Here is a 288,358-nt window from a genome sequence, read left to right on the forward strand (position 1 = left end):
GTCTGATACCACCTTTTCAATACTTGACACTTAACTGGAACTCCACTTGGGCTCAAAGGGAATAGGAAACAAAGTAGTATGGTCTGGATGGTCCTACCTTGAGTACTGCTTGAGAAAAAACAGATGTGCGTGACATTTTTGGACCAATCAGAGGAGTTAAAGAATCATCTGTGTGTTAGACCACATAAAAATGTTCCAATTCTCCAAGAAAGTGGAGATTGTTTACTGAAAAGACATCATATTATAAAACATTATGCACGGAATGATCTAATTTGGATGAAGTAAAAACGGAATGAGATGCACCAAGGTGTTAAAAGTGGAAATCTCTGGATGGTAGAAATATGATAACTTTTTAATTGTTGCTTGACTGTATCTTCCATTTTCCCCAATGCATATGCATAGCTTCTTGGGCAATGAAAGATTATTTAAAATATAAAACCCCACCAATTTTGACAATGTGAGTAAATAAGAATGGTAGGAAAAGGTTAAAATCTAAGGAAAGCATTATCATAGACTAATAAGAAAAAAATCCAGGCAGAAATGGAGACATGGGTTACAGGAAACAAAGAAATCTCATGCCAGAAATAAAATCACCTGGGAAGAAGAGTGCCAAGAGTACTCCAAGACCTTTTAACAAGATGGCAGGACTTCCGGAATAGCAGCCAGTGTATCCCCATGCCCGGGACTGAGTCACAAGGATATGACTCCTCCGGTCTTGACACTGAATGTCTATTCCTGCCTCCCTGACCTGTACCATGACTGCCACTGTCTGGGTGTTAATCTCTCTACACTGTTTATCCTTCACAAAGTGGTGTGTTCCTTTCCTAGGATTGCTGAAACAAAGTGCCACAAATTTGAGGGGGATTTGAAACATCAGAAATTTATTATCTCATGGCTCTGGAGGTCAAGCATTCAAATTCAAGATGCTGGTGGGCCATGCTTTTTCCAAAGCTTCCAGAAGAGAGTCATTTCATACCTTGCCTCTTCCTGCTTTACAGGGGTCATTGGCCATCTGTGGATTGCAGTAACATCAATCTAGTCTCTGTTCCTTTGTTGGCAAGGCCTCTTCCATCTGTGTATCTCCATGTCCAAATTTTCCTCTCTTTTAATGGCACCAAAACTGGATTAGGAAGCCCCCAAATTCTGTATAATCTCATCTCAATGAATCATAGCTTTAAAGATGCTATTTTCATCTAAAATCACATTCTGAGGTTCCAGGTAGACATGAATTTTGGAAGGACACTCTTTAACCCAGAACAGTTGGGACAGTAATCATCTCTAGCTTATATAGCTCCTTGAGCTTTAAATGAATTATTTTATGTAACACATTTGGAATAGCTTTCCACATATAGAAAGCACCACCTAAGCCATGATGTTAATATTTTTCCTCCAGCTGCAGTGTGAAGCTCCTTTCTGAGAATTGCTCCACTCATCTAAAAAGATGCAGATCAAGAAGTCCAGTCATCGACATTTTCCAGATTTCACTGTCTGTCAGAGCCCTCTTCGGGCTGCCAAGGTTTCCATACCTTTTTGGATGGGTCTTCTGGAATTTTTCAATCCATCTGTCAACAAGAAGTGAAGGGATGAAAGAGGACAAAGGGACTGGTGGTCACTAGGATACCCCACTGCTCCCCAGGCCTGAATCTGACCACTCTATCCTCAGTGGGGAGCATCTTATACCACCCTCCTCACTTCTTGAAATGCTGTCACTTTATGATGGCACCCACCCCTGCTTCATGAAGTGCTTCCCGGCCCTGGAGAACTCAACTTTCCCTGCACCCAACAATAAGACAAGGTCCACAGCACTGCAGCTTCCAGAGAGGTAAATTCAGCTGCCTTCCTGCACCTGCCATTGACGTGCCTTGGGTGTTCTAGGGAATCTGATTTTTAAAACCACATTTGACCTCAATGCTTCTAATTTCAGTCAAATGTCCCTTACCTTCTAATCAACCCCGTAAAGGGCTCATATTTATTATTTTGTCTACCATATACACATGGAGCACAGAGACAAACCACAAATTTGGATAAATTTCTGACTTACACTTAAGCTTTTTTCCTTAAAACCATTTTGGTATCAAGTGGTGATGTCCAGAGAATTGAGAGACCTGACTCAAGCTCAAACAGTCATAGTCCTTCTTTTTGGAATATTTTGATGTCTAGCTAAAGGCTAGAGCCCCTTTGCAAATAAATACTGCAAGTCTTAAACTAACGCGTTCTCCACAGGATTACTGGAACCAGCATGGAGAAGAAAGCTAACTCAGAGTTAGAAGTAGGTGAGAGCAGTGGGAAGAGGAATCTTAAGGAGCGAGCAGTGCTGCAGATCTGCTTTCAGGAATCTTTGGGGGACAGATGCTCCCCAGCTCAAGGTTACATGAAGTAACCCCTATTTCTGCCTATTACAAGCACAAATCCTCTTACCAAAATAAATGGCTTTATGCTAGGGTAGGACAGATTTTGGATACTTCATTTTTGGGGAGGGAGAAAATTGAACAAATAATTCAGACTGTGAAAAAAGTCATAAGAAAGTATCAATTCTGGAGCTTCTGCCCTGGGTTTTGGCATGCTCTCTTACTTCTTTGGGGAAGAAGACAAAGATACATGTATTTGACTAAACACAAAACACAATATCTAACTGAATATTCATAATTAGTCCATCAATCTTCAAAAACAAGTGTGTTGAGACATGCTGGGCTCATTTGTGAGGTGTTAGTGTATGACAGGTGATCACGGTACCCAGCTGCCTGGTCAATTCCTGAACAGGTTTCTAACAATGAAAAGACTGAGTTGGGGAAAGCTGTTGGAGTCCTCTTCGAACTGGAGGGGCTCAGTCTAAAGGGCAAAACCATGTGGTATGTTCCCATACCTTGCATATTAATCTGACCCATGGTTTCCATTCCCATAGGGCAGAGAGCATATTTTGGGGCCATTCATTTGTAGATAATGGTACCTTTCACTTTATAAGAACTTTTCAAGACCTTTCCTTGTGTGTTTCTTGTCCACCCCCAAATCTGAAAGAAGACTAAAGATTAACAAGCCTGGTTCCTTCCACCAAATCAGTAAGGATGCCCTGATACTTCCCCAATACTTCACTCTGTACATTTGCATAAAATACTCCTTCTACACAGAATGCCCTTCCTCCTAAGACAAGCTTGAGAAGGCTCAGATATTCCCTTATTTTTGGTTAGCCAAGTATCTTTAGCAAGCACTCCCTATTGGATGAATGGATAGATAGACAGACAGACAGAAAGATAGATAGATGTCCCATGAGACAATGAAGCTTTACAATGACTGCTTAGAATTAGCTTATGGCCATAGAACTGATGTCCTAAATTTTCACTGAAATACTAACTATGAGCTTCTGAACTGACATACTCTGATACAGCAAGATTTTCCCAGGTTGTCCTGAGTTGATCTTGAAAGCTTCATATCTGAGATTCCCACTTCAGACTACATGGGTTTCCTATAGAAGTTCCACTGCATGATTTCCCCTTGGAATCATACAGTGAGCCTTGCCAAAATTTAGCACAGCCCACAGGAACTAAGGTTCTTGTCTTGCATTAAGCAATGCTACAAATTTAGCCCCTTTGGTTTCTCTTAGCCGGAAGTGGCAGTGATGAGTGGGACCACCCCGGGAGGTTTGCAGGGTCAAGTAGAAGCCTGTGGGCTCCTACTTTCAGATGACGGGAGTGCAATATTTGCATATACACGTTGTTAGGCAATTTTGTAAGCTCCTTCGTGTTCACTCAAATAACCTGGAGAGAGTGAGCAGAACTTCCCAGAAGCAGTGTGACGAAGTGTCTTCAGCGGTAAGTACTCACTTGTTGACCATTCCCACTCCCTCCTTGAGTTAACAAAATCCCCCTCCCAGAAGCCAAGTGAGGTGGCAGTGCTACAGGTTTAGAACTAAGACTTCCTGATCCTGCTGGGCCTGCCCTTCCTGTTTTAGACTTGGCCAGTTTCTTGACTTTCTGAAACTCTTTCTGTAAGATGGTAAGATGGAACCATTAACCATGTAAACTATACAGCATGCTGTGATGTGGAATGAAGTTAGTGCAGAGGCACACTGCACACAGTGGCATAGAGTGCAGCCCAGTGCACTGGAGCCCCCAACCCTCTCGTGCCTTCTGATTTTATGTTCACTTGGAGAAGGGAAAAACAAATGTGCTCTCCTGAGAGGACCTCAACTTCCTGAGCAATGTAGGGAAAGCATAAATCTGACTACTGCACATTTATGAGAAGAAGAGAGGGGCTTGCAAAGAGCAGAAAGAGATGAGCCCCCAAAAAGCCAGAAGTAATTTCAAAGAATCTGCCTTGGCTGCAAGTCAAGTAAAGGGAGCTCCCTAAGGGATCAGAGGACTGTGCTTCCCAGGGTGCTCCTGGGGACATCTCAGGGACCAGCCCTTGGAGTTTGCCTCTGCATACTGGCTGCCTTGGAGTGAGTCCTTCACCATGGCCTAAATAACCTGAGGGCAACATGCTTAGGAGCCTTCAAAGAAAATGAATCCTTACCTGGATCTCAGTGCTGCTGGGCTTTCTGCCCTGCCTTCAAGGATCATGGAATCGGCCCTTTAGCAACTCGCCTAAGGGACTTCTGATTGACATCCACCTCCATGCATTCCTTCCTGCCACAACTTCGTGGAGCATGTCCTTTTCCAAGGCAAGGGGTGACACTGTCTACATGAGAATATAGCTCTTTCCCTAAATTTTCCAGAGAATGTGTGGCTGGAGAGGAAGAGATTGATTACCTCCGTCAGTTATCTTATTCATATGAAGTGGAAGCGAGAAAAGGTAGATGAATGAAAGGGGACCTAGGGTGTCAGAGTCTCAATTCTATGTCTTCCTGTGTGACCCTCACCAGGCCTCTGATCCTGACACTCTGCACTTCTCATTTCTCATCTGCAAACTATGGAGGTTGTGATAGACCCAGGGCGCTATCAGCCTTCCATGGTGTGACTCTGATGATACAGGCTTTCCTCACCTAGGGTTTAGTGTGAATGATCTGAGGGGAGAAGACCAAGGAAACCTTGGAGACTTGCACCTCTCCAGCAATTTGGGTGTAAAATTAAAGAGACCATGCATTCGAGGAAAGATGGAGTTGCCAGCAATAACCAGAAGGCTCTCACTACATAAACCCCAACAAAAATGTTGTGCTAAAAAAAAAAAGAAAAAGTTTTATTGACAAAAATAGACATTTTCCACTGGGGCTTCCTGCTAATTAGCAAAGAAACCCAGTGTTGACAAAAGACCTGCTAGCCTGTCCTCAAATTGCAAGAAGGCTTTGGCAAAGACTCTGCTTTCTCTTTGGCCTATGGCTCTGGCCCGCCCTGTTCACACTTGCACTTCTCTAGGTCAGTCTACTATTGATGGTGTCTTGGATCAAACTCTGCCAGGAGGTGAGGTAGCGGGGTGGAAAGAGTAGATGAAAGTTTAACTCCTACCTCTGTCACCTGTATCTGGCAACACTTAACTTCTTTTTAACTTCCTTATCCACACACAATAAAATGATACTGTAATACAAACCTGTCTTCCCTTATTAGGCAACTGGAGTGCAATAATACTTGCAATGGCCTTAGAAATATTTAAAATATTTCATCTTTTTTAGGGAACAAAAGACTGGAAGGTTGGTGTTTATAAACTTTTCTGAGTGCAATACCACAATCTGTGCATGTGTGGCTCACCTGCTTTTTCATCTGGTAAGGGACCTCAGTCCTGAGTCTCAGCGTATGGGGGCAGCTCTGCAATAAGAAGCCTGAGCTATCCAGTCCAGTTGTCATACTTGGTGGCCCCAGGACCTTCTCTTTCAGTTCTGTTTAGGTATCATTACTGTGTTCCTCTCTGGCTAAGTCAGCTCTTCAGCCAGTCTCAGCTCAGCGCCTCCATACTGAGATCCCAGGTTTGAGGTTTGTTTAGCTTTCCTGGACAGAGAAGTTTGTGTGCTGAGCTACACAGGCTTTTCTTTTCCACAAATTCCAGACTCCAGTCTTGCCTCTTCCTCTTAGCCTCTCATTCAAGCTGCCTCTCTCTCAGCCCTTCATGGAGCAGTGGAAGAGGTGCCTGAGATAGTGGTACAAATGACCTGAATAGTCTTATCTGTTGAACAGATTCAACCAATACTGAAAATTTTTCAACAAAGAAAAGGTCCAGATACTTTCATCTGTGAATTTTCTCAAGCAGTTAAGAAATAAACAATGCTAATTCTATACAATAGTGTTCCTAATCTGAAACAAAAAGCAACAGTTCCCAATTAATTGTTGGAGACCATTATTACCTTGCTAATAAAACCCTGCAAAAAACTTATAAGGGAAAAATACAGATTAATATTCTTCATGAACATAAATGTAAAACTTCCCTCAAAGTACAAGCAAATCAAATTCAGCACTACTTAAAAAGATAGAATATGAAGAAAAAGTGGAGTTTTCTCTTGGCATGCCAGCCTGATTGAATATTCAAAACTCACTGTAATTCACCATATTAGGATTACAGAAGAAGTTGAGGATTTAGCTCAATGGCGTAAGCACCTGCCATGCAAGCTTACAGTCATGAGTTCTATCCCCCGTACCAAAAGAAAAAAAAAAAAAGATCACAGAAGAAGATCACATGATTGTCTCTACAGGTGCAGAAATAAGATTTGACAAAGTAAAGGAGAAATAAAAAGGAACCTCTTTAGTCTCACACAGGATAGGACAGCTACTAATCATCTACAGCTAGACATTGTAACTAATGATAAAAGATCGAATGTTTTCATCTAAGAGTTAAAATAAGGAAAGAATATCCATTTTCAGCACTCTTATTATACTGTAAATTCAAACTGGTGAAATAAGATTACAAGTAATCGGCATACACACAATACCTGATTTTATGGTTTCATAGAAAATTCCATGGAATCCTATAGAAAAAGTCCTAAAAATAATAAAGGGACTGACTATGTAACTTCTCACTATTATGATCAATAAAAAATAAGCAAGTAAACAAAAATGTGCACACACTCACTCATGATAAAAATTAAGGTGAACTAAAATAATTTCCTTTCTTAGTGTAATTCAAGACATTTAGGAAAAAACCTACAAACAACACTTGACAAGACAAAATGCCTTTCTTTCAGAAATAGAAGCAAAGGAAAACTCTTGATATGGTGCAATAAGTCTAGGATAGTGTAATAGGCAAGAAAAATAAAACCATATAACTTAGAAAGACAGAGATAAAATAGTGTTTTAAGAGCAATTACAGTTATATATATACAAAATCCAAGAAATCTATGAAAATGTCCTAAACTCACACATGAATTTAGCAAAGCTCCAGGATTGAAGTTAATATGCAAAAGTTAACTATGTTTCTATATGATGGAAGTGAAAAAATACAGAATAAAACTTATGATAGCATCAAAGAGCATAACATATTTACAAATAAAACAAGGAGTTGCCAGATTGAAAATGACAAATATTGCTGAGAAAAATTAAGGGATACTGAAAAATAGAATGCTATGCCATACCAATGGATCAAAAGATTTGATATTGTTAAATTGATAAGATTTTCCCAATTAATCTATGTATTTCATCCCATCCAATCATAATTACAACATACTTTTAAAAGAATTATGTTTGTACGACATCTATTTTTTCAACTTATAATTATAAAATTTCGAGAAATGCAGAAGACCTAAAATAGTGAAAATAATTTTGAAAAAGAGGAATAAAATCAAAGAATCCATGCAACTTTATTTGCACTTGAAGTTTCACTAATGAGTATCTTTGTTATTTATTTCATTATGTTTATAGTAATGTGATGTAAAACTAATTGGGACAACATAGAGGATGTCAAGATATACAAAAAGACAGAATACAATAAAGAGCATAGAAACACAATCATGCTTACATACTTAGTGGTTTAGACAAAACTCTCAAAGTAATATAACATAAGAAGCAAGTTAGGGTCAACAAAAGTTGCTTGATCAACTATATCAAATAAAAAAGATTAACCTCTGTATAATAATTTTGAGAGTCTGGTCATTTTCATTATATCGGTTCTTCTTTTCAAGAGCAAGGGATACCTTTCCACTTTCTGATATCTTCTTTGATCTCCTTTTTCAGAGTATTGTAGTTTTCAATGTAGAGATTTTTTTTGTTTTCTTTGTTAGATTGATTACTAAGTGTTTCATCTTTTTCAGTACTGTTTCCCTAATTTCTCTCTGAGTGAGTTTGTTATTTGGGTACAGGAACGCTACTGATTCCTGCAAGGTTTTCAAAGAAACGTGACAAATACAATATGGGCTAGATGAACATAAGTAAAAGCTCTAACAAAGGAGAAGAGATGGGCATCTAAGAGCAATATATCCTAGAGTGGTAAAGAAATCAAGAGAAGATTATTTACTTTGAAGTATTAATCAGTTAGCGTCAAATTAATATAGTTTCAACATATTTTGTTGAATCAATGTTAGACTGGTGTATCTGTCTCCATAATTTTCCATATAATCTATGTTTACCTTATATTTGTTAATATTTTTAAATACATGTACACTTTTCAAGTGATGATTTTAAAAGTATTTAAAAAATTTTAAAAATCTAAGAAAGTTTTTTAATAACAGAAAAAAAGATTAACCTCAATGCTGCCATATTAAAAGCATAAGACTTTAGAAGAAAACAAATCCTTATTAACTTGAGATAAGAAAATATTTTTAGCAGAATCCTAAAAGAATTAAATATAAAATTATGACATATTTGATCTCATAAATATTAGAACGTTCTGTTATCAAAAATACTATTAAGAAAAGACATAGACAAAAGACAGATTAGAAGAGTATTTTGAACACATTTATAAATATCTTGTAGCCAAAATACATTTTCAAACTCCTACAACCCAATAAGAATAAGGTAACCTACTTTCATGCTAGTTACATGGTAAATTTATACAGACACTTTGGAACACTGGCATTTTCAAATAAAGTTAAATGTATATGTTGCCAAAAAGAACTAAAGCATATGCATATTTAAAAACTAGTACAAGAAAATATTCATAGCAGCTTTATTCCAAATATCCTGAAATTCTCAAATTGGATATAACACAGATGTCTATCAACAGGAGAATTTATTTTAAAAAAAAACATATTCATGCATTGAATTTCTACTCAACAACAAAGAGAGTGAACTACTGAAATACCCAATAGCATGAAAAATTCTAGAATATATTATTCTAAGTGAAAGAAGCTTGATATTTGAGTATACAATATATGACTCTTGTGTTGGTTACTTTTGTTGCTGGAACAAAACATACTCAAGATGCGGGAAGGTAATGTTTATTTTTTACTGTTTGTGGAGGTTTCAGTCCATAATCAGCTGGCTCCCAAGGCAGAGAGGCATGGCACTGGGGCAACACTCCAAGGCAGCAGCCAGAGCAAGAGGAAGGAAACAAACCTCTTCTCCTGGTTTATATTGTACATGGCCACCACCACCACCACTACTGCCCCCACCCTCTACCCCTCCATGGCGGATGTATCGCTCACAAAATCTCCTGGCCCTCTTTTGGACAGCATGAGGACATTTACAAATAAGAACCCCGGTTCCCTGCTGAGTCTTTCAAGTTAAACTTCTAAACTGTTCAAGTTGATACAATGTATCAGTCATAACAATCCACCCCTTGTCAAGTTGACAACCAGACATATTTCTTTAAATCAGCCTCCGGATACAAAGGCATGCTTATTCTTAACATTTTGCAACTTAACAATCCTTAAGAACCAGCATTAAGTCTATCAATATTATATTACATTAGAAACATAGTATTTTGCCCTTGGACCCCAAAGACTCACACACATCCCTTTATGCAAAAGGCATTTGGTCCATCTGCAAGAGTTGTCAAAGTCCTAACAGTGTCTGTATTGCTGAAAAGTTCAAGTCCCAAGTCCTCTCCAGATTGAAGGCAAACTCTTAGCTGCATATCCTTGTACCAATGAAAATAAACACTTCTAACAGGCAATGGCACAAGATAAACATCCCCATTCCAAAAGTTACAAACAAAAGTGTACAAAGGATAGGGAAAAAAGCAAGTTCAAAATCCACCAGGGCAAACATTAAGTCCCGTATTTGCATATCCAGCTTCTGAAGAAATCTGTGGCAAATTGTGAGCTCCAAAGGGATTGTGTGCCTCTACCTCTATGGCACTAATGGTGATTTCTAATCCCAGGGCTTCTCTCTTGAGCTGGCTTTGCTCCCTCATTGTAGATTTCCTTAGATGATCCATGTTCCTGGCATTTCCATACTTCTGGGGTCTCCGTTGCACCTTTGACTTCACACTCATAGCTTCACATACTGCCCTGTCAGTGGCACACTGCCAGGCCTCCCAGACCTTCTGAAATTGAGGTGGAAGCCTTTTTAAATCTCAGAACCCTTACATTCTGCATGCATCTAAAACCTGCACCATGCGGATAATGCCAAGGTCTGCTGCGAGGCTTTCCTCTCTCTTGGCTGTATGGGTCAAGTGCCTGGATCACTGGACACTCTGAACCTGATTCTGAGGAACAGATTTTCTATGCTGTCTCCATTCTGCAACCTGGTGTGGAGGCTGCCACCATTCTGGAGCATGGTGCTCTGAGGCTTTCTCCTCCAATCAAAGTCTTCTGCTTTTGCAGTTTGGAGGCTGCAAAGTTTCAAGACTTGCTGCTTTCTGTGATGCCTTCAGGCCATCTTTTATATTCTGTTCCTTCTCAGCAATAGAGATCTCAGCTCTGTCTTTAGAGTCCACAGCTTTACTAGAACTTCCTTTCTGACCAAACCCACAATGTTTTACATCACCCTTCTGGGTTCTTTGTCCTTGATTGGCAACATAAATCTGGCTAAACGCCCCCAACAGTAGCTATGCCACTGCCTTAACATTCAACTGCCTTGAGATTTCTGCCAGATTAATCAGTCCACCACTCTTAATCTCATTCTCAGACAAAGTCTCTGGACATGAGCAGAATGCAGACAAACTTTCTGCCAAGCCATACCACACATCATGTGGAGTATAGCAACCAATGCATTTCTTCTTCCCAGCAGAAATCTCCCAAGTCTGGTCTTTACCAGCAGGATTTCTATCAGCCTTCTGGTCTTCTGAGCCCTGATCAAAATCTCTCAAACAGAACAGCCTAAGCTATTCCAGGGCTACTCTTCCAGTCAACATCTCCAAACCTTTCCAAACTCTTCCCACAAGCCATTCCCAGATGCTCTTGAACCACATGCTCAGGTAAAGTCGCAACAACAACCCCACTCTACCGGTACCAAATTCTGTCTTGGTTACTTTTCTCTGGTTTCTGGGACAAAATACCGGACACTCAAAATGAAGGAAGGAAAGGCATGTACTCATGGGGGTGGCCCCCAAAGGTAGGTTTGATTGCACAAGCACATTTCAAATGCTTGTCTACTGTCTTGGTTACTTTTCTCTGTTTGCTGGGACAAAACACCTGACACTCAAAATGAAGGAAGGAAAGGTTTATTTCTTACAGTTTTTGGAGGTTTCAGTCCATAATCAGCTGGTTCCAAGACATGGTGGCATGACACTGGGGTAACACTTCGAGGCAGCAGCCAGAGCAAAAGGAGCCAGAATGAAATGGGGAGAAAACAAGCCTCTTTTCCTGGCTTATAGGTACACAGGCCACCCCCCACCTTCAGGGTGGGTGTGGGTGTAGAATTCACAAATTCTCCTTGCCCTCTTTTGCATAGGATAAGGATATTTACAAGTAAGAACCCTGGCTCCTTGATGAATCTCTCAGTTGAATTTCTCAGTCAAATTGACACAATGTATCAACCATAACAATTATACTCAATGAATTCTACTCAAATGAAGTATTATAGTTTATAAAATTAATATATGATGATAAAAAGTGGAAGAGTGGGTAAGTGGTGGAAGGCAACAAATGGATTTACACAAAAGGAACAGGAGGGAATATTCTAGGGTGAAAGAAACAGTTTGTATCTTACTAGACGTGTGGTTTACATGGATGATTTATTTATCAAAACTCATCAAATGATACATGAAGTATGAAAGAAAAACATAGATAAAAATTAGAGTAAATGATACATTGAAATTACTCTTTAAAAATAACCTCTCCCCCACTTCTAACATACTTATCCCCCCATTTTTTGACACTTTCTGAAGCTGTTCCAGACCTCTTTCATGAGTGTCTTTAGTTGTGCTGTCTTACCTGCCTTCGTATCCTGAAGAGATGAAAAAATAATGGCTGGTCATTTTGACTTTAAAGAAGGGTAAAAATTGCACAATTCCAGATTCTGCAAAGACATTGGGTGAAAGCACACTATAATGTTTTTATGAGACTGTCTTTCCATTGGATGGCTATTGGCAACAGGACTCACAGTATTTTTTATTATACCTTATAAAGACATTTACAAAACAGTGCTTCCAGAACTGCATCAGAAAGTGACAGAAAAATGGGATAAATATGTTTGAAGTAGTGGGGAAGTACTCTGAAGAGATTAATGACAAAGCATCTTTTACGTAATATATATATTAAAAAACTTAAACATTTGCTGTATATTTTGATTACATCCTGTACTTATGACTTTAACTTTTGATTATGTAAAACAAGCCTTGGTAAGACAAAAATTTCTTATAAGAAGAAAAAATGTATTTTGCCTAGAAAAAAGGCTTCTATTATCAGAGCCTTAGAACACAGAACAGAATGACTCAGGCAATCTGATGGCTACTGGACTGCCTTGCCAGTGGGGAAGGAGGACTGCTAGAAGCACAGCGGAAGCCAGAGCGGGACAGGACAGCACCAAGTATTCAATTCCCATCTGCCTGTGCCAGACCAGGATAGTACCCTTTGTTAGAACCTCCAAGCGCTAAGGTCACAGTATCTGGCTGGGAGGTGGTGCTTGCACACGTGTGGTTAAGCTGGGGTCAGAGAGGCACACATGATCTTAGTACTTGTATTTCATGATCACCAGCCCCCACCTCATATATGCTTATCTCTCTGCCACAGGCAAGTAATTTGGTTTTCCTTTAGCAGGTCTCTCAGAATTCATGCAAAATAGAGAAATAGTTTTCCTGCTTTCTAAACTCTCCTTGGCTCCTTTAAAAAAGCTGAGTCATTTAGAAAAAGACTTATGCTTGCTTCAGTTTTCCTGTGTTCCCAAACCAATTTCTAGAATAAATTATCACTTTGATGTTACCAACTAGTATGACTTTTCCCCTCTCTCCTGCACACACATGCACAAGCACACATACTGCCTCCATCCCCAGCAGGCCCGTCAGCAGGCTCTCTCCATGAATGCAAATATAAAGCAGCCTAAAACGCACAGGCCCTTTAGGTGGAGTGAGGACCGAAAGCTGAGTGTAGTGATTGTTCCCACCAGTACAGTCAGAGAAGAGCAAATCTTCCCCCACACACCCACCCACACAGACCTCGAAAGCTAAAGTAGTGTACCAGTTTCAGCTGCCACTGCCACAAAAGGCACTTAATTGAGTATCAGGAAAGAAGGGCCTAAGATGCTTGTTTCTGCTCCCTTTTCCTATTCCTCCCATTATCCAAGCCCCATGTATGGAACCTCAAGCAATCTAAATTCACAAGAGAACTTGCCTCAACTGCCTGCCTCAATTCATAGATGGAAAATCTGAGCTGTGTGAGAGAAAAGAATTGCCCAAAGACAGATGATTAGTTAGAGCCAGAAACTAGACCAGAATCCTGAACTCCAGATTTCCAGTCCAGGTTACTGTCTGCTGCGTGGTGCTGCCTTGCCAAGATTTTGTTTCCATTGGAAAGTACGACAAGATGGCTTTCAGGATAGGTGCTCTTCCAATGGCCCCACTGAGGACATGTAACAGGTCCCTGTCCTGGAATGGGGATACAATTAAGATGATTTCAGAATTATCAGTAAAGAGATGGTCTCTCCTTCATTTGTTCCTGGGGACTTAGCCACAGAGGCACAGACCCTGGATATAGACTGTAAGAAGCCAGTGGAGTCAGATCAAGTCAGTGTTATGGAGCCTGGCAGGTTCTCTGGGATGTGCAGGTATAGGAAAATATGAAGAGAAAAAGTGAGAGCCTCGATTTGAAATATTCCATGTTTCTTTCTTTCTTATTCTGTGATACTAGGGGTCAAACCTAGGGTCTTCACACTGAGTTACACTCCCAGCCCTTCATTTATTTATTTTGAGACAGGGTTTTACCAAGTTGCTTAGTGTCCAGACTGGGCTTGAATTTACTGTCTTTGCGAAAGAGAGGACAGTATAGCAGAGATTAAAACATGGGCTTGGGAATCCAATAGACTCCAATAGACAGTGAGGTTAAACATCCTCACTGGGTGCGCCCCATGAGACATACTTCCTAAGCCTGCTAACTGGGAATAAACAGTTATCCCAGTGTCTATTCCATACATGGTACTTAATACTGGCTCATTCTGAAGACTCAGTTCCGCAGTTCAGGGGATATAGTACCCTGAGGCCAGCCAGCTCTGGTCTTCCACAGCCAGTGTTCCTTCAAGTTGTTAGAAGGCTGATGGGGAAGAGAGGAGCTGTCCACCCTCTTGGTGCTGACCTGACAGGACCACAGAGACTTCCAGCTGCTCAGGCTGCCCAGGAACTTCACGACAGTGATTGCGGGTAAGTGGATGACAGTGCTACAGGGCTGAAAGAAATAACTTTTTCTAAAGGCTCTCATCCTGAGGATATGCAGCAAGCTCCACTGGGTCCATTGCAGCCCAGAGACAGGAAATGAACAAAGGCAGACATTTTTAGAAGCTAGCACAAACCCAGAGAACCTGCTGTTTGTGAACCGCTTCAGTGCCTCAGAGTGCAATAGTCAGGAATATCAGTTACACACCTCTCTGCTCCTAAAGCCAGTTTGAGTTGCAAATAAATAAGCCTCTCTGCCACAGGCAGGCATGAATGAATTTCTAAGGCAAGGTTGGCTTTATGTACATGTGAACTCAGTGCAAAGAAATAGCTCCACATCTGGGCAAGATAGAGTCTACATAGATGACAATTCTTTCTACTTAGTCATCTGTAAGACTATTGTGGTGTAGGAGACAACCCAGGACTAGGGGGGTGGATCTGTATTTTCATCTCAGATCTGAACCAGAATATCTGACCTCATATCTGGTCTCATGAGCAAGCTGCTTTGCTACAAATCTATGACATCCAAATCCACAAACTGGCTGGTGACTATTATACCACAAACCATAAGTAGGAAAATGAAGTGCCTAGAAGACCTGATCCACCGTGTTCTCTCACAGAGACACTGAGTTCTTGTATTACCTCCTTAGCTGGCTTCCAGCCCAAGTTAGGTTGAAAAGAGAAGTAGAAGAGAGAAGAGTGGGAGTGGTTGTTAATTGGGCTTCATTAGAGGAAGCTGAGTAACCAAATGTGGCATCAGAATAGTCAGAAATTATACACATAAGCCTGAGTTGACCTAACTTCTCTCACCAGCTCTGGGCCCTTGGGATGCTAATTAACCTCTCTGAACTTGTTTCCTTTTCTGTTTGATGGTGGCTGTTGCAGTGTGTCTTGTAATGGGTGCCATGAAAATTAAATAAGGCAAGTAGAGTGTCTGGATCTTAGCAGGTCTTGGATAAAAGCAGTTGAAGTTCTATCAGACAGTGGAGACTTAGCTTCTCCCAGGATATTGCCAGCTGGGACTGCCAGGCAGTTGGCTTCCTCTTTTCTCTGGCTAGATTTAACCTTTCTTGGTTGGCCTGCAGGAGCTAGAACAGACATGGAGATTGAGGAGTGGCAAAGGCCCTGTCTAGTGAGTCAGTTTTTCTCTCTCAAAATGAACAAGTGAGACAGAATTCTGATGACCTGCTGGAGAACTGTTCAATTGATTCTTACTCAGTTTGACAGCCGGGCCAGGGCAGTGTTTATAGTCAGCCTGTTTAAGGAGGGACCATCAGCCTGATCTGATAGTGGAACAAAGAGAGCACTGGGTAGTGAGTCAGGACTGGTCACTCCCTGACCAGCCACAAATTCTTATGCAAAGAACAACAACAACAAAAATCACCACCAGTCTCAGTGTCCTTATCTGTATAACAAGAGAATCTGGGCGCACTCCTAGGACCTCTAAAGAGATTATATGAGATAGTAGTTGCATAAATTATTTGAAAATTGGAAGCAGCTGTAGGGCCCACATGGTGAGGCTGGCAGAGAAGGACATGCCATCAGGCTGAATGCCTCTGTGTTCATAGGAGCCATCATCTCCATCAGCCTGATCTGAGCACTCTGGGTTTGCCACCAGTCTTCATTCATGAGGTCCACCTTCTGCTCCTGAACCACAACTCTGTGAGATACCTGCCTTCATAATTAGGTATTTTCTCTGACACCTCCTTCCACATGGAGAATCAGATGCGTGGCCCTATATTTCAACTTGCAGATCCAGAACCCTTTGACTCCCCAAAGGGGTGTGCTCTCTGTATCTACAGCACTTCTCTGGGACCTCTCTTGGGCCACTGGTGCCATTCTAATTCCTGTTGAGTGCATATCAGTATTTCATCTCTTTCTAAAGACAGCTAAGGAAAATACCACTGAAGTTACCAAATTCTTGGTAGGCGTGTGTGTGTGTGTGTGTGTGTGTGTGTGTGTGAGCACATGTGAGCAATAAAGATAGTGGCACAATGGGAAAATGTGGTCTTTAATGTCCAGTAATCAATTCACTTTATTCAGTCTATTGATGCCTACTTGGAGTGATCTTGAACAAACTATTAGACTTTTAGGGTCTCAACTCCTTCATTTGTCAAAAAGGAATCATGATATTTACATTGGAGAATTGCCACAAGGATTGACAATGACATGTGCCTCTGTGTCTTCCTGTTGTTAAGCCTCCCTCAGGGCCTAGTTCCAGCGTTTAATGACTCATGTTAATGCTGTCATCAACATTCCATCATTGCTGACTTTTCTCCGGCTCCAAGAAGCATGCTGTGCTGATCTGGTCACAGTGTATTTCTCAGGCAGGCACACACAAAGCCCTTTGCCTCTGGTCAGTGGGTTGGGTTCTTGAGTCCTTTCATGGAAGGGGAGTAGGGCCTATGTGAAGCCCTAGATGAGCCATGCACCTTCCTTAATCAATGACTGTGACCTCATTAGTGGTGTCTAACACCACATTAGAATGTGAGCTTTCTATGAAGCCAAGGAGGCTAAGGACCTTGCCATTATGGAGATCAGTACTCTCACCACCCATGAGGCCAATCTGTGGAGTTAGGGGTGCTGACTTCTTCCATTATCAACACTGCCACCCTGCCTGTGCTTCAATGTTTTCATCCCTAAAATATGGGAAGTGATAAGCTCTTCTTGTTATTGTTGCAAGGATTATATAAAGCATAGCAATGTTTGCATGTATTGTGCATATTCCAATATGCTATGAGGATATTAGTTAACAATTTATCTTCTTTTTGTGACCCTTCAGAGTACCTCCAGGCCAGGACATTAGGAGGATGTGCCCTGGTGGTGCTTAGCCATCTGACTGCCTTACCTGGGCACTTCCCATTGAATATGTTCCTCACATGGCTACAGATGACTCTCATCAAAATCACCTGAGGAGCTTATGAAAAATGCAAAATCCCAGACTCTGTGATTTGGAAATGTAGGGAAATCCAAATCTTTAACTAGCATCCCAGGTTCACCAAGTAATGCTAATAAACACTAAAATGTGAGAATCAAGGATCCAGTGTTGTCCCCAAATATAGTGAATGATGCTCTTACTTCACAAATATGCCTGAACACTTAATTCCAGCACCTATCTGATTGTGTGGGAGCAAAGACAGGCTTCCCTAGGCAGGCGCACTAGAGGTCAGTCTCTCCTGACTGAGAGGATGTCCTAGGGAAGTCCAGGGACCTCTGTGTCTCTCGGGCAAGTCTGAGGACACTGTTGAATCTCTAGCTAGAGAATGATTGGAATCAGCGTAGCCGCTGCCCTGGGACAGACTGGGGAAGTCCTGGCGGACATCTGGACTCAGGATCAAGCAAAACAGAGATGTGGGTTCCCTCGTTTCTCTGTCAAAGAAGTCTACCTAAACTCCCAACTCAGCTCAGAGAGGAGGCTGCAGCACCCCCCGGGAGGCTCGGCTGCAGGACTGACGGGCTAGAATAACCCCTATGGGAGTGGTGGTCAAGGTCAGGCCAAGCTGTTGTTCAGGCTGGGGCAGCTTGATGGCGAAAAGGTGTGAAGGCGCTGGGGTATCTCTCTTTTTCCTAGTCAGGCTTTCTTGACTCGATCTGTGTTTGACACTCTTCGGGGAGAGTGGAAGGGAGGGAGGGGAGGAGCTACAGGGAGCCAATCGCCCTGCACAGGAGCCTTCAGGCTTGGTCCCTCCGAGTGTGTGTGTGTGTGTGTGCGCGCGCGCGCGCGCCTGTCTGCCAGCACATCCAGGGGGATTTCCGTGAGAGACGCAGCCGGATTTCAGAGAACAAGAGGAGAGGAGGGGAAAAAACAAGAGGAGAGGAGAAAATTGGGCTGGGAGAGGCAGACAGAGAGAACAGGAGAGAGAGAGAGAGAGAGAGAGAGAGAGAGAGAGAGAGAGAGAGAGAGAGAGAGAGAGAGGAGCTGGAAGGGAGAGCAAGCAAGAAGAGCAGAGTGAGAGGCAGGGAGGGAAAAGGAAGCGAGCAGGAGGGTGAGTGGAGAGGAGACCGGGCTCCGAAGAACTGAGTGAGGACGGAGCAAACAGAGGCAGTGGCAGTTGCCGAGCAGGACCAGGACCGCAGGCTGCTATTCAGGACCACAGAGCACCGAAGGCTCCAGGCTCAGCGGTGCACGCCAGCGCTCGGCAGAGGTGGTACGGGCGTCTGGGTCTTAGCGGGGAGTCCAGGTGCTCCACTGGGAGGTGGCGCGGGGCTCCGAGGTGACTTCACCCGGACGTGTCTGCCTGGGAGGTGGCGCGGGGCTCCAGGGCGGCAGCACGCCCTCCCTCCGGGGAGCCATGTCAGGCGGCGCCGGGGGGCTCCGAGTGGCCGCGCCGCCGAGGGGCTGAGCCGGCCGCGGGCCGCGCCATGGCGGCGCGTGGTTGCGGACCCTGAGCGCCGGCGGCGGGCGCGCACCATGAACTCTTGGGACGCTGGCCTGGCAGGGCTGCTAGTGGGCACGATGGGCGTCTCGCTGCTGTCCAACGCGCTGGTGCTGCTCTGCCTGCTGCACAGCGCTGACATCCGCCGTCAAGCGCCGGCGCTCTTCACCCTCAACCTCACGTGCGGCAACCTGCTGTGCACCGTGGTCAACATGCCGCTCACGCTGGCCGGCGTCGTGGCACAGCGGCAGCCTGCCGGTGACCGCCTGTGCCGCCTGGCCGCCTTCCTTGACACCTTTCTGGCTGCCAACTCCATGCTCAGTATGGCTGCGCTCAGCATCGATCGCTGGGTGGCCGTGGTCTTTCCGCTGAGCTACCGCACCAAGATGCGCCTCCGCGACGCCGCACTCATGGTGGCCTACACGTGGCTGCACGCGCTCACCTTCCCGGCGGCCGCTCTCGCCCTGTCCTGGCTGGGCTTCCACCAGCTGTATGCGTCCTGCACGCTGTGTAGCCGGCGGCCTGACGAGCGCCTGCGCTTTGCCGTCTTCACGGGCACCTTCCATACGCTTAGCTTCCTGCTGTCCTTCGTCGTGCTCTGCTTCACGTACCTCAAGGTGCTCAAGGTGGCCCGCTTCCATTGCAAGCGCATCGACGTGATCACCATGCAGACGCTTGTGCTCCTGGTGGACATCCACCCCAGGTAAGGCTGGGTGCGCCCTGCACAGGGCAGGTATCAGGAGTGGGAGATCCCCACGGCCTTGTGTCTCTGTGGAAGACTAGGGTGGGGTGAGTAGCCGGTGCTGGAGACTGGACTGGCTAGAATATTAACAAAATAAGGCCACAAAAAATGTGGGTGACCTGACCCACACAGCACTTTCTGAAGCAGCTGGGTTAGGATGCAGAGCCAAAAACTTGCCTGGGTTTCCTTTTGTTTGTGATTTTCATTTTACAATGGCACACAGGAAAGCAGTGGGCTTTGTTTCCTGTTTAGTCTTTAAAAGGCTTGAATCTGGCCTTGAGGGGAGCTGGAGGCTTAAGAAGCCCTTCAGAGCCCTTCAGATGGTGGGTGCGGCTCCTCTGTGCCTTCCCTCTCTCTGATGTCTGGCTGCCTGTCTCCCACCCTGTGTGTTTTTCTATGAGTCCTCACCAGGTGGAAGCAGGCTGCGCTTGCTCCTGTACTGGGCTCTAAGGGTGTGAGTCTTTCTGCACTAACCAGTGTCTTCTGGACTTGATGTCCTAAGGCCCTGCAGGGGACCATCCCACAAGGATTCTGGGACTGAACCCTATCTCCATCCTTACCAGCTCCTGTCTCTCAGCTAGCTAGAGAATGGAAGACAGAACAAATACCTGCAAGAAACTCCCCTATGGCCAGGAATGCCTTGGCAAAGAAGGAGGGAACTTAGCTGAGCATTCCTGAGCTCACCTCTGCTTTACTCATGAAAATACTGAAGCAAAGACAGGAAGTGTTGGCAGTGTGGCTGCTGCCTTACAACCACAGGAAGCAGGCTCCTTTTCTGTAGCCTGGGACTCTAAGGGCTTTAGCATCAGAAGGATGAGGAGACGAGTGACGCAAGCAGAGACCCCTGGGGAGGGAAGGCTAAGCCCTCCTGTGAGTAGCACCCAGGGATCTAGGGAGCCTTGGGGCAGTGGAGTAAGAGCACGGTCCTACCCCAGTGTATGCAGGGCTCCCTTTAGGACGAAGGGGTCACACTGGAAGTGTCCATCTTAGCAGACACCTTCCTGAGACTTTCCTGCCTTCAACAACAAGAAGCAGTCTTTGAACTTTACCATGTTTGCAAACAGTGTATGAATGCCCATGTCCACGGTTCCTGATTACACACCAGAGCAGTCTCTTTACCACACAGAACCACTCTCACAGAGTAACAAATGCACTCACACCGGCTCTCACTGCCCCAGTCCGCACACAGTTGAGTGGTTTAAGGAAATATTTTGCATCCACAATTACAGAGCTATCTCCCTTCCCATCACTCTTTACCCTGGGTCTGGGGCCAGGACTGCTCTTGGAAGATGCATGGAAATGTTACCTTCCGGATGTGAGTGAGTCCTGGAAAGGGCCCTCTTGTCATGAGTCTCACAGTGGAGGGGAGGTAATGCTGAAAAGGAACCAGTGTTCATTTAGAGAAGCTTAAATTCCTATCCCTGCACAGCTCTTCAACTTCCAGGATAGGAGAGCTAGCGGCTCCTTTTCAGCCCAGTGAGTGTGAAACACCAGCTGTCCTCCTGCAAATCCCTCTCCCTGTCTGTAGGCCAGAAACTGCAGAGAAAGTCCCTGAGTGTCTTGGAAGCAGAGGCAGAGTCTTCGTTTGCATTCAGCCCCCTGCTTCTCAGCCTCAGGATCTTTTAAGAAGTCCCTGTTTCTGGTACCTCAGGTTCTCTAGGCAGCCTTGTTGGAATAAAGAAGGGCTGCTAAGCAGGGGTTGTCCTGGACAGCTAGACAGGCCCCATCTCAGCTCCCTGATGTTATGGAATAGACGACTTCTCAGTGAACAGATTCATCCCTCTCAGAAGGTGTGGCACTTACAGCAAGAACACAGGGGATGGTCTGCACAGAAGGGGACATCTAGGCAGTCCATCTGCTTCTGTCCTGTTTACCTTGACCTTCTTCCATAGTGACCACAGTGCTAGTTCTAGGGCTGCCTGAGTGCCACCACCCTCAGACATTGGACTTCTTAACCAAATTGGTACCAAGAGTCTCTGTGATCTCACGGTGCCGGTCTTGGATCAGCGAAGTCCATACATCCTTTTCTGGATGTCCAGGGTAGGAGATCAAGTCTTGGCTCTCTGGAATCTTTCTCAGTCACCACTCTAATGGCCTTCTGAGGCTTAACTAAAACGGACTTGTTTTGAGTTCTGCTAGGCCCAGAATAACATTTGTGTATTGTGCCAGACAGATATTTAATGCATTGATTTAATGCAAAAAGTGGTGCCCCACTCCTGTCTTTCATGCTGATTTCTCAACTAGAACATTGATAAAGTCAATGGAAGTTCCCAGTGGCCAGTGAATACCTGATCCTCTACCTCCTCAGTGCCCACTACATAGTACTCCCTAATCATAGCTCTAGACAGTGGCAGCCAAACCTCTACCCGGGGTGCAGGGATAGCTGAGCAAGTGGGGCCAGGCCTGGATGCATGTTCTCTGTTCTTTCCAGTTCAGTCCAGGGTGAAGCTCCCTGGCTTAGGTTCATGATGCATAGAAGCAGGATGCTAGTGAAGAGGACTCAAGCCAGAAACAGCCTAAGTTGAACAGACGCTTCCTCTAAGTATCTGCCAGGGCTGCTGGGTCTCACAGAGCCTCCTGGGTATCCCACGGACCATGTCTAAAAGACCTCACTCTGGACGGTAGCAGAATTACAGCACAGCAGGTGGAGTTTCACCGTGCCCCTGACTTTACAGATGATGGAACTGGGAGACCCTTGTAAGGGGGCACTTGCCCTATTTAGAAGATCTCAGAAAGTTCCTCAAGATTCATTCCCTAGGATTTTTGGGTGGGGCAACTAAAATCTCACAAAGAGCATGTATTTAGAATTCTCAAATTACGCTTACAAGCTATAATGAAATATGCTCTATCTTTACATTTTGGCAAATATAAAAAGCCGAGAGACTGGGTTTGGATTTAGAATTCTCAGACTCCTGGAAGCCTCAGAGCCTTGAAGTTCTAGGGAGAGCAGAGCTGGCTGCCTGCCTCCCCTCCCCATCCCAGCTTTGCCAGCACTGCAGGGGCCTCCCGTGCATGGGCTCAACACTGCAACTTGCTGCCCGTGTGCCATGGACATGTGTGGCTCAGAAACACCACCCTTCTGTGATCTAGCCAAGCACACTATGGGGTCAGAGAAGATAGAGGAGCATAGCTTGGAAGCAGGGAGAAGGCATTTGGCAAAAATTCCATATTCTAGGTACTGTGGGTCCATAATGGAAGGCATGGACTACAGATGGGCAGTCCCCTTAGCCTTGTGAACTGTTTATTTTACAGGAGAGGGGTGGACCCCTTAGTGCACAGGACCCAGCCAATGATCACTCTTATCAGATCTGAGGGCAGGACAGCTCACACCAGGGTCTTTATCTCTAACACAGCACTCTTCCCAGCATCAGCTTTTCCCTTGTCTTAAATGCCAAAAGCCAGAAAACCAAGGACAGCCATTGTTAACACTCAAGTTTATTCTCTGGGTGGACGACAGTCATCTGAGACCATTCAGGACACAGACCCACTGGTGAGGCAGGGATGTGTTTGTCACTGGAAGGTTTTATTGGAGATCATTTCATTTACTGACTTCTCAGACATTCCCAGAATCACCTCTCCCTTTGCCCAGTTACCAAAGCTGGATGAGGGGCATCTCTTCAATCCCAAGTGTTACAATGCTGGAAAGCCTGTCTCCTTTGGTCTCAAGAAATTCCTTGTCCTGCACAGCTTCAGGACATACTGATGACCACCCTACCACTCACCCCACACCCACTTCACAAGCTCACACACTGGCCAAGATCATTTTGGAGAGGCTTGGGCTTCTCACCCTGCATACCTCAGATTTTACCTGAGAGCTCAAGGAATTCAGGTGCACTACCAGATTTAGGAGTTTGTGGAATGCTCAGCACCAGGTGATTTTATGAGCAGCATTGATATTGGGGTAAACACTCTAGTACCTGGGGGAGAAGACCTAAAATGAGGCCTGGTTCATTCCTGAGCTCTTTGTACAACTTTGAGTGTGTTCTAAACATTTCTGGTCCCCAGCATCTTAACTGGCAAGTAAGTACAATAGCAGCTCACAGGGGTGCGGTGCTTCAGGGAGCTCAGATCTGCAAAGCTGTGGTAGGAAAGAGCAGACAGCGAGTGCCTATGGGTTTATTATGCCGTGACTCTGAGAGCAGGTACATTGTCTCACACGTCCTTAAACAATGATTAGAACTGGGCATCATGCTGCTTCCTCTGCAAGCTGGGCCCACTTTACTTTATTTACTACCTGCCTAATACTGCCTAGTGTCCACCTGGAAAGCAGGAGAGCCAGATAGGGCAAGCAGAAAAGAACCATGTGGCTCAGGACTAGGAGCACTAGGCTGAGGGTCAGTAACGGGAATCCCACCTGCTGGCTGTGAAAGTCCCTTGTCTCTCAAGCCTCAGTATCTCTGTGAGCTTCAGAGGGTGGATGAGCAGATCCCTCATGCTATATGGCTGCAGAGAAGAAATTCCCCCAGACACAGTATGTGTTCCACACACCCTCTCAGTACTGCCAGGCCAGGAAAGGGCATCTGCAGGTGCACCGAGACCCAGAATGGGTCGCAGAACCCACTGTAGTCAGGCCACCTGGCTGCCAGCTCCCTGTCACTGGACCCTTGCATGACACAGGTCCTGGCTGCAGCCACTTATCATAAATGCACATGCAGAAAGAACTTCCAAAAGCAGAGGTTGCTGTATGGATTTTGGAGTTCAAGGCAGAGCTGGAATATAGTATGCAGTTGTTCAATAAATGCACACTGAATGAAGAATAATCATTTATTGAGTGCTTAATTGTTAAGCACTCTCTCGATACTTTTCATACAAACTCAGTTACTCTGAGTGTACTCCTGTGGGGCAGATACTCTGATCACTCTCATTTTATAGACAAGCTGATGCACAGAGAGGGTGTGTAACTTCCTTAAGACCACATAGTAATTAAGAGATGGTTTCTGCACTTGAACCCATGTGAGTTTTGGCTCTTCATGCTTAGCTGCTAGGCTACCAACCAAGATGGGAAGCCAGGCCACTGGGAGCTCTTCATGGCCTCATATCCATTAGCAATCCTTGTGTTCTCTGATAGCCACAAGGCTCTCAAAATTTACTCTTTAACATCTGTTTTAGGATACATTTCTAGCTTACTGTGCTCTCTTTTGCAAAGGTTACTTTAAAGAATGGTCAAGTCTTAATGTTTTCTTAATTTTATGGAGCATTCATTAACCTATTATAGTACAACACATACTAAGTATTTTCTAAGTGTAAGACATGAAACGCTGAACCTTGGACAATGCTTCTAAAAACCATGCAGAAAAGTCATGTGAAGACAGTCCTTTACTGCTTTATCTTTGCTTGCCTCATGTGGCCTTGTCCAGGCAGAATGCAGCTCATCCCTGTGGGCTTTACGGTCTGCAGCAGTGACACTGGTCATCTCTGCATGCACAGGATCCATTTCTTTTCTCGCAGAGACACTGAAATGATTCTTGTTTCCTGAAGACCCCCAAAGCCTTCACCAGCACCTATTTTTACATATTCCTTGTATTTTGGGGAAGGATTTTTTGGTATGGCCAAGCAAGTGGACTGTCAACCCTGAGGGGATACTGCGTTCTCACCAGGGGACCCAGTCCCTACTAGGGGGATCCTGGGGAAGTGTGTCAACCCCCACAGTCCTGGAAGCTGGTGAGTTGTGTCTGTCCCCAGAAAGAGTCTTTCCCCATGATCGGTGGAGCTCTAGTTACAGCTATTGGGAAGTTTCCCTTACATAAATGAGAAAACAGGTTCAGAGAGTTATGTGACATCCCTGAGGGGAGAGCTTAGAACACCTAAGCCAGAAGTGTTACACTCTTGGAGAAGTTCCTCAACCTCTCTAAACTTGAATCCTTATGTCTTAGGAAAATTCCACCAAAAAGATTGTTCATTAGAGCGACAGTCCAGTCATTTGTCAGGAACAGGTGACCTTTAGTCCTTCCTCTCCCTCTCTGTATCTTCAACATCTTACACTAGGCAGAGGACTTTGGAAGAAAATATCTGAAGAATCCCAAATGTAATTGGAAAGTCAGGGAATTTAAGTCCAACTCTTGCTATATGAGACAAAGCCACTACTCTGTCCCCACTATGGCACTGGTTGTATTCTTCTTATTTTCTTGGGGCAGTGATGCCCTAGTGACTCCCCAGGAAATGTGATCCTACAGACAATTTGAGAGCTAGTGCCCAAAGTTCCAGAATCAGTGGCTTGGTTTAAAACCCTGCCTCACCACCCAGGGTGACTAACTGTTTTACATCTCATATGGGATATTTCCCTTTTGCAACCAGAATTGTTCTCTGTGAATCATTAAGATACAAGACATTCAGTGCTAAAATGGGACAAATTGCTCACCCTACTGATACTACTTACCAAATATGTGATCTTGGAAAGTCACTTAATGCTTCTGTGCCCCAGTGTCCTTATCTGAAAAGTGGAGACCATAATGACATCAGTCCCTAGCTCATAGAGAACTTGTGCTATGAAATAAACCAGTGTATGTGAAGTCCCATCACAGGAGTTAACACAGTGCATATTAGAGACCTAGAAAATGTGGGTTATTGTTAATATTAACCATTAGAAGTTAAGTGACAATATTGTGAGCAATACATTTTCAGTTACTCTGAAACCTGTTGGTTCAACTTCAGTTCCTAACTCATAAAATTCTGGAAATGCAAAGGTCAGAGGGAAAAATATCTGCAAGAATTTCAAAATCCTTCAACCCAAACTAACATAGAGTTGTCCATTTGCGATAGGAAATCTGAGTGAGATAAGTTCTGACAGTGCACTAAAATGCTGGCTCCTCTGGAAGGAAAGGGAGGCCACCCTGCACTAACAGTGTGCACAGATCTGCGTCATGAATCTTCTCTCCATGGCTCGCTTTTGTAGAGCAGACCACTCTATTTTTGGAGCAGGTCACTTCCGCCCAAGCCTGGCTCTGCCAAGTTATCTGCACTTCCTGGGCAGTTGTGCCTGCAGTCTTCCTCGCTTCCCACTTTAGCGTCCCATGAATTATTCAGAACATCAGCTATAAAAACACATGCCTCTGTTGGGTTCCTTGAACTGAAGCATGTGAAACCTTGAGCTGGGCTGGAGTTAGTTTTCCAGGGCCACTTTTCCATGCTCCTTCCATGCTGCCTATGACAATGGGCAGAGTAGCTGTTGCCTTCTCTGCCACTGCATGCAGCGCATTAAAAGAGCCAGTGCTCTCAGGGGGCACTGAAATGACAGTGGTGCAAATGTCCCTAAGAATGTGGAGCAGGAACAGGCACTGGTGGTTCCTATCTTCCCAATTCCATAAGGACACGATAGCCTCTCCACTTCTCTAAGCTTGGTCTCTGAGGAATTCACTGACCTCTGCTTTGGTGACCCTGTAATGCTATGTCTTTAGCTTGATGCAGTGATGAGGCTTTGGGATAAAAGAAATGAAGCTGATTATGCAGAGTAAAGGTAGCCTTGTCCATGCCACTCAGTATGCACAGGACCCAGGCTGCCCTTTGGTGCTGTAGGACACAGTTCAAATCCTGCTTCCACTTGACAGCCCAGCTAATTCTTTCGCCTCACAGCAGAATAGTCTTTGACTGATAGTCTTCACTGTAAAGTAAGTACCCTCCTGGCCAGGTAGAAGGCACCTGGCACGACTGTCTTATGGTAAAGACAAGAATCAGATGTGCTACAATTTAGAGAGAGCAGCTCGCTGGAACTGGTATATAACAAGTGATTAATGAACACTATAAGCATCAACAGTAAGAGTTAACATTTATTTGTTCTTAATTAAGCCCAATTGCTAATTGCTGCATGTACTTTATGTTCACATTGCATGCATCTGTGTGCTTTATGCATTTAATTCTCCAGACAGCCCTTTTTGTTATTTCATTACATTTTATATAAGAAAGCAAATAAATAAATAAAATGTTATGTATAATATTCCACTACAGAGGATGATCTTGCAGCTTAGCAGAGTCACACACACTTTGCTTAAGATCACACAGCTAACAGCCAAACTCATCTCAAGTCTCTGACTCCTCCTCCAAGTTTCTGAAGGCCACTGCTGCCTGTGTTTACCAATAGTCCCTCAGCATGACCAGCCCAGGCTGCGTGGGAGTCACCATGTCCCATCTCTCACTTGCAGTGTGCGGGAACGCTGTCTGGAGGAACAGAAGCGGAGGCGGCAGCGTGCCACCAAGAAGATCAGCACGTTCATAGGGACCTTCCTCGTGTGCTTTGCCCCCTACGTGATCACCAGGTGAGCTGATCTGCAGGCGTGTGGGCGGGGCTCTTGACCTTTCAGCAGCTGCAGCCTCTCTTGGCCACGCCCATTTCCCCAAAGATGCAGCAGGAGGGCGTGAGAATGAATTTGCCAGGACCCATGAAAAGGAGTGTGTGTATTTTCCCTTTTTAGCCTTAAATTTTTTATTACTGCCCTTTGAGTTGCGCATAGTTGTGGGATCTAGTGTGATAATTTAGCACATGTACACAATGGGTAAGGATCAGATTGGGATAGTTAACATTCCCACTTCCTTTAAAAACATTTTGGTTACCACACAATCATTGTACATCTTTATGAGTAACAGCATGGTATTTCAATACAATAGAATATGTACTAGTCAAATCAAGATAGTTAATGACTTCATCTCCTTATCGTTACTTTGTGTTTGGAGCCTTTGAGCTCCTCTCTGCTAGTTGTACATAAAATACATGAATTAGTGTGAGCTCCAATCACCTCTCCATACTGGAGAATACCAGCATTTATTATTTCTGTCTCACTCACTATCCGACTTCTTTGTCTGTCCTCCTCCCACCCTTCCTAGCCTTAGTGACCACAGGTCCGCATCGTACTTAATTTATTTGTCTTGTGCCTTTCGTATTTTATGGAACATAATGTCTTCCACCTATTTTGCTGCAAATAATAGGATATTGCTCTTCTTATGGTTGAATAATGTTCCAGTTTTTATATATTCCACATCATCCTTACTCATTTAGCTGTTGATGAGTATGTTGTTTTCATGTATAGCTGTTGTGACTACTGCAGTAATAAGCATGGATATGCAAGTATGTTTCTGATATGTCAACTTCATTATTTTGGTACATACCAGAAGCGAGGCAGCTGGATCATTTGGTAGATCTGTTTTTAGTTTTTTGAGGAATCATCGTATTTTTCTCCTTAGTTTCAGTTCTTTTGGGTTAGAATCAAAATCAAGAGATTGTGACTGTCTTCTACTCCATGTCCAAGATCATTATTCTAACACTAAACCCAAGGTCCAAAACTCCTAAAAGACCTAACATAAAAGGATTGTGAGCTAGGCATATGGTGGCATATACTTGTAATCCCAGCACTCAGGAGGCTGAGGCAGGAAGATCTCTGTGAGTTCAAGGCCAGCCAGGGCTACAAAGTGAGTTCAAGGTCAGGCTGAACTGCTTAGGAAAAGACTGTCTCATAAACAAAACAAAACAAAATGAAAGGAAAGAAAATGTGGATAAAAGGCAAAAGAAAACATCATTTAGTGCCTGGACTCCTGTTGCCCACTGAGTGCCAGGTAGGACAGCCTCCGTGGTCCACCGCAGGGCCACCTGCCCCTCACATAGGAGCAGGGAGCACCCCTGTGCTCATCCAGGTGTGGCTACCTCTCCTGTGACTATGGCCGCCTGCCATTAGATCAAATGCTGTGAACTTGTCATCTTCTCTCCAGAGTGGCAGCCTCGAGATATCAGGCTGCTGTCCACTGGCCTCCAGGTCATGCCGTCCTCCAGCTTGCCTGCTCTAGCTCTGACAGTTTCCCTACCAGTTCCATCAAGGAAAAAAATATATCTCAATCTACTTTATAGACTGGAAGAGGGAAGAAAAATCCTACAGCTCTGTACCCAAAGAGTTTTGATAGTCTGGAAGTTGGTGAAAAAGGAACTTTGATGCTCTTAGGAAGTAGAAGTGAAAGCTTTCATTGAATCCAGAAAGTGAGATCTGTACAAAATCAACCTTTCTCCTTTGCCCTCTCCCCTCTCTGCATTACCAGAAACCTCAGCTGCAGGGCCCAAGGATAGCACTACCTGCCTCCCTGCTCTCCAGTACCATGCATGGTCTAGCGGGGAGTGGCCCACTGTGGACAGTTTCTTGATCTCCATATTTGTCTACACTGAGCTAAAGCCTGGTCCACTGAATCTTCAGTCCACCACTCCCAGTTCTGCCTTCTGCAGCCCAGAGCGATGTCCTCTGCTCCCCAGATCACTGTAGATGTGCAGACAATGAGTCCGGTTTCTCCTTGGTCAGTTTCCTCTTCCCTGATTGATATTATAGCTCCACTGCCTTCCATGGTCTCCTGTGGCATGCTGCTCCCCCCAGGGAGACCTCGTAGCCCTGTATCTAACTTTGAACTCCATACCTAAACTGTCTGCATGTCTGTGGCTGGATCTGCCAAAGGCAGAACAGAGCCATCTACTCTTCCATTAGTGCTGTGCACTAGGCCTCAACACTACTGAGGCTTTGTGCATGGATGGTTCTTTGCAGAGAGGCTGCATCAGTAGGATGTTTAGCAGCCTCCGTGGCCCTCTGCACGGGATGCTTAGAGGACCTCTCTTCTTCCTTAGCCCCCTAGTTCAATAATTTAAAATGTCTTCAGATATTGCAGGATGTTCTCTGAGAGCCAGAATCACCTCTGATTGAAAACCACTGGTCCAGACCCATAATCTCCAACTAGAAAGCCAGAGCCTTCATTGCCCATGCATAGTGACAGAATATAATCTGATAGCTCTTCGAGTGAGATGTAGCCAAGTAGTTAGCAGCACAGCTGTGGCATGTTGCTTCCCTGGGGCCACTCTACATTTCCAGCCCTCCACTCTGGCCTTAGGCCAATGTCCATACCTCTCTGGTCCTCCAGAAGGGAGACTGATGTTTTAAGAGTTAAAGAACACAGATCAGTGGCATGTAGCACAGGCATGGGATAGAGGACACTTCTGGTTATCATCCACCATCTGTTTTATCTAGCTGTTCTGAGGACTGAAGGGGATTCAGTGTTACAAAGGAAGCCTTGTCCAAAAGAGAGGCCCTGCCTCTTGGACCCTAGAGTAAGGGAAGCCGGGCACTCATGAGGTGAACTTGAACCCTCAGAGAACAGGTAATGTGACTCCGCTTTTAGGTGATTGGATCTTTCTCTGGCTTAATCGCATTTCCTAGCAAAATTTCCTTTTTTTTTTTTTTTCTGATTATAGGTCAGTTCCCTCTAACAGTGGCCAGGAAAAAATGGTTTTGTAAAATAGATTATAGATTGAATATGTGCCCTCCAAATGGGTTTGATGCATTTAGGGTTTTTAAAAACATTCACAAAACTGTTCGTCCTTTATGGAGATGATCAGTGTCTTACTAGGGGAAAAGTGTACACACAGGAAACCTCATGAATACAAAATAGAGCTCTGGTGAAGCTATCTGGGGCTTACTGCCACCACCCCATGCTCCCACATGGGCTTCTCATGTGCAGGAAGGAGCCATCCTAAGCAAATCTAAAACCCCCTGAGCCTCTGCAAACGCACCTCCTCTCATTTCAGCACACACCTCTCTAGCGTCTTCTCTGTGCAGACCATGAAAAACTCTCTGCAGATGAAGCATCAGTTGGTGAGACCTGAGAAGTCCCCCAGTGGGAACACTGACCTTGCAGACACACTCTACAACCCAGGTGGAACACAGTGTCATTGGGCAGGCTCGAGTCCAGGGTTCTGAGGCAACATGGAACTCTCCTGGCTGGGGATTCAAGGTTAAAGCTTGTGAAGTGGGCCAGACTCTCTCTCTCTCTCTCTCTCTCTCTCTCTCTCTCTCTCTCTCTCCCTCTCTCTCTCTCTCTGTGTGTGTGTGTGTGTGTGTGTGTGTGTGTGTGTGTGTGTGTGTCTGGAATTCAAGCAGAAGAGACAGAAGGATCAAGGTCCCAGAGCTGTGTCATCCAGCACGGGACCCACCTGCCATAGAGGCTACAGAGCATGTGGAACATGGCCTGTCTATATTGAAATGGGCTTTAGGTTTAAAAATTTTCTGGATTTCCAAGATTCATGACAAAAATACATACGATCAGTAATTTTTATATTGATTCCATTGCAAAATGACAATCATGATAAGTGATTTAAAGTTGAATATGTAATTAAAATTGATTTTCATTACTAGACAATGCCACATCACATGTGTGCCTTGATGGCTCTCACTGCTGCCTTGATGGTCTGAGGGTGAAGGGTGCTGATGCCCTGTCCTCAGTCCCTCTGGCCACTCATTTGACTCTTTAGGCACTGGTAGCCCACTGGGACCCATTCCAGTCAGTCTAAGAGGGTGCTCAGAACCTCTTCCCTGCCCCTTTCTGTCCAGTGTCTAGAAGAATGTTGGAGATACCTGGGGGTGTGTCTCCAAGACACAAATCAGTGCTTCCCTCCTGGAGATACAAGGACCCAAATAGAAGGTGGCATCGGTTACTAAGTTAGGGAAGCACCGGAGGGGAGTAGAAGGTGGGAAGATCCTTCCCAGAGGTCCTCCTGAAATCACACTGTCCTACAAAAACCTCCTCTTTCCAGTACTCCCATCCCAAACCCAATCTGTGATTGAGGACAGAAAAGATATTTAGTCTTCAAGGTAGCTGGGAGCCACAGGCCTAGTCTAGGGAGAAGATTACCTATAAATGTGCTCATTGCATGTTGTGTTCCCTCTGGGCTCCAGCTATGGCTGGCACAGCCAGGACCACATCAGAGCTGCTTCCACTGCCAAGGCACCCAACTTCCAGGCAAGTGGGGGCTCATCAGACTCAGACACCCTCCTCCAGGGAACCTGACTCAAACTCCTTCCCCCCCTTCCTCCTGGTCAAGATTGAAAAACACCCATTGATTACGAGGAGAAATCAGCGTGTTATGAGGAGTAAAGTCACCTGTGTGGAGCATTCAGCATGATGTGGACATGGTTGGCACATGCTGTGTGACAAATGGCTCTCAGAAAAACAGTTTCCCACCTTGCCAACCAAAGAGCCACCTGTATCTGGATGTGGGGGTGTGTAAGACAACACAGGAAAACATTTACAAAGCTTCAGTTTCACTCTAACAGGAGTCTGACATCTCCAGTTTACAGTTACATCAGCCATGGTGTCCTCAGGACGTTGGGTCAGTAGAGCTTTTCCTGGAGCAACAGGGTACCCACAACATCACCTAGAACTTCTTGCTAAATATTTTCTGAACTAAAGTTCACATGCCTGGACGCAGTAGGAAGGCTATTATCACTGCAGCAGTAAATGCTTCCAAGTAATTATATTGTCCTCAATAACTGGAATCAGGCGCCGAGGGATTTGGGGATCTGACAGATCCATTATTGTAGCTTTACAAAATAATGGAGTCATGTAGACAGGTGGCAGGTAGCTCCTAAATTAATATTCTATTAATAAAATGACTTTTCCACTGTGATGTCTCATGAAAATGTAAAGCATTAACTTATAGCTTATGGATCTTCAAATAAAAATTCTCAATAAGTCTTAGGAAGACCAAGGGCTGACTTTTCAAGGAATACTCTTTGACCCACCTTCCATTCCATGTACAACGTATGTGTGTGTGTGTGTGTGTGTGTGTGTGTGTGTGCGTGTGCACATGCACACACATGCTTGCATGTGTGTGATAAAAACACAGAGGTAGAGGTGGAGGCAGAGATATAAAAACAAATGGAGAGGGAGAAAGGAAATAGAGACAAAAAGCCAGGCAGACTGACAGAAACGGAGGGAGGAAGGGAGAGACAGTTGATGACCGGCACAGAAGTATGAGAGAGGGCTCCAGTTTACCACTTTAAATTTAATATTTGAAAGCAGAGGCACTTGACTGTACCATGGAAGCAGAACCTGAGTCTGGACTGGCTGGATCCAAGAAGGCCCATGGCTGTTGCGCTCACAGACCAGGGCTCAACTTCCAATATTTTTTATGTCTGGGCCACATGGCTTTGATACATCACTGCCTTGGATTGTCTGTGTACAATAGGAAGAATGGTTTTGGGGGTGACAGATGATGTTATGAAGCAGTTACTGAGGCCTTGAACCCAGGACCAGAGGAGTTGGTAGGGACTGCAGCTCCAAGGCAGGAACTCCCTGCCTCAGGGCTTCCTCTGGGAAGCAGGGTCAGTCTCTGGTCTCCCAAGTTCACAGAATGCCTCATCTCAGACCAGTGTTACCACAGTCTCAGCGCGGGAACTGGACTGCACTATGAGGGGTGAGGAAGTGCAAGTGGGCAGCTTCCTATCTTCCTTGATTTGTCCTCACTATGGCATCCAATTTAGAGAGGTGCTGATTCTCAGAGACAAGCCATGGCTCAAAGAGAAATCCCTAGGATACATACCAGAGTAAGCGGTTCAGAAGCGGGCAGGTACATAGGCTTTGGGGGGCATAATCTGCTTTTTGTCTCACCTGAACTCAGAAGGCTATAGCTCCCCGTATCGTATCCTTCTTTAATTCAACAAACTGTACCCTGCAGTGCTTTTATATTTCCCAACACATAGGTACACACACACACACACACACACACACACACACACCCCTAGGACACTTTCCAGTCTTCTTCCATAAAGGGCTGAAGCTCCCACATCAGTTGTAATGCTTGGAAAAGCACCTCCCTTCCCTTCCTCCACAGCACTACCTTCCCCCAGGTGCTAAGTATACACGCTTTCCTGAGCACTTAGGGAAAGGGCAGGGAAGGTCACTGTGCCAGGGCAGACGTATGCATTTTGACTACACATGTGTAAACATTTTCCCTTACAATAAAAAGTGATGACAGGGAAGGTTTTCTAGTCCATACCTCAAGGAATACATGGAAAGTCACCTTGGTGCTTAATGGAAATTCAGGGCAGCTGCCAGGAGTTATGCTTTTGGAAACCAGTCCTACTTCCTAGAGGACAAAGGAGAAGTGTTTGGGGGCTGTTAATGCTTTGACAAATCTATCTGTGCTGCAGGTGGGAGCAGGAGGTGAATAAACTAAGCCACTCATGTGGAGTGGACAATAAAGAAAGGCAAAGAGTGGCAGAGACTCTGCCCAGTGGTAGAATGTGGGTAAGGTGAATCCCCATGGCCCTCTCTTGGAGGGGAGGGTCCTAGGAAGGGGTGAGCAGAGTAGAACTTGGCTTGAGAAGATGAGCTGAAGTCTTCCCTTTGTGAAAGTTCATGTGGAAGGGCCCTGGTGGTCTTCCATGTGCCTGCCCACGCTGGAATTAGAAAGTTACAGCTGAGCAATACAGAAATGCTTGCCTTTCTCAGCCCTCATAAGTGAATGGAGACTTGAAATGGTCATCCAGGAGAAGGAAAAGCCTGGTAGGCAGGCACAGGGTGTCTGGGAGCGCAGGGAAAGAAAGCAGACGGGGGTGGGGCTGGGGATTTAGCTCAGCGGCATAAGCGCCTGCCTTGCAAGCAGGCAGTCGTGAGTTCGATCCCTGGTATCGATAAAAACAAAAAAGACCAAAAAAAAAAAAAAAAAAGAAGAAGAAAGAAAGAAAGAAAGCAGACAGGGTCTCGGCTAGCCACATCTTAACACGGCAGGAGCAGCCCAGCATCCCCAGGTGGAACCAATCCAGAACTGTGTCCACACCAAGCTTCTTTTTGCCTGGGGCCTGACGAAGGCCACTCCAGGACTTTTCAGAGTGTAACTTGCTACATGCACTGAGGGGAAGAGCAAGAGACAAAAATTCCCTCTAACATTACGGCCTCGTGGAAAATGTTTCTTGGAACTGAAGGAACCTCACTGCTCATCTTTGCCACCCTGCAATCCCACTGTGACCTTCAGCCAAGGCTTGCGCTGCAGACTCTCGGAGCCAACAGAAAACCCTTGCTTGCTGCTCAACCTCTGTGAGCTTTGGTTTTCTCGTCTATGAAATGAGAACAATGATATTCACTCTGCAGGATAATTTTAAGATTAGAGACTGTGTTCAAACGATTGGCCCAAAAGAGATACTAAGTAGGACTGCACTATTACATAGCTGGTGGTGAGTTCAGGTTTCACATAAAATCTCTTGGAGAAGCAAATCCAATAGATGCTTTCCCTTCATTTTCTAAATGGTGAAATTTTAAATTATCCTGAGTAATTTGATTCTGTGAAACCCAGAGAACCACCAGGTGATAATTTTTATCTTGATAGATGGTTTGATGGTATTTGGCCCTTTTGAGAAATTCTTTTGGGAGAGCCATGGTGCTTAGGGAGAATTTAGCAATACATAAGGAGACTTAAATTTTGGAAATGTGGTTTGACATCAGAAGCAATAGTGTGTTGGTATTTCCATTATAATCATTAGGTGTGAATTGTAAATATTTTGTCTTAATAAATTCATCGCTGTTCAAAATAGACTTCTTAAAGGCATGTACTTCCCACACTTTAGTAGTTTCAGTTTCTCATCCAGGGTCCTGGGGACATGAGAGAAGACAAAGCTGCTGGCCTCCATGGGGTCCTAGGGCCTGGACAGAGAGGGATGCTAAAACCAGGAAGGTGGGGGGGGGGCTCAAGACAGATTGCTTGGGGCTCTGTTTAGGAAAGGGACATCTTCATGGAGGGTGGAACCCCATAAGCTTCCTTCTCCTTCCTAGAGGCTTTAGGCAGATCAGTGGAAGTTGGCAGCAGAGTCACAGTTCAAACTCTGCTTTTTTCTGGCTTGCATCTTCCCCTGGTCAGCCACAAAGATGAGAGCCACCACCACCTCTATTTCACAAGGGCCAGAATCTCAGAGGTGCTGGGCCTTCCATGGCTATGCACGTTCTCCGTGAGAGATGCTCCCTCTCTCTGGGCCTCCATTTCCTCATTTGACAATAGGTGGGCGAGAGGATGATTTATGATCTTGTATCTCTGTCCCAGATCTGTGGCTCTTTTATATCTTGTGGATATAAATGCTGGGTAATGTCTAAAAATAGTCCAGCAAACTAGACATACTTGAGAAAGAAAGTGGCTTCCTGAGGTTGGGAAATTCCATGTGTACAATATGTAGATCTTAGTGACCCCCCTCCCAGCCTGGCATTAGTACCATGGAATTGTAGGTTCAGTGAGTAGCTGTGGGGACTCTAAGAACCCCTACTCTTGTACATGTGACTGTATCTTCCCTTGTTCTCCTTCCCTGAAGGACAGTCATCTTGACTACTGGTGGCTACTGTCAGAGACACAAGAATCCTAAATCTGGGAAGGAATTCTTTCTTGACAGCAGATCTATATGTGTTTCAGGATGGGCTCTGAGCTTGCCTGAATGTAATGTCAAATAATTCTCAGCCCTCCTTAGGAAGTTAGGGCCAGGTTTGGAATAGAGTCATAGTCTTCTGGCTGAAAAAATCAGAGACAATCGTTCAATCTCCTTGCTTTTTATATAAGACCTGACAGTCCAAGGAGGGCAAAGACTTGCCCAGGGTCACACAGCACGTCAGAAGCAGTGGTGAGCCAAAGCCAGGATGCAAGCTTGGGATTCAGAGTTAGAGTTAGGTCCAAATTCTACCTTTCCAACTGATCCTCTATGTGACTGTGGGCAAATTATTTAACCTCCTAGGTCCTCTATTTCCTCATATATTAAAGGGAAATAACCATATCTCCTGGTTCAGGGCCCTCACACATATGAAGTGATTAATAGCATGGTGCTTAAAATAAATGTCTGATAAATGTTCTCTGTTGTCATTGTCATTGTTTACATTGCTGTGGTTATTATTGTTAACTGAAGACAGTCCCTGGGAATGGAGCATGGCCAGGAAGCTGTGGTCAGGTGCAGAGTTGAACCTTGGCCAGCGATGCTCTTAGTAACACCCTCTCTCTTCGCAGACTGGTAGAGCTCTTCTCCTCGGCACCCATTGGATCCCACTGGGGGGTTCTGTCCAAGTGCTTGACCTACGGCAAAGCTGCATCTGACCCCTTTGTGTACTCCCTGCTGCGACATCAGTACCGCAAAAGCTGCAAAGAGATTCTGAACAGGATCCTCAATAGACGCTCCATCCGCTCCTCAGGTCTCACAGGTGACTCTCACAGCCAGAACATTCTACCAGTGTCCGAGTGAAGGACCATGCTCCTGCTGGAGAGTTGAGAATGGAGAATGAGATGGCTGGGAGAAGTGGCAGCAGTCTAGGGGATCTGTCTGAGCCACACCCACCACTGTCCCCCAGCAAGCCTGGTGATTCAGGGTTCTGGGGTATGTTTCCTGGCTCCTCAAGGGCAGATGTTGGACTGCCCCTACTTATCACCAAATGATGGCCATGGACCTTGATCTGGCTTTTCTTTCTGAGAAGCTTCTTTGAGCTCCAAGACTCACCAGAGGCTCACCTAGAGATAACAGTCCAGTCATTGTGAAGGATGCAGTGCTGGTGGCAGGTGGGGAGACATGGTGTCCATCTGCTTGAACCCTGGACATGAGGCTCCATGCTGAAGAAAAGCAATGCTCTCCATGGGACATTTTAGTCATGCTACAGGTGAGACTGGTGGTAGTCATGTGGCCCTTGATCTAATATAATGACTTTTCTTCTTCTTAGGTGTGGCTGCTTTAACCCAAATATTACCCAGCTAGTACCAATTAAATTGTGTTCAGCTGAGACCCTGAGGCTCTACTCCTAAGGGGAAGATGTTTAACAATTAGTGGCTAACTGGTTGCTGCCCAGCAGCTATCCCAGGAATGACAAATCGGATATAACTTTTTTCTCTCCTCCCCCCACAAAAGAAAATTCATGTTTGTATGTGTAGACAATTTTAGCATGAAAATGGTTTCAACAGGCATGGTAATACACATATTAGGTTCTGCTGGCAAAGAATTCACTTTCTTGTGATTTACATGTCATAAGTGCCAAGTAAAAACAGAAAGACGGTGGTTGGCAGGTCTCTCTGTCCCCATTGCGACCTGAATTGGTAGAAGCATTTTACCTTGTCTTATGCATCACGTCCAGCAAGTCTTATGAATTGGATGGGCAAAAACAGAACTGAGCAAAGATCTAGCCTTGATTTTCAGGCATTGGTTTCCATTATACCACTAGCTCAATATCCTATCCTCTGTACATCCATCCATAGAAAGCAGAGGCTGTGAAACATCACTAAGAAATCTTCCTGTGCTACTGGTGAGATAATAAAACTTTATGAAATATTGTAACACACACATCAATCCATTAGCAACCCTAGTCTTGATAAAAAAGCAAGTTGAATGATCCATAGTTTCTTCCCATCACATTGTTAGTCACCATTTTTAAATTGATTTGTGAATACTCAGAGCAATTATTTCTCAGTCTTTTAAGTGATTCCCTTCAGGGTGGAAAGGATGGGGAGCTATAAAATCAGAAGGCTCATTCTCCTTACAGCTCTTTTGTCCTTACTTGTGAGGTAGAGAGAGGAGGACATTGTCTACCAGGGACCAACTAGGAGAGTTCGATGGTTTTCATAGTCAGGCAGCCCCTGTATGTAAAGGTAAAGAAATTTCTGCCCATTTGAGAACACATTGCCTTATTAACTCCTAGCTTCTTGCTTAGAAAGCAATTTAGCCAGGCCCCGTGGTGTCAGGTTTTAAAGTTTCCATGGATACTAGAATGAAGACAGATGTAGCATCTGAAGAGGCTGTGACACCTTCCCAGTGCTGGCAGTGGAATGCTCACACTTGCCTACATTTGGCTCTTTAGAAAAAACAAACCTGGACATTCCAAGGAATTCCCTTAGGACACTGACTTGAGTCTCTGCTTAAGCTCTCCCAGCCGGTCCTCTGGGGAGTCATTTCTTCCCTTCCTGTAATCAGGGACATCACATTAGTAGCTTTAAATTGGCCATGGTGGAAATTTCTATACCATGCAAATACTACTAATCAGGCCTTTCCCCCTGAAAATTAGTGCAACGTCCCCCAGCACATCACTGCCAGACATGACTTTGTGTGTAACGAAAACAAAATTGGTCTGGTTCAAAGACCATTTGGCCATTGAAGTTCAGTTTGCAACAGACACTTTTGTTGAGCTTTCCTAGTGACAAGCAGCTGTCTACCCCACCTATTACCCCAGCACCAAAAGTGCCACTGAGACTAAAATCAACCAGGAGCCAAGACAACATGCACAGTTAAATATGTAAATCCTCCCTTTTCACACAAATACTCCTAAACTTGGGTAAAAGAGAATTAACAGTCCAGTGAATGACATGACAGCAGACAGTCAAATGAGAGCAGTATCAGTTTAAAGGAATAATTGTGAGAAATTCTCTCTCGGCCTGCTCTGTATAAGCAACACATTGTACTCCTGGTAGCAACTAGATCCCTTTTTCCTCTTTTTAAGCTAAAAGCAGGATCTTTCACCCACAATGCCACACATTGTAAATGATGCATTTCACAATTTTCCCTATAAAACTGCTGAAAACCCAATTAAGCCAGTTATATTGGTATCATGTAGACAGAATTCTCAGATAAACTGATTGATGACATATTTTCATCATCATTTAGATGTAAGAATTAAAATCCAAGGGGCAATGGGAAGAAAATCGATGCATCAGAAATCAGTGTCAACAAATTGTGCTATAATTACCTTTAAATAATTTCCTATATTCTTCTAGAGGCAGTTTCTAAAGTTTGCCCCTGCCTTCAGTATTCCCGATTGAATTATCTACCTCATTTTGGGAATTTAATTTAGCAAACATCGTATGATTTTCTCAGGTATAACATATAGAATCACTAAGACTTTGGGCATCTAAATCAAAGGGCCTGGGTTGGCCTGCTTGACTTTAGCTAGTGTAAGCCTTAACAGGTAAGGCACACATATAACAAGGGGGAAAAACATTTTAAGAAACTTGAATATAATATTTGTAACAGAGAGGATTTCTGACTATTAAATCCCCATAGAGTTCATTGTCCTAGATGTTCAGAATTTGCTGATAATAATCACTCTGCAACTATTCTAGCTTTTTGTTGTTGTTTTTGTTTTTGGTGGTATAGGGGATGGCACCCAGGATCTTGTGCATGCTAGGCCAGTGCTCCACCACTGAACTATACTTATAGCCCTTTTTAAATTTTGAGTCAGAGAATTGCTAAATTACCCATGCTGGCCTCAAACTTGTAATCCTCTTGCTTGGTTCTCCCAAGAAGCTGAGATTACAAGGATGTGCACATCTGAATCCATAGACCTCTTCTTGAGGATATTTCAAAGCCTGGGACCCTAACAGAACAGTCCGAGGATGGTGTCACCGCACATGGGTTTTGTGGGTCTTGTGGCCAGCTCACCTTCCAGGTGCCTCCCAGGAGGCCTGTGTTTGCTTACAAGTCAGGCAAGGGCAGAGGGGCTTGACGACGAGTTACCTCATTCCAACCGCATGTTCTTCCAGGACTCAGCTCAGGCTCCTGTCACCCTGAGCAATAAACCTCTCTCCTAGTGTTTGTGAATATTTTTTCTCTTTCACGTGCTTTTCTTAAAAGAAGACAGAAAGAATGGGGCCAACCACAGTCCTGATTGTCACTTTTCACGTGATTAGATGGCTTTGCCTCATAGAGATGGCATCCTCAGAGAAACTGAAGGCTGTGTTACCTTATTGGAATGTAACCTGAGTGCAGGGTTAAATGTTTTAGCGAAAACATTTTATCAGGTGCCAGAAATCTCTTAGATCAGCTCCCATGAGTGAGCAACAAGGTCGAGGAGCAACAAGGTCGAGGAGCAACAAGGCCGAGGTCTGGGTGTGCTAGGTTCTCGCTGCCTTCCTGAAAGCCTGCTGTGTCTGAACAGAACCACTGGTTCTTCAACTTTCTTATCCCCAAATGTTACCAAGAGAGATGGCTTAAACAGAATCTGCCGTCTTCTCCTCAGAGATCAATTTACCCCACTGGGAAAGACTTGGGAGTCCCTGTTTCCAATCCAACTAACTGACACAAGTCGTCCTCAAACTACCCTCTTAGGAAGGATGATCTTATATATCTGAATGAACAGAATGGAAAATTAGATCTTCCTAAATAACTAAGTTTCCATTGTCTTGTATCTTTCCTTAATTGTCCAAGTGGTTTCATCCCCATGTTTATTCAAAAGCTAGATTATATTGTTCTTGGAAGGCTCACTTCACTAGATGCTGAAAGGTTGTTTGCAAAAGACCATGGCATAACAGAAGCTCCAGGGGGATAAGATGTGCTAAAATAAGATAGTGGTAGATAATGGCAGTGTTGGGACCCTTTCTTAGAGAAAAGGCATTCAAAGGACCCCTCCCAGGACATGTGCATGGCGCTTGAATCAAGCTATCTCCCCAGGCAATCCGGCTGTAGAAGGAGGTAACATCTGTCACTTATGCCATCAACAGGAGCTTGTTACATCCAGCTGAATAACTAGAAGCTGAGCCAGGCTGAAGCACAGCCAAGAAGAGATGTTTTTTGATGCTAGTCCTTTGGTGTGGGTCTCTTGTGGATTCCCAGCTTCCTCTATTGTGGTTGCCCCACTAGGTTTCCCAGGAACCAGCTAAGTTCCTCAGGAATAGCAAGTTGTTTGAGAGCAGCATGCCATGCTTTGTAAGCTCCCCACATTCCCAGTGACTCCCGATGTCTCCCAGAACCAAGAGGACTATTGGGCCCTCAACTCTCACCCCAGTACTTAGTTTTTCCCTATGTTTGTTCCTGGACTGGTTAAAGGAAAGTGATGGGAATTATAAGCTCCTGCCCTCCTATTCATGTGTATCCATGAAATCTAAGGCCACCTCATGCCTCCTTCTGTAAATACTGGAGAAGCTAAAGGAACTAGACACCTTTAGGGTTTAACTATCTGGAAGGAGAGTCATAGGTTCCAAGCAATGGATCTGTCAAACTTTCCAAGAAACCTTGATGAGGATAAGGAATAGCTAAAACTTACACTGGCTTCGCTCAGCCTGACAAGACATCACGGTGTAGAGGTTCTGTGTTGGTGGTGCAGAGAGCAGAGTCCTAGAATGGCAAGCAGAGAGGCAAGTGATAGCAAGGTGTTCTGACCCAGAGCTCTGCACATCCTTCCCCCTCACCTCTCAGTTCTATGGATTCTGTGCTAGGCTTAGGGGGAGATGAGCAATTACTCTACGGTCAGGGGACAGGCTATATATCCTGAGGTGTGTGCTCGGGGCTGCAAAACTTGAGTGGTGGTGGAAAGGAGAGTTCTGAAAGGCTTCACAGAGGCAATGAAGTTTGGGCCAGACCAATAGGAGGAAGCAGCATGTGGCAAGACACAGAGATGTGACCCTGCCAGATGAGGGGTTGAGCGAGGTGGCAACTTGGTGTACATCTTCTAGTGGGATCCAGTGAATGGTATGGAAACCCCACAAACAAGACAGAGCCAACAGCATCTGTCACCAGAAGGAAAAGATGAAAGTCTTAAAGTTGAGACTGTCAAAATTAGAAAGAGAAGATACAGGAAAGTTTCATATCTATTTAGCTACCCAAAAGAGGATGAAGAAAGAAGGAAAAAAGGAAGGGAAGGAAGAAAGAGAAGGGAAAGAGGGAACAAAGGAAGATCAAAAGGGATCATATTCCTTTTGAAGGACAGGGAGGTTCATCCTTAAGAGCACAATTCACACATAAGAAACTAACCACGTCCATCCAGGGTGCATTCTCTGGCAGCATCCTGAGTGCAGCCAAATATAGGTCAGGGAGGGCAGTACTGCATATTTAGTACTGTGAAGGCTCTGAAGGAGCACTGCCACCTATACCCAGGACAAATGGAAAAGGTCACAAAGCAGAGAAAAGCGTGTTACAAAAGTCCACGTGCTACTTCATAGCCCAGCACCCACACCTCTCCAGGTGGTGCAACAATTCGCTAGCACAATGTGCCATGTAATTATGTATCTTAGCATTTAAAGGTCAAATATGAATCGAATCAATCTTAGCAGGGATCTTGTTTATCGTGTACACCCGTACTCAAGGACTTTTTAAATAAATTGGATTTGTGACATGAAAGTTGTGTGTGCCCTTTGGGCATCCATGTACTCTTATGAATACCAGCGTGTATTATTTCCTGTGTCCTCTCACACATGCCCAGTGACTGTGTAATTGGCATTATACTTACTTCCTGGCATGGAAATTGCATATGTGCCTAACAAAATTCAGAGCCCGTGATTTGATGGTTTTAAAGAGCCTAAAATCTGTATTTGGAGACAGAAAATCTGTTGTAAATTGTGAAGTTCAGAGTATAACGTCCCGGCCTAGATCTCAGTCACATTTTTTACTATCCAAAGGGGAAGAGTTTGGACTAGGAGAGAATCAAATGCCATCACAAGGACACTTGACTGAGTGCGATATTTAGTTTCCTGAGGACCCGATCTTAGTGACTGCGTAGGCATGGCTAAACCATGCAACATCCAGCCCCTTTAGAAAGGCTCATCCTACCATTGCCTTCATGCAACTTGTTGATTACCAAATGCTTGCTTTAGTTATTAAGAGTAAGGCCACCACCATACACAAAAAAATTTTCAAATGCCAAGTTTCCTTGCAAACTTAAATCATACCAAACTTCAAGAATTCCATTTACATTACTTACACATTTACAGTAAATGTGTAAGTAAATCTCTTCTGGAGTAAAAGGATATTTATGGGGAATGGTGTTTCATCAACTCTACCAGGATCTCCCCAGGGAAGACCTGGGATGCTCCAGCACACAAACAGTTGTGCAAGCCCAGCCAGTGACAAATCAAAAAGGTGCCTTTCCTTACCCTCATTGCCACCTGGTGTGGTTTTTCCTAGGCATTGGAATAACCCAGTTTTATTTTCTAAGGCTCGTCTGGAAGAAGGAATCTAAATCCTTGCCATCTGGATATGCATTCTCGTTTTGATAGCAAGCTCTTGGGAGAAAGTAAATCTGCCTCATGCCGTGGTGTGGCTTGGGCAGTAGATGACAAGAGATAAGATCAGCCACAGATGTGGCTTTTCCCTACTGGAGGAAGCTCAGAAGCTCTACTCTAGCCAGTGTCCATTTGAAGGACCACCTTCTCCGGTAAATGAAAGGAGAATTGTTAAATGCTAGCCTTAGAGTTTCTGAAGTGTCCAAATCCTGGGAAGGTCCAATGCTTTGCATTCCTTACATTTTCATGTGTTTTTGTGGCTATGCAAGGCGAGGTAGAAAGGTGTACATGACTTGTTTCTTGGGGGCATCTAAACAGGGGCCAGTAGACAAAAAACAGGAGCTTGCATTAAGGAAATCTAATGTGTGCACCAGCCAGTTTAGTTCCCCAAGGAAATGTGCATTGCATTTGCACATTCCAAGAATACTTTTGGAAACCGGGATTTAGAAAATAAATATTTCATTCCTGGGAACAGAGTGAACTGCAAATGATTGGTTTCTGCAAAATCTCGGGATTTCTTAATATCGGATTCATAGGATGACAGGTGGGACATCTGTGTGTTGTGTCAGAACAAAAAATTCCATAAATGTGTGTGCCCATAACTCTATGTGCCATGAGTGTATACATATGGGTGAATGTTCATAAGCACAAACAGCTGCACAAGGAGTATAAAACAAATGAAGCAAACATTTAGCGCTTTTTTGATGTTTCTTGACACAATAGCTTTAATTTAACTTTCCTTTAATTTATAAAGCAGAAGTAAGGTTCCACTTATTTTTTTAAAATGTTACCAAGAAGCTCTCTCAATGTGGCACTATTATCGCTCATGTGAAACACCTGCCAACAGCTCTTTTCTTTTGAAAACTCAAGATTTTTTAATCCAAGGCCAGTGATGCCTGCTCTGTTTACAATAGCTTGTGTTTCGTGAAGACATATCAACTGTTGTACTATATTTTTATGACAGAACTGATGACGAATTCAGGAGGAAAATATATATTGTGAACCTGTACAATAAAGACTCCTGTTACGCGATACCCACCCTTTGCTGATCTGGTGTGAATACATTTTTATTTTTAAATTAATGATCAGAAATGTTGGATTTCTATAATTTCATATCACCAAAGTTTATATTTCTTTTCTCTTCTACCTTCCTATATTGTTCCCTCTTTTGCTTCCCACATCTACTTCTCTAGGTGCTCCTGGCTTCACACAGCCTTCTGTGTGGTAGGTATTTATACCATGCGACCAGCTCTTAATTTGCTCGAAGCAAGACCAGCCACTCCAGCTCCAAAACACACCTGCCTAGAGAGAGGCATGTCCTTCAACCTCTGCAAGTACAAAGTATCTTAGTGTATTCTGTGCAGCTATAACAGAATACTCAAGACAGAATTTTAGTTAAAAGCAGAGATTTATTTCTTATAGTTTTGGAAGCTGAGAAGTCCAAGTTCAAGTGGTCTTGTTCTGGCAAGGCCCTTCCTTCTGTACCATTACATGGCAGGAGTAATCCCATGGAAAGAGGGGGAGAGATGGAGAAAGTGAGAGAGAGGGCTCAAACAAACACATGAAAATTGAATTGTGAATTGAGACTTCAAGACCTTTTATAATTGAAGCTAATACATTTCTGAGATTGGGACCCTCATGATCTAAACATCTCCCATTAGGCTTCGCTTCTTAACACTGTTGTATTGTAGACCAAGTTTCCATCACACGTGTTTTGGGGACACATCTAATCCATAGCAACATGCAGCTTCTACCACTTTGGGCTGGTTCTTTAGGCATTGCCAGATGCCTGATGTGCTGCTCAGATCTCAGAGGTGAGGCCTGGAGGGAAAAGGACTCATATGCTGATAGATTTCCCACCAGAAACATGGCAGTGTGCTAAGGGTCTTAGCCAGTTGTCACCGAAGGCTCTAGGTGTGGGGATTTCTCCTTTCATACTAAACTCAGAGAGGTGAAGTGATTTTCCCAGGATCATACAGCTTTTAAGGGCGTATTGGACTTGAATTCAGACATAAGTGGTGCTAAATTCGTATTTCACCAAGATCAGGAAGTGCTTCTTAAACTTAGAGATGACTCAGGAAAGGCCTCTCTGTTTATAGTTGGAAAAACTGAGGCATTAAGACATGACTTCTCAGTATTAGATATTAAAATTCAAGATTGTCCTGCAATCTCAAGGAACTCTCTTCCTTTGTTCTTTCAAAAAATTATGCCTGTTATCTAGTTCACACGTGAAATTTGCCACTTCCTAGCTGTACCTGTGAGCACATTCATTTGACTTACAGGTTTCAGTAATAGCCATGGTTTAGGTATCCACTTGAGGGTATAGGGACAGATCTCCCAAGGATAAGGGAGGGGCTGCCCTATTTCCTTTTGCACTGACTTCCAAGAGGTTTAAGATATTACATATTTAGAAGAGTCATGTTCAAGCTCATTTTCTAATTTATTTGGTTTGGCCTTATGTAAAGCTTTCTGCTCTCTCAGCCTACTTGTTCATCTGTAAAAGTACAGGCATAGGGGTGGGAGAATAGCTCAGTGGCGTGGTGCCTGCCTGGCAAGTGTGAGGTCTTGAGTTCAATTCCTGGTTCAAAAGAAAAAGCAAAGGCATGATGTAAGTTTAGACAAAGAAATAAATATAAGAGAATCAAAATCCAGAAATAGATACATATACAGTCAGTTGATTCCACAAAGGTATTAAGACAGCTCAGAGGGAAAAAATAAGTCTTTGATCAATTGATGCTGGAATAGCTGGATATCCACAGAAAATATAACAAAATTAGATCCACCTTCTACCCCATGGACTAAGACTCACATGAAATGTCTTATAGATTGAAGTACAATGATTTAAAATATAAGTCTACAAGAAGAAAACACTGGTGAAAAACTTTGCAACTTTAGGGTAAAAGGTGACTTGATAGAATGCAAAAACAGGACTACAAAATTAATTATTTCTAAGTTGAGCTTCATCACAATTAAAAATTTCTGCACTTGTAACACCATTAAAAAAATGAGAAAACAAGCTGAAGGATGAGGAAAATAGTTGCAACTCATGTGCCTGGAAAAGAATTGTATTCATCTTATCTAAGAGAAATAATCCAACAAAAATGAGCAAAGATTTAGACATTTCCAAAGAATATCTGCAAATATTCAACAAACAGAGAAAAAGGTCCCAATATCATGAATCAGCGGAACAAATGAAAATTAAAACTACAATGTGATACAATACACATCATTGGAACAGCTCAAATGAAAGATTTGCAGTATCAAATGTTGGGGAGAGTTGAAACAATCAAAATGGCCAGACATTGTTGTAAAATAATACATTCAGTTTGGAAAACAATTCAGAAGTTTCTTTTAGAGGCAAACAGATAGTTTACCTTATGTCCTATCAATGCCACTTCTAGGTTTTCGCCTAGGATAAATGAAAATATGTCTACAGAAAGGCCTATACCTGCTTTACACCATACTAGCTCTACCTGTAATCATCCCCAAACCAGAAACAACTAAATCAGTCCATTAACAGGTGAAATATAGTCATGGTATATTCTCTTTTATTCCATTTAAATGGGAAGGTCAAAAACAGAGTCAATGACATCATAGTACAGTGATTTACAGCAGCACAATTCATAACAGCTAACTCTTGAAACCAGCCTACATATTCATCAGCAGATGAATGGGTAAAGAAGACATGGCATTTGCACATCATGGAGCACTACTTTGCCTTAAAGATACACTTGAGTCATTTGTAGGAAAATGAATGCACTTTGTGATCATAATTAAGTGCAAGAAATTAAGTGAAATAAATCAGACACATACACTTTAATACTGCCTGGCTTCTCTTATATGAGGAACCCATATTATAAATAAAGAGCAAAATAAAAGGTAGCTAATAGGAGCTAGGAAGATAGATCTTTCTCAAATGCAAAGAGATTCAAGAGATGGGAAGAGTGGGGATGGAGGGAAGGGAAAGGAAAATGAAGAAAGAAATTAAGATGTGTTATGTGCATGTACCTAATCTACACAAGAAATGTAAACATTGTGTACTGGAGGTGTATACTAATGTAAAAAGACCAAATCTAACTTGTGATGAAAAGTTGATCAGTGATTATTTAGATTTGGCATGGTGATTATAAAGAGCCTAAAACAATATTTGAATGATCAAAATATTGTGTGCATTTGGGTTGCACAAGTCTTGATAGATTTGTTATGCTATCCAACTGAATATTTTAAATAAGTGAATGATGTTATATACTGATACATAGAGGCTGAATAAAGTTGTTTTAACAGTAAGTAAAGCAGTATATCTCCAAGATTTCCTCTAGCTTCTATAAATCTTGATAAATACTCAAAGGTATCTTCTTTACATTATTGCAAATTGCCACTTTTTCACCCTGCTGAGATTCTCCCCCAAAGATGAAGTTCACCCATGCTAACAAGTCCTCCTCTGGAGCAGGGGTATTTTTACCTTTCATGGTTGTGGGGACTCGGTAGTCAATAAAATCTGTCCATGTCCCCAAATAAATTTTTCTTCAAAGTAAATTACATAAGATTCCAAAGGAAGCCAATAGTAGTAAAATATATTTACTAAAATACTTTATAATTTTCAGTAAAGTAATACATATCCTTTGTTGTTAATACACTAAAAGGACAGGAGTTAGTAGCAGTCTAATAATTGTCATTGTTTCAAGAGAAGAGCCTAAAAAGCTTTCAAATATTTGCAACAAGAGTAAAGTGATATAAAGAAACCTGTGGTATCTATTGGTAATGGAGTCAGAAGTGGGCTACTATCTCTGTAGTCTGGTCCTCATTTATAACTGAAGATAACATTCAATTTCTACTAAGGGTTCGGGAAAATAAAGATAAAATGAGACACTGCTTCCCACAGTGGTGCTGTTTTTGGAGGGGGTGGGTTTTGAATAACCCACATGGGAAGCCATGGTCTTCCATGGCACAAATCATTTATCCAAAGATCCCATTTACAGGTCCAGGTTTAGTTAGATTCTTCATCATAGCCATGAGTTTGCATTTGTTTTCTTTATTGAAGATGCTATTTCAAAAATTTTCTGTGGCTTTAAAGTACCTTAATGTTCAATAGTAGAAATCATCTCAGAGTCCCTTTCCTTTAGATGATACTTGTTCTGTTTTATCCTTGAACACCAAATATTGACCCAAAATCACTGCCAAAACTTTTGAACAAATTCAGGGGATGTATCTGAAATTAACTCAATAAAGCCCCAGTGGCTGGCATAGAAATTTAATTCTTTATTAAATTATTTCCCCCAGTACATCTGATGTTCTTGTAGACATAGCACTTTTGGTAGCTGAAGGGCATTTCTATGAATGCAAAGCCCCATATGCCATGTGTGAGTCTTGAGGGCAGTCTCTGCTTTCCAAACAGTTCAGAGGTGTCTCAATAAAGGATGGAAGGAACCAAGTTGGCTCTCCGATATCAAACAGTGTTCTTTATGTCTGGTGGAGAAAAGGCTGGGACTCTTGCTCCCTCAAAACATGAGGTGACGCTGACTTTATAGAAGGCAAGCTCTTTCCAAGGAAGAGGAAAGTTGCTGGACAGGCAGGAATAGGGAGGACACTGCAAAAGTTCCCAGAGAGCTCTGAGCTCCTTGTTAGAGTGGGTGATGCATAAAATTGTGTCAGAAAACCTGACTTAGCCCAGGGATTGGGGTTTTCTGGCTGTGTAAAACTGGACAACTTACTCAAGCTCTCTGAATGTCTTTTCCTCATCTGTACAGATAATGATGTTGCCTACTTTCAAGGGGTTTTGTTAGGAGGAGCCAAAGAGACATTTGTATCCTCAGCCCCAGCACAGGTACCCAGATTCACTCATACATTAATCTTTCTGTGTGCTCCACCCTGCCCACTTTCCCATACAAACTCACTTACATTTGCCTTCTCAAAATCAAGGGAACAAAGCTACACTTTGGGAGTTTGCTTCAGCCTCGGAAAGGAGTCCTCACTGAGGACCAATGGCTGATAGAGCCACTCTGATTAGCAAATACCCGCTGGCTGTTGTCTGGGTCTTCTTTGCTGACACATCTTGGAAACACGAGGTCCTATGTCCAGGTCTGTTTCCCTACCTTTGCCTTGTTTCACTCCCCACAGCCCTGTACAGAAGCACTTCTCCTTACTTACCTAGTTACATGTTGTTTCTTCTGTTCTCAGTTATCCTCCTCCTTATAGTCTAAGTGCTCAGCACAGGGCAAAGTACACAGCAAACACTAAATAAATACTTCTTTAGTTTAAGTCTCACTAATAACTACACTGTACAAATGGAACTTTTAATAGATTTTTCTATCATCCTTTGAGTGTTTTCAGGTATTGGACACCACAGATTGAGAATGCTGTACTCCAAGTCAAAATACTCATTATGGCACATGCTATTTGCAGTTTCCACAATCCAAGTTGTTGCTCCATAGTGTATTTCAGGAGAAAAAAAATGTCTCTTGGGAATGCCTCTCACAGTGGCTAAGGTCAGAGCTCAGCCTCCACACACAGTGACCTTGCTGGGATCACTTCTCTGCTGACCAAGGATCAGGAGCCATTCCAGGTCTGAGCACACTCCACAGTGTACCCAGTCAGTCACACATCTCAGGAAAGGTGACAAGACCAAGGTCCCCGGGAATGACAACCCTCCAGACATGTGCTGACTGCAGTGTGTTTTTTGGAAGGTTGGGTACCTTTTCAAGCACTGAAGCGATGTAGAGATCCCTGTGTGTGATATTTCCCATTTATCCCATTAAAAAAATAGCTGTGCAGTGCAGAAATCTGCTCCTAGTCTCATTAGGTGTCTCCTTGTAATTGTAGGTTTTAAAACAAGCTCAAGGCAGAGCCACTCAGGGAAATTAAAACCAAAGAGCAAGAGAACAAGAAAATGCGTAGGAGCTGGGTAATTGCATGCCTGTGTCTCTAGTGGTGGGCTGGGGCAAACAGAGCAGCAGATGGGATCTAAATTGAAGGAAAAACTGAAACGAAGGGCAACTCAGACAAATGGTTATCAGAACCAGCAAGGAAAACATTTCTGGACAAGCCACTAGTTAGTTACTGACTGGTGATTTTACCTGATAATTGGCTCTGTCCTCATCCCCCTCCCTGGCAACAATCATCCAAGACTTCCCTCTCCTCTCAGAAGGGTAGGAGCTCCGACACAACCAGGGAACATTTCCTCCACTTTTGCACCCTGCCTCTCCAGCCAGTTGGTTATACTTTAACCTGGCCATGCGGGGGGGGGCGGGGGGGGACACCTACAACTCTACTGTCTCACAGCAGGTGTTACTTTTATTTGGTTTGGTTTTGATCTGTATTCATGCTTGACAGCTCCTCTGGCATGAGTGAGTAGAAAAGTCATGGGCTATGGAATCAGAAGGACCTAGATCAGAGTTCACTGTTTGGCACCTTTGTAACCTTACTGTAAGAGCCACCATTAGCAAAATGGTGACAATGGCAGATAAACTGTTAGAAACACTGAGTTACCTTGAAAAAGGCTGGCACACAGTAGGTGATTCATTTATGCTACCCATCTATCCTCCAATTTCTCTAGAATTAGAAATTTTCAGATTTTCTAGCCTGCCAGGCCATAACTCTGGAACACACCATGATGCTCAGCGAGAAGAGCCCTGTGGGTTTGAGTCTTTGCCTAATGATGCTATCACCCTGCCCGTGGCCTCAAGCTCTCTGAGCCTATGTCTTATCATGGCCATCAGCAATGTGCAGGCACTGTCTCAGGCTTGCCTGGCTCAGCTCATGAGGCTGTCCTGAGTTCTTGTTAAGTAAGGCATGAAAACAAGTCCTATAAACTTTCAAAAGGGAACTTTCATGTCAACTTGAATTTGTAGCTCACGGAACCCATGAAAAATCCACTAAAGAAAAAGTTTCTCAAGGGATTTTAGTAGGGACTTCCTAAGAACAGTTGGAACAGGACCCCTGAGCAGCTGGTGTGATAGGAAGAGGAATATTTCAGAGCTAGAGGAGCTTCATTGGTCCTCATCCACTGTGAGACTTAGTCAGTGCCCAAAGTACCAGGAACCTCAGTTTCCTTAACCAATAGTAAGAATTATTTTGTGATCATGAATGTAAGCATTCTTTATAAAATGCATTGTAGTGAGAATTGTCCTCTGAACATTAGCCAGAATAACTCTTTCTTGTGATGCCTTCCCAACACCTAGCTATTCAGTGGGACCACTGCCAGGTGCTGAGGTTGGGTTCCAGACTGTAGCACAACAAGGTCATCAACCACAGTGGCTAGACAGTGTTTGCTGAGCTAGGCAGTGTTCCCAACAAAGCTGTATTAGAAGCAGAATACACATAACTTTTCCTAAGCGTCTTCCAGCTTTTGATCCTGCCTTTGCTGTTTTAATTAGTACTCTCTAAGCCAGTAGCTCAGCAAAGAAGGGTTGGCAAATTTGATAATGCTGCAGCTCGCATGTGGTCCACTGCTCCGTAAATAATCTCTAATAAACTCACTCACTGAGCTGATGGTGTGAGTCATTTGGACTGTCAGCCCCCTATCAGTTCAGAGGCAGATGTTTCTTTTCTGTCTCTCTGGGAAATTTACATAACACACACGTCTACATGTTACTTCTTAAAAACTCTTCTGCGTAGCACCAAGGATGCTCAGCCCAACATTCTACACTGGTTGGTACTTAGATTAGAAGTCTCATAGAAAGGAACATTACCCAGATTCTCACTGAAGCCCAGATAGGTTCAAGCGGCATTTGAAGATGCTATCCTTGGCTTGATGACGTTTGATGAAGATTGTGGTTGGCAGAATAAAGACTCCCTAGAGATGTCCACCTCCCACTTCCAAGCACCTTCAGATTATTACCTTATCTGGCCACAGGGACTCTGCAGCTGTGGTTAAGCAGTTTAAGATAGGAATAGTGTCTTGCACTATCCAGGTAGATGATGCAATCACAGAGTTCTTCAAAGATAGAGAAAGGAAGAGGGAGAGTCGGAGAGATGGAAGGATGCTGGGTTGATGCATTTGAGCAGGAGAGGCTATGAGTCAAGGACCACAAGTGGACTCCAGAAGCTGGAAAGGGCAGGGACTGGTTCTCCTGTGGAGTCTTTTGGAAGAGCACAGCCTTGTTGATTTTAGCCCACTGAGACTCATTTTGGACTGCTGAGCAACAGGACTGAAAGATGATACATTTGTGCTATGTTAATGCATCACATTTGTGGTACAGCAGCAAAGGACATTAACATACAGATAAATGGAAAGTTCTGCAACTTAGGTACAGAAATAAAAACTGGAGAAAACTGGTTTAGTAGCTGTATTTTGGAACAGAGCTCAATAGTATATGTCTGCACTATGGCTGTGATCACAGTGTCAGATTCCGAGCTGAGGTTTTTCTTTTTTTTTTTTATGAGAGGCAAAGTGATTGAAATAAGAATAAAACTGGCCCATGTAGACTGAAATCACTGAGTCACACAGAAATAGTGGATCCACTTCTGGGCCAAATAATCCAGGTATGTAGTGTGCACTAACTTGTGTTCTCAAAGGGAAAAGACTGCAGCAGCATGTACACCTTGCTGTTGCTATGGTTTAGATCTAAAATGTCCCACCAAACTATCAAGAGTTCAGAGGTGGGACTTTGGGAAGTTGATTGGACCCATGGAGGCTCTAATTTCATCAGTGGATGAAGCCATCAACTGATTCAGAATGTGATGGAATTATTGGAAGGTAATGAAAAATTAAAGGTAGGACCTCGTTGAAGGGAGTGGATCACTGGTGCTTGAACCTGAGGGCTATATCGGGTCTCTGGCCCTTTCTTCTCTATCTCTTTCCCTCATTCTCTGCTTCCTGGATGCCATGAGTTGAGCAGTCTTCTCCGACAACAACCTGCTCCTGTGATGTTTCTGTCTCCCTCAGTTCTAAAACCGACAGAGCCAAGAACTGGGGCCTCTGAAACCATGAGCCAAAGTAAAACTTTCCGTCTCTAAGTTATTTTTCTCAGGTATTTAGTGATAGCAATAAAAAGCTGACTTATACCCTGGTGGGTAGAAAGCCAGCCTTACCTTGTTAGACAATGGTTTGGCAACAGAAATAAAAACTTTAAATATTCATAGTCTTCAATTCCATTGATAAAGCTATCACCTTGATAACATGAACCAACAAGCATAGACAATGCAAAAACCTGACTACTACATTATCACAATAAAACATTGGAAACTGTCTATGCTCATACTGGGTGGGAGTAGTAAGCAGGGGTAAAGTTTGATCTTAGAAGACCATGCAGCCTTTTAAAGAAGCGGACTGCTGTTTATGGCCTGATCTGAAATAATCTCCAAATTTTATGATTAATTTTTTAAAGAGCAGGGTGAAAAATCATACATGTAGTATTTTTGTCTAAGTAGTGTGTAGATATTGCAAATGCATAGAATTCCTCTAAGAAAGTGGTGACATGGTTGCTTCTTGAAAGAAGCTTGTGGAATGGGATGTGGCACATGAGGTTCCATTTGCCCTTCACCATACAATTGCATCTTCTCCTTTCATATGCTGGCATTATATATTAAAGAAAAGAGAGATTAAAATGAAGAAAACAGAGGTCCCTGAATCCAGCTTACTTACAGAGTATTGAGAACAATGTGATGTTTGCTCTATGTCAAAAGCAAGGTGGCACCAATAAAGGGTTTGACTAGAAATTAAGATGCTTCCTGCTTTCAGCACCACCCGTGAAGAGCCTTTATGGCTGAGGCTGCAGAACCCTGGACTGATGAATCTGCTTTCTGGGACCACAGTATTCTCTCTAGTTTGAGAGAATCTAGAATCATAAGAGGAACTTGTAAGTCATAGGTGCCTGCTCTCCACTTCTGGCCAACTTAATCAGAACAAGAGATCTGCACTTCACTGCAGATTCACCCAATCCTATCCAACACAGAACTCAGAGTACTCTGTCTTCATGACTTTCTCTAGAACCTTTCATGGTTTCCCATTGTATGAAGGGCAAAGCTCATCATTTACAAAGCCTTAAGCCCCTGAGGCTTTCACACCATCTCCCCTGCCACTGGCTCAGAAGCATGAACTGCACTGTTGCCTGACCTTCACATCTATCTTAGTTACTGTTCTTGTTGCTGAAACAAAATACCCAACACGCAAAGTTAAAAGGAGGAAAGGTTTATTTAATTCACAGTTTATAGAGGTTTCAGTTCATAGATGACTGACTCTAAAGCAGGATGGCATGGCAGAGGGGCATCACACAGAAGAAATAGTCTTCCGCAAGCAAGTAGGCAAGAACACATTAGCCTTCTTTGTGGCCCTTACATTTTATGTTGGTTACCTTCCCTAGGGTGGATGTACCACTCACGCCCTTAATCCTAGTCAGAATTTTGCCAAACCAATCAATGAACTGACTTAGTGATCACACACCCTTGATTGCAGTACCACATACTCTAAATGCAGCCATCTCTGTAAAGCCCACTATGATCGAATGATGCTTTAAGGGGACATTTAGACACAGACCATTACAATGTCCCTATTCATAAGTTTAAATCTTCACTACCATAGTGATGGTATTAGGTAGCACAGTGGATGTCTCATAAATAGGATGAGTGCTCTTATTAAAGAGAGCCCAGTGGACTACCTTGGCCTTTCTACCATGTGAGGACACAGCAAGAAGGTGGGTATTTATGAAGCAAAATGTAGTCCTCGCCAAACATCAAATCTGCTAATTCCTTGACCTTGAATTTCTCTGCTTTGGGGACTTGGAGGCATGGATTTCTGTATGTTTGCTGTTTACAAGCCATTCAGATGTTTCAAAGATACCAGAGACTGACAGGAGAAGAGGGAAGACACGCAATGAGAGCTGGAGTAAGAGAACAGAAGTCAAGGAGTGAAGACGTTTTAAGAGAGAGGAAACGAGGCAGAAAAACCAGCAAGATAAGGCTACCGTGATGGACTTGACTGTAAGAACCAGGAATGAAGTCAGAATGAAGCTGGAAACTGGAATGGGAGATGTGGAAGGGCCTAGCCACAGCCATGACCTTGTGGCTTTTTCTGTATGCTAAGTTAAAAAAAATAAAAATTAAATGTGCCTGTATTTCTCAGTTGCCAACCTCACAAATGTGTGTGTGTGTATTCGTGTGTCTGTGTTGTGTTTGTCATGTTATTTTCAGATTTTGCCTCAAAATATTTAAAAGAGAAAAATAAAAGCATCCTTTATTGTTCAGACTTTTCCAGAGAAATAGAACTCATATATATGCAGAAGTCTATTTTGGGGAGTTGGCTCATGTGATTGTGGAGGAGGGAAGTGTGAATGGAGGCTGGAAACCCAGGCAAGAGCTGATGTTGCAATATTGAGTCGAATTATTTTCTTATGTAGAAAATTTCAGCTTTTACTCTTAAGGTTTTCAACTGATTGGCTGAAGCTCCGTTCCATTATTGAAAATAAAAACCTCTCTTATTTAAAGTCGTTCTATAGTAGATGTTTATTACAAATGCAAAATTCCTTCAGAAAAACCCCAATATTCATATTTGATTAACTGGCTGCTCTTACTTAGCCAAGGTTACTCATAAACTGATTATCAGGTATCCCAAATCTTTTAAGCAACTATTTTCCTGTCCAAGATGGACAACTGGTAGTGTCACTTGTGTTTTAATAAAGTATTGGATAAATGAAAGAAGATAGACCTGTGTCCTCCTATAGGTCATGAAGATGCAACAACCCTACTTTCTCAGACAACTACAGTTCTTTAAGAATTCACCCTATGTGGTCTATAAGCCGCTTATACAAAGACATGTATTATTATTTACCTACAGTTGCAATCTCAAAGTGGCTTTCTACTGGACATGTTAGCAAGCCAGCAACTTTTCAATGCAGTTGGGAGCTGATGATATGCTTCTTATCACATTCAGTTCTTGTGCTGTATTTTAGCAAAACTAAATGGGTCCAATGCCCTTGTTAGTACACACACACACACACACACACACACACACACACACACACACACCCTGCTTATTTTAATGTCAACCTCTCAGCAGTAGAGGTGAGATGTCCGTACAGCCACCTCCAGAGGATGCCCTTCACCCACTTGAATGTACCAGCTGGAAATACAGGGACTGCAGCGTGGGCTCCTTGTTGTGAGATCACCTGCTCTGGATCAGGACTGGGGAGAGGCAGAGAGGTGTTGTAGGATTCCTGCCTACTCCCTTTGCAGGTGAACTTGCTGCCTTTATCTCTCTGCAGTTGCCATTCCTTCCTTGACTTTTAAAATCAATAGATCCACAGTGATCACTGCACAAAATGCATGGTTTTAGATCTGTCGAATATGGATCAACATTTCTCAGTCTAACCAGTAAGACTTTGTAGATGATGAAGAAATGCTTAACCATGGGCAGTACACAGGTCCTTGGGAAAATTGTAACAGCTGCTGAGTGAACATGATGTACCTACTTCTTTTGTGTATTCTTGTCTGTGTCAACATAAAAAAAATAATGTTTGATCCTCTGGAAAAAAAAAAGAGAGAGGCTTGAGTTTTTGACAAAGGGTGTGGATCTTCCGCCCAGGCTTTCATTCACCTGGGTATCTGTGAAGGCTGTGGGTTCTATGGATTTATGTAGGGAAAAAAATGCTTCTTTGTTTTCACTGGCTGCTAAACATCAGTATTCATTTTATTATGAATGTAGGTGACACTTCAAAGTAGTGTGAGTAGCACCTGTGATTTTGTCACCAAGAGTAATCACAGATATTTTCTGTTATATTACAGTGGCAGAATTCTAAAAATAGCATTTCTGCTCATCATTAATTCAAAAGTGTAGTCAGTATGAATCTACCTGATTTTGTATTTAATATATTAATAATGAAGCATACACATTATTTTACACACATTTATTTATTTAAACATTTTTACGCTTACATTTCAATATAATACATTTCTTAAGTAATCCTGTTGATATTGTTTTATGCATTGAACTGATAATTCTGAGGAATTTGTGGAAGACAATAGATTTCAAGCCTTCACACTGGATCAATGCTTTTCAAACTGTGAGAATGATCCAATCAGTCATGGATCATGAAAGCAATTTAGTAGATTGCAAAGGCAGTTTTCCCTTGAGGAACAATGACTAAAATAGGAAATATAAGGTAAATCTTGTGTACTAAAGATACGTTAAGCTTATTATTGTGTAGATTTTGAGTAGTATTTTACAAAATGTAATATATTTCTCAGTGTCCTTTGATAGAAATATTTGAAAGTCACAATTTTAAACATAAGGCTTGTCAGAACACAAATTTGTCTATATTTTGCTCACAAATGCTTATCTCTCTAGTACTTATGATGTTGCTTAAGCTTAATAAATGGTCATCATCTGTCTGTATAACAGAGGAATAAACAAGCAAAAAAGATAAACCTCATGCATACTCATGTTTATAGCAGCACAATTCATAATACCTAACTCTTGGAAGTAATCTATTCATCAACAGATGAGTGGATGAAAAAAATGAGGAATTTACACACAACTGTATCAGTCAGAGTTTTATTAGCGAAGCAGATAACACAAGTTATACAAATGTAGAATTTCAAACAAGATAATAGGAGGTTAACAATGGTTAATATATAGATCATCATTATCTTCAAAGTAGTTGCTCAGATTACAAAATAGAGTCATGCATAATTGATCAAACAATATTACATTGCTTTTATCCTTAAAATAAAAAAAGATATACAAATGTACAAGAAATTATAAGATTGGCTTACAATGGTCAGTAAGAGTTGGATGAGGAGGAGTGCAGTTTTGTCTGCATACTAGAAATGAAAGGATTCAGTCCAAGCTCTAGAGTTCACTGCAGTGTCCATGTAAGACACTCCTTATCAGGAGGCCAATGCGTCTGCAACAGAGTGCTACTGAAGAGGCTCTGCCAGAAGGCCGAAGGATCCATAGTACAAACTGAAAAGTCTAAGACAGAAAGCTGAAGAGTTTGCCTCGGGAGCCAGGAGATGATGCTTAAGCTAAAGGTGAAGACTGGAGCTCCTCTGAAAAACACAGTTCCCTCCTTCTTCACTTGCCCTTTACACCATTCAGGTGACAATCTGCCCCACAGTGGGTCTTCTACACCCTTGGGCATAGTATTGCTGGGCCAATTTAGTTAAGCTTTTAAACTTCTCAAATTGATCTAATCAATCAACCATTACAACAATAGAATATTACTTGAAAATAAAGAAGTATAAATTTGAGTCATTGGTAGGAAAATTATGTTTTTACTAATCTAAATATGTCATTTTGTTGCTTTTGTTTTGATTTGTTTTTGTGCTGCCTGGAATTGAACATGGCACTGAGTACATCCTTAGCTATTCATTATTTTGAGACAGGGACTCCCTAAGTCACTAAGTTGCCCAGACTGGGCTTGAACTTGCCATCCTCCTGCCTCAGTCTGCCAGAGTGCTAGGATTACGGGCATGCACAACCACACCTGACTGTTGGACTGTATTTTAATTTTCACTGTTTGTACTGAGAAATCTGCCATCAGAATCACCTTTTTTCTTTCCTAAATAACCTGTCTTTTCTTTCAGACTACTTTCTGCCATTCTATTTGTCTTTGGTGCTGCAATGTAACTACACTGTGTCTAGATGCAGAGTCTTTTTGGTGAACTAGCTTAGTTTTAGAGGGGTTATAAAGGTTTAGTCCCCACACCATCATGATTTGCAGATAATGTTCAGCAGTTTTCTCCTTCCCCCTCGGTTGCTTTTTCTGGAGTCTCAAGAATCATGTATTCACTTTTTCTTCTATACATCTTAATTCCTTTTTTGTGTTGTTCATTTCCTTTGTCTCTATGATACTTTCTAGGCACATTATTCAGATCTGTCATTGATTTACAATGATCTCTTCTGTTGTTGCCATTCCAGATCTTAAACCCCTCCATTATGGTCTCAATTTCCATTACTATATTTCATTTTCCAAAACTTACATCCAGTTATTTTTGAGAGTCTCTTGCACCTTGTCTGTGTTTACATTTTCTTTGTATTTATAGTTGAAAATTTCATGGCTCGGTGTCATTAACAGTTACGGTCTCTTATTTGCTATTTGATCTTATTCCAACTCAGATACCTTAATTATCTCGTTTAATTTGTAGCTTTTGAACTGAGGGCTCATACTTACTGAAACTCTAAACATTCTGAGTGATTGCGTAGCAAATGTGCTCTTCCGGGGAGGATTTGTGTTTGCTTCTGTCAGGCTGCTGGGATCATTAAGGGCTTGGATCCAATTTAAGTAAAATATTCTTAAGTCTACTGAATTTCATGACTTCTAGTTTCAGGGGTCAGCTATGGTAACAATATTTTAAGGGATAATTAAAAATATATTCCTTGGAGTCATGTTTGAGGTAGAGAGATTTCACTAGTGCTTGGTATTATTGGGTCGGTTTTATTCTGGCCCGCACGTTCAGAGTGTGGGCATTCTGAACCATATTGCCTTAGGGACACTGCATGGGACAGAGGAGCACTGGCCCACCAGAGTAGCAGATGAGCTTGGGTACATTCTGTGTCTTGTTATCTGTCTAGTCTCAAGCTACCGCATCATCCTGGCCTCAGAAACTTCCTTTCATTTTCTTGGGAATTGTCTGGTCATTTATAAAGGATTTTCTGTATATGCCAAACTTACCTGTGATGAAGCTAGAAGACCTCAGGATCTCTGGTCCAGTCCATTGGCAGAGTCTCGTATTTAGAAGCAGCTTTGAAGTGAAGAGAGTACATCCACCTGGGGAGACACTATTCATAAGACCCCCTCTGGATACTGTTGGCAGTCATGAAATGTCCAAGAGCTTTGAAACTGATTTAGGAATACAAAGAAGAGCTGACATATCTACAATGCCTACATTGCAGGCACAATTCATGCAGTCAACAAAAATGCCCCAAGCATCTGTGATATACGTCCATGTTCTAGACACAAATGGGTCAGAGAACAAAGCTTCCAAAAACTCCTTTTATTATAGGTCTACTTTCTAGAAGGAGAGAAAAACAGCAGGTAGAGAAATTACACAGGAGGCTGTATGATGAGAAATGGTTCAGATAAACCTGTAATAAGGAATGAATGTGAAATGACACAGGGAGGCATGTGTTTCAATGGGTGTGTAGGGAAGACCTGATAGAGAAGATATCATTGAAACAAGATCTTGGTGAAGCAATCGGCCATGCTGGTATCTGGAAAGAGGAAGTTGCTATTGCAAAGAACCAGAGTGGAAGCAGGCTTGGCCTCCTTGAGGATAGAGCAGAGGAGCAAGAGAGAAGTAGATATGGGGAAAGTAAGTCAATGACATAAGAGGAGAACAGATCCTGTGGACCACTGGAAAGACATGGATGAATTTTACTCTGGAGCTACTAGAGGGTTTAAGGGATAAGAATGTCATAAAATGACTTAGTGAAACAGAATTCCTCTGATCACCTGGATGGGAATAGACTGAAATAGTGGAAGCAAAGAGAGAGTCAGGTGGGAGCCATTATCCTGACTACTGATGGAGGTTCAAAGCATGCTAGTATGTTTCAGTCAGATTGTAGACACATTCAGGAACTGGTATGCAAGGGAGGAGCTGAGAAAGAGTGTAATGAAATGGCTCCAAAGGTTTAGTTAGAGCAACTAGATACCATACAATATAGGAAAAATAGAATTGGTGAAGAATTCACCTTGCTGAATTGAGATTCCTGAAGCACATCTAATTGAGTGTCTCATCTAATTGAGACAGCAGATGTATGGACAAGTTTGAGGTCAGAAGAGAGGTCTGGACATAGGTACAAACTTTAGAGTTATCCATATAGCGAGATGGAATAGTCCTGTCCACCTTCTTCAACAGCCCTTTCTTGCATTGCATGATGCAATAATAAATACCTACATCAATAGACTCACAAATAATTTCAGGATTCTTCACATCTCATTTCTTGGTAGACAGTAAATACTTCTTGTGGAGCTGGTTATCAAAAGCTCTTCAGTACATACCTGGAGCTACTTTAGTTAAGCTGACTTCTAGATAATTGTAACATTTCTATCTTTATGTGTTATTCCTTTCCTTAGGACATTGTCTTTCCTTTCTGAGAAGAGTTCTTCCCATTTTACCAATTGACAAGTACCATACTACTTACAGTCAGGTCATAAGTCACCTCCTGAACAGTAGAATTCTGGGGGCTGCAAGTACCCGGAGACAAACTCAACCTAGCTTTGGACCAAATAAGCAAACCACAAGTGAGAGGTAGAGGTTCAGCCAAGTGACAGGCTATGTGGCTATCAAATATGACCACTCTATTTGTAGGGTGACAGAGGCCCCATTCTCTGTAGTTAGGGAACTAAGTAGGTCTCCCCAAACAGTTTAAAATTTTCTTGAGTACAAGGACTGGTGGTGGCTGTTCTCCGGCTTCTACAGCACTCTGAAGCATCTGGTGATGCGTCTCTGGTTCCTACTTTACTTGTCTGTTTCCCCCAAAAAGTGTGTTTTCCACTTCAAAGGACTGCCTCTTATGTATGCAGTGTCTTGCAGATCAATGCCTGGGAAGAACTAAGCATTCAGTAAAGAGTTTTACGGTGGAATAACAGAAACAGATTCCTTTGTAAATAATATACAATAGACATTTGCAGATACTTCCTCATTTTGACCTTCTCTCACAAACCACAAGTTAATACCACGAGGAACGTCTCTGCACCTGGACAACAATGAGTCCAGGCGCCACTAGAGGGAGGTCACAACTTTTGCCTTTGCCTCCAGAGCAGACCAGGTTTCTTACACCCAATTCACTCACATTCCAATAACTGAGGCTGTGATGCTATCTAGCCACTGAGCAGTTAAAACCTGCCACTTATCACCTAGGCTCAGCCAATTCTCTCAGTGTGGCCGTTTTCTTAGAAAGGTCTGTAATTGCCAGTTTTTTGGACCCCAGGACATCTTGTAGATTTCTCCTACCTCATCTATCATGTGTAGCAGCTTTTTCACTGATTTTTAGGAGCATGCTGTCCTGGAATATCATAAAGGACCTACTCTGTGCATATGTATATATAATGTCAAGCCCCTAGCGACATGCACCTTTGCATACACAAACACACACAGACATCATCACACATTCATCTCTCTATAATCTCACAGAAGAGCCCTTGTCTGATGCCAGCAAAGGGGAAAGTATTGAGGCTTTGAGAGCTACTATTGTCTTCATCCTAGTCTCCATGGAAACCTTGAAACAAGACAGGACGAGGTAGCTGAGTTATTTGTCTCCTAAATGAGGAGCCACAACAGAGCTCAGTTCCTGGGGCTACAAGTTAATAAGACAATGACTTTTAAAATAGACATGCACAGCACTTCTCCACCTTTAAATACTGGGGCCATGTATACTAGAGATGATACCTTCCCGTAAAGGATGGCAATTGATCTGGTGGTTGGAAGAAAGCTACCAGGCTTTCTAGCCACAGCACCTCTGTTCTTTGTGTGGCATCTCCATCTGGTCATGAACTCCAAGAGCAAGCATCCCTTGAGGCCAAGCCCCAGAGTTCATCTACTCATCCCACCCCTGTTTATCAATTCAAGAAAAGTATATGAGCCAAATCATAACTTTTATAACTTGGATTTTTTCACTCACATAAGGACTTTGAGATCCACCCAAGTTGTTCTATGTACCAATATTTTATTCCTTTTTAAATTCCTTTTACTATTGAGTAGTATTCCATGGTATGGAGGTACCAACATTTTTGAATATTTGGGGTCTTACAAAACTTTTGTTAATATTCACTCATATACGAGTATTTGTATGGTTATATCCTTTCAGATATGTTTTTGTATGTAAAGACAGCCAATGCTGGGACCAAATACAGGGTAGTAGGTGCTGATATGTACAGAGGTAAGAATATCTATTAACATATATGCCACTGTTTAGTAATAATAATAAAATTTGGGGGGAATATGCACATAATTTAAGTGTTATGAAAAACTCTATCAGTATACCCAAAATTTTATCATTAGAAGTCTATGAAGTGTATCTCTCTTAGTCTTTAAAAATGATGTGTGAAGGTCTGGTGGACTAACTAAAGGTCAACTTGTAACACATAGCTGAACAGAATCAGCATGGTTCTGGGTATGGAGGGCCCATCGGAGGATTGCTGCTAACAACATAAAAGGAGAACTGGAAGGTAAGATGGTGCCTGTTGATTCTCTTGGAGAAGTTAGTCACACTGGTTTTCCTGATATGAACTCAGCTGTTCTCATCACTGGAGGAGCTCGGGTCCTCATTTTTACTGATGGCTGCAGTTCTTTTCTGGGGAGCTCTGGTCCTTACGGTTAGCAATACTTCCTAGATGCAGTGCAGATCCCTCAGCCTGGTGGCACAGACCATTTATCCTGTTGGTGCAGACTTTCTAGCTTCCACCACTGACTTTTAGATTTTCTCAGTGATAGACTTACTTGAGACAGTGTTGTGGGCCCTAGGCCACCACTTGAACTCATGCAGGACATTGCTGTGAGACCCAGGACCTCAACTGGATTCTTTAGGTCTCTGGTGCATGGATACATATCCTTTGTTATTCTGCATTTGACTTTTTGGGGGGATCTTACAGAATAATCTTATAAGTTACATGTCCTATTTTAGATCTATTCCCTTGCAAAGCCTGATTACTACAGATCTATTTGGAGAAATGTTTTTGTTTGAACTCTCAAAGAAAGTCTTCCTTTCCAGCAGACCGAGCCCCAGTGTTCTGGCTTCTGGGCAAATTAGGCAAAGCTCCAAGCCTAGTCTGTGAAAACCATCAGGTAAGACATGGCTGAGTGAAATCTGCCTGTTCCCTAACTGTATTAACTGCGAGGCCACCTGGACTGATATCATGGAGAACCAGCTTCTCCCACCTCCCTCACTCTATCTTGAATTCCATAGAACAGATTTTGTTCTGCTTGTACCAGCAAAAGCTATGGATGGACTTTTCTTGGGTCACCTGCTAAATCTGCAGGGCAGGGCAGCCTACGGAGAGACAGCCCAGGAAAAGCAATACATTTTAGTGTATTTCCCTCTTAGTTCTTTCATTCAGCTCCTACACAACAACAACAACAACACACTGGGGATACAGCTCAGAGGCACAGTGCCTGTATGGCAAGGGCAAGGCCGTGAGTACCAAAAACAAACAAACAAAACAAACAAACAGAACCCCCCACCAACAGAAGGTTCAGATGAACCCAAATGCAATTCTAAAAGAGAAAAGCACAGACAGGAAATTCATAAGAGGACCTAGTAGAAGGGAAGAAAAATGCACGCAATTCCTTGAGTTGGGTAAGCGTAAGAAACCTCAGTAGATAAACACAATTACATCAGGGGAGTGTGTGAGCCAATACTTTCAAGCACTGCTGATTGTGTGGACACCAACATTTCAATTAGAATTGCACGAGCTCTGATGAACTTTCTGTAGATATATTCTTCTCAGAAAAGAATTCACAGCCATCAGTAAGCATTTTGTTTTTCAAGCACTTTATAAACATATAATAATTTAATGTTTTAATAGCTCCTAAGTGTTATTATCTTAAGTTAAAAGATGAAAAGATTTAGTCTTCAGACTTACAAAAGGTAAAATTCAAATTAAAATTCTGTCATTCCTCTAAACCTCAGGGAGAGTTATGCCACAAGAAGGAATAAAAGTCACTGGTCTAGATCATGTGGTCCCTAAGGCAAGCAGATGCAGGCCTAGTTAGCATGCAAAGAAGAGACCTTGTAGAGACCCCAAGAGCAGAGGAAGAGGTGAGGGGTAGCTGGGAGTTGGTAGAGGAACTTCCCCAGGAAGAGGGGCAGCAGGAATTTGAGAGTGACTAGATCTCTGGTCATCCTGCCTATACCTGGCATGAAAGGCTGGTGATAATGGAACTGTGGCTGTGGATGACTCAACCCTGGGATGCCAGCCTAGGGCACTGGCAGATGGATTCTGAATGCTCAGCAACAGAAAGGTTCCTGCTTGGGAGAGCTTGGTCCCTATGCTGTTGGGTAGTTTATCCAGTGTATGGACTTACTGACTTGATGACATCCTTTCTTTCCATAGTCTCCCTAGTATTTGGTTCTCCATTGCAAAAAACCATAGCCCAATTGTCTTCTGTTGCCAAAACTATTTGAGCCCCTAGCTCATCTGGAATCAGCTGTTTTCAAAGCAGAAGAGACACTAGGTATCCCTGCCCTGGAATATGCTCCACAGATTCCTAAGCATGGCCAAGGTATCTCCACAGGGATTACAAGGCATGTATTCCTAGTGCCTAAACTGGAATCCACCTTTGGTCAGAGTCAAGGTGAGACAGGAAGAGAAACCAACAGGTGAAAAGAGAACTGCTGACCTGCCTTGCCTTCCTGACTCTGCTGCTTGCCTTCACTAGATTTTCAAGTACAAACCTCTTCAGAGCATCCACACCCCAGCTCAGAGCCTCAGTCATCTTGCACCACAAAGCAGTTTTGCATGGAGACTCTTAATTTAAAAACCAAGTCACCACTTTGCCTTGAAGATACAAACGTGCTATTCCATGTTCAAGGGTTTCTTCTTGTCCTCTCATTTTCTCAGACATAGACTCAGGAAGGACACTCAACCAGCAATTCAAAGTCTCATAAATAGACTGATAGGTTTTGGAAAACACAAGCAAATAAGATGTATCTGTGAACCAGCATCACGAACATGACAAAAACCAAAGCAACATCATTGGAGCTTGTTCCCTTCATATACACTAGTCCTCAAGTCCCTGCTGCATTTCCCACCTATGTAGTGTTTCTTTCATGGCCAGTAAATGCCCAGAGGGAAAGTATCTGGCTTAGATCACAGGGGCCACATGGTAGGGAGCTGCTGATGCAGAACCAAATTTTAGAGCATGCAGTTACCTTGAGAGTTCAGTATAAGTCCCCCCACACACACACACACATGGGGTACAACTGTAAGGCATTCCTATGAGGATAGAGGCACATCTTTCCATGGGGCTCGTGGAGCCTAAAATCAGACTCAAAGACTCCATGCTTGAAGGGACCTGTGATGTACAGTGTTTTTGTTGAGTCTATGTACAAGGGCTTGAAGCAGCAGCGACCAGCTCATGGTACTCTTGCTCTAAATCAAGTAGTCATTCATTTGACCACATGGCACCAGTGACACAGCAGTCCATAAGACAGCAAGAATTTATTTTCACATAGTTTATCTGCACTTTGCAGCCCAGAAGTCATTTATTTCTGGGAATACCATAATTTTCCTTTGTAGGACTGCCTAATTTCACATTCTCCCACCATGTTCTTAAAATGGGTATAATCTCCTTCCCTGGGCCACACAAATGGACATACGACACAAAACTGGGCTCTTACAACACTGCAATCCCCATGCCAAAGGAAAGAGGTTGGAGGCAAGTGAGCACCCAAGTATGGGAAGTCCTGGTCAACCCAATGGTGTTCATGAGATTAGTGAGAAAAGTGGTCTTCTTCGTTATTAAAATGATGTGATGAGAATCTAGTGCTGCTGTAACTTATCTCTAATTCTATGGGTTTGTTGTTTGTTTGTGACACTGGGAATTAAACCCAGTACTGCATGCATACTAGGCATGCACTCTACCACTGAACTACACCTCCACCCCGATTTATTTTTTATTGTGAGGCAGAGACTCTCCAAGTTGCCCAAGCTGGCCTTGAACCTATGATTCACTTTCTTCGGTTTCCTGATTAGCTAAGATTACAGATGTGTGCCACCATGCCAATAAAATGCCACACATACAGATATTCCTGGGTAATATATAGCTCCCAGTATGAAGCAACTTTTGAGGAGATCAGATACAAGATACAGAGAGAGCGTCCCAGTGACATCATCTAACCCAGATCTACCATGCTTAATGCCCACATATCCTTTAAAGTTTCTGTCACATTAAATAATAAATTCCCTTATATTTAAAGCTTGTTTCATTTGTTTTACTTGCAGTTGAAATCTTTAACCTTTCTAATGGGATGGCCCTTAAATACTTCAGTCAAACTAATCTACTTTTGGCATCCAGTCAAGGAACAAATCAAATTCTTCCCATTCATTGTTTTCCATGCACCTATTACTATTCCTGCCTCTTCACCACTCTCCTGTGACCAATACCTCTTCCCCTCCCCTGCTGGCACCTCACCTCAACTCTTAATATCCCAAGGCCTTCTTCTCTAGCTCATTTTGGTAGTCCCCCCCCCATCCCTTTTCCTTAGAAGCATGTTTGGTGCCAGTTATCGCACCACTAGGAAGGGCACCTCTTCTAACCTCTTCCTGGGTGCAGGGGACCCGTTTGCCACCCAGCTCCTCTGCCAGGGAAGGAAACTCAGATAGAAGCAACATGTAGCTTCTTACTGAGGTCTTTTGTTTGGTTGGTTGGTTTTGTTGCCTCTCACTGAGTTTTTCTAAGGGAGAAGGGGAAAAAACAACCCCAAGAAATGCAAAATACAAATTTTCTATCTAGGATCTTTGGATTGTTTTGAGACAAATAAAACCTATTCTCAAAAAGTTTAATTTAAAAATATCATCATAAGAGCAGTTTTGGTAATCTCTTTTTAAAATTTATTTTTGATTTAATAATTTTAATAATGATGACATTCATCATAGGGAGTTTGTGCCATTGCGTGATATATTTTGATTCTCTTTTTCTCATTCTGTTTGCCTTCCTTCAGCCCCTTTCCCCCTCCTTATTTACAAAGCTTTGTTTCCATTTTATCCTTTTTTTCTCCTTATTAAATTTCCCTTCCTTCCTTGTTCCCCGAAGCTCCCCTTTCCTTTTGAATAATTTATTGCTATTTCACAATATCCAGTATACATTTTGGTTCTTGTTTGCACTTTCTGTTTATCACACCAGAGAAATGATATCATATTTACACATTTGTATGATTTATTTCATGTACAAATATAGCCTTAAGGTTCATCAATTTTAGCTATAAGTGCTCAAGTTTTTCCTTCTTTACGATTGAGTACTACTCTACTGTATTAGAAACCCATCTTTTTAATCTATTTATCAATTGATGAGCATTTGGCTTGTTTCCAAGATTTAGCTATTACAAACTGATTTCTGCAGTAGTTGCACCAATCTACAGTCCAACCAAGAGTGGAGAAGTGTTCTCTTTTCCCCACAGCCACATCAACATTTGTTTTTAGTTGATTTGTTGATAACAGCCATTCCTAGCCAGGCATGGTGGCACACGCCCATAATCACAACACTCAAGAGGCTGAGGGCAAAAGAATAATTTTGAGTTCAAGACTAGCCTTAGTTATAAAGTGAGCTCAAGGTCAGCCTGAACTGAATAGTGAGACTCTGTTTCAAAAGAAAAAAAATAGCCATTCTTTCTAGAGTGACATGGATTCTCAGCATTGTTTTAATTTGCATCTCTCAAATGATCAGTGATGTTAGACACTTTCATATTTCTTTGCCACTTGAATTTCTTCATCTGAGAAGTGTGTATTCATCTCAGATGCCCATTTTTGGATTGGGACATTAAATTTAAGAGTCTTTTTTTCAGTTCTTTTTTGTTCTAGATATTAATGCATTGTCTGAGAAACTACTTGCTAAATTTTTTTCCCACTATGTGAGGATTTTTTTCACTCTTGATGATTTCTTTTGATGTGAAAAGGCTTTTTAATAAAAGGAAACCCTAGTTGTTGATTCTTTGTAGTATTTCCCATGAAATCAGGATTTTGTTCATGAAGTCTTTGCCTACACTTATGTCTTCAAGAGTTCTAATTCTTTATCTTCCAACCGATTTAGTGTTTTTGTTTTAATATTTAGGTTGTTGATCCATTTTGATTTTAGTTTAGTGCATGGTGATAGATATGGATCTAGTTTTAGTCTTCCAGCACCATTTACTAAACTTGACCCTTTTTGTCAAAGATCAGGTACTTGGATTTGTTTCTCCATTTTATAATCTGTTCCATTGACCCTTAGAGATGATGACTATAATGACGGACTTGCTCAGTAAACCTAAAGTAGACATAGATTTTTTTTTAAAGAGGAGCATAGGAAAATGATAGAAACCATCCATGAATACTCAACATAGGGAAGAAATGGAATCTATGAAATAATTTCAAATAGAGATTCAAGAAATTAAAATTTCTACTTAAAATTTACAAAATTTACTGAACAAAAATGAACATAGAATATCAGATGCAGTGAGTGATCACAAAAGGAAAGATCTCTTAAAAATAGCAAGGAAGGGCCAGAGATATAGCTCAGTGGCATAAGCACCTGTCTGGCAAGTGCAAGGTCTGCAATTCAATTCCTGGTACAAAAAAATCCACCCCCCCAAAACAAGGGATCACAAAAAAGCAATCCAACAGCTGCAAGATGATAAAAAGAACAATGTAAAATTGATGAGAGTCAATGAAAAATCAGAAGTCAGAACAAATGACATAAAAAATCCTGTTCACAGAAGTAACAGTGGAAACTTCCCAGGCATGGAAAAAGAATTAGACAGAGAGATAACTGAGGCTTATAAAACTCCAATCATGCATGATCAAAATAAATCTACACAATGACCTATAATAACCAAGATTCAAGAAATTCAGAACAAGAAGAGAATATGCTAAAAGCTGTTAGATAAAAGAAACAAATCACCTACAAAGAAAAGCCCATCAGAATAGCAGCAGCCTTCTCAACACAAAACCTTAGTCAAGGAGAGCATGGAGTGAAACATCTCAAGTGCTGAAAGAAAACAACGTCCAGCCAAGATTGGTGGACCCTGGGAAACTATCTTTCAAAATCAGTGGAGGAAAAAAAGATATTTCCATGACAAAGAAGAACTAAGGAAATTCATGATCACCAAACAAGCCCTCCAAAATATTCTGAAGGATATTTTAGAAAGAGATTTTTAAAAAGACTAGAAACACCACTGGAAAGAATCTACCAGGCCACAGAAACAATCAGACAGAGGGCAAGACCGGGAACCAACAAGAGGAAAATAAAATGACAAGGATAAGTCAATAGAAATCAGTTTTAACAATCAAATTTTTGCTAATCTCACTTTTAGAGGTCATATTTCCCACTGACAACAATTTGGAGGCTAGCTTATGCTACAATCAAGTTATAATTCTTTAAAGATATTATATGAGTGCAAATAAATGTGCTCTTTGCTTTCCAGAAATATTGATATAATTTTAGAGGCCTGGGCGATAGTATTAACTAATTCTTCTGATTGTGGGGGAATGGAAGCTCAAAGAAAAGGAAAAAGAAAAAATTGTTCCTAATTGTACATCACAAATCCATTTTCACTAATTTAATCTGGCCTCAGATAACATTTGTATTTCAATGAGTGGTCAGAATATAACTCTCAATAAAATTCTAATTCCTGGATTTTCTGGAAAAGTCAGCAGTTGTGGTTTCCTGGCTGCATTTGGGCCTGGTGCTCAGTATTTCTGGTAATTCTGCTAATTTTCTCCCATGGCCACAACAAACACCTCTTTGTTATTCCTACTCCCAATCTCAGCATAAATAAAAGACAGCTGACACCTCTTCAAAGGCACAGAGTGACCTGGGAGACCTGTGAGCACAGATAGGTCCTGTGAGAGGTAATTGTAGTCTAACTCATAGCAGGAGAAGGCAGCAAGGCAGAAAGAAAGCTGTCCCAGCAATGTCCCATCTCCCCAACATTCCTTCCCTCCTGAGAACCTCCCAGCTCCCCATGGATGCACAACTCATGAGGAATCTGTCCTTGTACTTAGCCTGGTATCTCCCCCAGCTCCTACCCTTTCTCTAGGAGCCTGTGGCACCTCACACACAGGCTGGGTACCATATCCCTTGCAGCAGAGCATCCTGGGACGGCTCAGCTACCAGTTTTCCTGAAAAAAGATTCTATTGGAATATGGAGGTTGGGAAATCATCTTAATCCAAATCAGTCTTCAAAACCTTAAAAAAAAACCCTTCATGACACTATGCAGTAGCCTATAAAAGATCTAAGAGCTGAATTTCTAAGTAGTTTGTTGTGCTTTCAGCCAGGCACATTTGTTAGCTGCCTCTGCCCTTCAGTCTCATCCTGAAGAGAATCAAGATGGTGCCTCCCACCACAAACCACTACCTGTGCAAAGAGGCCAGTAGACCAGACAAGTCAGTGCATAGGGGACTGTAGAAAACTTTTCCTGACCTAGCCTCCTACCAATGTCCACTCTTTTGGGGGTTTTAACTCCAGGCAGCAACTCCTCATCATGGCAAGAGATGCCAATGAAGGCTGCCCTTGGAAATAACCTCACATTTCTCTCACCTACAACTGTTTTTCTATTTCTTAATAAACTTTAATTACAAAACTCATGTCAGGAACAAGAATATAAATCAGCCTCTGGCATTTATGCTGAGTGGGATGATTGATGATCACTTGAATGTGTAATCTGCTCCTGTTAATTTTTCGGTAGATAGATACATTCCCCATGAAGTACATAATTTCTTTCAGGACATGGCTACTGTCAATACTTTTGTGTGTGTGTGCAGAAGGTGTATTTCTGAAGTATATTTTTGTGTGTGTGCAGAAGGTGTATTTCAGAAGTATATTAATTTGTTTGAATAGGATACATTATGCAATGCATGGGACTAAACAAGCAAGGACTAAAAAATATAGCTAATTATATTCTCAGGTTGGTTATGCCACACAGAACAAACCCACTATGCTTCTGGGACTGAGAGGCATCGCATGGAAAAACAGGCACACTTTTGATTCCATTTTCAACGTATAGAAAAACACCATGCTTATTTCCAAGAAATACAATCAATTAATATAATGGGAGCATATAGTTCTCTTCTGAGCAAAAGATGACTTCTGTTCCCTTCACATTAGTACAAGGAGGAAGGAGAGTGGTTTCTTGCTGAAGATTTAAATGGTAGAACGTCTTGCCCAGCTATGAGCTTTTGGAATGCGGTAATAGCACCTGGGTTTGTTTACTGAAGCCAATGGACTTTAATCAACTCAGCTGAAAAAACATGGTTCCTAAAGTGGGTGAAATGGACAAGGAAGATTCACGGCAGTCTAGCTGATTCTGAGAACACCACGAGTCATGGCCATGACTTCAGTCCTATCAGATAAGGAGGAAAAAGGATCAACCTGAAGGCACTAGTGAACACATCTAGCACCTACATTTTATGTGTTGTAACTTGATGAGTTAGACACATTGAATTTGAGACTCCACATTTCCATAGAAATTCAGGCCATGAACTCCCTGTGAACAAGTCCTAGATAGACTGAAATGGTGTGTTACTATCCTCTGCATTTGTCGCTCTGTCCTAGACCTATATCAATGTACTACATTCCGTGATATAGGGGCTTCAAACGTTTCCTTACTTCCCAGTCTTTCCCTGCTAACTCCATAATTCCTGCCATTGTCAAAGCACCCTTCTTAAAATGCAGAACTAATGCAGAGCTGATGACAGGCCACTCACCCCTGGCTCTGCAGCATCCTCACTACTCAGCCACATATGTGTATTTGTGGAAGTAAATTTAAGCATCCTGTGTGAAACCCTGAATCATGGATCCCACAATATAACCAGACTTCACAGCAGTGGCATGCATTTTCCCCCTGGGGAGATCTCATTGCCTTTCAGTGAGAAAACTCCATCTCTTAATCTCAACATCTCCCGGCTCATTATGAAGGCTTGAGCTTACTCCAGCTTTGTACCACCCTTTATACCCATTTTCATCCATGGAGTCAATTATACCCACCAAGTCTCTTTCCATGCATCCTTTTTGGATAACTTACCTGTGCCATACCTGAATACATTTCTACATTTGATAAGGAACTGTCACCTGATTCTCCCACCTGTGATCCCATGGCTCCATTTTTTATATATCCATAGCAACCTTTCTGGAGCTGAAATTCTAAAAACACCTCAAAAGTACCGTGTTAATGAGGATAGTAACATGTCCTGCTTCCATCTTTGTTGCATCCCCTGATCCCAGGACAGTCCCTGGTAAAGAGTAGATATTCAGTAAATAGTTGTTAAATAAATGAATCAACGAACTGAAGTGGGGAGGTTAACCTCCAGTTCACTTCCTGAACTCCAGTTATGAGAGGTTTACAATTTCTTTTTAACCTAGAGCATGTCAGGGAGAGGTGAAAAGATGCTTTTGGGGGATGGTATCAATATCCCTTGGTCTGCTTCTGATCCCAGCTTCTCACTCACATCCTAATAACAGTGAATGTTCCAGCCAACATGCTCTGCATTGGTCACTCTTGACTTCAGGCTCTTCTCATGCACTTGGGAGCCTCACACAAGTGCAGCTTGAAAACGAAGAGAATTACATTTAAGCACACTAACTGCCTCCTGAGAAAGGAGCAGGGAGACCAAAGCTCTCATTTCCTGTGCTTCACATGAATGAAAGCAAGGCTAACTATAATCTTCTCAAAGATTTTCACACCATGAGCCACCAAGCCCTATCCAGGACCTTACCTTGGCTTTTCCTTCTCCATGTCACTTTTCCTGCTCACTCATTCATGCTTCCTGTGACCACTTCCCAAAATAACCTCCCTGAAACCCTGCTCTTGTCTGAGACCTGACTTTAGGGGAACTTCAAATGAAGGTATTCTGTTGGACAAAATAATCATATTGTGGATATTTCTCTGTTCCAAATTCCCATCTTGTTAACTTCAACTATTGATTCTTTCACTAAACGATAATCTCCAAAATTTCTTCTTCTTAATAAAGGAAAAGAGCTGAGACAAGTTCCTGGCTATCCACTGGCCTCATTTCTCCAACTATGGTAAAAGATGAAAAGAAACAGCCTCCTCTGGTCTCACTGCTGTCTTGAGGGATGGCAGTGGACAAGCTAATGCATAAGAAGTGATTGTGAAAATACCAGATTTGCCAATTTTAGGTTTATAATTAAATCTTAAGGCTTGTCCTGTAGTTGATTTTTTTTTTTTTATTGGTACCGGGAATCGACTCATGACCACCTGCTTGCAAGGCAGGCGCTTATGCCGCTGAGCTAAATCCCCAGCCCTGCAGTTGATTTTTAAAAGCTTATCTGTCCCTTTTGCTTAAGAATGAAACAATTTTCCCACCACATTTATTAACAAGAAGTTTTTTAATATGGCTGTTTTTAGATGGGAGTAATCTCTCTCTCTGAAGTGACCCATTACTTCTTAGCATGAATTAGCACTCCTGCCTTGGTGCCCCTGGAACTGCATGTGTGGGCTCTGCTGCAGCTCCATAAGACAGAGCTCCACAGCTAATACTCCAACCTCACTAGCATCTACAGCATTGTTGTTCTCACTGTCCTCTTTGGCATCATCTGCTTTTTCTCACCTGATTTTCTCTCTCCTTTAATATGCAGTCCCTTGAAACTCCTCAAGTACACTACATGGACCACCCCCTCTCCCTGTAAATAGGCAAGCCCACTCATGCTTTCCCTTGTCTGCAAGGTGAACTCTAGTTTTCTTCCACATTCAGGTGAGGGATCAACTTTCCTGTCTAATGCCAAACCTAGACCTGGAAGGGAACTGAGTCATCTCTGAAACATGCTGAACAAGAGAACTCCCAAGCCTGTTTTCACCCATTTTCTTACCACGGGCTGGAAACTTTTCCAAACCAGAGTTCCTAGTGCCCTCAGATAGGACCACAGGTGACACTCAATCCATCTTTTACCACCAAAGCTCATTTTACAAGAACCTTCGATTTCTAGAGATTCTGCAACATATTCTTTAGAACAAACACCAAGATTTCCTTCCTGGAGGTACAGACTGTCACACGGCTGTCGGAGTAATTGGGGTCCATTTCTCTGCCTGAAGCACTTATATCTCACCTCTAAATGATCTCGGATATGAGGCAGCCGCAGGGTCCAGTCCTGCCCCTACTTCCCCACCCTAACTCACCTACAGCCTCCTGAGAGTCCAGCAGTGCCTGATGCATCAGAACCCAAGACAGTTACTGGTCCATGTTTTCCCATCAGGTAGGATTCCTACACTCTAAAGGCAGGAAGCCCTGCCCTCCTTTGATCTTTTGCCCTGCACTCAGGCCTGTGCATATGGATTTCCTCTTGCTGGCTCAAGATGGGGAACATTTCTGAAATTTCTGGCATTGGAACTGGGAAAAGGTTTGGTCTGGGTTCAGAGAAGCCTTCATTAGCTCAGTTCTTTATGAAGTAGCCTTGATTCCTGGTCCACGTCATTCATCCTTGCACAGAGCTTCCTTCAAAGGAGGAGGTAACAGGGAAGGGCTTGGGCATTTTTCACCTATACCTTTGCAACCATGAAGAGCAGCAAAGTCTCAGCACGGTTCTGCAGGATCCTTGCTGCATTAGTAGTCCTGTGGATGCACTCAGCAGACACAGCTTGAGCTAGACAGTCTCTGAAATCCAATGCCAAGGCTACAGGTGTAGGAAGAATGGGAGTTTGTGGCATCAAAGAGGGAAATCACTCTGCATTGAAAAATTCATATATGCTATTATGCAAAGGCTGTGAATCCTAAACAAATACTATAAGGAGACAAGCAAATACAGCTTGTTGCTTCCTCCATGCTAAAAGAAGTCGGGTAGGTAAGGGCCTGGCAGTTTCATTTGGACAGCCCTTACTACTGGGTCACAAGTTAACCATCATCATCTCCAGCTTCGCTTTTCATTTGCATAATGGAGCCCAGGAGTAATTCCTGCCTTCCCTAGCAGTTTGCTGAGAGGAACAAATATAATAAAAGATATGGAAATTCTTTGTAAACTACAAAGTGCTATGTAAGTAAAAAAAAAAAAAAAAAACTCAATATTCCCTTAAAAAGTGAAGAAAAAAAAATAAGGGCCACAGCACTGACTTCCAGAAGGCAAATTTAATGAAATAGAAGTGTTTCTCCAGGCTGCCTGTTTGCAGCCAGGATTAGGCAGAATGTTTTGTTCTGCCCTCTCCTTTGGTATCACTGTGAGGGTGCTGCATGATAATCCCTGCTGCCCCATTTTATTGATGAGAATCCCACGTGTGAGCAAAAACAAGTTAGCAGGCAGTGTGTGACAGAGTCTGAACTCAAATGCATTCCTCTGTCCTGTGGAAACTAACAAAAGTCAGCTGAATGAGAACAAGCTATGCATGAGAGCAGCTTTTGGTAAAGGGTCCGTCACCCACCATCACTCATGTTCTAGTAGGGTCACAAAGGCAGGCATATGTGGTGGGGAGAGGCTGAACAGTGAGTTAAAGCGCAACCTTCAAGGGTACCTTGGCATGAGGATGTGTAGATAGGCTTAGTAGAAGTAGAACACTCTCTGTCATTGGCTAGGGAAGTTGTGAGCAGGAATAAAAACTAGGAAGGTTGCTAGCTATCACTCAAGTCTGGCCATATTGGATGGACTATTGCAGAGGTAATGGTGTGGTCTCCTGGATTTCTCTAGCAGCAGTATGGCTTCCTACAAGTCTGACATATCACAAGCAGGTGGGCTTACTGTAGATAACGGAGTGGTTTTCAGGCTGGTTGCTGCATCCTAGGACAGAATTTAATGTGTATACATGCTCTGGCCATCACCTGTTTGTATATTCAGTCTTTCCCTCTCCTTTTCCCAAAAGGACATGTTTTTTATTAAAGCTTTAGAACAGCACAGATCATTTCCTTCTGATGAAGTGACAGGAGGAGAGCACTCATGGAAACACATTTGAAATCTGTTTTCCAACAGAAGTGTCTTCCAGTCTTTTGATTACTGATCAACTAGAATAGGTGAAGAAATATCTACAAATATCGCCTTTCAATTCTTTGTAAATGTGGAACTGTCTAGGTCAGTGTGGTGGATTCACTAGGTGCTGGAAGTTCTCACCCAAATGAGTGTGTGCACTGCAGGGAGGGCAGCATCCTGACACACTATTGTCACTTCATACCCTTTAACAACAATTCCAAGCCATGAGGTGGTAACTAGCTAAGCTTTAGAATCATAGACAATGGGGTGAAGATGTTCTTTAGGGTCTCATGAGAGGGAGCACCAAAGCCAGACCTGCAGATACCTCAGCAAACAGTTCTTTTAATGAACTGTTTAGCAGTTTGGCTTTAGGTTTCCAAAGCTCTACACCAGCTAAATAGATGAAAAACCATTCCTGTGTTCAGTGCCACTTATGGTTGGTTGATTTTTGCATTTGAGAAAGCTGTGATTGTCTATTAAGGAAAAGCTTTGCTACTCATTTACATAGAACACCTAGAGACAGAAGTGGAAATGGGTTTGGGCTGAAAACTTCAGTAACAGGGGTCTCTGGAGTCTGGTATTCCTCAGTGCTCAGTTTCAGTCCTTAAGGTCAGCATCAAAGATAGCTGCTGGGGCACTTTACCTTATGTCTCTGTTCCAGGATGGCAGAGGAAAAAGCAGAAGGAACAAAAAGGTATTCTTTAAGGTGTCTATGACGTGCTTGAGTCAGCTCCAAACCAGCGCCACTGTCCCCATCTATGGAAATGTGTCTTCCAAAAACAACCCCTGGTGCCAATAGATTGAGGGCCACTGACTTATACAAACTAAATTTTCTTCAAACTATGAGAAAACAAGTACATTAGCTTTCAGATACTTAAAATGCATCAGCAAAGCTAACTTAGACGTATTTTATGAATCTATGTACTTTAATTAAGGTAAATCTTTGGCAAATGAGACTAGTTTAATAATTTGAATTTAACAAAAAATACTTTCCATAAGTAATGCTATAAATGATATGAGCTACATTTCATTCTATTATGTATATTTTTTCCTAAATGTAAGTAGTCAGTTTTACTGATCAAACAGCTAACGTTATTCCTAACTAATGTTGAGAGCTACAAAAAAATATAACTTTGTGGTTAACTAAACTGAATCATTCTGAGGAATTATTTATTTCATTAACAATTATTTTTTAAGAATTAATGAATCAAACAGCCGGTTTTTTGAGAGAATAAATAAAATTGGTAAACCCCAGCCAACATTATCAAGAAAAAAAAAGAAAAAACTCAAATTCATGCAATGAGGACTGAAAAGAGAGAAATTACTACAGCTCCAATGGAAATTCAGAAGATCATGAACACCTGCTTTGAAAATCTCTATTCACATAGGGTGGAAAACACAGAGGAAATGGATAGATTTCTAGAAACATATGAACTACCAAAGCTCAATCAAGAAGCTATTACAACTTTGAATAACCCAATATCAGCTACCAAAATTGAAAAAACTTATCAACAAAGAAAAGCCCAGGTCCTGATGTATTCACAGCTGAATTCTATAAGAAATTTAGAGCAGATTTGATGCCAATACTCTTTAAACTCTTCAATTAAATTGAAAGAGAAGCAGTCTTTCCTAACTCATTCCTGGAGGCAAGTATTATGCTGATATCAAAACCAGAGAAAGAACCAACCAAAAAGGAGAACTATAGGCCAAACTCACTAATGAATATTGACACAAAGACTGTCAATAAAATACTGGCAAATAGAATGCAGCAAATCATCAAGAAGATTACACCTCACAATCAAGTGGGATTCATTCCAGAAATGCAGGGATGGTTCAACATACACAAATCAATAAATGTAATACACCACATCAACAAAGCCAAAAATAAAAACCACATGATCATCTCAATGGATGCAGAGAAGGCTTTTGATAAAGTCCAACACCAGTTCATGATAAAAAAAAATCCTACAGAAACTCAAAATAGATGGTATTTACTTCAATATCATAAAGGCCATTTATGATAAACCAACAGCCAACATTTTACTAAATGGACAGAAACTGAAAGCTTTCACTCTAAAATCAAGAACAAGATAAGGATGTCCACTATCACAGCTCATATTCAATATAGTTCTAGAAATACAAGCCAGAGCAATCGGACAAGAGAAAGAAATGAATAAAGACAGGAAAAGAAGTTAAATTATCATTATTTGCAGATGACATGAAACTTTACATAGAAGACCCAAAAAACTCTATTAAAAGACTACTAGAGGTAAAAAACAAATTCAGTAGCATGGCTGGATACAAAGTCAACACTCAAAAATCAATAGCATTCCTGTACATAAACAAAAACTCACTGAGAGAGAAATATCAAATATGGAAATATCACCTTTCACAATAGCATATAAAAAATTAAATACTTAGGAATCAACCTAACCAAGAATATAAAAGACCTATATGCTGAAAATACTACTCTAAAAAAGGATATTGAAGAGGATATTAGAAAATGGAAGGATACGCTTTGGTCATGGTTAGGAAGAACCAACATTGTGAAAATGGGTATACTCCCAAAACTGTTTTACAGATTTAATGCAATCTCAATCAAAATACCATTAACATGTCTTACATATGTAGAGAAAATATTCCTAAAATTCATTTGGAGGCAGAAGAAACCAAGAGTAGCAAAGGCAATTCTGGGCAACAAAGGTAAGACAGGAGGCATCTCAATCCCTGACTTGAAATTTTACTACAAAGCCACAGTAATAAAATCAGCATGGTACTGGTAAAGAAATAGTTCTAAGGATCAATGGAATAGATTATAAGATGCAAACACAACTACAAAGACACTAAGCTACCTTATATTTGACAAAGGGGCTAAACATGTTCACTGGAAGAAAAGATAGCCTCTTTAATAAATGGTATTGGAAAAACTGGCTTTCCACATGCCAAAGACTAAAACTAGACCCATGGCAATCACCATGCACTAAACTAAAGTCAAAATGGACCAAGGACCTCAATATTAAAACAGAAACACTAAATCTACTGGAAGACAAGGTAGGTAGAAATATTGGAGACATAGGGGTAGGCAGAGAATTCACAAACAAAATGCAAACCGCACAGGAAATACTTCAAAGAATCAACAACTGGAGTCTCACATTACTAAAATGATTTTGCATTTCAAAAGAAATAACAAAGTGAAAAGAAAACCCACAGAATGGGAAAGAATTATAGCTGACAATCCCTCAGACAAAGAACTTTATATCCAGAACATATAAAGAATTGAAAAACATCAAGCCCCCTAAATTCAAAGACCCTCTCCAGAAATAGTCATAAGAGTGAACACATCGTTCTCAGATGACGATATACAAATGGCAAATAAATACATAAAGAAATGTTCACTCTCACTGGTCATTAGGGAAATGGAAATTAAGACAACACTGAAATATCATCTCACCCTGGAAAGAATGGCTGCCATCAAGAAATCAGCCGATAACAAATATTGGCTAGGCTGTGGGGAAAAAAGAACACTTCTTCACTGTTGGTGGGAGTGTAAACTGGTGCAGCCACTGTGGAAATCAGCATGGAGATTCCTCAACAAACTAGGATTAGAAGTTCCATTCAATCCAGCTATTCCCCTCCTGGGTATTTTCCCAGAAAAATTGAAAAGATCATGTCACAGTGATATATGTACATCCATGTTTATAGCAGCACAATTTGTAATAGCTAAATCTTTGAAACAACCAAAATGCCCATCAACCCCAGATTGGATGAAAAAGATGTGGTATTTTTATACAATGGAGTACTATTCAGCTATAAAAAAGATGATCGTGAGGCCTTTATAGGGAAACGGAGGCAACTTGAGACTATCCTAAGTGAAATAAACAAGACTCACATTAGAAAATATCACATTGTGTCACTATTGTAAAAATAATAAAAATTAAAAAGTAATAAGATTCAAAATGTATAAAAGATATTATATAAATGAAAGGAAAGTGCTCTAACAGATATAACTGCATGTATAAGTATGTAAGATAAATGACCATATTACTAAATTTTTATTGTATTGTTGAACAGAATGGCTTGCACTGTCAATGTTTGAGTGTCTATTGGCTTCTTATGCCTTGATTTTGTAACTTGAACAACTATTCCTAAGATGACAATATGTAATGTATCAACTTGAGATTTCTGTATTAATTTTTTTCTGTTTTCTGAACTCTGTAAAATTCTATCCTTTTTATTTTGTTTTTTCTTTCTTTAAATAAATAAAAATATAAATAATTATGTTTTGTAATGTACATCTTGGATATGATATCCAAGATCTTTAATTAATGTTGAACTTCAGACTGATATTTAATCCATTAATTAGTGGGTGATCATTGGATGCTTCGATAACTCCTCAGTAAGATGAATCTTGAAACACTGATATTAAGCATAGTTTTGAACTTATCATTTGCTTCTTATTTTTAGATGTGTTGGGTCATATTAATGAACATGTTATTTTTACTGCTTTTAGCGGTCCTATAAAGGGAGACAGGAAAGTGGCACTAGCAAGTTGTTAAGTGAATTAATGAGCTAGGACCATTTAGCACTGCTAAAATTCTGGTATGTGATAGCATTCTCCATGAATCGTCCTATGGTTTGCTATATGAAAGAAATCATTGGCTTTGGTTAGAGTTATAATTGATGTAAGTGCTTGAGACTATACTAGAAGCAACAGTGATAAATGCAACAGTGTATGTGTTTCTGTGTTCCAAGGAAAACAGTAGTTTTGTCCTAAAGTAATATTTCTCAACTTTTTAAAACTTTGAGATAGTTTATATTCCAAAATTATGGGGAATGACAAAGATCTTTTTACTTTTGGTTTATAAATATTATTGCTTTTTATTTTGGAAGCTGAACCTGAGAATTCAGTTGTTTAAATGCTTATTTATGGATACATTTGTAGAGAGTGATGTGTACTCTGCATGTAGTAACATTTTAATAGTATTATGGAATCAGTCCTGGTCTCAGAGACCCCTGAGACTTGTCCTCAAGCAGAGTATCAGTTTATTCCTAAATATAAAGGCACTATTAAAAAACCAACTTGGACAGTAAATTTTATTTCACTTGGCTTTTAATTCTGGAACTCAGGACAGCTCAAAAGGTTTCTATTTGGCATAGCTTTAAGTAGTTGTTCGGATAGATTCAGTGGGAAATTGTCCTCTTTTTCAGGATTTCCTAGGAGAACTTGGTTATGTGACCAAGCCTTGCCTGTACTGCAATATTAAAAAACTGGCTTTATTTGAAAATTATGATCAGGTATGGTCATGTTTTTTTAATAGCTTTGAGATTTGATCTTATGCAATCTGCTCATTTAAAGTGTATAATTCAGTGGTTTTTCAGAATTATACAAGTGTTTTGGAATACTTACTCACTAAGTAACCCCATGCCCACCCAACCTTTGAGTAACCCACTCTGGACAGCCATTAATTTACTTTATGGATTTGCCTATCTCAAACATTTCACAGAAGTAGAATCACACAATATGTGGTTATTTGTAACTAACTTCTTTCACTTAACACAGTGTTTTCAAGGTTCACCTATATTGTAAAAAGTGTTAGAATTTTATTCCTTTTCATTGACAAATAATATTCCACTCTATGAATGATCACATTTTGTTCATCCATTCACCATCACGATGGACATTTAAATTGTTTTCACTTTTTGGCTCCTAAGAATAATGCTGCTATAAACATTCATGGACAAATTTTCCCTGGCATATATTTTCAGTTTTCTCGAGTATACGCCTAGGAATAAAATGGCTATGACAACTAGATCATTTCCGTACTAAAGGTTGCAACCATTTCAAATCAATCATACTCAACCAAACTCCACAACAACCTCAAGAGGCAGGGACACAGGCCTTGGTGAGATGACAGCACCTGCTCTAAGTTGTTCAGATGGTGAGGAGGTAGCCCTGAGATCAAACCTAAACCCACCTGCCCCTAAAACCATATACCATGCCCCCCAGGAAGTGTAGTAAACTCTGCTTTTATTTCCTTTCTCTGAAGCCTTGGGGCTGCTTCCCAAAGACTACCTGTAAGGAAAGGTTGGTGCTCACTTTATAGACAAGGAACCTGAGGTTCATAGTTTTTACATAATTCATCCAGTGCTGTACAGCAAGCGAATTGCAGAGTTAAGACCTGAACCCAGGTCTCTGACTCCCTAGAAAGAGGCTTTCATACACTTTGATTTACAAATTGTGTTCTGAAGGACTCAGAGGTGAAACAAAGGAGGAACTGATGACTCCCACACTGGAGCATAGTTCAGTGAGTTTTTTTGCTCAACCTTGCTGCAGAGAGGTCAGAGTTGGCTCCAGAAAGAAATCTTCCTCATGGATACTGATAAATTCACTGGTGCACAGAATCCATTAACCAAGTAGAGCTATGGGGTCCTCTTCCCCTGTCAGACTGACACTCCTAAGAAACACCAGCATGGTGTTGGCCACCCAACATTCAGGAAGCTGACAGGACTAGAAAGGACATGGAACCTACATCTCTGCTAGGTGTCATCAGTGGAAAATCAAAGTGAAACAGGTAATTGGGACATAATGTTGTCATGTCTTCCCATATTAACAGGACACAATGACACAAAAATCACCCAGCATCAGGCCTACTGGGCTTTACTGCATCAGCTCCTCACTAAGTTTTGCAGACAAGCTTATCCAATGAGGGCTCCTTCCTTCCCCTAACTCTCACCTGTGCCCATAGCTCCCAGTGCTTCTGTCTCTGCCCGGGGCAATGAGCTGTCCTTGTGAAAGTTGGTCCCTGCAGGTCATGGGCCAGGATCTCCAGGTTGCTCATGATTTAATGGCTTTCTAGGAAGACTGAGTGGAAAAGAACTGCACAGAAAATAAATATAAACATGACTTTAGATATTCCATGACCCTCTCCGAGCCTCAGGGGCTGTCTCTAAGCCCAAGAGGACTGGACCAGGGATTCCAGATGGAAATGCCAGACAGTCCTGTCACTACCCCTTCTCATACCCAAAGAAGACACCACTGAGCCAGGATTCTGCCTTAGAATCCTTCTTAACACCAAGGTCCAAGAAACTACTTCTGATAAATCAGATTTCCTGTAAGAGGCTACCCATAGGGTTATTGGTTTTAGATGTGCTCTGCAGGTCTAAATACCCTCTCTTCTGTCCTGCACATGACAGAAGGTAGTGAAAGAATCTGACCTGTTGCAGCTGATTTTTCTTTTCCAATTTTCCCTTGACTTCTTTACCTTGTTAGGGAACTTGGAGTTGTGTTTATGAGGCAAGAAATACATAGACAAGGTGAAGAGTTAGTTAGAAGCATCTTTGGTACCCAGATCTCAGCAGCTGAACATGTCTCTGCAGGTTTCTAGCCAGTTTTGCTGGGGTCTGGCCTTGTGAGTAGAGCCACCCTCACTACAGTGACTGGCCCTTGAGTATAAAAATCTGAGTTTCTTCTGGTAGACTGGTGACTACCCAGAGCCGATTCTGAGCCTAAAAGTCTGTATAGTTTTCTAGCCCTGTGTGATGATTAATCTTGCCAAGTTCATTGACTTCAGAGATGCCTAGGAGATTAGTAAAGCACTGTACTGAGTGGGTCTGAGTGGGTCACAGGGACACAGATTTGGAAACTGTAACTGACTCTTTCCCAATCTGCTTCCCAGATGACAGGAAGTGAGCAGCTTTGCCCCACTGTATCCTTCAGCCATAATGTTCTTCCTGACTTCAGCTCCACAGCAATGGAACCCCTTAAAATTTAAGCCAAAATAAACCTCTGCTCCATTGAACTGTGCATCTCAAATATCTTGTACCAACAATGGAAAGCTGACTACTATATCCTGCCACAAAAAATACCTTTTAAATCCAACACCATTCACACTCCATCATGTACAGTCATGATGGAGTACACATAGACAATGTACACATGATGGACTGTACACATAGACAATGCATGTAATTTTCAAGTTGCGAGCCATAGTTTTATTGCAAAGCCTCAGTAAATCCTGAGTTACGATTTGTGTGCTCAGGATTTAATATGAAAGATCGTGTACTCTGCAACTTACAGAAAATGAGCTGAGATCACTGACCTACCCTGATGTGAGCTTCTTTCAAGAGCAGCCCCATCGATGTTCCTCAGTTTAAAACAGAGTTAGCAGTCAAAGAGCAAGGCTACCGGGGTCCACCTGGAACTTGAGTGGTAGATAAAGATGACAAGTAAGTGGAAGATTTTCTGCCAAAAGGAGAAGGAGAAGTATTGGTTGATTTTACCCTGCAGAAAAGGGTCTGAAACAAAACAGACTCAATCTTTTGGATGTGTTTCTACTCAACAAAGTTTAAGAATTTCATATAAAACTTGAAGATTCTTGAAGAGATAAAAAGACACTAAATAAGCTTAGTTCCAAAAGTTACATTTTCTTAATTTGTCAGGGACTCTTAAAGACAAAGCACAGCATGGCTTGGGGGCTTGATCAATTAAACATGCTCACCAAGCAGAAAGCAGGGGCTCTTGCAGAAGCTTTTTGCCTTTTTTCAACCTATCTATCCTGGCTACAAGGCCAGAGCTTTCAAACATTGTTTACCAAATGCTATTCTGAAAGATTTGGATACATATGATGCAGAGCGTTTTCTGGCCCTCAGAGATGGACCAACATGTCAGCAAATCTTTGCTCCTTGGCCTTGTGTCCAGACCCACAGCAGAGACACCTAAAACAAGTTAGCTCTTCTGAGAGGCTGGAAGAGCAGATTTGTTTCAAGAGCATGAGAAATTTTGAGAGAGAACAGCGTTTCTTGGAGGAGACAGGATTTGAGATAGAACTCGAGCGCAGGAGATCAAGTTGGCTTTCAGTTGTGGGGAGAGGCAGTGCTTGCAGAGGTCCATGTTGAGCACTAGGAAAGGTCCAGGGTAATTCTGGTTACAGAGAAGGGAAGGAGACAAGCTGATGTGAGGCTTCTGGAGTTGGAGGAATGAAGGAAGTCTGGGTTTGAAGGCTCAGTGAGGGACCACAGCACGTAGAGAGGGTTGGGGAAGAATGACGGCTCCAACAGAACAGAGCATTGGAATCTAGGGCGTCATCTCCATCGGGAGCCAGCAAACAGCACATGAAGTCTAAACATTTGTGTCTATCAGCTCAAGGGCTTCATTTTGCAGTAGCAAAACAGAGACTCCAATAGCTTCCTGATCAAGACTATATGCCAAAGACAGCATCAACTCTGCAACCCAGAGCTTCTACCTGTGAGCCCATGCCACTTGGGAGAGGGATCAGTCTCAGGCAGACTCTGTGGGGAAAGCTATGAATTGCATGGATATGGATACTGTGCAGGAAAGCCTAGAGGTATCATAGTGAAACACTGGCCAGGAGATTGGAGCATCATAATACCAAATGCCAGGACATAGATACTGGGTCAGACGTGGCAGGGTGAACACCTCATCAAGTATGGAATTGTCATCTCTTTCAAACTATAGAGATGGCTTATAATTTCCAATGCTTTATAGCCCACCTATATTATCTAATGCTAAGAGGGTAAGATTTGCCTAAGGTGAGCTTAGTTGAGAGCCATGTGCTCTAATAGGTAGTCTCCAGCCATAAGCAAGTAGTGAGGATTAAATTTAAATTACTGAAAGTGATGTATTAGTTCTTGTGTGATGGTGATGTTGTTTGTGAAATCTTTGCCTACAACTTTGGAAAAGTTCTGCCTATTTGCTCTTCCAGCAAATTTAGTGTTTCTGTTTTAATATTTAAATCTTTGATCTATTTCAATTTTAGTTAAGTATATGGTGATAAACATGGGTCTAGTTTAGTCCTTGGCATGTGGAAAGCTAGTTTTTCTAGCACACTTTGTTAAGGCTTTCTTCCAGTGAACATGTTTGTCTCCTTTGTCATAGATAAGTTGGTCAAATTGTTTCTGCATCTTTTAATCTATTCCACTGATCCTCAGATCTACTGATCCTCAGATCCTCAGATCCTTAGTTTAATTTTCCAGTACCATGATATTTTTTTTTAATCACAACAGCTTTTTTATTATAATTTCAATTCAGGGATTGTGATGTTCCCTGATTTGCCTTTGTTGCTATGAATTGTTTTTGTGATTATAGGGCTTTTCTGGTTCCAAATGAATTTTAGTATTGTTTCCTGTAGTTATGTGAGGGATGCTAATGGCATTTTGATTGGGATTGCATTAAATCTGTATAACAATTTTGGAAGTATGGCCATTTTTGCTATGTTGGTTCTTTCTATCCTTGAGCAAGGAATATCTTTCCATTTTCTGATAACTTCTTCAACCTATTTTTTCAGAGTACTGTAATTTTCAATGTATACATCTTTTGCTTCCTTTGTTAGAATGATTCGAAAGTATTTCAGTTTTTTGGATGCTATTGTGAAAGATGTGGCTTGCCTAATTTCTTTCTCAGTGGGTTTGTTGCTTGTGTACAGGAATGCTATTAATTTTTGAGTATTGACTGTCTATCCAGCTAAATTTGGTTATTAAATCTACAAGTCTTTTGGTGGAGTTTTGGGACCTTTTTTGTAGCTCTCATGTCATCTGCCAATAATGATACTTGAACTTCTTTCTCTCCTATTCTTGTTTATTTATTTTTCTTATCTAATAGCTCTGGCTAATGTTTCCAAAGCTATATTGAATGGGAGTGATGATACTGGACACCCTTCTTGTTCCTTTTAGAGTGAAAGTTTTTAGTTTTTGACCATTTAGTGTGATGATGACTGCTGTATTATCATATATGGCTTTCATCAGATTGAGATAAAGACCATCTTTTCTGTAAGATTTTTTTTATCATTAATGGATGTTACACTTTTTCAGATGGTTTATCTGCATCTGTTGAGATGATGACGTGATTTTCTTGTCTTTGGTGCATTGTATTTATTGATTTGCATAGTTTGAACCATCCCTGCATCTCTGGGATGAATCTTATTTGGTCATGGTATACAATCTTCTTGATTACTTGCTACATTCTGTTTGCCAGTATCTTATTGAGAATTTTGTATCTATGTTCTTTAGAGAGATTGGCCTATAATTTTCTTTGCTGGTTGAGTTCTTCACTGGTTTTGGTATCAGGATAATGCTTGCTTCCAGGAATGATTTTGGGGGTACTGCTTTCCTTTCAATTTCTTTAAAGAGTTTCAGCACTAGGGGCATTCTCTCTTCTCTAAATTTCTTCTAGAATTCATCAGTGAATCCATCAGGACCTGGCTTTTTTGTTGGTCAGTTTTTAATTACATTTTTAATTTCAATGATTGAATATTGGGTGACTGAGAATTTTGTATAACCTTGATGTAGTTTTGACAATTTATATGTATCTAGGAATCTGTCCATTTCTTCTGTGCTTTCCGTCTTATTAGAATACAGATTCTTGAAGCAGGTATTGATAATCTTTTGGATTTCCACAGCATCCATTGTGATTTTACACTTTTCATTCTTTATGGCATAAATTTGAATCTTTCCTTTCTTTTTTTTATAACGTTGGGTAAGGGTTTATTTAATCTTTCAAAGAACTCACTTTTCAGTTCATTGACTCATTGTATTACTTTCTTAGTATCAATTACATTAACTTCTGCTCTTTATAGTTTTTGTCCTTATATGAGCTTTAGGTTTGATGTATTCTTTTTCTAGAATGTTAGGTTGGTTTTTTTTGTGCTCATTCTTCTTTTCTGATGTGACAATTCACTGCTATACATTTCTCTATTAGAACTGATTTCATTGTGTCCTATAAGTTGTGGTATGTTGTATCGGCATTATCATATAATTGTAGATACTGTTTAATTCTTCTTTAATTTCCTCTTTGATCCATTGGCTGTTCAGGAGGGTGTTATTTAATTTCCATCCATTTATGTAATTTTCTTGGTCCCTTTTGCTGCTGATTTCTACATTCACTACACTATGGTCAGATATGCATGGGATATTTCAATTTCTCTGCATTTATTTAAGCATGTTCTCTGGTCTAGTGTGTGTTCTATTTTGGAGAATGTCCCATGTGCAGCTGAGAAGAATGAGTATTCTGATGTTATGGGGTGGAACACTCTGTAGACATTTATTGAGTACATTTGTTTACAGGTTTGATTTTTTGTCCAGTTAATCTATTTGTGACAGTACAGTATTATAATCCCCCATCACAGTTATATTTGTGCTTATCTGATTTTTTCATGTTTGTTAATATTTGTTTTATATAGTGGGGCACACTGATATTTCTCTAGCATATATATTTATGATTGTTACCTTTTTCTCATGGTGTCTTCCTTAAGAAGTATGCAGTGACCTTTGTCTTCTTTGATCAGTCTTGGGTAAAGTTTACATTGTCTGAAAATAGAATAGCTACCCCTGCTTTTTTTCTGAGTTCCTAACACATGAAGTATTGTTTTCCATCCTTTGACTTTCAGTCTATGAATTTCTTTTTGAGTTAAATGTGTTTCTTCTATGCAACATATTGTTGGATTATGTTTCTTGACCCATTCAACCAGACTTTCTCTTTTGATTGGTGAAATGAGACCATTTACATTGAGTTATATCTGATATGTATCAGATATATCTAATATGTATTGGCTTATCATTCTCATATTATTTTCCTGTTGAGAGTTCTCTGTCTTTCCCTCTGTTTAACTGCTTGCCCTGACTGGTGGATTCTTCTTATTGGTGTTCTTGGAATTGTGGTCTTCATTATCTCTTTCTAAAATATCCGTTAGAACATTTTGGAGAGCAAGTTTAGTGTTCTGTATGGTGGAATTATTTTACTTCTCCATCAAGTTTGAAAGATATTTTTGTGGGGTACATCAATCTGGGTTGGAAGTTGCTTTCTCTTAGAATTTGAAATACTTCACTCCAAACTCTTCTTGATTTGAGGGTTTCTGTCAAAAAGTGCTGTGATACTAAGGTGACTTATTTCTTTTCCTTTACAGGTGATTTGTTTCTTTTCTCTGTTTTTAATATTCTGTGATTTTGCTGAATTTCTTGAATCCTGATTATTGTATGCCTTGGTGTGTATCTGTTTTGGCCATGATTATTTAGAGCTCTACATCCTTTACTTCTTTAAATATTAAATTCTTTTTTTTTTTTCCTTTTTATCAGTACCGGGGATCGAACTCATGACCGCCTGCTTGCAAGGCAGGTGCTTATGCCGCTGAGCTAAATCCCCTGCCCGAATATCAAATTCTTTATCCATATTTGGAATGTTTACTTCCTTTGCTTCTGTGGTATTATTTTATGGCATATGTGCTTTTCTTCAGCTTTCTCACTGACTCATTCTTACGTTATTTTTCTTTGCTTCAATTTGCAGCTGTTAGATTGATTTTCCATGGTCCCTTGATAGTTTCAAGGTATCTTTCTTTTCATGGTCATTAGCCACAATCCTGTCATCTAGATCTGATATTCTATTCTCACCTTTATTCAGTCATCTTCCAATCATCTCTTGGATTTCTGTTTGAGTCTATTTCATGGAGTTCATTTCTTTCCTACATTAGCATTCATAGTTTCCATCATTTTCCTAAGCTTCTCTAATTTTTAAGTCTGTGTGTACTGTAATGCCTTTCATTTTGATCTTTTCTTTTTTACTTGAGAGATTATTTTTCTATAGCCTCACTCATTTTTTTCACTTCTGCTGCTATCATTTTAGAAAGTTCCAGTGGTTAATTTCCTGTTTCCTTTGTCTCACTGTGTTTTGGACTTGTCCTTGATTGGCTGTCTCTAGTTGCATTTTGCCTCTGTCATGTCATTTTCTGTTTTCTGTTTTTTATTTCATTTTGGGTTCTCTGTTGATGTTTGTAGATTTCTTATGGTAGGTATCTTAATCACTAGTATTGAGGCTTCTCTAAGAAATGTCTATTTCTCAGGGCTGTCTTCCAGGCACCAGTGGTTCTTGGTCTTTGTGTCTACTCCAAGAACCTACCTTTCCAATTTATTAAGGATGAGAAGTTGCTATCTATTTGGCTTCAAACCCAGTTCTTTGACACTGTACTGTGGTGATGATTATGACCCTATACAATCACAGTGTTGTCATACATGGGAGAAAAACTGAGTATAACAGGGATGACATCTGGCTAATGCAGTACACTTAGTTAGCAGTAACAATAGCATCAAATACAGTCTAGCTCTTAACAAACTGTGATAATTATTAACTTAATACTTTTAACCATAGGAACAATTCTATAGTTACATAACAAAATTCAACATACACCAGCAACTTACGTGCAGTGAGTTTCCCCTTAGGAGAGGGATTTTATCTTGTAGGGAGGTGTTTAAGAAGGGTAAGAGGCATAACGGAGAAATAAATGAGCACAAATACAGTAGAAGAAAGTCTGGTGGGAAAAGGATGATCAACTAACTTTAGAGAAATTGGAGAATACAGAAGAGAAAAAAATAAAAGTGAAAGGGAAAGAATATTGAAGTGAAAGAGAAAGAGAAGAGACAATGTTCACTCACATGAACATATCATAACATCAAGAAAGATAGTTGAGGAAAGAGAGAAACAAGATGAATAGAAGAAAACAAAAAGAAAAGTAAGGAATTTAAATAGTGAAAGGGGGAAAAACCTCAACAGCAAATGCAACCAGATGAAAAAGGAAAACTAAACAAATGAACAAAAGAAAAGAAGAATAATTAAATTCAGAAGCATTTCTGAATTTACCCATGGTTTTGTGGCAGTGTCCATGTCACATTCCAGAAATGTGCTATGCAATTCTGCCAAGTTTGCAGTAGGATTTGTGTTGGCTGTGGGGTGGATATAGGCTTCTAGATTTGGGCCTGGGACTGGTCTTAAACTGAAAACATTCTGGATGTCCACTTCTCCTTACCATGACTGTCTCTATGGCACTCTCCCAGTTGCTGTGGCACTCTTGGGTAGGAAAAGTCTGGGATTGCTCCCAGACCTGTGTACAGCTGACTCCTTCCAGACCGTGCACAGCTCCCTCTGTTCCACAGCACTGACTCCTCTGGGTAGAGGAGTACCCTTGTCCCACTGCAGTCCAAGACTGTTAGCCTGCTTATGCTGCTGGAACAAGACCTCTCTGCTGGTCGCAGACCAGGGGGATGTTTCCAGTCCTTTGCATTTAGGGATAAGACTGGCTTCTGGTAGTCACCAGAGTGAAGTCTAGGTGGTCCCAGCTCCTATTCCACAGAGGAATTCCTTTTAGTCTATTTCCTACCTGCTGGCAGTATGCTGTGGCTGAAAGGCTCTTCCCTCATTCCACTCTGGGATTATGGTTTGTATTTAATGTCTCCCCAAAGCCTCATGCATTTATGGAGGTGGCTGAATCTAGTGTTTGTGATTGGTTCATTGGCTAGTGCTGGGGTTGGCAATATGAGTGCTGTATCTGCCCAGGGATGGGGAGCTGGCATACAATATAAGGGATGGAAGCAGGCATGTTTTTCTATTTTTACCTTTTTCTCTCTTGTTGCTTGTGGCTGCCATGAATGGTTAAATCTCAGCCATGCCATCCTGCTTTGAAGCCAACTGAGTATGGACTGAAGCCTGCAAAAAATTGTAAGCTAAATAAACCTTTCCTTCCTTCATTTTGGGCATCAGGTATTTTGTCTCAGCAACGAGAAAACAGTAACCAAGACAGGAATGTTGATAGTGAGGTGACCCAGGACTGTTCTGGGTCACCCCAGGACTGTTGCTGAAGCTCACCCTGAGGCTTTTGAAATAGAATAGTGGCTCTTCCCACTTCTGTTCTGAGTTTCTCTGTGCAGAGGCAAAGCACAAGTTCATCTCATTCATCAACCACTGGCTCTGCATGGCCCCCCTGCCCCGGAAACAGTGTCTTGTATTCTAATGCTGCTTTGGACTTTTCCCCACTGGTAGGCTGCTGGTACTGCCTTCCCAAAATGATACAACAATAATCCTGTTCCTAAGTTGCTCCGTCACTATTTGAGTGCTAAGTAGCCACTGGAGCAGGAGGTTATCATATTAGAGAGCACAGAAGAAGATATTTCAATCATCTCAGAAAGTCTGAATGAATAATACAGGTTTGCAGCAGGAGTCAACCATCTCCCAGATTGTGGGACAAATCCAGCCACCACCTACCTTGGTTCATGAAATTTTCCTGTCCTAGAGCCATATCCACTTATTTACGTATGTACATGTTTACTTTCATGCCGCAAAAGCAGTGTTAAGTAGTTAGAAAGGAGATTGTGTGGCTTACAAAGTCTGATATTCAACAAATTCACCTTTTTTCAGAAAGTTTGATGAACTCTGCTATAAACTGTGGAAAAGCTGCATGAGGACATTCTCCATAAGGATGTTCACTGGCATCTCCAGGATCTACTATGGCTCCCCACCCATGTCTTTCCTGAGAAGGAGGCTGGAATACACAATTGTCAGTGTTAATGCCAAGCTTTACCAAGGCACAGGGTAGCGTTTAGGTGGTCACAAGTCTACCCAGAAAAAACACACCACAAAATCTCACCATTTGCTTTATTTTTTTCTTTTCATTCTTCCCAGATCAATAAGGCAGCAACATGAATAAAAGTGAGACACAGCTGTTTTCTTACACAGCAATTCAATGACCCTTGCCAAGCTAATGCTCTACAGGTAATACTGGGAGTTTGTCATCAAATTTACCTGTTTAGAAGACCAGGCATTCCATATATAAAAAATAATTCTCAACCTGAAGGCAGGCCAGGGGCCTTCAGGTCAGTCTTTTTCTGAATCTTTTCAAGTCTTTAAGACCAAAAATGGACCAAGTTAACCTACCTGGCCCTTTTGGAAGGCTGGCACCTCTGGTTCTCCCCACTGACAGAACCATCAGAGCTACTAGAGCAGCAAGGAATTTAGGGGTTTCTCTGGGAACTCAACTTGCACAAAAGAAGCCCCATGATGCTTACTGTCCCACAATCAGTTTAGAATTAACTCCACTTCTCTGCCCTTTTATGAACACCATGCTTTGTTGAAAAGGGGAGCCAATTTGTGAGACTCACTGATGCTCACTTGGTAATGGCTCTATTGTCAGAACACAGAATTTATGTTAGCAGCTTAGAGTATCCTGGGGCCAAAATGGATGGATTCTCTTAGGATGCCTGAGAGCATCTCAAATGATGACACTGGGGACAGCAGGAGACCAGGAGTGCTGCGAAGTCAGCTGTGCCAATTGCAAACACACAGGAAACTCTTGCTGTCACGCAAACAGGGGGAGTTGCTTCCCTTCCTCTGTTGCCAGGAGGTCCTAACCATCAAGGTCCTATCTCTCGGATTCCTGGTTTGTTTGCTGACTTCTCTAACACCCACCTTTCTCTGCCGCTCTGTTAAAGGTATTACGATAAGTGAGAATAAAGAAAACATCCTAAGTCTCCAGCCTTCCCCTCCTCTTGCAAAAAACACATTCCCAGGTGTTTCTTGAATTACAGAGAAAGCAATAATGAGTGAGTTCTCTATGGAGCTATTATTGGGGTGAGTTTCATCTGTGCGGGTCTGGGATGAATCTCAAGTGCCTGGCTTGGGGTCACCCACGCTGTCGTCTCTTCCGACCCCGCAGCTTTAGTCGTCTGGTGGGCAGGCTGACAGGCTGCTTCCCAAATTTTTCCATGATTTCTCTGATCCTGGCGAGGTTGGTTTTGCTGAGTGTGAAGTCGCACTGCGTGGCCCCCATGTCATAGCCAACCATGCAGTTCTTGGAGGAAGTTGTAAAGCCTTCTGCCTTGGCTGTGACCACATATTCTCCAGGGTTCAGGAGGCGCCAGTAATCTCCGTTGCTGGCTGTGAAAAGAAACCAGGGGGACCTCAGAGCAGTTCTTTTGTAACACAAACACACCACCCCTATTTCATGACCAGCCCTGGCACAGGGCCTCTGAGGAAGGCAGCAGGGAATCTGAGCTCCTGCAGAAGCAAGTCCTTAATGCACACTGGAAGCCAAGATGTTTTCTATTTTGGAAGCTGCCTTAATGGTTTTAACAGGAAGGCGTTTAGGGCCTAGGCTCCCCACAGTGATCATACTCATAGACAAAGATGGAGAAATGATCACAAACACTCTTTCCTCAGTGTCAATGCAGCCATTCATTACGAACTTGAACTTGTGAGCAGTATGTCCTCATCACAAAAATCCATGTTGAAAATCCATCCATGCATAGGGCTTTCTGGCTTCCTTTGGCATGGCTGCACCTTCATAAAAATAATTTCTGAAAGGGGTGGGAGATTCTAACTTCAGGAAAGAGAAGGAGGCTCTGGTACCTGCACCCCACTCTACTACTGCTGTCCTGGGCCAGGGCAGAGAGAAACAGGGATTCTGCAAGGCAGAGATGGGTTTGAGACCTGACAAGCCAAAGCTAAGCTGCAGCAGAACTCCTGCCTCCCAGCTCTAAGGCTGGTCACTTGTGTCCTTATGTGACCAGGTCCTTAGTTTTCTGTGAATCAGAATAGCCTTTTGCAGGGCTTTAACTCAGTCCTTTTGAGCACTCAGACCAGTTGAAACTGACTATATTCACCCTGTTTTGTGAAGAGACATTTGGTTTGCTAGTTACTCATTTCCTCTTCATCCCAATCAGCTGAACATGGGGGCAACATTCATTTGAGTGGGTGCCAGTATTTAATTGAAGATGGACTGCTGAGGCACACTGTCGAGAGCAGAAGGGGAAGGCCCAGGTTCTGAAGGACTTGACAGCTTAACACAGGGACCAGACAGGAGCAGGAGGCCAAGCACCTTCTCGAAATCACTGTCTGGTAGAAGGAAAGGTGATAGGACAGGGGCACACAAGGGAGGTGGCTCACTGAGGTTGGGCCAGGGAGCTTTGAGGGTCAGAGATGCTTCAAAGGGGATTGGGTGCGAAGCTCACAAATAAATTTCCCTAGGACTCCCAGGTACTCCCTAGTTATTTGATCAAATCCAGGCTCTGGCCAGGACACTCAGACTGTCCGAAGAAAGAGGCCTGTGACTTTCTAGCTGTGGGACCTCATGCAAAACAGTACACCCTTCTTGGGAACCAATTACTTATGCACAAAAGAAAGCCTACATAGAGTTTACATCCTGAGTTGCCTGGAGGGCTCAAAGAGTCATTGTGAACCTGTCTTTCTGTGTGCTGTATTCTTCCCAAGGGTCCCTGTCACCTTTTCTGTCTCATAGTCTCTAAGTACCATGGTTTTCACCTGGCTGGATGCTATCTGGGACAGGTAACCCTGGCCTAGGATCCATATCTGCAACAGGGAGAAATAGAGACTGGAGGAAGCAATTCCACCAATCTGAGGACCCCCACTTGCAAAAGGACCAGACTCAGAGCAAACCTTCGACTCAAGGCTGAGGACCCTCCACGTCATCATGTATCACACATTCTTTGACTCTGACTCTGAAACTGTATTTGCGGTTCTAACCAGAATGCTATTCCTTGCTCTCCGAATGTTTGGCTGTTATCATCTCCTTAGGGAGGGACCTTTCCTTGGCTTTCCCACTTAGTTTTACATTTCACCTGATTCTTTTCTTTACTTGCACTGATTGTAGTCTGTGGTAAATTTTTTAAAACGTTCCTTTGTAATTACATGTAGGCACCCACAAGAATGTGTACATTTACTGGCCAGGGGCCATATTTAGTTTGCTCATAATATCTCTCCTGGTACATAGTAGGTGCTCCATAAGAGATCACAAATGAGTGAAACTCTCAGGAATGTGTTTGAATTCACAGAATCAGAACAAAGGGTGTTATCTCTTTACCACATGTGTGGGTGGGGGGCACTGGAGCTGGAACCTAGAGATGCTCCACCACTGGGCAACATGCCAGGTTTTTTCTTTCGAGACAAGGTCTCACTAAGTGGTCCAGTAGGATTTGACCTTGTGACCTTTCTGACTTAGCCTCTCTAAGTTCTGAGACTACAGACATGCACCACCACACCCCCAGTGAAGCTTCCACATCTGAAGCATCTGTAGATTCTCCCCTCTGCCTGCAGAGCTCCTCTCCCCAGTTCTCTGCTGAACATCCACACACAAACTCCAGCTCTTGTTACCTCTGGTGCTACCCCTTAAGCCTAGAATCAGGCACTCGATGAAACAAAGGACACATCGCTGTCTTCTCCTGGTGTGATCAGACTGGTATCCAGGGAGAAGAATTCCACAGAGCCACAGTCGAGGTCCACACACACAGGAATTGCTTGGTCTTTGTGGAAGGATAGGGCAGTTCAGGCCCCATCAGTCCATCCGTCATCAGGTCAGGTTAGTCTGCACCAGAGGATAGCCATGTGCAATTCTAAGCTCATTGTTTGGCTAAACTACTTACTGCATCTCTTCAAAAATATTTCTACTAGCTTTCCTCCCCATGGAATTCCACTTAATAGTTCTGTTGATTTTAACGCAAAATCTCTTCTGAAATAAAACTTGTCAGATCATATAAGCCTCAGTCAGAAATCAAGGCAAATTCAGGGCTTTTTTCGAGTCCTGAAAGAATCAGAAACCAATAAAATGAAGAGCCATGTGTAAAGCATGGGACGCATCTGTCAAGAGGACACTCTGGGAAATTATTTATAGGGAGAAATAAAAGAAGAGAGATGCATTTCCCATTAGCTCATCCAAACTGTCTCCTTGATACCAGGGGCTTGAAACTCAGAGCCCATTAGGCAAAACATCCTTATCTAGGCTTATGGGACCCCAGGGCCTTTTTACTTCCCACTCAGTTTAAAACCTTCATGTTTTTTCACATTGCTTAGAGACATACTCAATAGCCCAAGGAATGGTTGAGGATTTTTTTTTTTTTTTTTTACAAATCACTCTTAAGCAATATTTAACATATAAATCCTATGGAGAACCAAATCAATGAGCCTATCTTTCACTCACTCCTAGTGATCGTCAGCACCCCCAGAGCACCTCAGGGGTACTCAGTGCACATTTGCTGAATTAATGGATGAATAAATGGGTAAATACACAAATGAATACATGGATGCCTGTGAGTGGTTACTGTGCACAAAACTTCATGCAATACAGCCTGAGATCTTACAGTTGGCTACAAGATGCAGGACAAATGGTAGGAATATTCAGAAAGTACCACTGACAGAAGAAATCAGTGACTAAATGAAAAGTATGTGATTTACAGCATTATGTGCCAGTGTATTATTTCATGGCATTTCAGATGCCTTCATCTGTTTAGGAAACTGACTTTCTATCTCATATCAGGAAGCATGATATTGACCATATGGGCCAAGATGAGTCCCAGTCTCATCTCCTCCCATGTCCCAGAGTCTCCATTTCCTGGCAGATCGAATGGAATAATTTGTTGGGAGGACAGGATGTGTGGGTACAGGTGAATGGCTTGCAAAGAAGAGGCCCTTTCTGCCCAGAAGAACCAGCTGGACACAGAGAAAGGAGCTCTGTACCTGGAGTCTCAGGTCCTTTGCTCCCACAACCCTGCCACTCACCGTGTCACCCTGAGACTGCCATGTAATGTCTGTTCACTCACTCATTCAGCAAGTATTTGGTGAGTACCCACTGTTTGTGTAGGCAGGCAGCATGTTTGTGCCACATGCAAAGTGGGGAACGGTACAAGTGAGATCAGGCGGGGGTACAGTGTTAAATAGGGTCATCACTTTACGGAAGTGATATCTGAGCAAAATCCAAAGGATTAAGAAAAGAGCCTCCTGAGACGACCAGACAGAAGGAAGAGTCATGGTGACAACTTCAACATGTAGCTATCAGTCCTCAGCAAACAATGATGAACTGGGTGTAAAAAAAGCAATCACCCATTTGCCTTGGACCCTAGGGTTCTAGAAACATGAGATTTACAGTTTTAAACTGAAGTATCCTGGGGAGCAAAGGGAAACTCTGGGTATATGGGAATACCTTTGCTTCTATGTTATTTTCAAATCAAACAATAAGGTGGGCATCTTATTGGGTGTAAGGGTCCATACTCAGCTATTTAGGAAGCTGAGACAGGAGGATCCCAAGTTCAAGGACAGCAAGACCCTGTCTCAAAATAAAGTTTAAAAAAGGCTGGATTTATGTTACAGGGCTTGCCTTGCATGCACAAGACCCTAAGTTCAACTCCCTGAGGTGCAAAATCAGTCATTCAATCAAATAGATGATGTCTCTGTGCACATACTACATAGTTTCTGCAAGTGATTTTTCCAGCCCTGAAGGTCAGAGCCCTGAATTCAAGTCCACCACTTCTTGACCTTTGAGAGGTCAGATAACCCCATGGAGATTCTGCTTTCCACCTAATAAGGGGGAAAGAATGGCCCACCTCTCTCAAAAGGAAGAAGTGAAAAGAAAAGTGAAAGAAAACATAAAGAGAAGTTCTCACGAATCAGCTTATCTGAGTAGCACCTGCTCCAGCTGCTGCTTAGTGACCCAAGAGCAGCTGAATGGTCCCTTGCTGACCCAAGACAGTGTGGCTACTCCATGAATGATTTGAAAGTATGAGATGATTTTGGTATTTAGTAATTGGAAACCAAATTTGGTTCATAAGATCCCAGATCTTATAATTTCCTTTCTTTTACAATAAGAGAGTTGGAGGAGGATTTCAGTACTACCTTTAAGAGATCATCTTCTGACCCTCAGATTATCCAAAATTCTAGAATCTTCTATCCTATCACTGGCAGTTATCATGCCAACCAGAGATCTAACCTCCCCAGCCACTTGTTTCTTATGCATGTGGGACCTGGGTCTCTCTGTAACATTTCTTTATATGCCTTGCTTCATCATTTAAAGACAGAATCAAGAAAACAGAATTGTTGTAGGGAGTACCTGATTCAACTTGTGTAAAGCTAGTTAAAGAGTACCTAGCCACACGGATGCCAAAATCAATGGGAGGACTTACTGTTACTATTGCTGTTAACCTCTTCCATACAGAGTAAACACTGGTGTCTTCCTAAAACATCGTATTCAACAATTTCCTATGGTTTAGAAACAAAAATTAATCTTCCCTGGCCTCAATGTTGAGTCCTGAGGCTTCACTTCATCTAGAGTCCTCAGCATCTAGAGTCCTGTTGCTGTGGCAACAGCACTCTTGAGACTCTCCATTCTAGCCTTCTCAATGCCTCCTTTGGCAGAACAGCCCCCACCCACTGCATCTCCCTCTGAGGCTGTCTGCTTGCCCTTCCCCTCAGGCCCCATCCTGCTTGGTCTGGGAGCTGAGCTGCCTGCATAGGTAACAACATCACGGAGATAAAGCTGCTTCCACAACTTCTCAGCAACTCCCAGTGCAGCTGGGAGCTTATTCATTCAAGCCCATCCCAGAGAAAAGCCAGGAAGCACAGACTATAAACCTTGCTCTCAAGGGTCTTTGGAAAGATGGAAGGAACAGGCCTTTGAGTAAGAAGTTTCTGGCACTCTGTAATCCAGATAAAACACTGCAAGAAAGCAGATACTTTTTACCAAAGACAATTAACAGACATTCCCAGTTACCTGTTCGGATGTCATGGTTAACACCTTCTACAGAGATGATGGCATTTGGAATTCCTTTTCCATGTAAGTCTCTCACCATGCCTTTGATACCACGGTGAACCTGTTCCACAGACAGGACAAGATATGATGAGGTCACTAACGGGCTCTGGGCAGTGCCAACCTGAGGAAGTGGGCTGCTGATCTAAAGCTAGCTCAGTCCCCACTAGGAATGCTCACAGAGCCACATGTAGCCCCAAAGACTCACCCGGTTCCACATGAATTTTTTGCATAAATTTCTGTATTCTTTTCAGGGGTCCACACACCAGAAAGTTTCCATTGCAATTTAAATATTCCAAAGATTTTTTTAAAAATTAGAATCTGAGGTTGTTCTTAAAAACACAACTAGCTAACTCAAATGTGCCTTAATTTCCATAACACACTTTTATTTGGACTTCTTGAACTCTATGGACTTAATTATTTATGAGCCAGAGAGGAAAGAACAAGTAACTTTCCTAAAAATAACAACTCTACTGTGTGAGATGACATACATCAACTCGGAACCTCATGCCTCAGTCTCTCCACCTGTAGAATGATGTGATAATATTAGGTGACATAGTATTATTTCCAATGATATTATTTATACATAACTATTCCTGGGGCTTCTATTCATTTTGGCTAAAACAGGTCATTGCTTCAGGACGATCAGGTTGCTATAGACAAGGCCTTCTTTCTTTCCATATATAAAAATAGAAAGGAGACTTCCCTCCTGAATCCCAGGGTTGGGACAGAAGGTGTTTTCACAGCTTCCCAAGAAGGAAGAATCAGCCCTCACTCTTCTGTGCTGGAGCTCACCTGGGTTGTGCCGAGCCCCCTAAGGTCAACATAGCAAAAGTCGAGGTGTCAACTTTTGCTACCTTTGCACAGTATCAGAAGGCTAGCTACCCTTAGGGTGGGTAGTATTCACACTCAGGGTGTCCTTGCATTGCATTATGAAACAATTCCAGCATCACATCCTCGATCCCAGCACCACATACCCTAGATCCAGCCAACTCCAAAAAGCCCCAAATGTGACAGCATGATGCTTTGGGGGAACATCTAGATACAAACCATAACACATGTGTTAGAAACAAGGGGTATATACTTTGAAGGGGATTTATAGCAATGTGTTTTTTATCTTAATACATTTTTAAAATTTAATCATTTTATCTAATCTCCCCTCATTGTGCAAATATTGATAACAATCTCTGCCAAATAAAAATATTATGCTGTGTCTTCATCTGTCTTACTCACTGCATGTAGAACCATCTGACTTCTAATTCTTCCCCAAAGTCAAAGTGACTATGAAAGGTAAATGCTTTGATAGATTCAAGACCTTGAGGCAGCCACAACAGTATTTCTAAACACACCCACAAGAAAGAACACACGATCTGCTTCAAAAAATGACAAGAGCAATGGGATAAGAGTTTTTAATCACACCTGGTATTTTCTTATGGTAAAAGTAGACAAAGATGAGGGGCCCAAGCATGTTACTTAGGGTCGCCCCTGCACCCCACAGACAGCACCCAAGGCTCCTGCACTGTCTCATTTGCCCTGAGTCAGTGGAAACATCCCCACTGGGTTAGAGCCTTCTCCATGGGGGCTGAGACATGCGAAAAAACAGGGATTCCTTGCTGCAATGGGCCTGGCCGGGGACCATGGCTGAGGCCTGAAGTGCCAATTCCATCCCATGCCCCTGGTCAAATCCATGGCCCTGTTCATTAGCTGGTCTTGGCCACATCACAGTCACACGCCCACCTTACCTGCTCCATGAACACAATCAAAGACTCCCGGTTGTTCTCCCACTCCTCGGGCAGCTGGCTCTCGTGAGGATATTTATCACAGCCCACGTAGATGGACAGCTCAAAGCAGTTTGTGTGAAGATAGCTGAAGTCATTCAGGCCTGTGAAGCCAACCAGACGCTTTGATTGAACAACGCTCCCAGTGCCATGGGCAGCAAGAACGTTCAGGACCACTCAGTGACCTGATATGAGCAGAGAAGCATTAAGTATGCACTACAGGATAACATTTATAGGAGGGCAAATGTGCCAGACCTGCAGAGGACCAAGGGGGACCCATGAAGTGAGGACAAGCCTGTACAAAAAATGGGCTAAGTGTTTTAGATGTTTCTTTTGCTGAGCATCATTTAACACACCTTGTTTGGAATAAAGCTATCATTCATTAACACTACGGATATTTTTGAGTGTTTAATTAAGTTTATCTCTATAGTTATGCTAATTGCAGCTACAGATTATAAATAGTTTCCTATTCTGAGTCATACAAATAGTTAACTACACCTTGTCTTACTGAGCGCCTTCCATATGTCAGGCCCTGTCCTAGGCACTCTGTATCCTGTAAGTCTTTGGGTTTGCTCATGGTCCCAGCAAAGGTAGAATAGCACACGTTCACAAATCAGCAAAGTGAGGCTTTGAATGGTAAGCATGGAGTCCAGGATTCTGTGTCTGGAAATGGCCAGATCCAGGGTGTGATGACAAGTCTCGCTCTTGTCTCTAAATAAGGCACAGCTAGTAGGGACTGTGGAGCAATCATTCCCAACCCAGAAGCCACAGAACAGATAGACTCTCCATATTGTGATATGATCACAGCAGGATGTGAAGTAGCCAGGCTGGCCCATGGTGGGTCTCTGAAGGAGTTTCACAGCCTACAAATCACTACAATGTAACTTAACACAGACATTTCTTGCCTTATAATTTTAGAGGGCAGAAGTCTGAAATGGAGGTGCCTGTGCTCACTCTAGAGGCTTTAAGGAGCATCTCCCTTTGTTATGGTTTAAAGATGAAGTATACCCCCAAAGACTAATGTATTGAAGGCTTGGTTCCTAATACAGCAGTATTCAGAGACAGGATCTAGAGAGGTGACTGGATCAGCAGGTTCCTAACTCACTAATGAAATCATTATCTGATGGCATTATTTAGAAGGTAATAGAAACAGGAGGCAGTTGAGAGAGTTGATCTTGGAGGTGTACCGTGGGGATAATATCTGGTCCCTGGCTCCTTTCCCTTAGGCCTTCTGGTCTCTCTATTTCTTGGCTGCCATGAGGAAAGCAGTTTTCCTCCTCCACACCATTCCACCATGATGTTTCTGCCTCACCACAGGCCTAAGAGCAACGGAACCAAATATCGATGGACTGAAGCCCTCTGCAGCTATAAGCTAAAGTAAACTTCTTTATAGCTTTTTATGTCAGGTATTTTGTCATAGTGACAAAAAGCTGGCCACCACTTCCTGGTTCCTCTATTTCTGGTGACTCAAGTATTACTCAGCTTATGGCAACATCCCTCAATAACCGCCTCTCTGGTCTCTGTCTTCTCTTCTTTTGTCACTCATAAACACACTTCTCACTGACTTTGGGAACCTTCTGACTAACCAAGATGACCTCTTCTTGAGGCCTTTATCATAAATATATGCTTAAAGACTATCTTCCTAACAAGGTAATAGTTCAATGGGCTACCGAGTAGACATATTGCAAGGGGAGGGGGCACTACCATTTGAGCCACTAAAACTACTGGCTATTTGTAAATAAATAAATGAGTGTCACATAGCATAATGTACCCATTGCTTTTTCTTAACATTTTTTTTTCTTTTTGGTGCTGGGTATTGAATCCAGAGTTTCACACATGCTAAGCACAAAGTGTACAGTCTACTACTAGGCTACATTCCAAGCCTTTTCCAACACATTTGTTTCTGAAAAGGCTAACTAGCCATGTTCTATGTGAGAGAGGGAAGTGTGCTCTCTGGGATAAGCTCCTCTAATGAGCTTCCCAAGGGCCAATCACAAATCCCTGTGCTGGGTGCACAGGACTCCGCATGGACTGTGAAATGCAGCAGGTTCTCCAGGGCTTCACCAGCACAGACCTTAGACACTATTTCTCCTTCCCCTCCCTGTAAGGGTTGGGAGAAATGTCAGTTTTGCCATCAGGCTTTGGGATTTACTCAAAAGTAACTCCACATCACTCCACTTCTTAATCACTGAAGTCAGAGGCACATGATACCAAACACATGGCCACTCTCTACCTGTCAGATTTCCCTTCCTGTGACAAAATGCGTTACATAATTTAAAACAGGAAAGATGTATTCGGGTTGACAGCTTTAGAGGCCTCAGTGCATGGTTGGCGGGTCACATTGCTTAGGCCTGAGATGAAGCAGAACTTCATGGTGGAAGGTTCGGTGGGACAAAACTGCTCACTTGAGGGCAGTCGGAAAGCCTGAGTGAGGGAATGAGCCAGAGAACAAGGACCAGGGACCGGATATAGTCCCCAATGTCACATTCCCATGATTGACTCCTTTCAACTAAACTCCACTGCCTGTTTCCATCACCTCCCAAAATGCCACCTAATTAGTTCATTAATGAGTTGATCCACTCAAATTAGAGATCTTGTGATTCAACTGTTGGAAACACCCACAGATAAACCCAGATGTTTGTTTTACTAATTTCTTAAGCATTTCTCAGTCCAATCAAGTTGACAATCAAGATTAGTGATCAACTGGTGATAGCTTACTGTGTTTTTTTTTTTTTTGTAGTTCTGAATTACTTGTACCCTTACACTGTTTTGTTTTGTTCTGCTTTTTTCCCTCTTTTTCCTTTTAAATAAAAAAAAAAAGATTAGTGATTACACTGCCATATTACCCACAATTCCTCATCTCCAAGATTTCCCAACCACTCACTGCAGGCAGCCATGAACTTCTGGTCTCACTGTACCAAAATAAGGAGGAAGAAGAACAGTGGATTAGAAGAGGCAGGTTAGTGTCAATGTCAAGTTCATGGGAAAATCCTTGGTAATGGCCTGATCTGGTGAAGAAGGCTGTGCTAGCACCAGGCCAATCTATTCAGTAACTTCAGTGTGCTGGCTGAGTGTAGTGGTCTACACTTATGATTCCAGCCCTCTGGGAGGCTGAGTTTCAAGAGCAACTTAGTGATTTAGGAAGACACTGTCTTAAAACACAAACAAAACAAAACAAAAAAGACTGAAGATAAACATCAGTGTGAAGAACCTGGGTTAAATCTTTTATACTACAAAAACAAAACTTGAAAACCTCACAGTTTGGAAACAGAGGGCAGGAGCTAGCAGGAAACAGCTCTGCTTAGTAGAACAGGTCTTGACTCCTACACATCTTGGACTTCTCTCTGCATCTTATTATCCCCAACCTCTCAGGCTGTGCTAGTACTGAAATAAATGTGCTAAGTGCACATTCCAGAATGGGCTGCCTCTTCTTCTCGTCTGCTATAGACACCGAGCTGAGGCACAATCTCGGCAGTTCTCATAAACCTTCAGTCCTAGATGGGGAAAGACATCCCTTTGTGTTGTCCCTTTGACTAGACCCCTCTCCTTGGTATCTTCAATAGGGAACTTGGACTACACGTTTCTTACAGCTCTGCGTGCTGATCTCTCCAACATGTGCCCTACTAGGGAGGACAGGTTAGGGACTGCAGCTGAGAAACAGCTTGAACACCTTGGAGTTAAAATGCACATAGTTTCAATAATGCACTTTGAAATTCACTGAACACTTCTTCCAACCACCCCTCTTGCCATTAACCACTGCCTGCAGCACACCAACAATGAGAAAGAAAGAGCTGAATACAAAGACAGAGGGGAGGGAAGGAAATTAGAAATTGCATTTCATTAATCTATACAGAAATAAATCTGTGACTCCATAACACCTCCAGAAAGAATGATTAAAATGGCTTGAGCCACCAAATGGCTCTGGCACTAGGTTCCTGACATAATGAAAAACATAATTGGTAAAGAACAAACGTCAGATGCTGCATATGATCATGCAGAAGCCAACTTTCCATAACGTTGCTACTGACCCGACACCAGGAGACCCAGCTGTGTCCAGACCCAGTCTGACCACAGCAACCGCGACAATAAACATATTTTGCTTAGAGATTTTGTAGGTAGGTTGTAAGAAGTAAAGTTGAAAATAAAAAAATCCTTTCTGCCATTAGGATATTTTCTCGATAAAGACTTGCTTCTTTTTTTCCTTTCTTTTCTTCATAGTATGGAGCAAAATATGACGGTGATGAAAAAATGCCCCTATTTCGTCTGGCAAGCTTTCTTTGAGTATTTCCACATGATGATGAGAAAAAATATTTCTTCTTTTTTTATTTTCCAGGGGTGGAAATGTACATGACAAGCATGGAAAGGTTGAATTTCTAACAATGTTAAATAATATTAAAGTTAATTGTTATAGAGAAACAAAAAATACAGATAGGTCCATAAAAGAGATTTCATGGTGAGCATGCCCTGAAAGACAGAAGAAGTAGGGGATGAGAATTTATCCTAACTGAGGTTCCTGATAAACCAGACACTGAGTACATCCGCATCTGTCACCTACATAAACCTCACACATCCTAGAGAGACAACACCATTATTGTCACCAGCATCATTGGCATTGCCACTACCATGGTGTCCAGCTTACTAAGGAAAAAATATAGGGGTTCATGGAGGTACAATGACTTGCAGAGGGTCACACATCATCTAAGTGGTAGAGTTGGATCCAAAACCAGGATGATCTGACATAGAATATTTTTCAAATTCACCATTTGTTTAACAACTCCCTTCACCCCACCAAAGACAAAAAAACAAGCTATAAGCATTACACTGGGGTCTTGCATTCCAGTCAATGCAAAGGAAATAATCATACCTCCTACTTTGGGAGCCCTGGATAGGAAACTAAGTGCTAATTCTGACTTGTGCACTGTGGGGTCCTCTGGTTGCTGTGAAGCAATCCCCAAAGTGTGTGCTAATATGCTCTCCAGACCTTGGGTGGGTCTCCGAAGCAACACCTTGTATTCCACGGTCCATACACATGCTGTGGGTGAGACCGGGAGAGGGGCCTGCTTAGCTCCAGGGCACAGCAGATGCACTGAAATGGCCTTCAGCACATGAGAGGGTCTCAGAACACACCTGCAGCTTGGTCCCTTCACACCTGGGCTGGAGATCAGTACTCAGTTTTTGTAAGTCCACAGCGTGGGATGTTCCCCAATATAAGAGCAGCACTTGGCATAAAACCATGGCCTCAGCGTCAGTACTCACATACTCTGTCCCTTTGCTGGTTTTCTCTTAAGTTAAAAGGCTACCATCTCTGTTCCTGTAAAATCGGTTTTCTCTTAAGTTAAAAGTCTGCTTTCACCCATCTCTGTTCCTGTAAAATCAGAATAAGCGGCTAAAACTCTGACCAAGGGATTTCATCTCTACATCTTTCTTGTTTGAGCAGATTCCAACCAGTCTCCAAGGCCCAGTAATCTCATTTATAAAATGAGGGGTAGGCCACTCCAGCCTCAAAGACTGTGGTCAAGAACAAAGAAGGATCTGTGTAAAGGGCTGGCATCTGGTAATTGCTTAATTATGGTGGCTACTATGGGACTGAGCATAAGGCTAAGGGGGGGGGCACCTGTAGGGTTCCTGTTGGGGCGATAGTCCATGATCATTAGTCCCTGTGATGCCAGGCAGAGCTGATCTGAGACTTACTTCCAGCAACGGTGTGCCAAGAAGCCCCATTGACAGTGCCCTCTTCCTTTTGGAAGTCTTCCGTGTGGCACACCCTCCGCCGGGCATCTGTCATGAGGCGGTGCGTAGAAGCATACGAATATGCCAGCCAGCGGAACACATGGTCGTCAGGGGTGGGGCTGTGCTCCTGGGTCTTCCACTGGGACCGCACCATGTCATAGGGGTATGCCACCACCAGCTCGCCCCCTTGCAGATTGCCACCTAGCACAAAGGGAATCTTTTCCATCCAGGCTATGACAGCTCTGGTCTCCATGGCCACCTGTGAACAGGAAGTCAATAAACAAAGCAAGAAAGCACTTTACCTTCTTCACTTTCAAATCAGGAGCACATTTGTAAAAAAAAAAAAAAAAGCAGTAATTTTATGGAATAATCTAAGAAATATTTAGAATTTTGTAGTGTATCTTGGGAAAAATGGATTTTTTTGATATAATAGCTAAAAGCCCAGAGAAGTGTCTAGTTTCCATGGTGGGATATTCCAGTGAATGCCAAAGAAAGAATGATAAAGCAGCATTCTGTGATACATGTAAATTTATGAGACAGGCATGTTCATTCATGGCTACATATAGCTCAAGAGAGGGACATGATCAATCGTAGCAAGCCTCTCAGTAGAAGAACACATACCTAAAAGTATCTTCCCTGAATCTGACCCAGCCTCCAACCCAGGGTATGGCAGACACTTTTTGCAAAAGGCAGACTAGTAAATGTTTTAGGCTTCATGCACCATGCAGGCCCCGTGACAACTACCTAACTGTGCCCTTGTAGCAAAGAAGCATCATGGACAAAACCCAAAGGTGTGCTGTTGATAAAAACAGGCATAAGTGGGGTTTGGCCTTGGGCTATTGTTTGCCACTGCCTTTTCTAGCAAGTCCCATTCAATGGTAATTTCATTGCCATACATGAAACACAGCAGTGTGTACCTGACATCACAGAAATGTCATCACCTGCACCGAGAGCATACAGCACATAACAGAGAACATAGATAAGCAAGACAAATAACCATGAGGAAATTGCAGGGGGGAGGGGGAGAAAGTGATAGAGGGGGAGCTCATAGCTTAAAGGAGACTTAAAAAGATCTAAGACAATCAAAACAAATGGGATTCATTTGAATCTTGCTTTAAACAAATTGAGCAGTAAAGAGGAATGAGAGAGGAAGGAAAGAGAAATAGAGGATGAGATAGAAGAGAGAAAGAATTCACTGATCAATAACAGGAAATGTGAACATTTGCCAGTTTATAATATTAAGAAATAATTTTTGTTTGATAGTGATAATCTTATGGCCTATTATCACCCCATTATCATGAGTTTAACCAGTGTGATCATTTATCATTAACTGGATTTTAATAATATTAAGAAAAATTTATTTTGATATAATGGTGGTATGGCTTAAAGGGTCCTTCTTTTTAGAAATACTTACTGAAATATTTATAAATGAAATGACATGCTGCCTGGGACTTGCTTCAGTAAGAAGGGAAAGAAGAAAATGTGGGAGAAGGTGCAGACAAAACATGAATTGGTAAGTGTCAAAGCCGACGTGGGAAATGTGGCTTTTCTACAGCTTTCTCTAATTCTGTGTATTTGACATTTCTTTTTCCACGAAAAAAAAAAAGTAGTTAAGAAAAAAGAAAGAAAACTGACAAGATTAAAAACTAAACTTGAAAAGTCTGTTATGGCCAAATACTGATCTGACTGGCAAATCAAATATCTGTCATAAGTTACTAATGTCTGTGATGAAAATTCTAGGAAGATAAAATTGATAATAATTGAGAAATATATACTGGAAATAATTTAACTGTGCAGGATGAAAGCTGATTCAGGGATGAAATGCACTTGCTGGGATTTATTAAGCCCTGTTTTTGTATTACAAACAAAAGCAAGGGCCATTGAAGGGTTAATCACGGAACTCGGCTCCTCCCACAGCGTCTGTAACAGCCCAGATGTGTCTCTAACCCATCCTCCACCCTAGACCGCAGCCTCAGTAGCAGCTCTAACTTCATGGAACACATGCTCCTGCCTCTTCTGCAGAGGAAATCGCTGCATCCTAGATGCACAATCCTCGTTCTCCTTCTTTTGTTTTACCCATATGTGAATGTCTAAAAATACACTGGTTGGTTTTACTTGCTTTAGATCTAAAGAAAAAAGAGGAAAGGGCAACTGTTCTAGTTGTCTGTAATTTTCCTCACTTACTTTGTTTCTAAGATTGATCTCTGATGCTAATTGAAGCTATGAGTTTCTAAGATTAATTCTTGATGTCAATTGAAGCTATTCTTCAGTCCTTTTCAATACGAAGATTTCACTTATCTATAGGCTTATCATGCTAGGCAGTAAATAATTTTCAATCATTTGTTATAACAAATAGTGTGGTAGGCTTTCTGTCTTCTGATGTACATGTGCTGAAAATCTATCTTGCATATCTCATAAGTGAAATCTGTGTGTATCCTCAAAGGATATAAATATTCCTATTCTAAAAAGTAATCAAATAATTTTCCAAAATCATTACACTAATTCATATTCACCCTCGATAAGTAAAGAACCCACTGTCTCCATCCTGACACTTGAATATTGTCAGACTTCTTAATTTTGCCAACCAATAGATATAAAATGTTCCTTCACCTCCATCTCCTTAACGCTAGAGCTGTGTGACACCTTTCTGTGCTTATCAGCCATAAGCTCCTCCATGAATTGCCTCTTCATATCTTTTGCCCAATTTTCTAATGAGTTGTTTACAATTACTTTATTGTTGGTCTTAACATATTTTTAAAAATTCTAATTCTCAGTTCCATAATTTGCAAATAACTTCTTGCAGCTTATCATTTGTCATTAGTTTACTAAATCTTCGGATGAGTAAATTTTCTTATCTGCATGCAGGTCAATTTATTAACCTTTTATAGTATGATTAACGCTGTTTGCATCTTAATTAAGATTTTTTTTTGCTCTGAAATGAATCATCTATAACCTCGTTTCTCTGAGAATTCACTGTCCATGCTAAGTTTTATTAAATGCTTTTTTCTGCAGACAAATTACTTCATTTTTTGTTTGCCTTTTGTTAGTTCATTGATTTAGGTTTTCTCCTGCTAAGTTTTTTAACTTCTTAAAATAGTTAATTTTCAGACTTGCTTCTTTTATAATGCAATCATTTTAAGGTATAAGTTTTCTAATGCACTATTTTTAGCTGTAGTTGAGAAATTTTAATAATTTTTAATTATTATTTAATTTTAATACATTTCTGCTCACCAGCATGATTTTTCCCCCCTCTGGCCCCTTATTTATTTTTTTAAAATTTTACTTAAAAGAGAAAAAACAAAACAAAACAGTATAAGAGTACAAGTAATACAGAATTTCAAAAGAAAACAGTAAGAAATCATTAGATAATAGATTACATATTGTCATCTTAGAAATAGTTGTTCAAGTTACAGGATTAAAGCATATAAAGTAGACATTCAAACAGTGAGACTGCAAACAGTTGTGTTCAATGATCCAACAAAAACTTAGTAATATGGTCATCTATCATAACACACCTAAACACACTTGCAGTTGTATCCTTTAGAGCACTTTTTTTCCCTCTCTTTTTTACAACAACATTTACACATTTTGGGTTTTATTACTCCCATAGTTCTTATTACTTTTTCTTTTTGGAAGAGAATAAAACCAAATATGACAAAACAAAGCAGTCAGTCAAAACAAAGGATGCACATAATACATGATATAAAAACAGAATACAAGGTAATCAACAATGGTTACCATAATGCCTTTTGCTACCTTAAAAAGAATTGCCTATATCATTAGGTATAATAAAATTGAACAAAACAGTACAGAACAAGACCAATAAAACCTAAACATTGGAGACATTACAGGACTTCAAAAGAAAATAATAGTCAAACCAGAATGGGCATCATAGTGAATCTTATTGCCTTTAAAGTAGTTGCCTATACCCTCAAACTTGATACTATCAACCAGAACAGAACAGAGTAAAATCAGTCAAAACAAGATGGAGTGTAACTTTGTATACTATGGCTTCAAACATATCAAGGCAGTGTGAAACCATTCAAGAGGATGAAAGTATTACAGGGTATTTAGAACCAGCTAATGGAAAACGAACAGTGGTTTCCATATTATCTCTTTGCCTATAAAAATTTTTGTTTATACTATCACATATAATAAAATTCTGGCCCCTTATTTAGAGGCCTTAGAAATCCTCTGAATGTATAGCAGTAGTCTCTTTAATCTTATTATTGTCTCCCAGAATAGTTACACAGTATTAGATCATGAGCCCTCAGACATGATTCAGAGACTGAAGAATCAAAGACTTCAGGAGAACATAGATTCTGCACTATGTAAGATACACCTATGTCTGTCTCTATCTCCCCCTGACTGTGTCTCTAAGTCTTCAGACACCATTGACCCAAAGATGGCATCTACAGGAGAACACTAAGAGTCCTAGTCTCTAAAATTTACTGAGATTTCCTTTATGACCATCCCACTCATCAATTTTTGAAAATGTTCTAAGATTACTGAGAATATTCTCTAATTTTTGGTTGTAGAATTAGTATAGATATCTTAGGTTCAGCCTGTTAGTTTGTTACTCAACTCATACTTTTGCTGATTTGTTATCTCTCTAACCCATCCCTTTTGAGGAAGGTATTGGTGATGATACATTTCTGTTGTTCTCTCTGTATTGCCAGAGAACAAGCTTAATAACTAAATTTCTCTTAAAGCAAAGACTGAAATCCAGGCAGCTTCGTGTTGCTGTGCTGAAGTAACTAGTCATCTTTTATTATTTCAGATATCAGAAAGCCAGCAGCCAAATTCCAAAAAACCCTTTGATAGAAGGGTTCCCAAATATAACATCACTTGAATTCGCAACTGTGTCAGGTATCATTAGGATGTTAGTTGAGAGAGAGAGAGAGAGAGAGAGAGAGAGAGAGAGAGAAAGACAGAGAGACAGAGAGATAGAGACAGAGACACACACACACAAAGAGAGAGAGAGAGAGAGAGAGAGAGATCATTTGAATTGAGGTACAAACTATAAAGATGGATTCAGAAAACTCAGAGGCCTAAATCTTTTCCTCATCAGTCACCTTTGGGTATTTTCACCAAAGCACTGGACACTGTCACGGTCTGCCACCATCAGTTCACTGCTGTCACTTCTTGCTTCTGAGTCTCTCTGCATTGCACCATACTGTGAGCCACTGGCTGAGACCACCACACTAGCTCTCTCCCAAGTACAAGACACACTGTGTGTGCTGGAGCTCTGAGGCGGGTGAGGTGCTGCCCTCCAGGCATCTCTCTTGATTGCTCAGGAGAAGAATCCAAGTGTCATCACAGCTTGCAGTGTGCTTACCTAAAATACAGCGTCCCCAGCTTCCCTGCAGGGCTCAGTGCCATGTGCAACTAAATCCTGGTCAATAAGACTTCAGTGGAAGTTTATATAAGGATCTAGGAAAGCCTTTTAGGAAACTGAATGCTCTGAGACAGGGTTAAAAAATCTCTTCCTTTCCTGTTACTTCACAGCCATGAAAACCAGCTACCACCTTGGTTTATGAGCTTGAATCTGAAACATGGTAGATGCAAGAAGACAGATGGATCCTGGGTTCTTGTACATGGGGTTTCTTTTTGGCCAACCCTGGGCCTCTGTCTTCAGGGCCTGTTCTGTGAAAAAGAAACGAGTGACCTACTTTGGTAAGCAACGTGATTGTGATTTTCCGTTGCTGCAGTTGAACCTAACACTAATGTGTATACCAGCTAGGGTGATCCTATTAAAAGTCATGTACAAGCAAAGGGAGGAAAGAGAGGTGGTCAAAGGCATGGGGTATTTCAGAACTGCTTCTTCTACATTGTATTCCCTGTGAAATGAGAGCTAAGAAACTTTGGGGAAATATTTTTCACCCAACTTCACTTACCTTTCCAAAAAAGCACAATATGCAATACATTCACAGGGATTTGTTTGGACAAAAATGAGGTCTACAAGTAGCTAGTGAAGACTGAGGACCATTTCAGGAGAGGAGAATCGATGAGGAGGAGGAAAATAGTGATCCTAACAAACACATGTAGTTCAGAGAAGTGTGTTTGTTTCCGAGCACTGTGTGATTGCAAAGAAATAATTAAATGGTTTCTACAAAGAATCTCCTAAATACCAATTTAAAAGGTGGTTATTACCTAACATGCTTCTTTACTGTTAGAGAAAAAAAGAAGAAAACAAATGGTTTCTTTGCCTCCTTAAATGTTATTATACCTTCTGCAAACATAGCAGGGGTCTTTTTCCCCCACTGATCTACAGATGGGTGTTTTTACTCACCGTGGCATTTTCAAACAGAAACCACTCAGGGATGGCTATATAATGATTGGGAACTTTCCTGGGGACGTTCTGCCGATCCTCTGCCTCCCAGAGTAGTGTGTTTAAATCAGGAAAGTTGTTGTTGATGTCGATTCCATCATGGGTCCAGCGTCCTAGGGACCAGCCTCCCAGCTCTGAGCCCTGAGACATGATTCAGAGACTGAAGAATCAAAGACTTCAGGAGAACATAGATTCTGCACTATGTAAGATACACCTATGTCTGTCTCTATCTCCCCCTGACTGTGTCTCTAAGTCTTCAGACACCATTGATCCAAAGATGGCATCTACAAGAGAACACTAAGACCCTGTTACTAATATATCTGGGGCGTGATTGATAATACCGCCAAATGACTCCCAGGAGTACACCCGGAGAGCTACTCCTTCCTCCTTACAGCATTAAATCAAAAGCATTAAATTCCCTCCACCACCTCTTGCCTCCTTTTTCCTATGCTGTTCAGTGGAAGCTCTGAGTGATAAGCAACCTAAGACTTCATCACTGTGGCCACAATATAGTACTGATGTAGTACAATGCTTTTCCCCTGTCCTGTCCTGTCCATAACTCTTGCTATTTAGCAGCATAAATCTCTAACCATTTGCACCAGTAAATACAACCAAAATTCTGTATCATAAAGCTTGCATGTAATAGGTGCCATTGTTTTTAAAAAGTTGTCCATTTTATTCATAGATACAGTAATATATATTGATGGATACACAGCATGATACAATACTAACTACACTCAACACATAATTATAATACACACATATTTTATACATACCTATGACCTACACAAAGCCTGTCTCTTAATTATAATATGAAATACAAAATAATAACTTGGAATAATAAAAACAGCTATTCTTTGATATTGATGAGATCATTATGGAAATAACCAGCCAGGCATGGTGGCAGACACCTACAGTAACCCCAGCTATTCAGAAGTCTGAGCAGGAGAATCACAAGTTTGGGTCAGCCTGGGAAGCTTTGGAAGGTTCTGCCTCAAGATGAAATATGGGAATATAAAAGTGCTATAGATGTAGCTCAGAGCTCCTGGGTTCAATCCCCACCAGCGGGTCCTCTAAAAAGGTAGTGACCAGGCTGGGGATTTAGCTCAGTGGCATAAGCACCTGCCTTGCAAGTGTGTGGTCATGAGTTCGATCCCTGGTACCGATAAAAAAGAAAAAGACAAAAAAAAAAAAAAAAAAAAAAAAAAAAAAAGTAGTGACCAGCATTGGCATGTGCCTTAAGTGCTCAATCAGCACAAGGTGTTACTGTAATCTACTCCTGTCATTGCATATATCACTCTTCCCAGCTGGTGAGCATGTTCCCATCTCAGGGTCACCATAAGCTTCAATTTCTACACTGCATCCCTCATAAACTGCACAGCTCCCCTGACTCAGCAGAAAGACACTGGAAACAAAGGCTCAGAAGCTGCGGTCCCAGACCTTGGAGCTGAGCACACTTGGCTGAAGCCGCACTGGGTGAGCACAGGTGTCCTTACCCCTTCATAGGCCTTCTCATATCCGTCAGGGTTGAGGGAAGGCAGGATGTGGATCCGCGTCTCCTCCACCAGCCAGACAATACGCGAATTCCGGGCCAAGTACTCTTGGCACAGGAACTGCAGCAGCAGCAGCAGCAGCTCACGGCCCAGCACCTCATTGCCATGCGCTCCGGCAATATAGTGGAACTCAGGTTCCCCTGGACAGAAACAGGTAGGGAAGCCAGCTAGCTTATGGCTGCAGGGTGCCAGTCACAGTCAGTCTCCAGAGGGATTACCATTATACCCTACTTGTTCTTTTGAACTGTCCCAGATTATAACAAGACAATACAACACAAGGCCTTGAACATGCTAGGCAAACACTTTACCACTGAGCTACATCCCCAGGCTTGCACTTGTTTTTCTTAACAGAATTCCCTGCAAAGTCTCAGAATAATACAAAGATGAATGAACACAAGCACAAAATAGTGCCACAGGCAGGTCAGGAGTTTTACCAACACACTTTGGTAAAAGAGGGTGAATGTTTCCTTTTTCAAAGCTCAGCTTCCAAGCTATGAGGGACACTATGGTTTGATGTACTGTATGGGTCCCTTCAAAATTCAAAGCTGGAATGGTGGGTCCTGTGACAGTACCAAGAGGTGGTGCCTTTGGGAGGTAACTAAGGATTATTGCCCTTATAAAAGGGCTCAAGGACACTGCTCGAGCCTTTTTACCCTTCTACTTCCTACCATTTGGGGACACTGCCAAAGGGATCCACAAGAGAAACTGGCCCTCAGAAGACACTAAATCTTCTGGCCCCTGGACCTTTCACCTCCCAACATCCTGAACTATGAGAGATAAATTTCTGTTATTTATAAATGACCCAGTTTCAGACATTTTGTTACGGCAACTGAACGGACCCAAATACAGGTTTTATGTGCAATGCACAGGCTGACAATACTTTTTCTCTCTTGGACAAAGTTCCTGCTTATGAGGAGAGGTGACCTTAGTTTGTACCTTGAAAGAGACTCCCGAGAGAACATCTGAGACATGAAGGAAAGCTAAAGTTGAGTGGATCAGAGAAATCTTTGCAACTAAATTTCAGTGGATTTCTGAGGAGCTGCCAGATTTATAAAACCAAAACAAACTACAAAAAACAGAGAGACCACCCAGCTGTCTGGATATCAGATTGGGGAAGAATTGAAGGGGAAGTGTTGGAAAACAGGCAATGCTTGAAGACAGGACTGACATTTTTAAAAATGAATAAATTATAGGAAACCACCATCCATGATCAGTGTCCAAAATTTCTTCCTGAAAGTAAATTATGTCTCAACTGTTCCTAGCTACTGTCTTCTTTGGTGACTGTGAATGGCCTCAGAGGAAAATATGGTCCCTCTGGAGAAAAGGAGAGTATTTCTATCTTAAATATTTAAATAAGATGAAAGGTTCATAGCAACTAAACCTGCTTATCCACAGACTCTGTATACAAGAGATGGTTGTTTTATGAATGGTACAGGCCAATTCATGAATATTCCCACACGTGGGGAAAGCCATCCCTTATCTTCATCAGGGAGAAGGCTCCTTACCGACTTCATGCTCTCCAGGATGGTCAGAGATCTCCACAGCATACAGCTTCAAGCCTTGGTGGCTTTTGCCAATGTTGTAAATTCTGGTGATATTGGGGCACATTTCGTTTACAATCTTCATCAGCTAAAAAAAATAAATGAAAGGTTTTAAGTAATTTTACAGAGCTTGCAAGAGGGCAACCACTTCTTACCCCTCCATGGACCTCACAGGTGGCCTTTTAGCCCTACCCCCAGCTATTGCCCCTCTGTCCAGAATACTCCCCTGTGCCCCTTCCCTGAGATTATGTCCACCTTCTCTGCTAGTGCCTTCCTTGTGTCATCTCCTCTAAAGAGAAACTCTTTAGAGGCTATTGCCTGCACTCCTAGCACCCCTTGCTTGTGGTTATCACCTCCAAATTCTCATGTTCCCCAAATCTACATGTTAAACCTAATCACCATGCAACAGTATTAAGAGGTGAAGTCATTAGAAAGCAATTAGGATGCCAGGTGGAACTTTATAATTGGCAATGGTATCTTTATAAAAGGAGCCCCGGGGAACTTGTTTGTCCCTCCCACCACCTGGGGACACAGTAAGAAGACCATCTGTGAACTACACAGTGAGCCCTCACCAGACACCAAAATTGCCAGTGCCTTGATCTTGGACTTACAGCCTCCAGAAATGCATGCAATACATTTGTGTTGTTTAGAAGCCACTTAACTTGTGGTATTTTTGTTACGGCAGTTCAAACAGACTAAGATGTTTTCTTCCCCAATCATGTGTTTCTACCATCCTGGGTGTGGCTTTGGCCTGTTCTAGTTGTGATTACTGCCTCCCTGCCTACAGTTATCACCCCTGGCTGTCGTTGTGACCTTCCTTGGTAGTGGTCATTTTACTGGGTTTTCTTGCTTTCTTAATTAATATTGTAATAAATATTTCTTAATAAATATTCCTTAAATGTCGATTTTTTTTTATATACTTTAATGAATCATAGAGGCTGACAGGGAGGAGGTTGAAGAGACGAACACCACACCTGCCCTCCTGACGCAGGCAGTGCAGCTACAGATGGGAAGTATATGATGACCCACTTCATGGCTGCCGAGAAAGGACAACACATGGTGACCATGGTAACAGGCTTTATGGGCTAAACACTGGACAACGCAGGCTGCAGCACAGGCATGAAACGCTATCCATGAGCTGCTTTCTGGATTTGGCTTTTATAGTCAGCTAGTCAGATTGACAGCTTTGGTCAGGAAAAATGTCAGAAGCTTCCAGACAAGATAACAAGGGTTCCACTAACCCCAAGAGAACAAGCTACACTTCAGGGCAGAGGATCAGGGACACACTCTCCCCAGAGGTTGCCTCACCTCACATCGCTGAACAAGTACCTGTGCATTAGCTCCTAAGTAGCTTGATTTGCTGTGCTAAACATTTTTAGCAATACTCAGGTGCAAAATGACCTGATTCAAAGGACACTGTGTATTCATTCAATGTTTATTGATGGGCCTGTTCTTTGCTAGGCATCTAATGAGCCCCTACACATATGGAGGAGGGGGAAAGTCTTCATGAGACTATTTCACACCCACACCTGAAAAGCAGGGATTCTCGGGTGCTGTGGGAGCACAGAGAAAGAACACCCCAGCCAGAGGTGGGCGAGGGCAGATACTCATTAGGGAAGGAGAGTTTTACCCTGTGTAAAGATGAGCCAGAGCTCCTCAGTGGAGATACAGGAAAGGCACTGTCTCCAGAGGGATGGCACAGGCATGTACGTGCATAAAAAATCTTCTAAAAAGCTCCCGATCTGCCAAAATTACTCATAACATGTCCTTGTAAATTGTAAATAAATGAATCTGTTGCAAATTTATGGTGGGATAAAATCTATTACAACTGCAAAATTGGTATTATGCAAAATTTATGAAACAATGTAACTATAACACTGTGTGCTTCCTTTATCTTTCATAACACAACATCTTATAATAACCAGGCAGAGTGGGCTTAAGAAGAAGCTCTAAAGAGGCCAGAAGATTTATCATGGTTATAGTTTGGCTTTTATGACACATCTGTGAGAAGTGACAAGCATGTTTCAGAAACTCAGGGTCTAATCATCTCAGTTACAGGGTCAAAAAGTAAGGTTTGCTTTACAATAACTCACTTTGTGTCACAATATTTAGGTGGGAGAAAACTGACTACCGAGCAAGCTTGATGGTGAGTTGACACAGTTGACCATCATCTGTGTTGGGGGAAAATGACATGCAATGGAAATGCAGTTTCTATGCTCATCAGGAGAAGTGATAAATAATCCAAAGGGGTGACTGGAACCACAACCAGTCAGTGACACAACTGAATATATGATATAACCAACATGTCACTAGTAACATTAACCAGCACAGTATGAATGTATTATGTTCTCTGCTGAATCTCTCCATCATGACCACAAGGTAAGCAGTTAAGGCAGAAGTAATGTCCCCAATCTACAAACATAGAGACTGAAGTTCAGACAGAACCTGAATGACTTGTTGTTACCTCAACTGTGCAAGTAGAGTCAGAACTTTGAGTTCAAGGGTTCTTCGAGCCATGCTGTCTGAGCATGAAGGAACAGTAAAGCAAGAGACCACTGTGAACAATGGCCACAGCACACTCACTGTATTCTTTGAGGCACCATGTCCTAGTCCCTGCAGGTGCATGATCATTCTCAGCGGGTCCTGATTAGCAAATTATCTACTGTCTTGTGCTCAGATCAATGACTAGTTCTTCAGTCACAAAGACCACATGGTTCATCACTAATGAGGCAAGAAATGCAAGCTTTCAGCACAGGCCTGACTGTCCTTTGGTGTTCCTTCCTTTCAATTAGCTGCAGGAGAAACATGCTGTCAGTCCTGGAGATCCTGGAAGACCATCATCTTCCCTCGGAACGCGTGCTTATCCACAGGTATAAGAAGTCTCGTGGGCCGGAAGGCAGCAAATCCATCTGCTCTACTCTCATCGTGGTATTTTCACACCACCCCCACTCTCCCTCCACAGATGCTGTGCTGACTGTTAAATAAACTACACGCCATTATACTATGGTATCAAAAGCATCTTTCCCTCCTGAGAATATGGACATTTGAAGAATCCTCTTTAAGAAAATCCTTTTCAATTCTCTCTGCACAGTAACATTCTAAATACCAGGAAGCATTTTTCCAATGGCCATTAGCGCCATAAAAGATGTGGGTGGTGATCCCATCCTGACTTTCCCAGCAGAGCAATCAGCGACACCACTAGGAACAAATTCCTCCAGGAGGAATGAAGCTCCTTCTTATGAGACAATGTGACTGTTGCTCTTGAAAATAGTCAAATGTCCCTTGCTGAATCCGGTTTTCTGTCTTTGTGATAAATATAGTCTTGATAGTAACAGAGAGAGGAAGTGGATAGCTTTCATCATGGCTTATAGCATGCATTCTCAGCAGAGGTGAGGAAATTGGCTCTTCAGGTCTAAAATAAACCTTCGATATTACAATACTTTGTGATCTGAAAAAGCTCAAATCAACCTTAATAAATTTATCCCTTTCAATTGATACAATGGAGGAAAGGATGATTAAGAAAAAACGTGTCTAACAAGTTTTCCTAACAAGGCGTTATGACCAAAGGTTAAGGGATGGTGCCTTAGAGAGTCCCAGGTTTGCAAGATTTGTTTCTTCCACTCTGCGAAGGAATAAAGTTTTCTATTCTGGTACATATTGTACTCCAGGCCCCTTGTTTCCCTCCTTTAACAAAGGAAAGGCAATTTTCTAGTAATCCATTTTCTAGCAATATATCAGAAGGAAATTATTCATAAAGAATATTTATACACAGGCTGTGGCATATTTTCCACTTGGTCATATTCATTAAAAGTTGGAAGACATTCGGGGGGTTCCGAGCTAAGGAAAGAATCTGAGAAACTATGATGCCTTCACTGCTCAGGCCATGCTTCAGCATCCAAATTACAATTATGAAGACAGCAAGGGAAATACTAGTGATCCAACGTGAACAGAAATGCAGAGCAAAGCTGTGACGACCTTCTGATCAAAATCATGATTCTGTGACACAGAAGTTCAAAAACTAGAGAGAAACAAGATATTAAGTGTGAATGTATAAATCCCTGCCCCAAATCATACACTGGAACCTGAGACCCAAAGCCATAGTATATAGGGGTTGGGGCCGTTAGGAGCCGATTAAGTCACAAAGGTGCCACTCATGAATGGAATTAGTATTTGTATGAAGGATCTCAAGGGAATTAGCTGGGTCCTTTGCCCTTCTTTTTCTATTATATGAAGTCACCCTCACCAGATGTGGAATGCTAGCACCTGGACTTTGGACATTCAGTCTCCAACATTATGGGAAATAAACTTCCATTGTTTATAAATTACACAGTCTCTGATGTTTTGTTACTACAGTATGAACAGACTGAAATGAGTGGAAGCCGAAAAGTGGTGATTCTTCAGCACAAAGGGTTTATGGAGGATTTTTCAGGCTTTTGGCTTGTATTTGATGTTGATACAATGTTTGTCCAGTGAGTGAAAATGTCTTTGAGACAAAGAAAGGTGGCAGAAGAGAAAAAAGTTCTATCTTCTTTTCTTCTTTGCCCAATGGGAAAGGAATCCCAGAGTGAAAGCGGAGAGAGGAAAACACAGTAAGATGACCTTGCTACACTCTGCTGTGCCCTGGCTTCTTGTCACCCTACTCAGCCCCCAGGGCTGGGCTGAGATGGAGCAAGCGGGCAGGCTGGACTGCTTCCCCAGCAGCCTGATGTCTTCAGCCATCCTTGGCTGCCCTGGAAATCAGTATCACTAGCCATCTGCCTTACAGCGCATGTCTCGTTACTTCACTTCTGTCTCCCTGTATCACACTACTTCAGAGCCAACCAACCAGGATTTCTTGAGCATTTGGAATGGGCAACACTGTAAACAAAACCAAAGTCAAGTGGAACCTTTTCTTCAAATCCACTTTTTTCTTTCTTGGGAAAGATACGTCATTCCCCCATAGAAGCATGCCAGACCCTTTTCTCTCCCCAGCTTACTCCAACAGATAACTTAGGACTTGCCAGCAACCTCAGAAACACCTCCTCCCCTATACTCTGGGCTCCGGAGGTCCTGCTATTACTCACAAATCTCTCCATATAGAGAAGAAAAACAGTTCATGAAAATCATCCCATAGACTCAGCCTCAGGACCAACCTCCTTTCCTAGCAGACTGTCAGTCGGTTCAGACATATACCTACGCATTTTGTTTCTTTGTGCTCTCTCTGCCTGGAGTCCCTTTCTTCTGTTGCTGTCCCCACCTACAACCAAGACCCTTTTTAGTTATGAGTAATCATACCAATCGCTTCCCCTCACATCAACTGTGCCCAGAATTACCTCACATATATGTATTGATCAATCACATTTATGGATTTGAGAAACTGACAGGCCTTCTGTCATTATCTCAAATGAGGAAGCAGAAAATGTATATGTATAGACAAGCAGCCAAACAATTAAAAATTGCAGTGCATGCTCTGGAGACCTTCAGCACTCTCTTGGCACAATTCTCTCACTCTGTATCATAGTATCGAAGCTTGGATAACCTTCCCCTTCCCCTCTGCTTGCCTGCCTCATCCCAGCCACCCCATCTTCCCTCTGCCTGGCCCAGAGCCTCACAAGTCAATGCTTGAAGATTTACTGTACAATACAGTCATGCGCATTTTCCTCACTGTCCACTTATAATGTCGTAAGCTTTGTTGTTTTCTCATTTCCTGCTGCTGTTTATTTTTTTCGTTTGCTATAAAGTCTGTTTCAACAGTAGGATAAGCTAACCATTTTTTTTTCTGAAGTACTAAGATTTCTACAGTAACCTGGGAGACTCCATATGGAGAAATTGCTAAAAATGCTGTTTGTCTTTTTTTCCCCATTCTTAGGAGCCAGAAATCCAAATGGCAAACCACTTCTGGCTTTAACACCCATCAGTATTGAGAGATGCTTCTCTAGACAGTTTCCATTTGAGTGCTCCTGGGAAGTGGGCTCTTAGTGGATTCTGTCAGGGTCCCCTGATACAGTTTTGTTGGTGATTCTAAGTGTTTCTAGCTTTGGTTTCCCCAAGAAGTGGTGTTCAGAGTTCCCTCATGTGATAATGCACGCTCTACCAGCTTTCCTTGTATATAGGAACCCTTATTCTCTACAAAGGACAACTACTTAAAGATGCCACCACCCAGACTCACTCTGTGCAATTAAGTCACTTTAAGTGCACCTAGATTTATTGTTCTTGACATTAATTTTGCCAAGTTGGTATCTATCTCATTTCTGGACTCCGAAAAATGTCCCGAGATGTCTAATGAGCAAGCTAGTTTTGTACTAGTGCTTCCAAAGATGGAGCTGGGAGCAGTCATATTAATAGTCTGAAAATGTGGAGCAGCAGGCATGAGTTACAGACCTCAAGTCCAAGCACATTATCTCAGTTTCTTAAGAGCAAGACAGCAAGGGGAGTTTGTTAGCACATCCCACCTCCAAGTCTGTGCTGACAGGTCTGAAAGCTGTGTGTGTGTAACTCAAGTTAAATGACATTGAGACAACCCAGGCACGCTCATTCCACAGGACTACAGTCTGCATCTCAGAAAACCTCCTGCATCTGTCCTGGATATCTGGCTCTTTGCCTTGGCACCTATGAGCCTTTCCTTTGAGCCATGTTCCTTTGCCATTGGTGATTCCTTGTTCTGTAAATGTATACATGAGGATGTTTCTGCTTGTTCTGTCTTGTCAAACAGATTCTCAGGTTTCTAAGGATTTCTCATTTACCCACACATCCTCGTGCTTTCTAGCACATGCTGGGGGCGGGCACAGAACAGGATTTCAGAGGCAATGGACTCAGCACAGGGGCTGCCCTTTCCACTTGTTCTCATCTCAGTGGCCTCTTCCCTTTCTGCTGCCAGCATGCACAGGCCACCAGGACTGAGAGTGACTGGGTCTCTGTGATTAAATCTGGAGAACATCTCATCTGGTTTCTTTCTTCCAACTGTACTCAGAATCAAACAGAAGTTGTAAACCTGGCTGTTCAATAAAGGCAAAATGGAGAGTTCTTCAAAATGTGCGTTCTCGGGCCCTCCTCCTAAAGATTTTGCTTTATTTATGGCTTTAAATTTAAGTGCTTTTTACAAACTCCCCTAAGTGATTCTTGTAGGCAGCTGTATCAAAGACTGAGAATCTGAATACGAACAGTAGTGCTGTCCAGTGCACTGCTGGCTCAGTTTCCCCATCTATGAGAAAGGATAGCCACAGTCCCTACTGTCCCAGCTGTGAGGAGGACTGAGTTTATTAGTGAGGGATGGGGGCTGAGTTCAGTGCGTTATCCTAGGTGCTTTTTCTCCTCCAATTCCACACACAACCAACACCCTTCCATCAGTGATCTCATTCTGACATGCAGTTGTTTTAGGAACTGGAGTATTAAGTTAAAAAAAAAGTCTGGATTTGAATTCTATCTCAACCATTTGCTAGCCAGGAGACTTGTTCTGGACACCCAACCGCAGTGAAGCAATCTCAGTCTTGAAACTCAAATTCCTATCTCTCATACATGACCCTAATTTCTTAAAAACAGGTACATATTAAGTGCTTATGGGCACATGTTCTGTTGCTCTTTTACAAACTCCTGACATAAATCATCATGCTCTGGGTCTTACCTGACGCATTTCCTTATAGTTGTGGTGCTTAAAGTCCAGGTCATCAGTGGTGGTCATTTCATTCCGTCGGTGATAATAGTTATTAGGATCTGAGAACAGATAGATGATTTTTTAATTGATTCACATCATTATGCTACTTGTGGAATCTCTGTTAAGGGCCTGATTCATGCAAGGACTGTGGGAACAGCAAGACATTTCCAACCCAGTCCAGTCTCTAGCTTCCAACATGGTTTGGAGGTGAGAGAATGAACCTACAGGAAGCAATGTAGATGTCAGAACTACCCTGTGGTTAAGAGTGTGGAGCCAGATTGCCTGAGTCTCCACTCTTCTACATGTGTGCTATAAGACCGTGGGCAAGGCATTTAGGCAATCTTGGTCTTAACTTTCAACCTGTGCACAGGAAAAAGCATGGCACCTCCCTCACTGGTTTTTGGTTAGCAGCAGATGAAACACCATAGATACCTGCCTAACTGTCAGCACTAAACAAGAAAATATATAAACACCAAAATAACACACATGCTCACAAAGACTTTAGGAAGTGTATGGACATTATTAGTTTCATAATCAGGACGCATTTCCTTTCACCCTTTCCAAAAGAAATGCCATCCTTGAATTCTCTCTAGGGCATTTTCAACCCCCCAGCTCCAGGGCCAGGCCAACCAGAGCTCAGGACCCTCTGACTGCTCTGATTGCTCTTGGTTGAAGGCAAGGACGTGCTCCATCCACGGCCATCTGCCAAGTGGAACAGAGAGTGTCCTTAAAGACAGGCTTTGTCTTGGAGAGTTGAGGATCCTTGTATCAAGAATCATAGATGGACCCAAACACTGAGCACAGTTTTTAATCTTTACAAAAAGTTTCCAGTAATACTATTAGAAATAAACAACCAGTGGAAAGGGAGTAATTTGTGAGAGCAAATTGGCATTTTGTCCAGGCAAGAAAGCAAAAGCCATCCAGGCTCAAATGCCAGTTATTTCTCAAGCACCTTCCTTGGGGAGTGGGCTGACCACGCTTCTGGCAAGCTGCCTTTCCTTTGATTTCTAGACCTGCAGGTTTCAAAGCAAAGGGAAAGAGTATTTTTTTTTCACATTCTTTACACTGAACCTACCCATTTGCTGTTTTCTATTCAAAACTCTACCCCCCAGCCTCAGGGACCTCTTTCTAAAGGACTTGAAAGCCCCTTTTGTTTTCTGAACACAAATTTTGCCTTCAAGGTTGTGAAGAAGGATTGATGGAAAACTCAGAGCCCCAAATATAATCAGGCTGTATGTTTGGAGATGCTCTTTTTTCCTTAAGACTAAACAGTTTGCTAAAAAGGCTTGGGTGCAAGTTCCAGAACTGTCTCAAAACCACAGGTATTTTTTATGACTTTCAGCCTCCTTGTTTTGAATAGACCATTTGCCCATTTATTCTGACTGGACAAAGTTTTACTGAGAATCTACTAGAAGACACTGCTTAGTGTCTTAGTGCTTAGAGATAAGAATCAAGCCCAGAGCACTAGTTCATCATGCAAGCTCCCTCCCTGCCTCTTTCTGAGGACAAAAGAACCCCTTCCTCTTCTGGGGAATATACTCCAGGTGATTCAGTGGAGCTACCTTCCTGGACTTGCAGGTGTGAGTATGTGGCTCAGGGCCACACATTGAACGCACTTGCTTCAGTCACCATCACTGACTCACAGGTGACTCAAGGCCCACCCTGCACCATCAGATGTCTCTTCTGCCAGAGCTATAGATTCTTTATCTGTGAAGTTGCTGGGATAAAAATATAAGTTTGGGGTGTGAGGAGCCAACCTGCCAGTCTGCAAGAATAGGAGCCGGTCTGATCCCCACCCTAAGGAGGCCCTACACTATTAGGCTACCTTTACCTGCAGCCAAACTCAGACCCACCTTTGGGATTTTCATTTATGCCAGCATATTTTTTTTTCTTTAATTTGAGGAGCACTTCTGACATTTAAAACAGAGGTCCTGAAAGACTCAGGCTGTAAGTCTTTATTATCACAGATGGAGTTGTGCAAATCAACCTCTTGCCTGCTTCCATGGAGTTAGGATTTCCCCCCTTGTATTTCAGAAAGTACAAAAGGTTTATTTAAAAACAAACAATATTGGCAGATCCTAAACATAGAATGAAAACATTAAATCAATTCTATTGTCAGAATTTTTTTCAGTTGCAAGTAATTAGTACAAGATTAACCAGCATAAGGAGGAATTTTATAGCCACATGTAAATGTCAAATTTAGAGGTTTGTGTCAGGGACTTCAAAAATGTCTTCTGGTGGGTCTGCCCAGCTATCTACTCCTTTCCCTATGCATCTATCCCTTCTCATTCCTATTCTGTCTTGCTAATTTTTTTTTTTTTGTCTCTGCAGACAAGTTTCTTCTTTTGGCAGAGTGAATAAGTTTTAAACATCTGATGTACTGAAAACCAGCTGAGTCCTTAGGAACAACTTAGTTATGGGGATAGGCACACATAGATGCAGTGCCTGAAATTATCTTTCTAGCTTTATTCACTTGACTAAACTATACAAATATTGAGCTTTAGTCGAGTTAGTCCAGCCTGATTCCCCTTATCAGAGCTCACCATTTCGACATGTGATCTCCTTGTGCTTTGTATCCAGAACTGCCCTGGGTTTTGATCTGAAAAACCCCTTTGATCTAGGCAGTTTGGGATGAGTGGTGACCCTGTCTAACCAAAAAAACTCTAGGAAGCAGATCCTCATTTGTATGACGGCTTAACTGCGCTGCCTCAAGTCACTCTACTCCTTAAGACTCATGGCTTTGAGATCACACACATGCAGATGTTTTCTGGTTAAAAATATTGATCAGTACTTAGCCTTTTGTTTGTTGACTTAATGACCACAGTAAATAAGAGAGCAAACTCATGACATCATCACTGGCTAGATAGGACCTGCATGTCACCAGTGATTGGGAATTAATAAGGATGTGGTTTTAATCTTGAAGCAAAAGGCCTTCAATCCATTATCCACTGAGTACATGCTTGTGGCCAGTGATGCACTGGATGCTGGGCATATAAAGGTGAACGATGCACATCTCAACTACAGACTAAGCAACTGCAGACTTGACAATAAACAATGTGACATTCCCATGACATAGCTATCAGCTATGTTGGAGACCAGGAAAAAGTGAACAATGTCAGAAAGCGGACAAGCCAGACACTTTGCGGAAATGTTGGAATGTAATGCTGGCAGGCATGCCCACCTCCTCCCTTCAGTGCCAGAGCCAGTTCCAATCACAGCTTGGAGCTTCCTGCTACTGGTCATTCATGTTCACATGTTCAGGTTGGTTTGCTCCAGGAGGCCATATATTTTGGTAAAAAGGATTTATTCAAAGCTACCTCTGAGGAGATGAAGGAGCCCATTGGCTTCAAAATACCATTTCACTATGTACAGGTGATTGAGAGTCTTTTACAGTAAGGAAAGTGGGGGAGGGGGGGCACAGAAAGATAATGCATTGCTTCTAGCCATCTTCAGCTCATTCTCCCCTTTCGTGTGGAAAGAAAAGTAGGTTCCAGCTTCTTGGAGCCAGTGTCTGTACATTGTGTCATTGCTTTGGGTCTGAGAAGAGGGGGGAGTATTGGTTATATGCTCAGCAGGATAAAGTTTGGAGAACTTATCTTTAAAAATAAAAAACTCTAACTTTCAAAGTATCATTTTCAGCGATGGTTACATTCTGCATCCCAAACCAGGCACCAGCTCACTGAACAGGACGAGCATTCACAGAATGGATCAAAGCACGTTGCTGCAAACTCAAGGGGACTGTCAGGCTTGTGGACCGCTGTGTTTCCTGTTTGCAGCTCTCCGGCAGTGAGCTGGGTTGATGTGACTGGGCACCCAGCTAGGAGAGAAGTGGATTTCTCTGCTGCAAATGGGAATCAACTCTCACCGCGAATTACTGGACCTGGGTTTTCTTTGATATTATCTGAAAGGCAAATTCAGAGATACAGAGTGGAAAGGAGGAGACCAAGGAATGATAGAGAAAGGTACCGTGTGATTATCAATGGCTCAGAGTGTTTTAGGTAGTGATGGCAAAGCTTTGAAACAAGAGAGTTTGTGTTTATACAACCTTGTGAATAACCGTACACATTTTTGTTCCTTTTTTCTCAACACGTATTAATTGTACATATTAGCAAGTTTTGATGTATTATTTACATTTTATTTGTTTACTTTTGAGAAAGGGTCCCACTATGTTGTCCAGGCTGGTCTCAAACTCCCGCGCTCAAGTAACTCTGGAAACCTCAGACTCCTGAGTAGCTGGGACTTCAGGCCATGCCACCACGTGCAGCTCAGTCTGACACATCTGAACACGCACGTGGCATGCAGTGATCTAATCCTTCCTCCCTTTACCCACCCTGGCTCCACTTCATACCCTTCCCAATTTATATTTATCACTTTCTATATTTACTTGAATTGTACCTTTAAAAAGTTATGAATGTGAATTTCACCTCAGTTTTTTTTTTAACAGGAAACTCTGGCTCCTCAGGCATGCTCCCAAATAGTGAAGAGAATGCCATAAGTGCACTGCTGGCACAGATCATTACTGCCCTGATGACAGCTGCACCAAGGAAATTCCACACTGGACTCTTGACGTCCACCTGCCTGACCCAGACCCCTGAGTACAGGGGGCTCCATGAACTGACCACAATATTCCTGCTGCGCAGAGCTGGGCTCTAATGACCAAAAGACTCATTTGTCCAGACCCCATCCAACTTCTTTGATGACAGAATTGTCCCTATGGAGCAAGGCCAGGAGGACCTCAGGTTTTGCAAATCCCCAAGCAGAGCCAGCCCTGCCACTGGGTTAACAAGGAACATCACATTATTTGTGCTTACTACTTATGAAAGCTTTATTTCATAACACTTACCACACAGCTTCCCCACTATGCAGCTTGTGGAACTCCAGCAAATCCTTCAGTCCCCCACCACCCTGCTCTGCAGATAGCCACAGGGCTGGTTAGATGTCTGCCAAGAAGAGCTGACAGGTGGTTTAACACCTCCCAACACAATTGGCAGTGGGGCAGCTGCACCAAGAAGGAAGACTTTTAAGTTCATTTAAACTCAGGAAGGCCAGCCACCTTCTGTCACAGAGAGGACAGGCTGCAGCCAGTGGGTCTGAGCCTTCTGAGCTGAGAAGGATCCTTAGGGGAGGCAGATGCAGCTCACCCCCCGCATGGTGAGAGCAGTACCTGCTGTCTTCTCTCAGACTCTTGGGAGCCAGTAAACAGGTGCTTACCAGTATTTGATGTAGAACTGAATGAGTAATTAATGAAGGGATGGGTGGGTATTGTATAATCAAGCTATTTATGAAAAGCCAGTTATTACAGACAATTTTTCCAGGGCTGAGAGATCTCTAAAGGAGCCACCTGATGCTATTATGCCCTCACCATGCAGGACACAGAATAGAGAAGTGAGTGGAGGGGTGGACAATGGGAGCCACAGCCTCAGGATAAAGAATGTCACAAAACAGTGAGTGAGCATAAGCATACCCTAAGAATGCCTTAGCACAGTAGTATAAACCAGTGACTCACAACCAAAATGTATTTTCTCACAATTCTAAAGACTAGAGGTTAAAATTCAAGACGTCTACAAGAGTGTTCTCTATAGTCTCTAGGGGACACTCCTTCTTGTCTCATTACACCTGTCATGGGTGCCTTTGGCCACCTGGGCTTACGGTGCATCACTCATGCTATGGCCTCCATCATCCCTATATGGCTCTGTATCACTGCTTTCTCTTCCATTGGATTTAGAGCCCACCCCAACTCTACATGACCTCATCTTAACTGATTACAGTTAGACAGATCCCATTTCTAAATAAGATTCAATCTGAGGTTTTAGATGGACCGAAATTTTGGAGGACACTGTTCAAACTAGCAAAGCTAAGCTCTATAGCTAGACCATTGGAGAGGCCGACAACCCCTATCTATCTGAGCTTAGCTGCTTCTGCACAGGAAGAGGTGAGCTCCTTGGTATGGTAGTTAAACCTAGGTCTAGAGTTTGATGTGACAAAGGAAAGGAATCTTTGGTTCCCCAAGGGATCGGTCCTCTCAATCTCAAACACCTGAGTCCTCTCCATGAAGAAAGATCTAAGATGGAGACTTTGGCATTTTCATTGCTGGAAAAGTAGAGATTAGCCATATCCATGAGACATATCCACATAGACAAGACAGGAAACAAAGTCAGAAAAGAGTTAATGAGGATGAGAAATGAAACTCATCTACTATCTATAGGGTCTAGTGACTGTAGGAATGGATCAACTATAAGACAAAATGGCCAAACCAAGGGCAATAAAAAAGGAAAAAGGAAAAGATGGAGAAAATAAAATTGAGAATGTACTCTGTGCTGGTTCTCTGCAAAACTGGTCCCATCCAGTCTTCACAATGCTACACAATAGGAACGGAAGAGCTGCCAAAAATTAAAAATAAAAATGACAGCATCTCTCTCTCTCTCTCTCTCTCTCTCTCTCTCTCTCTCTCTCTCTCTCTCTCTCCTCCCTCCCTCCCTCCCTCTTCCTCTCTTCCTCTCCTCCTGTCCCACCCCTGCCTCTTTCCCTCTCTCCCTCTCTCTCAGCATTCCTGGGAACCAGAAGAGCTCTTCTCATGAGCCTCATGGCTTCACAAAGCAAGGTGCCAACTAGTTGGAGTGTGAGAAAGAGCAAGGAATTGATGGTTTCTGTTTTGAAACCAGACAGCACAACCACTGCTCAGCTATCATCGCCAACCCAGAAGCCCAAGAGACAGAAAGTTGGAGGAAGACAGGGACAGAAAGAGGAAACATCAGAAACCACAACAATAACATAATAAAATAAAGTAAAATAAAATAAAACAAAGAAACATGACACAAACAATCTCAGTAACATGGAAAGCCAGTCCGGGGAAGAAGGTACAAGCACTAGAGTCCCTCTGTGGAGATGGCAAGGGACCTCAGGAAGAGAAATGTTGACGTGTGGGTCTGCACATCTGCTGTGCATCAAAGCTCCTTTACCATCCCCAGACTTTCTTCATAGTCTTCATGTCCATCAACAGTGGAGACTGTTGTTCTTTTTTTTTTTTTTTTTTTTTTTTTATTTAAAAGGAAAAAGAGAAAAACACAAAACAAACCAAAGCGGCGTAAGGGTACACGCAATACCGAACTACAAAACAAAACAAAACAAAAAAACATAACAGTAAGAAATCACCTGCTAGTAGATTACACACTATCTTCTTGAAAATAGTTCCTCAAATCACAGTATCAAAGAACACAAGGTGGACATTCAAACAGGGAGACTGCAAACAGCTGTGTTCAATGTTCCAAAAACATTGATAAAGTCAGCTATTTAACACCCCCAAACACACTTGCTGTTATATCCGTTAGAGCTCTTTTTCTTTTTTTTTTCCCTCTCTTTTTTACAACAAAATTTACACATCTTGGATTTTATTACTCCTTAGTGCTTATTACTTTCTTTGGGGGGGGGGAAGAATACAGTCAAATATGGCAAAACAAAGCTGTCAGTCAATACCAAGGATAGACATAGCACATGGTGTAGAACAGAGTACAAGTTTATCAACAATGGTTATCAACGTTGTCCCTTGTTTCCTTAAAAAGAATTGTCTATCTTATTAGATATTATAAAGTTGGACAAAACAGTAGAGAACAAGACCAATAAAACTTAGGCATTGTAAACATTACAGGACTTCCAAAGAAGACAATAGTCAAACCAGAATGGGTATCTTAGTGAATCTTATTGTCTTCAAAGTAGTTGCCTATGTCTTCAAACTTGATATTATCATATAGAATGGAACAGAGTCTAATCAGTCAAAACAAGATCGTGGGAGTACTACAGGACTTCAAAACAAGTTAATAGGAAATCGAAAAGAGTTACTATTTATATATCCTAATTTTTTTGAATTTTTTCTTTAATTAAGACAAACATAAGAAATGACTAAATAATTTTTTTGAAACAATAAGGGGGAGATTGAGATAAAACAGGACATAACAATATAACAATAGAGGTCACAGCATGACTGTTTCAACAACCTAGTACTTCACCACCTTATAACCTGACTTAATAGTAGTTACCATAGTGTCTTTTTCCTTGAAATATTTGGATAAAACTTCATATACTCTAGCTTCAAATATTTTCATATCAAGAAGCCCAGAATAAAGCCTTTCTAATTAATGAGTGAAAACTTTATAAGGCTTCAAGGCCACCTAATGGGGAATCATGATTACCACATATTTTTATATATTTGAATCATTATTTACATTAGGGAAACTATTCAGTATTCACACATGCGAGATTGATTTATTTCACTAATGAGTATGGTCTCAAGCTGCGCCCATTTATTGATAAATATCTCAATGTCATCCTTCTTTATAGCTGAATAATACTCCATTGTATAGAAATACCACAACTTTTTTATCCATTCCTCAGTTGATGGGCACTTGGGTTGTTTCCAAGATCTGGCAATTACAAATTGTGCTGCTATAAACATAGGTGCACATATATCACTGTGGTATGATGCTTTCAGTTGTTCTGGGAATATGCCTAGAAGTGGAATAGCTGGAATAAATGGGATTTCCAGTCCCAACTTTTTGAGAAATCTCCAGACAGATCTCCACAAAGGCTGTACCAGTCTACACTCCCACCAGCAGTGCAGGAGAGTTCCTTTTTCCCCACAGCCTCTCCAGCATTTGTTGTCGGTTTTCTTGATCCTGGCCATTCTTTCAGGAGTGAGATGGTATCTCAGTGTGGTTTTAATTTGCATTTCTCTAATGACCAATGATGATGAGCATTTTTTCATGTATTTATTTGCCATTTGCATTTCTTCATCTGAGAATTGCATATTCATCTCAGATGCCCATTTTTGGATTGGATCTTTGAATTTCGGAGGTCTGAGTTTCTTTAATTCTTTATATGTTTTAGACAAGAGGCCCTTGTCTGAGAGAGAGTTCACTAAAATCTTTTCCCAGTTTGTGGGTTTTCTTTTCACTATGCTGGAGATTTCTTTTGACATGCAGAAACTTTTTAATAAGAAGTGGTCCCAGTTATTGATTCTGGGAAGTATTTCCCGTGCGGTTTGAGTCCTGTTCATGAATTCTTTACCTACTCCTATGTCTCCAAGGTTTCTACCTATTTTGTCTTCCAATAGATTTAGTGTTTCTGTTTTAATATTCAGATCTTTGACCCATTTAGATTTTAATTTAGTACATGGTGATAGACATGGGTCTAGCTTTAGTTTTCGGCAAATGGAGAGCCAGTTTTTCCAGCACCATTTATTAAAGAGACTGTCGTTCTTCCAGTGAACCTGCTTGGCTCCTTTATCAAAAATAAGGTGGTTGAGTGTGTTCGTAGTTGTGGTTGTATCTTCTAATCTATTCCACTGATCTTCAGCTCTGTTTTGATTCCAATACCATGTTGATTTTACTACTGTTGCTTTGTAGTATAACTTCAAGTCAGGGATTGTGATGCCTCCTGCTTTGTCTTTGCTGCTTAGAATTGCCTTTGCGATTCTAGGTCTCTTCTGGTTCCAGATGAAATTTAGGAGTGATTTCTCTAGATCTATAAGGTATGTTGATGGTATTTCTATTGGGATTGCATTGAATCTGTATAACAGTTTTGGGAGAATGGCCATTTTCACAATGTTTGTTCTTCCTATCCATGAGCAAGGGATGTCTTTCCATTTTCTGAGATCATCTTCAATTTCCTTTTTCAGTGTATTATAATTTTCACTGTATAAGTCTTTCACTTCTTTCATAAGAGTAATTCCTAAATATTTCATTTTTTTGCTTGCTAATGTGAATAGTCCAGTTTCTCTTATTTCCCTCTCTGTAATTTTGTTGTTCGTGTATAGGAATGCTATTGATTTCTGAGTATTGATTTTGTATCCAGCCACATTACTGAATTTATTTATTGTATCTAAGAGTATTTCAATGGAGTTTAGGGGGTCTTCTATGTAGAGTATCATGTCATCTGCAAACAATGATAATTTAACTTCTTCTTTTCCTATCTTTACCCCTTTTATTTCTCTTTCTTGCCTAATTGCTCTGGCTAGTACTTCCAGTACTATATTAAATAGGAGTGGTGATAAAGGACATCCTTGTCTTGTACCCGATTTTAAAGTAAAGGCTTTCAATTTTTGGCCATTTAGTATGATGCTGGCTGTTGGTTTTCATAAATGGCCTTTATTATATTGAGGTAAAGACCATTTATTCCAATTTTCTGTAAAGTTCTTATCATGAATAAGTGTTGGACCTTATCGAAGGCTTTTTCTGCATCTATAGAGATGATCATGTGATTCTTATTTTTGGCTTTATTGATATGGTGGATTACATTTATTGATTTGCGTATGTTGAACCATCCTTGCATTCCTGGGATGAATCCCACTTGGTCATGGTGTATAATCTTCTTGATGATTTGCTGGATCCTATTTGCCAATATTTTATTGAGGATTTTTGCATCTGTGTTCATTAGGGAGATCGGTCTATAGTTCTCTTTTATAGTTGGGTCTTTCTCAGGTTTTGGTACTAGAGTAATATTTGCTTCCAGGAATGACTTAGGAAGGATTGCTTCCCTTTCAATTTCATTGAATAGTTTGAGGAGTGTCGGCATTAGGTCTTCTTTATATTTCTTGTAGAATTCTGCAGTGAATCCATCTGGGCCTGGGCTCTTCTTGGTGGGCAAGGACCCAATTACATTCTCAATTTCATTAGCAGAGATTGGGTTATTCAACAGTTTTATATCCTCTTGATCTAGCTTTGGTACTTCATATGCTTCTAAGAATCTGTCTATTTCTTCTGTGTTATCAAACTTTTGAGAGTAGAGGTTTTCGAAATAGGTGTTGATGATCCTCTGTATTTCTATTGGGTCTGTAGTGATTTCTCCTTTTTCATTTCTTATTGCATGAATTTGAGCTTTTTCTTTCCTTTTTTTAATAAGGTTGGCTAGGGGCTTATCGATTTTATTTATTCTTTCACAGAACCAACTCTTTGATTCGTTGATTCTTTGGATTGTTTTCTTAGTCTCTATTGCATTGATTTCTGCTCTGAGTTTTATAATTTCCTCTCTTCTTTTGGCTTTGGGCTTGACTTGCTCTTCTTTTTCTAGCTGTTTGAGGTGTAGCATCAAGTTATTTATTTGTATTCGTTCTGTTTTCCTGATGTGGGATCTCAGTGCAATAAATTTTCCTCTCAGAACGGCTTTCATTGCATCCCACAGATTCCAGTAAGTTGTATCTGCATTTTCATTTTCTTTTAGGTATTGTTTAATTTCTTCTTTAATTTCTTCTGTGACCCACTGATTACTCAAGAGTGTGTTATTTAGTTTCCATGTGTTTGCGGAATTTTTGCAGTATCCTTTGTCATTAATTTCTAATTTCAGAGCGCTATGATCCGATAATATTCAAGGGATGATTTCAACTCTTTTGCATTTGCTTAAATATGTTCTGTGAGCTAATATATGGTCTATTTTAGAAAATGATCCATGTACTGCTGAGAAGAATGTGTATTCTGATGTTGTTGGGTGGAACATTCTGTATATGTCTATCAAACCCATTTGTTCACAGGTGTGATTCAGTTCTGTTATTTCTTTGCTCATTTTCTGTCTGGTTGATCTGTCCCTTGGTGTCAGTGGTGTATTAAGGTCTCCTGTTACAATTGTGTTACTGATAATTTGAGTTTTCATTTCTGTTAATAATTGTTTTATATAACTGGGTGCTCTGGAGTTTGGTGCGTATATATTTAAGATAGTTATCTCTTCCTCTTGGAGTTTTCCCCTTACGAGTATGTAGTGACCTTCTTTGTCCTTTATGGTCATTGTTGGTTTAAAGTTCACGTTGTCTGCAAACAGAATGGCTACTCCTGCCTTTTTCTGGATTCCTGCTGCATGAAGAATTGTTTTCCATCCTTTGACTTTCAGTCTGTGAGTATCCTTCTGGGTTAGATGGGTTTCCTGTAAACAGCATATGGTTGGATTTTGTTTCTTGATCCGTTCTGCCAGTCTGTTTCTTTTGATTGGTGCATTGAGACCATTTACATTAATGGTTATTACTGTTAAATGCTGGTTAATTGTAGGAATGTTATCTCTCTGCTGTTGCATCTTTATCTTTCGGTTCTGTTTAATTATTTGCTTTGCTTAGTGGTTTTTTCCTTTGTGTATCTAAACTGTCTTTCAATATTTTTTGCAGGGTTGGTTTGGTGTTCATGAAGTTCTTCAGCTGTTCTTTGTCATGGAAGTATCGTATTGCACCATCTATTTTGAATGATAGTTTTGCAGGATATATCAGTCTAGGTTGGAAATCATTTTGCTTTAGGATCTGGAATACTTCACTCCATGCTCTTCTTGACTTTATCGTTTGTGCTGAGAAGTCTGCTGTGATTCTGATAGGTTTTCCTTTATAAGTGATTTGTCTTTTCTCTCTGACAGCTTTTAATAATCTATTCTTGTGTTGGATTTCTGGGATGGTGATTATTATATGTCTGGGTGTAGTTTTATTTTGGTTATGACTGTTTGGAGTTCTATATGCTTCACTGATCCTGATGTCAGTTTCTGATCTCATGCTTGGGAAATTTTCAGCTATTACTTCTCTAAATATCCTCCTGACATCCTTCATGTTGTCTCCCTCTCTTTCATTACTCCCTATCATTCTTATGTTATTCTTCTTTGCATCATCTTGCAGTTGTTGAATTGTTGTTTCCTGGTTCCTTGTTATTTTCAAAAGATCTTTCCTTTCCTGTTCACTAGCTGCAATCCTGTCTTCAAGGTCTGAAATTCTATCTTCACTTTCATTAAGGCGGTTTTTACAACTTTCAGTGGAGTTTTTTATTTCCTGTATATCTCTGTGCATCTGCATTATGTATTGTTTGTTTCTTATATTGCTCGTCTAGGGATTCTATCTTTTTGTTTAGTTCCTCCAATTTTTTATCTGTGTTTTCTTTAGATATATTTAGAATCTCTTTCATTTCTTTTATCATTTCTTCTTTTATCTGGGAGATTATTTCGAGTTTGAATTTCTTTAAAGCTTCCTGGAGTTGCTTGTCAATTTCAGTGGCTATTGTGTCCGATATATGAGGTGGATGGGATATATTTTCTTCTATATACATCGCTTCTAGGGTTTTTTGAGATGGGCTGGAGGTTTGAGGTTGTAATTTGGTCTTTCGTTTTGTCATTTTCCTATATTTCTGTGTTTCAAGTGTTATTTGAAAGCTTCCTCAGGATCTGTTGAAAATCCCCTTCTATGTTTGGAGCTACTGAGACTCTGGCGCCGCGCTACCCCAAGCCATTAGGCCTACAGAACCAGTGGCCCTCCTCTGCCTGCTCAGAACTCCGCAGTTCCAGACAAGCTGGGCCTCAGGGACACTGTGCGCCCACCTGCCCCTTGGAAGCTCCACAGTTCTTCAATCGCAGCTGGGTTAGGGTACTCACCACAGGCCGCAGTGCTTCAGGAACCTGTGGACCCTCCCTGGTTGCAGAGATATCCACAGTCCTCCAGACACATGGAGAGGCCGATGCAGGCACCCCAAATCTGCCCAGCTCCTCCTCTGCAGACCAATGGCCAGGCGCGGCAGCTAAACAGGCTGGGCTAGGCTGGTAGTGTGGGCCAGCCCACCTATCGGGAGCTCAGCAGGTCTCTAAGTGAAGCCGGAATGGGGAGGCTGATGTGGAAGCCTCAAACCCACCTCTCCCCTTCACTGCACCTGGAAGCCTGAGGGAACTCCAGCAGTCTGGGCGCAGATATCCAGAGTCCTCCAGACACGCAGAGAGGCCGGTGAGGGCACCCCAGATCTGCCCAGCTCCTCCTCTGCAGGCCTATAGCCAGGCGCGGCAGCTAAACAGGCTGGGCTAGGCTGGTAGTGTGGGCCAGCCCACCTATGGGGAGCTCAGCAGGTCTCCAAGTGAAGCTGGGAATGGGGAGGCTGATGTGGAAGCCTCAAACCCACCTCTCCCCTTCACTGCACCTGGAAGCCTGAGGGAACTCCAGCAGTCTGGGCGCAGATATCCAGAGTCCTCCAGACACGCAGGGAGGCCAGTGAGGGCACCCCAGATCTGCCCAGCTCCTCCTCTGCAGACCTATGGCCAGGCGCAGCAGCTAAACAGGCTGGGCTAGGCTGGTAGTGTGGGCCAGCCCACCTATCGGGAGCTCAGCAGGTCTCCAAATGAAGCCGTGAATGGGGAGGCTGATGTGGAAGCCTCAAACCCACCTCTCTCCTTCACTGCACCTGGAAGCCTGAGGGAACTCCAGCAGTCTGGGCGCAGATATCCAGAGTCCTCCAGACATGCAGAGAGGCCAGTAAGGGCACCCCAGATCTGCCCAGCTCCTCCTCTTCAGACCTATGGCCCGAGACTGTTGTTCTAGAATCTAGAGTACCTGATAAGAATGATCTAAGGAAACCACGAACAGAGTTGAGAGAAAGAATGTGACGCAAGAGACATAGGGCAGCCAGGCAGCCACTCTAAGAGGTCACAAAAATACCAGGGAGGGGAAGAGATTAGATTTTCTGAGGGCCTGAGTACTTTATTTGGTCATTCTACAAAAGTCCAGAAGCTTAAGGACTTAGTGAAAATTCTATAGAGAAGATATTACTTCCTTTTTATAGATGAGAAAAGCAAAGCAAAGACTATTTCCAAAGTTCCTAGAGACCACAATTACTAAAGATTAGACATGAAATTTGAACTTAGGTCTGATCTAAGCGGAAGTTCATGCTCTTTCTTTCCACCAGACTTCCCCTGAGAGGGGCAGTTCACCTCTTTTTTAAGGGCATTGTAGCCATAAGAATGAAGGGGAATGTGCCAAGACTCTCCGTTCTTATTCTGAGGAGGCCGAGACCATCACTTTTAACAAAGGAGGCCTGAAAGAAGGGGAGACAATAGGTACCTTCATACCCCATCTAATTCCTGACTTGTCAGAAATACGGGCCTGAGTCCCAAATTAATCATCAACACCTTGGCCCAAGAGGGCATTCATACTCAAGCCTAACTCTCTAAAGAAAAGAAGGAGGCAGCCAAACAGACTCATTAGTTTAGCCATACTGACCCAACAGGGCAACAGGTCATCACACACACACACACACACACACACAATTTGCATATAATGATGAGTGGGCGAGCTGACTGAAACATTATAGGTCAGTAAGTCAAGTGACTTGTTTCACCATTAAAATAACTTTTCAGTGGTCGGGGATTTAGCTCAGTGGCCCAAGTGCCTGCTGGCAAGCACAAGGTTGAGATAATAATAATAATAATAACTTTTCAGTAACTCATGAACTAATAAAAATGGGTTGAGAGGGTACCCTTACTGGTAAGAAAGAAACATTTCAACTTACCCTGGCTGACCTGAATCAATGAGTCAGACACTGACCTTCGGCAGTTCCTCTGTGCTCAAAGGAGAATAAGCTCTATTCCCAGATCACCATACAGCTCATCACTACATTCTAAGTCAAACTCAAGAACCCGGAACACCTTAGTGTTGTACAGAAGGACAAGTGGTCAGACTCGGTGGCCAAGAAGATGAAATGACAACTTCCTTGAAAGAGGTCAAAGTCACACATTCATCATGGAATCCACTGGGCACCAGTGGAGGCTTTAGTATGTATCTCCAATCCTGAAGATCATATCCCAGAACTTTGGGCAGGACCCTTCACTCTATTATAGAGAAGTCACATACAAAGCTCACCAGGTTCCTGTAAGAACTAGGCAGCATAGATGGTAGGCTTTTGTTTTTTGCAAAAGCAAATTATCTAAAAGTTCCAAAGCCATAACCCTGAAGTCAACTTCTATCTTAACTATCTTCAGATGCTCTGTTCAGGTTCTAAGTGTCAAACTTTAGTCTCAACTGGACATGTCCATCCAACATGAGGAAAAGAGCTTTCTTTTACTTTTTAAAATTAATAGCATTATAATTATTTTATTTTTAGTTGTGATAAAATGCATACAGCATTTACCATCAGAAGTATTTTTACACGCATGGCTCGGCATCATTAAGCACATCCAAGCTGTGCAGCCACTGCCACCCTCCATGTCCAGAACCTTCACAGTCTTGCAAACTTGAAATTCTTTATACTCATTAAACTAAAACTCTCTGCTTTTATTTACTTTTTAGCTTTAAAATCCTATTGCTAGACCATGGTATATGGTAATGCACTTTCCAGCTCAAATATTTCTGGAAATAGTCTTCACAAAATCTTAAAAAGCACCAGTAACTCCTGAGTCTGTCCCCACCAGAGAGTTCAGAGAGGTGCAAAGAATCGAAAGGGACAGAACAAAGTGATGTGGAAACAAAGGTCAATGAATTTTTCATAACAAAAAGCTCCAGGAAGAGCAAGTTTCCAGCTGGCTGCATTAAAACCTCAAGTTCACCTTGAGTTTGCAGAGCTGAATTAGTTGGGCCATTTCTGACATTGGCTTCATTACTTTAATGAAGGCATCTCATTGGCATCAGGTGATAGGCCCAGGCTCATTCTGGGCCTGACTGCCACCCTTGCTCTCAGCCCTCATCACCACCAGGCAGAATATATGAACAGCCAGCACACTCTAGGGACACTGCCAAGGAAATCCCAGAAGAAAAATGGCCCTAAATATTGGGTGGGGTAGTGGGGACAGAATCACACCGAGTTCATGCTTGAAAGCTACCCAGGTTTCACAATACAACGGTCTTCGTGAGAATTTCAATAGCCCCCAGAAGCTATCTTCAAACACACACCAAGAATAACTTCATAGGGAATATTTATTTCATGAGACTCATACAGAGTGCCCTCTGCCCTTTACCAACAACAACTGAATTCCTGCCTGCAGAGAGAAACCATCACCCTGCTCTTTAAACCAAGCAGGCCACGGCTGAGCTAAGCAAGACTCCTGGCTTGATTTAAAGAGAAGCAGAGCCCATGACTCTCTCCCTGATGATTCCTGCCAACAACAATGACCACAGGCCCCAGATAGAAGCAGGCTGGACCTGAAACTGCAGTTCCAGCAGAACCAGTCATAGAAGGGGGCTCAAGTCTCAAATTAGACAGCACTACAACAGTCTCTCCTGTCAGCCTTGAAAAGGTGCGCATCATTTGTACCAACAATCCTACTTTCAGGAAAAAAGAATGCACACACACACACACACACACACACACACACACATAAATGCAACAATGACAGCAGCGAGGATTAGTAGTGGGGCTCTTTATAGAGTCAGAATACTGAATACAACTGAACTTGCAACTACCAAAAGCAGATGAAAATCACAGGATTTTGCCCATGGACTAGGAAAGAAAGCAGTCATAAGACAGATGGTCTCTAGTAGCTCTAATGCCACGAAAAAGTTTTGCAATCCATCAAGTGCAAATATACATGAAAGCTCTGATTTGAGGGTAATGAAACAGGTAGATGGGCCCAACTTACTCATCATGCACTTTGTGCTCTAAAATTCCTTGGTTGGCAAAGCAAGATCATGCATATCATGGAACTGAAAGAAAAATAGTAAAATGACATTAAACATGCTTTGAAAACACAGCAAACATGAGTTCATGGTGAGGTTGTGCTAAGGATGGAAACAGCATTGCAGCTGGTAGCTCCCTGCCCCAGCAGCATTAGGGGGCACTGAGGTCCATAATATGCCAGGTCCCAGATCACATGGGCGAGAGCAAGAGCAAGGAGATTTCCTGGAGGAGACATGTGCAAGAGATGACCACAGCACTGCTCTGGTTCATCATGACCTGGGCGAGGGTGAGCAGGAGAGAGTAAGTTCTTACAAGGGATCACATGGAGGATCTTGGGCCAGTTACCTTCTTTGAAATGTGTCATCAGGACAAAGAGGCTGCTTCCTGTGGGTTATTGAAGGAACAACCCAACAGTGTCTGAAAGACCAGACCAGGTCTGTGCAGAGCAGATCCTATTAGGGACCTAATCCCATCATGTGAAAGCAGGGCCTGGGGATATGACCTAACAGAGTGAGGATTCATCCAAGAGAGGCATTTGAGTAAAGTTCTTACAAAAACAAAGCATGAAAATCATCCAGTTTAAAATGAGCTTTTGCCACTAGCTGCACCACCTCCACTACCCAGTATAGCAGAACCCGCCAAAGACAATAATTACACCCCCTTCCAAGTTTTTGTAGTGTTCAATATTGTACCCAGGGTCTCATGCATGCTCATAAGCATCTTATCACTGAGCTACATCTCAGCACCTCCAAAATTTTTTGTAATGTTTTGCTTATTTCTTGATGATAATGTTAGGTGAATTTTCAACCCTGTGGGATGAATAAGCATCACTTAAAAATCACTGTAGGTACAACCACACATGGCAAGAGACCCCAATACCACCAATATTCATGGTGCTTCTGAGTGAAAATTATGAGACATTTATTTTTTTTCTCTTTGGTTCACCTATGTTTCTGCAATATTCTGCAATAGAGATATATTTTCTTTTTAACACGCACACGAAAGTTTCTTGCTTTACTTTACTCACTTTGGCTATGCACCTGTTTCCCATAAGCAGGTGCACAGTCAGGGTGAACTCACCTGGCAGCGGGCAGCCCAGAATCTCCATCCTCATACAGATGTTCCCGTTATCAAACCAGGACTGTGGGTTTATGCGAATGTAGCGGGCCACCATTGGCACTGGCAGCTCATTGAGCACGGGGATCTCCTTTTCACTGTTTCCTTCAAATATCTATTTACACTCAAGGGGTAAAAGGAGAATCTTTTACAGCCTGATTATCAAGGGGTAAGCGACTCAATAATTCACTGTCAACAAGATGCTACTAAGGAATATTAACTTGTTCTGGGCACTGAGGAGAAAAGAGAAATACGTGCAGGGTGGACCCTTCCCCAGGAAGCCCTACTGGCAAGAGTGGGTAGAGTACTTATCTACTGTATGACAATCTATCAGCGTCATGGCACAGGGATACCACCAGAGCTTTGAGATTTTAGAAGAAAAAGACCAGGCAAAGCTTTGGGGAAGTGGTACCATTTGACCTGGCACTGAAGGAAAACTATGTATATCCATAGGAATGGGAGAGATTTTCCAGAAAAGGAGTGGCAATAATTAAAGCGGCCCAGAAATAGGTTTCATGGTTAGAAAAGCAGTTGGTTACCTGCTACCAGAAGATGGGAATCTTGGTGTGGGGTGAGAATGAGAAGGAAGGTAGAAAAAGAAGCTGCAGTCAGAGTATCTGAGGCACTGAATACCATGCTAGGAATGTGCACTTCAGAATCTGAGTATGAAAGTGACAAGATGAGAGTAATAACAGACCTAAAGATCCAAGGTCATTAAACTGAAGACCTGTGAGAGCCCCCAGATATTTGCCACATATCTGCACAGGGTTAAGAGGAAACTGTACAAGAGCCTACATGCCAGAAGCTCTTCTATTGGAGTAAAGGCTGAATTTTGAGGTGCCCTCAATGTGGTATACTAGGTACTGAGCTAGAGGGCATGGAAATGGGGTCACCATCTCTTGGACATTCATGGTTAGTTTGAGTTGACACAGAACTAGCAAACCTCCAGGGGACTGAGCATATGATGCCTCTCTTTGCAAAGCCCACATAGCCAGGCGTGAAGGGAATGGTTATAGGAGAAAAAGAGGCTTACCATGTCTCCAGATCCATTCTTAACAGTGACCCAAGTGTGGCTGTCATTGCTTACCATCACCTTATAGGATGTCACCCAATCACTCCTACAAGAAAATAAAACATCTTTGGAATAACACACTTTAAAATATTTATCTCTTCCGTGCAGAGCGGTAGAAGTAAGAACCTGAGTATTATTTCCAGCACTGGAACTTCACATTCCATGGAACATGGAACCCCAACCCATGGTTCCATGACACTTCTGGGCTTTTTGACTCTGGTCAGGTAACTGACTTCTCCATGCCACTATTACTGATCCACAAAATGGGAATGATGAAAGTGACAACCTTGAAGGATTAATGAAAACACTGAATGCTTTAATACCTTTTAAACATTTAGGATAAGTTGTAGCCCCTAGTAAACACTCAATGTTGATTTGTATTAAACAGTTATTTCATGTAGAGCAAAAGCTTACTAAAGTGCTACATGGAAATATAAGCTCAGTAAAGGTTGAAAATTGTTCTAGAAATTTCATCTGGAAAATGACATGGGAATATAACAAATCAAATCTCACTAATCTCAAAAATAACAGCTCAGGTCTAGAAAAGACACTGAATTTCTCTTTGGCTGTCACTCACATAGACGGTCCCCACCCCAGCAAGAAACCAATGGTGGCTAGACCCTGCCACCACATCCTCCTACCACAAATCACTGAGGATAAAACAAGCCTTCATTTGACTCCTCAAAATAGAGGTCAATCTGATAGGCACAGCAAAAACAAAATTAAAACTTTATGTATGAACACATTTTTTTCTCTCTGTCTTGGTTTTCTCTATAACATTGTTGACAACATAGAAAAGTCTTTCTGTGTACTTTCCCTTCTTAATTTTTAAGATACTGGCACCAAACATTACTTTCTTAGTCTTTAAGACAATTCTGCCCAAGGAAAATTTAAGGCTCCTTCCCTACTACGAGATCTGCTTGGTCTCAAGCAATCTTAACAAGGTTCTCAGTTTCTAGTCAGAGTCAGCACTGTCCTGTAAGTTTAGGAAGAGCAGTAGCGGTTCTATTCTTTCCAGTTCTTCTGACTGACTTACTGAGAAAATGTTTTCTTTTCTTTTTTTTTTTTTTGTCTTTTTTATCGGTACCAGGGATCGAACTCTCAACTGCCTGCTTGCAAGGCAGGCGCTTATGCCGCTGAGCTAAATCCCCAGCCCGAGAAAATGTTTTCTTAAGTAGTTTTGTATATGCTTAGAAACAAAGCTTCATCTTAAGCCTTCACCCCTCTCCTCCCCACCAGCTTTGGCTAAATACCTGCTGGAAGCCAAGCTCCATCAAACAACACTTCCTGCCCTTGAGAGCAAGAGCCAGCGCTGCAGGCAGGGATGCTGGGCCCACTGAAAGGCACTTCAGCAACAGCTCTCAGGTCCTTTGCCCGGAAAATTGTCCTCACCCAAAATAGCAACCTGTTTCCCACACAGAAATAATTTCCAAATGACCTGCAGCTACAGTGCGCTTTGTTGTCTGTTCTTCAGCCCATAGTGCCCAATGGTGACCCAGCAAGTCAGACTATTGGGGTGGGAGCTGTCACCTACTGAGATAAAGGTGATGAAGGCAGGAAATTTCTCATCAAAAGAAACACACGAGAAGTACAGTGCAAGGCAGGTAGAAAGACAAATTAAGCTCTCCCAAGAAAGGGAAGGGAAGGGAAGGAAGGGAAAGGAAGGGAAGGAAGAAAAGAGGACAAGGAAGAGGAAAGGAAGGGAAGTAGGAAGGAAAGAGAAGGGAAGGAAGGAGTAAAACAGGAAATCAAAGTTGTAATAATTTCTCTAGTATATATATTTATGTAACTAACACTTTTGCTTGAATAATAATCAATTATGTGTCTCAGATCTCTTTCCTGAGCTGCAGCATATCCTTCTATGCAACCTCTCCACCTAATGTCTCAGCAACACCCCACATATAACATTCCCCAGCCAACTGATTGACCTCTCCACTGTGCGCCCGACATGGTGGGCCAGTAGAACCCTGACCTCAGGAAAGGCATGTCCACCCACCAGGGAGGCCAAAGTCCTCAGGCATTCTTGACGCTCTGCCTCCCTTTGCCCTATATTCAACCTATCATAAAGCTCTGTAAATTTTAAAGTCATAGCTCTGCGGAATGTACACAGCTCTCTTCACTTCCACTGTCACCATCCCAGCCCATTCTTTTATGTCAGAACAGCTGCCTACAAACGGTCTCCTGGAACACAAACCGCTTCTCAATCTATCCTGCATCCAGAGGCTTGTTTGGCTAGTCATATACTGACATGTCTCTTCATCCTTAATATCTGCTAAGTATTAGATATTCTTACAAACAAACTTATTTTAGTATTAAGTAAACAAACTTATTTTAGTATTAAGTAAACAAACTTATTTTAGTATTAAGACCAAAATATACTCTTGAAAATATCATATCACTGTGATATATGTCCACCCATGTTTATAGCAGCACAATTCGTAAGAGCCAAATCTTGGACAATCTAAATGCCTTTCAACTCAGGAATGGATAAAAAAGATGCGGTATTTTTATGCAATGGGGCGTATTAATCAGCTATAAAGAAGGATCATACTGAGGCTTTTATAGGTAAATGAATATGACTTGAGATCATGCTCATAAGTGAAATAAATCACACTCACATGTGTAAATACCACACTGTCTCCCTAGTGTAAGAAACTAAAAGAACAAGTAAGATGCAAAATCTACAATAAATATTATGTAAGGATAAGAAACTGTTCAAAGGGGAAAAGTAACTGGGGGAAAGGAGTAAAAAAGGAAGGGAAAAGGAAAAAGATATAAATCTGTGTATGTATATACATATATGATAGCTAAGCTGAATATACTACTAATTGTATATCTTGGAAAAGAACAGTTAATACTCATATGATAAGATATGAGTATTTGCATGCCTATATCTGGTAATCTAAGCAGCTCTTTTAAAGGTAACATTATACAATACAACAACTATTAAATTCCTATCTCTTGTTTTGAAAGATTATATTTTTATTGCTTTGGGTTTGTTGTTGTTGTTTGTCTTTTTTGCTTTTTGTTTTTCTTTTCTGTTTTTTTTTCTTTTTAAATAAAATTTTTTAAAAGGTAGTCCAGTTACCATTTTTTCAACATTTTCATTAATTGTGCCCTTCAATAAAATTTTGTCTACTCCAAGACCATAAGATATGCAGCAATGTTTTCTATTAAGAGCTTCATTGCTTACCTTTTACATTTAGATATGCATTCTATCTGAAATTGATCATTGTACGGTTTGAGATAGGGATCGATATATATTGTTTTCTATACGGGCTTCCAAATACCTCAGGATATTTACAGGATTATTTTCTTGTAGTATCTTGGAGTCATATTTGCCATAAATAATATGATTATACATGTCTAGTGATGTTTCTGGACACTCCATTCTGTTCCATTGGTCTATTTCTTACCTATTCTAAACCTGCCTTGTCTTAATTTCTACAAGTGTGTAACAGATCTTAGTATCTTCCAGTGTATGATTTCCCACTTTGCTTTTTGCTTTTCAGAGTTACCTTGATTATTCTTGATCTTTTCTCTTCTCATATAAATTTCAGAATCTGTTTATCAATTTCCCAAAATAAAACCTTCATTTTATAATTGGAATGGCCTCACAGCTTTGCAATATTAAAATTTTCAGTCCATAAGTATGATCTGTCTCTCTACTTAGTTAGATATTCTTTTATTTAGCTTTTGCTAGATTTTGTCTTATTTAGTTGATTATTTTTGTGATTTTTATACATAATATCACTAATCATATATACATCTCATCCTGTTCAGGTGGGGTTTCCCCCCCATCAGGGAGAGAAGAACAGAATACAATAAAACAAAAGACAAGGAAATGCTCTGGCTCTCACCCATTCCTCCCAGGTCATTCTTAGCTTCTTCATTCTCTTGTGAAAAAGAAACTGGAAGACCCCTCCTAGGACAAGTATTTGCATAGTCCTTCCAGACAGATAAAACTATTTTCTAACAAAAGTGTTTCCTTTCTGTGGATTCATCTGAGTTGAGGAGAGAAGCAGGCAGTGGTTTATGCCCTCAGCCTAAAATAGTTTAGAGAAGTAGCTTACCTCTAAAAGGAAAATCCTAATTTTTAAAATATATTTTACCCCTCGGTTGCAATAGTATATGCATATGTAAATGTTTTCTGTACACAGCTTTTTTGCTAATTCAATAATTGATTCTGTTTCTGGATTGCTTTAGATATTTTTCTGCATGTGATTATGTTACTTGAGAGCAATTGCCATTGTGCTTTTAATATTGTTTCCAATCATCAGATTTTAAAATTTATTTTTCTTGATTTATTTTACTGGTTACTTTCCACCTGAATGCTGAAAGAAGCAGTGATAATAGACATCCCTATTTCATTCCTGTGATTAATGGAAAAGTTTCAATATGTCATCATTTAGATCACATACATACACACATATTTTAAAGCTATTGTGGAATTTAGTAAATGTACATAAGAATAAGAGTGGAACATGAATTCTAAGCATTTTATCCTTAATCCAGCTTAGCCACTTACAATTATATGTTTCACAAATGACACAGCCTTCTTAAAATAATGATACTAGTTAAAAACTCAGGATTCAAGGTCAAGAAGCTCAAATTTAAACTGCAGTCTTGGCATTTACTAGTGACAGTCTGCATGTGAGTTGTGTGGCTTCTGACACCTATAAGATAAGGTAACAACCATCGTTTTCTTCAGTGTGTGAAAATTGACTGAACTTATTTATATAGACTGTGAGTTATGCCCTGGGTGTAGTATATGCTCTATAAATATGAAGTGTCAATAAGAACAACAGTATCATAATTAATATGCTGCCAAATGCTATGCAAACATGTACAATTTCTAAATAAGCTACAGGATAATTCAGATTCCCCATGCAGACACTTCCAGGGGATGGATCATCAAGCGTAATCATTTGTGTCCTAGTAATAGGAACAATCTGTCAGGCCCATAAAGAAATTAAGAATAATTGTGTCTTAATTAAAATGAATAAGGTTGATAATTCTGAGTGAGAGAAGAGATATTTGCCAATTAGTGTGATGCTAAGGACAGATTGTGTCTTAAAAGTTCTACCCACACAAAAAGGTTAAAGCCATGCAGAATGTGTTCAGTTCTGCTCCTAACCCTGCAGCTACTGCACTGTAAATACCTTGCCGGCCACCGAGAATGCAAAGATAAATTATACATGATCCCTTTATTCAAAGACTGCATCAGTTAATCGGGAAGAAGGGGAAGCAAACTGGAAATTTCAAGAGTGGGTTTAAGTGCGGTGATGAGGCAGGTGCAGTAGGTGGTGGGAAGATAAACGGAGGCGGCCTGGCTCAGAAGAACACGGGAGGCAAGGGCAGGTGAAGGGGGACGCAGTTTTTACAGAACATAAGAGCTGCATATTTTATTCTTTTGTGACAGGCACATCTGTTGTTATTAAAGAGCCAGCCCTGAGATTGGAGCCATTGCCGGGTCTCCTAATCTTCAAAGAAGGTTTGAAAATCACAATACTTCTGTGACTTTTTCCCACTTGCCTCCGAGAGATTATTCTACATCACAAAACCACCTCGATAATTCAGTTCTCTGCTACTAAAAGTTCTGACGTGCAGTGCAGTCCAAGCAAAGAAGTGCTTATGTTAGAGGTTTCCGGACAGCGGGTGGAGGCAAAGGCCATGCTGACAGCTCCTCAGCTCCAGCCAGCTCCCGCCCTTAAAGATGGAAAAACAACAAAGAGAAGCTTTATATGACATTATCACTCTTCCCTCCAATTCAGCGATCCTTTTAGGTAGGCCACAAAGAAAAAATTTGGAATATATTTAGAGTTAATTTGGTTTAAATAAAAACAAGGAATGCCCACCATCAACAAAATGACACACTAAATGCTTATAGAGCCTTTCCCTAAAGTTCAACTAGATCCTGGTTACATTACAATGAACAAATGCTGTAAACCAGCAATAAACTTGTAAGCAAGTAAGGGAACTCTTCCCGGGCAGTGGTGGGTGGAGGGGCGTGAACTTGAAAACAAAACAGGAATAAGTCAAAACTAGGGAGCACTGTCCAAGCAAAACAACAAACATTGGTTTATTGAAAAAAGCTTGCATTGGCAAGGTGAAAACATTAAACCTGGGGACTGTCAAAAGCTAGAAAAGTTAACATTTTTTTTCCAGAACTATCAAAGGGGCAAAAATTGTCTTACAACAGTAGTTTCTGTTTGGCTCCTAACAAAACCCCACATTAATCCCTTCTAAAACACAGACTCATTTAGGCTACCAAAGGATTTACTAGGTTATAGTAGGAACTACCGTTTAAAAAACGATTAAACACATGAGAATATTCTGCATGAGAAAGAGGCATCAGAAACAAAATGTGACAAATACGGATTCCCAGAATTTAGATTTGGGAACTATCATACATATTTTTAATTTAATTTATCAAATATTTATATAGTGCAGAAGTCCTTCAACTTTTGATGGTTACATCCCAATAAATCCATTATAAATTATAAGTATTGGAAGTCAAAAGTGTATTTTATACACTGATAATCTGATCTAATTATTGAACATCATAATTTAGCACAGCAAAGAATTAGTGGTTTATCTCCATAACTACATGGGCATAGCTGACTGGGAGCTGCAGCTCGCTGCCTCTGACCTTCATCATAAGATACTATCATACCACACATCAGTAGGTTTGGAAAAACCCAAAATTCAAAATTCAAAATAGAGTTTACACTGCATGCTTATCGCCCTCACAGTTTTGAAACTGTAAAATCATAAGTCAAACTATTTTAAGTTGGGGACTATCTGTGCCTAGCACATAACAGCTGCATTTCTAAACACTTTACAAATACAGTATTAACACACTTTTTCCTTGTGCTAGCCTTAAGGCATGGGTATTGTTATTATTCCTAATTACAGATGTAGAAAAAGACCCAAGGTTTCAAACTTTGCAAGTAGTGAAACCAAAACTCAAAACTAGACAGTCTGGTTCCAGAATTCTTGTTTTTAGCCACTTTTATATACAGCATGTTTAAAGAACTAAGATATGAAATAAGGGATTATAAAAATGAACAGGTATATATGAAAAAGAATCACACATAACTTTTACAAATAAAAATGTCAACAGAATCAAATACACAGAGGTGAATAAAAAGAACTGAAGAAAGAATTAGTAAATTAGAATACAGAATAGAAAAAGTTACAAAGACTGCACCATTAAAAGACCAGAAGATAAAGAATATGATTGTGGTAGCAATCTACTATGTATTTTATTAGAGGCCAAATAGAAAGAAGGCAAGAAGGTACCACAGATTCAGGAAAAACACTAAGTAACAAGCAGAAAAAAAGAAAAAGAAATCTATATACAATCCAATTTGAAAAACATCAAAGACAAAGATAATATCAAAAGCAACCAGAAAAAAGCTAATTTACAAATTAATTAAAAATAGATTAACAGCAGACTGCTAAAGAACAAAATTAAAATTATGGGACAACAGACTGAGACATTCAAAGAGTGAGAAGAAAAACTGTAAGCTTGAAAACTGTATTTCAAGAATGTTTGTGAAATAAAGTCAGTTTTAGGTAATAAAAACTAAGAGTTTTTCACTATCATGTCTTCACTAAGAAGACTTTTAAAAATATACAAGAATGAATGGCAAGTCAAGAAGTTAAAATACTTTCAAGAGAACCTGAAAAAACACTTTCTATACGTTCAACAGATATATAAAAGGTATAATTTGAGTGTTAACTAAAATACTGGAAAACAACAAGAAATAAGTTGGGAAGGAATACAATAATGTTAATAGCAGCTAACAGCTAAGTAGCAAAGGACACAATAATATTTAAGAGTGCTTATTATGTGCTGGGCACTGTTTTAAGATAAACAGGTATAGATGTCTACTTGTATATCACACACATATATAGATATACCTACACACATGCATACAGACACGTACATACATATTACATAAATTGATTTGTCACTATATCTTATGAGGGAAGAATTACTACTATCTACATTCTACAGATGAAGAAACTGAGGTACATAAATACTTAATAATTGTTTAGGAAGTGTTAATTTACCAAGATATTGGGACAGTATTAACTTCTAATTTTGCTAAGTATGTTTGATAAAATTCCTAGAGTAAAAACTGAAAAGATAGAGTATGTTACTTCCAAACAGAATGATGGAAAACCTGGTCTATTATTTTTGAGAATTACCCCTCCACATAGACCTTTCTACAAGATCACCTTTGAAGCAGATACTTTAGGTAGCATAATCCTGCCCTTGGCCACAGCTGACCAGTCTGAAGATGGGTACCTGACAGAAACTAGCCAATCACAGTTAACTGTTCTCCACTGCATATCTGACCCAAATCGTTCAAGACATTCTTTCCTGGGATCTTGGAGTTGAAGATAGAAGGCAGCTACAGTCATAAGATGGAACCCTTGATGCTCAGAGCAATTCCTCCCCCATCATGTGAACAGAGATGCAGAGATGACTGTATGGAGAAAACAGTGAAAGGTCAGAGATGCTCAGAAGAGAGCTCTTCAGAGAGGTTCCCAATAATGCTGGGACCCCAGTACCAAGGAGGAGCCTTAGCCCAGTTCTCTTTCCATCTTTAGGCCTCTTGCCATAACCAGCAGGTTTCAAGATAGGCCTTGTAATGGTCACTCAAGGAAGTCCTACTCATGAGCTGTAATCAAACTAGAAACCTCAGGTGTGGAATTTGCAGAGTCTGAATGAGACAGAGACTATGACGCCATTCTAAGAGGCTGAAAATTTTGATTTTAAAGAAACAAAACAGCTAAACCATCACCAGCTGCATTTTGCATTTCCAACCCGAGACCCAAAGTGGTAAGGACATGGCAATGGTCAGGAGGAGTAAGCTACTTCAAGTGGTTCCAGTGAAGTATTTATCATATAGGGAGATAATTCCTGGTCTAAATGATGTACTTGGAAAAAGGTACATTCAAGTGAAGCAAAGGCACGATGTCGTTATTGGCCCCTGCTGAGCAGCCAGAGCAGACTGGTGAGGAGACAGATAAGCAAATGCCCAGCACACAGCCTCAGCCAAATTCTCCTCTGAAGCTTGAGGAAAGCTCACATGGTAGAAAACAGGTTGTACCATTGTAATGAGGATTCTAAGCAGGGAAGCCTGATCCCCAAAGCTCTCTCAGCATCTTTCATTGTGCTTACAAAAACTGAGCACAATCTGAGGGCAAACTAGTATTAGTTCTCTGTCCCAATCACTGCCCCTTGCAAAGGTGAAATGAGACGCTGTACACATCTCGACTCTGCTGCTCAGGAACATAGCGGATGAAAACTAAGATCTTTGAGCCTGTAATCTCTTCTTCATTTTTCTTTCTTTGAGAGAATGACTACTTTCTAATAATAATTTCAATGGTATTTGAGTTTACAAAATGTGTCCCCACACATAACCTTCTTTAAGAATGAGACACATTCAATGTAAAGGGTCATACATAGAGGTATTGAGATGGGATTGATACAGTCTTCCTTCAAACTGCCTGATAAAATAATAAGACCAGAAGAGGAATTTGTAAGCACCAAACTGAAATAGCTATGTGTGGGTCACAGTGATATTAAGCAGGAGATACAAAACTTTCCCAGTTACCTAAAAGTTTTGTTTCTGCTCAGAGCTGGTTAGGATTTAGTGCAAAACAAAACAGCAGTGCCCCCATTATCTGCTTATGAGTACACCCACTTTGGAATTTATTCTTGTTGGGCTCCTCTTTTGATCTATGAAGGCATTTGAAAGCTATATGAATTTCCTGTTTCTGCTGTAACAAATTAGCGCAAACTTACTGGCTTAAAATAACACAGATTTATACTGGGTGTGTTGGCACATGCCTGTAATCCAGTATTTGGAAGGCTGAAGCAGGAGGACTGTTTTGAGTTCTAGACCTGCATGGGCTACAGAGTGAGCTCAAGGCCAGTCTGAACTGCATAGTGAGACTCTGTCTCAAAAACACTACACACACACACACACACACACACACACACACACACACACACACACACACATAATCATAGATTTATTATCTTACAGTTCTGAAGGACACAAATCAACACAGTTCTCACTAGGCTATAGTCAAAGGAATGGCAGGGCTATTTCTTTCCTGGGCACTCAAGGAAGAACCCATTTTCTTGCCTTTCTAACTGCTGGGAGCTTCCTGCATTCTTTGGCTGGTGGTCCTTTTCTTCTCACCAAAGTCTGCAGTGCTGTGTCTCTGACCAGTCTTCAGTTGCCATGGCTTTCTCTGCCACAGCTAAAGAAGGTCCCTTTTGACTGTGTGATTAGATGGGGCCACCTGGGTAATCCAGACTATTCTCTTCACTCAAGGTCCTTAATCTACTAGTAAAGTTCTTTTGACTATGTAAGGTGACAAATCTACAGATTGTGGGTACCAGGATGCGATGTCATACATTTGCTAGGACATTTGAAGGACATTTGCTAACACGAAAACTTCACCTCAGCCCTGGTTTCACTCTTGGACTCTCCTGACCCTTTCTCTCTTGACCCAGGTCTGGTATCTTGCTGGCCCAGCCATAATTGAGTAAACCAAAGGTTCTCAAATTCCAGTAAATAAATGAGAAGCTTAGATCTTTGCCAGAAAACCACTGCCAGAGAAAACTAGGTCACTCTACCCCCCTATACAACAGTTTCTTTCCTCAAATGAACACTAGATTTCAAATAAACATTAAGAACATTTTTTTCCACCTAAAAAATCAATTTTTGACTTCACAATCCACTTACTATAATTAAAATTTCCTGATATTTTCAAAACATTTGGCTCTTTATATATAAGGTTAGAAGACATATTCCTGGAACAGGCACATTCTACTTTTTACCAGAGTAAGGTCAACAGACAAGAACCAGTGGGTCATACCAGTCACAAGACACTTCTGAAAACTCTCGTCACAGAGCAAAGATTTAATGTGCTCTTCTGAGAATTCTGCCAACCACGTGAGTATATCCCACAGCTCTGTAGAATTCAACTTCTCCTGCTTTTCAGCTCTGGGTAGGAGCTACCAATTGTACCTGGCTAGGAAGAGACAGCATGTATGCATGTACAGAAACGGTTCCAGCTGGAGATGATTTTATGTCCCTAAGGGACATCTGGCAATGACTGGAGACATTTCTGACTGTCATGACTGGGGGGACTCAGTAGAGTGTCACATCTGAGGGGCATCTGGTGTACAGAGGCCAAGGATGCAGTTAAACATCCTAAAGCACATAAGAAAGATGCCCAGAGCAAGGAATTTCCACCTCTAAATCCCAGTGGCGCTAAAGCAGAGAAATTCCATCCTAAAAGCTCTGAATAACAAGCTGGTAATTCTTTGCTATATTTTCCCAGAACTATTTTGAGGGAAGGGTAAATGTCACTGGCAACTTATCAGTAAGGAAATGAAGGTACAGAATTGTCAGGGGTTATGACATTTTAAATACCAAAATGGATATTAGATAATGCAAGGGTTTTTTTCAATACGTTCCTGTAGATTTTCCTAAAGAACAGAAAGGATTCCAAACAGGTATGTGACTAGTTGAAAAGGTGGCAGCAAAATCAGTTTTCCAGAATGTGGCTCAGTGACCTGACAGACAAATCTAACCAATAGCTGTTAGGTGAATAGAAACTGGCTTTTCCAAAGAGCAGACGGTTTATTTTGAAGCACTCTGGACACTTTGGAAAAAGGTTAGTTAACTCCTTCCTTTGCCTACCAAAGCTTTACAGACTGTATGAATTGCAGCTCAGGTCTTGTTCATTTACTAAAGAAGTCACATTTATCAACTGAAATCATTATCAATACTAGAACAAAAGATTGTATGGGCAGGAACTCCCAATGCCAACTGTGCCCTGGATTAGGGAGCTTATTGCCTAGTGGGAAAGACAGAGACTGTGTACTTAATTATATAACTAAATTATTGAGCCTGCCATTGTAATATTGTTCAAGGAGAAACAGGAGGTCCTGTAAACAGAGATGGAGGAGAAACTGGCTTAACACACAACTGATTGGGGGAAACAGTCCTGAAGAGGCAGTACTGGGCTAAGACATGAAGATTCACCAGGAAATAAGTGATTACTGGTATTCCATTTGAAGCCAGAAAGAAAAGGTCAATAAGGTTTAATATCTAAATTATAATCTTAAAATGTAGGCAGGAAAAGTGGACATGAGATTAATAACAACAACAATAATATACATAGAATTTCTTAGAACTGAAAAATATTTTTATATTTTAAAATCACATCAGTACCAGCTATAATAAAGCACAGTGTTGCACAGTTTTTAGTGCAAAGGATATGGAAATAATCCTAAAGGATCAGGGTTCAATTCTGAGGAAGAATATTCGAATGGCTCCTAAGTAGGAACATCCTTATACCATGATACTGTAACACGATAAAGAGGCAATGGAAAAAATGTTTCAAAATTTTGAGAGATAACAGGTACAGACTTTTCTTCTGGCATTATAAAAGTATTCTAAAATAGACTGTACCATGATTGCACAACCTTGTGACCACATTAAAAACCACTAACTTGTTAATGGGGTGAATTGTATGGTATGAGAATTGCACATCAATAAACTGCTTAAAAAACCTTAGGAAAAATTATTTCCAAACTACCAACCTACAGTAAGATCAACAAAAATTCATTTTCATTCAAGGTCGCCAAAAAGTTACCTCTCACATTCCATTCACAGACGATATGGAGTGCCAAAATAAAGGGGGAAACAGAGAGAATGTGAGATGTAAGAAAAACAATATAACTCAAAGAAGAGAGAGAATTCCAAAGATAAAAAAGGACAAGAAACAGGCAGGAGCCCTGGGAATCAAACAGGTTCAAAGGCCACAAGGGCCAGGGGAAAACTGCAAGAATCAATTGCTGGTATGTGTTCAATATCTATCTATCTATCTATCTATATCTATCTATCTCTATCTATCTATCTACCTATCTTCTCAATACATATTTAGTTATATATAGAGATGAATATATATGTGCATATGAATACATTTTATGTATTGATATATAAATATACACAGCTGAATATGTATACATAGATGGTATTTCCTTTTAATGTATATTCATATATACATATTCACATATATACATATTCATATATACATATTTACATATATTCACACATTTTTCAGGTCTACCAGAAATCTTTGAAAGGATTACTGAGGAGCACAAAAAACCATTAAAGAGAAGTTATTAATTTCAGTAAAAGCAAAAATGTTGCACAGCAAAAAAAAAAAAAAGAAAAGAAATTATAGTACACCAAATGAACCAACTATAAATAATAGTTTGATAATAATAATGACTATGATGCCAAATTTAATACTAATTTTACAAACATTCATAGTATAATTCCTTTGGAAGGATGAGATAATACAGACAGAGACAGAGAGAAAGAGTTGGAGATAATAGAGGAATATAATAATAGAGGAAAATAGGAAGAATATGTTGGAGATATGTCAAGAATCTTAAATTCTCTCCTTTCATAGTTGGAAATCACTAGATAATAAGTGACTCAAAAGGTTAAGAAGGCCCAGGGATTTAGCTCAGTGGCATAAGCGCCTGCCTGGCAAGCATGAGGTCATGAGTTTGAGTTCAACCCCTGGTATCAAAAAAAAAAAAAAGAAAGAAAGAAAGAAAGAAAGAAAGAAAGAAAGAAAGGTTAAGAAAGAATACAGAGAGAATTTTATCCAGAATCTCACTCATAGCTAAAGGATTTGCAATAGTTGCCTTGGGAGACAAGGAAAGGGACTGAGGGGTAAGAGGTACAGCTGCTATTTTTTTACTTATTTTTTTACTTATCTCTAATGGTATTTGGCTTTTGAATGCAAAATCGTTTAATTTAAACTCACATATTTCTAATTCTCGTTTAAACTTCCCCCCTCTGAAATTTCTTCAATCTTCCACTCATTTCAAGATCATCTTTTTTTTTTTGTAAAACATGCAAAAGTTGAGGCCAATTTGTATCTCAGTTATAAATTCAAAGCAGCACTAAAGAGCAGAATTTCATTTTTATTTTTAAGAGTTCACATTTTATTAAGATACTTGGGACAGAAGGTTTGTGGAATTTTATGAGTAAAGCTGGAAAGTACTTGGCTTCTGCTGTTGGCCACCTCATGTTTTAAAGGTGCTGCCTATGGGCTGCCCTGCCAGCTGCATTACAGTTACTTTTTAGACGGATTTGAAAGAAAAACTGGGTATTATCAGAAGGTTATCCAAAAAGAAGAGAAGTGATGACTTCTGTGACATTTAGCAAAGGTTTTAAGTTTTGAAAATGCTTAGGAAAAAATGCTTAGAATGACTACGGTCTCCATGGTTCCTTCAATGTAGACTGAAGAAAGATCTTGATAGAAAACAAGATGCTCCCTACAAGGCACGAAAGATGGGATCAAATAAACAAAACCCACGCCATGAAAGATGCCTGACCTCGGGGCCAGCTGGAGCACTGAGGGAGCAAGGCTGGCTCCTGACCACATGTGGTGCTGGACAGCCTCCTGTGAGCACCAGGAACTTGACGAGAAGCCCAGCTGGCCTCAGAGAGACTCTGCTACTGCTGGCACCTTTGGCAGCCATGGTTCACTATGATAAGTGATATATAATTGATATACCTTCATTGTAAAGGCATCTTAATGAACAGTTTATAGCATTGCTATGTGTTGTGATTTGGATTTTTTTTACATTTTTATTAATATGTATTTGTAGTACATAATGCTTACATTCATCTTAGAGAGTAGGTATGTACATATAATGCACCTTAATTCTTCCTTCTCTTCCCTTTCTGGCCCCTGCCGCTGTCTCTAAATATCCTTCACATTAACAAAAGATCTCCCTGCTTCCTTGTCTATCTTTAATGTTCTTAAAATTATTTATATTTTGTGTTTCTCACATAAGTTATTTGATATTTAAGATTGTACATCTGATTCATATCACTTACCATTATGTCATCAAGGCTCATTCATATTTCTACAAATGATTTAATTATATCCTTTATAGCAGAATAGTATTCCAACTACATCTCTTGAGATATACAGGCTGCTTGAAAGATTTAGCCATTGTGAGTTGTGCCGCTATATATGGGTGTGCCTGTATCACTGTGCACTTTAACCTTTTTTGGGAAGATACTTAAAGGGAAACAATTGAGTTGAATAGAACTACTAGTTTTAGCTTTTGTTTTCTTGTGATGTAATCAAGGCTTTATTTGTCATTTTTATATAATGACATTTGTTGATTCTTGATACTATATCCTGGGCAACTGGGGTTCTATATAAAAAGTCCTTTCCTTTGCCTATGTCTTCAAGAGCTTTACCCATTTTATCCAGTAGATTTTAAGTTTTGACATTTGTATCTTTGACCAACTAGGATTTCATTTTTGTGCATGGTAATAGATTTAGGTCTAGATTTAATCTCTTGCATGTGTGTAACCAGTTTTTGCAGCATCATTTGGTAAAGAGGGTGTCTTTCTCAAGCATATTCTTCTAGCTCCGTTGTTGAAAATCAGATGATTTTAATATGCCTGGAGTTTTCCTCGTTTTCTCTTCTACACCACTGACCTGCATGTCTGCTTCTGTGCTATTACCATGCTGTCTTTATAACTATATCTTTGCAGTATTACTTTAAATTTGTATTGATATGCCTCGTATTTTGGTTTTGTTGCCCAGGATAGCTTTTGCTATGTGATGTCTCTTCTGGTTCCATATAAATTTTAGGATAACATTTTTCTCATTGTGTGAGGAATGTTATTGATATTTTGATTGGGATTGTATTAAATCTATCACTTTTGGAAATATGGTCATTTTGACAGTATTGGTTCTGCCTATTCAAAAACAGTAGACATCTTTCTATTGTCTGATGTACTCTTTAATCTCCTTTTTTAGTGTAGTAGAAGTCTTCCTTTGGTTAGGATAATTACTAGGTATTTAATTTTTTTTGATGTTATTTTGAACAGTATTTTTAAAAGGCTTTCTTGGTGAGTTCATTATTGTTGTACAGGAACACTATTGATTTTTGTGTATTGATTTTGCACCCTGATATTTTTCTGAAAATTTTTATTAAATCTAGGAGTATTTTGGTTTTCTATGTAGATGATCCTGTCAATTGCAAATAATGATGTGACTTCTATCTTTCCTATAAATATTTCTTTTATTTCTCTCTCTTGCTTGATTGCTCTAATATTTCAAGTAACATATTGAACAGGAGTGGTGATAGTTGACATTCTTCTATTGTTCCCGATTTTAGAGAGAAGGCTTTCAGCTTTTCTCCATTTAATATGACGTTGCCAGTAGGCTTGTCATAAATGACTTTTTATCAGAAGGAGATACAATCCTTCTACATCTATTTTCTTTAGAGTTCTATGCAAGAATGGATTTTGGAAGTGTTCAAAGGTTCTTTCTGCATCTATTGAGATGATCACATGATTCTTTTTCTTGTCTTAGCTTCTATTTTTGTGATGTACTACATTTATTGACTTTCATATGTTGAGCCATCCTTTCATCCTTGAAATGAAGCCTACCAGGTCATGATGTATGATCTTTTTGATGATTTGTTGCACTCTGGTTGCCACTATCTTGAGGACTTTTGTATCTCTTTTCATTAAAGAGATTGGGCTCTAATTTTTTTTTTAAGGTAGGTCTTCATCTGGCTTTGGAATCAGGGTAATGCTAGCTTCCAAGAAGCAGTTTGAAAGTATCCCTTGCCTTTCAATTTCATTAGAGTTTGAGGAGAGTTGGAAGTGTATGTTTCCTGAATTTCTTGTACAATTTAGTGGTGAATCCATTAGGTCCTGGGTTTTTATTAGTGAGTAGCTTTGGTTTTTTATTACTGTCTCAATTTCATTTCTGATAATAGATTGTTCTGGATTTTTTTGTATTTTGATGATTCCTATGTGCCTAGGATCTGTCCATTTCTTCAAACTGACCTTGTGATTTTGCTTCCTTCACTTATAATTGCATCGATAAGGGTCTTTTCTCTCCTTTTAAGGCAAGTTTGGCTAAGTTTATCTATTTTATTTATTCTTCAGAAAATCAGCTTTTTTTTTTTTTTGGTACTAGCAATCAAACTCACAACCTCACACTAAAATCAGCTTTTTGACTCACTGATTATTTGCACTGTGTTTTAATCTCACTGTTATTCATTTCCACTCTGATTTTTATTATTTCTTTCCTTTCTAAAACTAGGTTTGGATTTGGATTGCTTCTGTTTCTCTAGGACCCTAAGGTGCATCACCAGATTATTATTTATTGTTCTATTTTTCTTATTTCTTTCTTTTACCAGGAATAAACTCAGGACCTTCTGCTTGCCAGGCAGACACTTGTGCCCTGAGCTATAAACCTAGTCCCTTGTTCTGTTTTCTAATGTGTGAATTTATAGCAATCAATTCCTACTTAAGGTTGCTTTCATTGTGTCTCATAGGTTCTGGTATGTTGTACTGACATTATTGTTTGGTTTTAGGAATTGTCTAATCTTTACTTTGAATTCTTCTGTGATATATTGAGTACAAAGGAGTGTTATTTAATTTTCTGGTGTTTTTAAAATATCTGTGGTATTTTGTGATTGATTTCTAGTTTCAGTGTGTTATGATCTGATGGTATATGTGGGATGTTTATGATTCTCTTTTATTTATTTAAGTAAGCTTTATGAGCTAATATGTGGTCTATTTTGTGCTGCTGAGAAAAAAATGTGTTTTCTGTTATAGCAAGATAGAACACTCTACAGGTATTTGTTAAATTCATTTATTCAAAGGTGTGGTTCAGCACTCACATTCATTTTATTGTTTTCTTGTATTGTGTTTTTGTTTTTATCTAACTGATCTGTTTACTACTTAAAGTAAAATATTGAGGTGCCTAACAAACTGTGCTGATATTAATCTTTAATTCTATTGGCATTCATTATACACCAATTTGGGTGCATCAAATTTCAGAATGGATAGATAGATAGATAATAGGTAGATAATAGATAGATAGATAGATAGATAGATAGATAGATAGATAGATGTAGACATAGATCTCGATTACAATTGTTATCTCTTCTAGTTGAATTGTGCTATTAACTAATACATAGTGACATTCTTTGCCTCCTTTGATCAGTTTTAGCTTGAAGTTCACTTTAGCTGAGAATAAGGTCACTACCTTTACTTGCTTTTGGAGTCTTAGGGATGGAATATTGTGTTCCATCATTTGAGTTTTAGTCTATGAATTCCTTCCTGCATGAGATGTGTTTCCTGCATGCAGTAAACCATTGGGTATCATTTTCTAATCCAGTCTGTTAATCTGGATCATTTAATTGGGGAGTTAAGTCCATTTACAGTCAATGTTGTTCTTGAAAAATGTTGACATCCCTGTCATTGCATTATTTTTCTATTGCTGATTTCTTTGTTTTTTCCTTTTGTGTTTAATTGCTCACCTGCTTGATGTTTTAATTCCATCAGACATTTGGCATTGTTGGTTCATTGTCTCTGTTTAGGATATCCTTGAGAATTTTTTGGATTGTAGCTTGGTTGTCATGAATTTCTTATGATGTTCTTTGTCATGGAATATTCTTATGTTTCCACTGATTCTGAAAGATAATTGTGCAGGATATATTTATCTGAGTTGAAAACTGTTTATTTGGAAGGCTTGAACTCCTTTACTTCATGATGTCCAGGCATTTAAAATTTGTGTTGAAGAAATTACTATAAACCTAATGCATTACATGTAATCTTTTAGAATTTCTCTTTGTGCCTTTCTCTGATAGTCTTTAGATTCTGTCTGGGTGTTAAACTTCTGGAATTTTGACTATGATGTGTATGAGAAATATCTCTAGTATTTAGAGTTATATATGCCTTCTTTACCTATATATATATGTATTTTTTTTTTGTCTTTTTCCTTTTTATCGGTACTGGAGATCGAACTCACGACTGCCTGCTTGCAAGGCAGGCGCTTACGCCGCTGAGCTAAATCCCCAGCCCTGTCTTTACCTATATATTGAGTTCCTTCCTCATATTTGAAAAGTTTTTTGTTACAATTTCTATGAACAGATTTTTTTGTTCTATGTATATAGTCTTCTTAGCATTACCTTACAGCTGTTGAATTAAATTTTTATTCTCTTATTGGTTTTAAGATACCTCTGAATATAGCATCCTATGCTTCCAATCTGTCCTTAAAATTTGGCATTCACTTTTCACACTGATCACTTTTACTATTTCTATATTCAGTAAGATTCTTTACCTCTGAAATTTATTTGGCATATTTTCATGGAGCTTATTTCTCTGATATTTGTGTTTAGACTAATTTTGCTTAACTCTTCCAGTTTCTTATTTGACTTTTCATTAACCACATAGGTCAGTTTGTTTGGTAGTTGCACAGCCTGGTTATATCATCTTTAAACCTGCTGAGTTTCCTTTCCCTTTCTTTGATCATTTCACACAGCTCAGCTATGTGGTGTTATATTTCCTCTCGCTTAGTGTTCCTTGGATCTGTTTGGGGAGAGTTAAGAGTCTCTGCAGGCATTTTAGTGACTTGTTTTGTCATGTTGTGTGTGCGCGCGCGCGTGTGTGTGTGTGTGTGTGTGTGTGTGTGTGTGTGTGTACGCGTGCACATGTACCTGTGGGTGCTCATGTGCTGAAGGTTGAGGTAAAATAGAGTGAAGAGACTTTGGTTATTGGCATGAAGATCTCCTTTGTTTTCTTGTGATGTAATCAAGGGCTTTATTTGTCAAAAGTTACTGGTTACCATTTCGACATACTCACTTTAATTAGGGTTGAACCCAGTCACTATGTTGTAGGAGAGAATTCCTACTGGTTATAACAACAGTTACCGATCCAATCCAATAACAATCAAGAACATTAAAGTTTGTTTTGACAATTTTGCCTTTTATCAGTGTCCCTTACAAACTATGCTGTACTATTATTAGTGTTTATTCTGAGATAGGAAGGGAAGAAAGAAGAAAAGAGGAAGGAGAAAAGAATGGAGTAAGTCAGTATGAGGAGAAGGAGATCAAAAAATGTCAGTTAGTAAAAAATAGGCAGTCAAACACTGTTGAAATTATTTTTATGGCTGGAGTAAAGGGTTAGTGTTAAGAGGTTTTGACAGAATATTTGCAGTGATAGGAGGAGGGACGCAGAGAAGAAAGTGTAATTAGATATTGAGGGGAAACTCCAAGATTGTCAGAACATGGTAATATATTTGCAGTCAGTTTTGTTTGGATCCTTTGAGCACAACTGTGTTAAGGGTTATCCTGATGTGTCCATAAGTGACACCCTTCCTGGTCAGTTCTCATTCTGTTTGGTACATGTACAGATACCTGAAAGTAGAAGAAGAGAAGGAAGACAAGGGAATAAGGAAAATGAGAGGAACAAAAAAAAACTATTGGGAAGGAATGAAATTTTAAAAGAGAAAGGAAGACAGAGCAAAATAAAGAGAAAAACTTAAAAAATAAAAATTGATAAAGAAGCAAAAACAGGTGATGGGAGAGCTTAGACTCGACAAACAATCAAAAAACTCTACATAGCCACTGATTCATACAGCCAGTGTCCACATATCGTATAAGCACACTGTAGTCAGAGTTCGGCTGCAGTCAGCTACACCCATTTCCCTCCTATGGACTGTTTAACTTCCTCCCTAGGAGTGGTGAGAGCTGTAAATGTCTCTGGACCTGTCTCCTGACTGTAAGCTGGGCTTTGGGCCTGGCCAACTGCAGACCACTGTCTCTGTCCCAAGATCCATCACCTCAATTAATCTGGGAAGAAGCGGATGTGATGTATTTGCTCAACACCCGGTTCCCCATTTGGCGTTTACCAGTGACCTCCCACTCTTGCTCCCATCACTGAAGAGCAAATCCCAGGTTGTCTCATTACTCTGCTTTCAGGAACTTTCTACCTAGTATAGCACCAGAAGCCCTCTGCCCCCAGGCAATACTTTCTGTACCCACAGATCTACATCTGTCTGTGGTACCTATCTCAAAAGCCCTACTTTCTAACCTGAGTGCATGTTTTTGTGTTACTGGCTTTTCCATTCTCTAGTTGCAGTCCATGGCTTTCTTGAGGCCCCAACTGCAGTTAACTCCCATACTGTGTTTCCTCTTCCAAGTATGAGGGAAAATACATAGGGAGCCTATCCCAGGAATCTGGCCTGCAGCACTGTGTCCTTCTACCAAGCCATTTGGACCACTAACCAAACGGCATGTTCTCTGGGTAGGGAGTGGGGGTAGGGACCCTCAGATCAGTGGCAGCCTCGCTTCCATTTCTCAACAACAGAGATGTTTGGTCTGATCAAGAGGACTCCTCTTGGGTTACCTTTCCATATCTGAGTGGGTTTGTCTCCCCTGTTCCAGAATACCTGCACTATCTAGTGTCCTCAAATGCACCTCCTTCTTTAGTCAGCCATGATGAAATGTCATGATTTGGATTTTAAATGTCCCCCACAATCTCATGTGTTAAAGGGTTGGTCCCTAAGGTAACAATGTTCAGAAGTGGATCCTTGAAGTTGTGACTGAGGATCACCAGGGCTCTGACTTCATCAATGGATGAATACTTTCATAAATTCATAACTTCATGGATTAAATGGGGTAGAAACTTGTAGTGGTGGTTGGAAGAGGTACAGTAAGTCATTGGGAGTACACCCTGACATGTTATGTTTTGTCATTAGTTTCTCTCTCTGGGTTCACTCTCTTCCCTCCCCCTTTCTCTCTTCTTGGTAGTTACCATGAGGTAAGCAGTCCATGCTCCCTGCCAAGATGGTCTGCCTACCGGAGTCACAGAAACAATGGAGGCAAGTGACCATGAACAGAAAACGGAAACTGTGATCCAAAATAGGTCTTTCTATCTGATATTTTGTCACAGCAACAGAAAGCTGACTAACACTACAACCGTAACTCAACATGTGCTAGCTACTGTCATCATGACTATTTTGTAACGAAACACTGCATCTCCCAGGATTGAATGGCAGGCAGTGAGGACTCAAGCATTCAACTGACTACCATTTTGCCAGTACCAGAGAGCAGAGTCAGTCTGGTGCAGAAAATACGCATCTAAGGGAATTACGTCTTGTCCCATTTGAGTAGAGGCAGAGGACAGGAAATTAAGAATTACATTAATGTAATCACTGTTCATAATGGGGATTAACAAATAGTATCTGAAGAAATATTGTATTAATAGTATTATATAAAGCTATAGTCATACCTTTATGACTATAAAATTAAAGAGAGACATCAGAACTAAATTACAACATTCTTAGTTATCAGAGAAAATGCACTTATATCAACACATAAAGTGATTCAGAAAAGTTTGAAGAGCATGGGTATATATAGATCAGCCATTTGCAAGTAGAAAAAGCCAAGGTAGCAATCATAAAACCTAAAGGCTGAATTCAGAGAGAAAAGTACAAGTCAGACAAAAATGATGCTTTGTGATTTCAAAACACACAGCTCACAATAAGACATTAAAGGGGTGGGAACACCTATGTACTAAAACATCAAATGCAGTGGTTAATATTGACTTTATAAGGAAATTTGATTTGGTTCTTGTCCAGTTTGGTTTAAAACCAAAAACATGGAATGAATTAAGTTCATAAACCAACCTGCTACTGTAATACAGTATCAACATTAAATGAAAAATATGTAGGAAGTACAGTGAGAGTGAAAAATTCCCTATAAGCCTTGATAGCTTAAGAGTATGCAGGAGGCTAACCACTTTTGTAGTCTAAAACAAATCCTCTCTTTTCAAGCATTCATGAAGCTATCCCCCAAACTGCCCCAATTTAGGCCTCAAAAGAAACTTCCTAAATATCAAAAAATTAGAAAGTAGAGACAACATTGTCCATAATAATGAGAAATATATAAAATTAAAAGTCCAAAAGCCTCCTGCTCCAGAAGATATAAATCAATCTCTTAAACAACTGGATGAAAAAGAACATCAGAACTGAAATTACAAAACATTTAAATATCAATGATAATACAAATTTTCCACAATTGAGCTATTGGGATGGAGTTAAAGTAGACCTTAGCAGAAATCATACAATTTCACCAACTTATATGAACAAAAAGAAAAGAAATTAATCACTCAAGTTAGGAAGTTAATAGAACAAAAAAAAAGTGAACTGAAAAAAAGCAAAATTCATCTTTAAAAAAATTCATCTTTAAAATGAAATTAGTGAAATCAAACACAGAAAAAGCGCAATGAATAATTCCAAGAGACATCTGCCCTTCAAAAAAGAGAAAAAAGACAATAAGCCATCACTTAATGAAGGAAAAAGGAGAACACAAATATCTAAAATGAAAAAGTAAGAATCTGTGAGACAATATTCTTGAATCAAAAAAATAATGTGAAAATACAAACAACGTATAGCAATAGAAATCTTCAATACTTACCATAAAAAAGACCAAAAATCTAAACAGATTGAGTACCAAAGCAGAAATAGGCAAGCCATCCAAGAACCTCCACAAGTCCTTGAAACCTCACGCATGCAAGTATTCAGAGAAGAGAAAATGAAGGAATATTCCTTCATCTGTGTGACTGGTCGTAAAAACTCAACAAAAATTGCCTGCAAGAAAAAAACTTTATCCTAATGTCACATATGAATATTGATGCAAACACCCTAAACAGAAAGTAGAAAATAATATTATTTATTATTTCTCAAAACAGATTAAGTACTTAGATGTAAATCCATCAAAGTACGAACTGGGCTATCAGGTAAACATAATAAAACTCTAATGAAAATAAACAAAAAGATTTAAATAAACGGGCCACACTCCATGTTCTTGGATTAAAAGATGCAACATGGTAAAGATATCAATCCTGTCTGAATTTACATATAGGTTTAATGTAATGCCTATCCAACTCCTAGAAGAATTTTTTTTCATAGATATAAATAAGTTGCTACAAAATCAGTATGCAAAGAACCCAGAATGGCTAAAAACAACTTTTAAAAGGATAAAGTAGGATAAATTAGTTTACATAATTTAAGACATTATGCAGCTATAGTAATCAAGACTATAGGTAGTAATTGGTTTCAATCTTTAGCAAAACAAAAAACATGTGGTTTTGGTTGCAAAGCAAACATAGTCTGTAGAACAAAATAAGGAATCCAGAAGTAAATACACACAGATATGACCAACTGCTAAACAAAGATGCAAAAGTAATTCAGCGGTGAAAGGATCACATTTTCAACTAGTGGTCTTTGTAAACATGATGCACATGCTAAGACACTGATTATGTTAACACGTAAAACTCCGAGATTTTTGTAGAGTAAAAGGCATACCAAGCAGAGTTATACGAAAAGGCATAATTTTTTTAAATGGGAGTAATTTAAATCACAGTGAAAGAACTAAAGTTGAAGAAATGCGAGTTAGGGTCCGAGGTACTCTGGAGGGCCACCTCACGGGGGCTGCACAACTACAGACCTCACTGCTTTTTGATCCTCTCCCCACATCCCAAGAGGAAAAAATCTCCCCAAATCTTCACAAGCTACCATCATCTACTTTAGCAATGACAAGATATGGCAAATAGAAATAGCAATCAGGGACTGACTAAACACCCCTAATCTGGAAACCCAAAACCTAAAACTCTCAAGAGCCAATGTGACACCACAAATGGAAATTTCCACACCTCTGCTCATGTGACGGGTTATGATCAGAACACAAACACACTCAAAATACTGTGTAATGAAATAGCCTTCAGGCTCTGTGTATAAGTCCCTATGACAGAAAAAATGAATTTTGTGTTGAGACTTTGACTCCATTTCCAAGATTATGCATGGAAATACTCAAAAATTTAAAAATAAATTTAGAATCTGAAACATTCTGGCTCCAAGCATTTTGGACTAGAGAAGCTCACCCTGTCAGAGCACCATGAAAGGTCCCCACTCTCCACTGGAGACCAGCATGAGTTGTCATGCCCGTCCATGCACAGTAGAAAAAGCAGTTGACTTTTATCTACTTTTGAAGACCTACAATGTCTCCAATGTTTTTGTTTTGTCAGTTTTATTCTTTACTGTTTTGTTCAATTGTATTATAACTAATGATATAGGCAATTCTATTAGAGATAGCGGGAGGCATTATGGTAACCATTGTTGATCACCTTGTATTATGTTTTTACATTATCTATTATGTCCACCCTTTTGACTTGACCGATTCTGTTCTCTATGTCACATTTGGTTTTACTCTCTTCCAAAAAAGTAATAAGAACTGTGGGAGCAATGAAACCCAAAATGTGTAATAGTCATTGTACAAAAGAGAGGAAAAGAAAGTGCTCTAAACTATATAACTGCATGTATATTTAAGTGTATAAGATAGAAAATGATATCACAGAGTTTTATTGGATCATTGAACAGAACTGTTTGCAGTATCATTGATGGAATGTCCACTTTACAAGCTTTAATTTTGTGACTTGAACAATTATTTCTAAGATGACAATATGTAATCCATTAACTAGTGATTGCCTACTGTTCATTTTTTTTCTGTAAATCTGTATAACTTGTACCCTTTCTCTGCTTTTTTTTCTTTTCTCCTTAAATAAAATTAAAAAAAAAAAAAAGAAAAAGCAGTGCTAAATCCCTCTTTAGTCAGACAGAGGAAGAGTCTCAAGGCTCTCGTTTGTAGGCGAATTCTCCACTGGAACCATGACAGAGCTGCCAGCTCCCCCTTCCCATCCATCACTTTTGTGACAGAGCTGCATTCTAGCAGCCTGGCAGGCTCGGATCCTGCCAAAGGCTTAGTTATAAGTGTGGGCAGAACCACGAGTCTCAAGAGATCCAGACCCGCTTTCAGAGGCTTCTGTAAAGAATATGTAAAAAAGAGTTAAGTCCTACCTTTTGTCTATCAGCATGGGACCACCACAAGAGCAGGAATATGAGAGAATTCATCCTCTCCCTCCCCCTGTCTTCACCTTCCCCCTCCTCCTCGTCCTCTCTTTCTCTCTGCTGGAGCAGTTACATGATTCTGCCACATCCCAGCAACAGCCAAATGTTGGACTCTGTATAACACATCAGCCCAGTGATTTATTAGATTTTTCACTTTGGACAGCTACCATGGCTTTTTGAGAATGCAGGAGGGAATGTTATAAACTTAAAAATACTATCTATTTTCCATTACCTCCAATAAAAATGTCTACCAGGAAAATGGCGGGGGAGGGGGGGCAGAAGGTCACGTTGAGGGCCAAGATGTGATAAATTAAAGCAATGGGTGAAGTAGGAAGACCCACTGCAGAGAACTAAAAGTAAGAAGAAAGTATTTAAAGTCCCTCAAATCTGGTACAGTCACTTGCGGGATCAGGAAACAGGGAACCAGGGCAATGTCCCACCTGAATGCTAAGGAAGGGCGAGGAAGGGCTGGCATCTCTCCTGGCCCACAGAGGAGAAGCAGACGCAGCTCTCAACCACACCTGGCAGCTCTGCCCACAGTGATGGAGCTCCAACGTGGCATTGTTTGCAGCAAAGAGCTAAGGGCTCAGCTCAGCTGGCCACCACAGGTCCCCGGGGACCTGAGCACTTTGCATTTATGGACACTGTTAGTTTTCTATTGCTGCTGCAGATTTTACTGGTTTAAAAACCACAAATTGAATCTTACCCAGTTCTGAAACTCAGAAGTCCTCTAATCACACTGTCAGCAGAGCTGTGCTCCTTCTGGAGGCTCTGGGGAAGAGTCCTTGTCACCTATCCTTACTCGTGGCCCCTCCCTCCATCCTCCACACCCACAGCAGGAAAAGCCTCAAGCTGCCCTCCCTTTTCAGCCTCAGGTACACCCCCCCCACACACACAACTCATCCAGGATCATCCCCCTCGTGTACAACCAGCTGATCAGCACCTTCCTTCCACCTCCCACCTTCATTCCCTCTGCCCTGTCACTCACATATTCACAGGTTCTTGCTGACCACAGCTACCTTCCTCTGTAAAAACCATTTTTCATACCTGCCTTGGTATGAAGACATAAACTGACATTACACAGTAAAATATTTTCTTCTGATTAAAAAAATTAAATATACCACAGACTTCTAAAAAGTCTCATTAGTGCCAGGGCCCCTAGCCCCAGCCTAGAAGCACTTAGACCAAGCACACACAAGTCCAACTATAAGTGTCTACACTCACCCAAGCCGTATGGCCCTAGTGCAAACCCCAGGCAAGAGAACAGAGCATGAGGGAAGGGGGGAAAATGACAAGTATTTCCACTAGGAGAAAAAGCAGATTATACAGTGTCACTACTTGGACTTCTGGAGCTCCAGTTTCCTCATCTACACAATGGGGAAAGGAAGTGCCCCGCCTGGCAGCATCATCATAAAACAGGCAAAGTGTCACAGCTTTGACCTGGGAAGCCTGTGGGCTTCATTTAAAGAAATTTCCTGTCCACCAGTGTAGCCCATGAAATCAAGATAGGAGAATTTTCACAAAATGTCAAACTCAACTTCTCAGCTGTCACATGATTCTGTTGTAAAGTCTTTCCCTGAATTCTCTGGAGGCCCTAGGAACACTGGAGACACAGAGTCTCCGTGGCAGGGTAAGTAAGGTGTGGTCACTGTGCAGAGAACAGCCAGCCCATGGGACCTCTGCTGTGTCTAGATGCGCTCAGGGCTGTCCACGTGCACTCACGTACTGGCAGGAAGCTGAGAGAACCCATGGTTCCCCTTCCTTCAGTCCAGGAATCTGAGGCTTGGAAGGTGGGATGGCCACCTGGACCAGCTATTTCCCTAAGGTTGTGGCAACTGCCTCTAAAAGAAAAGCAAGAGCAAAAGCTTGGAGGCAGGAGCATGCTTGGAGTATCTGTGGAACCAAAAGGAGACTCTGGCTAGGAGTGCAATGAGTCCAGGGAATGAGGTCAGATGGGGAGGGGGAGCCAGTTCACACAAGGCCTCTGGGTCAAGAGTTGGGGAATAGCATGAGCTGATGGGACAAGGGGTCTTTTGCAAGAAGGCCCTTCCACCACAAACAGGAGAAATTCATGGTTCACCTAACAACTGGCAGCGTGTTATCGAAGCAATCACAGCTAGCACACAATCACTCCTGAATAAAGCATGGTGACACTTCTTATCAGGAACAATCTCTACATTTGTGTTCTCTTCAGACATGTGACCATCTGAGAACGTATTCCTTAGTCATCAACACTGAGCAAACAGGTCATTTGTGGGAGCTCTATGTAATTTACAATAACTACTCCTGCACAGTTGAAATTTAACATAAGAAAAGAAATGATTGTATGTCTGACCTTACACTTGAACTTCAGGATGTTGTCATGAACTCTTTTATTGCATGTCAAACTATTACTCAGAACTGACAGTTCTCAAAAAGTTTAAAAAGGAGTTTGGAAACATCTCTCCCCAGGCCCCCACAAGTGCCAAACATTTCATTTCACCCCTAAGCAGCAAGAAGACGCAGCATGACACATTCTAAAAACACATGCACGTCCTGTCTCCCATGGAGAAAGCTGAATGATAGCTGAAGCACTGCCAGCCTCCCGCTGAGCTCTGCTTTCCCAGGGTCCCAGCACCCTCCGGAACTCCTGCCTAGGGCTCCTTCTCCCTGCACCTGGCAGGCTGCTGCTATGCAGGACTCATACCCACTGAGGCTGTACCAGACAGTCACAGGGAGCCACTTTCTACCCTGGCCAAGCCTCCAAGTCTCGTATCACCCAGGGCCTCCTTGAACCTGACCTCCGGTTCTAACTCCTGCTTGCCAGCCCTGGACCTCAACCCCCAGTCCTTCCCTCTAACATGGTCTGCACTGTAGTAAGGCTGCCAGTACCCCTGCCCCTTGACCTCTACCAGTGCAACTACTACCACTCTACTGCCCCCTAGTGCACAAACCGCCAAAAGTGCCCCAAGTCAATGTGTCCCTGACACTCAATGAGCCCTCTTTTGAGCAGATGAAGAGACTCCCTGGATCTTTTACCAGCATGGAACTTACAATAAGTTTCTAATCCCCAAACCTGCCACATTTTTCCTCTGGGTAAGACCCAGTTTTCTCTTTACCCAAAACTATAAAACCCTCTGGTGTGAAGGTCCTACACTCGCTTCAGAACTTGCCCCCCAACCGTCTCAGGGAATCTTCTTTTCCAAGATGAACCCTCCACTCATGTCAGCCTCATGGCCACCTCTCCATCTGTCTTGTCACCAACCCACTGACTTCTAGTGCAACATCTCTTACCTCTTCTGACCTGGAGCTTCTTCTAAGTTGGGTGCCTCACCCTTCTCAAAGAGACACACACCTGGGATTTCTGCTAAAATGGCATGCAAGCTTTCTAGGGTCTGCCTAGACTTGCCATCCTGGTAATCTTGGGTGCAGAGCCTGACTCACCACTGGAGCTCTGTTCACCCTATTAACTGCTAACCCAATTGCTTTTCATAGCTTTGGCCAACTAGCGAACCTCCCTCATCCCCCATCCCAAAGACTCATCACTCAGAGTGCTGCCTTACTTGAAGGATGGATCCTTTTACCTATTAAACAGCTACAATTTAAAACACTTGGTTATTTTAAATTGCTTGTGTTTCTTCCAGTTCAGAAACATCCACTCACCTCAAGCAGAATAATTAACTTTTCAATCATCACATATATCAAATATACTTTCTGGCACTGGGGAAATGAACGGTTGGTTTTTATTAGTATATTAACGTTTCACTAGCTTTCAATGCCATGCAGAATGATATTTTATAGTGGTAAAAATTAGAAATTATTCAATGTCATTAAAACAGTAAAACTGTATTACTTTCAAAGAGCATGAATTACTTGAAAAAATATTAAAGCAGGAATTCTCAACTTCACATTAACTTGAACATGAACTAGCGGCAGGGCCGTGGTGGCTAAGCCCCCAGGACCTTGCTGCATTAATCTTCTAGTTTTTATCTCCAGTTTCATGGCTGCTTCTGCTCCATCTCATGTCAGTATGTGATCTGCTCATTTTAGTATCCCCATTAGCGTCCTGGATTCTCCCACTGGACTCACAGTTCCCTGCAAACAGGGCCACTTCCTGCTCACATTTATCTCCTTAGTGAGCAGTACAGTACACCAAATATGCTTCATATGAATGAATTAATTAGGACATAAAGAAGATGTCCGGAACAAATAATACAATGGATGTTCTTTAAAAGCACAAAAGTCCCTATAAACCAAAAGTATTAATACTATTCTTACATATGTTATAATGCCAACTATTTTTGCAAAGTGCTTCAGCAACTCCCAACAAGCTGTTTTAAATAGCAACATTCACTTGGCAAAATTCCAGGGACCAAAATCCCCTTTCCTTTCTATGGCTAAAATATCACTAGCCAAAATGCAGAACTCTTTGAGAATGAAAGAGTGCTGCATGCTTAATTTGAAAAATCAAACCCAAACTCCGACTCTGGAGTCGCTTATCTTGGTTGGAATCACGCGTCTGTCTGTGGTCCTCAGAATTTGGAAAGAAACAGTGGGGCTCTGGAGGAGGGGACAGGACTGTAATCTGAATGAAGACACCTCAAGGTGCCTTTTGCAAAGACACTTAGATGAATTTTTCCACTAGAGATGTACCTAAGGAGAAAAGCAGACCAAGCAGGAATGCCCTCCCCCAGCTCTGCCCCAAGATCCACCAGAGTGGCCTATCCTGTCTTTGCTAAATGTTTCCAAGAAAGATTCTATTTGAAAGAAGGACTTGTGGTTGAAACTAAAGCTGAAAGTCTGCTCTTGTCAACAAACCTAAAGAGGTACAGAGGAAAGAAAGGACTATCTACTGAGTACCTATGTGCTGCATAATTTTCAAACATCTAACCCTCACTTTATGAGATAGAAAATATTTATTCCACTTTAAAGAACAGGAAACTCATGTTCACAGAAGGAAAAGCTTCATAGCCAGCAGGAGCTATGACATGATTCCAAACTCTTAAATTCTATAAGGCGTCCACTTCTAGAAGTCCCCATTATTTCCCAGCCTTCTCACTGTGAGTCTCCTTTCTTTCCTTATATTTTAAGCCTGCTCTCAGTCATTTACAGTCACAGATTAACTCCTCCCATCAATGGGGAGGAAGCTTTTCCCCATTTAATGAATAATTATATTCCTTCATTGGAGCACTTTTATTAATAGATATCTAGTATTGGACATAGTGCCAGTGATACAAATAATTAAAACGTTGCCTCTTCTGTCATCAAAGGTTTCACTGAGTAGTAACAAGGAACGCAAAGACAAATAAATAAGAACATTGAAAATGCTACTGTACTGTTTTTACTGGGAATAGGTCAGGAATGATAGAAAGGGTGACAAGTGCTGTCTTCTTACCACTGGTATTCAAGGAACCTATGGTTGACATGTTTGGGAGCCACACTGGAATAGATCCTATTACCTCCATCATTACTCATGCATCTGGGAAAAATGGGCTCAGTTGCCAAAGTACACCAGTTCCACCTCCTATGCAGTCCTTAGTGGAGATAGCTTTGTGCCAAGAGGCAAGACACACTGAAATACATCAGAGTGAATCTTTTCTTTTCATCTTCCCTGAAGAGTAATTTGAATTGAAATACACCTAGACATTTAAAAATTTTAACTCTTTTTAAAGTAATTCTATCCCTTGTTCCAGAAGTCTCAGACATTTCTAGTTAAGCCAAGGAGAAATACTGTGTAGTATAATTCCTTGGTCACTTCAAACTCTTTTGTGTTTCTGGCTGAAATATAGTATAAAATTTATGTCTATCTTGCTTTTGTTTTTGTAATTCAGTGGCTACTGCATCTTGAATAAAAGTGGCCAGACTGGGTAATATCTGCAATGATTTGAGTCTGGATGTCCCCCCAAAGCCTCATATAGTCATGGGAGGAGGCTTTGTAGAGGCAGCTGAATCTAGGGTTTGTGACTGATTTACTGTCTAGTGCTGGGATCCGGAGCATGAGGAGTGCTCCCTAGGCTATCCCTAGGGTGAGTAGCCTGGATACAGTACAAGGGAAGAAAAGAGGCTTGCAGCCCCTTTTGCTCTTGAGGCTCTTGGTATCTTTGGATGCCATGAATGGTCGTCCCTCAGCTGTGTCACCCTACCTTGGAGCCAGATGATTACAGACTAAAACTTCCACATACTGTGAGTTAAATAAACCTTTCCTTCCTTCATTTTGCCATCAGATATTTCATCTCATCCACAAGAAGAGCAACTAAAACAATACCCAAGCATGGAGGTGATAAATTTCTGTTCCTGTCCCTATGGATAACCTCAAACCAATCTTTACTTTCATGTTTCCATTTTCCTTGAGCAATCTAACTTCTCCACTGTTTCCCCTAAAATATATATCTTGCCTTTCAGAATCTAAACAGTAAAAACAATGATCAAGGTGGTAAGCCATTGATGAAAGCAAAACACATATCACAGAGCAAAAATTGGCACCTCTGAACACATATATAATTCCATTGAAAAGCAAAGCAAATAAAACACAGTCCACAAAGCAACATAAACAGATATACAAAGGTTCTTACAATGTACAATTATCTCAGGTCTGGAAATTTATTTGAAAGAAATAATCCAAATAAAGAAAAAATTACAAAAATGTTACTTATGATATGTGGTAGCAGAAAAAAATTGGGACCTGTGATAGAGACTTGGCTGAGAAAATTACAATCCATTAAAAATGATAATTATGAATCCTCCCTCACAGCATGAAAAATGTCACTGATATATTAAGTTACAAATAACCTAATTGGATATGCAATATGATTCCAATACGTAAAAAATCTATTTGTAAGAAGATAGTAGAATCATGCATAATGTTTTAAAATGCTGCTAGATGTCACAATGTTGCGGTTATAATAAAAAGAAATTCAGAAAGAAAATAGGTGGCACACTGTCTGACAATTGTCCCTATTTAAGAATGTCCTTTTTGTAGGGACAACAGCAAGGGGTTAAGTGTGAGTACAGCTATCAGTTTCGTATCTCTTATACAGGTTCATTTATCGATGCTCACCTCTACAGAAATTAATACTAATCTTAGCAAATGATCCTATGATTTTACATGCTTGCAGGCAGTTAATAAACACTGCTAAGAAATGGAAGTGGAAACTATGGTATTATAGAAGAGGAGACAAGAGAGTGGGGGCAGCTTAGCTAACCCCATCTCTGCATGTCACTATCCGCAGAGCCTGAGACACACAATGGTCCCCCAGAGCTGACGGCCAGCCTCCCTGTCCTTAACCAGCTGGGCTGAGATAGAGAGGGTGAAGTAGAAAAGCCCCCGCCTACTCAGAGTTCCTGTTTCAGGCTGTGCTTAATCTGTCAGAATGCCTATGTGCCAAGGCATACACACATACACAATGTAATTAAAAAGCATAGCAAATGTTTACAGTAACACACGGTGTCATCAATCCTTTTTTAAAACCCTGCTCACTTCCGACACTCTTCTCCCCTCATTCTTGTCACTTTCTGAAGCAGGTCTGGAATTCTTCGAGTCTCTTTGGTTGGTGCTGCACAGCTGCCTTCATATCCTGAACTGATACAAAATACTCACTTTCCATGATTATTTTGACTAAGAGGAAGAGCCAGAAGTTGTGCATGGCTAGTGAAAAAGGTGGGTGATTCTACCAGGCTACCTTTCCGTTGGATGACACTCAAGCAGAGCACTCATAGTATTTTTGATCACACCTCATAAACACACTCACGAAAGAGGACTTCCAGGACTGCTTCAGAAAGTAGCAAGGTCAATGAGATATGTGTCTGAAGTGAACAAAAGTATCTTGAGAGAGATTAATGGCAATACTCTGTTTGCTTTTGTAATCAGTTTTTTTAAAAAAAAATCTTAAAATTCACCATGCATTTTGATCATGAGTTAATAGTTTATCGTCATAAAATCTATTGCTTTAACCATTTTTATGTGTGCATCAAAGCTCTGTGGCTTGAAGTACATTCACACTGACTTGCAACTGTCACCACCATCAATCTACAAAATTTTTCACCACCCCAAACTGAAGTTCTGTCCCTGCTAAACCCAAGCTATCCTTTTCCCTGCCAGCCCTTGGTAACTACCATTGCATTTTCTGTCTCCGTGACTCTGACTGTTCTTCACCTTACGTAAATGGAACCATGCAGTATTTGTCCTCCAGTGACTGGCTTATGCATTAGCACAAGGTCCCTAATGTTCATCCACATATAACATGAGTCAGAACGTGCTGCCTCTCTAAGATGAAGCATGCCCCACTGTAGGTAGTGACCATGAGATGGAAGATCTTCATGGACTGGAGCATCCTCTTTTGGAACTGCCATCAGGTCATACTGTTTACTGACACAAACCTGACCCTGAGCTCTCTTTTGGGAAATGGCCTTCTACCTCACTCTCTGCCTCATGCTGGGCCCTCTCCCCACTGTGCCCACCTCTCTTGTGCTCATTCATGAGGACAACGTTTCTTGTCTTGTTTCTCAGAACCTGAGTGGTTCTCAGCCTCTAGCCCAGGACTGTGCGCTCCCTACTGTCTAAAGTTCCTACCTCAGGCTGTGTTTTAGTCCACTCATCAGGATGCCCATATCCTGCCATGGGTGCAAACAGTGGCCACTTACTAAACTGCTTAGTTCTGATGTCATCTTTGTCTACTCTGTCTGATCTGCCATTGGATCTTGTTCTCTGTCTGGTACAGGAGCAGCTATTATTTGAAGAGATGAATCGTCAGTCCTGTCCACATTGCAATATCCTTCCCTTGTATTCACCCTCACTGGGTATTTCTTTGTAACTTTCCCGTATCTGCCCAATCCCTGAAAGCTAGACAGATAGGATGAGCCCAGGAAACACAGCCATGTGCACACTTACAGCCAGAGTGAGTTCCTTCCTTGGGTGATGACCCCTGTGAATCTAGTCAGGCGCCTGGCATCCACCTCAATCCACTGATGGAGGTCGTTCCTGCCCGCACACCATGCCCCGTCGTAAAAGTCATTTTCATTAATGCCTGCCTGGAAAGAAAACAGGGGTTTTTTCAGAAAGACCCTGAATTAAAGAAAATTAAGACAAAGCTCTTCCTGACACTAAGAAGAAAGAAGGGTAAGAAGAGAAAATGAGAAACGGGGTACAAAAACAATCACTGTGCTCTGAACTTTTCACTCCAAATCATAAAAGGGAGTTGCTTGGTATTAACAAATTGATATCTCAATATATATCCCCTTCTTGACCAGTGTGAAAGGTGAAACTTGATGAGTTCTCCATTGCTCATTCATCCAACACACAAAAAGAATCCTACACACCAGCCCACACATGCCAGGTGCTGGGAATCAGAGGTAAATTGCTCCCTCCCAGAACCCTGCCAGCCAGGCAGGAAGAAAGATATGAAGACAGATGAGCTGGAACACAGTGAAGCAGGTGCTATTCCCGGAGGATGAGAAAATCACTGTGGGAGCATCTAAGGATACCTGAGTCTCAGAAAGACAGTCAGACACTAGTGGGCACAAGGGACAAAGCAGGGCAGAGGCAGGTGGTCAAAACACCATGCTTTACCAGTTATAGTTAGGCAAAAAAAAAAATGATTTCCATGTATAATACCATTTAGTCATTTGTTACGCTTCAGATTCAAAGTGACCCTGCAGAGCACAATGACATCTTAAGTTTATACACTGGGGACATTTTCTCCAATATCTGGCCACCTGGCCATCTATTTCTATAACAAGACATATAGCATTCCTGGGTGCCATGGTCTATAGCCACTGATATCAGAAAGGAGAACATGTTTAGAGACCCTCCCTCTTTGGGCTAAGATCTGATTTAGATTATCACATGATCAACGCTCCTGAGGGAACACTGATCACCTGAGAAGAACAAGGAAGGCATTTTGAAATATCAACATTCCAAAGTAACTTCTAAAAGAAATGTCAGTAAGTAAATACACTGTAACAGCAAAAGTGATAAACAGTTTCACAACCCTGAATGTAATGTGTATGAAGATAAAAAGGTATCCAAACTCGAGCTCAGTGCAGATCTCTCTGTGACACTGTCCATCTTGAAGCACATTTCTCCCTTATCTACTTTACAGTAACTCTACATATATTTCTGCATGGCTCCAAATGTGTCTTGACTGAAATCTTTCACCAAAGGCACCAGGAACCAATGTCTAAGGAAGTTAGGGGCTGATTCCTGTTGCATCAAGACCTGGCTTTTTTATGCTAGATATCAATCACAAGGAGTGATATTTGTGATGAGTGCTAAAGGCTAAGTTTTTCTTAGTGAATATTTATCTATTACTTTTAATTCATTTGATGTGTTATCAGTCACTGGTACTACCAAAAATTCTTTTGATATGAATTTCCAATATAGGTAAAACTTCTGCTCTAAAGTTTCCACTATATGATCACCAATTGAAGAGACAGTTCTTTGGCCTGAAAAAGCATACATTATACAAAGGATATTTAAGCCAAATGAAGCATCCTTGTTTGTTAAAATCCTTTCTACATTAATCTGATTTTCTCTGTGATTATTTCACAAAGAAATAGATGAGAAAACATTAGAATGACAGAATGACAGGCTAACTTGTCTTTTGTACCTCTGAGTACTTCTCTGCTCAAATTTTTGGGATAGCCTGACTTTCAATAGGAAACGGAGAAACGAAATTAAGAATACAGCTATAAGAGATGAACAAGTTGACTAAAGACGCCATCAGCAGCACTTTCTACCAATCACTGCATGAGCTAATGCTAGCTTTGTAGCAGGATCAAACCATGTGCATTCTCAGTCCACTCCCGAGATCATTCTCAATGAATTCTGAAGGAAGGCAAATGTTAGAATATGAGCATAGCATGGTCTTTGAAAGAAAAACCATTATCTCAAATGAAGTTGAATTTTAAAAGCTATTAGTAACTGTGTGTGTTGATACATGCCTGCAATCTCAGCACTCCAGAGCCTGAGGCAGGAGGATGGTAAATTCAAGGCCATTCTGGGCTATGTAGGAGACCTTGTTAAAAATCAAGACAAAACAAAAAACAAATAAAAAGCTCTCAGTCAACACTCACCAGAAACGCACACTCTCAATTCTATATCTCTCACACCACATCTGGGTCTAATGGCCCACAACAGGGTCCCCAAACCCCTGGCCACTGACATGTACAGGAGAAGGGCCCATCAGGATCTGGACTGCATAGTGGGAGGTGGACAATAGCAAGGCGAATGAAGCTTCATCTATATTTACAGCCGCTCCCACTCCTCACATTACCGCCTGAACTCCACCTCCTGTCACAACATGATGCCTACTGTGAACAGTACATGTGACAGATCCTGGTTGCATACACCTCTGAATCACCCCAAAATCTACCCCACTACTGTCTCTCCTTCTGTGTAAAGGTTGTCTGCCGCAAAACCTGGTGCCAAAAAGGCTGAGGACAGCTAATCTAAGAGATGTCTCTAACGAGAACCTGGAGTCACTGCAGGTTCTGCCTACAAAAAACTGTTCCAGAAAAGATTGCATTTAGCAAGTGTGTTTTATCAGTGCTTCCACGTGTTCCGATACAAGCTAATTCTCAAAAGATGATGGTGCCTCTCTATTCAGCATAACATCCCAGTTTTCAACTCTGTGAGACGGCAAGCAGGTCATGAATCAAGTCAGAGGGCTATAATTACACCACCACTTCCTTTCTGCAGTTGAAGGCAATTATCCTCCTAATGACAGAGATTTGCAACACATTAATGACCTACAACATCACAACTCAGCTCCTTTCCAGAAACCGTAACATGCACTTATTTTTTTGTTGTGGTTCCTTTATCTCATGCGCAGTCAGAGTCCTATTTAGAACAGTTCCATTCATTTAGTAAAATGAGCCATCACTGTGTCTCTGCTCTACGCCAATCTCAGGCCTGGATAACAGGAATATGAAGGCAACATATATGTTTAGCCTAGTCCCCTGGCTCTCAGAATGGGCAAGCAGCCGGTCTCTACACGTGGTGCACTTATAACCAGTCACCACATATTGTGCTGGTGAAAAGTGTGTGCTCGGAAGTCCCATAGCCTGGCTATGCATCTAAGTGATGCCACTTACACACTGTATTATCACAGATAAAGCTGGGCATGGTGATACACACCGATAATCCCAGCACTCTGGGAGTCTGAGGCAAGAGAATCAAAAGCTGGAACACAGACTGGACAATATGGCAACTTAACCATACCTCGTCTCAAAATAAAAATAATGCAGGTTCGTGTGCAAGCCCTGGGTTCAATCCTTAGTACCAAAAGAACAAACACTACAGCAAAAATCATTGATAATTGGCCTAAACGCCCTGTGCCTCAGTTCCCCGTTCTATCAAAGTGGAAGCAGTGAGCATTTGTCCCTCAGAATGTAAACTGCGCTTCCAGCAGGGCCTGGCATATAGGGTGGATTCAGAAAAATAAGGACTTCTAATTGTTACTTATAAGTGGGAATTTGGTTAGCACTGGCAAGATGCAGAAATATGGGCGGTTTAAGAAATATTTCAAATTTTATGAAATTCCCAGGGATTATGCTACTAGTCAAGTTAATTATTGTCACATTTTCTATACCTTCAAACTTGCAGAACAGAGGCCTACAAAATTTGAAGGAAAAAAGAGCTCTGTAACCAAAGTTCTCAAACGAAGTCCATGCTGCCTCCAGGGGATATCTGGCAATGTCCAAAGTTACTGGAGAATGACAGTGCTATCTGTATGCAGTAATAGAGGCCAGTGATGCCACTAAACATCCTACAAGGCTTGGCACACCTGCCACAACCAGGAACAGCCTCCTAAAACATCAGTAAGGCCAGGGTTGCATTTCCCTGGTCTAAAGCAAAGCCGACAGACAGAGCTGCCCCATGACTTGAGCTTACCCATGGAATCATGAAACTTGAAGCAGACACCTTCATGCTATTCCACCACTATCTACTCACCAGGACTTGAAATTAAAGATAAAGGTCCTGGTTTTGCCAGCCTGGAGATTTTGCTTCTGCTGCCAAACTCAGTTCTTTCTGAGTACACCAGTCAATTACAAGTGATACACTGTCAAGGGAATGGAGAGTCCCGACCAAAGATGACTCATTGGGAATGGATGGTCATCTCACTAAAATCAGTTGCTGAATTTAAAAGGCCAGCACTTGTTAGAATTCACTGGGAGAGCAGGTCCCAGAAGTATTGGCAAATTACAATTACAGCAAATATGCAGCATTCATATAATGCCTCCTAGAAACCAGGAAAAGACTACGGTCATCACTTTTTGTTAAAGGTACGGGATAAGTATTCGAAATTTTGGGAGAAATTTCAACTAAAATTTGTTGAAATTAAAGCCTCGATTCCACAAAGTATAAACTAGTCTTGAAAATGCCACTAATGTGATGTAATTCTTCTCACTACAGTAGCAAATAATTTGAAAATCAATGTAATTTTCTCAAGGTAATTAAGTCATACACATCATTTCTTTACATTTAAAAAGTAACAGTGAATAGAAACAATTTTGTATAAGATAAACGTGAGACTTTTCAGTACATAACACAGAGAAAACCCGATAGTATCTGTTTAAGATCAATCAAATTAAGTTGCTCTGTTTCAATAAAGGAAACCGGATAAAGGAAACATCTTAGTTTTCCTATGTTACTCTCTCAAACCGTGTCTCCCTGCAAAAAATCCACAACTTTTACCTCTGTAACTTAGAAGACATCTATATCCTAAATTACAGTGCGTGAAGGCAGAAGTCAGATGGAGGGACCTTGAATGACTCAGTAAAAGAAGGAAGTACACAACTCCAAGTGGTGCACCAAAGAGAAACAAGCTATGGAACTTGGTAGAAAACACAGAATGTAAAATTGGCAAAGCTCAGAGCCTGTGTTTGAAGGTATTTTGGAAGGTGAGCAAGAGCAAGACTGAAGCAGGAAATTGCTTCCCAACACATATACATAAGCAGACATTTGAGCTCTACATTCTCACACCCTCTCTGTAGAGGACGTGAAATTTTTTTTTTCCTGAAAAAGGCTAAACAGTAGAGGCTCTTGATATTGGGACCACAGACACAGAAGAAGGCACAAATGCACGGTGACAGATTTCAGTGGATGTCAGCATGGGCCAACTCTCAACCCCAACCCATGGAGAAAACTGCAACCAGGCTTCTAATAGAAAAAATAAAAGTAAAATGTAACAGAGCACAAAGAAGCAATAAGTACTCTGCCTAGAAAGATCTTGCAAGAAACTAGAACTGGATACTCTTTAAAGAAAATAAAAAACAGTGAGTAAGCAGCTCTGAAACATTAAGAAAGCTAATTTGCAAAATATCCATGGGAAGGTTAGAAAGAGAAAGTTAATTCTCACAAAAATTAAAAAGAACACAAGAAGAGACAGAGAAGAGTAAGAAAAATAGAGGATGAAATCTAGAAGAACTTTAGGGGCAAAAACTACCAAATAAAAACTGGGATAGTTTCACAAATATAAAAAGCATAACAGTAAGAATTAATTAAAATAACAAGTAAACTAAGGTATGTCATTTTCTATCAGAAATAGATGATTCTGAGAGCCACCAAAGAGGAAACAAAGAGTAGAACCAATACATGAAAAAAAAAAAGAAGAGGAATTAAAATGATAGAGTTCTTAGCACCAGCATTTCAAACTGAAGAATGGATAAACCACATTTTCAAAATTCTGGATTCTCTCTCTCTCTCTCTCTCTCTTTTTTTTTTTTTTTTTTTTTTTTTTTTTTTTTTTCATTTTTACCAGTACCGAGGATTGAACTCACGACTGTCTGCTTGCAAGGCAGGCACTTATGCCGCTGAGCTAAATCCCCAGCCCCCCAAAATTCTGGATTCTCAAAAGAATTTTTCATCCTAGAACTTTATGCTCAGCAAAACTGTCAATCATGATGACAAACTAAACATATCTGTAAATCCCCAAAATTTTTATTTAACATGCACCACTTCCATGAAGCTACTAGAGGATGCACTCCACAGGAACAAAGTAGAACCATGGAAAAGAATCTATCAGGCCCCAAATCAGGAGCTCCACATAGGCGAGAATTTCAGAGTGATGGTGCGGAAAGCTCCAGGATAGTAGCTCTCTGCACTATCTATGAACAATTTATTTTAGAATGTCATAGCCAGGGGGCTTTGCAAGAGATGTCCACAGAAGCACAAGTGACTAAAAATCAGACACCAGGCTTGGTCTTACAAAAAACTGCATTAAAGGGTATTTTACAGGCCCAGCTCCATTGCAGGATGTGAAGAGGAGGTGTTTTTTAAAACCTAAGCAGTTCTAGGAAAATAGAAAGTCAAGAAATAATACACAATGAGTTTTCTTGGCTCAAAATTAAACTATTTCTTGGCTCCATAGGAAGTACTATTTTCAGGGTCATAATAACAGAAGTCTTAAATATAAATTTACCAAAAAAATTTAAATAGATTTTACTGGAAACATTAAAGAGGAGTAAAGATTAATACAAAGCTGATAGCTTGATCTTACAATAAGAATTCAAAAGACAGTCAAAAATATATAAATCAATACATATGAATATTGTAAAAATAAAGATTTAAATTCCCAAAGATACAAGTTAGAAGTTTAAAGTAGTTGCCCTATTCACAGCACTTGACATGCAGAGGACTAGATATGGAAAGTGGAATGTATTAACAGGAAGCCAGTTTTTGTTATAATTCTTTTAACACATTAACTACTGATTTCTTTAGCTACTTGCTTATAAAACCACATATTAATTTTAAATACAAAAGGCCCTATAAAACCAGGAACAAGACAAAGGTGTCTACTATAATCAGGCCTGGTCAATATAATAATTGAAATATTACCCAGAGAAATCAGATAAGAGAAAGAAATAAAAAAGGATACATACAGGAAAGACCAAAGTCAAATTTTCATATTTTGAAGATGACAGACCCTAAAAATTCAACCAAAAAACACCTACAATTAAAAACATTCAGCAAGGTAGCAGAATGCAAAATCAACACACAAAAATCAGTAGCATTCCTATACATCAATAATGAACCCATTGAAAAAGAAATTAGAGGGGAAATGCCATTCACAATAACACCAAGAAAAATGAAATATGTAAAAGTTAACCTAAGGAAATGAAAAGCACAGCAGTCTGGAAAAAGAAATCCAAGAAAATATCAGAAAATACAAATGTATGCCCTGTTCCTGGTTAGGCAGAACGAATGAATCAAAATGGTCATAATTTCAAAATTCATATAGATTTATGCAATCTTAAAATTCATATAGAACCAGAAGAGATTGAGAAAAGCAAAAGCATTCCTGGGTAATAAGCAAATGCCCCACTGAAGTTATATTCCAAAGCTACTGTAATAAAAACAGCATGGTACAAAAACAGACATGAGGACCAATCAATGAAACAACATAGAGGATGGATAAGCAACCACAAGCACACAAGCACATTCAACTAATTGATGTTTGACAAAGGGACCAAAAACATACACTTGAAAAAAAATTAGCTGTTTAAATAAATGGTATTGGGAAACTGGCTATCCACATGCACAGAATAAAATCTAGACCTGTATCCTCACCAGATAAACTAAAATCAAAGTGGGTCAAAGAACTAAATGTTACGATAGAAACCCTTAACCTGCTAGAAGATAAAACAGGTAAAACTCTTAAAGTCATAGGTATAGGCAACGACTTTCTGAATAGAATGCCAGGCGCACAGGAAATAGTACTGATAATCAACAAATGTAATCATATTAAATTAAAAAGCCTCTGCACAGCAAGAGAAACAATCAACAAAGTGAAAAGATAACCTACAAAATGGGAAAAATTTTTTGCCAATGATTCCTCAGACAGACAACTAATATCTAGGAGATACACATATATAAAATAAAACCCCCAAAATAAGATACACAACCAACAAAGTGAGCAAGTGAAATAAATAGACACTTTACAGAAGAAGTACAAATGGCCAGTAAATACATGAAGAAATACTTAGCTGGCCATTAGAGAAACGCAGATTAATATAGCACTGAGGTTTCATCTTACCCCACAAAGACTGACCATCATGAAGAAATCAAATAATAACAAATACTGGTAAGGTGAGAGGTGAGGAGGACCGTTTTACATTGCTAGTGGCACTGTGAACTAGTATAACTGTGGAAGTCAGTATAGTGAGTCCTTTTTTTTTTAAATTTTATTTAAAAAGAAAAAGAAAAAAACAAAAAAAGGGTACAAGTAATACAGAACTTCAAAAAATAAACAGTAAGAAATCACTAGTTAATAGATTACATATTGTCATCCTAGAAATAGTTGTTCAAGTTACAAAATTAAAGCATACAAAGTGGACATTCAAACAGTGAGACTGCAAAACAGTTCTGTTCAATGATCCAACAAAAACTCAGTAATACGGTTATCTATCTTATACACTTAAAAATACATGCAGTTATATCCTTCAGAGCAATTTCTTTTCCTCTCTTTTTTACAATAACAATTACACATTTTGGGTTTATTACTCCCACAGTTCTTATTACTTTTTTGAGGAGAATAAAACCAAAGGTGACATAACAAAACAGAGTCACTCAAATCAAAAGGATGCATATAGTACATGATGTAAAAACAGAATACAAGGTGATCAACAATGGTTACCATAATGCCTCTTGCTATCTTAAAAAGAATTGCCTACATCATCGGGTATAATAAAATTGATCAAAACAGTACAGAACAAAATCAATAAACCTGAAACATTGGAAACATTACAGGACTTCAAAAGAAGATGATAGTCAAACCAGAATGGGCATCATAGTGAATCTTATTGTCTTCAAAGTAGTTGCCTATACCCTCAAACTTGCTACTATCAAGCAAAACAGAATAGAGTAAAATCAGTCAAAACAAGATGGTAAGAGCAATACAGGGTTTCAAATCAAGTTAATAGGAAATGAAAAACGGTTACTATAATATATCCTACTATTTTTAATTTATTTTTTCACTTAATTGAAAAAATAAAAATAAAAAAATTAATTAAAAAAGGAGATTGAGATAAAAGAGGACATAACAACACAACAGCACAGGTCAGAACATAACAATTTAAGCTACATAGTGTTTCACCACAAGATATCCTGACATAACAGTAGTTACCATAGTGTTTCTTTCCTTGAAATATCTGAGTATAGCTTTGTATACTGCAGCATCAAACATACAAAGACAATGTAAAACCATTCAAGAGAATGACAGTATTACAGGGTATTTAGAACCAACTAACAGGAAATGAACAATGGTTTCTATATTATCTCCTTGTCTATAAAAATTTTGTTTGTACTATCACATATAATAAAATCCAATAAGATACAACATGTTGAGACCGATGAAGACAGAACAACAAAAGCTTGATGGGAATTCAAAACAAGATGATATTAAATCAGCACTAGCTATTATGATGTCTTGTTTCCTTCAAAATAGCTGTTCATAACATCACAGACAATAAAATCAAACAACCAAGAATAAAACCATTCCAATTAATGAAGGAAAACATTATAAGGCTTCAAAGCAATATAATAGGGAAACAATACCACCTACTTTTATGTATTGTTATCATTTCTTACACTAGGGAAACTATTCGGTATTTATACATGGGGGTTTGATTTATTTCACTTATGAGTATAGTCTCAAGCTGCGTCCATTTATTTAAATATCTCAATGTGATCATTCTTTATAGCTGAGTAGTACTCCATTGTGATTTCCTGTATATCTCTTTGCATCTGCTTTATGTATTCTGTTTGTTTGTTATATTATTCATCCAGGGATTCTATCTTTTTGTTTAGTTCCTCTAATTTTTTAACTGTCTTCCTTAGATATGTTCAGCATCTCCTTCATTTCTTTTATCATTTCTTCTTTTACCTGGGAGATTATTTCTAGTTTGAATTCCTTTTGGGTTAAATGGGTTTCTTGTAGACATCTTTATTTCAGTTGCTCTTATATCTAATAGTTCAGGTGTATGGCATATGTTTTCTTCTATATACATAGCCCCTAAGGTTTCTTGGGATGAGCTGGAAGCTTGAGATTGTAATTTGGTCTTTCCTTTTTTTCATTTTCCTATATTTCTGTGTTTCAAATGTTATTCCAAGACTTCCCCAGGGCCTGTTGGACATCTTCTTCCATGCCCTCAGCTCCTGGGATTCTGGCCACCCAGTTCTCCAGATTGAGAGAGGGTCATTGGGGTTGGGGCAGGCTGTTTCAAGACCCGTCGAGCTGGTCCAGTGCAACAGGAAGCTGATAAATTCCCTTTCTAGGACTAAGCAAGGGTCCCAAACTAGCTGGGCTTAGGGGCATGGTGCAGGGACACTCATCCCAGGCCGCTCAGCCTCTGGAATGGACGGTATTGGCAGGCCCAGAACTCTATAGTCTACCAAGCCGGGAAGGGAGTAGCGAGACCAGTGCAGCTTGGCAGTGAGGCCTGCCAAGCTGGTCCAGTGCAACAGGAAGCTGCCACTATAGTGATTCTTCAAAACACTAAAACTAGACATTCCATCTGACCAGCCATTCCCCTTCTGCATATCTTCTCAAAAGAGAAAAAGACACATACTACAGTTACACATGCATATTCATGTTTATAGCAGCATAAGTCATGATGGCTAAGTCTTATCAACCGATAAATGGATAATGAAATGTGGTATTTATATACAGTGGAGTACTACTTTGCCATAAAGATAGACCTGAGTCATTTGTAGGAAAATGGATGCTCCTTGAAACCACAGTGTTAAACAAAATACAGTAAGTCAGACACACAAGCTTAAATATTACATGATTCCCTTTTGCCAGTGATTCCTCAGATGACTAATATCTAGGATATATATAGAATTCAAAAAATTGAAACCATAGTATTAAGTAAAATACAATAAATCAGACACACCATAAACCCAAATTATAACAAAATAAAAGATAGCAGGAAGTAGAAAGATAGAACCTTCTCAAAAAAGAAGGGGACCAAGAGATGAAAGAAGGTAGGAGAAGAGAGAAAGGAGATGAAAAAAGTAATTAAGATGTATTAGGTGCATATATTGACTTTTCACCAGAAAAGAGTGCATTACGTACTACAAACATGCACTAATAAAAATGGGAGGGGATACATAGAAGTAGAGTGTGTTTTATACAAAGTCTACTGTTTTTCTTTCATTTTTCAGCTGTCTAAATGCCTATATCTGCTAGACAGTTCAGAAAGTGCTTTGTAGTATGTTTAAATAGAGACTGGTGAATTTCAAAGCCACTGGGCTATAGTGAATTCACTGAACTACATTACTGAGTTAATCATCATGAGTTGTCTCTGTGCAGAAACAGCTGGAAGAAAATTTCAAAGTTGTACATAAATGAATATAACTAGGTAGCAATTCTAAGATAATTGACTTACAGCTGCTACTCTGCCCATGCTGCCAAGGGGGCATGACCTGGTAGGAGTCTATCTCCCTCCCAGGTTACTCCTTGATCTGCTTCCCAACTTCCATAATGTGAGCAGCATTCCTCTAGCTAGGCTCTTCTAACCATATCTTTTTGCCTTGCAGCCAGCAGACCGGACTAAAAATGTGAACCAAAATAAACCACTCCTCCTCTAAATTGGGTATTGTGCCTCAGTGAGAAGCAGTGACTAAGACAGTTACCAACAATTCACTGCCTCTTGAGGGGTTTCCAAAAATGTTAGGTGCGACATCAGTTTAATATCGTTAAGTAACTAATCTACCATAAAAATGTCCACAATGTGATCTGAGTTTCTACCTTCCACAGAGCTCTGTAATAAATTTTTTATAAACTCATAAAATGCTCAGGTGCAAACCAGCTGGTCCTTCTGTGCCTTGTCTCAATTCAGACCTCAATCATCAGGAAAGTCAGTGAAATAGAAATATCCATTGAATTTAAAGCCACTTTTTAAAACTCAAAAACCAATTTCCTTATTATTTCCCATCACCAGCCAAGAAGCAACTGCAGTAAACTTACAGAGTCTGTAATTAGAAGCACTGAAAAGAAAATTACTAAATCCACCATAAGCCATTTGCTGATTGGTTTTTAAAAAGGAAAAATACTGAAAGAAACACACTAATTGAAAAAGAAACTAAAGAATGTTTTTTGCATCAACATTCAACTAAAATGGGAGAAACACTTTGGCTATTCAAACCACACATTCATAGAGTAAGCTTAATTCTCAAAATATTGATTCACTTGTCAGCAACGCACACAGGGGAATGTGGTCCTTTCACTGCAGGGAGCCAGCACCACAGAAATAGCCCTGGAGACCACACAGTAAAATAGAAGTTCAATCCTGGCTTACCTAAACACCTCCAATTAGATCAGTTTGTAGAATAGGAACAGAACTAGAATCTACATGATAAGACTTCTTCAATGTCCACAAAAGTCTTGGTATTTTGTTTAGTGCCTGACACTGAATAAACACTCAATAGCTGGAAGCCACTGGGGGTCAAGCATGAGTCACTTTCTGTTAGATATATACCTGCTGTGACCCGTAATTGAATTCATTTGAGGATACAACCTAAGTTTGCTTCTATTAATAGGTGAGTGGGGTCCTTTTAGTGCACTGACAGATGCTGGCTGCCTGAATGAGTCACCAACTGTTCTTAGATATTCTATTTTTACTGTTTCTTTTGGCTTTTGTTTTATCTTTAACTATTGACCTATTTTCTTTAAGTCCATGTTTCCTCTAAAAATTATAAATGTCTGTATCTCTTATGGATTGGTTTTGGAGCTATACCTTCTTATGGAAGATACTTAATTTTATATGGTTTAGAAAGTACCTACTGATGTTCTACTATGAGCAGTAATGGTGCTTTTATTTCTAACCCTGCTGCCTCTCCTCTTGCTCCGTCATCAGATTTTGTTTTTTCACATCATCCTTAACATCTAGTTTTATTTTTATGTTTAATTGTAACATAATAATTCTAAATATTTATGAGGTACAGTGTGATATTTCAAATTATGTATATAATGTACATATAATCAGAGTAGTTTGAGCAGGCATATGTCATTTCATTGTATTGGGAACAATAAAAATCCTATTAACTATTTTAAAATATTTAATCATCAGGCATAGTCATCCTACCATGCTATGGAACTTGAGAAGTTATTCCTCTCACACAACTGCATCCCTATACCCACTAACATGCCCCTTTCCCTCGCACTTTTCCTAGTACCTGTTTTTCATTTGCTACCTTTTGTTAAAAAAAAAAAAAAGATACTATGTAGTATAGACTGGCCTTGAACTCACTTATGTGGCTGAGGTCATCCTGGAACTCACAGTGATCCTCCTGCCACAGCATGGGCTGAGTATTATGGAGTATGCCACTATGCCAGGGTTCTATTTGCTACTCCTTCAAGACCAATTCTTTAGCATTCACATCTGAGTAAGACTTTGCATGTTTGTCTTGGTATCGCCTGGCTTATTTCACTTAGCATCTTCCAATTCTACCCATGTTGCTGCAAATGACAGATTTTCATTCTTTTTGTGGATGAATAATATTCCATTATATATACTGCATAACACATTTTCTTTGTCCATTCGTCCATCGATAGACAATTCCATTGTCCCATATTTTGGCTGCTATTAATAATCCTACAATAAACATGAGTGCAGATATCTTTTAGACATATTGATGTCAATTTCTCCCTATATCTATCCATTAGCAGGATTGGTAGATCCCAGGGTAATTCTATTTCTAGTTTTGCAGGGATCTCCACACTGTTTTCTATAATCACTGTACTAATTTACATTCCAAACAATAGTGTCTGAGAGCTCTTCTTCCCCCATATCCCCACCAGCATCTGTTAATTTTTCTCCTTTTGATGATAACTATCCCACCTGGGGTGAGATGATACATCATGGTAGTTTTGATTTGCATTTCCTGGACGATTAGTAACACAGAACATTTTTTTCATTTACTTTTGGCCATTTTGTATCCTCTTTTGAGAAATGTCTACTAGGGTCATTTTCCTATTTTTTTAAAATGTATGTTTAGTTTTGTTGTTGAGCTTTTTAAATTCTTAAATATTCTAGAAATTAATTCTGTGTTGGATGACTAGCTTGCAAATATTTCATCTCATTCTATACGTTGTCTCTTTACTCTACTAATTGATTATTTTCTGTACAGAAGCTTTTAGTCAACTATAAACTCATTTTTCAACTTTTATCTTTGTTGCCCATGCCAACAGGGTCATAGCTAAAAATACCTTTGAACAGATCAATGTCCTAAAGCATTTACCCTATATTTTCTTCCAGTAGTTTTACGGTTTTAGGTCTCACATTTAAGTCTTTGATTCTTTTGAATTGTTGTTTTTTAATGGTGATAAGTAGAAGTTGTTTATTTCTTCTGAATATAGATTTCCAGTTTCTCTAGCACCATTTATTGAAGAGCTTTTCCTTCAATATATATATTCTTGTTGCCTTTATTAAAAATCATTTATTTGTAAATATGTAGATTTTTTTCTGGGCTCTCTGGCCTATTCATTAGTAACTGTATCTTTAAGATCGATTTTTAGAAGTCTAAGCAAATATATTTTCTCTTTTGATTTAGTGGATTTCTGTGTTTCATTGAATTTTCAAGTAAATACAGAAAAAGTAGACAAATCCTAAGTGGATAGTTCAACAGATCTTCTCTAGTTTTTTTTGAAATTTTTTATTATTTTGAAGGTAGTAAAATACAACAGAGCAAGACAGAACAAAGCCAATTGAAATGGTGCAATGAAACTAATACACGACTTCACAGCAGGATACCGGGGTAAGTAATAGGTACCATAGTATATCTATTATCTTCACAATAGTTGCTCTTTCAATCAAGTATAGCAAAATCAAGCTAAATGCAGAACATTACAAAACTTATCAAAACAGAATATTGAATAGAGCAATACAATTAATCAGAACAAATGCAAAAGCAAAACAATGATAACAATATTTGCCTTCAAAGAGATGGTAGAATCCCAAGAGATGCTCAGACCTTTGGCTTCCATTTGCTAATGGTGGGAGAGGGAGTGGATTGGATGTTTGATTCTCAGCCCATGCACCGGTAGGTTCACAGCTGCTTACCAGCCAGACAAGCAGGTTGCTTGGTTTCCCAGCGCCCTAAGTTCCAACATGGCACAGATCTTGGGAGACACTGGGTGGTTCTTCCCCTGGGGCGGCCGCAGTTAGCCTGAGCCACAGCTGCTTATCAGCCAGCCTAGCACGTTGCTTGGTTTCCAGCGCCCTAAGTTCCAACATCTTTATAAAATGCAGGGCATCAATTTACATATTCATACCCAGGCCAGGACACTCCAGGACCCCCACCCCCACACAAGTGAATCCTTCCAGATGCTACCATCTTCCTCCAAAGCTAACAGCATTTTGATTACCAGTGCTCTAGACTGGTTTTCCTACTTCTAAATTTTACATAAACGAATTTTACTCTAACTATTCTTTTGTAGCCAGCTTTTTGGGTCGACGCTATGTCTGGGAAATTCACCTATGTAATTACCTAAGCAGTAATTCGCTCGTACAGTGTGCCTTGCATGCCGCCCAGAGTACTTTCCCATTGCCTGAATGGGCTGGAGGATTATCAAGCATCACGTTGTTGTGGACATTGATACCCTCTTTTTGTGCACATGTTGATTTTAGGCACAAGAATAAACTTGTTATGTCAATGGGTGCAAGAATTTTGGACTTTAGTAGACACCACCAAAAAGATCTTCAATGCAGACGTGCTACTTTGCATTCCTTGTGCTGCATCACTGTCTATTCCAACACTTCATTCTTGTTTTCAAATCTATTCTGTTTCCTGTGTGTTGTATCTTCTTGTAAGTTTAATTTTTAATCTCCTTAATGAATACTAATGGAGGATATTTTTGCTTATGTTTATTAGTCATGACACTGTTCCCTAATCAAAGCATAGTTTTATTTTGTCCTTCAAATACATCATGTCCATCAAATACATACATCTATCACAACAGGAACTTTGCACAACCTACTTCTTGAATCACTATCTCCTTGGCTCCCTTTGTCCTGGAATACTTTTCTTCCTTCTTTGTCAACACTTTCTAATAAACTCTTTACTTCTAATTCTACTTAAAATCATATCACAAGTCTCCAACATCAGGAAAGTTTCCAAGCTCCCCTCTAAGCCAGAAAAATGGTACTGAGTTGTGTCCTCCCAACTCCTGAAACCTCAGAATGTGGCATCATCTAAAAATAGTATTGTTACAAATATACTCAGTTAAGATGAGTCAGACTGGAGTAAAGTCAAAGTTTGATCCAATATGACCAGTATCCTTAAAGAAGGGGGAACTCAGACACAAGTACACAGAGAGAAGAAAAGGAGGCTCCCAGGGAGGAGGGCATGTGATGGAGAAGGTATCTGTGAGCGAAGGACCAGTGGAGATCCTGTGGCACCAGTACTGGAAGAGGCACAGAAGGACTATTCCTAAGAGACTCCACAGGACACAGTCTCACTGGCACTCTGACTTCAGATTCTGAGTCTTTGAAATTGTCAGAGAATCAGTTTCTATCACTGTAAGCCACCAGCCCCTTTATCATAGAAGCCCAAAAAATTTAAACACATGGTCCTCTGCCTCCAAGTGTTTGGTCATTATACATTGTTGCTACACATTCACTGGCACCAATTTTAAAGTAATTTAGCTCCCTTGTAGACTATTAGATAATCACAGTTGTAGGTCAAAAAACCAGAGACGTCCTTGGTTACCCTTTGATATCTTTATCAATCATCCAAATCTCATGCACCTCATTAGAAAATTCTACTTCCAAAATATCTTAAATGCAGCCACTGATCACGACCCCCACCAATGCTGTCTTGGCCAGCACCAGTGCCATGTCTTGTCTGAGGGTGAAGCCACCTACCAGCCTCCACTCCAACACTTGCTGTTATAAAGTCAGCTCAACAATTGGATTGATCCTTCCCATATGAAGGCCAGAGCATGCCATTCCTGCAACCCAAAACTTTCCATAGCTCTCTCAATTTGACTTAAGACTAAAGGCAAAGGCCTTCCAGTGGCTCACAGGCCTCTTTTTACCTCTGGCCCGTATCTCCTTCTCCCTGACACTGTTCCAGTCACTCCAGCCTTCTGCTGCTCCTCAGGGATTATGCATATTCAGTCACCCACAGAACCTTTGCTCATGCCATGCCTCTTCCAGAATACTCTCCCCACAGCTGCTGGCCTCCCACTGATCTCCTTCAAACCAGCCTTGACCTCAGTGAAGCAAATAATGACCATCTCTAAGACGATCTTCCCTGACCCAGGGCTGGAGCCCTGACCCACTGCCAGATGTCAACTGGTTCCATCTTTCTTCTCTCCATGGCACTTGGTACCTTCTAACACCACTATAAAAGTTAGACTTTATCACATTTCCCACTCTGATTCACCTCCTGGATAGAATGTAAATTTTAGGACACCAAAGATCTCTGTTTGGCCACTGAGGTATACCAGGTACTGGAGCAGGGCTTAGCACTCACAGGCCCTCAATAATTGTCTGCTGAATGACCAGGGACTCTCTAGTTTTGCTCCTCTGCACTCCCAGAACTTACAATACTGACTGGTTCCCAAGTGCAGCTGCAGTGATAAAATGAATAAAACAAAGAAGTTTCTCTGCCCCTGCTTTTCTCTTCCCTCTTCCCTCTCCCCACCCTGGCTTTCTCTGTTCATGCAGTGTCTGCTGTGTCTGCTGTGTCCTAGAAGCACCAGCTGGCGCAGGATAACCTATGTGTACCCAAAGGCCAACTGCATATGCCTGCAAGATGGTCATCTGGCCCCTGTGTGGTTGGGCAGCAACCCTGAGGGCTCAGCGCTATGTGGCCCCATTCCAGAGAGCACAGTGCAGTTATGACAACGAGTGAACACCCCAGCTCCAACACATGACTACTGGGGCCCTGCCAGATGCGGTCCCAAGAGGCATAGGGGTCTCTCAAGCCAGTGGTCAGGGAGATAAGCCCCATGTCCTGCACGCTTGCCAACCTCGTACAGGCCAGAGACAGCCAGAGAAGGAACACTGGGTTTTATCTGCAGCCAAGAAAGGGGTGGGGTCACAGCACTGCACTAACTGCTGTGGGGTGAAGGAAAGTCAGTCAGCCTCTGACTTCAGTTTCCTTATCTCTGACACAAGACTATCCTTAGGATATGTGAGACTAAATGAAATAATAATGTCATGAAATTTAATGACATTAAAGAAAAGTTCACATGGCACGTACAGCAGAATCTGTACCTGACCTGGGTGATGCTATGGTTCCTCCCTGATCTTTGATCCCTTAGCCCAGGGGTCTTTTGTTAATGTGACTGCTGTTAGACCATTGCCGAATTGTTCTAGAAGCTCTCACATGCATGGAGGATGCTTCTAGCGAAATAAAAACAGCACAACATCATCATTAGGGTAAATAATCCTTCTGACTTTTTTCAAAATAGTTGTAAAATAAAATATTTAGTCCTGTTATTTCCATAAAAGTTCAAATTTCCAAATGCCCTGTGTTTTGGTATGCAAACATTTTGTATCAGACTGTTACTCAAAGCCAGACAGAGAACAAAATCCCTTTATTGGAACAGGTGTAGCATTCCTTGCCTCAGAAACTATGAGGTGTGATCAAAACACATGGTCAACAACGAAATTTTTAAAAATTTATTTCAGTAAAAGACGTATCCCATTAATCCTCCTCAAAATATTCCCTTTCACTTCCAAAACACTTATCCCACCATTCTTGCCATATTTTTTGAAACAGTTCTGGATGTTCTTTTTCACGTCTTTAGTTGCACTGCTGTGGCTGCCTTGATATCCTGAATCTACTCAAAGCTTTTACCTTTCATGGTCATTTTCACTTTGAGGAGGAGCCAGAGTTGCCCAGTACTGGATCCAGTGAATAAAATGGATACAAACACTAATTGTTTTATTTAACAGAAAATCTTCATAAAATATGTAATCAAAAATATGGTGAACACATTTGGTTTTATTCTCTTCAAAAAAGGAATAAGAACTGTGAGAGTAATAAAACCCAAAATGTGTAATTGTTATTGTAAAAAAGAGAGGAAAAGAAAGTGCTCTAAAGGGTATAACTGCATGTATTTTTAAGTGTATAAGATAGATAACCATATTACTGAGTTTTTGTTGGATCATTGAACAGAACTGTTTGCAGTCTCACTGTTTGAATGTCCACTTTGTATGCTTTAATTTTGTAACTTGAACAACTATTTCTAAGATGACAATATGTAATCTATTAACTAGTGATTTCCTATTGTTCATTTTTTTGAAATTCTGTATTACTTGTACCCTTTTTTTGTTTTTTTTTTCTTTTTCTCCTTAAATAAATTTTTTTAAAGTTAAAAAATTTTAAAAATATGGTAAACATTTAAATTCTTCAAATTTATTGTAGCAAAAGACATCTTGCCTTTACTTCCCCAAAATAATCCCATCAGTCTTGGTAAAGTCACTTTTATTGTAATATTATTTTTTTAATTTACTGTATCTTTCTGTTATCTCTTGTATTCCCACTGTGATTATTTTTGCACCCAGAACTTACCCCCAGGAAGGACATACTCACTCACAGCAAGGTTTTACACAGCCAGAAACCAGCTAGAGATTGAGCACCCAGAAAAGCAGGAAGCTCTAGAGGAACAAGGTCAAAGATGGTGCAGTATCCATAAGCAGGCATATAATTTGCAGTGAAGAACAAGCTCCAAGTACAGCCTGCCACAAGAAGCAGCATTCATTGGCTGGGACAGTGGGGCCTCAGGTACGGCAGGGCCAATGGGCGTGGGAGACAAGCATAAGGGATTTGGTATTCTGCATCAGAGCTCCTGTCTTCTAGGGCAAAGGGCATACTGGAAGTCATGAGCATCAGCCATCCTCAAGATTTACACCTCACTTCAGATAAACAGAGGATCAATCAGACCACCAGAACTGGAACCTTCCCATCAATGTTCAGGGCTATGCAGGTTTTATTTGAAGAAAAGACTGCAGAGAGGAGCCACACCTCACTCTGCAGTGCCGGGGGAACAGCACTGACAGATGCTTTTGTTATATCCAAACGTTTCCTGCTGAAAGAGGTTTAAAAGGTGAGTTCCTCTAAGGGGCCAAAATGAGTCATCTCTAATACTCGTGGTAAGATATGGGCCTCAGAGGTCAAATGCTGGACCAGATGTCAGCAGAGGTGAACACCGTGCACCACATTCTGTCTTGGGACATCAGAATGTCAATGCTCTCTTCCAACCTGTGAACAGCGCAACAGTTTTCTTGCCTTCCCAGTAACTGGCAAGAACTGTGGTGACACCCTGAGTTCTAGGCTCACGCTCTTTGTATTTAATTTCTTCTGTTCACCTGTCAGGCCTTCCTTACCAGAGCTTTGAAGACCTCAGAGTGAGACGGAAGCCCAACCCACTGAAATGGCAATGCTCTGAGTCGTGCTCAAGGCTTCCAGCTCAGGAAGCATCCCACGTAACAGTGGTGGGAAGACAAGTCATCTCAGGGTGACTGAACACCTTCCCTCAGTTTATGAACCATGCAGATTTCTTGGAGTCCTTAGAGGTTCTCTGAGATGGTCAGATGATGAGTTGCCACTAAGTGACTGACCTGTATACCCCCTAAGGTATACCTCCTGTACAACTGGCTGCTCCCCAAGTATAGGCCAAGGGCAATGTGCACAAAGGAACTTAGAAATGAGCCAACATGTGGCCTCATGAAGGCAAAGGAATGGGAAGCAATGAGCACTGAGCACCATGAACAGGACTGTGTTCCCCTGCACCTTCTGGATGGACCTGTTCCCGTAAGCTCCATGGTCTGGTGCTGGTACTTGGTGTCTCAAACTACAGATCTACGCTCAGTCCTCCATATGTGCAGGTTCTGCTTCTACAGGTTTTACCAACCACATACAGAACACGTAAAAAAAACTGGTGCCTGTACCAAACATGCTCTTTTTTTCTAATCATTTCCTAAACACTGCAACTTTTTACATAGAATTTATATTGTGTTACATATTACAAGTAAACCAGAGACGATTTAAAGTTTACAGGACAGTGTGGTAGGTTATGTGCAAGTGCTAAGCCATTTATTTATTTATTCTGCAGTAGTGAGGATTGAATTTAGGGTTCTCTCACTGAGCTATATTCCCAACTCTTTCTAAATTTTACTTCTTGTTTTCAGGCAAACATTCCTAACCCATTTTTATTTTTATTTTTTATTTTAGATTTGTCTTGCTAAATCACTAAGCTGCCTGGGCTGGGCTTGAACTTGCAATCTTCCTGTCTCAGCCTCTCAGAGAGCTGGCATGAAAGGCATATGCTGCCATACTAGGCACGGTCTATGCTATTTTATATAAAGGGATCAACAGCCATGGATTTTAGTATTTGAGGCCGAATTTGGAACCAGTTCCTCCATGGAATTCCTCCATGGGTCATCTGTTCTGGCAGAATTTGTATATTAAGAAATGTATCTTCAGTGTCATAATGACGTCATTCTGTCAATCATTTATGAGCTCATGCAAAAGTGACTTCTGTCTTGTGTGCACTGCCTTCTCCTGGAAGCCATAAGCACTGCAGCACCTGCCCAGAAACAAGCATGAAGCACCTACAGCTAGCAGTGTGGGGACTGTGTTGATATGGTGCACAGAAAAGCGAGGAAAGCAGGATGCAGGGTAAGTGCAGGGACTCTTCATCTGGCAAGGAGACAGGTGAGTAAATCAGTGTGAGGTGACTCAGAAAATGCTGGCTGGCTCAATATTCCAGCTAGAATACCCTAGTAACTGATGTGGGAGACAGATTCATGACATTGTTAAAGGCCACAATTTTCTAGGACTGAAGCTTCTTGGATTCCCAATCTGTCTCCCTTGGGAAATCGCATCCAAGTCGCCCAAACTGTATCTGTTTTGTATAAGACAGTGTTGATAACAATAATACTTGTCTCTCTTTCCTGTTGAAGAATAAATGAACTAACAAGTAAAACACACCAACCACAGTACAGATGCCTCTCCCATTCTGTGGCTCTGCCCCTCTGCCAGGGACCTGAGACAATTCTTTTTCTTTATTCCTTTTGATCTGCATGATACTGTGAAAGTATCATGGCAGAACTGATAGTACCTGTGCTTTCCTGATGATAATGCTAAGCCTCTGAGAATGTGGTTATCTCGCCTAAAGACGCTCTGTTAGTTCCAGAGTCCCAGCATATGAGTCTTGTGCACTCTGGCTTATACTATGCAACTCCGCATGCACAGAGTGTGGGCCAGGAAAGAGTCAGCCTATATCTGCTCACGTTCTGCTTGTCCTGGAATTAGTACTTTCTTAAATATGAATTCTAATTCTGACATTTTGGTGTTTCTCACACTTAAATCCCATTAGCTTGACACGCCTACAAAATACACATAAGTGAGACAAGATGTGGTTATTTTTAAGCTGCATTTGAAACCATTATGTGTGGGGTGGTGTATTTTTGGAGCACTGACTTTAATTGTGCACCTGCAGCAGCGGAATTATAATGCTTGAGGCACTAGCTTTGGAAGGTATAAATCATAAATGGGGTGCCAGCCTTGTGGTTAGTTGCCTGTGGAGGTCGTGCATCAAAGTCAACTCATACATGCTGCAGGCAGCACACCACCCTCTGAGTGGCACAAGCCTAGAAGGGAGGGACTTGGGGTGGCTGGCCTGGCCTGGCCTGACTATTTCAGCAACAACTTCATGCTGTAAGGGCAGGCATATAGATTTCCTTATGAGACGCACCTGGGTAAATCAGACACCATCATAGACAAAAATACACCTAAAGACAAAGAGCACCAGGGTGAAGATGTCCAATCTCTCCCTTATTTACACTGACTGAAAACAGGACAGGGAGTTCTGCTGATATTCACAGAGAGAAGCTCAGTGACTCTCTGGTGTGCCTCCTACAGGTGACAGATAAAGGATGAAAGGAAGATGACCATGGAGTAAGGAGTGGATGATCTATCCACTGTGAGGCCTGCTGCATGGTCCAGTGAGGACAAATCAGGGATCAAACACTGTCCACACTCCAGCCATGTCTCTAGTGACCTCCTCCATATGCCTGACGTGGGTGACCATGCTGTTCTGCTTGCTAGTAGATGCGCAAGAAAGAGGCCAGTTCACTCTCCCAACAGACATACTATGCCCAAGGAGGTGGCTCAGGCAAAGCCCAAGGAGACAAGTACAGCAGCATTCTGGGAGGTTGCATCATGCAGGGAACAAAGAAATGCTCCCAGTTAGGATCTGTTCAAAGAGCAATGAGAAGCTATCAGAAGCTTCTGCCAGAGAAATAAGGATTGAACTCAATGAATCTGTAAGGTTCTAGAGAAGTGATCATCTTGATGGAGAACATTATTCTGTGTGTACAGGGTTATGAGCGGGGTGGGTAATCCAGAGTCCCAAAAAGTGAAAGAAGGAAAACAGAGAGATGCCAGGCAGCATGAGGACTCAGCCTGTCATTGCTCACTTTGAAGAAGGAAAGAGTCACATGCCAGGAATGGGATGGCCTCCACATGCTAGAAAAGAGAAGAAAACAGATTTTCCTTGGAGGCTCTGGAAGATTTAACCTACACCTCTATCACCAGAACTAGTAGAGAATAAATGTGTGCCATTTTAACCGGTCTTTAACTGAGCTTATGCCATGTTGTTATAAAAATGATAGGAAATTCATCCTGTGGATCAGCAGAGATTTACATTGCTAGGCACAGTGAGGGAAAAGGGTTCCAAGTAGAGGAATTCACTTGAGAAATTGCCTGACGTCAAGAATTGCATGGTGTGTAGTGTGTGAAAGGGATTCACCTGACAGGAAGACTTGATGGAGGCGAAGGCCAGTGTCACAGTGGCTGAGGAGCTACAGGGAAGAAGACAAGAAGGCGTGACCTAATGTACCTAGCCAAGGAACCACGAAAAAATTAGGCCTGTGGTAATCTCCCATGTCACAGGAAAGTCCAGAAGAGGGAGGTATTGTGGACACCAGAAGAAATGAGCAGAAAGGCAAAAGAAACCATATTTCTGCCAAGTTCATGCCTGCAGACATTGCTCATTCTACTCCTGTCCTTTCCTGGCAGATGACACGTAGAAGAGAAGTATTCAAGAGGTAGAAGCAGACCCACCTCAGTACAGCCTCACGTTTACTGACAGCCATCTTTGGAGAAGGCAAGTCTTTGCATCCCTGCATTTCTGCACGACAAGGATTACTTACCAATGTCTTCCTCATCATGAAAACCAGGACTAACACATTTTGCATGTTGTACATCATGCTTGACTTAATTTCAGTGAATCCTTGCCATGTCCAAGAGCAGAAAAATCAGCAACACCACTGCATGCAACCAAAGGCTGGTACCTGGATATTGAGTCTCCCTCGGTGTGCTCCCAGGCCATAGCGCTTTGTTGTGGAGGCATGGAGCTGGAAGTCTGTGATTTTTAAGGTTTCCAGACCAAGAGGTGGACAACCTGGAAAGAACAAAGCTCGTTAGAAACAAGGAGAGACATTGAAAGAAATGAGTCTGTAATTTTCTAAATGTGACCAGGCGTCTTTCCTGGTCTCCTGAACTCTCAGACCCCAGTGTAGCTCTCACACCCTCATACACGGGATGTTTCCAGACAGACATGGTCAATACAGCTGTCAACATTTTGCCAATTTTCTCTCATTAGCATTTTCTTTTTAAGTATTTTGGCTCTTATAGTCTTTCTCTGTTGCTGGCCTTGCTACTACTCTGAGACTGTTTCCAATTAAGGACCTTCTACAATGTGACTCAGTCAGGGAGCATCTTTCGGTGGAAACTTCAAAACAACCCCATGGTTGAGCTCTGCAAATTAATCAGAACTTGTTGATTTTGCTTCAGCAACTCTAGGCTTTGTATTATGCATCCTAATGAGCAGAGAAATATAAATAGAAAAAATCAATTGTCTTCTCTTCTTGGCAAAACTGAAAGCAGCTACTAAGCATGGTTCACCTCTAAAATAAAACACCAGCACTAAGGCAGACTGTCTTGGTTACTTTTCTCTCATTGCTGAGATAAAATACCCAACCCTCAAAGTTAAAGGGAGAAAGGTCCACTTAGCTCACAGTTTGTAAAGATTTCAGTCCATAATCAGCTGACTCCAAGGCAGGATGGCACATGGCACAGGGACAACAGTTCGTGGCAACAGAAGAAAGCAAAAGCATCAAGCAAAAGAGGACTCTTTCTATCCCTTTTATTGTATTCAGGCTGCCTGCCTTAGGGTCAGTGTAGTTCACCACCTTAATTTCAGCATTGGACCATAAATCAGCCACAAACTCTAGAGTCAGCCCCTTTTGAAAAGACTGGTCCCCATGACCATATAAGGCTTTGGTGGGACATCCAGACATAAACCATAACACAGGTCTTTGGTAACTGTCTAAGTCCAGGCCATCATCCCCACTCATAAAAACATCAACAGCAGCAGGAACTGGGCATCAGGCCTCCCAAGCCTAGGGCTCCTGTTCTCACCCACAAACATGCCACCAGGCTGATGCTGAAGTTATGCCTGATCTTTGACATCTGACTTGGAGAAAGAAAACAAAAACTCCCCAGTATGAGCAAGGAAAATCCATCCTTGTTAGAAACATTAGACAAACCCAAATGATACTCAGACAAATATTAAGAACTATATCAGCCACTGCTGAGATGAAAGTACCCCAAGATCCCAGAGCACTCCAGGGTTGACATGTCTGACATACCCAAAACAAAACTCTGCAGGAAAAGGCTCCACTGATCTCAGAAGGTTGGAGGAAACTAATAGGATGACAGCCACATAGAATGTATAATAGCACCAGATCCTTCCTTCTTAGCAGGAAACAGAGCAGATATGAGCTTTGTCCCTTTATCCAGCTATGCAACCTCCATGTATGTAATTTATATAGCCAGACAGAAAACATATAAAAATATGTCCACAATAATTACTACTCAAATCATTTCTTCTAAAAAAAATACTTCATATGTGTATGGATATTACTTCAAAAAAGAACTACCTGAATAAAATTACATATTCATCAAAAATCTCTGCCACATCCTTTCATCATGATACACAAAGACTAGAGAAATTCCAATGGCTGTAAGTGAGGTACTTCATAGGTACATGCTTAATATCAGGTCAAAAGTCCAATGCCTGCCGTATCCAGGGAGCCAAGCCATCATATGCTCCTAACAAAAATGGAGTTTCATGCAGATGGCAGCTCTGGCAGAAGCCACATTGGACAAACATGCAGTCATTTCCACTCTTACCAGAGTGTTAAAACATAAGGCAGGAAACCCACTCCCTTCATCCCCAGCCCACTGTGATACCTTTGGTAAGGACCCAGACAAAACATACTCAGCCAGCTCATACATTGTCTCCATGAACCTAGCACCCTCGGGAAATTTTTCCTCCTTAGAAGATGCTATGTTTAGATCATCAAGTTTTCTTTGGAAGCCTTTTCTGTTGTCCAAGCCATTTAAAAGCAACTAGAGATGGATTCACACTGAGAACACAATGTCCTTGAAAAGCAAAGACCAATTCACCGACTCACATAGGTTAAGTGAGGGGCCTTTGGTTGTAAGAAACCATCAGTGCTAACTTTTAAGGAGGGACCACTGAACAGATGGCCTGAGGTTCACAGAAGGAGGGCAGGGCAGGAGGATATGCCCACAATAGTTCTCTTCATGCAGACCACCAGACTGTGTGCTGCTAGAGAAGTTAAATGACTCCAAGGCATCTTCAGCCCCACATCATCCCATGTGGAGTCTCCACTGGAACCCAAAATGACATAGCAGAAAGCCAAAACTAACATCTAATTTATAACTATCGCAAGATCATATCTGACCTCTTCCTATCAGCAGACACCCAGTATATAGGCTTACTACTCAGCAATAATGTATCCTAGCCCTGGGGCACACTGCAGCTGTACTCTACAAATGGCAGTGGTCACATTCCCTGTGGTGCCACCAGTTCACTTTAGGTTATTCATGTCCTTCAAGGTACCCTTGGGTGGCTTCTCATTATAGGGCTGCTGGGTCCCTCACTGGCTGTCACCCTTCTCTCCCCCAGGACAGCTTCATGGTTTCCTACATATTTGGCATCTGGTGACTGTGGTGACAGGCTGGCAAACTGGCTCTGGCTATAATAACTTTACCAGGAATCAAGTGCTATCAGAAAAGCAAGAAGAACAGATGCCAAGACACACTTCACAACCAACACACTGCCCAGGACAGGCATGTGGCACACCCTGTCCACCTAAGGGTTAATATGACCAAAGGCAGCCCTCAGCCTAGCCACAGTTTCACTGGCTCTCCAGCACCTCCTCTCACTGGCCCACCCCAGGAGGCTCCACACCTCGTCCTCACTTCATCTCTTCCCATTTCATTCCTGGGCTTTTGCATTCTGTGCTCTGGCTTCTTTCTCTATTCACAGTTGCCCTGGTCACTCGGTGACCCTTTCTGATTCCTGGTCTCTCCAGTACTGGACCTTCAGGGTGTCCCTCCTAGCTACTCCCACACCCCTTCTCTCCCTGCCATTCTCATCCCAGTATTTTTCTTCTCCCCATCACACTAATCTTCTTTATTCATACTTGTCTCTCCACGACTCCTTCCCGAGGAGAGCTTTTCTACCCCTGTAGCACAAAACTATAACCCTAGGACCATCTCCATAAGGGAGGCCTCCTTCCTTTTCCCTTTAATAGTCCACACTGGGCACCAATCACCTCATCTACCAAATGTCACAAGTGCCATCTACACCAGCTGGAGTCAACACATACACAGGAAACTGTGACTCAGGCCTCTCCCATGGGCTACCTGGAAATGAGCCTGTCAGTGCCAAGCAAGCCTCAGTAGCCCAAGCCTCTCAGTACCTGTGGTTGTGAATCCTACTTGTGTTCACTGCTGCTGAAGGATAGTCACTCCAAGGCTGCAGCTACCCCCCTTGTCCTTAGCACTCTGTCTTCACACACTCAGATGACAGGGTCCCGAATAGATCACAGTGACACAGGCCCATGTCCTCTTCACTTGGCTCAGAAAGTGTTTCTCTGTGTCTTCAACTCTCATTCTTTATTGTTTTCCTTTGATAGCCTCCATGCGTTTCCTTCCATCACACAAGTGCTTTACACTGTCCTCACCTGGTTCCAGGAACATCAATGCAACTTGAAAAACATTTGTTTCTTCCCTGCCTGGGCTCAACACTCCACAGTACAGGATGCTGCTGGGCTCTTAAAAAGCTATCTGCTACATCAGCTTGGCATTATGTACTTTCCCAAAACCACATTTTTAAGTTAATAAATGCTATAAGCACAAAGTTGTTTACGTACAAATTTTCTAACCCATAATCCTTTAGGCAAAAATCAAGCAGGCAAAAATGCCAGGTCAGAATCATGTGCTTCCTGGCAAGGTTCCAGCCCATCTTAATGTTTCTACTGACACAGGAATATCCACATTCAGAAAAAGAAAGCATTTTCCTATACTAAAGACGAGCAAGTAGGAGCCAGGAAAATAAAGGACAGGAAAATTGTCTTTTGATTAAAGATCTTAAATTAGTTCAAAATACAGAGTACTGAAATGCTCACTATATTAAATGCTTCATTCTAATGACTTCTGCATATTTCAACATGATTCATTTCCTCCTTTTCTTTCTACCTGAGAACATTATCCTAAAGACTTTCAGCCACTCAAATGAATGTCCAAGGTCTTAGCAGAGTGAACAGCTCCTCCACTTCCCTTCACCTGCAAAAGGGGACAACGCTACTTTGGAGAGAAAATTGTATAGAGCAATGAATATGTAATGGTTGACACACCATGTCAACTTGAAAAGCTTAGAAGTTTAATTAAGGGATATGGCAGAGGGCCAGGGTCCTTACTTTACAACATCCTTATACTGTGTAAGAAGAGAGCAGGGAGATGATGAGAATGCTACATCTGCCATAGTGGGGCTGGTCTGCTTACAGTATAGGAGAGTAATAGGGGTTTGTTACACACACACACACACACACACATACACACACACACACACACACACACATATTTTTCTCTTGCTGCTTCTACTACCTTTAATGGTTGCACCTATGCCATGCCACCCTGATTTGGGGCCAGCTGATCACAGACTGAAACTTCTGCAAACTGTGAGCTAAATAAACCTTTCCTTCCTTAATTTTGTATGTCAGGTAGAATTTCATACTGGAGAAGTGGGATCATGCTATGACTATACCTGACCATGTAGTTCAAGAGCCTTTGGGAATGGCTTGTGAAAATAGTTTGGAAAGGTTCCGAGATGTCACCCGAATGAGTATAGCTAGAATGCCTTAGGCTGTTCTATATAGGAGATTCAGGTCAGAGCTAGGAAACCAAAACCTGATTCAGGTTTGGAAGGTTTCTGCTGAGAAGAAGGACTGCATTGCCTGCTGGACTCCAGAGTATGTGTGTTATGGCTTGGGAAAAAGTTTGTCTGCATTTTGCTTGTGTCCAGAGACTGCCTGAGACTAAGATGAAGAGTGGCAGACTAATTAATCTGGCAGGAGAAATTTCAAAGCAGTTGAATGCTGAGGTTGTGGCATGGGGCTTTTAGCCAGATTTATGTAGCAAATCAAGGACACAGGGCCCAGGAGAATGATTTGAAATGTTGTGAGTTTGGTCTGAAGGGAAGCTCCAGTAAAACTGTGGACTACAAAGATTGAGCAGAGGTCATGACTGATGAGAAGCAACAGAATATTTAAAAAAAATGGCCTGAGGGCATCACAAGAAGCAACTAGTCTCTACTCTTTTCAGACTCAAAACTGCAAAAGTGAAAGACTTTGCTTTGAGGAAGAATCCACAGAGCACCATGTTCGAGAATGGCAGGAGCATAGAAAATTTATTCCTCAGAATTGGATTCAGAGTATCCAGCAATCCAGGTACTTTATCCCTACAGTCAAAGAAAGGAAAGCCTGGTTACTGCTCTAGCTGGCAGCAAACCTTGGCATCACCCACATGGCTCTGGTTTTAGGTGCATGTGGAATGGAAGAGTTGTGGAGTTAAGAAGGCTTCCACACTGATTTCAGAAGACATGGGAGGCCAGGCAGTGTGCCCCTGAGATGGTGGTATGTGAACCTGCAAGGGTGAGGCCAAAGGTGCAGTGGAGACCTTAGAAGTTTGGAAAATCTGGGAACATGGATCATCTAAAGAAAGCTGCAAGGAGGTCTAAGAGAAAAGCCATGGAAGCTATAACCCCAGAATTGCCATAGGAGTGGAGTTGCTTTAGAATTCACAGTTTTCAGCCCTTTAGAATTCACAGTTTACCACAAATGCTTCAGATGCTACACATGGAACTACAGGACTTAATGTTTGCCCTGCTGGATTTGGACTTGCTTTGATCCCAATCCTTTGTATTCCCCTTTGTAACTTTTGGGACTAAAATGTTTATCTTGTACTGTTGAATGTTGAAAGTGTTTAACTTTTCATTTGTACAAAAGCTTGCAGCTAAGGGTTTGCTTTTTATCTCAGAGGAGACTGGAGACTTGGACTTTTTAACAATGCTTTAAAACTATTAGAACTTTGGCAACTCTTGCAGATGGACTAAATGCCTTTTACATAAAGGAATGTGGATGAGTCTTTGGGAGGCCAGCGGTGGCATGTTATGGTTCTAATGTAACATAATGTTGATAGAGAATAAGAATAATCATGTCTTTGTATCTAGAAACCGGTTTTAAGAAATATGTCTGATTGCCAAGTTGACAAACAGTAGATTGTAATGGTTGATATACTGTGTCAACTTGAGAAGTTTAGAGGTTTAATTAAGCAACTCAGCAGGGGGCCATGGGCTCAGTCTGTAAACATTCTCATCTTGTTCAAGAGCAGGGCATGAGATAGTGGGCTAAACCTGCTAAATAGAGGGTCTGGCCTGCTTACAATTTAAGGGAGCAAAAGAGGCTTGCTCTCCTCACCTCATTGCTCTTGTTGCTTTTGCTATCTTCTGCTGCCTTGAACTGTTGCCCCTATGCCATGCCACCCTAGCTCTGAGCCAGTTAATCACGGAATGAAACCTCCACAAAATGTGAGCTAAATAAATCCTTCTGTCTTTAACTTTGAGTGTTGGGTATTCTGTCCCAGCAACAAGAGAAAGTAACCAATACAGAATTTCTGCAAAGCATGCTTTGCTGCTCAGGAGAAAAGGGGAAAGGCCATCATAAAAATGTAGAAAAGTCTGGAGCCTTCAGAGAGAGACAGGCAAGAGAGAAAAAACTGTTGTCAAAGCACTTCAAATGTGACAGACCACTCCTCTCTGGAAAAATATAAAAAAGGAGCACATTTTAAAAACAGAAGCAACAGGCACCGGCCAGCTCTCTCTCCTAAGGCCAGTACCCAGAGCTGCTCCTGGTCCCTGAAGTGACATTTTCAGAACTTCAGGCTGTACGCTGTACTCTGGACTCCAGCCACACTGGGGATAGTGGCTAACAGCACCACACCAAATTCAGCTCTTCCCTGAGACAACAGTAGCCAAGTAAATTCCACAACACGAATGAATGTGCCTCAGAGAAACCACATCTTCAAAATCAGAAATCTAAAAGGGCAAAGTGGAGGCAAATGCCCCAATCTTAGCTACACTCTCTGGTCTGTCTGATTACTGGGAAGTGACTAGAGAGCAATTATCAGACCACCATGGGATTTATCATTGGCAATTCATGCATCCAAGAGGCCGAACAAAAAAATTAGTATCTGGAATGCATTACTAGTTGAACTATCAGTCAATAGTCAAGAGAATTACAAGCATTTTCAGACAGATAAGTGCTCAGAAAATTTGTCCTTCAAACCACAACAACAGACCCTTGCTGAGAACTCTTGCAACAGCTTGCCAGAGACAAGCAGACATAGAGACATATAAATCCCAGAGACAGCAAGACATGAGGACCTTGACAGCCAAAGCACTAGAAGTACAATCCAAGATTGGCACAAGAAACTAAAATTCTTTGGTTTTAAATTCTCAAAGAAACACTTGCCCTTATCACTCACACTATGACCTGTCAGTCACAATACTGATTTCCAAGGATTAGGACTTTCTCCAACCTTCAGGAAACATTAATGAGAAAGTCTGGAGTATGGTTACATTGATAATCAAGTAAAATCAAGGAGAAACCAGTGCTTTGAAGCCTATCTGTAATTAGAAAAAAAACCCAAAAAATCTTTGTTAGAACTATAACATATTTGTATTATAATACAAACTCATGAGATAATTACTAGGTTTAAAGTGGGCCTGAAATACATGGGAACCTCATTCACAACTCTTCATCCTTCATCAATGTTCTGCTAAGCTTCCAGACAAGCTATGGACAGCTGAGAACCAGTGACACCAAGGAGATTTGCGCCGGGAACAGCCATCACTCTGCTCATCACAAGCTCCCACTCCTATGAAACAAACTGTCTTTTATCATCAAATCAATTTTTTCTAAAAACAAAATGGCTCTTAATTCTGAGATGCATGCAGGTGAAGAGACATTGAAGCAAGTTTGAAAAAAAAACACTTCAGGAAAATATTAATTAGAGATCTGGGATGTGCCATTATTTAGGGGAGAAGAGAATGTCAGTTACCAGAGATGAACCTACTTTCTCTTAAGATAAGCACAGGAACAACCTGTGCTAAGTGGAACGCCATCTCTCAGTCCAGGGCTTCATTCATCCTCAGAAAGTGAACACAGACAGCCCCTACCCCACCTCGTTTTCCTGCAGGCATACATGTGCACGAGGCATTAAGTCTCTGCCTTGACAGAATTCTCTGCATTGCAGCCACTTAATAAAATGGAGATCGATGGTCCTCATGGTCCTTGTCACCACCTCCTTAAATTACTATATGTGTTCATTACCTCTTGAAAGTGTTCACTACCTGTAATATCATGTAGGTTTCTATGATCTAGAAGTTACAAGGCACAGTCAAAATAAGGTGTATAAATCTTGAATCAGGGCACCAATCCTAATTCTCCACCCCTAGCATCCCAAATCTATCTGGGGCATGAGAGGTCAGAAGAGAAGCTGTTATGAAAGTTAAGTCATGACATTATATTAAAGGCTGATAATTTAGGGGACAAGAGAGCTAATGTGCAAACAATTATCAGGGTCCATACCCTCTGGAAGCATCTTGTCACTTAGACCTCACAATAATGTGAGACATAGGCATTATCACCCCACTTTACATACAAATAAATTCAAAGGGATTAAGCTGAGTTAAATAACTACTAAGCATCTAAATTAGAATCTGAAAATCACATGTGACATAAGATTGCGGGCATATTTATACCACTTCCATTTGACATGAAAACTCCAAATATAAATGCAAGTAGGTTGCTTGGCTGGTATTTGGGGTCATACCAGGGAAATGGGCTGGATCTGGGACAGGCATCACTCATTTATTGGCCAAAAAACTCAGAATCTGAAGCCAGGAGTACACTGTGGTTACTTGCTAGGAACAGAGCACAAAATTCCTGAAGACATGGAGGGCAGTGGAGGGACAAGTTCCCAATCCTCCTCAAGTTTTGCTTTTGTTGTCACCCATAAACCAAATAGCATTAGCCCACGGAATTCTTTTCTTCACCTTCTTGAAATCAACATTCCCTCTGACCAATGAATAGCGAGGAGGCAGCTTCCCAGAGCACTGAGAATGTGTTTGCAGTGACTCTCTGCCTGTCTTAGACACCACTGACTTCTAAGTGGGTCACAGGCTTGGAAAATCTCTAAGCTAACTCCAGTCTTATCTGCACACCCTTGGAAAGCTCTTTCACATCTGCCACTTAAAGAAGTCCTTCAGCCCTTCACCACTTGGCTACTGACTCCTGAGCAGCAGAACTCACCCTAAGCATCTGAATCACTTGGAAGGTTTAGGGGGGAAAGAAGGATGCCCAGAACCCTCCTCAGAGACTCTGATCAATAGAACAGCAGCTCCCAAGGAATTCTTCTGAGACAACTGGCACCTCAGGAGTCTCCCTGCAAAACCTGGTTGATGTGTCATCTGTCTCTGAGCCACGCAAGCTCAGAGATTTTCTTTCTCAGGCTCTGGGGGGACATCGAGACACAATCATAACACTTTATGCACAACATGATGAATTTCATAAGCATAATTCTCAGTGAAAAAAGTTAGACAAGAGGACATGATGTAGAGTCTGGAAGCCAGAGCCAGAGTGGGGACAGCTAGACCCAAGCCTTTCCCAGTACGTCAGCACTATTCATGGACTGTTGTGGGGAGAGAACAAGGCTCTACTAGGAAGCAAGCCTCACCTGGAAACCAGAACCATTTGCAGGCTGCCACGGGAGTAGGGACAGCCAGAACCGAGCCCCTTCCAGGGCATGGGCTAGCAAACAGGAAGTACCAATTCTCCCCACCTCAAGCAACTGGCTGATCAGGAGAAACACAGGCTATGATGATAGTTACTGAGGTGAAATGCAATTGGATGCCTGTGGTGGGCAGTGTGGTATCTAGGGAGATCTCCTTTTGAGGGTGGTTGCCACTGTTGATTCCCTATTGTCTTGTTTTGAAGTCCTATATCCTTTTCATTGTTTTGTTGGGTTGGGTTTTACTCACTTTTGTTTTGTTTGATTATGTTAAATCCGATGGCATGAGCAATTATTTCAAAGACAGCAAGATATATTATGCTCTTCAAAATAAGACTACTATCTTGCTTTGAAATCCTTCATTGCATTCATTGTTTTATTTTTATTGTTTCTATTCTGTTTCATTCTGTTTGATTTTTACTATGTCCGAAGGTATCTTCAGCTATTTTGAAGACAACAAAAGATATTATGGTAACTATTATTGATTTCATAATGCTTTAAAGTACTGTATCCCTTACACTGGTTTGTTTTGATTGGTTTTTATTCTTTTTATTTTCCTTGGTTTTTTCCTCTTTAAAATAAAAAATAAAAAGATTATATGATGTATGAGTCTATGAATGCTTCCATGTTCAAAACCAGACAAAAGACTTCTGTGATGATCTCGATCTTTGACAAAAGGCAGAGAAGTGACTGGCTAGGGCAGGAGAGGGGCTTCAGAGGTTTCTGTAAAATTCCACTTCTTGTTCCAAAATACAGTTATAACGGCACATTCACCAATGTGTGGATGGAAGGTATGACAATCCAAATCAGTAAGTGGTATGCATTCAATCCAATGAATTATACTCATTACTCTAAATACATATTGGACTTTAATGTTTAAAAAAGGTTTAGCTTCTCCTGTGTACTACATGATAAAAAGAAATGAGGTTTTCCTATTACATCACAATACTAAACTATATCAATTTGTCTTATTCAGAAGGAGTAAAAAAAGAACGCTGAATGTAAGAAAGTCAATCACAAAATTTATACACTATATACTATACACCTAATTGCCTTAATATCAAAAGCACAGAAAAGAGGACATATTAGTCGTTGCCACAAGTTAGGGACCTGGGGAAAAAGTGTGTCTGCAAAGGAAGCTAAGAAAGCACTGATGAGATGATAATATTTCTATGAAACTGCACATACGATACAATTTCCTAAGTGCACATGCACATGTATAGTTGGTGAAATCTGAATATTCTCTGTGGCTTGTACCAATAACACTTTCCTAATTTTGTTATTATGCTCCAGTTATGCAAAGTGTCAACACTAAAGGGGGCAGAGTAAAGAGTAAAGAAGACTCTTCTTTCTGTTTTTTGTGACTTCCTGTGGATCTAAAATTATTTGAAATTTTTTTAAAAATTTAAGGAAAATTTAAAATGAAAATTTTCCTCAAACTATGTTTAGCATTATTTAATGTGTCTAATAAAACCATCAGTTGTTCAGAAGTGTTGCAAGTTTGAGGGAATTCTAACTTTACTGCAACTCCTCCCAAGTTTGCCCTAAAAACCCATGAAGGTACAAAAAAAGGAAAAACTCCCAACAGTGCTTCAGCCTATTGTCAGATGTGGAGGAATAGTCATCGTGTGTGAATCAGATGAAGACAGTTTAGGAGGAAAAATAGAGACTCTCAGAAGAGGTACCAAAAAAAAAAAAGGCTTTCAGTCTTCTCCAGTTTGAAATCCAGGGTCTATAGCAACTAGAAAATTTGACACTAAAGTTCACATATGCATTTCTGGAATGATCAGATACTCATCCTTTTCTGTAGTCAACTTTCTACAATTAATTGCTCCAAAAATTCAAACAAAGTATCTAGAAAGGGGGAAAGGCAAATTTTCACAACAGTAAACAACAAAGCCCCCGATAATAACATACCCAAGTAATTACATTTATGTCACGTATCCTCCAAAGTGTCTAAATCTCAATAGAGGGAAGAAGTTGGCATCTTAAAAAGAGAAAAGATATCAGATAGAAGGCTGCTAGAAACTGTCTTCTCCTCTATAAGGAGGGCTTTGTTTATGGACCTGATCAACACTGTAGATCTGACTCTGTCTAAAAAATAGAGAGTTTTGTAGAATTTGATTATAGGGTGTAGACATCTATGTCTGGTTATACACAACACACACACACACATATATAATGAGTCAAGGATAACCAAACTTCTAAGACAGAGGAATAGAGGAGAAAAGAGGAAAAGAAAAAAGTGGAAAGGAAAGTGGGAAGAGAGAAGGGAAAGACGAGAAGGATGGAAATGGAGGAAAGGAGACCCTACTCAAGAAATCAAGATTTATTACATATCTACTGTAATCAAGACAGTCAAGTATATCACACATGTGTTAAAAACATGAATTAATTATTAAAAAATAGTGATCCTAAAAATAAAACACACACCAAAAGAACATGAAATCCAACAGAGGTAGCCCTGCAAAATAATTGAAAAGCAATCACTTTTCCTTTTGAATACAGTTTTAGCCCACTCAGAATGGAAAACCAGAATGCAGACTAGTTGGCACAGACAACAGACATGTCCTTCTCACAGCTCCGGAGGCTGGAAAATCTACGACAAGACACTTGCAGATTCAGTGTATGGGGAGTGCCTGCTTCTTTGTTAACAGACAACAGCTATTGGCTTCCTGCATACAGGATGGTGGAAGGGACAAGGAAGCTTTGTGGACCTCTTTTACTAATCCCATTCATCAGAGTTTCACCCTCATGACCTAATCTCCTTGCAAAGTCCCCTCACTGCCACCTTGGGGGTTAGTATTCCAGCCTATGACTATTACAGGACACAGTCTATAGCATGTGTTTGCTTCTTTTGTAATAAAATGTTTTATAAGACAAAGAAAGAAATTCATTCAGAACAACTTCTACTTTAAGTGATTTAAATGTGATACTTTTGGTATTGTTTTACAATATGTTATTGTAAACCGATGTTCCAAATCAATTCTATGATCAGCAATGTGGAATAGAGGTCTGTCATCACAGAAGTTGGGAAAAGATAAAAGAAAAAAGTTAGAATGACACAAGAACTTAATCCTTAAAAGCAACAGGAGCAGTTATATTGGCCTTTGTCATATGAATTTGAAGGAGCTGAAACCCTCAAATTTTTCCCTTGAAAATGGACTAGCATGCCCTTGATCAATAAGAACTGCAAACGGGGCTCAAGTAGGTGACCCAAGGCTCTGTGCCACCCACCGAAGTAACTGAGCACATCACAGCTCTGCCCCTATGCTCTTGTCTAGGAAGTATTCATAGGCCAGTCTGTCTTCTCTGATTTCTGGTTTCAGACCAAAGCTTCTAAAGTTAACAGTCACAGGTTGGCCGCTCAGCTCACTGGGTGAAAAATTCAATTCACAACATGTTTCCTGCAGGTAGCAGCCAGCCCAGGACCCTTCCTAATAAAACAGTGAAGATCATGCCACAAAACCACTAGAAGTATGTAACAAACTCCTCCATCTTGTCAAATAATGCTAGAAAATCATTCAGAGGCACATGTTTCACTTTAGAATCTAGAGGTTAACTTTTCAAGCAGGTTTCAGGTGGAGTTAAAAATGTTAAAAAGAACAAAGAATAGGGCAGCAGTGGGGAACCTACGGTACATGTGCCAAGGCCAGCTGTGCGTTACCATTAAACGCTCTAAAAGGTTTGCCATCATCGGAAGAGTGGGACCCTTGTTCTTGCGGTCTCACATTTCCCAGGCTTCCTAACCAAGGTCTGTCAAGATGGGTGTGACTATGTCCCAGTGTCAGTCCCTCACTTACCCTGTCACTCATAAAGGGGTCTGAAAAGCAGATATCACTATTTGTCACCATATCGATCAGATCAGGCCCTCTACTTCTGCATCACTGGATTGAGAACAACTCCATGGTCCTCACCACCTAAAGTGATCCAGGGAGAAGACTGATCTGAACCTGGGAGAACTGCCTGACCGTGCAGCAAAGGGAATAGGCTTGGATGAAAAACCAGACTGTCTGTGATAACAATAACAAACCTTAAAGTTTAAAACACACATTCACACATAAATTAAACTGACCACTCTCAAACCCAGTACCATCTGATCAGGGCTTCAAATCTCAACCAGTCCAGGCCTGAGAGTCACTTCAGAAAGCTCCAATCAGTAGCACATATGAGAGAAGCTCTTTCCTTCCATCTCAGGAAATCATACCTCTTTCCTGCAGATCTTGCTCCAATAACTGAAGCCAAAGACTGCTTCCTCTGGAGGGCCAGTCCTGCTATTTTGGGTCATACAGGACTCTCCTGCATATATGCAGGATACCTATTCTAAACATCAAGATGCTGGTTCTGACATAGCATACATCTTTAATAAGCAAGTTTGCCATTCTCGTCAAGTGCTACAACCAATACTGAGCATACATACAGTCCAATCTTCCCAAGTCTTGTTCTTAAGCATTTAGAATCCTTCAGAACCAATGAAATAACTATGATGTGAGAGGAAAGGCAACTAGGACCATGAGAAAGAGGCACAGAAAAGCAAAAAATGTGATCATGAAAGGATTCCTGAAGGCAGCACTTCTAGATCACTGATGTTCTAAGGCAGAAGACAGCATAGGAAGGCAAAGCCAGCCCATCACCTGCTTTTGTGTGGCACACGAAATAAGAATGGATCTCATATACCTTTAGCAGTTACATTTGAAGTGGTTATATAAGCACTTACATAATGCTTTCAATTTTGTTTCTTGGCCAGTAAAGCATAAAATATTTATGATCTGATCCTTTTAAAAAGTTTGCCAATCGCTCTTTTAAGGCACAAAAAATACCGAGACAGCCAACAAAATCAGCTAATGTTTACTGAGAGCTCTCTGTGTGCTGCATGTGTTACGGTCTGTAGACATCAACTTCATAGATGCCTCAAAAAGAAGTATTACCACTAGTTTACAAAAGAGAAAAATGAGCCACGGCAGAGTTAGTATTTTGTCCAGAATCTCACAGCCATCGAGGGTAGAACCTGATCTCCAAGCTGTTCTCTTACTTGTCAGCTTAGGTATTGGCCAAGGCCCTAGAGAGCAAATTGTTAAAGCAAAAGACAGCAGTGAGAAACATGCTTCCATCTGGCTTGAAAAAAGTGAAACAGGCGCAGTAATGGTGTGTTTCTAAATAGGGAATTATTCTGCAGCCTGTGTATGCTAAAGGGCATAGGTATACAGTTATTTTATAGCAACACTATAGCAGCAAAAGACTGGAAACAACTAAACGTTCATTATTAGTTATTAAATGATGAAATATTTAACTGCCAGAACACTATGCAGTCCTTTAAAAAATGAAGGATAGTCTTTATATCTGTTGTATCAGTCAGCTACTACTGTGTAACGAAGAGTTACAGATTTTTTTCAGTGCTTGTGTCTTTTCTTGTTGCTGACACAAAACACCCAGCACCCAAAGTTAAATGAAAAAAGTTTACTTAGCTCACAGTTTTTAAAGCTCCATATCAGCTGACTCCAAGACAGGGTGTCACATGGCAGAGGGGCAACAGTTCATGGTGATAGAAGACAACAAAAACAACAAGAGCAAAAAAAAGAGCAACAGCCCTCCTTCTGCCTCTTTTATCTTATCCAGACTCCTGAGATAGGGTGGTGCCAATCCAATCAGTGAACTGATTGGCACTCAGGCACCCTTAATCCCAGCATTGCACTGGGAATAAATAAATAATATGAATAAATCATAAACTCTAGATTCAATTGCCTCCAAAAAAAAGTCCTGCCTAAAACTACATGAGGCCCTCTGGGGGACAACCAGATAGAAACCGTAACAGCTTGGAATTGAACGCAGGGCCCTGCACATGGTAGGGAACCACTCTACCACTAAACTACATTTCCAGCCTACTATTACAAACTCCTAATGGCACATGATTAACATTTATTTCTCAGGTGTCTGTTGATCCGGTAGGCTCATCTGGCAGCTCTCTGCTATATGTTGGCTCACATCTGCGCATTCACTGCTCAGCTCCTTGGACCAGGGACTTAGGTGATACATTTGAAAACTAGCAAAGCCTCTTCAGCCTTGACTCAATATTGCCATCTGGTCACTTTTTATTCTGCTGGCCCCAAGCACAGGGGACTACTAGCCCAAAATCAAAGCACTTCTATTTCCTGAGAAGAAAACTGCTAAGTTATACAGCAAGCAGTGTGAATACTGACCAAAAATTCAACCAACCTCAAATAGTACTACGCAACATAGAAACTACGTCTGGAATACCTGACATAGTTGACAGCTGACATTGCTTCTTAGTCACAGTGACAGCCAGATATATAAGCTCCCCCTAAAAGCAGAAGCTCCCTATGGGTCTTGTCTCAGAAGGAGACACCCCCTAATGCCATCCATCCACACAAGTCAATGTGGTTCACATCTACTGCCCACTGCCTTGGACACAATGGATTAACACTGCACTGGCCACCACTTTGGACACGACTTAGTGGGCACCTGTGCCATCTCAACCTTCTGCCACATCTCCATCAAGGATGCCTAATGAGACCCGAGGAAATGCTAAGAGGAAGGGGACTCTGGGTCCCGAGCCTCACTGCATCGGAGGCCCTGCTTTGTCCAGCTTGCCCCACAGAAACTGCCGACCGACTCCAGCATCATTCTTGCTGTACCGCCTGCCCCTAGCACACACTCTAAAGCCACCACCATCCATTTTTTCATGCCAGAGACTTTCCAGCTTCTCTTCCCTCCCAGGTTCTCTCCAGTCCCTTCTTGTTTTCATTTTTATTTTTATTAGTACATGCTTGCTGTATATAATGATTGCATTCGTCACGGGGAGTTGGTACATGTACATAGCACATCTTAATTTTCCTTCCTTATGTTTTTAAATTAAAGAATTTTCACAGGCCAAAGTCATATCCAGGAAATTCAGTGAATCAGAGCCATTTGAGTTAAGTAATCCCATTCTGACAGAAGCATGAGGCCCAGCCAGGAAAACAATCCTGAATGGCCCCATTAGGGCGAGGGTGGTGGATTGAGAAAAGACCTATGGCAGAAATAAAAGGTGACTTCAGACTTTAGTGTGTATTCAGTATGTGTTTGTGTGTGTGCAAGGAAATAACATTCAAATATCTTGCTGAGGATGTCTAATATTAATAACTTCCAGTTCCAAAAATGAAGAACTGATAATCCAAACCAACCCTTCTGCGGAAGCTACTAGAAAAAATCTGGACAAAATATGTTTTCAAATATGTTTGAAAGCACTTAATACTTCACAAGACAGTGAAGTGTTCCTAGGCCTAGATCTGATGGCAGCTGGACCCCAAAGACCTCCTGAAGCCAGCCCTCAACGCAGCCTCCACTCTGTGGCATCTGTGATCCTGAGGAGACAGCTGGTATTCACCCAGCTTGCTTGAACAAGGTGAGGCAGACAGCCAATGCTTAAGCCTTCTCAAGGTGAGGAGATACCCCCTAATGCCATCCACCCACACAATTAGTTAAGACCCCAAAGGATCAGAGTATCAGGATGAACCCCCGAAACACAACCCCAGGATTGTCCTATGTATTCAATACCAGATAGAAACCATCCCAATGGCCAGGGGACACAGCACACACCCATCCACTTGAAGATACAGTATACTTTTCATTTGGTAGGTGATTGCAGACGTTTTTTATTAGTGACTTCTGTTTTTATTTTAGGATGCATTGTTAGTCATAGCTGTGATCTCTTTGATGGTGAGTTCTTCGTTAAAAACACATCCCCAAATCATTACATTGTGCCTAAAGCAACATGCAATTCTCTTTGTTATAATGTACTCTTATGACAGAGCTTATGGGCTCACATGGCAGCTGAAAATGAGTTCTGTCTCTGTCAGTGCAAATTCATGAAATATTCTGTTTATTTTAAGCAGCTGTCTTATTAAGCAGAAAGTCTAGAATCAAAAAATCTTAAGTTCAAATTTCTGTTTTACCACTTATGCCACGCATAACACTAGACAAATTACTCATTTACCTCATCTGTAAAATATGCACAGTGATGGTAATAACAATAATAATAATAACAATTCCATAATGCTCAGAGGGATACTGGGAGATGTCAAATTAAGGCGGTCTAGTACTCAGCAACTACTTAAACATTTACTAAATAGTTATTTTATTGCCAGGAAAGTAACCCTGGGTATCACAGTTTACCATACCAAAAAATAGTAACAGTAATGTAATAGTTAGTAAAATAGTAATTACATCTAGGGCTCAGACTCTGTCTGAGTGTAGAACTAACACCTCAAATAGTCAAAGTATTACAAGACCAATATTTTTATCAGCTGCAAGGCCTGGCGGCACATATTTCAGTTTAAAAAAAAAAAAAAAAGACTTGATCTGTGACCAGAGGCCCATGAATCAGGTCTGGAGATTTTTAAAAATTGGGCTTAGGATATCCAGATACTAAGAGGTCCTACAAGGAAGAAAATGACGTTGTCTTTAGGGGGAATGAAGTGGGTGGGGAAAACAAGTGCTCCAGGAGATGCAACAAGGCTAAAAGAACCACTCGGAAAAAGCTGACTGTGCGTTGTGATGCCCCACGGACATGTGAGCCTCCCTGAATGTCCCCACCCCATACGATGGCTAAAACAGACACCAGACCCAGCAGCCCCACACTCACAGTGTCCATAGTCAGGCTGCTGCACCGGGGGCATGAGCCTGCCCTGGAAAGGTGACAGAACCAGAGTAGGTGTCTCACTTACTCTCTCTGACATCTTCGTGGGCCATGGGGACATGATCATCACTGGCAGCCTTCTCAGGACTCTTGCTTCTCCTGCCTTTTCTGTTGCTATTTTTACCTAACAAGTGAGAAAGAGAGAAAGATGCCTTTACTTTCACACGTCGGAGCTGCCTTTCAATGTAAGAACTCGCTGTGCTCCATCTGGTGCTCCAAGATGGTACGCTGGACCCTAAGGGGTCTGTGGCTAAAGGAAAGGAAATAAACATTCTGAATGACACTGTGCATCTGAGAATTGTTACTCTCATAAAACAAACAAAAAAAAATGCTCTGGATAAAATATTCGCCCTCCCTGAGGCTGAGACATCCTATATGACTGCTAGTCCTGAAAGTAGAGCCCTAAACTTTGGCTCCAGAGCAAACATCTTCCCTCATTCTGAGCTAGCCTGCCTACCTCCTCAAGGCCCAGGAGGGGCCTTTCGAACCTGTGGGTGATGATCCTGCCCACCATCTGGAGAGCCTCCAGTTTCACCCTGTACCTCTTCTCCCTACTCCAGTTATCTATCATATGTAGGCCTCCTTGCAGCCTTCAGATCATGCTTCCTCCCCACCAGAACTTTGCATGTGCTATTCCCTCTCCTGGGGCACCCTTCTCTTCATGACTGAGTTTATTAGCTCTTGCCCATCTTTCAACTCCAGCCATGACAGCATCTCCTTGAGCTGGCTTTCCTGATTTCCTTACCCAAATCTAAGCCCCCTTCGGTAGATTCTCATAGCAACTTTGTAGGGTCAGGTTGCCTCTCTGCAAAGCCTAATGCAGGGGTGTGTTACATATAACGTACTGGGGGAGAAAGGGAAGGAGAGAGCAGGATAAGGTTAGGAAAGATGCTAGACAAAGCTGTGGTTTCAGGCTGAGTCAGGCTCAGCTGATCACTCAGAAAATCTAGAGAGGCAATTGCACACAGAGAGGTCCCCACTGGAAACAAGATGCTGCCATTTCTCCTGCAGTTGGCCTCTGGCTACAGAATGACCATCTGGGGAGTAGCCAATGTGGCCTTCCAAGAATACTTCTACAAAGAAAGTTGGAGCTGTGAGGGATCATACCCAGGTTTCCCGTAGTGGAAAGAATGGGCATCCCTGCAAAGAAAGAAGTCCTGGGGGCACAAGCAGCCTCCGCCACAGCGCCCACACCTGTCCTGGGTGGATCGTCACAGCTGCAGTGAACAAACAGGTCTAACCCTGAGGGTAGGGGCAGCATCTGGCTATGCTCACTGCTCTGTTGCTAATCTAGTACATAACAAGAATGAAGGCAGAAAGGCAGGGAGAAAGGAGGGAGGAGAGATGGAGTGGGAGAGAGGGAAGATGGGGAGAGAGGACTCACCAGACAAAAGCAAGAGGAGGGCAAGTCTATGGAGAAAGATGCTTAAAGCGTAAGAGTATCTTACTTTAAAGAAATATTAAATGCAAGTTGAGATACTAAAACAGCTCATGGCTTGTGTCAACTAATAAAATCATTTCAGGTTATTTGACAGCTACCTCTCTTCCTTAGAAAAGAATACTTATGGGAAAAAAACCTTAAATTTTTAAGAAATTCAAAAGAGTACTTAAGTTTAGTTAAGGAAAATCCTTTTTATATTTTTAGATGATGGTACTAGGAATATCTTTCTTTTTTATGTAAGCTGAAAAAATTTACAAAATTCAATATCCCCATTAGGGCCTAGACACCAATAAATCAAAATTTTCACAAAAACTAGAGACAGCTTGATCCAGAGATCCGGCCCCATTAGCATCTGTTCAGTGCCATCTTTGATCTAGTCCTTTCTCTGTGGGCAGCAATATCCTGGTTGATAACTATCAAAAATGGCAACAAATGAAAATAACACAGGATCTACAAAGACCTTGACTGCTTGCCAAAATCGGTAGCATCTATTGCAAGCCTCCTCCCAGTTGAGATAAACTTCCAGAGCTTTCCTGAGACAAACTTGAAGAATGGGTGGCAAATCAGAATGGATAAAAGGAAACCAGTCCACTTTGCTCTAGAATCCATCCAGTAAGGCCCAGATGTTTGGTTCCCCATGTGGACCAATATATGGTGTATAGAGTCACCAAAGGGAATGGCAAATGGCACAGAGGTCACAGGCAGGTACCCACATTCCCTCACTGGTCAGTGGCAAGCAGACAGAGGTCAGAAGTCTGGCTCCAGTCTGGGGTCCTGTCCCCTCCGGCCTGCACAGAGTGCCCCTGTTTCCCTTCTAGCAGACCTATTTACAACAATGCCTGCCACAGAGGACGTTGCAAGGAGGAAGCAAAATGCTGCCGACCTACAAGCATCCCTGAACAACATACAGCTTCCACCCTTCCGTGTCAATGTTATCTTCAGCCCCCAAGTCACAAAGTCCTACTGTAGTTGCTAACAGCTGACATGTGTAGGGTGATTCGCAATTTTACAAGGCATTCGAGGGTACATAGATTGTAACATTTGACCTTGACAAAGACTCCGCAGGAAGTTTATTAGGAACATCATTTTACAGATGGGGACATTGAGGCTTACAGGGGAAAAAGCTGCCCAATATCAACTGACAGAACTAGAGGGTGACTCCAAATCTGGCCCCTTCCCAGAAGGCTCACAGGCCTCCTATCTCGCCTCTCTTAAAACACGAGAGACAACATATGGTCTGTACACATGAAAGAAGAAAATGCAGTGGAAATAGTGTTCAGAGAAAGAACCAGAGTCAAATCAACATCTCCATCTGGCTGTTCGACAAAACAGAATCTCTTAAAAGTACCAAACCGAACTTCCAATGCAGGCCACATGTTCTATTCTGGTCTATGTGATAAATATAATTCCTCTGGCTTAATAGAAAACTATTTTTTACCTCTTTATACAAGGAGCTTACAGTAGCAATCCCCAGAAACTGAAAAATGATTTGCTTTGTTGCAGCCTTGCATTTCCCCAGGAAATTCCAATCCGATAGAGCAGTGCATTCCCTTTGAAGGAGGGACCTGGCCCATGGCTCTGGGCTGCTTGCCTGCTTCTTGTTAGGAACCCACATTAGGGTAAAAAAAAATGGGTTCTGGGTCCTATGGAACTCAAAGATGCAAGGCTTCCTACCAGAAATGCACCCTTGGTCTCTCAGGACCGACAATAATTACAGATTTCTAACTGACCACAAACATGCAGACTTGCAGAGAGCCCTCACAGCTAGAGCCAGGAGGACCAGGCAGGTGAATATTAATGAAATGCCTTTTAAAAGCAGTGTCCTTAGTGAGCCAGAAACACTGTAGGAGACAAAAAGCCTACAGCACAGAATTGTATCTGAGGGATAATGTCACACCTGAAAAGATAAAAAGAGTGAAAGGGAGAGAAGGGAAAGAAAACGCCAATAACCCCAGTGCATTGCCTCCAGGACCTATGAGACAATCTAGCTGAGGACTCAAGGAACAAGGGGACATAGCTGCTGAGCTGTCCCTCCAGAGTCCGGGAGGTTTAACATCAATTCATTCAACTTCACACCTTCTACAGAGGTATGGAATATTATTGTCTCTACTCCACAATGAATCAAAGCTTGGGGAAATCACACATGCCCCTAAGTGGCAAAGCCAGACTTTGAACCCAGCTGTCTCTAAATCCTGAATAAAACCGACCTAGAAGACATTATTTGCCTTGCAAGGATGAGGTGTTTCATCTCTGGCATCAGAGTTTCAAACAACTTGTGAAAATGTTCTGTGCCTTACCAAGTATCCCATGATCCTCACTGTCTGCCAGCTATATAGAGATACAGGCCTTCTTGCAAGCCACCAAAGAAACCCTAATTCATGGGTTTCATGGTCCCAGAAGGCAGCTGCAGTGGTAGGGACTTGACAGGGGCACAGAGGGCACAGCCTGTCACTGCTGTGGATGCCAAGCCTGAGATCTCAGGCTCCCCGGCCTCTCAGGGATATCCAGAGGCCTCATCTCAAAATCTAGGTTCCCTGGGCCAGGCTGCCTTTGTTCCAGTGTTGAAAGTACAGTGCAGTTTGACAGTCACAGACACTTGGAGAACACAAGGAAACATGCTGGCTATTTTTAAGAGTCAAAAAGGCAAGCCAACTTCCCCAACTCTAGAAGGGTCCCACCCTCTATTACCCAGGCACAAGACCCAGTTTCTGGACCCATGGGCACCGGCAAGGGGGAATGCTGAGTTGACTTTGGAAGGCATTTTGGAAAGAGCGGTGGTGCTTAGAAAACTGATGCTTTTTAATCTGCCCTTTCTCTCAGAGTTTTGTACAAAACTGACCTGCACAGAACAGTTTGGATTTAATGTTTTCAGTGAGTGCACACTCTGATATTAAGGCTTGCTTGTTAGTTGTTTAGGTGTGCTAATAGCACTCTGTTAGATTTTTAAATACAGTCAAATATTTTAAAAGCATATTTTCCAGCTTTGCCTAAGAGAAGGCATTTTCCATCTGAAGGCCAAACTGCACAAGTCCAGGAAAAAGAGGAAGCAAAGCTGAGAAATGAAGCCCTTCTCATCAAGTGGCTACAGCACATACAACTGAAAAGGCTTCGTTTACAACAAACATGCTCAAATAACAACTCTCTGGCTATTTTACCCTGTAGCTGGGGCACAAAAATATAAAATGTAAACTGGAGATTCTGGGCACAGACATATAAACAAACATGGCTTATTGCCCATTCTGCAAATTCGACAGCCTTGGGACTGTGGTCTTGATGCAGGTTTGCCTGTATTCAAACTGTGCATTCTCACGGTGCTTGAAGAAGCATCTTAGTAAGAAATGTCTTCTTACTGTGTGGTTTGCTTCTTATTACCAAGTGAAAGGTAAAAGGTAGATGAATTATACAACTGTGCTTTAATACTCTGTTCCATTTTATTCTCTAAAAAGGGATAGCCACAGACTAAAGTCATCAGTTTGGAAATCGTATGAAAAGTAAGCACACCCCAAATCCACTGGCATGCCTACTATGGAGCCCCTTATCTTATTCTTCACCCTGGTTTAATGAAAACTATGGACATGAGGCTTACTCCCTGGACCCAGAAACTTTCCAACTGCAAGGACTGGAAACTGGAATTCAACTAGAAACAGCTGAATAAATAGAATTAGAAAGAAGTGAACTGTCAAATTTATGCGAGAACATTCTAGCAGTCAGTCATGTTCATCTAGTGAATGTGCAACTTGAAGAGAGCCCATTTGTGGAAAGGTAAAAGCAGAAACTACAAAACCCACTATTGGAACCCTGCAATGGACAGGAATCTACACTCAGGGACCACTTAGATTCCTTCAAGATCTAAACCTCTGGGATAAACTTACGGTCACAAGGAGTCCTCAGAAATTCCATCAAACAAAAGTTCCACTGCAACCTCAAAGAAAGGTCCTATATCTTGATGAAGACAAACACACACACACACACACACACACACACACACACACACGAACTAATGAAATGTAGCATTGGCATCCAATTAACAGTATTTACAAATGTCAATTTCCTGGTTTCAATAATGTATACAGCAATAGTTCTCAATCCCTTGAAGAGATCTAGCAATGTAAGCAATATTCTTGGTTGTGACAACTAGAAAGGATGCTATTGGCATCAAAGTGGTCAAAGACTCAACATCCTACAATGTACAGGACACCAATTCCTTTCCACACCTACATACAATTGGTCAAATACTACCAAGTTTGGAAAATCTTGCTTTATTATTGAAATTTATCATTGGCAGAGGCTAGGAGAGTACACTGTACTCATTTTGCAATTCTCTGTGAGTCTGTAATTAATTTAAACTAAAAACTTAAATGTTTTCAAAGATTCATTCTGTGCAGTGTGTCAGGGCTCTCCTCTGAAATTTGTCAAATTTCTCATAGAAAATGTAGTTCAATGTGAGTAGCCCTTGACCAAAATGCTTGGCACCAGAAATGTTTTAGATTTCAAAAGTTTTCAAGTTTTAGAATATTTACGTATACATAATGAGATATCTCGGGGATAGGACTCAAGTCTCAACATGAAATTCATTTATAGTTCATATACATCATATGCATATAATCTGGAGGTAATTTTATACAACATTATTAATACTTTTTTATACACAAAACAAAACTTCATGGTATGGAAAGTCCTACTGATGATAGCACATTGGTGCTCAAAACATTTCAGCTTTCAGGGCATTGCAGGTTTCAGATTTTCAGATTAGGGAAACTCAACCCATACTCTCAGGATTCAGTGTCCTAAGTGACCTCCAAGATGTCCGCATATGACATCCAGTAGGCATTTTTGTAGTGGTCAAAAGTTAAAGCTAAAACTAACACCAAGACCAAACCCCTAAAGCCCTTGGCTCCTTGCACCAACAAACTCCCTCAAAGAGCTGGTTACATTCAGCCTTGCAGCTTATCCCTTGAGCCCAATCTATGCTTAAAAGACTATCTGGAAACCATTTTATTATCTGGAAAAATTAAGTATGTGATAGACTTTTAAATCAGCTGCAAGTGCATCCCATCCCTACTCTTACTCATCTCTGTCTAACTCCTCACTCCACCTCAGGGCCTGATACCCAGTATGCAACATTCACCCAGGGAAGTAAGTTCTAGAAGTTGCATCTAACACCCCCGCCTGTGGTCCTGTGTTCCTTCTTTTGAGGGCACTTTCTCAGATAAAATAACAACCTGTAAAACAGTCCAGTGTAGACATGAATGCTTCTATCATAACATCATGAGCAATGTAAGCATCAAACCGACATTAAAAGTGGGAAACAAGTTCTCCTACTGTGGTTTAACTGCACAAAAGTATAATGACTTCCTAATCAAAGCCAGTGTCTATCACTGCTTGGGGGCTGGATGGAAAATTCCATTGACCCAAACACACACACACACACACACACACACACACACACACTCACTCACTCACTCACTCACACAGGGCATTAGTTAAAAGGTGGATACACGTAACATTTGGCTCACCCTAGTCGAGGGTAGCTCTAAAAAGCCCCATACAGTTTATTAGAAGACTGATGCCAGGCAAGCCTCAAAAAGAATCCCTGGAATTTCCCAGGACCTGTTTTAGGTTCGAGGATGGGATCCAAGTGGATCCTAGAAATTCATTTCCTGTAGAAGTACAAGCTGGAATAAATTTCCTGCCCTAAGCAAATCTCCATCTACAAGATGACTTTCCAAAAGCAAATGATCTTCTTCTTGCAAATGAGGTTGAACTGTTTTCTCCCTCAAGGATCTCATTCCAAAATGGGTACCATGGTGCATGCTTGTAATCCCAGCCACATGGGAGGCTGAGGCAAGAGGATTACCATGAGCTCAAGAGCAGCATGAACTACAGAGCAAGACTGTCTCAAAAGACAATCAAAAACAAAAGACCTCATTCCAAGGCTGGCAAGTGCTGCTACTCAAAGAATGGAAAGCCACCCCTACTGTAATGTTTGAATCCACAGACACCTCAGACATTGTTTTCTGTGGGTAAAGAAAGCAGTCTTAAGTATGATGCTAACCACCAATAAGAGTCCTCAAATAATAAAGCTGACTCACTAGTCAGGCCTTAAATATCACTTCTGAGAACCATTGCCCAAGACCCTCTATTTACTTCTTTGACATCCCACACCTCTGTACAATCTTCAGGACACCTGAATTTATTTCCTCAAAGTTCCCCAAGTTCTGTGAGGTCCATGAGGGCAGACACTAGACTGTCTTGTGCTCTCTATCCCTTCGGCCACCCGTAGCACTTGGTACTGAGCAAGTTCTTAGTAACCGTCTGTGGAATGAATGAAGGGCTCTCAACAGGATAAGCACAACTGGAAGTTTGGAGTACACTGGAAGCTGCCTCTGAAAAGCTTTTCTATCAATGGACAAAGTCTAGTGCAGTGGTAAACACTACTCCCCTATCTGTAAGTAAAGATGCTGAGACTCAGGAAACTCTCTTTGCACCACTGGTGAACCCTAGACCTGACAAAAGTATTCTAGGGCTTCTTTCACTTTGTCAGTAACATGGTCCCAGTGACATCCAGCATGTATCTCCCTCACAATACTAAACACATAACAGATTTTTGAAAATAGCATGTGGATTTGATTCAAAGTACCAAAACCAGAGCAAGCACAGGAGAAGGGCTTTCAATCTTACAAGAGGGAAGTTACACTAAGCAAGTTACTTCACCAGTCTCAGCTTCAGGTTTTTCACCAGTAAAATAGCAAGAATACACACCCTCCAGAGCCATGGAAAAAAATATATAAATGACTCAGGTGTATACAGAGTCACAGTCGATGTTCCACAGACGCAAGTAAGTGTCCTTCCCCACTCCAGTTCCTGTTAATCCTGTTATCCAGGCTGTCAGTCATTGCAGAGCTCTCCAGGCCTCCCGGAGGCAGCAGCCCTGGACAGAGTCACAGCAACAGCAGCCACCACCACGGACGTGCTGAGCACTGGGACCTCAGCTGTAGCTGTACCATTCTGCTGTAGAGGACTCCAACGACCCACTGAACAGAGGATTCCAGGGACCCACTAAGGCCCACCAGCAGTTTCCTCCGAAGGCCATTTGACCAAAACAGGCTAGCCGGTCACATGGCCAAAGGAGAAATTAGTTATCAAGAAGACTGAGGAGGTGGGCAGAGCGGGTAGAAATGCCAAGTGAGACACTTTACCCAGGAGATGGCGAGGCCCACCTCGGAGCACCTTCTCAAAGGCAGAGCTGCCTTCCTGAAGAGACAGAGAATTCGGGGAGCCAAGTTCCGGGGAGCGCAGAGCCCCCGCAGGAAGCACAGCTTAGATCTCCCGGGAGCGGGGTGCGGGCGCCCGGGAAGGTGGCGGCCCACTCATCCCTGACAGCCCGGGAAGCCGGCGGTCCCCTCGAGGCGGGCGTCCCCGGGCGCCCCCTCCGGCCACCCGGCGCACAGTTACCTGATGGAGGCGCCTCCGCAGCTAACTTTTCTCTCCTGGGCGCTTTCTTGGGCTTGGTCGCCCGCTTGGGCGGGCCGGGGTCCCGCGGACGCGGCTCTCGCTCCTTCTCCTCGGTCCCCTCGGGCAGCGGTGTTGAGGAGGGCTGGAGCTCTGGCCCAGGGCGCTCATCGTAGGGCTCCCGGCTCCAGACCTCCTGCACATAATGGTCGGGGTCCTCGGGGGCTGCGCCTTGGGCTCGGATCCCAGCCAGGGACACCGCCAGAAGCGCCAGGGCCAGGGCGGGTGAGGCGTCCACTCTGTAAGCCATGCCCTTTCCACCCTGCGCCCCGGGCAGAGCCCAGGTCACACGGAGCTCCGGGAGGGCTGAGGGCGCGGGGTAGGCGCGGGACAGGGGCGCGGGGCGCTGCAGCGGGCGCAGGAGCAGAGGCCCGGTGCGTGTGACCGTCCCGCCGGGCGGGGCGAGGCTGGGCTGGGCTGGGCTGGGCTGGGCGCGCCTAGGAAAGGGCGGGGGCAGGGGACTGGCCCGCCTTTCCTCCTTCTCTAGCACCCTACCAAGTCCCTCTCAGGCTTCCCTATGCAGGTGTCAAACCCCAGCCACCTTTAGATTGTCTCCAAACCTCTCCTTCCATCACTGTTGACTAGAGCTGCCCTGCTGGACTTTCCTTTCCCCCAGAGACTGAGACAGTTTTGATCTTGGAGGGAAACTTTGAGGCTATCTCTTCTATTTCATTCTTTCACAAGTGGATGAAAGTATCAAGAGAGAAGATTGGCCTAAAGTGTTAAAGCAAATAAAGCTTGAGCTGAGCACCACACCGGACCTGTCAAGAACGGTGAATGAGGTCCCCAGGTTCCTTGGGCAAATTTTCCTGGGAGCAGGGCCAAATGGCCTGGGAGGACCCCTGCACCCTCCCATCCGAGCCCGTTCATCTGGTGGAGAGAGAATGGAGTTATTCCAAGGGCCAACATTCCTCCAGACTAGGGCGCTCCTCCAAGACGGGCTGGCACAGAAGGTCTACCAAATCGCTTCCCTCTGAGACAGCACTTCCCACCTGTGGCCAGCTCTCTCTGTGTGTGTGTGTGTGTGTGTGTGTGTGTGTGTGTGTGTGTGTGTGTGGTTTCTGATGTGAGGGGGCAGCCCACAGCTCCACGACTGTCCCTCTCCAGGCTGAAATACAGGGAACCAGAGACTGCATATTTTTCCTACTGCTTTTGTAACAAATTAAGTAAAACAAATTGAGTGGCTTAAAAACAACATGCTACTTCACAGCCCTGGAGGTTAGAGGTCTGATGCAGCTCTTACCAGGCTAAAGTTCAGGTACAGACAGAGCTGAGGACATCAGGGAAGCTCTGGGAGAGAATCTGCTTCCAAGGTTTGCTTGCTGGCTATCAGCCAAGGCCTGTCTTTAGTACCGTGGCTACCTCGGCATGTTTTCCATGGCATCTAGAGGTCTCTCTCCAAGACTTGCTCATAGGTCCTTCATCTCAGAGTCAGTAATGCCACGTGACATTCACCCCATACCATTAAATCTTCCTCTTCTGCCCTATCTTTCCTCCTTCTAGTAGAAAATCTCCCCATTCTTAGGGACTTATGTGATTAGGTGCAGCTACTCAGATAATTCAGAATCATCACCCTCTCCAGTGTTGAAAGATTGACATTAATCAATCTACCCCCTCCTTTTTGGAGATGACTGTCACACCTTCAAGACATTCCAGAACCCAAAGCTAATAGAAGTGTCCAAGGTGAAAGGGTTACAGGGACCCCTACTTCTCCCCTGTTTCTCTAATTAGGACTAGGCCGGGCTGGAGCCTGCCTGCCCACCTATGTGATGTGTCCCCAGTGCTCATACACAGGAATTGTCTTCTCTGAAGCCAGGCACTCTAGACAAGACAGCTCGGTGCTCAGACTTCCATGGCAAAACAGAGAGCCACACCCCTGGGGATCTCAGCTAGTTGCAAGGGACTCACCTGATGTCCTGGCCAGAAGGGCTATAGGGACTGTATAGGGCAGGCATGTGCCCTGCACCCCCTTATCATGGCCCTAGAGTTTGCTAAATACGTAGAGACACGAAGCCCAGTCATACTTACAAAACACCCTAAGAGGGTTCAGCATTCACATGTCTAGAAGCCTCTCAAATAATTCTGAAAGAACTGAGAGTGAAAACTAATCTTCCCCTCCAATCAGCAAACAAATGGTGGTCCAGACTAAACCCTGCCTTATTCAGTAGTTGAGCCAATTTGTATAAATCTTGGTAGCCTTCAGCCCTTAAATTCTGAAAAGTTTTACTTCTTGGCATCTCAGAGGTAAATAACAGATCCCACACCTGCACTTCAAAGTCTAGGAAGCATCCAGAGAATGTCCCATCCCAATGTGATTCCGAGCACATCCCTGAAGCCAGGAGATGAATCCCACTCATCACTGCTATCCATGCTAATGCTAGCTTGTTTGTTTTCTCTGGAAAGACATAATTAAAGCAAGGAGAACAAACAGAACAAGAATGGATGGCCTGATGCCAAATCACTAAGGGCTGTATCCTGCACCATAGCTTCTGGAGGGACCAGAGAACACCTCTCTCTAGGCTGTTCACATGGAGACTTGCAGGGCACAGTAAGAGTTCACAAAGTATAGGAAAATCATGAAGGGTAGGAAGATAAGATGGCAAAGTCAAGTTCATTCTTTGGTCTCCAAGCTTCTCTCTTCCTGGCTCCCACCTATATCTCTCTACCTAGGAGGGTGACTGCATCACTCAGGTTCCTTTGTCCCCTGACTCCTGTAGTCTCTGATATAGCTAACACATCATTAAGTCCTGCTGCCTTCCACGGCACATTGTTCTTTGCTGGAGATTAAATCTTATGAATGCTAGGCAAATGTTGCATTGCTGAGCCACATTCCCAAATAGACACATTATTCTTTAACTCACCTTTTCCTTGCTCCTGCTTCTAGTCTCTTAGTTTATCTTTCAGGGACCCATGCTAGATCATTGAAATATTTGCTCACCAGGTCCCCCTGCTTCCCACTTTTCTGACTTGCAATCTACCTGCTCTCAAGGCTCCTAGTTTTCTTCATATTCAATGTGGCTCCCCTCTCAAAGTACCTCTCACCTTCTATATGAGATCCCAGGCTCACCTACTCATCCAAACTTGGTTCTCTCCCCTCCCCAATGGTCAGCAATGGTAAGGTGAACCAAATAGATCATGGTCTCCAGCACTACATTTTAAGCATTTTATAAGCTAATGATTATTACATCAGATAATTTTACATCCCACACAGAAACCAACAGAGACAACGAAGAAAATCCCCAGTAACTCTTCATTGTGTGACTGACCTTGCCTGAGGTCTTCACAGCAACAGCCAGTCTCTTTCTGAGACCTAAGCCTATTGATAGGGCTATGTGACTCCAGTTTGGGACAGTAACAAAGAGCTGTAAGCATCTCCCCACAGAGTAAGTGGAGCCAGTAAAGTGTTGACTCTTCTGAGATATTAACCAAGCTATAAATCTGCAGCTGGAGACAGTCAATGGGCAAATGGGGAAACCAAAATGGTAGATCCGATCCCTCCTGTTTTTCTGAGTTCTTAAAACAGTGTTGGTAAAAGGCAACCCATTGTTTGCTTCCCTTGAGAATCTGTTAATGCTTTTCTGTTAAGCAAGGTAAGCCAATGTTTTTCTGTTCATTCATCCCTTAGGCTTAGGATGGTATTAAGCCAATTTCTGTTATACAACATAAATCTGCACTTGTCAAATAATCCTTGAGCACCTTACACAGCTAATAATTGTTCAAATATTTATGAGCTGCAGAGAAGAGATTTATGCTAAGCTGCTTGACAAGGAACGAAAGCTGTACAGGTCCTGGGAATATTCTGCTGAAACAAATATTATCAAGGCATCAATACTTTAATAGCATTTTTCATAACAGGCTTTCATACTTGCTCATTTCCCTAATTATCACTGAGACTTTACACTTTTAGAGTAAGAACAAAAATGGGATTTTTTGAAAAATCAGTGATCTGAAAAATTAGCTGCTATATAAAAAAACATACTCAGGCATAGCCATTTCTAAAAATATATTCTTGAGATGGATGCTCGGGGAGAGAGATACTGAGTTGTTATGGCAACTATTATTATAATTATAAAACTGGAGGGTTTTTCCCATTCATTACTATGTTGAAATGTGGTAGTTTAAATAGCAGTGTCTTTTGTAATGTCCTCAATCTCATTACTACATAATTACACATTTCATATTTAATCTTCAACCTGTTCGTTCTTACTCCCATACCCTATAGATCTGACATATTTTGATAAGTCTTATTCCTAGCTCATGGGATCCCCTTGCAGCTCAATTCTCTCCTCACCATTGCCTTTATTCTGTGATCTCAAAAAGCCAAAGAATAAAAATATTAATGACGTATTAATAAACTCATTTCACTAAGAATTTATACATAAAAAATGTTGAAATATCAGTTCACCAAATTGAACAATTAATTTCCTAAAATGTGGTATAAGGAAGTAGGCCTTATTTTAGCAATATCATGAAGGTTCAAGAGTAGAAAATCTACGTGATTCATCACATCATTAGACAAAAATATAGAAATTGTATGATTTTGTGAGTCAATGAATCAACAAAAATAGCAAAGCATTCATAAAATTTAACATATACTTGGGAGAGAAGTTTTTACCAAAGTAGAAATAAAAGGTGGCTATCTTAACTTGATAATGGCTATATACCAAAAATCTACAATAAGCATTATAATTAGCTGAATAAATTTAGACCTACTTTCTTGAAGACTGGATTTAATGGCAAATGCCCACCATCAGCATAATCATTTCATGGTCCTAGACATTGTGGTAAAATTAGAGGAAAGGGATAAAAAAGATTCAACAGTCAGAAGAAAATAAAAAAAATATATCATTAGAGATAATATGAATACTGTCCAAGAAAGACCCACAGAAATATCAGACCAAATAAGACAATTTTGATTGATAATTGACAACTTGTCAAATTGACAATTTGATTGATAAAAGATAAACCTTTAAAAAAATCCCCATGACATTTCTCCATACCAGTAATAACAAATAAGGAAATATAATTCGAGATAAAAACCCATTCATAATATCAACTAACCTATGAATCATCTTAGAGTTTATATAGCCAAGAATGCCAAAGTGTTATAAGAAGGTAATTTGAAACTTTAGAAGCTGTACTGAACGAAGGGCAGGACATTGCACATGACCACTGGCATCGTAAGATTCAGTTTACCCCTCACACACACACAAGGTTTGAATATAAATTATATGTAATAAAATTCAAGTTAGAGGTTTTGAAAAATTTAGTAAACTTACTCTAGAACATTTCCTCAAATAGCTACAATAGTATTGATTTATCTGATTCAGTGTTAAGGCACAGTGCAAAGACATAAAGAAGAAGGAAAGAGAGGGAGAGAGAAAGGGCAAAAGAAAGGAAGTAGGAGAGAAAATGCAGGAGAAGACAGGAAGACAGGAAAAGAAAGGAGGAGGAAAGAAAATTTTGACTGTAAAAGAGAGCAGAGTCCAATGTACCGAAAGAGAAAACTTAGGTACCGACATCGATACAGGACTGGAAGATAATGCACTATATGAGAATGTTAAAAATCAAGGTAGTTTCTGTACTCTGTGGCCTTAAGACACCTGAATCTTTGCATGGCGAAAACTAAAACAGTGTTCTCACTTAACACCACACACAAAGGTGGACTCCAAATGGATTAAAAAATTAAATGTCAGAATGGAAACCACAAAAAGGATAGAAAAAAGTATAGGAAAATATTTTTGTGTCCTAAAGATGGGAGGAAGTTTTTTAAATAAAGCCTCAAAGCACAAAATATGATACTGAAGTTGCTTATACCATTATGAAGAATTTACATTTCACAGATAACAGAGTAGGGAAAATGAATAGACAGCGAACAATGGGAAGTGATATCAGCAAAACAAAAGGATAAAGAAGTCCCAGTGGAAAAGTGAGTGAAGTGGATGAATAGGCTATTTAATGAAGAGAGAAAATTCAAAAGGCTAATCACTCATAATAAGATCCTCAAAGTTATCAGGAATCAGAGAAACACACATTTAAATGAGGAAATGTCCTCTGAGCTATCCGCTGGCAGTTGATGTCAAGTGGTGGTGGAGATGTGAGCTGCCCCCAGCACCAGCACTGCTGGTGAGGCTGCTGATTCATCCCCACTGATGCGTTCTGCAGGGCCCAATGCTGGTTGAGGCTGCCCCTCCGTATCTATGGGGGCCATAACCATGGAATCAAGTAAACAGAATTCAAAATATTCAGAAAAATGAACTGCATCTGTATTAAACATGTGTGCATACTGTGTAGTCATTGTCTAAACAATATAATAGTACAGCAACTGTTTATATCATATAAGGTATTACAAGATACTGGGAGATAATTTAAAGTATATGAGAGGATGTGCTGAAGTTCTATGCAAATACTACACTCTTTTATACAAGGAACTGGAGCATCAACAGATTTGGTATCCCCAGAAGGCCTGGATCCAATTCCCCATGAGTACCAAGGAACAGTTGTATTTGTATAAGAAAAATACTAACGGTCATGAACCCAGTGAAAAAGAGAAAATGTAGCTGAGAATAATTTTCCCTATAAAAATATTTGTGCCAACAGGAAAGATTATGTTAACTCAGGGCTTACTGCATTAAAAAATTTCTTCACATTGCCATTTGGAAACCAAGACTAAGGTCAACTGACCTAAGTGATTTTTTTGCTTTTTCCACTGAATTGAATAAGCCACTCCATTTTGATGGAACTACCTTCCATCAAATCAGCCACAACTAATCGTCAGAAAAAGTGGGTTAATCTTTTTATTCTCCCACAAATTTTTGCTCACTTTTAGGGAGCAACACATCTAAGACAAGCAAGCAAAGGCAGTGTGTTAAAGGTGTTCGTAAAAAATAAAATAAAAAACAGTCCTACCTGACGATCCAGGTATCCCATTTCTTGGTTATACCGGAGGAATTAAAGTCAGGGTACTACAGATATCCCTGCATACCTGGGTTTATTGAGGCACAGCTCACAACAGCCAAGACACAGATGCAGCCTAGATGTCGGACACCAGACCCACGGAGAAAGAGAAGGTGGCAGATATACACAATGGGGTATTATTCAGTCATTAGGAAGAATGAATTCATGTCATTTGCAGGAAAATGCAGGTAACAGGCAAAATGAGCCCACTTTAGAAAGACAAGTATGTTTTTCCTAGTATTTGGAATCTACAGGGAATAGATGATATGAAAATGGAAAAAAAACATTAGTCAAGAGGAAGAAGATAGCTGGATGGGGTATAAGGAAAGGGAAGATTAATGTGGTCAAAATGTGTTGTATGCATGCATGAAAATTTTACAATGAAGTCCAGTATTTGGTAAAATCAATATTCACTAATAAAAGTATATATAGGCAAAAGCACTTATAAAATATTCTTTTGTCATTCAAAGGCCACATTATGTTTCTAACCCTAAACAGTAAGAAAAATGGATTCCATGATACTGAAGTTACAATTACTTAAGATCTGAGACTAAATATGTACCAAAGGGAGAGACCATGTAGTTTACTGCATCCAACTGACTTATACCTACCCTCAGGAGCACAGTCAGAAAGTACATTTTTTAAATCTTGGCATCAGTCCTTCCTACCAGGGTTTCACTGACAGTTTATCCCAAAGTTGTGAATCCTGTGCTGAGCCTTGGTTTGCCCACAGGAGCTAGGCATGAAAGATGGGAGCTTGTGGATGCGGCAACATTGTTCTCCTAACTCGCAAGCACTTTGCCCCTCTGTGCACAAAGAAGGCAAATTGCTACATCAGGTGGTAAACTGTAAGCTGAGTGTGGTGACACACTCCTGTAACTCCAGCACCCTGGGAGACTGGGACAGAAGAATCACAAGTTTGATCTCTCCCTGGGTGACTCAGCATCTTAGAGAGAACTTGTCTCAAAATAAAAAATAAATGGGCTGGGGTTATAGTTCAGTGTGAAGGCCCTGAGTTCAATCGCAATTTCTGAGGTAAATATCAGTATTAAGAAGGTTAACATTCAAGGTCTAATTCAAACACAGACGCTTGAGATACACAGCTGAAATTAACAACAGTTGTCTCAACCTGAATGCAATTCCTGAATCTTTTTCAAAGTTAAGTTTCCAAATGCCAGTGGATAAAATAAATATTTTTGAAAGGTAGCATTTAAATCTTATATTTTAATAAGTAAGCAGTTACCAAATTGAGGCATCAGGACAAGCAGAGGACCGGTTGAGGACACACAGTACTTAGGCAGGTTACCAAGGCATCAGAAGAGTATGTGCTCAAGACTTCTGTTCCTGTTGCCACCACATTAGCTGTGCAATGTAGAGCAGGAGTGTTTGGAGCTATGGTTTTATTTGCATGTTTGAAGTAGGGCAACCTTACCCTAGCCCAGTGGAGATCTGTAATGAGATGTTTTGTTTTTTGTTTTCTTGCAGTACTGTGAATTGAACTCAGGATCTTTACACTGAGCTACATCCCCAGCCCTCTTATCTTGAGTCAGGGTCTCACTAAATTGCCCAGGCAGGACTTAAGTTTGTGATCCTTCTCCCTCAGCTTCCCATAGTTCTAGGATCACAGGCAGGTGCCATCATTCCTGGCTCTGTAGTGAAATTTGATACAATAATGCAATACAATATAATATAATAATACAATCGCTCATATAAATCTTGGTGTATAGTGACTTAGTCTATTTGGGTTTCTACACCTCAGATTGGTAGGAGTCTCACAGTTCTGGAAGCCAGGAAGACCAGACCAAGATGGCAGCAGATGCAGTGTATGGTGAGGGCCTTTTTCATCGATGGCACTTTGTTGTCTCACATGGTGGAAGGGGACATGTGCTCCTGTGTCAGTACCTCTTTCTTCTTAGCAAACTCTTACTTACATTGGGAGCATACTCTCACTGCAGTGGGTGAGGTCCTGCTTCTCTGACCCCAGACACCCACAGCTCCTTGCATGTGGCTTCCACAGACCTTGTAGGTAGGCATGGGACATAAAGTGATTCCTACAACCTGATAGTTTCCACCTGCATGCAGTCTGGGTGGACCTCAGTAGTGTGGATGGACCTCAATAGTGTGGGTGGACTGTGGGTGAAAAGATCTCAAGAACAAGATCCAAAATGTGATTCTTCTTGACACTCCCTCAGGATCCATCCAAGTCCTCAGAACAAAGCAGATGTTTAAGAAAAACTGCACTGGAATTGACCATCCAAGAATATGTCTCCTGTACGTACCTCATGTCCTCTGCAAGCCCCATCCAGGCCTTCTGGCTCAGCTGGGACCTGGGACACCTGCTTTTGCCCACAAATGCCTTGTTCCACATTGCAGCAGTCACCTCAAAGAGAGGGATGATTCTGCTGTTCCCTTTAGATGGGGGCTTGGCTAGTGTTCAAGTCATAGGAATGGATCTCTCAGGCTGGGAAATGTGAGGGTTCCGTAATGTGCAGTGTTCCCTAGGAGGCACAACCACCTGAAATTTTACAACAGATCTCAAAGAAACAATAGCTAAAGTCAAACCAGTTAATTGTTAAACAGCCAAGACGTCCAAATTAAGCTAATCTTCACGTACAGCTGTTAGGGGCAGAAATAGAGGATTAACAGGGAGAAGCTGTCATCCTCTGGCATGGTTTTGCCTGGCAAGACTGCACCTCTCACGCTGTTCCCACAGGGTTTCAGTGTAACTGTACCCCATCCTAGTGAATGCAACCCCTTAACTCTTTCTTTGGAGAAAAAGGTAGATGATCTTAGAAAGTAAAATGAAGCAGAACAATCACTCAAATTATTTTCTTTTTCATCTTTCATCTTTCAAGTCTGAACTTAAATGTCACCTCCTCAAGGAGCCCCTTGCAGCATTCTGTCATGGGCTTCCCCTTCTCCACTCAGGCCCTGCTGTGTGTCTGGTTGTCGTCAGGGCCCTCCACCCTTCTGGCCACTGTGACACTGGAGTAAATAACGGTGGGCCCAGCAGTCAGGTCCTGCCCCTGTCCCGCACCAGTCACTTCCTGGCACTTCATCTCTCTGTTTCAGTGTCTTCATCTGGGAAATGGAAATAAGAGGAGTTTCCCCCCTCAAAGATGAGCTCACTCAGTTAAAATGCTTAGACCAAGACCCTGCCACCAGCAGGGCTAAGTTGACAGTGATAGCATTGCCTTCCCACTGTGAGCTTTCTATATGCCTTCTTCACTAAGGTGGAGCCACATGTGCCATTCTTGGCATGGCGCAAGGGCTTGGGAAGAGCTGCTGCAGGTCTCTTACAGGCTCTGCTCTGACTCTGTGTTTCTGAACATACCCCAACCTCTTCTATGCATGAACCCCTTCTCTGGTCATGTTCAACATCATCCTATCCTGAAGTTACATGTCCTACTTTCCTGCCAATCTGAGAATGACACTCACTGCTGCATTTCCAGTTGTGTCAGCCCTGCTCCTGTTTCCCTAGCCTCTGGTACCTCCCTGCCTCGGCCACACCCTAGAGCCTGAGCCCTGTTATCACACTGGGGGTCCAGTGAGGAACCCACCTTCTGTGTATGATGAAGCTGCAGTTCTTGAGGGCTCATCTCATGATCAGTACTGGGGCGGCTGGTGGCAAATGCAGATGTGCGAGGAAATAAGCCAAAGCCAGGACAGAGCAGGGCTTTGCTTCTCCCTTATTGGACACCTGCATTCTGAATGGATGATGCTTCCCCTGTTGACACTATTCCTGACCCTAGCCTTTAAGTCAAGGAAATAAGAGAAGAAAGAAAAACCTGGACAACGCTGTGCAGCCTGGTAGCTGGCCATCTTCAGGCCAGTGTTTCCATGCTAGAGTCCCTTTGGGAGCAGCCCTGCTTGAATCTGTGCTTGAGTGGTTCAGCTGTGTAAGAGAATGATGGTGGTGGGGACAGTAGCACAGCACAGGGAGTCACTGTGGTTTTCAGGAAGTTACTCTTTGGACCTGGGCCTTTCAGGGCTCACTTGTCCCATCTGCAAAAAAAAAAAAAAAAAAAAAAAAAAAAAAAAAATGGGATTGGTCAGGTGATCCTGACCCTCCTCATTCTATTTAAGCCCTGGAGTTTTTGATGCACAGTGACCACTTTCTTGAGTGTTCCAATTTAGAGCAGAGAATGCCAGTGATAGAAGGGTCAGTTCAGCCCAACACACCAAACTCCAGGCTTCCCCTGGCCCCAGAGCTCAACATAGTTCATGCCCACCTTGACCACACATTCATTCACTGCTCCTTTTTCCCACCCAACACCCACTACTCAAAAGCACCCTCAGCCCATCCATTAAGCTCTCACAGTGCCACCTACCTGTGATTACTTTCATTCCACCACCTCCCTGCCTCTTAACCTCACCTCACGCTACTCACCCTCTACACAAAATCCTTACCCAGAAATGTACCCTTCTGGGGAGCTCAAGCCTTCCAGGGCCTGATTACCTTGAGAATTGGGTCCAAGCCCCAGACTTAGACTCTTGGGTTCTGCACAGAGAAGGTGGGCCTCCCCGTCCAAAGCTCACCCCTTTCTTCATCCCATCAGGTGCAGAAGTAAAATCACCCCACCTCATTGCTTCCATACCATTGTTCTCCCACAGCCCATGGCCCACATCAGCCTGACCAATTCCAAAAAAAGCCCATCTTGCCAACTATTCTCCTGTCTTGCACACTAGATGCTGATATCTATCTGCACAAAGTATTCCAGAGGTACTCCTCAGAATTTAAAAGAAAAGTCAGTACAGGCAGATAACATGCTGACCTTATCTGATCTAGGGAGCCTCAGTTTCCCTATACAAAAAATGTGACATTTGTGCCTACCCAGCTTGGAGACACTGTACAAATGTCAGTCAAGCTAGCTTGTTACCCCTACCCACCTGCCACAATCACCTCCCTACTTCTGTGGGTATGGCACAGTTTGCCTTTCTGAAAGCTGTGGGATCTTATTGGATTTGCCAAATCACTTTCCCACCCCACCCCCCCAGAAGTCATGTCAGCCTTGCCTGGTTCCTTCTGAGCTTCCTAGAAATATGTGTATGACCTCAAGATAAAGTTTAAATTAAACCCAGAAGCTGCACTGATGCAAAAATCAAATTGCAAGTCACCCCCATGGAATGCCAAACCAATAAAGTAATTGCAAATAAATTCTATGTTCTTGCCCTATGTGCCCTGAACACCCCAAACTTGACTCCAAAGATGCAAAAGCCTTCCAAAGATAAGAAATCTATGCAGGAAACATCTCAAAAATTATCATAAATTTTACAGAGAGAGAATGAGAGAGAGAGAGAGAGAGAGAGAGAGAGAGAGAGAGAGAGAGAGAGACTTCTAGGGTCCATCCAGAAGGATGGAAAGCAACTCCAAATGGTACATGGGAAAGTAGGAAGGATATATGTGTTGCTTTCTGCATGGCTACTTCTCTGGAAGAACCAGTTCTTTCTTCTCCAGGTAATACTTCCAGATGTCCAGCATCTGCCTGGTAGATGCCTGGTACACAGCTGGAGTTCACCCCAGGACCTAGAATGAGCAATGTGCCGAGAGGTACCTGTAAGTCACCCTAGCCAAGTAGTATGAGTTTCCTCTAAACAGGCCTGTGCTGGGAACTTCTTTCTGGGTAGAGTATTAACCAGAGGTTGCCACCTTGGAAGGAGAGGAGAGGGAAGGGGAGGAAAGGATACCTGTCCCAGCTGCCCAAATGGTTTGCTAATGTAATTAGCATTCAGGCTGACATGGGAGAAGGCGGTTCAAATCACAATGGTTATTTTCAGATGCCTCTTAATAGAAAACACTTTTCCTTTCAAACCACACAGCTTTCTGTAATTAGAAGAGAGACTATTATTCATGTCAGACTGTACTTTTACTCAAATTTCTGTGCTTTGTGTGATGTTATCACAAAAATGGATTCACTTGGAGCCAACCCAGAGCAAGCAGCATCTCTCAGACAGGTGTGAGCAGGCTACTCATGGTTTCACCTTAGATGAGGGGCATGGCGACACCACAGTATCCTTACTGTGGCCCAAAGGCCCACACTGCCCCTGGTGACATAAGATCCTCTTAGCCAGCTTTCTTTTAGGAAATGGCTATAGAGTCTCTGAGAGCATTGTCATTTCTGGCCAATTGTTTTTAAATACTTCTGGTATTGTATCCTTCATAGAATTGCAGGGTGCCCTCCTCCAGGTTCGTTTGTGCACCGCTGAACAGGGAGAACCTGCTTGGCACCAAGAGAAAGACTAAACTATGTGCGGGAACCCTGCGATGGGGGCCAAGCCATGATTTTTCCCTCATAGAGTTCACATTGTGGTGTAGGTAGGGGTGGCACCAAATACACAACAAAATGTGTGCTTCTTTTCATAAATACTTAAGAAAGAAAAAAGGAGAGAGAAAGGGACTAAGAAGAAGGGAGAGACTAAGAAAGAAGGAAGGACACAAAAAGGGAAAGGAGAGAAGAAATGAGTGATGGAGGGAAAAAGGGCCAGAGAGCTAAGAGGAAGGGAGATTGTCATAGATGACTTTAAACAGAGGAAGGGTGTGACAAGGATCAAATATGGGATTTGAGTGGGAAGTGGGACTACGGACAACCTGTCTGGGCTGTCCAGGAGAGAGGAATATTAGTGGTTTGATGTAGGGGCAGGGACCAGAGAAAAGGAAAGGGGATCTCCTGTTAAGGGCAGCCAGGGGTAGAGCCAGCAGGACTTGCTGAACTGGTTTTAAGTGGAAAAGACAGGAAAAGGAACCGTGGGGTTAGGGCTAGAGTGAGAGCTGCAGGACAAAGACCAGGAGCTTCGAGAGGGAGAGAGGGAGCAGATTCTAGAGCTAGCGGCAGGAGGCTCTAGGCCAAATTCGAGAACTGTGCTGCTTGCAGATGAGCCAGGTCATCTGCTGGTTTCCTCACGCCCACCAGCCCACCAGCAAACACTGACTGAGCACCTCTGGATAGGCCTAGGGCGCTCTGCTTAGGAAGTGAACCTATAGCCTATCAGAAAGGCTGATACACAAATGAAGACCAGCTCCCCAGGAGGTCCAGGCTACAGTGCAGGGGAGCCACCAAACAGGGCTGAGGGGAGGGGTCACCTAATCTACTGACTTGGAGTACAGGAGCGGATGTTCAGGGAGGGCAAGAATCTTCCAGAATACTTGAAGCTGGGTAGCATCTGTCCTCATGTTCTGAGTTGACAGAGAGTTTAAAGAGCCTTGAGGTTCTTATCTGCTAAAGAGCACTAGAGAATTTCAATGATGGAAACATTCCTCATAGAGTTTTTGAACTCAGCAAAACATCTATTTCACTATATGTCAATTTCACTACAGGTACATTTTATCCTAAATTTTAAGAACAAAGATTTAAAATAGTAAACACACTATTTAGTCAGAAAGTCTAGAAGTAATTCTAAGTTCATGTGAACATTTTTTTGACCTAAAGTATTGACTTTACCTTTTAAGAGACAATTCTGTCCTTCCAAAGCTATGATTTCAAGCCTTCTGCTCAGTTCATGCACATACGGCCATCAACCTTGGGCCCTATGGTTCCAACATGCAGTCAAAAGGAGAACAGGATTTGTGCACAAATTCCCATGCTGATTCATTCACTTCTCTCCTGCCTGAGGGTCTCTGTCCAGGAAAGACTTCCAGGGAGCAAACTTCCAGCCACACCACACCTGTAGCCCCTTGCTGGGCTGGAAGGTAGGGCTCACTTTGCTCAGGTCCTCCTACCTCTTGAATTCTATAAATTCAGATTGCAGATCACATTATACTTCATTATCTTTTTTAAAAATATCCTTTGCCAAACTACTGAATCTGTATTGACTGAAGCAATTTAGTGGTGCCATGCTCAGGAAGAGGGAACAGCTCTGTAATTTATGTCCTGCCTGGTTACACTGACAAATGAAAGTCTGTGTACCAGCCATGTGTTACCTTTCCTGTGCCTTCATTTGTCTTCAAATGCCTTCATACAGGCAGCTTAGATACAATGATGCCTGGTTGCTTGGCCATTGAAAGCCCCCAGAATATTTTTTTTCAGTGTCCAGTACTAAATCTTTGTTGACAAATCCCCCGGTGCAGAGGTTGACATCAGCCTTTGGTATCTAAAGGTTGACTCAGATGGAAAGTCAATAAAATCTCCCTAAGGGACATTCATCAACAAGTCATTCTGAGTTCACAAAATAAGCCAGACGAGGTGAGATACGAATGAATTACAACCCCTTTTTGCTCCCTGGCCATGTTCTTTGAAAGTGAACACCATGCAGGAGAATGTGGGGTTTCTCCCATGGCTGTCTAGGAAGGTAGACCCATGTAGTTACCCACAAGAATTACCCACAAGGGTCATGCAGAGTGATCCCAAGGTCAACCTCATGCATCACGACTTAGCATTTCCATTAGATGCACATGGAAACAATGAGCCTCCCAGGTGTCATCCACAGTTGCCATGCCTGAAACTCTCTAGGATCCCTACCCCTTTGTGCCAGTGCATCCAGGCAGCTCTGGAGCCCACATGGCCATAGTAAGGCACTCTGCTGAAAACAGAGGCTTGGAGGTGAGCTCCTGACAGCCGTATCCCCACTGAGCCCAGCACCACCAGGGTGGCCAGTTGCGCAGTGGGATGCCTGCACATCTATCTCATCTTTCAGCCCAGGCCTTTGAGGCCTCACACCATTGCAAGGCTCTTTACTCCTTCCATGGTGGCTGGGGTTCAATTCTTCATACCTATTACCTTGAATGCAGGATTCTTCTTCAAAAATGAATGTCTAAGACTATGACATCTACTCCTGATAAAGCCCTTCCATGTTCTATCAGCAGCAATCAAAGCTCTCCTCACCCTCCATAGATTCAGGGGCTACACCACTGGTCCCTGCCTCAAAGCCAGCCCATAGCTTGGGAGCTCTCCCCATCTTATCTTGCTGGATCCCAGCTTCCCCCACCTCCTATCACCCAGGCCTCATCTGGCCTCCCCAAAACAGACTGGTCAGTTACTGAGCATTTTGGTAATGAATTAGACTATATTATAAATAAGATGCAGGTATAATCATAGATTCTCATCCAGGTATATCCATCTCTATGATTCATCTTTTACATTGTACCCACTGCCTATGCCTGCTATAACAAAGGACCACAAAAGTGGAGACATAAAAATTTGTTCACTCACTGTGACAGAGGTCACAGGTCTGAGCACAAGGCTGCTTCATCTTTAAGTTCTACCCCCAGCCCTTTTTATTGTTTATAGGGCCTCACCAAATTGCCTGAGCCGGCCTCAGATTTACTGTTCTCCCACTTCAGCCCCCTGAGTAGCCGAGATTCCAGGCATGTATCACTGCACCCAATCTATTATTCTTTTTAAATATTCTCAATCCAGGCATCATTAATGGGTTGTTTTTGTCTCTCTGATGTCAAACAACACATTTACTACACTGTGCTGCACTGTTGTCTTTGCCAACAGACTTTGTAGGGTTGTGGAGAGAACCACCAGACCCTCTAGGTACAGACTCAGCCATATTCACAGCCACACCCAAGACTGACATGGCCCACACATGCTAGTTCTTTGTTAGCACTAGAAAGGCTGCTCTATGGGCTAACAGAGTGCTGGTAGTGGTAGTGGGTCGCAGGCCCTACTCAGAAGGCATGGAAAGCTTCAAATCTGATTCCAATAGACCATTGGTCTTCTGCCTTGATTTGACTCATGATTAGACTTTGGCAGAGGCATTCTTGGAAGATTCTGGATTGGTTTTACAAATACATAAAATCAAAGATGTGTTGAGGGTATTTTTAGTTGAACATGACTGACAGTGATATTCACTAAGATAGGAGCAATCAAACCCGGGCTGTTTTAAGTTATACACAGATATGCCAAAAAAGAGGCGCTTTGTCTAAATGCAAAGTCTCAAGATAAACGGAGGGAAAAAAAAAACCCTTATACTCCAAGTAGCATTTGGTAAGTGACAGGTTTGAATACATTTTTCTCTCCACCCCTTATTCTTTTCCTAATAGCTGCTTGAGTAGCATTGGTTTGGTAAAAGAGCACTGGGATTGTTGCTTTATAAATGTGTTTATGTGTGTAGGTGGGTATGTGTATACATCTAAATGAATATATGTATGTGTTTGACACCTTATTCCCAGAAAGGGAATTAGAGGTGCCTAACAAAACTACATGACAGAATTTTTTAAAAAACAGATGGGGAAATCAGGGCAAGTGAGATGGCAAATGAAGAATAAAAATAGAATTAAAAAGTAGAAGGAAAGGAACAAGTGGGTGTGAGGACAGGAAAGAAAGAAAAAATGGGAGGAGGAGGAGTGAGAAAAAGAGGAGAGGAAGTGGTGAACAAAAGCTTTTGTTTCCATGGTAACCATCAGCTCCAGGTCCAGGGAGATAAAGCTCTGGAGGACGTTGAGAAGGACGGACTTTCTAACCAGATGCTGTGGGTGTCCTTCCAGGAGTTAGTCCAGCTCAACAGTCACCTGTCCTGTGCTCTGGAAGCTGCCTTTAGCTCATGGACTACCTAAGTCCTTGAATCCAAGCTGCACATGATGGACCAGGGTGAGGCAGTTGCCACACCTTCCTAGGGCCTGCCAGGTTACTGGTGCCTGTCAGCAACTTGGCCTCTGGCGTGGAGTCCAGGAGGGACTATGGTCTGCCTTGTAGAGAGAAAAGCAGAACTGAGCATGGTCAAAGAAGAACAAAGCTTTTGCCAAGGTCACCTGTAGACTCCATTAGATCTCCATGAAACCAATCATGACTGTCTACTTCCTGGTCTACAGCACTTGGCACTTTGGCCATGGCTTTCTTCCCAAATGCTTTCCCATCTTGGATTCTGCAAGACCTTTCTTCCAGGCTCTCCTCTGATTGTCCTGACCAGGCCTTCTCACCTGCACTGCCTTTACTGTGTCTCTCAATATACATACTCCTCAGTGCTAGATCTTGATCCCTTTTCTACTTCTCCACGTACCTCTTCCAGAGGATGCCCTCCACTCCTGTGGCTTTAGATGCCACTCAAGCAGATGTGTCCACATGCAGCTTTCAGACACCAGGACCTCCCCTAGTCCCCCTGGTCTGCTCATTCCACTGTCCCTTGACACCTGCACTTAGATGTCACATTAATAGCCCAATCTGTTCCGAAATAAAGTCTGGATTTCCTTCCCCAAACTTGTTTCCTTCCTCCCTTAATGACACTATTTGATGTCTGGCATAAGACACCAGCTTCTCAGCCTTAATTCTTCTCTTTACAACCTGGGCAGAACATTCGTCTACATCAATGTCTTGTTGCCTCAGCTTCTCAGCTTCTTATTGCATCTGTTTTGTTGCCTCAACTTTCTTGAGGTACGATGGAAATACAGAGTGAATATTTAAATTTTAAAAAGTTATAACAATGAAAGACACATTGCCATCAACCCTTCTCAAAACACCTATCTTTGCTTTGAACACACTTATCCCATCATTCTTGCCAGTTTCTGAAGCACCTCTGGGGGTCCTCTTTTATGAGTGTCTTTATTGAAATGGGATCAAAAATGATAACACTGCTGTCAAGTGTCACCCAATGGGGAAAGAGAGGCTTCTAAAAACATGCTGTGTTCTTGTCAACTGTATCTGGTACCATGAGGCTTCTGGCTCTTCCCCAAAGTCAGGACGATCACAAAAGGGAAGCATTTTGTATCAGTTCAGGACACCAAAGCAGCCACAGCAATGCAACTAAGGACACTGATGTGAGATGGCTTCCAGGACTGCTTTGGAACAATGATGGCATAGAAGTGTTCAAATCAAAAGTATTTATTTTTAAGAGAAAAATGGCAAGGTGCCATTTAGTGAAAAAAAAATTTTCTTAAACCATATTTTAAATATCAAACTTCATAAGGTGTTTTGTTTTTGGTGCCAGGCATCAAACTCACAACCTCACGCTTGCCAGGCAGGCGCTTATGCCATTGAGCTTAATCCCCAGCCCCTTCATAAGGTGTCTTATGAATGCATTTGTTTGTATTCCTCTCTAAAATCAGTACACTCAACCCACCACTACCTCCAATCTGAATTTGCTCAACAGCCTCCAAACTAGTCCTCATTTCTACTCTTGCTCCCTGATGCTTTGTTCTTCACATAGCAGCCAGACAGACCTGCTGGCACAGATGGATCTGCTGCACCCCTGACTTCAACCTTTCCATTGCTTGCTGTCACACTAAGAGTAAAATGCCAACTCCTTTCCAAAGGGTTTAGATCAGACTATTCTGGTCCTGATCCCATCCAAGAGGTCCCTTCCCCACTCCGCCCCTAACTGGATTCTTTCAGTTGGTTAAATATGCAGACTATTTACTGCCGCCAGACTTTTCCACTCATCTCTGGCTCAATGTTCTTTGCCCTATGTACATTTGCGTCTTCTAGCTGTATTCATCTCACTCTGCACAGCGTCCCCGTAGGAGGCCTCCTTTCCACTTCCCTGTCCAAGCAAGTCCTCCTATTAGTCTCCATCTCAGTTACTTGCTGTTGCCATCATAGTATCTGTCATACTGAAATGTTTTTGTTACTTTATTGCCTTCTGTAAGGTCAGCTGTAGCACCTTGAAGGTCGAACCATGTCTGATTTACCTGAACTATCTCCGTACAATCTGTCCCTAACAGATATTTCATAGGCATCATTGACAACTAGCAGAGAGAAGACAATAGGAGACTAAAAATGTCTCCCATGAACATTCCAGACCTTGTCCAAGTCACTAGAGAAGCCAGAATGTTTTCCTACTCCTAAGGAGTCTTCCAGAAGGTCCTTGTTGAAATTGAGTTGAAGTTGGCACCTAGCACCTGGCCCTGAGCCTCTCTCAGTGCCCTTTGAGAAACACGTTGCTGACTCTGAAAGCTGGTAGCATTTGCATAGACTTGGAAGTCTTGCTGTACTCATGCTTTTGTAGGAAAATAGTACTTATGCAAACCCTACTGATTACAAGAGGGTGACATCTCAGCCCAGTCATTCTATCCCTGGGGGTGCTATAATCACTACCCCAGGGATTATGGATGAGACATACTGATTTGGGTGCTTAGAGGTGTATCCCACGGAATGGGGGTCAGCAGCCCTGGGGTGGAGAATCTGCACTGAGAAGCCATATGCCAAATAAGGCTCTGGATTGTCCTGAGCTGTGTCTGGATCTGTGAGATTGAAATAGAAATAAAGTCACTGAATTTAGTATCACCAGCCCCCTGCATCACACCTCATGCACACACATTAGCAAGATGTGTCAAGAGAAGCTTGCTTCTGCCCCAGTGTCCCTAGGACATTACTATCTACTGCTGTGGTCATTTCTACAGCCTGTGTCAAGAGCTGTGTTCTGAGTGATGACTGGAATCTCCAACTGCACTGTGCTCCACGAGCGTGTCTGATCTCTCCAATTCAGAAGCTTCTCAAGGAAAAGGACCTTAGGGCCTCTTCTTTTCCTTAGCTCAGAGCCTGGCAAGCAGGAGGCATCTGATTAAAGCTCATTGGCTGGCTTTGGCTTAGTTATCTCAAGGGCTCCTTCCAGCTCTCTGGCTGGAGCTGCCTTCTGCCATTTGATTCTCCCTTGATTCTAGTTGCTTACTGGGTGGAGTGGGAAGGAGAGCGACAGATGGAAAGATGAGGGGCAGGAAGAAGGCGAGATGGGGACTGGGTCTGTGTTTTTGAAACTGAGTGAGACTGGTGAGGGTGCAGACACTCAGAAGAAGCGGGAGGTAGAGGGACTAGGAGATGATAGATCACTAGATGCCACAACATTTAGAACATCCCTGTATCTCCGTGGTTCACTGCTCTGAAGAGGCTTGTAGCAAAGACCCTTCATTTCATCTCTAATTAAAGATCAGCAATCATACGCTCAGGCACAGGAAGGAAAGTTACAATGACTAACATTCTTAATGTCATTACAAATAATTAAACTACAGAGTCATTTTTTAGATCAAGCCTGGACTTTTTTCAGTGCTGTTTTTCAAAAGGAAACACTGTGAAACCACAGGGGTGTTAGAGAGAACTGCAGACACAGTCTTTTTCTTTACTGCATGGTGGACAGAGGTTGTAATTGGCTTTACAATCCAATGGAAGATTTTCTGTTGTTTTGTGTGCACAATAGCAGATATAATGTGCTTTTGCAGACCTGTTCTTTTGTATTTTGAGGAGAGGAGAAAGACTATTCGCCCCATGTTACAGAAGGAGTGATCTGAAGGCAGGACAGAAAAATAGTCACTGCATCATTCACAGCCTTGACAAGCTTTTGAGGTCTGAGCCAGCACTCAGATCTGGATAGTCTAAGAACATGTAGGCTTAACCACTATACTGTATTACGTGTTTAACAAATATTTACCAAGCATCTACTATACATCAGGCACTATACTGGCTGCTGAGATACAGATTCCTGTCCTGCAGGAGAAGGAATGATATTTTAATACTATAGGACACATAATGAATGAGCTATGAAGAAATTAAAACAAAGAGATGAGGTCAAGGACATGGAGTAGGTGGTGTCAGGGTCAGATGCTTTCTGAGGAACCAAGGAACAAGAAGGACTTAGTGCAGAATGTTCTAGACAGAAGGAATCTAAAAATATTCATGTTATTTGGCTCAGTAATTCTACATCTTGATATCTGTTGTAAGACAAGTATTTTATTAAATAAGAAATAGAGAATCAGTGTTAGTTTATAATAATAAAAACAAACACAAATGACCTAAATTTCAGTAGGAGGAAATGTCAAGTGTGTTTTCTGAACTATTTTGCAGGCATGAAAAATAATTTGACAGGCTTTGACTCTGGCTCAGAGATACACCTATACTACCTTTCCCATCACTTGCAAATAACAACCCAGGCTATACCATGTAAATAACTGTTAGAGTATTCCCAAAAGTAAATAACAGATGGATTACGGAGAGAAATCAAAAGTAGGAGAAATGAAATATGTGGGAGTCCTGAAATCCCGCCCCTGCAATTCTCAGCTTAGACGTTATGACAGCCGTATCTGGGGACTACGCCACAGATGTAGACAGAGCGGGCACTACCAGAAGCCCTTTCTCAGTGCTCTGTGGGGAAAAAGTCTCTTTGGCTTTATTTCTCCTTTCACTCTCCCAGCCCTGTGCAGGCATGAAGCTGTGATCTTTAGCATCAATGGACATGGCAGCCAAACTGGCCCTGAAAGTTCTAAGTGAAGTCCTCTGACTAGGGAAACGGAGAAACACTTCCTGTGGCCCAAAGACAGAGGTGGGAAAGATCCCTGGCCTCAGTCTCTCTCTTCCCTCTATGTCTGCCTCTGCCTCCGCCTCTGTCTCTGTCAGCCTCTCTCTCTCCTACTTGGTCCAAAGGTAGACTTAGACATAGGAAGTGTGTGACAACATGAGGAAGTTTTAAAAGGACAAATTTCCAATCAGAGCATCAGGAAAGGGGGCTTCTAATGGCGAAAAAGAGTGGAGGAAATCTGGAAGAGGAGAAAGCTGGAGAGAGAGATTTATGCCTGCATTGAAGGTCCAATCTAATCTCTGAGTTGTATGTGCATGGAAATGACACAAAGCAGCAGCAAGAAGGCTTTTAAAACTTGATTTAGGATAACTCTGAGTGATGTCCATATATGACATATCCAAATAGCACTGCAAGGACTTGGAAACTAAACTGTAACACTTCAAACGGCAATCTAGAGAAGACAGTAGGAACTGTGGTCTCACTCTTACTGATTGTCACCTGAAGCAAAATAGAACAAGGAAATAAATAACATGTAAATGAAGACTAAAACAACATTTATTGGGGAATTTTAACGGCATTCATAATCTCACAATATAGTGTTCAAAATATCCAGGATAAGATCCAAAACTACTCAACCTACAAAGAAATAGATAAATTCCAAAATTTCTCAAGGGAAAAGATAATCTATGCCAACAAAAAGAAGGCCCAGGTGTTTGAATTATCAGACCAAGAGTTTAAAGTAGTTTTGACAATTATACTCCATACAAGAAAGGTGGACTGTCTTAAACAGCAAGTTAAATTTCTCAGCAAAGAAATAGAACCAAAAAATAAGACAAGAGGAAAATTTAAAACTGAAATTATAATAGCAGAACATTTTGAAAGAAATCATTAAATGAAAACAGTAACAGAATCCAGATATAAATGAACCAATTAATTGGAAGATACATCAACATAAATTAACCAACAAGCAACAGAAAGATTGAAAAAAGTGGAGTCTCAGGACTCTATGGAACCATATCAAAACCTAATTTTCATGTTATTGAAAACCCACAAAGAATATGATACAAAAGATATCTGAATAAATAACATTTAAAAACTTTCCAAATTTAAACTGAGCCAGGTGGTATATGTCTGTAATCCCAGCATCTGGAGAGGCTGAGTCAGAGGATTCCAAGTTTGAGGCTTAGTGACAATTTAGTGGCTTACTGAGACCCTGTCTCAAACATAAATATATAATATATATTTATAATAATACATATAAATTATTATTATGATTATTGAGATTTGCCTACCCTTTCCCCAAGCTAACCAGTACATTTAGAAGTAATTTTTAAAGTAGAAGTAAATTTTAATCTTATGAAATAGTTGATTATTATGTAATAATATGTATATATATATATATGTACATATATGTATAATGATGTAATGACTGAAGATGTAGTTGTCTGCAAAGGCCCTTGGTTCAATCTTCAGTACCATGCGTATGTGTGTGTGTGCACACATGTGTTTTTCAAATTTAGCAAAAGACAAATGTATATCAAAGAAAAATCAAGTAAAACAAACTCACTTCAAGGTATCATAATCAAACTTCTGAAAAGAAAAAATGAAGAAATACCTTGAAGGCTCTCATAGAAACAATATGTATAGAGTAATAATCATTTGAATGACGGCAGATTTCTCAACAGAAATCATGAAAACTAGAAAACACTTGAAGATTTTTTTAAAGTTTTCAAAGACAAGAATTCTTTATCTAAAAAAATCATTTTTCACTATGAAGGAAAACCAAAAGAATGTATCACTAGTAGTACACAAATGTTATAAATAAGCACAATCAAAATTAAGTACAAAGATTATATAATATCTTTGGAAATTTCCCATGATCCAAATGCTTAAAAATCATGATTCTAAGTGTTTTTAAAGTCTGAGTACAGTTATGCTCCAAAATATTACTAAGACAGAAAAGGCTAGATAGAAGTAAAACAAAACATTATTTTTAGCAGCAATTTTCCTTTTAATTTTATTTTTCTATATATTATAACCATTCAGTGGATAATCAACCATTTTGTAACATTAAAGTTCACTTCTACTTTTTAAAAAAATTACTTCTAAATGTACTGGTTAGTTTGGGGAAAGGGTAGGCAAATCTCAATTTTATAACAGGAAATCACACATTCAATATTGTCTTAATTACTTTTTACTTTCATTGCTGAGACAAAATGCCTGACACCCAAATTAGGGAAGGAAAGATTTATTTCTTACAGTTCTTGGAGGTTTCAGTCCATACTCAATTGACTTCTAAGGCAACATTGCATGGCAGGGCTGCCATTCATGGCTACACAAACAGCAAGGCAGGAATGAGCAAGAGAGAGAGAGATGCACCTTCTTCTTGCCAATAGATCATATCTTGGCTCCACCCTTGGGTGAATGAAACACTCACACAACCAATCCAAGCACTAGACAACAAACCAATCACAAATGCTAGATTTGTTTCAGTCCATGATTGCATGAGACTTGGGAGTTACTGACATAAACTATGACAAATATGGAAGATTTAATGTGAGAGGAGGAATATGGAGTAGTGTTCACCAAGTGAAGAAAATGGTCAGCCATATTATCTTTCATTTTTCTTTTTTAATAATTTTTTATTTTAAAGAGATTCAGACAAAAGAAACATAAAAATCAGAACAGAACAATTTAAGCAGCACAGTATTTCACAAAACATAACAGTAGCTACCATGATGTCTCTTTCTTTGAAACAGTTGAGCATAACTTCATACACAATAGTATCAAACATAACAAAATAATATAAAGCCATTCAAGAGAATAAAAGTATTACAGGGCATTCGGAATCACGTAACAGAAAATGGACAATGGCTACTATATTATCTCATTGTCCATAAAATTTGTTTATACTACCACACATAATATCCATTAAGATACAACATGATAGAACCAATGGAAACAGAAAAACAAAAGCATGGTAAGACTTCAAAGCAAGATGATATTAAATGAGCAATGGCTATTATAATGTCTTGTTTTCTTCAAAATAGCTGTTCATACCATCACAGATAATAAAATGAAACAAACCAGGATAAAACCACTATAAGTCTTTAAAGCAATGTAATGGGGAATCATGATTACCATAAACTCTTACATATTCTTACCATTTCTTACACTAGGGAGACTATACAGTATTTATACATGTGAGTTTTATTTATTTTGCTTATGAGTATGGTCTCAAGTTGCATCCATTTATTTATAAATATCACAATGTGATCATTCTTTATAGCTGAGTAGTACGCCATTGTATAAAAATACCACATCTTTTTTTATTCATTCCTTAGTTGTTGGACACTTAGGTTGTTTCCAAGATCTGGCTACTACAAATTGTGCTGCTATAAACATGGGTGCACATATATCACTGTGGTATGATGGTTCAGTTCTTCTTGGAATATGCCTAGAAGTGGAATAGCTGGATCAAATGGGACTTCCAATCCCAGCTTTTTGAGAAATTTCCAGGCTGACCTCCACAGTGGTTGCACCAGTCTACACTCCCACCAATAGCGCAGGCGAGTTCCTTTTTCCCCACAGCTTTTCCAGCATTTGTTGTTGGTAGTTTTCTTAATCCTGGACTTGCAGGAGTGAGATGGTATCTCGGTGTCATTTTAATTTGCATTTCTCTAATGACTAATGATGATGAACATTTTTTCATGTATTTATTTGCCATTTGTGTTTCTTCATCTGAGAAGTGTGTATTCATCTCAGATGCCCATTTTTGGACTGGGTCTTTGAATTTTGAGTGTTTGATTTTTTTAATTCTTTATATGTTTTAGACAGAAGTCCTTTGTCTGAGGGACAGTTCACTAAGATTTTTTTTCCTAGTTTGTGAGTTTTCTTTTCACTGTGCTGGAGATTTCTTTTGACATGGAGAAACTTTTTAATAAGAGGTGGTCCCAATTATTGATTCTGGGAAGTATTTCCTGGGCAGTTTGATTCCTGTTGATGAAATCTCTACCTACCCCTATGTCCTCAAAATTTTTACCTAATTTTTCTTCCAACAGATTTAGTGTTTATGTATTATTATTCATATCTTTGATCCATTTAGATTTTAATTTAGTACATGGTGATAGGCATGGGTCTAGATTAGTTTTCAGCATATGGAGAGCCCGTTTTTCCAGCACCATTTATTAAAGAGACTATTGTTCTTCCAGTGAACATGTTTGGTCCCTTTATCAAAGATAAGGTGGCTGAGTATGTTGGCAGTTGTAGCTGTATCTTCTAATCTATTCCATTGATCATCAGATCTGTTTTTATTCCAGTAGCATGATGATTTTATTACCGTTGCTTTGTAGTATAACTTTAAGTCAGGTATTGATACCTCCTGCTTCCTTTTGATGCTTAGAATTGCCTTTGCTATTCTAGGTCTCTTTTGTTTCCAGATGAATTTTAGGAGTGATTTCTCTAGATCTATGAGGTATGTTGATGGTATTTTTATTGGGATTGCATTGAATCTGTATAACAGTTTTGGGAGAATGTCCATTTTCACAATATTTATTCTTCCTATCCATGAACAAGGGGTGTCTTTCCATTTTCTGAGGTCCTCTTTGATTTCTTTCTCAGCATTTTATAATTTTCCCTGCATAGATCTTTTACTTCTTTCGTGAGATTAATTCCTAAATATTTCATTTTTGGGGGGTGGTAGTGTGAAGGGTATGGCTTCACTTATTTCTCTCTCAGTGATTTTGTTGTTAGTGTATAGGAATGCTATTGATTTCTGAGTATTGATTTTGTATCCAGCTGCATTGCTGAATTTATTTATTATATCTAGGAGTCTTTCAATGGAGTTTTGGGGGTCTTCTATGTAGCGTGTCATGTCATCTGCAAATAATGATAATTTAACTTCCTCTTTTCCTATCTTTACCCCTTTTATTTCTCTGTCTTGTTTAATTGCTCTGGCTAGCATTTCCAGTACTATGTTGAATAGCAGTGGTGATAAGAAACATCCTTGTCTTGTGCCTGATTTTAAGGTAAAGGCTTTCAGTTTGGGGCCATTTAATATGATGTTGGCTGTTGGTTTGTCATAGATGGCCTTTATCATATTGAGGTAAAGACCATCTATTCCAATTTTCTGCAAGGTTCTTATCATAAATGAATGTTGCACCTTATCAAAAGCTTTTTCTGCATCTATAGAAATGATCATGTGATTCTTGCTTTTTTGCTTTATTGATATGGTGGATTACATTTATTGATTTACATATGTTAGACCATCCCTGCATGCCTGAGATAAATCCCACTTGGTCATGGTATATAATCTTCTTGATGATTTGCTGCATCCTGTTTGACAATATTTTATTCAGGATTTTTACATCTGTGTTCATTAGGGACACTGTCCTGTAGTTCTCTTTTTTAGCTGGGTCTTTCTCTGGTTTTGGTATTAGAGTAATTTTACTTCCAAGAATGACTTAGGACTAATTGCTTCCCTTTTGATTTCATTGAAGAGTTTGAGGAGTGTCGACTTTAAGTCTTCTTTGTATTTTTTGTAGAATTACACAGTGAATCCATCTGGGCCTGGACTCTTCTTTGTAGATAAGGACTTCATTGCATTTTCAATTTCATTAATAGAAATTGTGTTATTCAGCAGTTTTACATCTTCTTGACCCAGCTTTGGTACTTCATATGTTTCTAGGAATCTGTCCATTTCTTCTGTGTTACTAAATTTATGAGAGTAGAAGTTTTTGAAATAGATGTTCATGATATTCTGTATTTCCATAGTCTGTAGTGATCTCACCCTTTTAATTCCCTATTGCATGAATTTGAGTTTTTTTCCCCTTTTTTAAATAAGGTTGGCTAGGGGCTTATCAATTTTATTTATTCTTTCAGTGAACCAACACTTTGATTCATTGATTGTTTGGATTGTTTTCTTAGTTTCTATTGCATTAATTTCTGCTCTGATTTTTATAATTTCCTTCCTTCTTTTAGCTTTGGGCTTGACCTCTTCTTTTTCTGAATGTTTGAGATGTAGCATCAGCTTATTTATTTGTATTCTTTCTGTTTTCCTGATGTGGGAACTCAGTGCAATAAATTTTCCTCTGAGGACCACTTTCATTGCATCCCACAGATTCTGGTAAGTTGTATTTGTATTTTCACTTGCTTGTAGGTATTGTTTAATTTCTTCTTTAATTTCCCCTGTGACTCTCTGATTGCTCAAGAGTGTACTATTCAATTTGCATGTGTTTGTAGGGGTTTTACGGTTTCTTTTATCATTAATTTCTAGTTTCATGGCACTATGATCTGATAACATGCATGGGATAATTTCAACTCTTTTGCATTTACTTAAATACGTTCTGTGGGCTAGTATATGGTCTGTTTTAGAGAATGTCCCATGTACTGCTGAGAACAATGTATATCCTGATGTTGAAAGGAACACTCTGTATATGTCTGTCAAGTCCATTTGTTCACAGGTGTGATTCAGTTTTGTTATTTCTTTGCTGATTTCTTTCTGGTTGATCTGTCCCTTGGTGTCAATAGTGTGTTAAGGTCTCCTGCTATTATTGTGTTATTGCTTATTTGATTTTTCATTTCTGTTAATACTTGCTTTGTATAGCTGGGTGCTCTGGAATTTGGTGCATATATATTTAAGATTGTTATCTCTTTGTCTTAAAGTTTTCCCCTAAGTAGTATGTAGTGACCTTCTTTATATCTTAGGATCATTCTTGGTTTGAAGTTCACATTGTCTGCAAACAGAATAGCTACTTCCTCCCTTTTTTGGGTTCCTGTTACATGAAGTATTGTTTTCCATTCTTTGACTTTCAGTCTGTGATTTTCCTTTTGGGTTAGATGGGTTTCTTGTACACAGCATATGGTTGAATATTGTTTCTTGATCCATTCTGCCAGTCTGTTTCTTTTAATTGGTGAATTGAGACCATTTACATTAATGGTTATAATTGTTACATATTGGTTTATTGTTGACATGTTATCTTTCTGCTATTGCATCTTTATCTTTCCATTCTGTTTAATTATCTACCTTGCTTAGTGATTTTTTCCTATGTGTATCTAAACTGTCTTTCAGTATTCTTTGCAGGGTTGGTTTGGTTGTCATGAAGTTCTTCAGCTGTTCTTTGTCATGGAAGTATCTTATTTCTCCATCCATTTTAAGGATAGTTTTTCAGGGTACATCAGTCTAGGTTGGAAGTTGTTTTCTTTTAGGATCTCAAATACTTCATTCCATACTCTTCTTGACTTCATTTTTTTGTTGAAAAGTCTACTGTGATTCTGATGGGTTTTCCTTTATTGGTGATCTGTCTTTTGTCTCTAACAGCTTTTAATATTGTATTCTTATGTTGGATTTCTGGGATGGTGATTATTATATGTCTGGGTGTAGTTTTATTTTGGTTATGGCTATTTGGAGTTCTATATGCTTAACTAATCCTAATAACCATTTCTTTTCAGAAATTTTCAGCTATTACTTCTGTAAATAGCCTCTTGATATCATTTGTGTTGTCTTCTTCTTTTTCATTTATCCCTATCAATATTATGTTGTTTTTCTTTGCATCATCTTTTAGCTGTTGAATTGCTATTTCCTGACTCCTTATTTTTAAAAGATCTTTCCTTTCCTGCTCACTAGCTGCAATCTTGTCTTCAAGGTCTGAAATTCTATCTTCACATTCATTGAGGCAGTTTTGCCAATTTTTGATGGAATTTTTGATTTCCTGTATATCTCTTTGAATTTGTTTCATGTATTCTGTTTGTTTCTTATATTGTTCATCCAGAGATTTTACCTTTTTGTTTTGTTCCTCTAATTTTTTACCTGTGCCTTCTTTAGATGTGTTCAGCATCTCTTTCATTACTTTTATCATTTCTTCTTTTACCTGGGAGATTATTTCTAATTTGAATTCCTTCAAAGTTTCCCAGGGTTGCTTCTTTATTTCAGTTGCTATTATTTCAGGTATTTTAGGTGTATGGCATATATTTTCTTCTATGTACATGGCTCCTAGGCTTTCTTGGGATGGACTGGAGGTTCGAGATTGCATTTTGGTCTTTCGTTTTGTCATTTTCCTATGTTTCCGTGTTTAAAGTGATATTCCAAAGCTTCCCCTAGGCATGTTGGAAACCGTCTCCTATGCCCTCAGCTTCTGGGACTGAATGGAGGTTGCTTTGCATGGTTCAGTCAGGCCCACAGGACCTCCCTTGCCACCTCCAGTGTTCCAGAAAGCTGGGCAGGCACCTACCCACTGTGAGTGATGATCCAAAGCTCTCCCCTGGCAAGCACCAATGCACTGGAACTTACTTCATGTGCCCTCAGATCCCCTGATTGAGGAAGGTCACTGGGTGTGGTCTTGTTGGGCTGCAAAACCTCCCAAGCCTAATCTAGTGTGGCTGGAAGCTGAGCAGGCACTTAAATGAGTGAAGGGAGTGATGATCTTAAACTGTTCCTGGACCCATGTTGGTATGCTGAAATTCACCTCAGGTAGCCTCAGTTTCCCAGATTGAAAGAAGGTCACTGGGCTGGCCCAGCCAGGCTAGAAACCTGCAGAGCTCAGTCTAGTGTGGCTGGAAGCTGGACGGGTCCTTACCCACGGGGAGTGATAATCTTAACCTCTCCCGGGACCTGAGCTGGTATGCAGGAACTCACCTCTGGCAGCCCAGTTCCCCAGATTGAAAGAAGGTAGTTTTCTTTTATTTTCAGAGGTTGCAGTTGTTTAAAATTGAGATTTTCAAAAAGAACACCTGAAGTTCAACATAATTCAACATTACTCATAGCTTGCCTGACAGTTCTTGATTCTGTTTACAGAGAGAAAGATTTCCATGGAAAATTTTTCTCTCCAAGATGCTAATGCTCATCACTGTCCCACAACTGATTAGTATCATAAAAATGAAAATAAAAAATCCACTCTCAAATGGAAGAAGCAGTCTTAAAGCCTAAGTGATACTCTGGACAAGAGAAAAGAACAGCTGAGGAGCAGCATCCCAAAAGGCAACACATAAAGACCACCACACATGAGCTCAGTCTCCACACTGCATGTGATGAAAGAGCCTCAGACACAAATTCTGAGTGCCAATAATTCAAGGTACCTACAGAGCAGTGAGAAAGATAGCCAATATGCCACTGCTAGCCTTAGTGGAGAAGAGAGAACCAGACATAAAAAGAACTCCAGGCAATTCTACTCCAGGCAGCATCCAACCTTGGGAAGAACAGAAAATTTCTGACTCAGAGCTCTTCCAGGAAGTGGGAAACAGAGAAGTGATGTTTGAAAACTGTGGGACATGATGTCTGAAGACTCTCCCTTCATTCAAGTCTTACCACTCTCCCAATTGTTCTCTTGCAAGGCTCTTTGAACTTTTCCCCTTTAATTAGGGGTCTCTTGTTCTGCTCCAGGATTTCTCAGCCTTAGCACCATTGTCATTTGGGAGCCAGTGGTTCTATTGTAAGGGAAATCTGGTACTTTGTGAGATGTTCAGCAGCATGCCTGATCACTAGCTCTCAGTAATACCCACACCCCACAGTTGTCACAGTCAAGATGTCTCCAAAATTACCAAATGTTCCAGGGAGCAAAATCACCCTGACTGAGAATCACTGCCCTATGCATTTTGAAACTGCATAGACAGTGATTTCTAAAGAAGCAGGAGGAAGATCCTGCCTTAATACAGGCGTGATTATAGGTGTAAGTCTAGCAGAATCTATGAAAATAAAGGCAAAATATATATTCATAAATTCAAGATTTTTAAAAAATTTGAATAGTTTTTTCTTGATAAAATTAAGTTTTGTCTTTCTAAAAATTTGTTGGTATCCCTCTTAGATACCTATTTTAGGTACTCATTGATTCAAGACAGACTTATTAAGCATTTGGTTCCAGTTCTCCTTACTCAACAGCAATCAACCATTTGTAACTGGAGTCATTCTCCATAGTTTGCCTAAGCATATATGGGACTTTATAAACTATATTGACCTTATTCAGCCTCATAACATTTCTGATAGCTGAAATTGAACTCCTCAAAGAAAAGGAGCATGAGAGAAGTAAAAGAATTCTTCCAAGTGGTTTGCAATTGGATGGAGAGGGAAACTTTTCCTTAAGGAATGGCACAGGTGCAGAATTCAGAAGGAACAGGAGAGCTCCATTCTGCAACCTCAGTACAATGATTCAATTAAGCCAGAACCATACTGCATGACCAGCTGTCAGGAAACAGGATGTTCACACATGCCAGTGTGTTACCCCACAGACACCTGGCTCCTTGCAAAGGATGAGTGGGCCCAGCATGTAGACATGTCACTTTTGACACCTCAGTCAAGAGATCAGCAGAATAACTATGGCACAACCTGATACCATGTCACACAAAATCCCATCTCTCACCAAAGAAAGAGGATCAAGCCTCAACCTAATACCCAGATCAAAGCAGCTGCAGGAGACAGGAGAACACACAAAATAGGCACAGGGACACAGTAAGACAAAGTAACCAGACAATTTGCAATGTCTGGAAATGAGAACCAAGACTGGGGGATTTTCTTAAAGACAGTGATATGCACTCTTTAAGAAATTAATGTCATGGAAAGAAAGAAAGGAAAGAGACCAGGCTACATTTTTTAAAATTTAGGCATAACAACTAAACACAATGTGTGTACCTGAGTTGAAATTTAGGTTTAAGAAAATAGATATAAAACACATTCTTAGGTCAGGAAATAAACCGGACATCATATAATTTAAATGACTGTTATTCAAATGGAATCATAATATTATGGTTATATAAATAAAAGGAAACCATATCTCTTTTCCCTCTACATTACTCCTGCATTCCTGACTGTGCATGTGTGTGTTGTACACATCAAGCATTTCTCTGGATCTCTGGAGACCAACTGGCTGTTTACAATTCAGTTATGGCAAGAAGTACCTTTCAACCCAACTTACTTGTTAACTACAAGATAACTAAGGATTTTTGTAAACATCCCCAGGCAAAGGACTGTTTTACAAACCAACTTCCACTTCAGATGCCAATCGTCTTGTGGTGGGTCCCAGGTTAACTACCCATATGTCTGACTTGGCTACAAATTGGGGGCTCCTATAGAAATGGGGTTTTATAATTTGCTGTGGGGGTTCGAGAGCTCAGAGAAACTTCCACTTCCTGGTTTAGTAGAAGTCATATAATGAAGTATTCAGGTGCAAAGTCCGGAGGAAGAGGTACAATGGCTGAGGTCTCAAGGGATCCCTGACATAGGAGCCTCCGTCTTCATGGAGCTCCATGACCTCCCAGCATATCAATGTACTCGCCAACCAGGAGGCTCTGGTTTTTTATGTCCATATGTTAATGTGATTATGATTCACTCAACATTCAGCCATTTCTCTTTCTAAAGGGACAGAATAGGGCAGAAAGTTCTAGGCTTCTAATCATGGCTTGGTCTTTCTGGTGACCAACCCCCATCCTGAAATTATCCACGAATCATCAAGATGCCTCTCACTGGAACAAAAGATAACCTTGACATTTTAAAGAGAGAAAAATTTCAGGACTTCAGAAACAGTGGCAGAGAGGCCTCAGTGAATGGGGCAGACAGTGGAATGAAGGAGAAAAGTAGACAACCAATGGCAGAAAAATAGCATAGCAGAAATAAGGCAGAGAAGGTTGGCTATAATCTCGAACATAGATGGCCTTGATACACTCAAAAAAAGAAACACAGGCAGAGTAGATCAGGAGGTAGGGTCCACCGAGATGCTCTGTATAGGCAATATTTAACCTAAAAGAGGATTTATGGGCTGAAAGTCAAATATGAGAAAACAATGCTCTATGTGACAGGGAACCAGAGAGAAATAAGGGCAGCTCATTCAAGCACCTGCAGATAGGTTGGAAAGACATGATACTTTTATATAGTAGAGAACTGCTCAACTATAATGAAGGGAAACGTTGAGGCTTTTGTAGGTAAAGGAATACAACTTGAGATCAAGCCCCGGAGTGAGAAGGTTCAGAACCACTTAGGTAAATAGCAAGCTGTCCCCCAGTCTAAAAACTGAGGGAGTTGGTTATACCTAAAATGTACAGAGCACCCTGTGGGAGTGAAAGAGGAGAAACTGTCTAAAAAAGGAAGGCAAAGGATATTGTTAATAGTGTATCAGGATTTAAAATCCACATTATTCTTACTGCTCTGTTAGATGGATTCCTATTCCAGTTTGTCTACTTGCACTAGATTTGAGGGCACAGGTAGCTATCCCAAAAATAACAGGATATATTACAGTAATAATCCTTAGTTTCCTATTAATTTAATCTGAAGCCCTGTATAACTTATACTGTCATATTATGACTGATCTTATTTGAATCTGGTTTGTTAGACTGCTGTTTTGTATTGACTGATTTTATTCAAATCTATTATGATTGATAGTATCAAGTCTGAGAGTATAGGCAACTACTCTGAAGACGACAAGATTCATTAGATTATCAACTCTGGTTTAATTATTACCTGCTTTTGATGTCTCCAATGTCTTGTTTTTATTAATATCTTTATGTACACCTATATTCAATTATAGGAGTACATAGTGATGATATGTACTCCTATAATGATGATATACCTGATGATATAGACAATTCTATTGAAGATCACAAGAGACATCATAGTAACCATTGTATATCACCTTATATTGCGGTTTTATATGACTTTTTCATTTCACGTTTTTCTAGGAATTTGTTGTTTTGTCTTGCTTTGTTTTGTTTTTCTCTCTAATACAGAAAGGATAGATGTACATGTAGAGACTCATGCATGTGTAGAACTTATAAAGAGTTTATGAGAGCTGATTATATAATGCATGATTACTTTAAAGAAAAAGAGACACTAAGGTACCCAGTGCTGATTTCATAGCATCATGATGTGAAAACCAGCAATACTATTATTTTTTGTTCAGAGTGATTTTAGTCTGTTTTGTTTTGTTTAATTTCAACATACGTGAAGCTATGGACAGCTATTTTGAAGAGAATGACAGACACTATGACAGCCATTGTTGACTTCTTTATTATCTGGTCTTGAAGACCTAAAATGCCTTCATCATCCTATTTGGATCAGTTTTATAATATAATATTTTGTATGAATTCACTGTATGTGAAGATATGGACCACTATTTGGAAGAAAAGAGGAGAAAATATGATAGAGAGTGAAGACCTCTAGTTGTCTTGCTTTGAAATCTATGTCTCTTACATTGCTTTCTTATGTTCTGTTTTGTTGTGTTTAATTTTACCCTGTTTAAAATAAAATTTTAAAAAAGATAACCTTGTAACCCAGTAAATTCTAAGGAATTTAGGAGCTCTGTATCTCTGGAACAAGGGACAAAGAATATACATATACTAAAAAAATCCTTTGGCTCCTAAGGGATAGGCATAGAAGTTTGGAAATGAAGTAAATTGCCATAACATTTGTAACTTATCTTCAAATATTCATATATATGGATATATCTATACATGAATCATCTAAAATATATGTAATATATGTATGTTCTATATATACATATAATGGATCAACTAAAATATATGTAACATATGTGTGTTCTATATACATATATAATATAATACACATACACTATGATATATAATATAATAATATACATACAGAAAGAAAGAGATCAAATTCAGCAAAATATTAACTGGAAATGAATGCTAAAGGTTTTCAACTATTCTGTAAATTCAGCAAATTTTATTAAAGGTTATGGGTTCAGGTCCCCATGTAATCTATAGATGTCTTCATTCAGCACATGACAGGTAAGCACTTGTTCTATGCAGCCTAGCATTGTGCTGGAAGCTGGTAACTTCAGTCCCAAAAGGACAGGGTTCCTGCTGTCATGAAGCCTACCAGAAACAGTGGGGGAATGTGGCCTCTGGGTACTATTTAAGCCCTAAAATGGGACTTTTATTTTCCTGCGTCAGACATAAGGTATTAGCAGAAGGAGCCTGAGGGAACAAACCACTAGTTATTTTTTTCCATTAGGTACAATATCTAATAATGAAAAAGAGAATCACTTTTTAAAAATGTAGAGAGAAGGCAGGCTTGAATGTTTGCCTACTTCTTCGGCAAGTTTCCAGGCCTCATTAAGCAGTGGAGATTATTAGAAAGAACCACGCACACTTATTAATTTTGTTTCCCAGTGAATCAAAGATCATCTTTGTCAACCTTCTCTAAATCTGCAAAATACATTGGCAGCTTGATTGCTAATTAGTGTTCAGGGAGAAATAGTGGCTTCAACAACAATTTCACATAGTAGAATGGGTTTAATTGAAATGCATAAATTCTAAGCAACACCCTAATTTGTAAACATCTTCTTAGAAATCTTGTATCTATGCCAAAATTTGGAAAGTTGCACATATCCAATGAGATGAGTATCCATCTCTCTCTTGAGCACATTAGGAGACAGAGAATAATCTTCCTACAACACTACATCCTTCCCCATCCTATCACATGGACATCTCTTCTGGTTCCCTTTCTAACTTCTCCTCTGCTCAACTATAAGGGTCTTCATTTATTCAGCATATGAACTGGCACCCTACTGAACGTCAAGATTGTATCTTAGAAACTAGAGATACTGCAGTGAATATACTTATGGAGCCTCCAGATTATACCATAACACACTGTAATAACTTCCTAGTAAAAATTAGCCTGAAAACTCTACACATTAGGCAAAAGTGAGTAAGACTCATTTGCACTGACCCTTAATTCCAATAACATTTAAATATATGATGTTTGAAAGTCTAGTAAGATCTTGGGCTGGAAGGGACAATAGCAATACACACCGAAGTACTGTACTTTTAGAGAAGCTCTCCTGGGCAAGCTCTTCTCTTGTTGGGTCACACAAGAACCAGATGGCAAGCCCAGCCATAACTGTGTCATATCCACCACATCCCACCAGTCAGAGCAAATCACCAGCCAACCCCACACTGAGCAGCAATGAAGAATGGGCGACAGTGGACCAGCGCACCAATGGTCAATCTTGCTGTGGAGATGTTGTTCCTCCTACCTTCCACTCATCTTGTTAGCTTCAAAGAGTTTCCCAGGGCCTTGAGCTTCCCTCTGTAAAGGAACCATGTTTGTCTTTATTCCTTGACTTCAAGTTCTACGACTGATACCTCCAGTTCCCTCCCAAGCATCTTTCTTTTCTTCTTTAGGTTTAAAGAAAACTGGTTTTTTTCCAGGACCATTGTCAAAATGGAAGTGGATCTCACTAAAACTGTTTATCTCCCCAGATCCTCTTCCAATTTAGCTAGCCATGCAAAGCAGTAGAGCTTCCTACAAAGCTTTCTTAAAGAGCTTAAAGAGTTACTTGGCTCTCTTTTATTTTTGGATTTATTTTTATCTTTCTTCCCGTTGGAACATGAACATGATATCTGGAATCAGCAATGAGGATTAAAAGTTTAAATTATAGTTGGTATGACAGAAGGCAGGTATTAAAGACAAGTAGAGTCTCCAGTGGTTTATGAGTTACCGGAATAAGCATTATGTGGCCTAGCTCCAAATTTAATGCTATGCAAAGAAAACCTCTTTACTTCCTTAAGTCACTACTGTGTAGGTCTCCTATTTCATGCTAAATATACCCTAACTGAGAGAGCATTTCAGTGAAAGGGCAGACTTACATCTTGTTCTTTCAGATTTAGCATAAGTGCTGCACATAACACCGTGGGAACCCAGCCAATGTGCACCTGTGAATGAGCCCCAGTGCTCACCAAGCTGTGTGGACTTCTCACCTCAGATCTTCATGACTCCTGGATTTCCAGGCTCCAGCAATACTCCATAGGCATCACTGTAAGCTCCACTTTACTTCTGGTCTTTGTATGGTCATCTGCTTCACAGAAGGGCATCCTTCCCTCTCTCTTGACCTCCCTGCAGGCCTCCAGAGCCTCCTTCTGTTCAACTTCCTGGCTCTGCCTTCTAATGATACCAGCCCGACATAGTACCCCTGTACTATAGTGTTCTCATTCACACGGTGGGTGCAGTAACAGCACCCACCTCCTAGGGTTATAGTGAAAATGGTCAGCTAATTCTTACAAGCAATCAGAAGCAATAACTCACATGGTGCTTATCACATACTTGTCACTATTCCAAATGCTTCAGAGACAACCGACTCATTCAGCCATCCCTCTGACTCCCAGCTGAGGAAATAACAACATCCTCACCTTACAGAGGAGAAGACTGTAGCACAGGAAGGCAAGACACCTCACTAGGTTCAGTTACATAAAACGAATTGACCAAATGAGGGTGAACACTAAGAAGGCCAACTCTGGCAACCATGCCCTTCCTTGTGACCCTGTGTGGCCTCAAGATTCCTAACACCTGGTTCACTAGACCCCAACAGCTGTTGAACCAGGCTCCAGGCTCTTGCCACTTGGCATTCACTAAGCATCAGGCTTTACCCAGGCGAGGATAAGTGAATCAGATCCATAAGTTCATCCAACACGGTGCAGCTTTAGTTCCCACCTACTCAAGGGAGCTCCCTTCGCAGGAATTTTCTCTAGTTGTCCCCCAGGGATGGGAGAAGTTACTAGGAACTTCCATCCTTTTCATCCACCCAAGAGCTGCAGCCCTCAAGAAGGGCTGATACATTAAAGTATGACTGACCTCCCTAGGAACTCTGAGAGATGTCACCAGCTAATGTGAGCACACCCACAGATACAAGATGGAGATCGTACATGGGCCAGTTTTATGACTAAGATAAAATTTTATTATACAAAAGAAACACAGCTGGCTGTTCTATGGATAGTAGCCTGGAGAAGACGGCAAAGCTGGCTGTTCCCTAGTCAGAAACCCTAGTTAAGGACAGCAGAAAATGCTCCTCCATAGACACAAAGAAGGTGTTTGACTTTCATGCAATCTCATACTGCGTTTCCATGCACCCCGATCCTTACCTCAACGAGTCCATCAGCTTAGTCCTCTGATTAACCATTTGCTTTCTCTTCCCTCTTTATTGCCCCAAAGGAGCTGCCTGTTTGTTTCCTATATGGCAACTACTTCAAACTCCTGTTTGCCCCCTGCTTCCGGTTTATGTGCCTGGATTTTGAATCAGTACATATGAATTTAAACTCATCTCTGTAGCTTGCTTGCTGTTTGACCCTGAGCAAGTGATTTAATTTAACCTACTTTAAAGTCCTGTTAGCTCCCTGCCTAAATAAGAGCTAGAGTGGGTGAGCTGGTGAATCCTAGGACAATAAGTTGTATTTTTAGATATACTCTTTATTTTAAAAGGCAGCTTTTAACTGGCTGCAATTTTATTCCATGTGTTAGTTCCAACTCATAATTTAGTGGCAGAAAGGTCTGGTTTAGCTCACAGTTTGGAGGGATTCACTTTATGATCAGCTGGCTGGAAGACAAGAACATCATAGTAGAAAGACATGGGGGAGCAAAGCTTTTAGTTCATGGCATCTGGGAGGCAGAGCAGGGGAACAGGGCCAGAGAGGAACTGTTACCAGATGCAGGGGTGCCCATGGGTCCCTTATAGGCTCTTGCTGTTCTGTTCAAAGAACTGGATGAGACAACCAAAGGATGTAGAGATTTAACATTTATTAAAGGTAATAGTAGGAACAGAAGAAATTTTCTGAAAAAAAATATTCTAAAGAGTGAGTGTGGGCAAAGAAAATGCACTCAACATGCAGAGTGAGCCTCTGTGAAAGAAAGAAGACAATGGCCATGAGTCAAATGACTACCATCTTTTATGTGCCCATCCTGGCATCAGATCCAGGTTATCTTAGGCACGACTCTGAAGCTATTTTCCATGTGTGTCCTGGTCATGATTGATAGGCTTTCATGATGCACAGGTGATGTCCAATGGCCCTGTAAATTTGCCATACCTTGATCCTCTGCCTGAAAAGAGATAAGGAACCCTACAATGTACCCAAGATCATACCTCTGTGGCCCACACAGACACACTTAAGGGCATGTTCCACTAATCTACTAAAGATCACTTAACCCAATGAAGTTGACACACCAGGATTCACAGTCCTACTCTGTGTAAATTACATTTCCACAAATCAGAATAAATAAGTGCCTACGTTCACAACACACTCTTCCAATAATGTAACCTTGATGCTGCTCCATTAGATGGATGCCCCGATGCCCCCTCCCCTTGGCCATATGACTGTGCGACTAACCGAGGATAGTAGCAACACCCCTATCTGACTTCTACGATAAGAGAATGTAGCTTTGCTTTCTCAGGACTCTTTTGTCTGGAAGTTAGCTACCATGCTGTGAGGACACCCAAGGAGCCATATGGAGAACCTGTTGTCTGGTGTGCCCACCAACAGCCCCAGCTGAGGCCCCAAAGCCACAGCCAACCTCAACTTCCAGACATGAGTGAATAGCCTGCAGATGGCTTCAAGCCATAGCCATCAGGTCTTCCTTTCACCTTTGAGTCTTCCCGGATTTGTTTTCTGCCCAAATTCCTGTCCACAGATTCTGTGATCATGAAAAATAAATGCTTTGTTATACTCTGGTAGTAATGGGACACAAGGCTGCCTTAGAGAAGCTGGGAAGCCACTTGGGACCCTGAGTAGGGCAGGGATACTCCTTCAAATACCCTATGGCAGTCTTGCTTCTGGACAAGTGGTTGGGCAAGGAATCCTGGAGGGGTCAGCAGGCTTAATCAAGGACAGAAGACATCTTTAGTCCTTGTCAGGAGATGGGAGAAGGGAGTTGTCACAGGTGACAGGTTTTGGCAAAACAGATAATGGCTCAGAATACAGGGTGGATCGTCTTTGGGGTGAGCACAGGGAGATCTGAAAAGTCAACAGGCTGGGACACTACTGAATGCAAGGAGAAGGGTTCTGGAGGCTTCCTGAGGCCAGAGCTCCAGTGGGCAGGGAGGGTGCTGGCCCTCTGCTGCCCATTCTCCCAGAAGTTGTGCAGAGTTGATCTGGCCCCTAGATATGAGGGTTTTCTGGTTGGCCAAGTGATTCCTTTATGAGTTAGACCTCCTGTAGTCTCTGAAACAAGGGGATTTGCAGAACAAGTTGAAATAGGGACCAGGCAAACTGAGGACCTAGAAAATGACAGAGCTCAAAGGAGGTGGCCCAGGAGGAAGCCTTCTTTCTTGCAGGGTTGCCATTTCACCTAAAGGTCCTTGGGTTGAAGGGTACTCTGGCCAAAACCTCGGCTGCTCCACCTCTCCACTCCATTCTTGTGGAGAAGTACACTTTGGCTTTCCACAAACCCCTGTATAAAGCAGGGACTGCAGGTGACCTGCTGCTCAAGCGGATGTGCTTGGTGATCGCCTTCCTAGGAGACAGGTGTACCTACACATATCTACTCAGCCTTCCCCACAATCCCTGAGCATATACAATGACCTCATCTTTAATCACTAGAAAACAGTAATAAATATGGGGACATGCCACTCTGAGCACCATTTCTTACTCCCCACAAGATAAGGCCCCCTTGGGTGACTCAGAGCCCCTTGCCGAAGTGGACATACAAACACTCTCTCAGCCTTCCATCCCCCCGTCTGCTGTGCAGAGGCTGGCCTGGCACAACCTCGCCTGAGTTCCTGAGAAGCCCCAATTCCCTGAGCAGCCTCCCACAGGCAGCCATACTTTGGCCTCCTGCTCACAGTAAATGAGCCTCCTGAAAAGGCAAACTTGCAGCTAAATACCTAGACATTGATAGTGTTTTGGGAGCAGCTTTCATGAGACCTGCAAGGCAGCCGCAGGCCCTCCCTCAAACCTTTCCTTGGCTCCATGACCAGCTTCTCAGCAGCTCTTTGAGGTCCTTTGGACTGAATCACTGATCTTGAATCCTACTGTTGGAATACAAACCTTTGGGTGCTCTGGCTCTAGAATTCCACTTACTTCATCTTGGGCCTGAAACATCAGTCTCAAAGGCATGCAGCAATCCCACTCCATCTCACCAGGACCTGCCCAGGAGAGGTTGAGGGTGGCAGTACTTCTTGGGTGCTGGATATTGGGCCTATTGCAGATTCTGCTTCCAAGCAGCCCTGAGGATAACTTCCCAGGAGCCTCAGAATGTGTACAGGGAAGGATCGAGAGGCAGCCAGTTGAGGAGCTCCTTATTCCTCCCTTGAGGAGAATCAGAATTTGAAAATTCAAAACATGCCTGAAAACTGCCATGTGCTTTTAATTTCCGAGTTACCGTAAAAGCAAGAAAAGAAGACATTCAGTGTGTGGGTCCAACCAGCCACTAAAAGAATGCTCCAAAAACAATTCACAATGGCATTTCCGATATTCATTTTAATTGGATAGTTGAAAGTTCAGTGATCACAGGCCTTTCACATTTACAGAACATGTGCGGCCTAGGCAGTCCCCAGCACATGGCAGCGAGTTGACACATCTTTCATCTCCACAACAGCAAAGCTAACTACAAGCTAACTTTCCTAATGTGGATTTGTCATGATTCCCTGGCCTAGAGCCCAGTCTCTGCAGACAGCTGTATCTGTGGGGATGTCTTGACACATGAACTAATGAGGCTCCTTAGTGGAGAATGGTCTTACAAACTTAGAGACAGGACTGACCACCATGGATGGGAAAAGACCATCAAAGAGAAAGAGGAAGAGCAGGTAAGTCTCAGAGCAGAAGAGTCTCAGTGCCAGTCTTTTTCAAAACATCTTGAACAACCAAACACATATGAGACTTCACATTCCTGATACACATGTGTAGATACATATGCCGATGTATACATACATACATGTGTATAGATGTGTGTGTGTGGGTATATCCATGTGGATATCTATGCCTGTGTAACATGTATATGAGGTATTAAGTAGCACAGTATTAACTTTACCCAAATTGAGGCCTGGCCTTTGCCCTTGACTCCTGAAAGGGGATCTACAAGCCCTTGGAATGTAACATCTGATAAGTATGTTTACCTGGGACCTTGAGCCACAGCTAAAGATCTAACAAGGTGATTTAGGATAGGAGGTTTGGGACCCAAGACATCAGCTTGACCTCTGGAAGTGATAGAGACTGAGGTCAGCCACCTGGAAAAATTCACATTTCCTTCTTCTTGTAAGAAAACTACTCAGATTGGTAAACTCATATTAGTTTTAAATTAATCCAGCTTAGACCTCATGTGAACTTGGTTACATTTCCAAAGGCCATGTTTGTAAATAAAGTCTCAGTCACAGGCTTCTGGAGACCCTGTTCTCAAGGGAAGGACTGCATTCAGCAAACTACATGCCATTCATGAGCCTTTCAGGGGAATGAGGAGCAGCATATGCATCCTTGCCTCTCCTGCAGACAGCCTTTCTCCTCTCTGCCCCACTCATGTGAAGGTAGGAATCTGTGCACCGTTCACTCCATTCTCTGCTGTTATAGAGAGTTTTTGCTGTACATCGCCTCCTGCTTAGGCCTGACTCTGGGCAACATCCAGTTGTCAGAGATCATTTGCTTCAAATCCTCCTTGGTCCCAGTGCTCAGCCTCTCATTCTGTCAGAGCAGGGAGGTAGACATCTCACCATCTAAAATTAGAAGAAGCCACTGAAGGTGGCCAGAGGCAAACAGTCAGCTGCTCTGTCCAGGCAGAAGTTCTAAGCTTTTTCACTCTGCGCACATTCTGCCCTCTTCTCCCAGCTCCAGTATGTTTCAGAAAGCCACTTACCTGATATGCACCATCCTCTTCCCTGTAAGGACAGAGTGTGTGCAGTTTGAGACAACAGGATAAATGATCTGTCACAAAGCCTGGTGCACAGAACATTCAACCCTGTCAACTATTAGCTATCATGGTTGTTACACACAGAGGGAAAAATGATAACCATGACTCACAAAAATGTTGACAATGCCTAGCTTAATATGTGACCCATCACAGGCACATTTGTTTTTTTGATAGTACTAACAAGCATACTACCACCAGTGAGCTGCATCCCTAGCCTGAGAACTTTTAAATGCTTAAGTGGTAGCATTTTCCAATATCAAGGGATGCAGATAGAGGAAGGCATCCTATGGTTGGAAACAGGGAACTGAGGAGCCAGACCTAGGCAAAGCTTTCTGGGAAGATGACTATCAGGAGGAGCCTAAGAGACTATGTGGGGATGGTCTACATCGGCTCAGAATAGAGCACCAGGCTAGGTAGCATCTAACCCTCAAAATCCCATCACTGATGGCTTGAAGCTGTAATGCAAACCACCTTGTTCAGAAAGGCCCAGGAACTGGAGAAAGTATCCATGATAGGGAGGCCTCAACAACTCTAGGCAGGAGAAAAATGATTTCCTTTCCCCATCTCTTCTCCTCACTGTTCCCCTCATAGTGGTTGCTGAGTGCCCCAGTTTGGTATCAGACACTTACAAACTATATTAGATGGTAGGAAACCACCTATGAAAGTTGAGAATAAAAAGAATGACGATAAGAAGTAGAGTCAGACAGGTACTCTCAGTAATGATCTAGCCAGAGAAGCATCAGTACCATCACTTCATCATTACACCACCATCAACATCATCAAAATCATGACCATCAACATCACCACATCAGCATTACCACTTTTATCATTATCACTTTTGAAATCTTACCAGGGGTTACACACTGTACTTTATAGCCATTGTTTAATTTAATCCTCAAACAGGTCTATGAGACCAGCATGGCTCAGGGACGGTGAATCAATTTCCCAAAGCCACCAGGCAGGAAGATCAGAAAGAACTATATGGTAAACATTTATATCTCTTCAAGAACATTCAGTAATAAAAGTAGATAGGTCAGACTAAGTAATCACTCAAAAGATTACAGAAGTACCTGTAGCTCCCTTGGGCTACATGTCTACTTCCTGCACATAGTGGGTTAGACTGGTGCAGAGGTTTCCCTTCCAGGCAACAGTCACAGAAGAGACATACTGTTATGGTTTGTGCCTAAATGTCCCCCTAAAGCCTCATGCAATCCTAGATGAGGTTTTTCAGATGTGGCTGGATCAAGAGAGTGTGATGCTGGAATTGATTCATGGTGCAATGCTAGGACCAAAGGCACTAGTGTTAAGAATGTGAGTATGAGGCCTAAGTAGCCTGGATAAGGTATGAGAAATAGAAAGAGCTGTGGTGGTCTCTCTTGCTGTTTTGCTATCTTCTGCCTGCCATGAACTATTTCTCCTCTGTAATGCCTGTCTGCCACACCACCCTGCCTTGGAGCCAGTCGATTATGGACTAAAACCTCACAAACTGTGAGATATATAAACCTTTCCACCTTTAACTTTCAATGCAGGTATTTTTTCTCAACAACAAGAGAAAAGTAACTGAGACATGTATTATCTACATTTTGTGTGGCTCCCAAGTAAAGAGGAACCCCCTCAAGCACCATGAAACTGAAACAAGCCTGGGAAAATATTCCAGGTTCAACCAAATGTCTTGTCTCAATGACAGTGACATCACATCACTCTCAAAGTTTCTTTAAATTGTTCTCTACTTTTTCACAGCTTGCACATCCAGCAGCAGCATCTGCTCTTCCACTCTTCCTTCTCTCTTTCCATACTTCTGCCCCATGGTTCTAGGATCTATGGCCAATACCAGTCTCTGGTTCACATCCTCCTCCCTTCCTAGCTGTTTCTACTCTTCCATGGGTAGAAATCAGCTCCTTTTTCTGGCTCCTTCCTGTTTATGTGGACACTTCACTTCACTCTCCAGGGAAGAGTGAGCAGCCAAGGCTTTGGCTTCTTCTTAGCAGACTGGGTGGTAAGGTTGCAGACACCATGTGCTTTGGTTTCAACCAGATGAGAAATCTGAGGCTCAGAGAGATCAACAGCAGTCAGACAGAGGTCAGGTTGGGATCTTTACAAATTCTGAGCACAAGCAATTTTCCCCATTAAGCCTCAACCTTTCTTAAAACTAGAAGGCAGTCCAAGTGACCCAAAGTTCCTATGATGTAACTCGGGCTTGGAAACGGCATTAACACATTGATAAATGAGCCTGAACTTTAGTTCTAGGCCTGACCCCAGCACCTACAAGATGTAGGACCTCAGGAAATCTACCACTCTCCTAAAAATCTGAACTTCAGACTGCATAGGATGGAGGAGGAAGCTCTGGGACTAGCATCTGGGTGCTTTCTTGCAGTGACACCGAGAAACCTTCTAGTGTCCCACAGCTTTGAGATCCTCCACTGTTACAATTCAGATTTAAAGGGTCATCCTCCCTTCATACATTCAGAAGACAGACTTGGAGGTGCTTGGATCATGAGGACTCTAACTCCCACTGTTGATGGGATCCTAATTGGGAGGCATTATTGAGAAGTGAGGCTAAACGGTGGTGGAGCCTAGTTGAGAGCAGTGGTTCTGGTCCTGACCTTGGAGGCTATAAACTTATAAACCTTTCCTTTCAGTTCCATCCCTGTCTCTCTGCTCTCTAGATGCCATGATCAACTTTCCTCTGCCATGCCCTCCTACTGTGATGTTTCTGCCTTGCCACAGGCCTAATACAATGGAGCCTGGACATCATGAACTGAAACCCCTGAAACCATGAACCAGAGTAGCTTTTTTCCTCCTCTGAGTTGTTTTTCTCAAGTATTTGGTCACAATGATTTAAAAAACCTAACACATCTACTCCCAAAAATCTATAAGCCTGCATGCATGTGAGTTTTCAGGAGGGAGACAGAGAGAGAGAGAGAGGGGGGGGGGGAGAGAGAGAGAGAGAGAGAGAGAGAGAGAGAGAGAGAGAGAGAGAAACAGATAGAGACAGAAAGAAAGAGAGAGAAAGACAGAAACAGACAGAGACAGGCAGAGAGACAGAGACAGAATTACAATTCGGAGGAAAAATCAGTTTCCCTGGAATTTTACTTCTTAGTTCACTTCTGGAAACAAAATATCCTGCCCTAAGGGGGGACTCCCTCTTTCAACACTGTCTTCTGACAATGTTTTGAAGTTGAAACTCATAATAGCATTCTCTTCTGACTGCTTCTCTGAGAGAGAAACACGCTTTTTTTGAAAGAAAGATCCTCAGGCACAGATTTCACTTCTCAGGGCAAGTTTTTCATTTTCCTAAACTTAATGGCCAGAATTCAGAGGAAAAGAGGGAAGATCCAACCCAACATGCCATGACCCAAACACAGCTGCCCTCTATGCCTCACAGTGATGACACGTGAACCTGCCAGAAATCCCCAGTGACTACTTCTGTAGCTCACAGGGGAGAAGCCTGGGGAAGGTGAAGGAGACTGTTCCTTCCTTCTGATCTCAACTCTGACACAGTAAAGATTTATTAATTTATCAGCTCAGAGATGCGTGAACACAAACATCTCCATGCAAAAGAATTTCCACAAGTATCTCTCTCTCTCTCTCTCTCTCTCTCTCTCTCTCTCTCTCACTCTCTCTCTCTCTCTCTGTGTATGTGTGTGTGTGTGTGTGTGTGTGTGTGTGTGTGTGTGTGTCTGTTTTCTCACAGCCTCATGTGCACATGAACCTGTGTAGATCATACAGTTGCAGAATCTGCCTCAGCAGGTCTGGGGAAAGGCCTGTGAGTCTGCATATCTCACATGCTCCAGGGCACTGAAACTGTCACCTGGGATCACATCTGGAGTATGAAGGTCTCAGGCAGTAAGATAGCGTCCACGTCACAAAGCCAGAGATGTGAAGGTGGACGGCTGCAGTATGGCTTGAAGTCCAACCATATTAGCATGCTTCTTCAGTGTCCTCAATGTTCCTGGTCACAGATAGCTCCAAAGATCACACTGGATCCCTCATAGAGAAGGAAAGGAGCTCGTTCTCTGTGTCTCTTTCTTTTTACTAGGAAAGAAATAATAACCCCAGAAGTCTCCAGATGCCCTTCAAGTCCCACTGGCCAACACTTTGCCAGATGGCCATCTAGTGTCCAAGGGAACCTGAAAGAAAGTGCATACCTTGTAAAGGACAAAGAGATTACTGTGACAGATTCCTTTAGCAAGAAAGAAAGGGGAACAGTGACTAGCTGACCAGTCAGTAAAGTCTACTAGATGTTCCCTAGTGGTTCCCAAAGTGAGGCTAACCCAGAGTGAGGCTAGCAATGGGAGGAAACCCTGATCTGATGATGCAGGTGGGACACAGCCCAGGGGACCCTTCCTGAGGGACACATGTTAAACACAGCCCAGGTTCAACCCTACACAGAGCTGCAGGACTGCCAACTCCTTCAATCAGACAAACTGAATCAAGGCAAATGACACAGCCAGAATCCCCCTCCCCTCTCTTCTCCAGGTGCACAGTCATCGTGTTGCCTGGTATCCTGGATACCACATCAGGGACACAAAACCGCAGAGGGTGTCCACCGAGCCAGTTGGTAACAGTGCCAATTAAACCCACCTTCAGACCCACAGAGCACTAAGTGTTGAGAACCAGATTTATTTTTTCCTGAAGTGATATGCAGCCCTGTGCAGCAAGAGTTGCCATGGTGATGTTTTCTACCTGGATGGAAACAGGGCTGTCATTTAAGCCAAAGCAGAAACATGGCATAAGGTGAGGAGGTCCAATAGGCAGAGGGCAGGCAGGTGCAGAATTCTTCTCTTCTCTAGGTGCCCTGGTGGGTTCCACATTCTTGGGCAAACTGGTGGCTTTCAATGAGGTGGTGTGGAAGAATCCTAGCTCTGGAACAGGCCTAGATTCCAATGCTGACTCTCCTACTGACCTGCTGGGGGCCTTGAGCCACTATTGATCTCTGCCCACCTCAATTTCCTTAAAACAGGGAAAGAGAAAGATGTGTTGCCTAAGTGACAATGTTGTTGGAATTAAAGTGAGGCTCATGTAAAGTGCACAGTATCTTGTTCAGGACTGAAGAGTGGATAGGCTCTGTGGGCAAGGTAGCAGTCACATCTCAGAAGAATTGTCCTGGGGTGTGACTTTATCGTGTACACAAAAGTTGATGTGTGCTAATTGACACAGAGATGAAGCACAGGTAGACAGAGAAGCTTGGGAGTGAGTGCTCCAAGTGAGCCCAATCCATATGTGAGAGCCATGTGGCCAGCTCTCCACAAGAGCCCTGCAAGACTAGGAGCTAGGGGCCAGCACACTCTTTCTTTCCACATAGGCATAGCTAGTGGCACACATCCAGGGAGATGGAGTTCACAGAATCAGAAAAATCAGAAGAGGGAGACATGGAAGAATGGAACATTTGGTGACCACATCTCACTATCAAGACACCTTGGCCCAGAACCAAAGTCCCTCCTGTCCTGACTCTAAGGCTCCCTGAAACTCTCCACAGTGGGGTCACATACTCTCCCTCAATGCCAGCACCCAGCTCATCCCTTGGAGTCCTCAGCCATACCTTTAGTGCAGGGCAGACTCCCAGGTTCTGGGAGATCCCTTGATCCTGAGGATATCTATATACATTTGTCCCCACAATATAACTGACATTCAGAGATTCCCAGGATTCACCTTGGAATCTTCCCAGTGAGGGAGTATCCTCACCTAGGATCCCATCACTTTCCTGTCCATATTGTGCGTGCTGGTTTGGAGCAGAACTATCAATGGTTCTTTCACTGGACTGGATTCAAAGAGGCTCCCAAAGCAGCAGAATAAGGAACCCAAGTGTGCCCCACATGCAAAATAAGTTTGTAGGTTCACTGACGCCTGCCACAGAAAAAGAATTTGCAGGATGCATTAGTAAGAGGCATAAGGGGATTTGTTACACAGAAATTTAAAACTGTATAGTCAAAGAAATAGAATGCAGGCCTTCAAGAGAGATAGGTGCTTATTTGCTGGAACTGAGAGCATTTATGCTTCTTTTGAAGGGATGGAAACCCCAGGAAAAAGTGGCCCATTCCCTACAAGGGTCTTGGCCCATTTAAATGCCAGTTTTTTGTTGTTTGTTTTTTTTTAAAGATGGATTCATTGAAGCATCCCTTGAATAATCTCAAATTATTTCTTTATCCCAAAATCAAATCCCCACTCTTTACTTTCATTTAAGCCAATTTATGGACTTTTATCTTGCCTAAGGAATTTTGGATGTAATGGGTCTGGAAGGAAAGTAGCTTAAACTAAGCAAGGAAATACTGATGCTCACAGCCTTGGGTAGCTTCAACTAGGTTCCAGAAGTTGCAGTGTTCAAAGTATAACTTTTAGTTTTGATTTTCTTGTTTCCTTTCTACCTTCTAGCCTTCCTCATTTCCAAGTTCTTGAAGGATGCCTCATCCATATACGCTGACAGTTTTTCACCTTCCAACATTGAAGTCACCAGTGATCTTTTGGAGGGGGAAGAAGCAATCCACCTCTCTTCCACTATCATGGATTATACAAGATTCCCACTTTGGTGGAAACAACAGTGGTAGTATCCTCAAAGCCATAGGACAAGCCTGATACATCACCCTGGGTCATTCACTGTCTCTATGGTGACCATATTACTTTCTTAGAGCCTCTATGACAAAGAACCATCAACTGGGTGACTTAGAACAACTGACATTTATTATCTTACAGAAATGGGCTCTAAAGACCAAAGTCAAGAGTCTTGCTCTCTCTGAAGGTTCTAGGAGAGCAGTGGTAAACTTATGGCATATGTGTGGCAGCAGCACACAGAGCCCTCTCTGTCAGCACACAAACCAAGTCACCTGAACAGGCTAGCATGGGATAACAGCTGATTGTTCTAAACTGAAACCTCAATGTTCAGGTTTAATTGCAGTGATGGCACTTTGTGTTGGGGAACTGGGTTTTGGGTTGCAGTTTGGGAGCTCAGACTCTAAGTTTTGCCATCACTTGTCTGGGTATCCTTCCTTGCCTCACGCATCTTTTGGTGGTTGCTGGCTTCCTTTACATCCTTAGACTCCACTCTGCTGTCACATGGTCTTCTCCCTCATGGTCTGTATCTCTTCTAGAGGTACAGAAGAATGCTAATCACATTGGATCAGAGACTCACCCTGCTCAGGTATGAGCTCACCTAAATTTAATGAGCTACATCTACAACCACCCTATTTCAAATAAAATCACATTCTGAGATACTTGGGATTAGGACCCTAATGTAGATTTTTAAGGGACACAACTTAATCCTTACCAATGAATAATTCAGAGATGTTTTTATGTTTAACCCAACATGGATATACAAGTAAATAAAATGAAAATTTTCCATGAGCTGAAACCTAAGCTCTTCACACCTATACCAGGCTGATGCCAACCATAGGTGTCTTCCCTTCCTCAGTTCTTGGGGAGCCTTAGGAAAGTGCTCAAAAATCATAGTAGAGAGCCAGAATGCCAGTTCTCTCTCTTACCTCAGCCAGGTCCACTGCCCTCTCTGAGCCCTGTCTGAGGGTAAAGAAGTCAAAGCATGTAACCCCACAATCGGGAAGCGTGATGTGCTCATGGGTCAATACACTAGGCTCCCTGGGAGTGTGTCTAGAGAAACTGTGGAATACTGTGAAACAGGCAGAAAGACACTGTGTGTCCGGCCTCACGCACCTCTCCAGAGTCATCCAATTCCCCTTGTCTTTGAGTCATCTGACACTTCTACGTTGTCGAGTACTCAGTCATCCTTGTTCATAAAAGTGCAGATGAACTCCCACATGATGGGGGCATTGGGTGATGGCCATTATCCATATGGATATTGAGCAACTTTGCACTCATTTCTAAGTTAATTTCACCATTTCTTCTGCTCACATATGTGTGCTCTTTGAATTCCCCTTTGAATTTATTGTAGCAAACCCTTGGTTTCTTCACTGAATAATGAATTAAATAAATGATGTATTCATTTCATATTTTATGCCAGTAATAATTTTATATTTGGTTTTTGTTTTGTTTTGTTTTTGGTACCAGGGATTGAATTTATGACCTCGCACTTGCCAGGGAAGTGCTTATGCCACTGAGCTAAATCCCCAGTCCCATGATTTTATCCTTGAAATATCCTTTTAAACAAAGACAGCAGGGCAAAGCATTCGAAATATATGATGAATGTGTAAATTTAAAAAGAACCCCTTCTAAAGATGGCAAGAACAATGGGATGTTTGAGGTGACAGGAGTGTTTGAGGGGGATTAATGGTAATGTGGTTTCTACTGTAATAAAGTTTTTTAAAAACATTCACTGTGTTTTTGATCACACCTCGTACAATCAAAGTATGTGACTGCAAACAATAACAACAATAGTAATAATATTGTACTCAGTACCTGGAGTGCTTCTCTGTAGCTGAAAATATGATCTCAGGAGGAATTTACCAGCTGTGCAGGGCATGAGTGATCCGCAAGGAGTGAAGTTTCAAGTGGCTAGCAGCCTGCAGGAAAGCCAAAATCCTCTGTGGGCTCTGCAGAAGGCTTCATTCCACCCCCTGAGGTGAAGGCTAGATCTGAAAAGTAGCAAACGGGGTCATAAAAGTATCCCTGCTGGCAGCAGATCTGGGTCAAGACTGTGCCAGCTGGCTGGAGCCAGGGTGCTGGGACACTGCTGACAGCCCTGGCAGGTGGAAGACTAGGGCTGAGGCCATGGTGAGACTATTTGAAAGATGAATCCACCTGTACACAGAGAAGCAGAGCCCATCTTGACCAGGAAGGAGTCCATCCTGAGGGACTTCTTCCCAGATGGAGGAGACAGAGTGCCTGCTGCCCCACAAGAAGAGGGTCTATGCAGTGGGCCCTGTGAGAAGTCATGTCTATCCCCAGAGTTAAGGCAAGATCCATCCTTTGGGGCATTCTAATTAAAGAAGCCCCCAGTCATGGTCAGTGGCTGCTACTTCTACCTATGGTCATCCTGCAAAGCCCACAGCTTGGGGCAAGATGCATTACTCCCACAATGCTAAAATGTCAAGAACTCTGTTGGGGGTTGGGGGTGTGTGTAAAGGCTTTGGACTTGCACATGAGGCTGACCCAGGTCTGAGCCCCAACTCTTCCCTCTTACTGCTATGTAACCTCACAAGAGACGCTAACTCAATTTCCTCATTCCACCAGAGAAATGGTGGGGCGCTGGGGAGTTGGGTAGATTAACTGAGAGCATACTTGCTCTTCCTGGCAGAGTAGCAGTCAGAGGCCTCATGTAGGATCTCCAAGTACAGCACCAGCCTTGGCCAATCTCCATGAGCCAAAAGACCCAAGTTCTACTTCCAGCTCAGATGCATCCTACCTCACCTTGCTGTGGGTCCTTAAACAAGGGCACGAGATAGATAAGAATCCTAGAAGCTAACCACCATTTTTCAGGGTTTGGGAAAGGTAAGTTGCTCCTCTAAGAAGCAAAGTTTCTTCAAAGTTTCAGCAAAGAGTTCTTTCTGAGCTCTTCCTTTTAAACCTTCCCCAAAGATATAATTTGCCCTTGGTATGGAATTTGTGGATGGGGTAAAGCTAATCTGAGAGTGGATCCTTAGAGTTATTTGTGTAATATTTTATAACCCCACTGCCCTCTGGACAACAGGCAGAATCCCAGCTGCACTTCCAATATTGTTGTTCCAGAAGGAAAAAGCAGTAACACTTCCTGCCTTCATTAAGATGTTCTCAGGCATGCAGAGACTGGAGTATGGACTCAGCAGAGCAGATGCAAGGCCCTAGCTGTCCCAGGGAAGCCATGCGGTCAAAGGTGGCATGGACTGCTTTGCCCATTATTCCAAGTGATGGAATTCTTTGGCCCTAAGAGCTTACCTCCCTGATTCTGGCAAATGATTGAAGTGCTAAGAGAAAAACATTGCTAAGAATCAAAGGGAACACATGTCCTCAAATAACTCCCCCAGCTGCAACACTAATACCTCTTCACCCTGAGCTTCTGGTAGCAGCATCAGCTGCAGGCAAGGTCCAGGAATGGCATTCTTTCCCTCTCCTACAAAGACCACACTTTTTCTGGAGGTCATTTCCTACTAGGATGACTATTTCAAGAATGCAAGGAGGGGCAATATTTTCTTTCTAAAAATGATGCTTCCAGACTTTGAGCTATGCTGATACATATGCACAGCCAGCTACAAAGTGGCCACAGTGTGCTGCTGATTTGAAAGCAGAAAGCACAGAGAGCTGCTTTTAGACACCCCAAAGGCTCTTTCTGGAGCTTTTGCCAGGTGCATTTTCAATCATGCCATTCATGATAATCCACAGGTCAGTGGGTTCTCCCTTTTTCCAAGGACCTGCTAAAATCTGGCCTGGTACTTCTACTGTGCTCTTCATAACCTACAGTTCTGGGTTACTCTGACCCTTAGTTTATGATTCATACCCTCTTTCATCTCCCACGTACTTTCCGTTGCTCATGGAACCAACTCAGACCTGGACTCTGCAACATACCTACTAACACACATACAAACATCCCATTCATGGTATTTGTATACTTACAGATCTTTATGGGTTCATTGGGAGGAAGGGTGTGCCTACCTGTTCACATGATGGGCTCCATTCCTCTGAGCACATTTGTCAGCTTTGCCTGCAGCTGTCTTGTACTATGTAACTTGTGTCCTAGCCAATGGAAAGAGAGCAGAAGTGAAAGTGCCAGGGTCTATGCTCAGGACAGAACGCTCTTCAGCAGTAGAAAGAATCAAAGTTCTGACACATACCATATCGGAATGAACCTCAAAACATCAGGCCATGTTAAAAAATCAGACACAAGAAACCACATACCTCATGATTTCAGTTTCGTGAGATATTTTAGAAGGCAAATCCATAGAGACAGAAAGTGGAATATGGCTGTCTGGGGAGATAAAATCAGAGATTAAGAGAAAATAGGTACCATTTGTTATAAAATCAATTTAAGGTGATGGCTTATACCACTTGTGAGTAAAGAAGGATGTGTCCTGCTATTAGTTACTCTTTGCTGTATAGAATGCTAGCTTTCAGGTTATGCTTTGCCTTAAGTTACTGTTTTATAAAACAACAGTTTACTCCCTTCTGAGCAAATACCAAGGTAAAATGACTTGTTAACTTGTCTGTGCAAATAAATAAACACCAGATGTCAGGCACATCAAATTTTTTGACAAAAATAGCTATCCACTGCAGAACATGATCACAAGGCATAAACTGATAAATAAATTAATATTGCCAATAACAATTGCCACTTGTAAATTCATCAAATTAAATTAAGGACAAATTAAATTAAGGACAAATGACATATCTAAATTACATCAAAGAAAACCAGGGCCATTAGTTTGTCTGGAGAAGAAGACCAACAGTCAATGCAATGCCCTCTCCAGGATCCCATGGAAAAGGTCTCCAACGCTGGTATGTAACACCACACTGACCGGTAGTAGTATCATCAGATCACCTGGACAACCTGTCACAAGGTCAACAAGTCACACACTCCAGCTCTCTGTCACCCAGCTACATCTCAGGTCAACCTCCCTACTTGACACTGTCCTGTCCTGGGTCAGGCTTTGAACTAGCTCTGTGAATGCAGCACACCCTGGACCTCCTCAAAGCAGCTCTGTGTGGTCTGTAATTAGTCTTATCCAGCCACTCATGGTGACTTGTCACAACTCTGTGGAATCTGCATTGGCTTTTGGTTCTGCCTCTTTGAAATCTGAAACTACTTCTAACCCTTTCTTAATCATTTTGTAACCTCTGCATATTATTGTGTAAAGTGTGATGTATAATCTGAGTGTTACAGATATTAATAATTAAGATTGAAATAAAAGCATCTGTGGTTGTCCAGTTAGTTCATTGGATACCAATTAAACTTTGAGTATTCAGCCTGCATAGGTATGAAAAAAATTGAAATAGCTTGTGAATTTATTGTTATTTAATAAATTCTGACATCCTGTGAAGATGCAAACATGTCTTGTGTGCTATTGACATAGCTTCTTCACAACAACTTGGTAAAACTAACAAAAACATTATATTTTATACCTGGAAGGGATAAACTTCACTCCCGATTAAGTTGTTCTTAAAGAGAGATCTGAGAATGGCATTTCCAGGCCTGATATGTAAATATTTTTCATTTCTTCTACTCCAGCCTCTTGCCTTTGTGCTGACGCATGCAGATAGTAATGGAGACTGGGAGGGACGCCCCTGGCTCCCCAAGTGACCTCATGCAGTGCACTACCCTACACAATACCCTCTTTGCTGGATTGTGGTGTTGAAGCAGCTGGACCACCCAAACTTGCCCAGGTGGTTCCATGGCCACCCTGTACATCTCCACCTGCATGGCATTGTGGTTCTTTTTGGCCAAGCCAGGAATTACGCCATTTAGCTATGAGGCTCTCCATCTTCTCCATATCTCACTGGTCCTTTTCCTCACCACATTCACCTTGTTCACCCCCTTTTTGGGGATCCCACACTCATCTG

General features: G+C 41.4%; 2 protein-coding genes across 3 annotated transcripts; one reads left to right on the top strand and one right to left on the bottom strand.

The window, feature by feature from the left end:
• Positions 1–18,295: 18,295 nt before the first annotated feature.
• Gpr26 (G protein-coupled receptor 26) lies at positions 18,296–45,478 on the top strand. The gene is made up of 3 exons (XM_013143691.3): positions 18,296–19,677; positions 27,852–27,965; positions 37,484–45,478. Exons 1-3 carry the CDS (start codon positions 19,010–19,012, stop codon positions 37,713–37,715), a joined length of 1,014 nt encoding a protein of 337 aa, XP_012999145.2. The 5' UTR covers positions 18,296–19,009; the 3' UTR covers positions 37,716–45,478.
• Positions 45,479–94,390: 48,912 nt separating this feature from the next.
• Cpxm2 (carboxypeptidase X, M14 family member 2) lies at positions 94,391–232,613 on the bottom strand. 2 transcript variants are annotated; one of them, XM_003479620.4, is made up of 14 exons: positions 232,144–232,613; positions 223,276–223,371; positions 204,619–204,728; positions 180,191–180,330; positions 145,423–145,507; positions 144,354–144,504; positions 125,869–125,957; positions 118,233–118,356; positions 116,671–116,867; positions 115,136–115,315; positions 108,805–109,102; positions 103,078–103,217; positions 101,300–101,399; positions 94,391–95,682 (listed from the first exon to the last, which is right to left on the bottom strand). In XM_003479620.4, exons 1-14 carry the CDS (start codon positions 232,448–232,450, stop codon positions 95,429–95,431), a joined length of 2,271 nt encoding a protein of 756 aa, XP_003479668.2. In that variant the 5' UTR covers positions 232,451–232,613; the 3' UTR covers positions 94,391–95,428. The 2 variants fall into 2 exon arrangements, with proteins under 2 accessions (XP_003479668.2, XP_012999052.1); XM_013143598.2 differs by lacking the exon at positions 223,276–223,371.
• Between the last annotated feature and the right edge of the window lie 55,745 nt (positions 232,614–288,358).

This window comes from Cavia porcellus, unplaced genomic scaffold (genome assembly GCF_034190915.1).
Source record: "Cavia porcellus strain 051 isolate PalLab524CR breed Dunkin Hartley unplaced genomic scaffold, mCavPor4.1 scaffold_2, whole genome shotgun sequence".
Taxonomy (NCBI): Eukaryota; Metazoa; Chordata; class Mammalia; order Rodentia; family Caviidae; genus Cavia; species Cavia porcellus.

Bases quoted from the DNA above. Each gene is read 5' to 3' on its own strand.
- Gpr26 (XM_013143691.3), top strand. From the start codon at position 19,010: ATGAACTCTTGGGACGCTGGCCTGGCAGGGCTGCTAGTGGGCACGATG. The intron at 19,678-27,851 runs GTAAGGCTGGGT...TCTCACTTGCAG, and splicing joins CTGGTGGACATCCACCCCAG to TGTGCGGGAACGCTGTCTGG. The intron at 27,966-37,483 runs GTGAGCTGATCT...CTCTCTTCGCAG, and splicing joins GCCCCCTACGTGATCACCAG to ACTGGTAGAGCTCTTCTCCT.
- Cpxm2 (XM_003479620.4), bottom strand. From the start codon at position 232,450: ATGGCTTACAGAGTGGACGCCTCACCCGCCCTGGCCCTGGCGCTTCTG. The intron at 223,372-232,143 runs GTAACTGTGCGC...CTCACTTGTTAG, and splicing joins TGCGGAGGCGCCTCCATCAG to GTAAAAATAGCAACAGAAAA. The intron at 145,508-180,190 runs GTAAGTGTGCAC...ATTTTCTTGTAG, and splicing joins GGAAGGAACTCACTCTGGCT to GAGTGATTGGGTGACATCCT.